Source organism: Triturus cristatus, chromosome 2_2, assembly GCF_964204655.1.
Source record: "Triturus cristatus chromosome 2_2, aTriCri1.1, whole genome shotgun sequence".
Taxonomy (NCBI): domain Eukaryota; kingdom Metazoa; phylum Chordata; class Amphibia; order Caudata; family Salamandridae; genus Triturus; species Triturus cristatus.
This window is the reverse complement of record NC_140582.1, coordinates 14,595,499-14,883,856: the sequence shown is the minus strand read 5'-3', so window position 1 is coordinate 14,883,856 and position 288,358 is coordinate 14,595,499. Positions and strand designations below refer to the sequence as shown.

Genomic DNA, 288,358 nt, shown 5'->3' with positions numbered 1-288,358 from the left:
TTAGCATTGATCATGAAAATGAAGCATAAGCACAAAGTAGAGACACACAAGACAATGTCTCCGAAGAAGGAAAAAGCTATGCTTCCTATGTGGGTTTTCATTTCCCCATGAAGGTAAATGTCCAGCCATAGAACAGTTATGCAAAGGCTGCCGGAAATGAAACCACTTCATAACAGCCTGCAAAGCGAAAGAGAAACCAAAGGCATCACAGCAAGAAGATAAAATGGACGTCAGAAGGTTCAAGAAGCATTCTCACCATGCCCACAAGGCCAAAAGGCAGCATCAGTTACAGCAAGTAGAAACCAAGCGCAGTCGATCCTCATCATATAAAGGCTCTTTAACGTTGTTATCAAGCACTAGCGCGAAAGACAATTGTGCGGTGATGATATCAACTAAGGAAAGACATGCACCTGTAGGATTAGCTACTTGCAAATAAGATCAAAAGTCAAAGAAGAATCAGCAAATGGAGCAACATAATTCATTTGGACACTGTCCCAAAATTACTTGGTGAATGGCTGCCCCATGATCTTAATCATAGACAGTGGTGCATCGATTAACATCATGCCAGTAGAACAGTTCTACAGCCTACCTCCTGTGCCACTCCTTACCCCTTCATACAAGAAGGTATACATGTGGGCCGCTTCTAAACCGTTACCGAGTCAAAGGTCATTTACAGCAACCATAGGACTTTATAAAACAACATCAGTGCAAGCACCAATTCATGTCCTTTAGGGAACTTCATCTCGTGCCAGCCTACTAAGCTTTTCCTCTGCTGCTGACATGGGACTGATATCACTGAACGACGACATCTGTGTTGAGTCTGAAATTGTGTCAGTTGCCGTCATTGTTTCATGGCCTAGGCAGTTTCAAGAATAATGAAAGTGCAACTTCGTATCAATGAGGACATTTGCCTTGTTGCCCAACAGCACCACAGAGTCACTTTTCACCTAAAAGAAACCGTTAAGAAAGAACTAGACACTGTTGAAGCATGACATCATTGAACGCTCCACCAGTCCTTCACCATTAGTTTCAGTTGTGGACCCAAAGGAGGACAGTGGAGACGCTGTGCGCATGTGTGTTAATATGCTATGTGCACATAGCAATCGAGAGAAGGATATTCAGGTCTCCACATAGCAGACATGGTCATGCAGCTGAACTGAGCCAAAGTCTTCTCCCATCTTGACCTGAACAAAGGATAACATCAAATCCAGCTGGAAGAGAACTGTAGGTACATTGCTACTTTTTAAACTCGGGGGGCTTTGTTCAGATACAAAAGACTGACGTTTGGAATATCTTCAACTGCTGAGATATTTCAGAGTGTTATTCGTTGAGTGATCCAACCTGTTACACATGCTTTTCCAATTAGTGATGACATTGTGATATTTGGGACAACACAAAAAGAGCTTGGCATGGTGTAGTGCTACATGCATTTATATATTGTGAGATTATGGTTACGATTGACTCCATGTGTTTTAATTGACTGCATTTTGAATGTACAACATAATTTTGTGCTCTCGCATGATTTCAATTTGCGCCTTCTTGCAGCTTCAGAGAGGGATGTTTTTATTTCTTCACAGCACAGCGCAATACAGCCTTGCTTGGAAAAGAATGTGTGGGATATGCGTTTAAAAGCGTGAGAGAGGAGTGTCCTTCTCTGTCGGAGGTCAAATACAGAGGCCTGGCCAGCTTCTGTGATGACCCTGACACGGTCAGCCTTGGTTTTGCAATAGATGATGGGAGGGGGAATGTCTAGAAGTCTCTCTCCATGTTAGCAAAGGTATTAAAGACAGAAAATCTTGGCGCTCAGACAAAAGCTCGCTTGGGGGGAGGACGCACCGCCACAGGGACATTTTTGGTGTTTCTCTATTGAGTATCCTGTGTGACTGACAAGAGCCTCCCAGTAAAGGTGACCAGAATGATGGGTTTATCTCAATAGGTGATGTATTGGAATCCTTGATTATTCACTTTGTGTATATATATCTATTTCATGAGTTTATTTCTCGCATTTGATAGTGCTTGTTCCTTGCATTGGACATCCATTACTATTTGCATCTGTTTTACTCCCTTGTATTTGACTTGTGAGTGTTCCATTATTAGTCTAACATTGTCTGGTGTTCTGTTTGAATTTCTGCCAGCACAACCATAAGCCACATAACCATAGGTCTACGTTTACTGCATCACATAAAAGCTGCTCTCTCCACTTGTAGGTGAAGAAAGCATACAACTTTCCATCTGCCTCCATGGCTAATGTAAAATTCAGACACAATGGCCCTTTCTTCTTAAACCTGAATATTCCTACAAAACGTTTGTTACCATGTGTTCAGTGATGCCACAAAAACGTCGTTTTTTGCGGGCTTCTTTATGCTACCACATATGGAACAAATCTGAATACTGCACACAAAGCAGTGGGAATGGTGATGCTGGTCAGTGTTGGACCACACCAGACAGCAGAATTGTACTGCACTGGTCTATTAACTATCCAGTACTTAATATACAGGCTCCTTTTGTGGTGTAGCAATTTGTAATGTTATAACTTGAGTCAACCTGTGATACTTTGTATGTGTGAGTCACTCGGACACCAAGACTCCATAGTCTTTAGATATGTTCATAGTATCTTCTAAATGTTAGTGAATGTCCAACAAACCCACCTAATACAGCGCTGCAAATACCATAAAGGGTGTCCTGGTGGTAAAGCAAAACATTTCCAATAAAGATATGGCTACAAGCAGAGCCTGGGGAAACTAAGAGGTGTTGTCGCTACAGAGATACGTCTACCTTCTGTACAGCATTCAGTGACCCACGGTGGAACCAGCAGATGTGCATCAGATGAGCGCAGCAGACGGGAGGGAGAGTATCTCCTGAAATCATTAGCCAAATAATCCAGGCTAATTACATGAACTGCTTTGTATACAAGGCAAAATGATTTAAACTTCACTCGCTTTTCAACTGTTTATTTTTAGCATTTGATTTTTTTTTCAAATGTTTGCAGTCCTCACTTTTTGGGTGCAGAGTGAGGTAAGCCAGCCGTTATTTGTCATAGAACCTTAGCACAGAGACAAGTCATCCTAAGTAGGAGTGTCAGGCAGAGAGGGCTGCGGCATGCTTCAAAGCTGCAGCCTCTGCCCACTGGTGTGCTGGGGCATGTGCAGAGCTATGCAGGAAAGTCCATGCTTCTGGGAGCTTTTCTTTTCTTGCATGACTCCCTTGCCGGGGACCCATGAGCCTGTTGTACCACAGTCAAGGGTAGGCAGTGGCAGGCAGGAGATGGGGGCATGCTGCAGCTGCCCACCAAGCAGCTGCAGCATTTGTGTATCAGGCGAGATTGATACAAGCGAACCACGCAATGCCAGTCTAGTCAGCGCCATCACAGAAAATTAAAGGTCAATGTGACTGACGGTGTGAAACATTCAGCTGATCAGAGATAGTCAAGAATCTGAGTCAAAGTGAGCGGGGTCTATTCATAACTACATTCCCATGCATGTTTACGTTAACAAAACAGTTCCCATACTTGTTGTTAAAAACAACAGTCCCTGAATGATTAATGCCGACCTTGAATTGCAACAGGCTGAAAGAAAAGGTGGGATACTATGCAGTGTGAAGCTTAGGTAGAAACAATCCTCCTTCATGGTGTCTGCTACCTGAAAGACTGTACATGTGTGCAATTGGTTAACTGTCCAATCTAAAGGCTGCTTCGAGGCCAGGTTAGGCTTTTATTGGTGGCGCGGTTTGAAGTTTCATGGTGTTACCAGTTCTGGAATGTGTTCTTTTAATGGAACACTGTAGAAAAAAAAGATTGCACTAAGTACATGCTCATTGCTATTACTAAAAATATAACATTTGAAAGCTGTGTTAGTACTTGAACAATGAATATTGTTTGGCCATCTGATACATGCCACTACCTCCTCTTCTTCTCCAGCCAGTGTGTCTAGATATGGACTGGCTATAGACAACAGATGGATGGCAGAGCCTGCTTAGTCTTAAGCTTGAAGAAATGCCATTTGTATAACCGTATTTCTCTTTGCATAAGTGTTAGGATAGCTAACATTTTTCCATAATATAAACCTCATGTTCAGCATGTGGCAAAGACATTTTTTAATGAGTAAAGATATATCTATTCTCTGTGACCTGATGCCAAATATATACATCCCTCCATTATCCAAATCTGTTGATAAATATACATATAGAACAAGTTACTTATCTTCTGTAACAATATATCTATGAGAGACATAGATTATTTCTAGATTCCTTACCTTGTGAATTACCCCCAGGTGTCAGACTGGATCCGGAGAATTTTTTTCGCCAGCAGTACCCCTGCGCATCGAAAGGTGTAGTCGGCCGGCTCTGCATTAGTCGGCGGCATCGTGGTCGCCAGGATGACGCCGCCATCGAGCGCTGACGCCAGTTCTGTACACCACTTTTCACGGCAGAAGCGCAGAGCCATGCAAGACACTGTCCACTGGTGCGCAAAACTGGGGCCCTGAAAGGAAATCCTTAACCCTAGAAGTCAGTTCGCAGAACGGGGAGGATGGGTGGGGCAGTAAGGAATCTATAACTAATCTATGTCTCTTACAGATATATCGTTACCGAAGGTAAGTAACTTGTTCGTCTGAAAGAGACAATTAGTTATAGATTCCTTACCTTGTGAATAGATACCCCAGCAATACCAACCCCGGAGGAGGGTCTGCGAACCAAGTTCATACCAGAAAGTCCCGGAGAACAGAACGGCCAAAAAAGCAGTCTCTCCGGACTTGGCTGTCCAGGCAGTAGTGTTTTGTGAACGTGTGCAGTGATACCCACATCGCTGACTGACAGATGTCATTGAGGGGGACTCCCCGTCCTAAAGCAGTGGTAGCTGCTGTCACCCTGGTGGAATGGGCACGTAGCCCCACAGGAGGCTCCTTCTTTGCCAAAGAATAGCAAGCTTTGATACACAAAACAACCCACCTAGAGATGGTCCGTTTGTGTACTGCCGGACCTTTTTTAGCACCCACTAAGTGCACGTTTTGGATCCAGATGGTAGACCCTCTCTTTCTCTTTAGAAGGATGCGGAGGCGGAAAGAAGGTGGGCAAAGTGATGGTTTGACCAATGTGGAAAGAAGTAACCACTTTGGGAAGAAAGGATGGACGAGTGCGAAGGACAACCTTGTCCAGAAGAACAGCCAAAAATTGAAGTTTTGAAGAAAGTGCTTGGAGCTCACTCACCCTGCGCGCAGGGGTGATGGCAACCAGAAAAGCAGTCTTTAAGGTCAGAATCTGAAGTTCCTTGTTCTTGTCCTTACTTACTTGACACGGTGAGGTCCTTGGCCCTGAGGAAGACCCGTGGATCCCGCTGTCTGCCCTGCTCTCCTGCTGCCTGAAGCCGTTCCGGTCTCCCGCCGCCGCATTTCCATCTCGCGCGGCCGCAGTGGGGAGACCGGACTACGATACCCAGGTGCCCTAGCGGTCACGAACCACGTGACCGAGCATTGCGCGCCAGGAGGCGCTTAAAATTACGGCGCTGCTCCCGCGTCGTGGGATCGCGCGCGGGTAGCGCCGGGAGAAGCCCGGGACAAGGGCGGGACCGTCTGTGGCCGTCCGGGGCCGGAGGAGGCTGGGCTGGGGCCCACTCCTTAAGATCTACCGAGGCGCCCCTCTGCTCATCCTGCATCCTATTGACAAGGTATTACTGTTGTACCGTTTAGGAGGCCGACCCGGCAATTGAATTATGGAGAAAAAAACCAACACGAAGAAACGATCTATGGATCTGCAGACCAAAAATACTAAGGTCCCCTTGCCGAGTTTGACTGCGATCGATAGGATGTTGCAGAAAACTATAGGTGTTGTTGTAACTGCTATAGAGAGCACAGAGAGACGCTTATCACTCCCCCCCAACATGCGCCTTGCTTCGCTAAATCCCACTTCTAATGAACAGCCAATAGTTTCACCTGGATCCACATTTTTGGACTCTTATGTAGGGCTTCCAGGAGTCGAGGGAAGCAACAATATTCCACTCCTAAAAAAAACCTTCTCCCGTAATGTCTCTCTCTGCAACAAGTGTAACAAGTGTAACTAGTACGCCACTTATATCAATTGTACAGCACCAGGATACATCTGTAGAGACACATGGTATAGCAACTGAATCAGTGGCCATGGAGGACCTGGCCCTCTCCCCCTGGGCGTCATTGAACAAGAGTGGGAGTCTTACTGCTTTAGATAGGTCCCCACCCCTGCTAGCAAATGGGAATATCAGTCACCCAAATCACAATGACGTGAGGCCATATAAAGAGTTACTCTTAATGACCAAATCCCTACTACCCAAAACGACCAATAGACGTATTCCTAATCGAGTAAGAACTGGTGGGGCTTCGAAGAGGAAAATAATAGAAGCGGTACAAAAAGGGAGGGAACCAAAATTATTTAAAACCCAAGATTTGGAAACCCCTAAGCAAAGACCTCCCACAAAAAGGATACCTGTAAGGCCTAATGATAACCAAGGGCGATCTACTCAAATCACTATAGACAGCCCTACTGGAACCATAACTCCAGTTTCTAGTGAGGGTGTCTATGGGACATTGGCACACATAGAGCACATTGTTAGTCAATGATTTTGCCAGTCCTTGAAAGGATCAAATTGGTAGATGAAAAGTTGGAGAAATTGGAACAGTTAACTCTGGATAATTTTACTTCCCTAAAAAACCTGATAAAGGTAGAAGTTAGAGGGAGATCAGAGAACTTATTACCATCTAACGCTGACTCTGCAAACACCACAAGTGCTGGAAGTGCTGTAAGTGCGGTACCGATAGTACAACCAACAAAGGCCCTAAATAGTAAAGGTCTGAATTGTAATAAACAAAAGTCAGAAAAGCGTGCTAAAAGTCCAACATCTAGTGCAGGGAAGATCATGAAGGGAAGAGCTGTCATACCACAAAGCACAGAAAAAATAACACACAAGCATGAAGGAAGTACAAAAACTCCTCTGGTAACAATTGATTTACCACCAGAATCATTACCCTATACAATTGCACTTATTGGTGTCCCTGAACTGAAGAATGGGAAATCAGAATCCTACCAAGAGTTAAAGAACAAAGTGCTATTCTGGTTGAACACGAATAGGCCGATCCCTAGATATTTAAATGGAGAGATACTGTTTGTCAGAAGGGTTGGCTGGATAGGTAGAAAGGTAAAAGACATACAAGGAGACACGATTATAGTTAATTTCAGGGATAGGAATGTAGTGGCACTAGCTTGTAACGACGAATATTATAATGACAAGGGCCCTATTAGAATTAAAAATCTTAATTATTTTTATAGTGAGAAGGCTATCCGTACATACAACCGCCGGGCAAACACGGCATATGAAGCTATGCCGTGGGGGCCTGACAACTATTTCCAGATACCCACAAATAATCGTTTTTCCTCCTCCCCTTCACATGAGTACAATGTGGAGAAGTGTTTGACCCAGACTTTTTCTTCTAGAAACCTATCTCTGGATTGCACACCTTCTTTGGTGCCCTTTGCTATAAGGTTCCAGAACAGCGTTTGGTCTTTTAATTTACAAGCTTGGAGTAGATCTGCCCAGACTTGTTCGTCCCATGATTTTTTTGCTAATAAAATAGTATTTTTATAAAATATTCTCTTTTCTCTCAGGATATTTATTTGCTTCCCTTTTATAGCCTTTATTAGTTCTAATTTAGCCTGCCGGCAGGCTTTATTATACCAAGGTCCCTCCTTAAGTCGGTTAATCCGACAGGGTTGGCCTTTGTTGACCTCTTTTGAGAGGATTTTTCTAAGTTGCTGCATCAAATTCCTATGTACTAATGTTACCGAGTGTTCCTCAATATTGCTGTTGACTAAGGGCGACATAAGTTTTACATAAAGTACATAGATTTCTTTAATTGTACCAACATTACCCATTACAGCAGGCCATTTTAGAGACCTGCAATTGTTGGACTCTAAGGGGTCATGAGTGGAATTGTGATCACCAGGTATCAATACCTTAGGGAACATAAACAATGAGCCAGTGATAGTCAAAGAAAGAGGGAAGTGGTCACTTTCAGTACGGCTATCCACATTCAAATCTATGAGCTATGATAAAGAGAATGATATAATTGTCAAACCCACTAAGGCAACTATGGATGGGTGTATCACTTGGGACACAGCCAAACAGGATAATAACCTAATCCTGCAAAAAGAAGTGGGGAACAATACTTCATCAATAACAAGAATTGATGAAGTCATAAATATAGACTTGAGCCAACTTGATAGTACCAAGGAAGCTGTGGTCAAACTAATCTCTTGGAATATCGCTGGAATAAAGAAAAACATGTCTGATCCTGCATGGCATAACTATATTAACAATGCGGATCTTATCTTGTTCCAAGAAACATGGGGAGTAGAACACTTTTTTAAAGTAGGCTATAGGTCTTTTCATATAGCAGCATCACAATTAAACAAAGGTAGACCATCTGGTGGTCTGAAAATTTGGGCAAGAATTACGCTGGGCATTGACTTTACGCAAGTGGATTCAAATAGCCCCGATATCTTGGCTATAAAATTTAATGACACTAAAGGACGGGCAATCTGTATCATTAATATATACAACAGACCCCATCCGTCAAACAAAGAATCAGACACAATAGCCCAACTAGATGGTTTCATTCGTAGTCTAGATCATAAAACTATGCTGATTATAGGAGGAGATCTTAATAGGAGTTTTGAACCTATTACGGGGTTAGATGATATCCATGGAGAAGAAGATAAGGCCTATGACATCCCTAGCATTGACGCTAATTATAAAATACCTTGCACAAATGGTTCATTGCAGATTCTAAGGATGATTATGGAACATGGCCTGCGCTCTTGTAATGGTCGACTCCCTTCTGATTGCCCAAGCAAACCGACCTTTGAAAGAGGTCATTCTACTAGCCATCTCGATTATATATTGGTCTCCTTGAATTTATGGCCAACGCTCATAGATTTGAATGTGGATAGCCGTACTGAAAGTGACCACTTCCCTCTTTCTTTGACTATCACTGGCTCATTGTTTATGTTCCCTAAGGTATTGATACCTGGTGATCACAATTCCACTCATGACCCCTTAGAGTCCAACAATTGCAGGTCTCTAAAATGGCCTGCTGTAATGGGTAATGTTGGTACAATTAGAGAAATCTATGTACTTTATGTAAAACTTATGTCGCCCTTAGTCAACAGCAATATTGAGGAACACTCGGTAACATTAGTACATAGGAATTTGATGCAGCAACTTAGAAAAATCCTCTCAAAAGAGGTCAACAAAGGCCAACCCTGTCGGATTAACCGACTTAAGGAGGGACCTTGGTATAATAAAGCCTGCCGGCAGGCTAAATTAGAACTTATAAAGGCTATAAAAGGGAAGCAAATAAATATCCTGAGAGAAAAGAGAATATTTTATAAAAATACTATTTTATTAGCAAAAAAATCATGGGACGAACAAGTCTGGGCAGATCTACTCCAAGCTTGTAAATTAAAAGACCAAACGCTGTTCTGGAACCTTATAGCAAAGGGCACCAAAGAAGGTGTGCAATCCAGAGATAGGTTTCTAGAAGAAAAAGTCTGGGTCAAACACTTCTCCACATTGTACTCATGTGAAGGGGAGGAGGAAGGAAAAACGAACGAATACCTAGGGCAAAGCACTTGTGACACTACGTTAACATTTAGCCTGGCAGATACCATACTAGCCATTAATTCAGTTAAACAAGGTAAAGCCCCAGGTCCAGACAAAATCCCTGGGGACCTCTGGAAACACGAGAATAATTTGTGGGCCCCCTATATTAATTTACTTAGCAATGATATTGCAAGAGGTGCCCCAATCCCAGAAACCTGGCAGGGTGCGGAAATTGTGACCATTTTTAAGAAGGGGGATAGATCCAACCCATCAAACTATAGACCTATCAGTTTGATAGATGTCTTGCAAAAAATGTATGCGCGCCAACTTCTTAATAAATTGTGAATATGTGGATCGAGGATCATTCTATTTTTACTAAATACCAGGCAGGTTTTAGAGCCAGAATTAGTACAATAGACCAGGTTTTTAGATTTTTATGTTTAACATGGAAATATATTAATATAAGGAAATCCCATCTATACGTAGCCTTCGTGGACCTTAAAGCGGCCTTTGATTTGGTTCCCAGGGGGCAGTTATGGAAAAGGCTGAGGGATATGGGCGCCCCTGGGGAAATTTGCCAACAATTGATTAGGCTACACGAGGGTAACTATGCAAGAGTGAGGTGGGGTCCTAATGGAGAGTTATCGGAGAGAATAAATATAAAGAGAGGTGTCCGACAAGGTTGCGTTTTGGCACCAACCCTTTTCTCTCTTTATGTAAACGACATCCCTGACACCCTCTTGGGCTGCGAGCATGACTCTCCCAAGTTGTGTGGTCAAGCCGTTCCGGCATTATTATTTGCGGATGATACGATTTTAATCTCCCAGACGCCTAAAGGACTACAAAATCTCCTGAACAAATTTCGGGCCTACTGCCTGGATAAAAATCTTGAAATTAATGCTTCCAAAACTAAAGTTATGACGATTAACCCCCATAGAGGGTTTAATAAAGTCTTTGATGTAAATAAGGAAAAGATCGAACAAGTGAATAATTTTAAATATCTGGGTATTACCCTCGATACTAGGATGAATTGGAAACCGCAAATAGAAAATTCAAGGTTAACATTAATACAAAATCAAGCCCCTATAATCAGGAAGTTTAAAAGTAGCCCTACTAAAGCAATATCACCTGCTATTGAACTTTTTAATTATAAAGTCCAATCAGCTACCCTATACGGGGCAGAATTATGGGGCTATGTATTACGAGATTCTTTTTCAGCCCAAGAAAACAGTTTTTTTAGGCAAATTCTAGCGATCCCGGGCTGCACCCCTCTTGTCCCGTTATTTTGGGATCTGAATATACGTAGTTTGGACGATCAAGCCCATTTACGCCCATTATTGTACTGGGTGCGCCTGTGGTCAACCGATGAGCTTGCAGACTACAGAGATGCATTGAAGGAAATAATTCAAATAAAGAATGCTACTCGGTTGGTTTGGTTAGCGTATATTGAAAACTGGTTCACAAAGTTGGGCTTCCGCAACTTTTGGACAGATCCTGATTCTCTTACCAATTCTTCCAAAAAATTGTTGAAGGACACATATTGGGACTATATTCATAACTCTGTATTACGTAACCCTAAACTTGGATCATTGACCCTTAAATTTTTAAATTTTAAATGTGGAAGCAAATTCGAATATTTTATGGATGAAATTGAACCCCCTTTGGCTAAATCACTGTACTTAAAGTATCGCTATGGCATTTTGCAACTTAATTTTAGAACATCGAAGTGGGCGCCCAACAATAACAATAATAAATCTGACCTGTGCAAATTGTGCGACATGGACGCCAAGGAGGATGAGACACATGTCCTATTTATATGCCCTGCATATATGCGGGCAAGGACAAAATGGATCAAACCTATCTGCTTAAATTTGGGTCTTCGCCGGGTCATTGATGGGGAAAGAATATTTAAGGGCGACACATCACAGAGTATAGTATTTAGCCTGAGTCGATTCTTACTTAATGTTGCGATAATTAGGAAAAGGAATGGTCAAAAAATGTAATGGTTTTATCATTATCCCTGGTTTTTAAATTTTTATTCTTATTTTAAATGGTTGACAAACCAACACTGTGTACAAATTAATATTTAAAATTTTTATATTGTATATTGTATTTATGTATGGATTATTGCACCCTTTAGAAATGCTGTATTTTGTTACAATGATTGTTTTTTATTGTACGGTACTCTTTTATGGTTATTATAACCGAAATAAAGAATTGAATGAATGAAGAGGACAGTTATGCAGCAGCACATACGATAAGTTAGAACTAGGTTCAAGTCCCACTGGGGCATTACGAAAAGAACAGGAGGAAAAATATGAGCAATGCTCTTAAGGAAGTGATTTACAACAGGGGCCGAAAGAGAAGGCTGATCAGGAAGCCTAAGGAAGGCTGAAATGGCCGAGAGGTAGCCCTTTAGAGTGCCCAGAGCAGAGCCCTGCTGGGCCAAAGAAAGGAGGAACAAGAGAACCTCAGAAAGAGGGGCAGAAAGGAGATCCACAGCCTTTGCTGTGCACCATGCCACAAATGTGTTCAATCTGCAGGCGTATACCGTCTTAGTGGAGGGATGCCTGGCTGCCAAGGTAACTTCACAGACTTCGGGAGGAAGGTCAAAGGCCGTCAACTGTTCCTGCTCAATCTCCACGCAAGGATGTAGAGACTTGACAGGTTCAGGTGGAGGACCGTCCCCCGCTGCTGTGACAAAAGATCTTCCTGAAGAGGCAGTCGTATCGGAGGATTGTTGGCCATGTGTAATAGCTCGAGGTACCAAACTCTTTGTGCCCAATCCGGAGCCACGAGGATGACTTGGGCCAGGCCGCGCTTGATTTCCCATGATGCTGTGCCTACTGGAACTTCAGGCCCAACTGCAGAGCCAGCATACGCCATCTGGCATGAACCACCAGCAGGATGCAGGAGACCATCAGACCCAGTAGCCTCAGGGTCCCCCTTACTGAAACCCGGGATAGAGGCTGAAAGATCGGAATCACTGCCTAAATATCCCAGACTCGCTGCTCGGAAGGATAGACCTGAAACTGTGTCGTGTTCAGAACCGCTCCCATGAAGAGGAGCTTCTGAGAGGGAGTCAGGTGTGACTGCGGCACGTTGATAGAAAACCCCAGCGAATGCAGGAGGTCCGCTGTAGTGTGGAGGTGAGAGACAAAAGCCAGTCATCGAGATAGGAGAAGACTGCAACCCCTGATCTGCGCAGATGAGCAATGACCACCGCCAGCACCTTTGTGAACACCAGAGGGACACTGGTAAGGCAGAAGGGGAGCACAGTAAACTGAAAGTGCTCGTGGACCACCGTGACCCGCAGGTAACGCCGGTGGGCCGGCAGGATGGTGAAGTGAAAATAGGCGTCCTGCAAGTCCAATGCTACCATCAAGTCTCCAGGGTCTAGGGCAGAAATGACCTGAGCCAGGTACAACATTTTAAACTTCTCCTTCCGGAGGAAGCGGTTGACGTTCCTGAGATCCAAGATAGGAAGCAGGCCTTTGTCCTTATTGGGCACCAGAAAGTAGTGGAACTAGCAACCACAACCTACTTATGGGGCAGGAACTCGCTCAATGGCTCCCTTGACCAAAAGAACCGTAACGTCCTGTTGGAGAAGGGCCAGATGATCCTCCGACATGCAATGGTACTGAGGTGGCATGGCTGGGGGAGGTAGTCTCGAAGGGGATGGTGTAGCCCCTTCGGACTATTTGCAAAACACCCCTGTCTGACGTGATGATGCGCCAGTGAGATGGCGAATCCTGCCACCCACTGGCGATTGGTGTCCCTGAAAGGTCAGACTAGGAGGGTTTGGAGGCTGCTGCAGAGGGGGTGGTGGTGGACTGGCACGCTCGCTGGCCCCCAGAACCACAACGGTGGGTCCCACATCCCCGGCAGCACAGGGGCTGAATAGCTTGCGCCGGCCTGTGGCCCTGGGTGGACACCCCTTCCATAGCCATGAAAGGGGCGATAAGCAGACTGCACAGGACGGGTGGTTGAGAGGCCCAGGGACTTGGCCGTAGCCCGAGAGTCCTTGAAGCATTCCAGCACGTTGTCTGCTTGGTTGCCGAACAGGTGACGGCCATCAAAGGGCATGTCCATAAGGATAGCCTGGATATGCCTGGAAAAGCCAGTCGACCTCATCCAGGCGTAGCGTCTAAGGACTACCAACGATGAAATCGTCCTGCCTAGCGAGTCAGCAGTGTCCAGCCCAAAACGGATGGGAAACTTAACTGCATCTCTCCCCTCGGCAAATGCAAGGCAGAGCACGGCCTGGGCCTCCTCCGGGCACTGGGGCAGCACCTGCACTACTGTATCCCACATAGAGTGGGTGTAATGGCCAGTGTTTACCGACTGCAGTCCCAAGCTCGAGGAAGAAAACATTTTCTTCCCAATGTGGTCCAGCTTTTTGGATTCCCTATCAGGTGATGCGTTAGGGAATGCACCTTTGGATGTTGAGGCTTAGATCACCAAGCTCTCAGGTGTGGGGTGTTGGGAGAGGAAAGTGGGGTCGCGCGATGGTGTCGGGCAACCATGCTATCCACAGGAGCCGCTGTGTTGAGCCTGTACCGCGTGCCCAAAAGGAAGTCAGTGAGGGCCTCATTAAGCGAGCTCGCTGTTGGCTGAAGCACCTCTGTCAGGAGGTTAGTCCTGACTGCCACCGTAGGTAACTCGAGGTTGAGAGCCTCGGCTGCCCTACACAACACCACTGCGTAAGATGCTCCCTCCTCTGTAGCCACAGTAAGACAACATGCCACGGTCTGGGGAAGTGTCCAGACCACTGGCTTTCCCCAGCTCCTCTCTCCAGTCCGGGTCATATTCCAACTGGTCAGTCACAGCGTTTCCAGACCCCTCCCAGTCCTCCTCACTCTACTCTGGTTACCAGTCTGGCTTGAAAGGAACACCAGGGTGGAACAAGGGCACAAAAGTACCCATCGGTACCGGATCCAGCGTTGGTCGACACTGGTCCGGCTCCGTGTCCACCTCAGGGTGGAGGCTGGGGTGACGCCGGCTGAGGGACACAACCGGCGTCGGCTGAGGACGCGGTGCCGGTAGAATCGGCGCAGGGGGATGTTTTACAAGGTCGACCAGTGCAGATCCAGATCCAGACCTGGATCCGAGGGGGCCTGTGATGCCAGGGCCAAAGCTGGCGTCGTTGAAGGCCTAGGGCCTCCAACCGAGTCCGCGGAGCCCGATGGCATGCTGGGGGAGTCGGACTGCCCAAAGATGGCATGCATCGTTTCATAAAAACTCAAAAGGTGGGCAGGGGTCACTCCAGGCCCCGGGAAGGGAGGGAAACTCAGAGTCGACCCAGTGGGCTCCCCAAGTGGAGCCGCGGGAGGGGCACTGCCTACATCCCTCGTTGCGTCAGCCGACGGACGGGGACAAGTTGAACACCGACGATGCTTCTTCGACTTCTTCAACTTACTGGAGGAGTGCGAAGACTTGGAAGAGGACTGGTGGTGGTGGCTGCGCGACCGGGACCTTGAACGGCGCAGAGCCGACTGCCGGGTCTCGAGGAGCTTTCGGGACTGCTCCGGCAAAGACTTCGGATTCATGGTCCGGCAGACGGAACACACCTTGGAGTTGTGGTCGTCTTTCAGGGAAAACAGGCACACGCAGTGCGGATTCGTCACCAACATCAACCACCGGCAGGAATCGCAAGCCTTGAAACCGGGCCTATGTGCACTAGGAGTCGAGGACTCTAAATGGTGTCAACAAAAGTAGTTAAAAAAAAGTCAGTCAAAAAGTGACTGTAGGTACTGCTCTTTCTAGATCTGCGCTGGCTGGTGCGGAAAAGGAAAGAACTGACATCAGCGCACAAGGGCGGCGTCTAAGTAGCTGCCGCAACGTCATCTTGGTGACCACGACGCCAACGACAAACGCGGATGCCGCCGACGCCACTTTTCGATGCGCAGGGGTACTGCTGACAAAAAAAATTATACGGAACCAGTTTGACGGCTGGGGGTAATTCACAAGGTTAGGAATCTATAACTAATTGTCTCTTTCAGCTATATGTATACTCCCACCCATTCTGTCCACACATGTCACCTTTGTATAGGTTAAGTGCTATGTTTGTGTCACAGTACCTAAACCTATCATATTAGTTTATCCCTATAAATAACAACTCTATCCAACTAGCTGTGATCCAGAAGATGTTTATGTGGGTATTTAATAACTTTTTTATCAATAGTATCTTTCAATACATTGGTGCAGAGATGTTGTAAGGTGGGTTATTGGGAGCAACACCAGCAACAAGGCCACCAATGCGGTACTGGGTCCTAAATAGGGTCTCTATAAACTAGTTCCTTGCTCAAACCTTGGTAGCGAACACCGAGCAATAAGGCTTAACTTAGGAGACAGGCTTGTAAAGCATTTAAAAACACCAATACAATAAATATGTAAGACACAATAAAAATACAACACCAATTTATAACAATAGGAAATATTTTTATCTTTAAAATGACACCAAAACCATCAAAATCTAATGTAGGGAACCGGAGATATGAATTCTATGGCAGGACTGGAGACGAGGATTATGCTCTTTTCTTTATTTCCAAACTCCAGGAGTGTTTAACTTCAACATAAAAAACTATCTTTCCCATGGGTCCCAGGGAAAAGGTCAACAAGAAAGTGAACCAATCGGCAGTCCCAACTCCCTGAAAGGCACTGGGCTTCTGGGATACTTCCTCTTTCTTTCCTGCTGTCCAGCAGTTAGGTCATAAATTTTGATTTCTCCTCATTGTGTGGTATTTTGTTTCCTGTTATTCTGCTAATTGTGAATATTTCGTGACACGGCTGTCCGCCGTGGTAGACTGTGCTGCAGGAGTGGCTCATCACTCCTTTAGCGGCACCTTCACAAGCCTAAGGGCAACGTGGTTGTGGCGGAGGACCGCTAGAGGGCGCACAAGCTGCGTCCCGTTGCTCCGCAGTGGTCACGCACTTCCTGTCAGTTTTAAAGATCTGACAGCAGTGCGCCTCTGCAACCGAGCAACCTGGAAGCCAGTACGCCCGTATTAACGGGTCAGTAATTGAATAAGGCAGCCGATGCCCGCGAAGAGTCTGTAGCTATGCCTCATTTGTTTTTTTGATAGGAGCAAGACTCTCCCAGCACATGAGTGCCTGCACCATCTAGGCTGCCAGTGGGGCCCGGCCTAGGCGTCTATGATACCCTCATAGAGTGAGTCCCCCCAGGGAGCTTGAGTGCCCCAATTTCTCATGCTTGCATGTCCAAAGCATAAGGCTCTACTCAGCTGCCAAACACACAAGAGCCTCTGGAATGTGTCTCAGGAATCTGTTGAGTCCCAGTTACCCAAGATTCAGGACGAATGCACATTGGCTCACACCACAAATGTTGGGTTTCTTCAAATGTGGACAATGCACTGTATGCAGATGGGCCGCGGACAGGAAGAGGGATTTGACCCAAATGGCCATACCTATAAAATAGGCAAACACATCAGCTGTTACACCAAGTTTGTTATCTATGCGATCGAGTGCAAATGCAAACGCTGATACAATGGCAGCACTTCAGGGCACTGACTGATTGTACCACTCATCCTTAAAGAGAAAGACATTGTTATCGAGAATTAGATTGGTCATTTCTAAAAGCATGCCAGTGTGTTCCCAGAGGCTGGCTGGGTGAGAATGCAGTGTGTGTTCCAGTGCAAATAGACCTAAGTTGTGATGAATGCTCCGTGTACAGGGCTCTAACATACAGGGTCAACAATGTCATGGTGTCTTCCCACGTGATGTCTGCAAGTATACGGAGTACATGCTAGGTGTTCCTCATGTATGAGGGCAGATAAACCACCATCAGCTGTAGAAAGACGTCCACATATTCTGATAGTCTTACTGTTGGGACCACCTATGCCAGACACAATGGATCTGTCTGGTGGGAAGAGAAGGGGAGGTTCTTATGTATCTTCGGCAGTGTGTACAAACATAGGTATCTCGGACAGTCAACTTTGAGGTAAGTGTATTCATTATAATCTAGGAGGCAACGGTCGTGCCATCCTTTGAGTTTCTGGTTAATCATGTTGGTGAGTGACCAAATGGGGTTGGAAGGGGGCCTCTCGTAACAGTTGACATCATTCAGTTGTGAGAGGATCTCCCCTTTAGTCAGACTGATTCATGAACACCACATTGCCACCTTTGTCAGCCTCCTGTATCATGATGCTGTTGTTTTCCATAAGTGTGTGTAGTGCTTGTCGTTCTGAGCGGGTCAGGTTGTTACCCTCCTATAGCGAGTGTAATGCCGCTCATTGCTATGGAGTACTCCCTACATAGCAGTTTCTCCTCAGTAACTCGACCTACTTGTTCTAGATTCCCCTTGGTTGCCTGTGCCTTCTCCCCCTCCCGCAGTGCGTACCTTCTCGCCCCCGGCACTCCCGCAATCCGTGCCTTCTCACCCGCCCCTGCCAGCCGCCTTATTGCATTGCAAATGCTTGTTTCTTTCAATACTTGCATGGACATTGGACTGGTGTCATTAAGGGGGGGGGGGAATAGGCCCACAAATTCACACTTGCACCATGCACAAGTCACCATTTTAAGCAATGAAAGTTACCATGCCACACGGGAATTAATGACTGTTTAGTTTGTCACAATACCATACGACCACATTAATGCTGTCACAATGATAAGTCACCCAATTTCACTAGTGCTTTGCAAACATAGTTTAGTTCCTCATTTGATAAAGAATCTTTTTATATAAAAAAAGCTTTGACGCATTAGACATTATGTTTATAACAATTTGGGTTTCCACATGTGTTAAGAAATCATGTGTACCATGCTGCTTTTCTCTTATTTTATATGTCACAATGTGTGTCTGCCAATGGCGTCAATTGTCTTATACCCACTTTGATACAACTGTGTATCTTATATATTTCTTAGCCCTGAAGAAGTAGCTGTGTACTTCATGGTAGCGACGAAACACATGTTGGCTAGGCTAAGACTCTGTACCAAGGAATGCACAACAAGGACAATAAATCCTGGAACAACACAGAGCAGTGGATGAACAGTGTTTTTCTTTCCTACACTCATTACTGTACTAACTTAATTCTATGTATCACTAGCGTGTGCAGGGGACTTTGGAGTACTTTGTCTGTGGTTTACCACAATCTAGGGATGGGGTGGTTCTCTCTACCCTTTTACACCGCACTTACGACTATGTTCACCCTATAATATTTGTGTACTGCCTTAGAGCGCCATCACCCCACTTGAACAACCACCGGGCGTGCAGTGTTCCTGGAAAAAGAGGTTTGAACCTGTCTTAAGGCGGAATGCCCCCGTCCAGCCCTTGCGGGTAAAGTGGCGGTCATGCCCAAAATAGATTCCAGGATGGCCACCTTCCTGCAGAAGTTCATTGGTGACTCTTAGAAAGGGATAGATAGGTCCTGGAGGGTGTGCCAAGATAAACTCCTGGAGACCTGTTGCCTACTTACTGAGATCCTGCACATTTGCCGAGGAGGCTAAGGCTTCCAATTTCCCCCCTCTCTCCGGAGTCCGTGTCAGGCTGGGCTCAGTGTGCCATAGTATTTCTGGGCAATGCTAATTGTGCCCGCTCCACGGAAAGGCATCGCTCCCTACTGTTAAAGGTTGATCCCAAACTTGGAGACCTCACTTCCTCAGAGGCAGGCGCAGTGGCTCAAGGCGGGCTCTTTGGGGAGCGGTTCATCAAAGCGTTAAGTAAATTTGTGGCCACGTTCACCACCCTAGACAAATCAGAGGCCTCCATTAGGAGGGTCTTCCACCCAAAGGTTTTCGTTGGAGCCGGTCGTAGCAGGGAGGCTCGGCCGCCCGCTTCTACACCCAAGCCCCTGCCAGGAACACCAAGAAGGCACAGAAGCAGCTCAAGCAGGGAGAATTTTTTCAATCCAGAAGGAACTACAGGAGTCATGGCTACAGAGGCAACGCCAGAGGTCACTTTCAGACCCAATCAGGTAAGACTCTGCCTTTCCCCCCCAGTTGCAGGTAGGGGGCAGGTTGGCGCTATTCGCGTGCCATCGGCAGACTATTACCTCAGATTCTTGGGTTCTCCAAACCATCCGGGGTTTCCGTATAGAATTCTATGGGTGCCCGGTTCAGGAGGTTCGCCCACACCCCTCATCATTGCCGGAGCCCAGGCCAACCTGATGTACAAAGAGGTTACCGACCTACAGCGCAAGGGAGCGATAACCCACGCCTCACTCCGTCCTCGGGGTTCCCTAAACAACCTTTTTCTGGTCGACAAGACAGATGGGGCTCAAATCCCAGTAATAAACATAAAGGAGTTCAACAGCTGGTTGGTCTACCACCATTTCAAAATGGAGGGATTCCACCTGCTGCGGGACCTCCTGACCTCAGACGACTGGATGGTGCGTTTGGACTTGAAGGACGTGTATTTGGTGGTCCCAATTTTTCCCCCTCACCGCCAATTTCTTCAGTTCCTGTGGAAGAGTCAGGTTTACGAGTTCCCTACCCTCCCTTTCGGGCTTTCCTATGCTCCTTGGTGCTTCACCAAGGTCCTCAAGCGAGTGGTGGAATACCTCCGAGCTCGAAGGTTCCGCCTCATCATTTACCTCGAACATCTGCTCCTCTTAGCCAGACTCCGATGCTGCTGGCAGAACAATTGCAGACGGCAGCGGCCTTGCTACAGGGACTGGGGTTTGTTATCAACGAAAAGTCCCTCCTTACACCTGAAAAACAAACAACCTTTCTCAGTTTCGTCATAGGCAGTCAACAAGACCTTAAGTTTACCGGCCAGAAAGATCTCAAAGATTCAACAAGAGCTCAGGAGAACCCTAGCCAGGCCTACGACTTCTTTCCGACAGGTAGCCAGAATAGGGGGGCTCCCGTCATCCTCCATGCAGGCCATCTTCCCAGGCCTGCTCCACTACAGGACCCTCCAAGGCCTCAAAGCCCCCACCTAAGGAAGGGTCTACAGTATGTGGAGCAGATTCCCCTCACAGAGGAGGAGAAGCTAGAAACGAGGTGGTGGTTAGACCATATGGAGGCTTGGAACAGGAGAGCCATTTTTGGCTCAGCTCCAGACTTCGTTATAGAGTCGGATGCTAGCAAATCAGGCTGGGGGTCTCGCTGTGGGAACTCCTGTGGAGGAAAGTGGTCCACAGACGAACAACTTCTCCACATCAATTGCCTGGAGCTATTTGCGGGCTCCTTCGCCATCAAATGCTGGAACAAAGACAAGGTCAGCTGCAATGTACTCCTCAAGATGGACAATATCTCGGTGGTCAGGTATATAAATTACCTGGGTGGCACCAAGTCCATGGCACTAGCGGACATGGCCAAGGAATTTTGGACATTTTGCCTCGACCGCAATGTCTCGGTGTTGGGGGAGGACCTTCCCGGGGAGTTCAACATGATAGCGAATTGGTGCTCCAGGGGATTTGCGGATACGATGCTCTGGCAACTGGATCCTCTGGTCTTTCAGAGACTACAATCCCTGTGGGGCCAGTTCTCAGTGGATCTCTTTGCCTCTCGCCTGGACCATCAACTTCCCATGTTCTTCAGCTGAAAGCCGGACCAACTGGCAGCAGCCACGGATGCCTTCCTCCAGGATTGGTTGAAGGAGGTGGGCTATGCCTTCCCATCATTTGCCATGATAATGTGCCTATCGGCCCAAGTCCGCAGACAACAAGCGAAAGTAGTGCTAATCACGTCCTACTGGAGGCCACAAGTATGGTTTCCAGTTCTTCTGGAACTTTCCTGGGATTCTCCAATCCTTCTACCCCAAAATCAGAGTATCCTCCAGGATCCCAAGGGAGGTTCCCACCCGCTAATCCTTCAGAACCAGATGACTGGCGGATTTCCGGCAACGTTGGAGACTCAGTGGCCTATCTCAAGAGGCTCAAAAGATTTTAGCAGCTGCTTGGGCAGAGGGCACAAACAAGCGCTACAGATCAGCCTGATCCAAGTGGGGGGGTTGGTGCCTTAGGAGAGATCAAGAGCCCGTGAGGTTCGAAGGGGTCTACGTCCTAAATTTTCGGGCTTCCGAAGGTTTGGTTTACAGTACTATTAATTCCTACTGATCAGCGGTTTCAGCGGGTCAAGAGGAAGCTGTGGGCGAGCATCCATTTGTTTACAACCTCAGGAGAGATATCCGTTTGTCACTTGCACCATACCCCAGATACTCTAAGCTATGGGAAATTAACAAGGTGCTATATGTTATCCCTTTTTAAGACGTGGCAGGTGAATAAATACCTGTCAGGGAAGGAGCAATCAGCAAAACTGGCCATGCTCTTGTGCCTAGTTTCCTGTAGGAGATTGTTTGACATGAGGTCCCTAGACCTCTCCGGCCGGTCTTTTACTCCGGGGTGGGGGGGGGGGGGGGGTGGAGTGTAATGGGGAGTCACTTTCCACATTTCACGGCACACAAAGACAGGGTCCAGGACAATTTTGTATCCTGCATTTGACAGACACCCTAATCTGTGCATGGTACGCTGTTCGATAGCTTACAAGAGTATGACAGATGAACATCGTCCCCATGGGGAGACCCAGTTATTGATTTCTTTCAGGAAACCTTTCAAAGCAGTCTCTTCTCCCACCATAGCTAGATGGATCAGATGGGTAATGCAAAAGGAGGGCTTTGGCGTTCACTCAGTCAGAGGAGCAATGGCCTCTAAGGCATTTTCATTCGGGGCTTTGAACTAGCATAATCCTCGCCTCTGGTCCTGCCATAGAATGAAAAATGTCCTGGTACACATGACAAAAAGTTTCAATTCTATTAAGGACACAGAGGCGAGGATTATTCCCGCCCAGAGTTCCTGAGGTTATCAGTCACCTTTTCCCACCCAGTCTAAGACAGACGGTGTTCCAGATCAACATATAGGTCGAGTATACCTTAAGTTGGCTTACAATGCATTAACCAATGTTAAATTTGCTAATACAACACTGTGCATGAATTTCTTCTATGGTTCTGCTTTACTTACCTTGACTGTAGCTTAAGTGATTACAGGATGTACAAGTTCAAGTTCATCTCTGTTCCCTCTGGCTTCTTGTAGAATCAGAACCTGCTAAAACGGAATTCGATGACGGGCAGGTCACAGTCAAGTATCCCAGAAGCCCAGTGCCTTTGAGAGAGCTCCGGACTGCAGATTGGTTCACCTTCTTATTGACCTTTTCCCTGGGACCCAAGGGAAAGATAGTTTTTTATGTTGAAGTTAAACACTGCTGGAGTTTGGATATAAAGAAATAAGAGCATAATCCTCACCTCCGAGACCTTAATAGAATTGAAACTTTCTGTCATGTGTACTAGGAAATTTTTCATTTGTAAAGAATAAACGCTTAAAAACAATAGCGCCACTACTCGACATCTTGTCGCGATTGACTGGGACAAAGTCAAAGTTTGAGGGTGACCGCTATGAAGTCCTGTTTGGATACCCCTTGCGGTAGGCCTTGGTCAAAATTTTACCTTCAGACTTAGAAACTTTTCTGGAGCTTTTCCACTGAGGGTCCTCGCTGCTATCCACCAGTCTGGATTCGATGAGAATTCGCCGGTTTGACTTTCAGGGAACTCCCAGTCAAACTCTAGAAGTCAGACCTCCAGAGCTCTTCAGCGGCACAAACTTGGAATCTGGGCCAGGTTGCAGTTGAAGTGACCGGCTTGGCTCTCACAGTCGGGTCAGTCACCTCCTGGAGCTTTTTCCAAAAAGTTTCCCAACCTTGCTCAAACTTCTAGAGGTGCTTCCAGAAGGTCTCCTGATGGGTCCCATTTATCCAAAACACAGATCCAAATGTCTGGAATCTTCTAGATGGTCCTTGGCAGGCCTGGACTTCACTTCCCACAATGCACTTGGTCAGACCCTTAAAACTCCACTAGACGCACTCCAGGAGGAGGGACTCTGGCTGGAGAATGGTCAGTTAAGTTCTGCTAACCTGTAGCTGCAGGGAGTCCACTACATTCCTTCTTGAAGCAAGGCAAAGTCCTCAGAGCTGCAGTCCAAGATAGTGCAGTATGTGCATCAGTCACCAGTCATGCCCTTGGGTGCAGATCAGGTTTCCAGCAGGACAATCCTCCTTCTCCTTGTATTTTCAGGCATCAGAACAGAGAGGTTGTGCACCTCTCACATATTTAATCTCAGCTCCTGGGCATCAAGAGGGGGGCACCCTGACCAATGGGATGCAGGATGTAACCCAGGCGCATGACCACTTCCTCCACAGTGTGGCATCTTCTTGTCCCGGAAAGCACTATTCCTCCAAAATCCATCATGACTGAAATCTCAGCAGAGTAGCAAGAGCTAACTAAACCAACTCTCAGTGTGGCTCGTTTCCATAGCTCTTTCCCCCAACATCTGCAAATTCCTTCCTTAGCCTGCTAGCTGGGGAGTAGGTAGGCCTGGCATTCCCTGCCTGTCTTATCATCCTTTGAAGCCTCATACTTTATTACCACTGTTCCCTGCCTTGTCATTCCTGGGTAGCTGCAGAGCTCTCTCCAGCAGATAGCCTCTCACCTAGATAGCCACTTACCACCTAATCAAGACAGCCTGTTAACACTGACCAATGAGGGAAGCCTGCAGATAGGCTGGATTTTGGCTTACAGACAAGAAAGTGTTATAACTTCGATTCTGTATAAATTAGGATAAATTCAACAAGAGCAATCTGTTGGATTTAACAATACCAGTCTGTTAAGTCTTTGAATAATATTTCATACTTTCCTAGCAATAGTTATGCGTCCATAAAATATTGCCATATTAGCCTATGAGGTTATCTTCAATTGGGAAAATGAAATGTGCAATTTCTTTCTCACAGGGGTTAAAAAACCTATTTTAATAATCCCCTGCTCATAATTATAGGACCCCCACCCCTCGAACACATAGGTGAGACCCAGGGGTGGTGGTGGGGTTCCTAATATGCAAAAACTATTTTGGTTATTACTTCTCAGTTCACACAGCACCAAAGTCGAATTTGTAGTGAATTTCCTACACTGGGGGGAAAATAGCAGGGGCATCTATCACCAGTGTTTATAAAAACATATTTTATAAGTACCCTGCTTATAGTTACATGACCTCTCACCCTTGGAACACCTAGAGTAGACCTTGGGGGTACCCATAATGAACAAATAAGAGAGATTATCACTTTTCAAGTGCCCATGCCACCAAAGTCAAATTTGCATTGAATTTTACTTATAAAAGCAGGGCTACGTTTTAAATGACATCAGGCTCTCAGCAGTGCATACATGCAAGTGCAACAAAGGCTGCTGGTCTCTAAACAGCCATGCCGTATTATATACTAGGGACTTACATGTAGCTTTTGTCCCTCTGACCTTTTATCTACTAGCGACTTATAGGGTAGGTCATGCCAATTATAAGTGTTTATGTTTAACTTGACTGGCCCTGAGCCTGACTAGTAGAATCCAGGACACAGTCAGAGTCAGCTACAATCACTTCCATTCAGCACAAACAATGAGGGTGAACAGGCCAAAAATGATGTCTTTCTAACAAGAGATATTTCCTTACTTTGTATATATCTAACTCCACAACTCTCTAGTGTCCACTCTACACCTCATCTATCACATGACTTTAGGGGACTTCCTGTAAACATCAATTCATCTGCCCATCGTTTGTTTGTCAAGTAAATCTGAGACCACAAAGCATGTTTTACTATCTGGATCAATACATTTTTGTCCTTTATCACTGCTATCAGATGTCTGTAGACTAACAAATTTCTCATCTCAAAATAACAAGCCATATCTATTTACCTTTTTTCAGTACTGATACCTTTTGTGTTACCCATCACGGTTATCCTCTCACCCAGTGTCACAATTATCAAGTTTTTCTTTACTTTTTTCACCAGATGCTGGATCTAGGGACACATGTCCATCACTTTTTTATTTGGACACTGGTTCAGCAGCAGACCTCTATGGGTCCACCCACCAAGAAAGAATCCATGGCAGGAGCAGGTAAAACAATGTTAAATCTCATATTGATGGACATATACTAACATACGAATAACATTGTATTCTTATAAGCTAAAGTGTCATCTATTGCATCCCACAATTGTACAACATCTCTAGTTTAGACATGTACACAATCTAATGTCAAACTAAATATATTACTATTTACTTTTAGCTCCGAGGAATCAAGAACCTGACAACGATACCATACTATCCACAAGCAGAGGATGGCATGCACTCAAGGTAGAAAACCTCAACATCGTCCAATATGCCATGTCTGCGGCCTCCACAGCTTAAAAGGAAGAGAATGTTGGGCCCACCTAAAAGAATATCTCCAAAACGACCTCATGACCAGCCAGTAGCCTCCCTCCTTGCAAGTACCCAGGCAGCAGCTACAAAAGTCATGGAAGATGGTCTTCGTTTAACAGGACTCTCATGAACCTAGCCCTTGGCCTCCATGTATCTCAGTTGTCTCTCCTCCTCCAACACGGATGAAACTTTGGTCTTCTTTCAATCTTTTGAGAAAGATGAAAATCCTAATAAGAAAAGCTTCTCCCTCACTCAACACACACACACACCCACCCACCCACAACTTCTTGGATGTCTCTACAAAATATACAACCTGATAACATTGTCACAGCTCCCAGCAGGCAGGCAAATGGAACAGACGGTGGCCCCCAGGTCCATGCAAGGGCACTGGCCAACTCCACCCAGGTCCCACCAGGGTCCTTGCTGATGTGTGGGTATCGCTAGTAGAACCTCAACAGCTCGAGTCGAGGCTGAGTGCAGGGCATCATGCCAGTGGACCCCAAGACTCAAGCGCCCCCACTGGTGCAGAGGGAGGGGACATCAGGTTGTCATACATGCATGCAGTGCGGCTACACTCAAGCATCCTCACTCAAAGTGGGCGCAGAGTCAACAGAGCAGTCTACTGCGACCAAGCATAAAGCAAGATCACACGTGTCCCAGCAGGCACCCAAAAGGTGAGCGCAAGGTTAATAGCCATTATTGCCACCTTTTCATGACTATCGGATTAAGGAATTCATCTTCAGTGCTGTCAGATCAAGAACACATTTCTTCTGGCTTTATTTTCCTAATCTTCCCAGATTTAGCTTGGGAACTGGCCAAGAGGCAGAAAGAGTACAGAGCCCAGCTTCCAGAATTCAAGGTGCTATCCAACTCAGCATTCTTTTGAGGGGCAAATTTAAGGATCAACTGGAGAGGGAACTTTCAGGACTATACTGACCCAAAATGGGATCATGCTTTCATCCCCGCTCGCAAAACTTCTTTGGCTGGGAAGAGGGACCTAGAAGCGGGGTGAGATGTCACCAATCCTTGTGATTAGCGTAATTCTGGCTCTCAGGCAGTGCAGAGACTCCCGTCTGAACCGAGTTTACCACCAGTGCCACGGACCTGTGGGACTACAGCCCCCAAGTGCCCATGCGCCAGGAAGGTGTCATCGCTATATCGCTGCGCCTGGAGGCGCATACGTTCAACCTCGGGAGCCCTTGCTACAGTTCGCTGCCACGGACTTGGGGGGACTACAGCCCCCCAAGTGCCTTTACGCCAGGAAGGCACCATTGCGAGACCGCTGCACCCGGAGGCGCAGAAGTTCATCCACAGGCCCCCGCAGAGTGGGAGCCCTTACAACAGTTTGCCACCACTGCCACGGACCTGGGGGACTACAGCCCCCGAGTGCCCTTGTGCCAGGAAGGCGCCAGCGTGGGACCGCTGCGCCCAGAGGCGCATAAGTTCATCCGCGGGCCCCCGCAGTGCAAAAGCGCAGGTGTGCCCGGGCCAAGGGTCCCGTCTGCGCCCGCTTAAGGTCAGGCTGGGCTCACTCTCTGTGTGTGCCAATATTGCCATCAAGGGCTGGAGCCTCATTAATTTTGATTGAACTTTATAAAAGAAACAGAGGAGACAGAGAAGCAAGGAAGCAATCTGGGGCAGATTGCGGCTGACCGCGGGACAGTGATGCTTGAATCGGCGCATGTGAGTAATCTCTCCCATGCCAAACATATTGCAAAGCTTTTTGAAGCATTTTAGACCTTTGACATGGAGGTGGGCCCCATTGGGTTAATTGTTTTAAATACACTATGGAGAAGAGGAAAGTTCCACCCGCAGGTTCCCCACAGAACTTAACTAAGGGAACCATTGACTCGTTTTTGGTGAAAGCAGTGGGGCCATCATTAAAGAGATAGAGCTGAAAAGCGCCTTTCTTTAGAAAAAGCAGGGGCTGCTGTGCCATTCATGGAGGGCTGTATGTTAGAAGTGGCTGAAAGACCAGCAAGGGTCTCTCTGGGAAAAGGTCAATGTCATGATGAGGTTACGGACGTTTCAGGAGGCCCCAATACCGGAACTAGTCTTACTCTCAATGCTGTTGGTCAAACTACTCATAACAAGACCAGGCCGACCCACTTCTTTGGTGCAGAATGAAGCGGCCCACCAGCCCTGAAGAAACAAAGGAAATTAACTAGGAAAATTATTCCGGCAAAGAAGGGAGGAGGCACCGTTAGTCCAGACTCTAAGGTTATTAAGAATCATGAGGACCAGTGGGAGCTTTAGAAACAAAAAATTGTGGAAACAGTAAAGCCTCTTGAATGATTTTTTTGAATTAATTTGCAAAAGTATTGGCAGAAACAAGGGCAACCGTTGATCAAATTGATAATTCATTGTCCATCCCCAGACAGGCTATGCAGAGAGCAGTACTAATTACCCAGGAGGCTCAACAAGTAATCCCCCCGGCATTTTCCCGAGTAGTGATACATACAGAGGCTCAGATTCCTCAAATTATGCCTGGTGCAACAAGGCCTGTGGCTCAGGTCACAAGTCTGGGATTAATGTTGCCTGGGCCGCTGGCTTCCAATAATAATAAACTATCCCAGGAGGTCATCAGAGGGATCAACGACTGCACCAGCAACCACGCAGAGGAGTCACCCCAGCTGCCCCGAACACCTGTGACTTACCAGTTATGGACCTCCCACCAGCAAGCTGCCCTTATACAGTGGTACTGACAGGCGTACCAGGACTTAATGGTGCAAATGAGGAGTCCACGGCCCAGTAATTAATAAAGTGGCCCATTGGCTGTGTAAGCATGCTGAATTTAATATTGCAGAGCACAGGAACATGCTGATGGCTAGGAGGGTATCATGGATTGGTAGGACTAGGAAAGCATTCCCAGTGATTGTCACGCTTAAGAATCCCGAACTGGCCCATAAGATCCTATCTTCCCCCTTAAACCAATTCCCTGCAGAATAAGGGCTCAAACCATTACCGCTGTTTTTTTTTGATAGGCCGCCATGGGGTGCAAAACTGTCTCAACGTGCTGCAGGACAAAAGGAGGGATTAATGGGCAGGGAAGAACTGACCTGAAGTAATGCATTTGCACCATTGAGGGACCTGAACGATACAGATTGACTACGAGAAGGGAAAGGCTTGAGGAGAATCATCGATACACGACCGGAATCGACTGATATAGCAGAGGGAAGGAAGAGATCAACTCAGGGATAACCATACAAATCCCCCAAGAGTGCAGGGACCAAAGTCAGTTGAGACTAGACAGCATAGAGGACCATCATTGCACCTATTAGCGCCCCGCCTGCTGGCTCCCCGGAGGGGCATAATGTGGGCGATCTAAAAATAGTTTCGTGGAATATAGCGGGTCTAACCAGTAAGTTCACCGACACGCAGTGGCTCCATTATATTAGAGATTTTCATATAATATGCCTCCAGGAAACGTGGGCGCCAGAAACTAACTTCTTCCTGAAGGATATAAAACTTTCTTCTGCACAGCAATAAGATGTTCAGGGAGAGCAAAAGGTGGGTAATCATGTATATAGACTTGAGAATTCACAGAAGATGGAAGAATCAGGCATGGGACTTGGATGTCTTTAAGGGACTAACATTGTTCAACAACATGTACAGGCGAGTTTTAATTTTTATGATGCGAAACCACACTCTCAGGGATCTACTAGCCTTGATGAATTAAACACATGGCTGGAGCAAATACTCGAGGCAGGTCCGGCAGAGTCACAATTGATCCCAGTCGGAGATTTTAACTGCCATCTGTGCTCAAACCTGAGGGTGACCCATCATGACTAGTCATCTTGCACACTAAGGCAGGGACCACACATGGAGCATACCCAGGAAGGGTGGGACTTGAGTGGCCTCCTGAACACCTTTGGGCTATCTCAACTGTTGGACCAGATTGCCACTTATCCGGACATAGCCTTGCACCCAACTTACAAAGGAAGAGGCTGCTCATCAATCATTGACTTTATTTTTGTTTCTTTGACATTGAAAAGGTTTATATTCTTTTACCATCAATTAGAGCGTATTCAGTGATCATAATCCGGTGACTGTCACTTGTTGCCTCACACCAAACCCCAGCACATCATAGAGTAGCCGGGAGTACGATTTCCGCAGCCAATCAAGGTAGGCGGTTACGCTGGGCTCAGGTAGACACTATTGCTTTTAACACCTCTCTTTAATATAGGCAAGCAGGAAATTCTGAAATGTTTAGATCTAGTGCAAGGGGTTGAACTAGTAGAGACCTTTAGGGACATCGCACAATTAGTGGACAGCTTATTGAAAGCACCAGCTCATTCCCGTAGCATGGACACCCCAAGATGGTTTGATGGGCAATGTTCTCGGGCCCTTAGAGATTTAAAATCGGCCCTTAAGCAGTCCCCGAGAGATAGGGATCAGGTGCCAGCCTGCCGTAAAATCTATAAAGCAAGCCGTAAAGGGGCATAAGGGACAACTACAACAGAAAGCTTGGGAGGAGTTAACAGAGGCCGCGGAGTTAAAGGACTCGATCTGTTTTTGGAGGGTCATTAACAACCCATGTTTCAAAGACTCGAATAAGACAGGGTTAACCCATAACATCCTACCAGATCAATGGCAGGAGCACTTCAAAGGTCTGTATAATCACCATCATAGAGTAGAGCAATCTCAGGCACCAAATCTGGAGCAGGGAGCTGACCCCATCACATTTACTCTGGACAAGGTGAGAATAGGAATGGAGGGTCCCTTGTGGAACAAAGCGCTGGGACCATATGGGATCCCGCCAGACCTCTTCCGATGCAATATTGAGGTAGGGGTGCCGCTTTTAGAAAGGGTATTAAACGCAGCAGTAGCATCTGTAATGCCAGCATCATGGTCTACTGCCGTCATTGTTCCCATTTTAAGAAAGGAGACAGGGATAGCCCACATTGCTATCACCCCATATTGACCTGTCAGTGAAGGTCTTGGGGCGGGTGGTTTTAAATTAGCTGTCGATTTGGGCAGAGGGCAACCAAATTATAATGGATGCCCAATATGGGTTCCGACCTGGCAATTCCACTACCGACCAATGCCTCAACTTTTATTTAATCACCGCCAGATAAACATTAGCCAAATCAGGGGCGTTGTATTTAGCGTTTATGGATCTCACTGCAGCCTTTGACTTAGGGAACCAAAGCAAACTATGGACACTTCTGGGAGAGCTCGGGGTGGATCAGGCAATAATTAACATTCTAATGGCGCTACACTCGAATGACACGTCAGTAGTTAGATATACACAGGAGGGGAAGACCACGGACCATTTGAACTGTTCTAGCGGGGTTAGACAGTGCCGCGTATTAGCAATGTTTTTGTTTACATTATATAGTAATGGCCTTGATTCTGCCCTGATGGCCATACAAGCAGATACCCAGAGGGTAGGTACAAAAGCGGTCCTGTTCTGCTTTATGCACAGGACGCAATACTCCTCGTTCGCACCCAAAAGGGCCTGCAGCTTTTAATAGACGGTTTCGTGACCTTCATTAATAAGATGGATCTGTCTCCTAATTTAGCTAAATCATATATAATGGAGATTGAGAAGAAGCCCAGGATGCCTCACAGTTACACAATAGGCACACATACCTTGGGAAAAGTAGCGGCCTTCTCACATTTGGGCATTTTATTTGATGGTAAAGTGAATTTTAAACACTTTTTAAAGAAGAAGTGCCTTGCTCTGATAACGTCCACAGGAGCAACTGCTAATTTCGTTCATAGATTAAGCCGCTGGTCACCCAGAACAATTTTAAAATTGTACAATTCCATCTGTTGCCCTAAAGTTTTATATGGCAGTGAGGTTTGGGGATTCAAGGCTGTTAAACTACAAATTGAGAAGAAAAAATATTTTAGGCGCTTGCTGAAAGTCCCTCACAGCACCCCTGAGTATATTGTTCATGAAGAATTGGGGTCCAAATATATTTCTGACATGGTTGCTGTTAAACCCCCATTGTGTTGGGCGAAGATCTGGGAAAACGAAGAGGCAGGTTTTAATAGGCTGGTAATTCAGGACTGTCTCTCCCTTGATCATGCGCTAAAACTCCTGTGGTTAAGACACGTAAAGGATACCCTCTACACGCTAGGGCGAGCAGACCTGTTTACCAATCCAGGAAAGGTGGGCAGCCAGGAAAAAATCACATATCAAAGATCTGTTTTTAAAGTATGTCACGACGCAACGCGAGGATAAGGAACTTTATAAGCCCACGGTGAGAGAACACATTTTAGTTAAATCGACTCAGGACATGGAACCAATTTATCGCTTGTTGGACTTGGCCCTTTTTGCAGGGTCATCCCTGAACTTTTTGCCTTCCTCCTAGCCTTTTGTCTGACATGGTGTTGGTGGTTTTAGGACTCTGGGCACTTTAGCACTGCTATTCGGTGTAAAGTATGTGTGCTCTCAGTGGTAAATATGGTAAGATTGGACTACACCGGTTTGGAATATTTAATTTACCTGTCAGTCCCTTGTAAAGTGGTATCTCATATACCCAGGGCTGGTAAATTAAATGATACTAGTGGGCTTGCAGCGCTGTTTGCGCCACCCACCAAAGTAGCTTTTCAAACCTATCCCAGGCCTCTGCCATTGCAGGGCTTGTGCACGCAGTGTTACTGCCGCTGTGGCATGGCACCTAAAGTGTGTGCCAGGTCTGTAACCGCCCCCCCCCGTTTTACTACCTATCAGTCACCCCTAAGGTAGGCCCTAGCTAGCCCTATGGGCAGGGTGCATTGTAGGTAAAAGGTAGGACATGTACCCTAAGTGTGGGACATTTCCTGGTATTGACAAACCGCCATTTGGGGTTTCTCACTACTGTGAGGCTGCCCTCCTAAAGGAATGCATTGGGGATTCCCTGATAATTGTTTCAGTGGTAATTCCTGATAGGAGAGGGACAGTGTGGTAAAGTTTGGTATATTTGGAATAGTGATAGTAAATGCTACGCAATGGTGTGTGCAGGTTTATTCTAACTATTTAAGAAATGCCACTTTTAGAAGTTGGCATTTCTGTGTGCTATGTGCCTGGCTGCCTGATGTGGATTGCATGTCTGGCTTTGGAGTGACAGGGGCTGGTGAGGTGTGTGTGTGGCTCCAGGAGGGCCAGGGTGAGTCAACGCTAGGCTGAATAGGGCATCTGCATTTGGAGTAGTGGGAGGAGTAGTCCCCTGACCCTGAATAGGTCTGTGCATGCCTAGGTGAATGCCAGCTCGGCCCCCCTGTGGTGTGTCTGATGGCAGAGCCCCCATCTCACAAAGAAGGGTGTGAGCACTGTAAACAAAGTACTCCACACTCCCCAGAACCATGTGATATAAATATAGGGGCTGTGACCCCATGAAGTTGTTGTGCTGTTTCTGTGCTTAGGGGGCCTGCTGCTGCGGGCCTCCAGGAGGAACCGCCACAAGGGACTGCCTCCCTACTGGAGGGCCCTGTGAGCTGACCTACCTGGGCCCAGCCTTGTGCTCCTCAAACTTTGGTCTTTTGGAGCTGTGGCCCCTAGCGCTTTGTGAAGCGCTGTATCCTGATCCCAGGAAAGGAGGAATGTGGGGTCATGCAGCCCTGTGCTGCAAAGTCCCTGCCAAGGTAATCCCGAGCATAGGGATTCCCCCGCATTGTTGGCTTTTAGCGGGAGCCCACCCCACGTTTTGCTGATCTGAGCGGGAGCCCACCCCGCGTTTGTACTGCCAAAGGAGCGGGTGCCCACCCCGCACTGGTGTTTATTTTTATTGGTGGGAGCCCACCCCGCATTGCCTGTAAGGCAGGAGCCTACCCCGCATTGCCGAAATCCAAGGTTGTTCACCGCCGCGACCCGGAAGTCAGGCAGAGGTTGCCTGATCGTGGGCGGAGCTGTTCTTGAAGGAGGGTGGGAGCCTACCCCACCTCCGTGACCGGAAGCGCCAGCAGAGCCTTGCCCGAGGAAGCGGGAAGGAGCTGCGCAAAGGCGGAAGCCAGGCAAGTTGCCTGATTGTGGGCGGGGCAGAAGTTGGCGCAGGCCCGAGCATGGCTCCTGTGAGCTGGTGGGAGCCTTGCATACGCCAAGAAGTCAGAAGAGGTCTCGGTGAAGGACTCATCGAGGCACATTGTCGGTGCTTTCCCACCTTCAGCCTGAGAGGAGCAGAGTCCCGAAGGGAGACTAGAGGAGTCCCTGAAGAGCCCGGTGAGTGAGTCGATGCGTATTGGTGCCAAGAGATGGCACAAGGGAGAGCCCGGTGAACGGGGCTCCCAAGGCACTGAGTGCCAGTGCGGTTCTTCACAGCTGCACCGCTGTTGCGGGCAGCTGCCTCGTGGGGCAATATTGTTTTTAGAGTCCTGGAGTGGGACTCGGGAGGCACAGTGGTGCCAGTGCTTGCTTCACTTCCCAGCTGCACCGCAGCTGGCGGGCGGCTGCAATGGAGGGGTTCTTTTGATTTTAGTTAGTCCCAGTGGGGCTTGAGAGGCACAGTGGTGCCCGTTTCCACTGCTGATCAAAGCTGCACCACGAGAGCACGGGCAGCTGCAACGTGGGGGACAGTTTGTTTTGATGCACCCCTCAGCCCCCAATGCATGACGCACATCGTTTCCGCTGGATTGGCAGCCAGGGGACCATTTGGAAGGCCCCATGTACGCCCTGACATTTGGGACATAGGGCATTTGAGCCCTTAGGAAGGCCAGTGGGCCTGGGGCCATTTCAGTGTTTACGCTAAGGTGCTGGGGGCCCTTTATCAGTGTTGGTAGGGCGCAAAGCCCTAATGTGAGGCCCTACAGAGATTGCATAATGTGGTGAAAACTTATGTGATGTTTATGCATAATGTAATTTATGCCTAAGTGCTAATGCCAGTAGTTACTGGTAGTGTTTTACATGTTCTATTTGTGCATGGCTCTGACATTGGCCCGATTGGCCCCGTCTTGTATATAATCCCCTGTAAATTATGACCTGGTGCCAGTTGGCACAGTGTATATGTGTGATTATGATTCTAATGTGTTTTGGATAATACAAAGGCTATTTTTGCTATAACCTTGTGTGGAGTTTTTGTGGTGTGTCATGTGTGTTGCTGGTGTGTGTCTAGTGTGTTGCTGGTGTGTGTGTTGAAATGAAATTTTGTACTTTTATTGCGCACTGCTGCCCCAGCAACGGGGCGTCCTGGCGCTTGTACTCATACCGCTGTGGAACCCTTCCTGGCTTTCCCTGTGAAAATGTCCACTCCTGGGCACCCCCAAGGTGAAGCCAGGCATCCTCAGCGCTGTTGGGGCCGTTGTGGAGATTAAGCAAGCTATTGCCCAGAGTTGCAGAGTGGGACCCATGATTAGAGTAGGCACCGAGGCGAGAATTGTCAGGTCCGAGGAAATTGAGCCCAAGACCCGCCGAGGCGGGAATTGAACTCTGGTCCCGGGCCAGATCTCTGCATCAGGGTCTGCTGCTCTAACCATTGAGCCACACTTCTCCACACCTTCTGGTGTGTGTGTGTGCGCGCGCGTGTGTGTGTGTAACGCTTTACACATTGCATCTGGGAAAAGCCTGACTGCTCGGGCCAAGCTATCAAGGGGGTAAGCAGGGGTCATCTTCAGTGTGTAACTCCCTTGCACTGACTAGAGTGGTGGTTTGTGCCTGGCTTAGGCGCAAGCCCTAGCCAAGCAGAAATCCCATTTCTAACATCGCTCATAACTAGTGCACGACAGATTTTTAATTACACATTTTAGACCACATTTATTTAAACATCTATTGGCTGTACCATCTGGTTTTATTGTGCACACAGATAAAGGACCCCGTGGTTGTGAAAATAGGTCTCCACAGGATACCATACATTTTGTTCTCCTCTGTCTGCATTGAGCATATCCTAGAAATATTTTCCTGACGGGCCTTTTAAGAAAGCTTAGATTTAAACAGCCATGTGTTGCCTTATTGTTTTTAAAACTGCCATCAGATATTTTACACTCATGTTTCCAATTTTTTAAGATCTGCTTTATAGTTCAGACTTATTAAGGGTGTTGGAAGCCCATAAGAATTCTTGCTATTTTTTGCACTAAGTCTTGCTGCTATAAAGGAACCAGTGTACTTTTTAACCTGTATTAGAATTTGTTGGATGCACCTTGAAATTAAGTGACACTGGGGGTCTATGACAGTATATAAATGAGTTTTAAATGTATATGTGGTTGTTTTCATGAAAACTGCTTTTGCCTGATGTATGTACATTTTCAGATGTTTCTTTTAAGGTCATATTTTTATATGCCGAATAAAGATTATTATAATTATTTAAGAGTCACCAATCCAACCCCACCTCCAAGCCAGGGTCAGCATCTTGAACTTTTCCTTTTTGAGGAAGATGTTCAGTTCCCCGAGGTCCAGGATCGGGCTGCAACCTCCTGTTGTAGCATGTGCAGGTTATCTGAAGGGGAAAAATAGTCATGGGGGATTGGGGGTGGGGGCGAGAGGGGACGTAGGGAAGGGTGTAATCCCCTTCTACGATTTGGAGGACTTGCTAGGCCGAAGTGATTGTCTTCCACTCTAGGTGAAAGTAAGAAACCCTTCCTACCGCAGGGTTTGACTGAGCACACTAGGTCTGCCTTCCCAGTGGTGCAGAAGAGGAGAAAGGTTGTCGGTGGATACACAGCCCTTCCCTGTGATTCTATACTGTCTGACCAATGGATTAGGTTTTTGCTGATTGGGCTGGTGCAAGGAAGATCCTCTCAAAAAGTCTCAAAACGTGCCAAAACGGGAGTCTTTTGCAAAAGGAGGCAGCTGTGCTTGCTGGTCTTAAAACTTCCCAATGCAGAATCAGCCTGAAAGATGTGCACCGTAGAAAGGCAGGTAAATTAGATTCACCTGGACGTCTGCTGAAATGTATGTTGTTCAAAGCCAGGCATGTTTTCAAATGGGCCACTGAATCGGCTGGATCTAGTCCTGATTTAATGATGTGCCAAGAGCCATTTTCGTGGTCATTAACTATCTCTTGAAAATGTTCAGTCATGTTCTCAGAACATGAGGCAGCACCATCTGTGCCATATCCCATACGACATGGGTACAACATGCCAAGAGACAGTTGGCATTTAGTGACTTTAGGGCCATGCTCCCTGAAGAGAAGGTCTATTTCACCCAGGGTTCCAGACACTCAGACTCCCCGACAGAGGATGCTGTGGGGAAGGATCCTCCCGATTGATCTGTAGAACAGGAAGCCAGTATGACCAGACTCACCAGCAAAGGATGCGCTGAGAGGAAACGCAGCCTGTTGACCACTGGGGGCGGAAGAAGGCTTCTTTCATGTTGCTAAGACAGGCTCCAGGATGGCACCATTAAAAGGAAGAAGTTCGGCTGCAGAAGCAGATGGCAGGAGGACCTCAGTGGGGACAGTCTTGGTTTCTCTAGTCCAAAGCTGCAGGTCCAACGCTTTAACAGCATAATACCTAACTTTATGAAAAGAGGCCAGTTCAGACATTGGAGGACTAGCGGGGAAACCCTTCTTAAGCTAGGAAGAGGTGTCCAGACTACTGGCAGGAGACCTTGAAATTCGTGAGCCATATCTACAGTATCACCATAAGGGTACAGGCTCAGAGGGTCTGAGACTGTCCCGAGAATGTTATGGGGTTGATTTCTACACTCATTCCTACAGGATCTGTTTTGCTGAGCAGTGTCAGCAGCGCAAGCCATCCACGGTGTTGAGGGTTGTGGCGCTGTATAACATTGGAGTCACCGGAGCAGGACCGCTTGGAGGAAGAACCACTGGGTTAAGTCAACCAACTGGCTCCGAGGACAAAGGTCCTGTGGAATTTTTAAATTGATGAGGAGACTTACCTTTAAAATGCTTTCTAATCTTCTGCTTCTTTTTGCCCCCTGAAAATGGGGACCTGGAGCAATGTCTTGAGTGTTGTTTGTGTTGAAAGTCATCCCTGGCCCTGCTCCCGCTCTTTTATGGCCTTGGGGTGCATACTTTAACAGGAAGTATAGGCTCAGGAGCCATGGTCTCAACCCAGGTAAATAATTAAAATACAGGGGGGGGGGGGGTCAGTTATTGCCATGTTTCATGAGGAAACTCCTCAGAGAGATTGTTGCTCCCGATTTACATTGGAGGTCTTAAAAACGGGAATAAACATCGCTCCGCTGGTGCAGGCACTATATTGCTTTGAAGGCATCAACTAACACCACTTCAGGTGTTGATACTATGCCAGCACCACCTACCAGCGACTTGATAGCTTTGAAGTTTCTGGATCCAGTCTGACATCTGGGATTGTTATACATGTGAGAAATGTATAGGCAGAAGTATCCATCAGAAAAATAGAACACCACAGGCATGCTCATGAAATCTACTTACTTTTTTGACAAGCAGCAACAGATATGGCTATGACTATATGGAATAAGGAAAGACTAGGACCAAGGGAGACAAGCTAACAACAATTTCTAGAAAACATCTGCATACAGTGTGGCCCTGGACAATTTATGCAACACAACATAACTTTATCAAGTGACTATATAGCCATCTTTAAATTTCCCCTAGATCCCACCTGTATTGAATATGCGATTAATGTTGACAAACATATTTCCAGGGCAATCACAGTACTGTACACAGCACTCACGTGGGGGCATGCAGAAAATACAGATTTAGTTAACAACAAAATAAGGGAAGGAATGTGCCAAGGAAACTGATTGGGTGAAGGCCATAGGATACAAACAAATCTATGAGTAACACTACTCTTTGCCTAACCCAATTTAATAAAAATCATACTTTTGCTACATTTAAGATTTTGCATAAATTGACCCTAGCAAGCAGGACAAACTATCAAAGCGTAGCGCTGCATGGTGAATTTCTTACACCTAGCATTGTCTCGCACTGTTCTAGAACAGGATTGGAGATGCGTGTCCCAGTAGAATGGTAGTTTAAGTAGCAGATGGCTAAATTTTCTGTCTGAGGGGTCTGGTAAGCACTAAGCAAATTAGATCCATGTGTTGTATATTATACTCTGTACTTACAAGAGCATAGCAAGCATTATGAAACTAAGCAACACCTTGGGATTTTATCAGACCTCTCTTTACTTTAACCTATTCCTACGGGTACACCTGAACTACTGATGAAGCCTGTAGCTGAATGCATGTCTGCCAGTTATTGTTTGCCGACTGTATGAGTGTGCGTTTCTTTAGTTCATTTAATAACTTTATTTCAGCATTCATGCCATAAAAGTTTTTGCATCGTTTGGCCAAGCAAAAGACTAAAGGCAACAGTGAATAAATAAGTTACATGTGCAGTGCATCAAATTATTACTCTCATGTACCAGATATATACATTCTGTAATACAAAACAGTACAAACAAATTCCAGCTGGGATAAAAATAAAAAAAACTACTTGTGCAAGTATTGGCTAGGTCAGAAAAGCTGTATACATGCAAATTATTAACTACAGTTTAAAATGAGTACATTCAAACTTTTGGGTTTTCCTCCTACATATGTTCGGTTCTACACAGATCGTCAGTTTTTGTGAACTCCACAATTCAGCCCCATAAAAGGCAGTGCTTACAGCTTTTAAATCCTAATTATGACGAGCAGCTACAACTGGTTTGCTGGTCAATATGCAATTTTCCTTCAAACGTATACCAACAATTTGCTTGTGCTTCAAGGACATAAAGACATCTTGGTCATGTGTGGTTTCCATGACATGCTGTCAGATAATTTTATACTCCGATAATCAAAGTTATTTATACTCTTGAGCAAAACCCTCCCCCTATAGGACTTATGGGGATTTATCGCCATATATTTGGTCTTTGACGTGTTAATCTCAAGGCTGCGTAAATCACAGAAATACTTGAACCGATTAGCGTCTGAATACATAGTTTATGAGCGGCTTTCGTGTCTCAGGATTAACTGGGATAAATCACTGGTCTTCCCGTTAACACAAAATACGGGCTTGTTTGAGCTAGAATTTCCGCAGGAGTGGACGGTGGAACCTGTGAATATCTGGGGGTATGGATCCACCAAAATCCTGAGCTTGTTGAAAGGGAGAATTTTGGTCGTGCGGTAGCACACATGGAAGAACAGGTGGACAGATGGATCAAACTATCACTGTCGCTAGCAGATAGAATATCGGTAATTAAAATGACAGTCCTTCAAAAGTTTCTACATCTGTTCATTAATATTCCAATCAGGCTCCCGAAGATTTTTTTGGGGAAAGTACGCTCTATTCTGACCTGGTTGTCTTGGGTGGGTTAACAATTGCGATGTAGATGGGAGGTCCTCACAAGGCCATACTCTTAAGGGGGCCTGGGGGCTCCGGACCTCCACCATTCTATTCACACGTCGCCGTGGCAGCAGATGAAATAAATCCTGTACCGCTCAACGCCTTGCTTCACAGGGTGCAGCCTGTGTTCCCTCGTCGTCAGTCGAGCACGATATACTGTACGGCACAGGTGTGGCGGACATTGACAGGGAGGCTTCCTCTATTTGCTTCAAACCTGCCACTGGCGCAGCATCCGGATATTTCAGTGGCGCAAGAGCCTCAGGCACTCTCCATATTAACGGATATTGGTATAGTGACAATAGGTGACGCATACTCAGAAGGTACATTCATTACATTGGAGGAAGTCCAGGCTCGTCAGACATGCTCTCCGTTAGCGGTTTTTACGTATATTATAGGTTGAGGGAAGCATTTAGTCTTTAACTCACGACTCTCAGAAGAACCGTTACCCTCGAAATCCGTCCAAGTTATGCTGGCGGGCCCCTCTCGCATGAAATTAGTGACTAGACTATACACTTCCATGCAGGTAGACAATGCGCCGATACTCAGTAAGGCTAGGGAACGATGGAATATGGTGCTAGATAGACCACTCACAAAGAAGGGCTGGGATCGCTGTTGCTCTGTCACCGGGTAGTGGACAGCAAATTGTAATCTGCGAATCATCCATTTCAAGTTCCTACAGCAACTGTATTATACGTAGGCTGTCCGGGATTCGGTTTAAACCGAATCTGACCGACAGTACCCTACTGGATGAAAATCAGCTGACCCAGTTTAAACCGAGTGTCACTGATTTTCATAGTTGACGGGGGAGAGGAGCTGTTGTGGACTGCCATCTCTCTGACTGCGGTCGCACCAGAGTACTTCACAGGTATTTAAAAAGACCATTTAGATAACGAGGCTTTGTTGTTCTTTCGCCCCTTCTCAGAGCCCCTGTGGGCGGGGCTAGGCGCAGAAACTGTCTTCATTGCCAGGTTTATGCAGATCATCGCGGCACTGGAGCGACCTGCCGGACCTGACCGCCAAAGGCTGTGGTGCTGCTGGGATCGCTTGAGCGAGGCGATTTGTTGGAACAACTGAGTGCACTCTTTCCCCTTCTGCCCTGGAGCAGTGTTGGTGCCTCGGTGTGTGGATCGCCGTGTGGACCCCCCCCCCCCGTGGTGGCGGGCGTCTAGGGGGCCCTGACAACCAACGGGGAGCCTAAAGAAGCAAAGATGAGGCGGTGAGTGCGTAGCAGGCCCCGGAGCTAACTTTCCTCCCTGAGCAGCGGCTGCCGCGATGCGCGATCAGCGCCCCCACAGTGACTGGCCTGGCGGACGGCCCAGTTAATCCCGTTTTTTTAAATGTGCGCGATTCCCCGTCTTCATTGAACTGAGGAAGGTGTGGCTTACACACAGCGGGTTCCGGATTTGTAAAACTCGCCCTCCTCCTCTCTGGAAGAAACAGAAATGGTTAATAGAGAATTAATTTCCCTAGCCAATACTACCACTGGCACGGGATTCCCTGCAGCCCCTAGGGGGTCGGGCACTCGGGAACTGCTGCTATCATTGGGCGACGAGCGGGGTTCAGGGTCACTGTTCTATGGGGCACTTAAAAGAGAGTTGGGCAGCCTATTCCGGCGTAGGAAGACTGGAGGGGGAGATGTGTAGATGATATGAATGAGAGAGTGGAGGAAGCCTGCGCACTTACCCGGAGGGTGTCTCGTAATGCCAGGTTCATATTAATGTGTTTTAATTACTTGCATCACATTTATCGGACACCGATTAAATTGAGCAGAATGTATGCTGGCAGGACTGCGGACTGCCCAAGGTGTGGAACGGTGGCGGCCTTCTTTCTATATGTGGCCTGTCTGTCCATCGGTACAGGCATTCTGGACGGTTGTGCAGGGGGGAGGGTGACATGGGTTGATTAATGATAACTATAAGACTGGTGGCAGCAGGGTGGCTTGGTGGGAGACCTCCCTCCGTGGCCATATGGTGCAGGGATACATCGGAGTGGGCCGGGGCGGGGGAACAGCACATCCGGATGACTAGGCTGAACAAGAACGTGGGGGAGTGTCTGGGCAGGGTAATTGGAGGCTTTTCAGGAGATCGAGGAAGTAACAGGAGACTTAATGCGTGAGTTGAGTCTGGAGAATGGAGTGCTGCAGGGGAAAGTACATGGGGAGGTCAGGGGTGGGTGATGGAACTGTGGAGGTGTTGGGTACTGCTTGCTGGGAACGAGGAGTGACTTAGCGATTTCAATGGGGGGTGCAGCACGGAGGAGTCCTCTGGGCAGTCGGTGACATATGAACAAGATGTCAACATCTGTGACTTGATGTAGAGAGGGGGATGGGCCTACCTGGGAAATGTTGGCAAAGATTATTATAGACATGGTGTTGTTGACTTTGTTCGTGCTGAACAGTTATGTACCAGTGAAAACAATTTCTTTTTTTTAAAGTACTACCGCTGGCTCTGTAAAAAAAGAACTGAGGTAACTGCCACTTACTGGGCATGGTGGGTTACTTGTGGGCTGTGAGCCCTTAAAGGCACACTCTTTTCATATCTGCAGAGTTGCAGCCTTAAAGTTTACATTGTCCTATTCCTTCTTCATCTTTTTCCTTTAAATTTACACAACTAATTCACGAATCTCCATATTAATCATAACCTGGATACAGCAATCAGGGGAGTGGGGCCTGCAACCTAAAAGACCAATCAAGAGTTTTGTGATGCCAGAAAGAAGGGACTACTTGGCAGCCAAGAGTTTTGGAACATAGGGAGCGTTTGGAAATATAGTTAATTCATGTCTTCATAATGATTTCAAGGCAGGTTTTATGGGGGTGGTCTGTTAACAATGCAGAGACTCTCAAATCGAAATAATGAAGGGAATAAAGCCCTATGGTAATGGGGTATACTCATGGCCTCGCCACTGTGGTCCAGATCATATGATGGCAACTGAAGGAGACCTAACTTGGCAGCATTGCCATACGTAAAATCTTGCAACTTCGTGTCACCTTATACATTGCTTTTTAGGGTTTTGCACTCACAAATGCGAGACCCATTGCATTGCAAATGCTTGTTAAATCTGAGCTGCAGAATCAAAGGACAATGGAAAGTATTTCCTGACTGTATTAAGCTTCTGAAAAGTAGAGCAGTATACAATTTCTGAAGAAAAATGGAAAAAGCAATAATAAATGCAAAGCGTTCCATAAACACCGGTAAAACACTGTTTCAGTTGTTTTTTATGGCGCTAAAATGAGTAACCACTGAAAAGCACAGTTTTTTTGAGGTATTGAAATCACTGGAAAACACTGAAAAAACACCACCAGAATTTCCCAAAAATAGAAACTGAACACGAAAGCCTAATTATACGCCTAAACAGTTAAAGAGGTATGGGTTGCGAGAATCAGACGATTGTACAAGATGTAAGTTAAAGGAGGCAGACTTTATCCATTTAGCCTGCCTATGTGGGAGGGTGCAGGATTTTTGGGAGCAGGTTACCAAGACCCTAACTGATATTGTAATGGAATCAGTGGCTTGCACGCCACCAATGTGCATACGGGGCCTAGCAGGGCACTTGCAGCGTCAGAATAGGAGGTTGGTGTTGATTGTTTTGCTCTGGTTGCTCAATACTGGGATAGTAGAAATGTACCACGACAGCAAGAACAGCTAGAAGACCTTATTTATTGTAGAGATCAGCTAACATATGCTGAAGAACTTCCTACGCCATCTAGGCCAAAGGACATTTGGGCCCCACTCGCAGCTTACCTACTGTCCTCACATGAAACCAACCCGCATGTTGCAGCAGTTAACAAAGGTATCCTGGACATCCAAGTATAACGTGGATAAATACTGATGTGCAAAGGAATTCATGAGCTGTCTGGCATTGGGATGTACATGCCTCGTACAAATAGTTTTATATGTGTACTTGATGTTCTCTCTATACAAGATCGGAGGGGAAAAAAGTACCGTCTGAAGACCCCTGGGGTTTTTAGACACTAGCAGGGCGTTGTCTGCAAATAAGGTAACCATTTTTTTCCCACCTAACATGGGAGCATCTGCAGGATAGAGAGACAAAAAGTTGACTACATTGTTAAAATAAAGGAAGAGGAAAAAAATAAAAAAGGCGGTGCCAACACGCACCCTTGGCAGACTTCCATGTTGATGTTAATTGGGTCCATCAGCTGGCCTTGCCCCGCCCCCCCCCCCCCAGCAGAATTAGCCTGGTGGAGGTGAACAATTCAAAAATAGAATCTCCTTGAGCATACCGATTTTGTGCAGCACATCCCACGACTTACATCTTCGAACCAAATCAAAAGCCGATTTTAAATCAATAAAGGGAGCATATAAGCTTTCTTTACAAATAAGTTTTCCAAAATAAAAGAAAGCGCAACACCCGATCAATTGTGCCGGTCTTCTGTCTAAAATCAACTTGGTATGATGTTACAATGTCGTCACATATCTCCTCCTAAATCTTGGATAAGAGGGCTCAACTAAACACTTTTTGTATAGAATCGATGAGGCTGATGGGCCTGTACTTACAAGGTTGGTTCCTGTTGCCCTTCTTAAATGCTCATTAAAAGTGTACTCATGGGGGCGGAGCTTGCCTAAGCCCAAGATGGCAGCCTAGCCCGTTAGCTCCGTGGAGAAGTTTTAAAAATCCAACATTTATACTGTATTGGTGCAAATTACTGACCTGGATCTTCGCTGCCGCCTGTGCCGGATCGAGTCGGGATCACAGTGATCCGCTTCCACCCCTTCCGAGCTGCCGACGAATACTGCAATGGCGGACGGACTCCGAGACCTCGCTCCAGGCCGTGATCCTTGCTCTGAGGTAGCACGCGCACGGCGGTTTGGGAGCGACTCCCTCATAAGCGCCTGACAGGGAGGTGTGCCTCATTTACCGGCGGCCTTGGATCCTGTGGTGCGGCGCTCTCCAGACACACGAGTGGTGCATGGTGCTCCGGCTGGCTGCTGTGGGGCTGCAGGGAGCGGGCGGACTCTGTCCCTATTACGTTGCGCCTCACGCCATGCACGTGAATATCTGCGACCCCGGAGCTGCTGAGTAACACTGCCGATGGCGCAGGCTCACTCCCAGATTCCGTGGTGAGTGCTGGAGGGCCCGTCTGCTCACGGACTCCCCCTCCTTAGGTTTACAATTGAAACTGGCGGCCATTACAGGGGATGACCCCGACAACACAACGCAGCCATTTTCTGAGAACTGAGGGAGGAGGATTTACTGTGTTTTGCCTCGCCATGCGGTGCCTCACCTTGCTCAATGCTGGAACCTGGCAGGGGAGGGGGCTCGGCGGACTCTTGGTGTGCATTGGGTCCCTGCTGACAGGCCTGAACTGCCAAGGAGCCCTGTAGGTTCGCCTGGACCCCTAGTGTGCATCCGACATTCATTTAGCCATTGTGTAAGATGCCCTACACGCACACTGAGAGTGCGTTTGAATTACTGCATACTGCCCTTGCAGGGTCCGGGCCTGCTGTGCTTGGTCGACCTCTGTTCCTTTAGTCCCATGCCCAGGTACCCACAACGCAACAGTGCAGCAGCTCTGCCCTCACTGCGGCCCCTTCACTGAACTTATTAAAGTACTTCCCGGTTGAGATATCCGTTGAAGGAGGTGAGCAGACACTATCAGCTACAAAGCCAATTTGCTTAGGGGCCCTGCTTACGTAATTCATGATTTGCGAGAAGCCTGCAGTGCTAACTGTCTTTAGGGTGAGTCAATAGGGCTTATTACTAGTTACGCTCGCTCTACACCTTGGTCGGACAAGGCCACATTGCCACAGCTGCCGGCAGCACTGAAACCATGGGCAGAGTGGACAAGTCACAGCCCAAACTTACCTTTGATCAACGCAAATCTAGAGTGACGGAGGATGCTCCTGAAGCTGGAGACGATGCGCAGGAAGCACCGCAAGAAATGCCTGAGGAGAGCATTCGCAGTCTACTGGAGGCCATGGAAAAAAGCTTGCAGAACAGTCTATCGGTCTTTGGTAACAAGCTGGACTCCCTGTCGTACCCTATGGACAGGAGGACTGAACGGATGGACAAGCAGGTGGAGAGACTGGACATGGCAGAACGCATGGTCTCGGAGGTGCAGACTGACCTAGACTCGGAACAAAAGCAAATGGGCAAGGTGCTCCAGGTTTTGCAAGATAAAGCCGAGGACCTTGATGCGAGGTCCCATTGAAACAACATGCGCATTACGGGCCTGCCAGAGTCCACACAGGTTGGAAACATGGAGCTTTTCGCAGAAAAACTCCTGGTGACACTGCTGGGGAGTGAGGCGTTCTCCCCCATTTTCGTGGTGGAGAGAGCTCACCGTTCATTGGGTCCACGCCCTGCGCCAGGAGCGCCTCCGAGACCTATCATTGCAAAACTGCTGAATTACAGGGACCGCGATGCGGCGCTACGAATCGGCCGGGAAAAACAGTCTCTGCAGTATGAAGGCTCTGATATTTCCCTGTATCCGGACTTCACGATTCGTGTGCAGGAGGCCCGCAGGCAATTCTCCCCGCTGAAGCGCCAGCTACGTGACCAAAATTTGTACTACGCCATGCTGTACCCTGCGAGGCTTCGCATCAATCGACAGGGCAAATCGTGGATTTTCACGGACCCCAACATGTTACAAAAAACCCTGAAGGACTGGTCCAAAGAAAAGCAGCGGGACTCTGTGCAGAGTGCCTCGGAGAGAGCGGCCGGGAGCGGGCTGGAAGACCAGGACTAATGAATACTCCGCTGGTTACGCAGATAAGATGATTGCTGGGAGAGGTGGCTGGGAGGGCTGCACGTCTATGTTGTAAGTGCTAGCCACGGTTGCTTTTTAATTCTTATGCTGATGTGCATTTTCTGTTGAGTTGATGTGTCACGAGGCATACTTGGAGTTAACCTGACATGCCTCTGAAACAAACAACCTTAATTTGCTCATGTTGGGATGGGGGGTGGGGGATCTAATCCGTGCGTGCACAGTTGGGGTAGGCACGCCGTGGGTGGAGGGGGGGGACTGCACAGAGACCAAAGCCATGTTTTTAAATATTTCGTTATTGTGGGCATGCTACACTGCAATTCGCTGCTCAAACATGTATATTCTTGGGCTATACACGGCAGCAGTGTCGAGGAATGCTACTTGATTTTTTCTGAAGTCCCAACTAGGCGCAGTGTAGATATTGCCCTCTTGCAGGAGTCACACTTGCCCATTCATAAAGCACTGTTTTAACACAGGGGACTACGGGGTAACATGCACGCTGCAGGATTTACTTCTCATGCCCGGGGTGTACTAACATGGGTTAATCCCAGATCAGACCTTCATTTGGAAGCTATGGAGACCGATCCCGAGGGCCGTTATACAGTATTGAGATGCAGTGGTAAAGGGTTTGAATTGGTGATAGTCAATACCTATGGCCATAACCTTCACACTAGAATGGACTACTTGTTTATATCAAGAGACCTGTTCAAGCAGATCCTCGAGAGCGCAGTTTTTACCCCGTACATTTTCGGACCACGCCCCTATTCAGATTGACATTAATACTTCGCAGACAATTATTACTCCTTTCACATGGCGCTTCCCCCCCGTATGCCTTACTAGACCCCGTTTTCAAAGCGGAACTAGCTGAGGCCATTGAGACAAACATTGGGTCGGTTGACTCTCTACAGTTTGGGTCGCCTTTAAGGTTTACATTTCGAGGTATAGCCATGGCGAAGCACTCTGGTGTCCACCATACTTTACGCAGGCGCCTCCCAGACTTGGCAGCCACTCTGGCAGCACTTGAGCAACGTCTTCTATCAGGGACGGATGCTGAGGTTACACGAGAATTGCACAGCACTCTGGAGGTTTATCACTCTACTGCAGATGCTGAATTAAAACACCTGGGTAAATATGCGACCGCTCACATACATGGGGAGGGTGACCGCCCAGGGTCGGTCCTGGCATCCCTGTTTAAAACTCGAGAGAGAAGTCTCAGGTGGCGATCCTACATGATGCAGGAGAGTCTCTGACTGACCCTTGACATCGCCAACAGATTGAAGCAATATTACGCTTCATTATACAGCTCAGAAGGTGTAAGTGACGATGAAGCTACAGACTATCTCTCCCATATTAAATTGCACTGGCTGTTGAACGGACACAGAGTACCTGTGCGCCCACTGGTGGCCGATGAAATTACTTCGGCACTAGCAAGTATGAGATCCAATAGTGCTCCTGGGGTGGATAGACTCACCGTAACATTCTACAAAGAGTTCAGGGAGCTATTGGTCCCTCACTTACAGACACTGTTTGAAGAAATTATGGAAGCTAGCGAGATACCACCACCAATGCGGGAAGTGTTAAATGTCACTATACTCAAACCAGAGAAACCTCCTTCCGCATGTGCCTCTAACCACCCGCTCTCTCCTCAACGTGGACACAAAAATTTAAGCTAAGATTTTAGCGACCAGCCTGTCTCCTTTAGTGCAGCTGCTGATCTCGCCGGAACAAGCCGGCTTTGTCCCCGGCAGGAACCTTACTTATAATATGAGGACTGTATTTGGGGCTATACAACATACCCGTCGGGACACACAGGCAGTGGCTGTCTTCCTCGATATGGAGAAGGCATTTGATTCGGTGGAGTGGAGGTTCATGACCCATGTATTGACAAGGATGGGCCTCCGGAGTGTTTTTCTGCAAATGGTGGGAGTGCTATACCATGCCCCCACAGCCATGATTAAGATCGGTGACTTAGTTACAGATCCTATTCGCATTACTAGGGGTACACGCCAGGGATGCCCACTTTCCCCATTGTTGTACGCCCTGGTTGCTGAGCCTCTTGCCTGTGTAATGCGGGAATATCAGTCATAGGGTATTCGGTTTCCAAACTATAATCAAATTATATCCATGTACGCGGATGACACACTGCTATACGTCAGAGACCCTGATCAGAATCTCTTGACGGTACTACGTGAGGTCATTCTTTTTGGGACCAGATCTGGCCTCAAGGTGAACTGGAATAAATCTCTTATTTTCCCGCTGACTGCTGCGACTGCCCAGGTCAATCCGGACTACCCCCTTTGCTGGACGATGGAGTCAGTTTGATATTTGGGCATTAGAGTGCACACTGATTCGGAAATAGTCTTCAAAGAAAATTATGGTGCGGCAATGTCCAGATCGACGTGATGAAATTGTCCCAAGTTGTCAATGGCTGGGCTAGATTGTCCTTCCCTTGGTTGAATAGGTCTTTAGCAGTTACTGATATTACCTCTTTGTTTCTGGTATTGCATCTTATTCGCTTTAGGTTTACAATTTACAAATGGTTTTACAGACCTCTGGTGACAGAATTCACCTTGCTTTAAGTCTCACTTTTTGGGTCAGATGGTCGCTATGTTCTTTGTTGCCTATTTTAAAAGAGGCGATTTTGTTGAACAGAGTTGTAAAGGTGAAATCTAAGTGAGAGGATACTTTGGCAGAATGGTATGTGGCTGCTGGTGGTTTGTCCCCTTCAAAAGCGGCCATTTAATGCTCTCAGGTGTAGGTGCTCTAGTTCCTGGAGCAGGTACTTTGCGCATCTTGTTGACTTGATAGCTTTTGAAGGGGCCTGTGTTGGAATTCCCCATGCGCCAGTAAGATCTTGCGTTGAGTCCTCATCATGATAATTCCCTAGGAGGTGCATATTAAAATCTCCTGCCAAGATAATGTAGTCTGTGTCCTCTTCTCGCATTACTCTTTTTAGTTCGGTGGCCAGCTCCTTAGCTGCTTTTAGTTTTTGTTTTGGAAGCACGTAAACATTTCTTATTACTACTTTCTGAAGGGTCTGGTTGAACTTATACGTTGCTATTATAACCTGGATGCAGCTTGGAGGTGCAAGTTGGACCTTTAGGTGCCATTTCTCCTATTACTGTTATTGATGCTTGGAGCATTAGACCCCCCAAACGTCCGCCAAAGTCAGATCCCTTTGTAGCTGGACTAAAGCGGGAGGTGTAACTTTGTAGCTAAAAAGGTTTGTCTTCCCAGGTCTCCTGAAACAGGATCATCTCAAAAGTTTAAGTAATTTAGAATCTCTTGGACACTGGTTTTGGTAGGTAAGCCATTGATGTTCCAGATGTACATATTAGTTTCGTGTTGATCTACTGGGGGTTCCGGAGTACTAGGCATCCTATGTCAATTTGATTGTGCTGATGTTATTGTTCGCAGTACACGCATCCAGTTATTGTTTATTGACCTATGTGTTGTGTCGGGTTGCCTTCGGCTTGCGATCGATGCGATAGTCATTTTGTCCACTGTAAGGGTATCTGGAGTACCACTCCTTGCATCTCTTAGTACTGAAGTGGGCTTTCTATTTTGACTGGTTATGTCTGTACTTAGGAAGGGCGTTGGATATGGTGGTTTTGGCACGGCCTTTAAATTTAACCTCCAGCTTTGAAATCTATTTTTTCCTGCATGATTCGGTTTACTAGCTCAGAGGTGTTCCATCTTGTTTTGGTCCTTCAGGAATTATCAGGTTATTAGACAAAAATTCTATTGAAAGTAGGTCAGTGGAGCTAATGTTGGCTAGGCTTGGGATGGAATATAAAAGCAGTAGCACATTCCCTCTGTTTAATATGTCCGCTCGACCGCGTGATTTGCACTCTGAGGAGAATACGATAGTGTGTGTCCTCTACCTTTGGTGGTTCCTGATTCTGAGACGGGATCCAGTCGCTGTTGACTGCAGAGTGGGCATGAGGCCTAGGTTGGACATTATTGGTGTTATTTATTCCACAATTAGTACTGTTTTGGAGAGTTGGCAGTAGGTCAGTTGGTGTCAAATTTGGTTTTGCATATTGGTTCTGGGCTCAAGGATTACCGTCAGTGGTTGCTGTGACCCTTTATGACTGCCCAGCGGGTCATTACCCAACTTCGAGCTCAAGGTTTGAGCTCCTTCCGTGGGTGCGCTAAGAGCTTATGATGGTATGACTGGCGCTGTTCTAGATTGAGCACTCTCCTGGTTGTTACCCTGAGTTTAAGAGCTTTGGGTTAGGTCACTGATAGACGGCCTCCTATTTGATTTGTGAGTCCATTCCTGAGTGTTATTGGCTTTTGTTAAATGGTGGCGGCCCCCGAACAGCTCCTGCGAAGTGTTGGGTCTTGTAATCAGGCCCTCTGTTCTGTCTTCCTTGGCAGGGGCAGGGGAGCTTAAAATGTCAGAGAATGAGATCAGGTTCGGCTGAAATTAACTGGAGCTGGTTGTCTGCGTGTTGATCCAGGAAGGTTAACTTCCTGTTTCTTCCTATCCTTTTTTGCTTACGGCAGATTTTCATTAGTGGGATGTTTTTATCAGGTACGCCCGCTTTAGTGTTTGCCAAGGGCCCGCTTCCGCCGAATGATTGTAATTTGTTAATATCGTCTCAGTGAGTTCCGGTACTGATTTTATTTTTTCCTCCGTAGATTGGTCACTACTTGTGGAGATCTGAATTTTAGCATTTGGTTTCAGGACGGATAGTAGGTCGCCTAGTATTGATGGTAACGCGAGTAATTTGTCCACTATTGGAGCGCAGGTGCAATCTTGTTGCGATGTTTGGGCTTTGAAGGCTGCTTCTTGCCCTCGCTTTAATAGTCCATTCAGGTCTGCTAACTTCCTATCAATCCCTGAGGTGATATCTGCCAGAGTTTGAAGAACTGAGCTGAAGGTCCAGTTTGTGTGATTGATATTGAAGCGCCGTAGCTGAATATTGCATGGTACTTAGTACTATTGCCCAGATTGAGTCTTTGAGTGTCCTGCGTCGCTTCTTTCAGACAGCTACATTCGGGGGGATTTTGGGGTTATAGCTGTACGAGGCGACAAGTTCCTCCCATTCTTGGGAGGCTAAAAAATACATGTCGCCGTTTGAAGTATGGAAATCTTCGTAGGGAGACTGTAGATAATGCCCGGACGATGAATTTTCCAAAAGTATGCCTGGAGCCGTCGGGGCCATTAAACCCTTCCCCGCTCATGACGGAACCACTCCGTCATGAGCCACGGTTGCGCTGTGCTCATGACGGAGTGGTTCCGTCATGCTACGGCCGTTGGCGGCCGCTCCGCCCACGCGGCGCTAATTTCCTGCCTGTGCGGGCGATTAGCGCAGTGGGCGGAGACGTGACGGAACCACTCCGTCATGAGCACAGCTCAACCGTGACTCGTGACGGAGTGGTTCAGTCACGAGCACAGCGGACCCGCAACTGCCCCCAAACCCCCCCAGCGCCGCGGCGGAATTCCTGTTGCGGCGGAGGGGTTAAATCGTCAGGTTGCATAATAGGCAGGTATAGAGGGGAGCTATTTTTGTATTGTAATGTTTGGTCCCTTATTTTTTGTTCTGCCCACTAAGCTGCTTCCGGAGACAGTGAGAGATGGGGCTTAAAATCTAACCCAGTATTTGTCCCCCTTGTTGGGGTGATTTTAAAGTATCTGTGACAAGAGGACTCTCTGCTGCCAGGTAGGGAACTTGATGGAGCTTGGGGTCTAGGCCAGTTTTTGACCACCCTTGCTGAAGCGGTTTTGAGAGAACTGTCTCAGGGTTGCTCTCAGTTACAGGCTTGGCAGGTTTCGAAGACTGTAAGGAGTTTTGAGCGTTGTGACCTGCACAGCAGGTAATCCTGCGCTCGCTCATTCCCATCGTGCCTTTTTTGAGCGTCATGACAGCCACTGCCATGTTCTGCATCTTTGCATGACCCGTTAGTATCGGCAGTGTCATTAACTTTTAACATTACTTCGAAGTTTTGTCGAGTAGAAGTTAAGTCTGTGCTGTTATTTCTGCTGATATTGTTGCAGAGTTTTCCATTTGAGTAGAATAGTGAGTTGGTTGGTTTAGTTGGGGGCTGTAAGGTTAGATCGAATCTCCCTGGTTGAAGTGGAGTTTGCAGCCCTTTTATAGTTCAGCTTTTAGAAAATATTGCTGTTCCGGGGTCTTTCAAGAAGGAAACTTGTGTATATTTTGGGCTGAAAGGAGCATGGATTTCTCCATTGGGGTGACCCCCAAATATTTATTAGGTCTTGACCTTCCAAGCCCAGCTTCGAGCGAGCTACAGCTCCAACTGCTGTTTGTTGGTGTGTTTTTGTCCCCCAGGCATTGTGTTCCATTATGAATTGGACACTGCTGGAGGGGCAAGAGGTCTTCTTGAGCATCGGAATGTTGCCCATTCCTTCGAGTTTTTCGTGTTTTGTTAGGTGACTATCCGGGTCAAGGCCAGGAGGGCCGTTGCCCCTGCTCTCACTAATTTTTCCTTTTTGTTGTTTTTGAATGTGGACTCGATCTTATATGGGTCCTTCTCAATCTGCCTGACCTCATAGCCCCTTCCTGTTGTCATATCTGCTTTTCAATTTGAACTGGTCTACGTTGCCTTAGAATAGGTCTAGTTTGGTTTTTTGCCAACTGCAGTTTTTCTTGTTATACTTATTTCTTCTGCTTGTTGTACTTGCTTACTCTTGTCCCCAGTGCAAGTTTAGTCCTGCAAAGCAGCAAGGGTGGAGGGAAGACAAGCTTTTGACGTAGAAGTAGGTACTAGTAGACACTCGAAAGATTAGTAACCAATGCCTGTGTCGAGAAGTGGTAATTGTTGTGCTAGCAGAAGCTGACAGACACTAGTGGGTGCCGACAAGCCATAAAGCTGAAAAACGCAATTACTAGTTGTTGGGAGTTAGAAGTAGGGAAACCATGAGAGGCACGAGAAGTAGAGCGTGGCTATCGGGCGATCCGCAAGCCGCACCCGGACCTAGTCGGGCAGCCTCCGCGGGATCACAGAGCGCACACTTGGCAGCCTCCCTAGGAAAGGTCTGCGCTCACACTTACTCGCATAAATAAGCTTATTGGCGTCTGAGGCAGGCTGGTTGGCTGGTTGGTTGGTTGGCTGGCTGGCAATTGCTCACTGCACACTGTTTGTAGCAGGGGGTCAGTCCAGCGTGGCTCCTGTCTGCCACAGGTGGTCGTACAGATGATGGAGGGCCTTTGCCGTTAGCGCTGGAAGAGTCTCAAGGCGGTGAAGGTTTCAAGCGAAGGCTTCAGGGAGGGCCGGAACTGGGTGCAGCTGCGGCTGAAACTGAGCCAAGTCGAACCGTGAGCTATGATCCATCGGCCACCCCGGTAAGGGATCTCAATGCTGGGCCCAGGAGACAAAACTGAGGCTGGAGTTATCGACATCTCCCTGCTCACTCACAGCAAGCGGCAAAGCCAAAGCCACAGCCTATGAAGTCACAAGCTTCCTTAATTAGCTGTCACCTAGCCCACTGCCATTTTTACTTTACCTGGGCGTGCTTATAAGCGCTCCTATGAGTCTGTATGAGCACCATAGCTCTAGATTTAGTAGCCCAGGATAATTGAGTTCTTAGCTGTCTGCACTCCCGCTTGAACCAAGAGTTGTATTCCCTTTTAATGGTTAACCTTTGACGCTGACACAGTAAATTTAGACGCCAAAAAAAAAAAGCAGGACTGTGCATCGGAAACTGTATTCAACCCTCCAGTATCCATGTTCAGAGCAGCAGTCTCTAACATACATGATAGCAGTGCCTGGTTAATGAACTGGAGCTTTTCATTGTTAGGAACTAGTTTGTTCCACTCCATGCAGCTCTTATAATTAGATGGTATCACATCCTGGGGTGCCTGGCGTACTCTGGACAAGCCGTGAAACCCACCCATGGTAACAAGCTGAGGCAAAGCGGGTTATGATCACTTTCTAATCTTGCCCACACAGCCATATCAGCAACAATGTGACAACCACTCGGGTCTATCAGGATGCAGGCAATACGACTCGCACGATTGAAGTTATTGAACGCATCTGCTCTGTCCAATTTAGGTCTACAGTTTGCTGCCCTCAACCTGAACTGTAGAGTGAGGGCCTTTAGTTGAAGTACTACCTGAGACCATTTTTGATGGGGGTAGGCCCAGACAGGGGATTGACCAAGGTTCTTGTTCTTCTACTTCTACTACTACTACTACTACTACTACGCACACATGGTCCCTATCCAAAAGGAGATGGTAAAGTCTCCAGCTAGAATCAAAGGTTAGGGTCTTTTTCGTCCAAAAGCGCATCAAGTTTTAGCAGGGTATCAGATGACCTACCACGCCTAGTCCCGCTGGAACACCACCCCTAGGTTCCTCTGGCACAGACTTTGTAAATGTCAATAGTAGGGCCTATTTACCCCTTAACTCGAATTCCCAGAATATCCCAGCTGTCAATGTTCAGCTGGGATACTGAACAACGAAGAGCAAGCCTGACAAGCCCCCGGCAGGACGACCTGGTTTATTACTAGTAGCAGGAAGATGGAAGCTTAAATACCCAGACCTGTAGACAGGATCGACACAGGGTTATCGAAGATTTCTATGAATCCGTTCCAGTGTGGTAGCGACAGTTTAGACTTCACCCCAGCCAGATTCCATGAGAATACTGCAATCGTGGGTGGTGCCTCAGGAATACATTGGTAGTGGTGAGAAGGTCAACGTATGTGGGTTCCACTACTGAGAAGTCCGCATTGGCAAGTGGTCCTATGGGTCCATGATGGACATACCACAGAAACCCAATGGTGCCAGATCGCCCATTGTGGCATGTGGGCTACGCCCCAGCACACTATCCATGGTGGGGATACTAGCAGGCGTTCAGTCCTTGGTTGGAGCAAAGGAGGCAAACAAATGAGAATCTATGGATGGGTTAGTCACCAAAAATCCTAACACTCTGGCTCTGAAGTCAATCTATCTCGCCTATGAAAAAGACTTCACCTTGATGAACATTTACAGGGTGAGACACCAGGGACAATGCGCTTGAAATCAATAAACATATTGGAAAGTAATAGATTTGTGTCTTAAGTTTGGAATCCAAGTCAGTGATTTGAGAAACATGCATTTATATTTTCACTTGCGATATTTCACAAAATATGCTATTTTAAGAACCCAATCACATGGTGGAATCATGTACTTATAGCTGTAACAGAAACCGTTTTACACTCAATATTTTGCCTTCCCGTAAAATTGATGTAGCCACTATATCTTGTAGTTTTATTGCATCAAATATCAATTCCAATAACATTAAGAGCAAACATCTTCGATGACAGAAGACCCTTTTTCAAAAGCAACTTTTCAATGTTCACTTAAGGTCGTAGAAATGCGGTCAAATCCCAAAATCAGATTTATTAATTCAGCTGATGGATGACTAGACATGGCAAATAAACCATATTGCAAATAAAGATGTTAACCATTCAGAGGCGCCACAGATGAAAAAGATGAGGTAGCGTTTCATTTCAATATGGTGTCTTCATTGGCTGTAAAGATAAAACAAATGCTTTAACACACAAAAAGCACTTTTAACATCTAAAGAAAAACACTTTCAGAAAATATTTAAACCCCAATATAAAATAAATATGCAGCAATAAAACACGCAGTTGCATAAAAGAAAGACTTGCTAGTGTCTGTGGGAAAACAATTAACACAGAAAATGGAAAGGGGAACTAGGTCAAACATATAGGTAAACAATATGGACATAGAGACTTCCCTGTAATTAATAGCATACAGGCTAAAAATAAGACTTGAATATGCTAGGGATCCCAAAGCTCTGCATCACTGTGTTAAAAGGCATAGGAAAAATACACTAAATACTCATAAGCAGTTTAATTACAAATGTAACATAGCAAAAGTTGTATCAAATTTCTAACCAAGACAGAAATAATCAAAGAATAGCAGGTCAATTAATTTATAATATTTGTAAAGCGCACACTCAGCCACAAGGGAATATCCCGGCGCTAGACCAAGTACTGACTCAGGACAAGGGCAAGACAAGAGAAGGCATAGCACCCTTGCAAAACAACAATTCTACAGTAAACAACCGGGTTTTCAATCATTTCCAAAATGCTGCTAAATCAGAGGTTTGGCGCGGTTTAAGCAAGAGAGCATTTCAATGGGTAGCCACCAAGTAGGTAAAGATGCATTCACCCATACAAAATCTGGTGATGTGTCTCAAAAGGATGACTGACTGGTTTGATGATCTAAAAGTTCTAGAGGGCATGTAGATTTGGATTCTCAGAGCCACAGGACCAATGAAAAATGGCCCAAAAAACATAAACAGCCCGATGCTCAACTGAACAACATAAAAATAGCTCTCTTGCACACGGGCAGCCAATGAAGAGACTTTAGACTGTTCAAAGTGGAAGACCTAGCAGAAAGACTGCAGATCAGACGCGCAACAATATTTTGAATGCTTTGGAAGCAGGTTAGAAAGAATCAGCCATCCCTACATATAAAGCATTACCATAGTCAAGTCAACTAGTGAGAAGTGTCTGTACTGTAGTTTTGTGCTGGCGAGTCAGAATCCAATTAAAAATTCCACAAAGGAAACGCAGAAGACCATAACTTCTACACCACAATAACCTGGTGTTCATGGAAAGGGAATCTTTAATCAGGATTTCACTGCTTTTAAGGGCTTCGAGTCATGGCCCAAAGTAGCAGGTCACAAAGAATCATCCCAGAAACTGTTGGCCTTCCCAAACAGTAAAATCTTAAGAGTTCTCCTAAATGGAAACCATTAACTGAGTATCATCTGCATACAAAGTATTATCAAATGCCTGTTCCCTCCCAAAGCCATCCATAGGAGTTGTATAGATATTTAAGAGGGTGGGAGTCCAGGACAAACCCTGGAGAACACCACAGATGACTGCCAATGGCTTCAACTTGAAAGGTGGTAAGAGAACTGACTGGGAGGGACTACTCCAAAAACAAATCGGTAAAGGTAATAATAGGTCCCGACTCTGCAAGAGTCATTTGCTTTACCAATATGTTTTAGCCATGTTGTATACAAGCATGGCTTCTGTTCAGTATTGCAAAGTCAGTGGGGTAAAGGAGAGTGGAGTGAAGCATTTTAAAGTAGAGTGTTATAGAATGGCATAGGGTTGAGTGCCAGAGTGGAGTGGTGTAGAGGGTAGTGCATAGAGTAGTGCAGTACAGTAGATTAAAGTAGACTGTTGTGGAGTAGAGTTATAGAACTGAGGAACGGCAGCCCAGAATAGTGTGCCCTACAGTAGAGCATCGGAGCGGTATTGTAGAGCAGTGTTGCAGAGTGGCGCAGATGCTTTGGCTTAGATTAGAGTGGTGCAGAGGGGCGTGTGTGGTGCATTTGGCATAGAGTGTTATGTTCCATATAGGTACCGTAATATAGGCCCAGGTAAAATCATACCCCGTCACCTACATTACCCCCCACACTACACTAACAAGCCTTCTAAGATTGAACCTTTACCTAGTTCTAGTCCTGGGTGCAGAAGGAAGGTTTCTCCTAAACAATAGAGACCTATAACTCCATCAATAGACTCACACAGTATGAATGAATATTCATAAGGGTTCTTGGAAACAATGCAGTGGCTACACCACCTTCCCCACCATATCTACGTATACGGTTCATCCCGTACGTCATCCTCAAATGCAACAATGGCTAAACACAAGAAACAAGGGACAAAGGAACCCTAGATACTTTCTGCATAAATATAGCGCATCTTGTTAGTATTAGGCAGAGGGAACTGAGACTTCCAGGCCCACACACTGACCAGAGACGCTGAGGCTCATGCATGCAGACACTCCGGCTGACAGTGGTCTAACACATCCCTTGCGGGGTGTCCAATTCGAGACCAGGACGGGCTCCTACATTCTCACACTTCAGGTAATGGGATTCGACTAAAACCTAGAGGGATTCTTGGCTTCACACCTACTCACATGCTAGGTACACTTAGGTACATCTAGATAGACATCGTAGGAGTACGCGCACTTTCTTTTATCATGCAATTTAAATTCATGTATGTATTCATGACTATTGCAAAATGGTAGAACTGTACTATCCTTTTATATTCATCGTACTGCTAACCATATATATCTGCTACTGTCTAACAGTTGTCGCAGCACATCTATTTTACACTAGAAGAACAACTGTGCAATAAATACTTATTGTAACACACCCGACTGTTTCTTCTGTGTAAACTCTCAATCAGGGAATTATAAGCACGCTACTCACCAGTGAGGGTCTCAAGGTGCAAGGGGGAAGGGCAGGGAGTCCGCAGATCGTTTTAGCTGAACAGCCAGGTCTTGAGGGTCTTCCTGAAGGTGTTTAGGGAGAGGGCGAGTCTGATGTCTGCCGGTAGCTCGTTCCAGGTCTTGGCTGCAATGTGAGAGAAGAATATTCCACCTGCTCTGGCTCTGTGGATGCGCGGGGTTTCGGCCTGTGTGAGGTTGGAAGATCAGAGGTTTCTTTTGGGTACGTGGAAGTTGATGGTCGTTGAGGTATTTGGGCCCGTTGTTGTGTAGGTATTTGTAGACATGAGGATTTTGAAAGCGACTCTTTGCTCCACAGGGAGCCAGTGGAGACTTTGTAGAAGTTGGCTGATGCGTTCGTGTTGGGGGATGCAGAGGACGAGTCTGGCAGCGGTGCTCTGTATTATCTGGAGTTTGCGGAGTAGGGACTTGTTGATGCCGGCGTAGAGTGCGTTTCCATAGTCCAGTCTGCTAGTGATGAGTGTGTGGGTGACTGTCTTCCTTGACTCAGGGGGGATCCACTTGAAGGTCTTGAGGAGGATGCGGAGGGTGTTGAAGCAGCTGGAGGTGGCAGCGTTGACCTGTCGGTTCATGGTGAGTGATGAGTCTAGTACAATGCAGAGGTTCTTGGCGTGGTCTGAGGGGGTAGGTGGGCTTCCGAGGCTGGTCGGCCACCGGGTGCTGTCCCAAGCAGAAGGGGTAGTACCGAGGACTTCTGTCTTCTCGGCGTTGAGTTTCAGGCAGCTGTTGGTCATCCAGACAGCGACATCTTGCATTCCTTTCTGGAAGCTGTTTGGTAGTGGTGAGGGAGAGGATGGGCTGGTTGTCATCGGCGTAGGATACGATGTTGAGGCCGTGTTGAAAGACGATGGCTGCGAGGGGGGCCATGTAGATGTTGAAGAGGGTGGGGCTCAGAGATGAACCCTGTGGGACTCCGCAGGTGATTTTCGTGGGGGGTCAGAGAGGAAGGGTGGGAGTCTGATCCTTTGGCTTCTTCCGGTGAAGAATGATCAGATCCAGCCCAGGGCTGTTCCTGCGTCGTGTAGTCTGGCGACTAGTGTGCGGTGGGAGACTGTGTCGAAGGCCGCTGATAGGTCGAGTAGGATGAGGGTTGCGGAGTGGCCTTGGTCCAGGAGGGTGCGAATGTCTGTGGTGGCAAATAGGGTGGTCTCTCGACTGTGGTTGCTTCGGAATCCGGATTGGGACGGGTCAAGGACGGCGTTCTCTTCAATGAATCGTGTCAGTTTCCTGTTGACTGTTTTCTCTGCAACTTTGGCTGCGATGGGGAGGAGCAAGATGGGCCGATAGCTCTTGAGGTCAGTGAGGTCAGCTGTGGGCTTCTTGAGCAGGGTTCTGACTTCTGCGCGCTTCCAGTCGTCTGGGAAGGTGCCTGTTTTGAAGGTGGTGTTAATGGTGCGTTGTAGTTCGGATGGAGGCCGCGGCTCTGTGGTAGATGTGAGGGGGGCAGGGGTCGTTGGAGGCTCCCCGAGTGGATGCTTTTCATGGTCGAGGCAGTGTCTTCAGCCGTGATCGGTGTCCACTTGGAGATGGTGGGCTGGCTGGTGTTTCTGGGGTGCGGGGGGCCATCTGTGCTGCCTGGTCGATGAAGTTTTCGTATAGGCTTTTGATCCGGAAGTGGAAATAGGTTCCAAGCTTGTCGCAGAGGTCTTCGGATGGGGTGATGTCTGTGGCTTCGCTGCGTGGGTTGGTGAATTCTTGAATGACACTGAAAAGTTCCTTGGAGTTAGTCAGGATTTTGTTGCGGATGAAGTTCTTCTTGGTGGCTCTGATCTGGTTGTGGTAGTCCGTCGTAGTGCCCTTGTAGGTGGTGTGGTTTTCGGTTGTCTTGGTATTTCTTTAGTTCTTCTCCAGGCATCCGCAGGAGCTTCTGGCTTCTTTGAGAGCGGTGGTGAACCAGGCAGCTTTCCTGGGGCGTTGTCTGTCGGGGTTGCGTAGCGGGGAGAGCTCGTCTGCACAGTTGGAGATCCAGGTGTGGAGTTCTCTGGCTGCGTCATTTGCGTTGGGTGCCCAGGTGTGGTTGTCTCGGGCGAGGGTGAAGTTAATTTGCTAGCCGGTAACCTTGCTCCAGTTCCTTCGTGGTGGGCGTGGGGCTAGTTTGAGTGCCATGGGTTTGTTGATGGCAAAGTGTACGCAGTGGTGGTCGGTCCATGGTGGCTGCATTGTGTGGCTGAATTGGACGTGGTTTCTTGCCGCGAAGATGGGGTCGAGGGTGTGTCCTGCTCTGTGGGTCGGTGTGTTGACGCGTTGTTTAAGTCCTATGCTGGCGAGGTAGTCACGAAGGATAGTGGAGTTGGGGTCGCTAGGGTTGTCTAGGTGGAAGTTCAGGTCTCCAATGAATATGTAGTTTGTTGAGGCGATGGCGTGGGGTGCGATGAAGTCTGTGATGGTGGTGGCGAAGGGTGTTCGGGGGCCCTGTAGATTAGGGTTCCTCGGAGTTAGGCTTTGGGGGTGGTCTGGATCTAGAAGTGCAGGTGTTCGGCGGAGGGGAAGGTTTCGCTGGAGGTGGTGAGGCGGAGGGTGCTCTTGTTGGCGATGGCGAGGCCCCCTCCTGGGTGGTTGGGGCGGTCTTTCCTCTGGATCTTGTATCCGTCTGGGATGGCGGTGCTGAGGTCGGGGCGGAGGATGCATTGGTCCAGGTCTCTGTGAAGAATGCGATGTCGGGTGAGAGAGTCGAGTAGGTTCCAGATTCCCATGGCATGTGTGTACGGAGCGTACATTGAGGAGGATGCATTTTAGGGTGTCGGCAGTGTTGGAGGCCGGAGAACTGGTCGTGTTCGGCGAGGCCTGTTGGCATTCTCTAAGTCTTCCAGGGTTGAGTGCGAGGAGGGCGTTGGTGTCGTAGCAATGGGTAGTGGGAGGTCCAGGGTTCCTGTTGCTGGGCACAGACGGGTTTGCCTTTAGCGCGCCCGCTGATCACAACTACGCAGCGGCCGCAATTAAGTAGGGGAGGTGGGAGGGAGGAGAGGCTGGGAGGTGGGAGCGGGGGAATTCAAGGAGGGGGCTGCAGGGGCAGCAGTGGTGAAAGGCAAAAAGGAACAGGCAGGCACGAGAAAATAAAAATAGTGGTGGAATTAGAGCAAGACACAGATTGGCACAATAACCGTGGGACAACAGGGAGAAATGAAGAAAGAAAAAACGCCTGTGAAAGGTTACGGTGGTTGCAGGCAGTCTGGTCCTAGTTGGAGCGGGCAGCAGGCGCAGGAGTGGGCAGCAGCCACGAACCTCCCAAGGAGGAGGTCAGGGTCTGGAGGAAAGACGGCACAGCGGAGCTGCGTGGAGAGAGCGGACCTAGACTGAGGGTTTCTTCTGTGTAAACTCAGACTGAATAAGTGAGCACGAGTGACAGAGCGAAAAGTAGTACATTGTTTCCACGATCCTGAGGGATCAGGATTGTCATGTTCTAAGGTTGCCAGAACCTATTCTCTCCCCAATAAGAGGAGATACTAGTGGCACTGTGAGCTAGCTAATGCAAACAGACTAACATTTCTCGGTGGGGGTGCTCAGAATCAGTTATCCGAACGCACAGGTCCTGTATGGGTAATAAAGGAACTACACTACATGGCGCCACCAACGTTGGTTGGGTACTTATTTAACAGTAGAATCGGAGTAGTTCAGTCGTGCTAATTCTCAGAGACCCCTACTCACAAAACGCCAGAGACGTCTGGAGTGATTGGGCACAAACTCCGCCACAGCGGAGTAGGCAAAATATCCTATTTATTAGCTGTTGGTTATTTCAAGCTTGAAGGACATAGTGTTCCTAAAATTGTGCATAACACCTCAACTTCTCGTTTATAAAAGACTGAGGGCGAAGATAACCCGGTGGTGACTCAACGCTTCTCAACATGAGATGAAGAGGTGGATGGAATTCTCATTGCACCTAAATTCAGACATACTATCACCCTGAAACTACTAGAAAATGGGTTATCAGTTAGGGGTGGCTTAGTAGCTTTCGTGATTGAGGCGCACAAATCAAATAAAACAGGTATTCTATTCATGGGTTACATTACCTGAATTTTAAAACAGAAGTTGAGTAGATAACAGTATCAGGAATGGGTTCCTTAGAAATGACTAATGCTAAGAAGCGGCTGATAACGGCAACCTGAACCACTGTAACATACGTAATGAACATTTTATGGAATCACTATGGTTTTTTTCAATTGATGGTTAAACATGTGTATATGGACCAATGGTGAAAAATGAAAATGCCAATAAAATCTGTTTGGGGAAAAAAAAAAAACAATGGGTTACATTCCCAGAAGCAGATGCAAGGACACAGACATTTCACTACTATAAAGAAGGAGATGCACCACTGGAATATGGTCCTTGCGAGGACATAGAAGTTCCACTCACGTACCAGGAACACCTATACTGGTTTAAAAGGTGCCCTACCCCACATAAGAAACAGAGTAAGATTAGGCCCGCTCGGAGGAGAAGGGGCAACATGGCCAATATTAGCGGCCTACACACCACATCCGGACTTCGAAACAATGCCACAGCCAGACTTACTCTTACAACACAAGCATTAAATTAAAATCTACAGAAACCTGACAATTCGTCACGAGGACCAACCAACAACAGTTGCACCAAGTGGAACTCATTCTCAAGGTACATCAACTAAAATAACACCACAAACATTACACGCAGTAATGGGCAAAACGCTCACGAAAAGTGAACAAATGTCATTCTGGGAAGCTCAGAAAATAACTCTGCTCGAGGCAGTATTCCCAAATACTATCTCGTTTGAAAAACACAGAATGCTAACAATCTGCTTGCCCATGGGGATAACACCACAAGTAGAGGAATGCACCTCTTGGGGTACAGTCTTTGCTGCCAAATATACCAGAACTCATGGTATTCTTTATTAGCGGTGATACCAGATGTATTAAAACAAATACAGAACGAGTACGGAGCAGAGCCTGCTCTGAACTTAGGGATGAAGTTACTAAATAGCTATGACCAGGTATCAGCCATAATACCAGCTAATATTAAAGGGGAAGCAGCTTCAGTGGCAATCCGTCAACATCTAAGGGAGTACAGTCCATTAGATCAACAACACGAACTGACCAAAATAATTGAAACTGCATATGCACATTTAGGCAGAGACAGTTTGGGTGGGAAAGCTTTAACACAACAACTGATGGGCAGTCCTGAAAAGGACACTTCTAAGCAGACATCTGCTTCTTCTAAAAAAGAAGTGGGATAATAAAAAACAACAACATTTTTAGAGAAAAGATATCTGAATCCTGAGGTAGATCTTCTCCACAGGAGCTCTCTGAAAAGAGGTACAACCTTAGGAATAGGGATAATATTAGGAAACCTGACAGGTATCAGGATACTGATACACATTCCTCTCGTTCCTTTCATGGCACGACGAAAAACTCAGAGAGAGAGAAGGATGGTCAGAACACAAAGAAGAGCGTACAAAGTCCAGAGACAAGCTGCACGCTCAAGACTATACTTCCAAAAAGAAAAGCTAAACCTCAGTTTAAGAAGAAGAAAGTTACAGGTCTGAAGAACAGACATGCCCAGAATTCTGAAGACGCAGCTTCTGAACGGGGAATGGGCTCAAACGATACTAGTGTGGCAGAAGTAACGAATAGTTTCTTACCTGTCGGTGTAGTTTTGCAGCTTGAAGATCTTTCTGAATTCACTATGCTGTGCATTATTGCGCGATCTGGTGGTTGGGTCCGGAATCGTAGTCTTTCTTCCCTTTTTTTTTTGTAGCCCAGGTGGGCGTCGACGTCCCACCATTTGGTGTACCTCTTGTGACGTCGGCACGCTTCCTGTGGAAGCTCCCACCTTGGGGCGCCATCTTCGGATTCTTTTTTTTTTTCCCTCCCGTTTGTGAATCCTAGGCAATCTTATTATTTTCTCCTTAATTATATCCTTTTACACACTTCTCTTAAGTCTCTACTTTTTCTCTATTCTCTGTCTTTCCACCTTCTTCTCCAGCCTCATGTTTCTGGCGGAGGTGGGTGGGTTCGCTAGTGAATCCAGAAAGATCTTCAAGTAGCAAAACTACACCGACAGGTAAGAAACTATTCGTTTTGCAGCTTGAATCTTTCTGGATTCACTATGCTGTGCATAGACTTTGTAGCGATTTGTCATCTTTGTGGCGGCTGGGTGGAAGATGAGCGTTGGTCGTTGAATATATGTTGAAGCACCTTCTGTCCTACTTGTTCTTCCTTGTTCATTTGTATATCCACGCAGTAGTGCTTAGTGAACGTGTGCACTGAAGCCCATGTTGCCGCCAGGCATATGTCTTGAATGGGTGTGTTAGCCAGAAAAGCAATTGTTGCTCCTTTCTTCCTTGTGGAGTGGGCCCGTGCCCCTTCCGATAGCTCTTGCCCTGCCTGTTTGTGGCAAAATTGTATCGTCAGTGCGATCCATCGAGCGATGGTGTTTTTTGTTACTGGTCTACCCAGGAAGCTGTTTGCGAAGGACACAAAGAACTGCTTCGTTTTCCTGTGCTCCTTGGTTCTCTCGATGTAGTGCATCACCGCCCTTCTTGCGTCTAGAGTGCAGTGCCCTTTCTGCGCTTGTGGCTGGGTCCTGAAAGAAGCTCGGTATTTGTATTGTCTGGTTCATATGGAATGCCGACACCACCTTCGGCATGAAGTGTGGGTCCGTTCTCATTACGACCCTGTCTTTGTGTATTTGAACGTAAGGTTCTTGCAGTGTTAGTGCTTGCAGCTCGCTTACTCTGCGCAGCGAGGTTATTGCCACCAGAAAGGCTGTCTTCATTGTCAGCATTTGCAGTGAGGCCTTGTGGATGGGCTCAAAAGGTGCCTTCATAAGTTCAGTCAGGACTATGTTGAGGTTCCATGCCGGCGGCAGCATCCTCTTTGGTGGCGCTATCCTTTTCGCCCCTTCCAGGAATCTCTTGACTACACGTAATGTAAAGAAACTTTTCCCCGTCTCACCTCGTGTGTAAGCTACAATCGCTGCTAGGTGTACCCTTAGCGAGGATGAGCATAGTTTAGCCTTTAGTAGGTGTGTGAGGTATCTCAGCACCGTCGATTCCTTTGTCAACTTGTTCTGCCGTTTCTTTGTGCTGCACCATTGTGTGAACCTCTTCCATTTTCCCCCATAGCATTTTTGTGTGGTTGGTCTCCTTGCCTCCCGGAGCACTCGCATGGTGCTTTGTGGTAGCTTAAGGTGTGCAAACTGTCTTCAGGAGCCATGCCGCTAGGCTGAGGCTCTCTGGCTCTGGGTGTAGAACTTCTCCGTTTTTCATGGAGAGTAAGTCTTTCCTTTTGGTGAGCTTGTGGGGTGGCCCCTGTGCCATTTCCATTATTTGTGAATACCAGGTCTGTCTCGCCTACTGTGGTGCTACTAGGATCAGTGTCATGTTGCCGGTCCTGCACTTGTTGAGTTCCCTGGGTATCAGTGGTATTGGGGGAAAAGCGTAGGCAAATGTTATTGACCAGCTTATCCATAGGGCATTCCCCTGGGATTGTTTCTCTGGTTGCCTAGATGCGAAGTTTTGGCATTTTGCATTCAGGTGTGTTGCAAACAGGTCTATTGTCGGTATTCACCACCTTCTAAATAGCCTTTGCGTTTCCGGTCCATTGCGCTCCCACTCGTGGGATGCTGAAGTCTGCCTGCTGAGCCAGTCTGCTTCCACATTGTCCTTCCCTGTTGGTGTATGGCCAGCAGCTCTATTTTGAGTGGGATGGCCCATCTCCAAGTCTCCTGTGCCAGGTTGGATAGAGGGAATGATTGGGTTCCTCCATGCTTGTTGATGTAGAACATCGTTGTCGTGTTGTCTGTTTTTATCAACACCTTCTGGTTGTACAGTTTTTTTCTGGAAGGCCTTCAGGGCTAGGAATACGGTCTTCAATTCCAGGTAGTTGATGTGTCTGACCACATCTGCTGGAGTCCACAGACCCCTCACTCTGAGCTTGTTCATATGTGCTCCCCATCCTATCTGGGATGCGTCTGTGGTGATGGTCACCGTTGGGCTTGGTGGTGTCAAGGGCTTCCCTATTGTTATGTTCTCTGTGTTCCACCACACTATCTCTTCTTGCACTGCGTGTGTTACAACCATTAGATCCTCCCAACTTCCGGTTGCTTGCGACCATTGCTGTTGCAACCATTCCTGGAATGGTCTCATGTGTAGGCGTACATTGGGGACTAGGTGAATGCATGACGCCAAAATCCCCATGATCTTGCTTGCTGTCCTCACTGTCAGAGCTCGCCCCTTCTGGTAGAGGCGCGTCTCCCTCAGCAAGGCCAGTGTTTTCTTGTCGCTGGGGATCACCGTTCTCTGCATGGTGTTGATCTGTGCCCCCAGGAAGATCTTCACCTGTTCCCGTTCCATTGAGGATTTCCCCCAGTGTATGGAGAATCCCAGCTTCGTTAGCGTCCTTGTGACCCACTGTGCGTGTTCCTCGCAGGTTTCGCGTGAACTTGCTTTTATTAGCCAGTCGTCGAGATAAGGGTATACATGAATCCATTCCCTCCGCAGGTACGCCGCCACTGCCGCAAGGCATTTTGTGAAAACCCTTGGTGCGGACTTTAGTCCTAATGCCCTGGTTGTGAACTGGTAGTGTTTTGTTGATGGAAAATCTTAACAGATGTTTGTGCTGCCTGTTCATTGGGATGTGCAGGTAGGCATCTTTGAGGTCCACGGTGGACATGAAGTCTCCGTCTCTCATCTGAGGAAGTACCTCTTGTAGGGACGTCATTTTGAATTTTTGTGTCCTTATGTACTTGTTTAAGAGCCTAATATCCAGGATGGGTCTTAGTGTTTCGTCCACCTTTGGTACCAGGAAGTAGTTTGAGTACACTCCCTTGTTCCTTTCTTTGAATTGTACTGGTTCTATCGCCTCCTTTTGGAGTAGTTCTTGTGCTTCCTCTCGGAGTTGCACTAGCTCCTGTCCTGAGTGTTCCCTTCTCTTTGGTTTTCTGTTTGGTGGTTTCCTTTACAACTCTATGCAGTATCCAAACTGTATGATGTTGAGTATCCATTTGTCTGTTCTCTTTTTCTACTCCTGGAAGAAACGTCTCAGCCTGCCGCCTACTGGTGTTGCATGGTCGTTCGCGTTTTGTCTGTGTAACCCTCTCTTGTTGAATTTTTTGTGCTCTACCCTCGGAGGGATCTTGTGGGTGAGCACGCTTCGCCGGGCAGAGTCTCTTTGAGGCGGGTTGAGTCTCTTTGAGGCGGGTTGAGTCTCTTTGAGGCGGGTTGAGTCTCTTTGAGGCGGGTTGAGTCTCTTTGAGGCGGGTTGAGCCTCTTTGAGGCGGGTTGAGCCTCTTTGAGGCGGGCTGAGCCTCTTTGAGGCGGGCTGAGCCTCTTTGAGGCGGGCTGAGCCTCTTTGAGGCGGGCTGAGCCTCTTTGAGGCGGGCTGAGCCTCTTTGAGGCGGGCTGAGCCTCTTTGAGGCGGGCTGAGCCTCTTTGAGGCGGGCTGAGCCTCTTTGAGGCGGGCTGAGCCTCTTTGAGGCGGGCTGAGCCTCTTTGAGGCGGGCTGAGCCTCTTTGAGGCGGGCTGAGCCTCTTTGAGGCGGGCTGAGCCTCTTTGAGGCGGGCTGAGCCTCTTTGAGGCGGGCTGAGCCTCTTTGAGGCGGGCTGAGCCTCTTTGAGGCGGGCTGAGCCTCTTTGAGGCGGGCTGAGCCTCTTTGAGGCGGGCTGAGCCTCTTTGAGGCGGGCTGAGCCTCTTTGAGGCGGGCTGAGCCTCTTTGAGGCGGGCTGAGCCTCTTTGAGGCGGGCTGAGCCTCTTTGAGGCGGGCTGAGCCTCTTTGAGGCGGGCTGAGCCTCTTTGAGGCGGGCTGAGCCTCTTTGAGGCGGGCTGAGCCTCTTTGAGGCGGGCTGAGCCTCTTTGAGGCGGGCTGAGCCTCTTTGAGGCGGGCTGAGCCTCTTTGAGGCGGGCTGAGCCTCTTTGAGGCGGGCTGAGCCTCTTTGAGGCGGGCTGAGCCTCTTTGAGGCGGGCTGAGCCTCTTTGAGGCGGGCTGAGCCTCTTTGAGGCGGGTTGAGTCTCTTTGAGGCGGGTTGAGTCTCTTTGAGGCGGGTTGAGTCTCTTTGAGGCGGGTTGAGTCTCTTTGAGGCGGGTTGAGTCTCTTTGAGGCGGGTTGAGTCTCTTTTGAGGCGGGTTGAGTCTCTTTTGAGGCGGGTTGAGTCTCTTTTGAGGCGGGTTGAGTCTCTTTTGAGGCGGGTTGAGTCTCTTTTGAGGCGGGTTGAGTCTCTTTGAGGCGGGTTGAGTCTCTTTGAGGCGGGTTGAGTCTCTTTGAGGCGGGTTGAGTCTCTTTGAGGCGGGTTGAGTCTCTTTGAGGCGGGTTGAGTCTCTTTGAGGCGGGTTGAGTCTCTTTGAGGCGGGTTGAGTCTCTTTGAGGCGGGTTGAGTCTCTTTGAGGCGGGTTGAGTCTCTTTGAGGCGGGTTGAGTCTCTTTGAGGCGGGTTGAGTCTCTTTGAGGCGGGTTGAGTCTCTTTGAGGCGGGTTGAGTCTCTTTGAGGCGGGTTGAGTCTCTTTGAGGCGGGTTGAGTCTCTTTGAGGCGGGTTGAGTCTCTTTGAGGCGGGTTGAGTCTCTTTGAGGCGGGTTGAGTCTCTTTGAGGCGGGTTGAGTCTCTTTGAGGCGGGTTGAGTCTCTTTGAGGCGGGTTGAGTCTCTTTGAGGCGGGTTGAGTCTCTTTGAGGCGGGTTGAGTCTCTTTGAGGCGGGTTGAGTCTCTTTGAGGCGGGTGGAGTCTCTTTGAGGCGGGTGGAGTCTCTTTGAGGCGGGTGGAGTCTCTTTGAGGCGGGTGGAGTCTCTTTGAGGCGGGTGGAGTCTCTTTGAGGCGGGTGGAGTCTCTTTGAGGCGGGTGGAGTCTCTTTGAGGCGGGTGGAGTCTCTTTGAGGCGGGTGGAGTCTCTTTGAGGCGGGTGGAGTCTCTTTGAGGCGGGTGGAGTCTCTTTGAGGCGGGTGGAGTCTCTTTGAGGCGGGTGGAGTCTCTTTGAGGCGGGTGGAGTCTCTTTGAGGCGGGTGGAGTCTCTTTGAGGCGGGTGGAGTCTCTTTGAGGCGGGTGGAGTCTCTTTGAGGCGGGTGGAGTCTCTTTGAGGCGGGTGGAGTCTCTTTGAGGCGGGTGGAGTCTCTTTGAGGCGGGTGGAGTCTCTTTGAGGCGGGTGGAGTCTCTTTGAGGCGGGTGGAGTCTCTTTGAGGCGGGTGGAGTCTCTTTGAGGCGGGTGGAGTCTCTTTGAGGCGGGTGGAGTCTCTTTGAGGCGGGTGGAGTCTCTTTGAGGCGGGTTGAGTCTCTTTGAGGCGGGTTGAGTCTCTTTGAGGCGGGTTGAGTCTCTTTGAGGCGGGTTGAGTCTCTTTGAGGCGGGTTGAGTCTCTTTGAGGCGGGTTGATCTCCCCCTCTTAGTCTTTGCCCTCATCCGTTCCCCCTACTGCGAAAGGACTGGCCCAGAGGCTGGTACTGCCAGTTTTGTTTCTGATGCCCCTGCTGTCCGTGATTGTCACCCTGGTGTCCCTGCTGGAATGTTTGGTGTGACGTTCCCAGCTGGTTTCCTCCCCTATGGTCTCTGTGTTGGGGTACCTCTTCTCATCCCCCTGAATTGCAGGGCCCCCCATGGACCTTGCTGTTTCGTTCTCCTTTTTGAGCTGGGTGAGTTTTTCATCCACCGGCGCTCCGAACAGCGTTTCCCCGTTGAAAGGGGTGTTCAGGATGTTGTTCAGTACCTCCGGCTTGAAGCCTGAGATCCTGAGCCAGGCCTGCCTTCTTTCTGTTATCCCCATTGCCATCAACCTGCTTGATGTTTCGGCTCCATCCAAGGCCGTTTTAAGGCAAGAATTCGCTATATTCTTCCCTTCCTCCACCAGGTGCGAGGCTCTTTGCTGGTATTGTTCGGGGAGGTGCTTGATTAGCTCCCCCATTTCATCCCAATGTTGGTATTGGTGTCTGTTCAGCAGGGCGTTGGAGTTCGCCAGTGCATCGCCGCGTTTCTCTCAATTTTTCTCCCAGTCAGGTCCATCCTCCTGTTTTCCTGGTCTGGTGGTGGCCCAGAGGTTGCCGGGACGTTAGCCCTTTTCCTGGCAGTCGATGCACTGATGGAATCCGCTGTGACGGATCCCTTGATGTATGGTGGGTCCTGGAAGGAGTGTTTATACCTCTTCTCCGTCATAGGTGTGATGGACCTGCACGTTGCTGGGTCCTTGAACGCCTCCTTCCCCTGGTTCATGACACTTTGTAGCATGGGTAGGAACTGGCTCCTTGTTTGGATGGGGAGCAGTGTCTCCAGTAAAAAGTCTGCTTTTGGCTTTTCTTCCTCAAGTTTGACCCCAAAAGCTACTGCTGCGCTCTGGATGACCAAATTGTAGGCCCCAATGTCATCTGGCGGCGAAGGCCTCGAAGGGTAAGTCTCCACAGGCTCTTCTGGATTTTCAGCGTCGTGGTCCTGCCACTCCAGGTCCTGTGTCGTTGACAGCGCCGAGCCGTAGCTTGATTGTTGCTCATCATCTTCCTCTCCCTCGTAGTATAGGCCCTCTTCTTCATCTCTGGGAGTTTGACAGTTCTTCGGCGTCAAACTCTTCCTGTTCCGACGTCTACGATGACCGACGGAGGTTTCGTGGGAATTGTGAATTTTTTCGTCGAACTTTTTCCTTTGTAGGATGCTCTCCATTTCTGCCTCGAGCCTCCTCTTCTTCTTTTCCAGTTCAGAGGCCTGTTCAGCGTCAAGCGCGGGTCTCTTCGCCGGAGTCGGTGTCGACGCGACCTTATCTTTCGAAGTCGAGCGCCCCAGTCCTTGGCCTTGCTTCGACGACCTTGGCTTTTCGCCAGTCTTCGTCACCTGGGAGTCCTTTTCGAAGGATCTGCCGGGTCTTTCGTCCTTGGATGCACTTGCGGTCGTCGAAATTTTCGGCGCCGGTGCTCCTTTCGAGGACTTTGACTGTCTTTCGAGAGACGGGCTCTGGTTTTCGTTGCCCTGTCGAGGGTTTAGTGATCGACGTCTCTCCTACCTTGTCAGACGTTTTCTTATCAATCTCTGCGACCATGAAGTCATCAGGTCCCTCGGCGCCGTTGTCTTCATCGTCGGTGGAGAGGCCCAGTTCATACAGCGACGGGGCCTGTCCCTTGCCCTGCATGTTGTAATTGGCTCTCCTCTGTCTCTCTCTCTCACCCGGAGTGTCTTCGGTGTGAAGGCGGAACAGGCGTTGCAGTCTTTGCAGACTGGGTGCTGGTCCTTCTGCGCGTATTTATGGTGGCAGTTACAGCAGAATTTAAAGGGTGTCTTGTCCATTCCTGCGCTCAGTGTCCCAGAGTGCGCATTCTCCGTTGGACTTCAAAGATTGAGGTTCTCCTTCGTCGTCGTCCCGGCTTGTTGATCTTCATTTCTGTAGTCTTCCTCAACTTCTTCTTCGATGAAACTTGTGCTTTTTCTTCTTTCTTCGCAAAAAACTCTGGAGTTTCACGGTGACGATCCAGACCCAATGGCGGAAAAAAGAATCTGAAGATGGCGCCCCAAGGTGGGAGCTTCCGCAGGAAGCGTGCCGACGTCATGAGAGGTACACCAAATGGTGGGACGTCGACGCCCACCTGGGCTACAAAAAAAAAAAAAAAAAGGGAAGACAGACTAAGATTCCTGACCCAACCACCAGATCGCGGAATAATGCACAGCATAGTGAATCCAGAAAGATTCACGCTGCAAAACAATAGTTCGCTAGAACCGGATGGAATTTCTGGTGACAGCGGACTTGAATGATTACATCACGGTGGCAATACCAGACACAAGGGTGAGCGTCCCAAATAAGTTACACGAAATAACACTCCAAATGGAGGGGGACAAGCCCAGGAAAGTTAAAGGTCTCTTTTGGGAAAATCTGTCATATGGATAGGACATCCTATTAGCAGAACAAGATTGCCCGCCAGCATTCATTATGGAGTGTCCTAGGAGAGAAACAGTAATTTTTCCAGCATTCTCTGACCTAGTTTCCATACATCTTAAACATGCATATGCACAGGATTGGGCGGTTGCCCTAGCTCCAGCACTGTACAAATATCATGCCAGTTGGGATGAGGATTCAACCCACCACGTGATCCCGTTAAAAGTTTCACCAAATGCGCAGAGGCAATACCCAATAAAGCAAGAAGCTAAAAAACTGGTCAGGGAGATCATAAATCAACTTGAATACCAAGGGGTGATTGAAACATGCACCTCACCAATGAACAATCCTTTGTTTCCTGTCATGAAACCTGACAACACATCGTCTAGTTTTGGATTACAGACATTTCAACACTTGGACAAAGACATTTGCTGTCCAAAATGCCCACAGTGTTGCATTAATGAATAACATTGCGCAGAAGAAATAAAAAACCATACTTGATATCTCAAATTGATTTTTCTCCCAAAATATAGCGCCTGAAAACAGGTATTTAACTGCATTCTCTGCGTTGGGGTCTCAGCGACAATTGTCGCCTTCCTCAAGGGTATAAGAACAGCCCCGGGGTATTTTCAGCAAGGGTAACCGAGTTATTACAGATTTTTAATGCGGAAGCATTGTCCTATGTGGATGATATTTATCTGACGGACGATGACTTAAAGAGGCACTTGATCAGGGTGAGCACCATAATTATGGGATTCGCCTCTGAGGGCTACAAATTTAACTTTAAAAAAATCAAAAATTGCCCACCTCAGTGTCCTGTTTTTAGGACATGAGCTTTCAAGTGAAGGGAAAAGTCTGGCAGCTAACTTCTTAGAAAACTGTGCGCTGCTCCATCCTCCAAAAACATTGAAAAATGTACAATCAATACTGGGATTCCTAAATTTCCGCAGAACATACATTTTGGATTACGCAGAGAGTAAAACCTTTCTACGACATAAGACCTGACTTTTCAGTTAGACATTGGACACAGGAACACTCAAACATCCTATGCTCACTACTAGACATGATAGCTTCCAAACACTTAGACACGCATAAACATACTCAACTTATTGATCCGTGTAAAAGCGGAGCAATGCGGGTAACCTTCAATAAAAGCGAAACGGTACCAATCGCATACAAATCACACTTGTACACAAACGCAGAAATGAGTTTCACTTCGACAGAAAAAATCCGGACAGCAGTTCAGACCGCTGTAGCAAGAGAAAGAGCACTGGCTCAGGGGAAGTGCCCCAGGACCAGCCTTAGAGGCTGTTATGAAGGCTAGCATTCCAAATGCAAAAGCCTTACATCCAAGATGGATACATTGGGCTAACTCTTACTGCAACTGATGTTGAATATAGATTTGATCCAAAACACAAGCATTTCTGCAATAAGAACAAGAATGTTGAATATAGATTTGATCCAAAACACAAGCATTTCTGCAATAAGAACAAGAATATCCTCTATCAAATGAGTCATGCCTCTAGATCAGTATGAATATATTATTTACATGGACGGATCTGCTCAACCGGCCATAGGGAGTAAGCAACAATACAGCGCAGCATGTGCTATCGTTAAAGGTCGCATGCAGGATGGAAAGCTCCATCCAAGTTGCACTAAAACACAATCTCTAGGAGACTGCACGGCACAGTTGGCAGAATTAAAAGCACTAATACTGGCACTTGTAAATACGGATCACGAATTCCCCACACTAATTGTGTGCGATTCTTTTTACTGTGTGCAGTCATTCAATGAATACTTACATCATTGGGAACAAAACGGGTTTAAAGACGCAAAAGGTGGCACAATTAAGCATAAAATGCTATGGGAACAGGTAGTTGAATTGAAAAACGAACTACCACGGGCTCATGTGATACACACACCGAGTCATCAACGTGATGGTGTTAATGTTGAAGGGAATTCATTGGCTGATGAAGCCACAAAGGGGACTGTACGCACGGCTTCTGTAGCTGCACTCACTCATTCTAAAACGAGAATAGACGGCAAGATTATGGTGGCTGTCATTGCTTCGTCGAAAGGCAGCTCAGCAGTACCAAATACATTTTCACCCAAGTACTCCTACAAGTTAGATGCAAACAACATTCCATATGCTCAGATTCCTGGAGTGGAAGATCGAGCAATACCAAATATGGCTCGTAGGCAAGGTTTAATTATTGCTGCACACGAGGGTTTGGGCTCTGCACATACAGGCGTTACAGCGACTATTTCTTTACTGGAACAGCGCTATTGGTGGCCAGGCCTAACACAAACTAAAGACTATGCCTTGAAATGTGACATCTGCCAGCAAATTAAGGGGTCCACCATAGCACGCCCGGCACAGACACCATTGTTAAAAATCAGACAAACCGCTCGCATGTGTGTATCCGGACCACTGCGGCCCCTTACAATCTGATGGGGCTTACAAGTATATCATGGTTGCAGTGGATTCATGCTCAAGATTCCTATGGGTATGGCCTCAGCGCTCAGCTGACGTTCGAACTGTTATCAAAGATTTGCAAGTCTTTATAGGGACATACGCAGTTGGCACGTAACATTCTGACCATGGTCCGGCGTTTAGCTCTCAGGCTTACAAAGAGGCCATGGAAAGTATGGGCATAGCATCGGGGTACTCCTCTCCGTACCATCCTGAGGGAAATTCGGTTGTGGGGAGAAAAAAAACGGGACTTAAAGCAATCTTTAACAGCTAGGGTATTAGGCAAGGGTGGTAGTTGGGTCAATCATCTCTATGGGGTACAGCGAGCACTCAATAACTAGCCAAGAAGTTCTCTGGGGGTGTCACTCCATAAGAGGTCCTATTTGGGACGAGAATGTGGGTACCAGATTGTGAAGGCGCAGTGGCAGATGAGAAACCATTTGATATCCATGATCGTTTGGCTGTTTAACAGGATCTAAATGAATCCAGGACACAACAAAGCAACGGCCACTTTAAAACAGACCGCCACTGGGGAAGTCAAGGCAGTCACGGCAAGACCTTTCTGGATGCCAAAAGTCGGGGATCTGGTCAGAGAGAAAATAGACAAAGAAAGAATTTGGACCCTCATACATAAAACCTTTACTTGTCCTAGCAGTTCAAGTAACAAGAACTGTACTTTTTCTGCCTCTTGCCGGAAAAAAAGAGAGAAGATCTGTCTCAATCGACCTAATCAAACCACACTATGTGGCCGATACTGAACAGTAGACCTCGTGGACTCCACAGTAGCAAACGCCCTCCTCTAGCTACAATCCAAGACGTTCAAACAGAAAGACTCATCACATTTGAAGAGCCTCGTGTGCGGTATGAAGGACTAAGCAACAAGGTTATGAAACTTGTTCCCCTTGAACCCGAAGTTCAACTTCAACATCAAACTCAAAATAACAAAAGTTACAATTAGACCAAATACAGACGTCTACATCAACATGCCTCGACAAGAGCAAAATGCCATTTGAACAAATCCCAATGCAATTCCAACAATTGATCCAACTGCTTCTGGCTACTTCACAAACTTTGATTTAGAGCATGTCTCATTCCACAGCAGATGATATTTCTAAATGACACTGTGCAACAGACATCCTGTCTTGGACTAGCTAAGAACACACCTCGGTTTCCAAAGCCATCACAAATGGAGGGGTGGCAAAATTCGACTTCAGAAGGGGCAACAATGGATGACATTTTACAGTACAATAGATCAGACCCTAATTGCAAAGAATGGTTGGTTTGGCCCCTAGACACGAACAGATGTCAAAAAAGATTCTTGGGTATTACCGAAGGGTACAGTATCCATAGGCCAGACCCACGCTATTTACAGAGAGAACACCCAGGGGTAGTGAATCAAGGCACAACTTCCCAACACTGTAGTGTTGGGAAGTTGTGCCTTGATTGTCTAGAAACCTCAACACTCACAGAAGTGAAACACATAGCCTTACTCTCACAAGATATGGATCTTGGGGATTTTTTACTAGGTCCCAGGAAACACCATCAGAAACGCTTCAGATATGCTGGCATTTATGCTGCCTATAATGAAATTTGGAAAATATCCAAACAAGAAGCCGCAAAGAGGATACGGGAAATAGACCGTATAAACTTGGAGAAATCTCTAGCAGTGGTAGACAATGGGTTAACAACTTTGACCTCCAGGATATATTCCTTAGGCAACATTGTATCTTCTGCGATAGACATACTGGAACAAGATTTAGCCATATTACAATATGGGCAATCTGTTACGTTCTATTATGTTATTAAGCTGGACGCTACAATCGTTGCGTGCAGGCTATGTGCCTTGGCGTTATATAAACAGTACGTCTCTGTTTTCTGAGTACAATCTAACAGACAGATGGAAATGGCACAAAGGGGAGCAAAATATACAATGCTGCATATTGAAAAACTGGACAGACTGCCATTTACGGTAGTGGAATCTCCGCCTACGGAATGGCTTATCCATGGCCACATAACTCTACCGGTCACTACTTTTCAGTTTCAATATTGCCTTGAGCAAAGGCAGGCAGGAAAATATGAAAAGATGGGTAAGGAATACATTAAGGAATCTTGGGAGTTACCATACAGATTTTGATGCCGGAGTGGGGATCGAGAAGTATTTCTATGCGGTACAAAGTGCAAGAACGCTTTAAGCAGTTTGCTCATGTGCCAGGACATTTCACTGCATGGAGCTTCCAGTTGTTGAATAGCAAACTTGCCCTGCCACATTAAAGGGACTCCAGCAGCTGCGATTACACCGGTATTCGAGCTGCTCTCGAATGGGAGTTACTTGATGCTGAACGATCAAGGTTGCTGGGGGATGCTTCCGGGCATTACCTATCTGGTCACTGTGAACCCCAGGGTTACTTGCTGTATCCAAGTATTGTTTCCCCCGCAAAAGTACAATCAGGGAGGCGCTGTTTTGGCCTCCAATGAATGTTACTTTATGCAGTTTGATACTTTGAGAAGACTGAAAATCATGCTTTTACAGCAAACCGTACCCTTAACCTCCACTCGAGACACCTTTGACCTTCAAATCGCAAGGACCTCGACTGGGATACAGGCACTTATACGTACAAACTGCCACATTCATTTCGCAGAAATGGTGGGTCGTATCTTTATTATGTCTCATGTGAGTGATATTGCACACCTATTTACGACCATAGGGTCAGGATTTCTAAGCACCTTTCAGACAATCCTCGGAGTTATTCCGAATTTTATACACTCCGTATTGGGAAGCATTTTTGGAGGTCTTCCGCTGATCCTGCTTTCTATCGCAGAAACCCTGATTGTCATTTTTCTGCTAGGAAATAGACGGCCCAATCACAAACGAGATGGCAAAAGCACTCCAGGAGCCCAAGTACAGTGAACGCATGCTACAACATCTGGGCACACCTCGCCTAAGGGAACTGAGCGCCTCTTGGTTCCTATCGTTTAGACCAGTCTGGATGGACTGCATCTTACGTGTTCTTCGATACCCGTTTTGCGGTGATTAATGCGTGTTGGATCTCGAACACTTGCTACGTACACGCCTGCGGACTTTAATACCAGATTGGAACCCTTGAGGTCTCATGCTCGGCAATGTCCCCAGCGTATTCCTATGCGGATGGCTGCATTCCTCGAGAACCCGCAGGCGCCTTTAACAACTGGGTTGAGCATCAGTTCCACCACTAGCACCCAGGTATCGACTACAGCACCGGCTGCCTCTGCACCAGCTATTGACAGTTTAGTATCATCTGTGCTCCATTGACGTACTCTGCGAGGTGTTACAGGGACCATCCCCTGCAACGGCAAGCAACGACAATGTTGAGTCTCCCAGCCACGACATTTAATCTATAATTGGCTCATCATGTGCTGGTAAAGTATTCGGATTTTCCTTCTTTTTCAAAATTCAGCTAAATTTGGATCATTTCCTAAAATTGACACTTTCGCTAGAAAGGCATGGCCTTCAATAGCTTGTAGTGGTTCGACTTATATAAACAAACTCATCTAGGACTTTGGCATAGGTAACATTTCCAAAAACTGATTTTCAGAAGACTTTTCACCTTTTAGACTATTTTTAAATGTTTTTAATATTCTAGAAATATGTTTTTACATGGCTAACCGATAACTTTATGCGCTGCTACCTAGTAAAAATAGCAGTTCACTGGCATTTTATCATTTTCGACTATTCGGAAGAGGAGTGGGTGTTATGTTGCATATAGGTACCCTAATATAGGCCCGGGTAACTTCATACCCCTTCACCTACATTACCTGCCCTACACTACACTGTAATGAGCCTTTTAGGATTGAACCTTAACCTAGTTCTAGTCCCGGGTGCAGAAGGAGGGTTTCTCCTAAACAATAGAGTCCTATAACTCCATCAATAGACTCACACAGTATGAATGAATATTCATAAGAGTTCTTGGAAACCAGGCAGGGGCTACACCATCTTCCCCCCCCAAATATCTACGTACACGGTTCTTCCTATACGTCATCCTCAAATCAAACAATGGCTAACCACAAGAAACAAAGGAACCCTACATACTTTCTGCATAAATATAGCGCATCTTGCTAGTATTAGGCAGAGGGAACCGAGACTTCCAGGCCGACACACTGACCAGAGACGCTGAGGCTCCTGCATGCAGACACTCTAGCTGATAGTGGTCTAACACATCCCTTGCGGGGTATCCAACTGCAGGACGGGCTCCTACATGCTCACCCTTCCGGTAATGGGGTTTTACTAAAACCTAGAGGGATTCTTGGCTTCACACCTACTCACATGCTAGGTACATCTAGATAGGCATCGGAGTACGCGCACTTTCTATTCATGTATGTATTCATGACTATTGCAAAATGGTAGAATAGTACTATCCTTTTATATTCATCGTACTGCTAACCATATATATCTGCTACTGTCAAACCGTTGTCGCAGCACATCTATTTTACACTAGAAGAACTGTGCAATAAATACTTATTTTAACACACCCAACTTTTCTTCTGTGTAAAATCTGAGACTGAATAAGTGAGCACGAGTGACTGAGCGAAAAGTAGTACATTGTTTCCACTATCCCGAGGGGTCAGGGTTGTCATGTTCTAAGGTTGCCAGAAACTATTCTCACTGATAAGTGGAGCTACTAGTGGCACTGTGAGCTAGCTAATGCAACCAGGCTAACATTTCTCGGTGGGGGTGCTCCGAATCAGTCTGCCACCAAACCCACAGTTTATGTTATCCAAAATCGCAGGTCCTGTATGGGTAATATAGGAACTACATGACAAAGTGGATTGGCATAGATTAGAGTGGCGCAGAGGAGCGTGTGTGTGGTGCATTGGCATAGAGCGGTGCAGAGAGGGGTGTGTGGTGCATTGGCAGAGTGCATCGGCACAGTAGCATGTGTGGTGCATTGGCATAGAGCAATGGCGCAGGAAAGGACTGGACGTGGGATATCCAATGTGGAGTGTGGCTTGTTTTTTTTGTTTTATATAGTGGGGTGTGAGAGGGTGGTACGAGATGAGGACAGAGACTCACTCTTTTCCGCAGTCTTCGGTCCAGACACGATCAGGAGACATGAAGAGTTAATAGCAACACCTACCTCCTCTCTGCAGGAAACAACGGAGAAGGACGGAGAGCCCAACGAATGGGTGAGGAGGAACAAACCGGATAAGGCGGGACAACCGGCCTTAAGGAGGACGACGCAGGAAGAAGGGGACTGGAGGAGGAACCCGGAAGACATGGAGTTCAACTGGAAAACAACGGATCAACGGGTGGAGAAGGAGTCGCCGGCTGAATCGAAGGACGAGGAAGTTACTGCGGGAGCTGAAGCCAGCGGGGAGGACGCGGAAAGCTGGTCCGAAGACTGGTGGACGACCCCGGAGGACGCTGAGAAGCCGCCGCAACTCAGGAGAGTTGTGGCAGACGCGGTGAGTGGCACAGAAGGGAGGGGGGGGGTGAAAGTGGGTCAACACTCTGAAAGTAACCCCGGGCACAACCCTTTCCTTTTCCCGCACTATCGCACGTATGCTCATGTCACCGTATACTTCATTCCGAGAGACCACCATTACCCCTGAATATACTTTAATAAAAACTAACCATTCAACAACCACTCAGGCCTCCTAGTTTCTATTTCCACCCATCCCTCCGACATGGGAAACTCTACTTCTTAGGGTGACCTAAATACAAGCACTCACAATTCAAGAGTTATATTTACAGGTTCACAAAGACGGAATTGTCATGAGGATAGTTCACAAGATAGTTTCACACATCCACGTAAAACAAATACAAATTCCACGTTTTTTCCACCAGCCTAAAAGAAAATCAAGCAGAGCGTGTTACACACACTGAGCACAAGAGCGCCATAATGGAATACATTTAAAAGCCAAAGACAAGCAGGAAGACAAAGCAACTACGTGTCTCGTTTGCAAACAATTTGGGAAAAACCTGTTCCTAAGGGCACAATTGCCAGATGGATCACACAACCCAGTCAACTGTGCAACACTAGTGCATGGGAGAAACTAGACTCAACCCCACAGGCACACTCAACAAGGAGCAACCACAGCCTTTATAGCAAATACACCTTTACAGGATATATGTATGGCAGCAATGTGGCAATCTGTGCAAACATGTAATGCATAGACATTCAATTGAACATGGAAGCTCAGGCAGGACTAAGTGTTAAAACATTTGTATACAAATCTAAGTTCATCTTTGTTGGAGCCGGCCTCGTGGCGTGGTCCTGTTCCCCCTCGCTCAGCCGCACGAGGTCCCATGCACCTCGGGGCTCCTCCATCTTGGATTACACGTCACTCCACGTGACCACCTCCGTGACCCTGCTCTACCCGGCCTCGGCCCCAGCGAGGCCCGACATCGAGGTGCCAACCCCTGGCCCGGGGGATACCACGTGAGCCCTTCCCACTCCCAGCGGAGGGCAGTATCGATGGGACCCCCAACCGTCCTTCCACACCTAGGTGCGATCGCCCCACAGCTCTCTGGGGCCTGGCGCCTCTCCTGCTGGGCGTCTGGCCGCGCCCTACCCGGCCTCTCCGCCCTCCTGGGCGCAAGGATCCGGACATCAAAGGGCTCAAGACCTATATCTGGGTCGACCCGACAACAAGATGACAGTTGTATCCCGGAGTCAAGAGCCCTGCTGATCGGATCGCGGCTGACCCTACGGAGAAAGACTCTTCCTGAACCTACCTACTGAGCCCTGCTGACGACGTCGCGGCTCCATCGTGCTTACAAGACCTTCACGAACCTTTGGGGCCCTGCTGACGCCGTCGCGGCCCGACCTTGTTACAACAGACCATCAGAGCCCAGCTGACCTCGTCGCGGCTCGACCGAAGCGGACCTACCACCGGAGCCCTGCTGACTGTGTCGCGGCTCGATCCAAGCGGAACTACCACCTGAGCCCTGCAGACGCCGTCGCGGCTCTCCACGTCCGAGCCGCTCTGAGACCAGCACCCAAGGTCTGGCGCAGAGCCTTCCCGTACCTGGCTGGTACCAAGACTGTCCCGCTACCCTATCCCTCCAAGAACATTGAGACTCTTACTGGATCACTCGATCCCATTGTAAATATTGCAACGTACTCCTTTTTATATATAAAGAACCAAGATAAGCAACTGATACGGAGTCCTGTGTGGTGGTGTTACTGGGCCTAGTACGATTATAGGAGAAGGACCTCTCCTCGGAGGCTTCTCAGCGGCGCTCGGCTATAACTTGGCGGTAGGAAGGTGCCCGGAGTAGTCCCTCCGACTCCCCGGTGGTCCTCCCTCCAACATTTGGTGGCCAGCGACGGGATCCGAGCCAGACGCAATCGTACAAGCAAGTAACGCACCCACTACCTAACCAGACGGAAAAAAGAAAAGGGAACCATGGACGGCCAAGAAGCAACCGTAGCCGCAACCTTCCAGCTGGAAAGACTGGAAGAATACACCCACAAAGAACTAAAACAATTCTGCAAGGACAAAGGGATCCCAACCACGGGATTGGGCACCAAGGAAGAAATGCAGAAAGCCCTGAAAGCCTGGGCCGAAGCTGAGGCCACTCCACCCCGCACCGAAGGGACCTCGGCCCGGAACGAAAACCTGCCGACCACAACCCCGACGGATGGGGGGCGAGGCATTCCCGAAGCCAGCCTATCCCACGAAGAAATACGAGAACGAGAGAGGGTCCGGGCACACGAAATGGACCTCGCACGACTCCGGCTGGACGGCGAGCTCCAGCTAGCGGAGAAGAAAATAGCCCTGGAGCAACTACGGCTGCAGGAGGAAATCGAGGAAAAGAAACGGCATCGAGAACTTGAAGAGAGACGGCTAACCCTCGAGCATGAGAGGAGCCTCAAAGAACTCGAACTGAAATCCAAAACGGGGGAGACCAGCACCCCCGGGGCCCGGGACGCTCTGCCACTGACCGAGCCAAAGGTTCATATCCCCAAGGATGTCGTCAAAGAGTACTACAAGAACGACGACATCCAGCAGTGGTTCCGAGCCTACGAGGTAGCCATGACCTCCCATCGGGTACCCCGGAAGGATTGGGGTGCCGGCCTATGGGGGAGGTTCCTCAGCGAGGGCCGTGATACCCTGCTGCAACTCCCTGACGCAGTGATGACCTCCTACGATCACATGAAGGAAGCCCTACTCACCCGCTACGGACTATCAGCCGAGATGTACCGGCAGCGCTTCCGGGACTGCAAGAAGCTCCCCGGTACCACCTGGGTCGAGTACGTGGACTTCTTCAGCCGGGCCTTTGAAGGGTGGATAAAAGGGAGCAAGGTCACCTCGTACAATGAACTGTTCGACCTCATTGTCTGGGAGCACCTCGCCAACAACTGCTTTGTGGAACTAAGGCAACACCTCCTAGACAGTAAGTTGACCGAGCCCCGGAAGCTCGCCGCCGAAGCAGACCGATGGGTCAACACAAGGGTCCCCCGGAACCCCGTGGGGGACTACCAACGGAGTACCACGGGACCTCCTCGCCAGCGGGGCGGAGGAGGGGGGTCCCACCGCAGCCGAGAATTCCCAGCCGGACCGCCCAGAAGCCCGCCACGAGGCCAAGTCGCCAACCACACGTCCCCGACCCTGGGCCGAAGGGGGACCCCCATCGCCTGACCGGGACCCCGACCACCCGTGACCTGCTTCGGCTGCCAGCAGACCGGCCACTATGCAAGCGACCCGGCCTGCCCCGTGAACCGACGAAACGGGACCGCTGGGCCCCCTCCCCGACAAATAGCCGCCGCTGCCCTGGGGGAAGGAGAAGAAGAGGAGGAAAGCCGCGAGGACGGGTCCCCCGAGTGGGAACCGGCAGCCATGTCGCTCGTCTGCCTGGGCTCCCGAGAAATGGTGCCCCGAGCGGCCATCCCAAGCAACACCCAGAAATACCAGCAGTGGGTCACCATCAACTGACGACGGGCCGAAGCCCTCCGGGACACTGGGGCTAGCGTGACCGCTGTCCGCTGCCACCTAGTGACCCCCGAACAAATCCTGCCACATGTCCTATGCCCTGTCCGGACCGCGGACAACACCGAAAGCATGTGCCGGATGGCCAGGATCCCCTTCGAGTGGGGAGGAGTGTCCGGCACCCTAAAAGTAAGCGTCCACGACGACGCCCCCGTGGACTGCCTCCTGGGGAATGACCTAGAGAGCTCTCCCTGGGCCCAGGTGGAGCGCCGAGAGTATCTGGGGATGCTAGGGCTGCCCGAGTGGGCCTGCGCCACCACCCGGTCCATGACCGCCCAACCCGCCGCGGCCACAGACCAGCCTACGGGCCCAGAACTATCACCCTCCTCCGGCACGGAGGAACCCGACGATGAGGCCGGGCCATCCGAACTGTCTCCCGACGAGGCCGCCTCCCTCAGCGAGATCCCCGAGTTGGCTCAGTGGCGCCACGATGGGGGCCCCACCCACGAACAATTCCAGCAAGAACAGAAGGCCTGCCCGTCCCTCGAGGGGGCCCGACAGCAAGCGGCCGCCCAGGCCTCGGGGGACCCCACGGGAACCCACTAGGTCTATTGGGACAATGACCTACTATACAGCAAGCAGAAAGTCGCCGAGCTGGGAGCCGGCCGGGTGTTGGTGGTTCCCCTCCGGTTCCGGGAGTTCCTCCTGAACCTGGCGCATGACGTGCCCCTCGCCGGACACCTCGGGCGGGACAAGACTTACAGCCGCCTAGTGACCCATTTCTATTGGCCCCGAATGCGGAGAGACGTGGACCACCACTGCCGGTCCTGCCAGACCTGCCAGGCTAGCGGAAAAACGGGGGGTCGAGTTAAAGCCCCCCTCCAACCATTTCCAGCCGTCCACACCCCGTTCGAACGAGTGGGGATCGACATCGTGGGGCCCCTCGACCACCGAACCGCCCTAGGACACTGCTTCATCCTGGTACTGGTCGACCACGCCACCCGATACCCTGAGGCCATCCCACTCCGCACTGTGACAGCTCCAGTGGTGAGCCGGGCCCTGATGGGCATCTTCTCCAGGGTGGGGTTCCCCCGAGAAGTGGTGAGCGACAGGGGTACGAACTTTATTTCAAAATACATGAAATCCCTCTGGCAACAATGCGGGGTCACCTACAGATTCACTACCCCTTACCACCCCCAGGGGAACGGACTGGTCGAGCGGTTCAACAGGACCCTAAAAGGGATGATCAAAGGTCTGGAAGAACCCCTGCGGAGGAGGTGGGATGTCCTGCTGCCCTGCCTCCTGTTCGCCTATCGAGAGGTACCACAGAAATCCCTGGGCTTCAGCCCCTTCGAACTATTGTATGGGCACCCCGTCCAAGGGCCCCTCAGCCTGGTCAAGGAGGGCTGGGAAGCGAACGTCCAAGATGCCCCCCCCCGACGTCTACCGGTACCTCCTGACCCTGCAGAACCAGACTCGGAAGTTCCAGGCCCTGGCAGAAGCCAACCTCGAAGCCAGCCAAGAAGACATGAAGCGCTGGTATGACGCAAATGCCTCGACCATCGAGTTCGAGCCAGGCCAGCAAGTCTGGGTCATGTCACCCATGGACCCCTGCGCCCTGCAGGACAAGTGGGCCGGGCCCTTCAAGGTGGTTGAGAGGAAGAGCCCCGTCACCTACCTAGTCGACATGAGTCCCCGAGGAACCCCCTCCGGGTCCTGACCGCCAACCGACTCAAGCCTCACTTTGCCCGAACTGAACTAAGCCTGCTGCTGGCTACTGATGATGGGGGCGAAAGCGACTCCGAGCCCCTGCCAGACCTCCTGGGGTCCTCAGGCCAAGACGGTTCCTTGGAGGGAGTCCACCTCTCCGACACGCTGACCCCAGAACAGCGCCATGATTGCCGGAGGCTGCTGCAACCCTTCGCTGCCCTCTTCTCTCTCATGCCCGGGGTGACCCCCTGGTGCGTACACGACGTGGATATCTGGGACAGCCCCCCTGTGCGACATCGCGCCTACCGAGTACCTGACCGAGTCCGGGCCTGCATACAGACAGAGGTCGCCAAGATGCTCGCCCTCGGAGTCATTGAGCCCTCAGACAGCCCGTGGGCCAGCCCGGTGGTCTTGGTGCCGAAGGCCGCCGCCCCCGGTACTTCTCCGGAACTCCGATTTTGTGTAGACTACCGGGGCCTGAACGCAGTCACCAAGACCCATGCCCACCCCCTGCCCCGGGCAGACGAGCTGATCGATCGCTTAGGGGCCGCCCGCTACCTAAGCACCTTTGATCTCACCGCTGGGTACTTGCAGATCAAGCTCACTCCCGGCGCCCAGGAACGATCCGCCTTTTCCACCCCCGATGGGCACTACCACTTTCGGGTGATGCCCTTCGGTATGAAGAACGCCCCAGCGACCTTTCAGAGGCTGGTAAACAAGTTCCTGGCTGGGCTAGAAGCCTTCAGCGCGGCCTACCTCGACGACATTGCAGTCTTCAGCGACCACCTGGGACACCTCCGCGAAGTCCTGGCCGCTCTCCAAAGGGCCGGGCTCACCATTAAGGCCAGCAAGTGCCAGATCGGTCAAGAATCTGTGACCTATCTGGGCCACCAGGTGGGGAGTGGCCAGGTGGCGCCCCTCCAGCTGAAGGTCGATGCCATCCAGGCGTGGGAGACCCCCGCAACCCAGACCGCTGTCCGGGCCTTCTTAGGCCTCACAGGCTACTACCGGCGATTTATTAAAGATTATGGCAGCATCGTGGGCCCCTTACGGAGCTCACTTCCAAGAAACAGCCCAAGGTGGTGCACTGGACGCCCCGCTGTCAGACCGCTTTTGAAGCCCTCAAGGCGGCCATGTGTGCTGCCCCGGTGCTACAGGCCCCTGACTACAGCAAGGAGTTTGTGGTGCAGACCGACGCATCAGAGTACGGGGTCGGGGCAGTCCTCTCCCAGATGGACGCCGAGGGCCACGACCGACCTGTGGCCTTTATCAGCCGCCGACTGCTGCCACGTGAACAGAGTTGGAGCACCATCGAGCGGGAGGCCTTCGCTGTGGTATGGGCCCTCAAGAAGCTCCGGCCCTACCTTTTCGGCACCCACTTCAGGGTCCAGACTGACCGCCGACCCTTGCGGTGGCTCATGCAAATGCGGGGCGAGAACCCCAAGCTGTTGCGATGGTCCATCTCGCTGCAAGGGATGGACTTCACCGTGGAACACCGGCCCGGCAACGACCACGCCAATGCTGACGGCGAGGAGAACCCCCAAGGAGATGGGTGACTCTCCCTGCCTTCAGCTGGGGGGGGGGGCGCGTGTTGGAGCCGGCCTCGTGGCGTGGTCCTGTTCCCCTCGCTCAGCCGCACGAGGTCCCATGCACCTCGGGGCTCCTCCATCTTGGATTACACGTCACTCCACGTGACCACCTCCGTGACCCTGCTCTACCCGGCCCCGGCCCCAGCGAGGCCCGTCATCGAGGCGCCAACCCCTGGCCCGGGGGATACCACGTGAGCCCTTCCCACTCCCAGCGGAGGGCAGTATCGATGGGACCCCCAACCGTCCTTCCACACCTAGGTGCGATCGCCCCACAGCTCTCTGGGGCCTGGCGCCTCTCCTGCTGGGCGTCTGGCCGCGCCCTACCCGGCCTCTCCGCCCTCCTGGGCGCAAGGGTCCGGACATCAAAGGGCTCAAGACCTATATCTGGGGCGACCCGACAACAAGATGACAGTTGTATCCCGGAGTCAAGAGCCCTGCTGATCGGATCGCGGCTGACCCTACGGAGAAAAACTCTTCCTGAACCTACCTACTGAGCCCTGCTGACGACGTCGCGGCTCCATCGTGCTTACAAGACCTTCACGAACCTTTGGGGCCCTGCTGACGCCGTCGCGGCCCGACCTTGTTGCAACAGACCATCAGAGCCCAGCTGACCTCGTCGCGGCTCGACCGAAGCGGACCTACCACCGGAGCCCTGCTGACTGTGTCGCGGCTCGATCCAAGCGGAACTACCACCTGAGCCCTGCAGACGCCGTCGCGGCTCTCCACGTCCGAGCCGCTCTGAGACCAGCACCCAAGGTCTGGCGCAGAGCCTTCCCGTACCTGGCTGGTACCAAGACTGTCCCGCTACCCTATCCCTCCAAGAACATTGAGACTCTTACTGGATCACTCGATCCCATTGTAAATATTGCAACGTACTCCTTTTTATATATAAAGAACCAAGATAAGCAACTGATACGGAGTCCTGTGTGGTGGTGTTACTGGGCCTAGTACGATTATAGGAGAAGGACCTCTCCTCGGAGGCTTCTCAGCGGCGCTCGGCTATAACTTGGCGGTAGGAAGGTGCCCGGAGTAGTCCCTCCGACTCCCCGGTGGTCCTCCCTCCAACAATCTTCATCCCAACCACCGCTAAACTAACAAAACAGCTACAAAAATCTGCACAGCATGTGAATCCAGAAAAGATTTACGCTGCAAAACAAATAGGTTTACCTGTAGGTCTAGTTTTGCAGTTGGAAGAATTTTCTGGATTCACAAGCGACCCACCCACCTCCACCAAGAAGATGGAAGGAGAGAATAGACAAACAGGAAAAAAAAAAAAAGAAAAAAAAAAAATTATGGTGTGCAAGAGTGGGAGCTTCCGGGGGAGTGTGTACAACGTCACATGAAGCATCCAATGGGGAATCCATTGACGCCCAATCACAAAAATTTTTTTTTTTAAAAAACAGGACTACAAAAAGTGTGGAGAATTCAGGACCCAACCATTGGATGGAATATATAGCATGTGAATCCAGAAAATTCTTTAAGCTGCAAAACTACATCTACAGGTACTAGTTTAGCTGTAGGCTGATCTGTGTTGGTAACTCCACATCAGGCCACAACATTTTCCTAGCGCCCTGCACAAATAGAGTTTGTAGATGGATGCCTAGACATGGAGGAGGACAGCCACAACCTCAGGAGGCAAATCAGAAGCAGTCAACTACGCCGCTCAAGCTCCACGCATGGATGTGTAGGTTTGAGTGCAAAACCTTACTCTGATGCTGCAACAATAGATCCTCCTAAAATGGTAGTCTGATTGGAAGACAGCTGCTCATGCTCAGAAGTTCCAGGTACGTACACTCTCCTGCCCAATCCAAAGCCACTAGCTTGACTTGGTCATAGTCGTTCCCAATCTTCTTTAGAACTAAAGGCAATAAAAGCAGTATGGGAGAAGTCTACAGTGCTTCTGTCTAGCCTGAATGAGTCTCGAAAGCTCGTTCTTGCAAACTTCATTGTGCAGAAGTGGACAGTGTGTGTTCTCCGCAGTAGCAAACAAGATACAGGCGGGGCTCCTCCCCCCCCTTCTCTCTCTGCTGGAAGAAGTCCTGCATCACCTTGGGATGCAACCGCCATTCATGATCCTCTGCCCTGGTGTTTAAAGATCTCGCCAGGTGGTTCAAGAGCAGGGAAATGCCTCGACAATCAAGCCAACATCAGAGGCTCAGAGCTTTTTGACACAGGATCCCAAACAGTCCTGCTTGGTTGCAGTACCATTTGGTGCTGGTACGGTGTAGGAGAACCTGCACCAACCTTCCCTTGATGAACTACAGAAGGTGTTCAACATGTTGCTCTAATATGAATTTATCTTGAAAAAATGAAGGACAAGAGGCGTTTGGCACAACAGCAATAGTTGGTTTAATTAAATGCATCAGCTTGGAGAACAGGCAACACAGTCGGGGTCTAAAGACTTCTTCAAAACACATTGGCTTTGGCCGTCTTTTTATACATTACATAAAGCATCAAAACAATATGTACATTCTTTTGGAGACAGAAATCTGGGCCTAGACATGGGGCCATTAATATGGTCATTGATAAGTGCAGGTGGGTCTCGACCTTGCGACACAATGTGGGGCCAGTAGGGACATGTCCAGCACGGAGAGTGTGTGATTACTGTGTGTAGGGTGCATGCTGTATTCGGATTGGCCAAGTGTTCCTAACTTAGTGTGGTATCCGACTTTATGGTGTTTTGGGAATGTGCGCCCCTCCAGCCAAACATGTTTTATTGGGGCCAATCTCCTAAGACCATTGTAGCGTTGCTGCCTATCTGTCTAATCTATCTGGGTTCACAAGTCTCTAAGGGTTACGTGTCACCCCACCTATGATTTTTCAATCCATTGCTTCACACCTAGGTCACAGGGCATGCTAGACCTTGCACTTCTGAATGCGTTAATGGGGAGGGGGGTCATAAAGGGTGGATTCGACAAAAGCGATGAGTTTGTTATATGTATATATATCATGGTGTACACAGACATCGCATTTATCAATATTACCAACCCTATGGGCCCTTACAATCTCAAAGTTTCTTTTGAAATGTATTCTCAATGTTCAATTCTTTTTTTTTCTGGTGGTGGCTTTGTTCCTGGATTGTTGATGACTGGTCTTCAACTTTGCTAACTCTGGATTTGGTCTCGTCAACTTTGGAGGATATATTTTGATGATCCTTCCCTAGGTCAGTTCAATTTGTAGGATGTCAGTGTTTGTATTGGTTGATCTGGTCAGGTTGTGTAGGGCATTCAACTTCGCTAGAATTAGGTCCATGTACTAATGAAGCAATTGAAGTAAAACTTTCATATGTTTCTGGTTTCTTAAGCGGAGGGAAGTTGACACTAGACTTGAATAAAAAATGGTGATTAGAGTTATTTAAAGAGGAAAGCTACAGCCTTCCATCTATTCATCTGGCACTGGAAAAGAGGTAATATCGCCCAGGTATACTTGCTCTGCAAGTCTGCTGGGCAGCTCATGGTATCTACAGCGCCCAGGCTGAGCAAATAAACTCCACAACTCAAGAGCAGGGTGTGCACCTTCCCAAAGCAAGAGCCGTAGCACACAGATAACACCGCTTAATCAAGTATCTCTCGTGTCAGATTACACCGAGCACTGCAGCTTTTATGCAGCAGATGAGGACATTACAGGAACAGCGAGGCTTTTCAAGTGCTACCGTCTTATCACGGTTTACAGGGTGTGTTACAGCAACAGGACTCTATCCATTTTGAAGTTTACAGTCTGTGATTTACTACTGCAAAATCCTTAGTTGGGTATAAATTGCTGTCAGCGGTGGACTCTAGGACAAAATTCGAATTAGCTATCCTAATACACATGGGTAGCTTGGAATGAATATGCTACTTACCAGTATGCATCTGTTCTTGGCATGTAGGGCTGCTGACATTCATATCTGTGCATAGATCGCCGCCTAGTGTTGGGTCCGGATGTTTGCACGTTGTTGTCCTGGAAGAGTCTTCGAAGTATCCTGGGAGAGGTGACTCCTCCCCTGGACTACAGTGCGCATGGGCATCCTCTCCATCCTCAGATTGTTTTTCGCCATTGTGGCAGTGATGGAGTAGATATAGAAAGTGATGACCATGCTTACAGTAATTCTGAGAGCTGCAGCTGCTACAGGCGCCGGGGAGGAGGGAGGGCGATATGAATGTCAGCAGCCCTACATGCCAAGAACAGATGCATACTGGTAAGTAGCATATTCAGTTCGAGGCATGTGGGCTGCTGAATTCATATCTGTGCATAGAATATATAGCAGTGCCCTCTTATTAGCGGCGGCTACCAGTGCCAGCTGCAGCGGTCTGAAAAAGAGTTTTGAGAACAGCCTGTCCTACAGCTGCCTGCTGTTTTGATTGCACATCTACACAATAGTGTTTGGTAAATGTATGTGTAGTGGACCAGGTGGCTTCTCTACATATGTCATGCAAAGGGATGTTTCCTAGGAAAGCCATTGAGGCCCCTAACTTACGTGTTGAGTGGGCTCGTGGGGGAATCGTTAATGTGCGTTTAGCTTTTTATAGCAAATTTGAATACATTTAACGATCCATCTGGCTATACCTGCTTTGGAGATGGCGTTACCTTTGTGGTGTGGGGCAAAGGCAACGAAATGCTGTTGTGTTTTCCTAAAGGGTTTGGTTCTGTCGATATAATACATGAGGGCCCTTTTGACATCTAGTGTGTGGAGTGCCCTTTCTGCGACAGTTTGTGGGTTTTGGAAGAAAACGGGCAGTTCAATGGTTTGATTCATGTGGAACTGCGATACCACCTTTGGCATGAATTTGGGGTTGGTACGTAGTACGACCCTGTTGGCGTGAACCTGTATAAATGGCTCTTGAACGGTTAGTGCCTGGAGTTCACTAACTCTCCTCAAAGAAGTGATCGCTACTAGGAAAGCTACTTTCCAGGTAAGGAATTGAATCTCGCAGGAGTGTAGAGGTTCAAAGGGTGGACCCATCAGGCGTGTGAGGACCAAGTTGAGGTTCCACATCGGAGCCGGTGGGTGGCTTGGTGGAATGACTCGTTTGAGTCCTTCCAAGAATGCTTTGATGGCAGGCACTCTGAATAGAGAGAGGTGCTGCCTGGTCTGCAGATAGGCTGATATTGCGGTCAAATGGACACGTATAGAGGTGTACGCCAGATTGCATCGGTATAGGTGTAATAGGTAACAAATAATGTTTTGGATGGATGAGTCCAGCGGGTTAATGTCATTATTATTGCAATAAATGACGAACCTCTTCCATTTGGCTGCATAGCAAGCTCTGGTAGTGGGTCGCCTGGCCTCCTTAATGATGTCCATACAGTCAGGTGGCAGGTTGAGGTAGCCAAACTCTAGGACTTCAGGAGCCAGATTGCCAGGTTCAGCTGTTGCGGATCTGGGTGCTGAATCTCTCCATGGTTCTGCGTCAAATGCTCTGGTTTGATCCGCAGCCTTTGATGCGGCACCACGGAAAGTTCGAGAAAGGTGGTGTACCACGGCTGGCGTGCCCACGTTGGAGCAACCAGGACGAGCGTCAGTGAGTGTTGACGCAGTTTGCGTGCCACCAGCGGTATCAGTGGTGCTGGGGGAAAAGCGTACGCAAATCTGCCGGACCAGTTCATCCATATCGCATTGCCCTGCGACTGCGGATGTGGGAACCTGGCGGCAAAGCTTTGGCATTTTGCGTTTTCGCTTGTCGCGAATAGGTCTATCTCTGGATGACCCCACTGCTGGAAGTACGGTTGGAGTACTGATGGGTGTAACTCCCACTCGTGCATCTGGTGGCTGTGGCTGTGGCTGTGTCTGCTGAGCAGATCCGCCATCTGGTTGTCCTTGCCGGGGAGGTGTTCTGCCATGAGGAACATGTTCCTTTGAATGGCCCACTTCCACATGCTCTGAGCCAGATGAGACAACTGTGGAGAGTGTGTTCCTCCCTGCTTCTGTATGTAGTACATGGCAGTCATGTTGTCCGTCCGGATCAACACGACTTTGTTGCACAAGTGTACTTTGAAAGCTGTCATAGCGAGGAAGATTGCCATCAGCTCTAGAAGGTTGATGTGCATCTTCTTTTGTTGTTGTGTCCATAGTCCCTGCACTGTGTAATTGAGTACATGAGCTCCCCATCCCTGGAGAGACGCGTCCGCCGTCAGTATCATCTGTGGGACAGGCTCTTGGAACGGTCGGCCCTTGCAAAGGTTTTGTGGATTCCACCAATGCAGAGAGTTGTATGCCCGACCGCTCACCAACACTAGGTCTTTCAACTGTCCTTGAGCCTGATTCCACTGACGTGCTAAGCACTCCTGAAACGGGCGCATATGTAGTCTCGCGTGTGGGACTATGAAGATGCAGGAGGCCATCATGCCTATCAACTGCATGAACACTCGCGCGGGCAGGGAGTGTTGTGGTTTGAACTTGGAAATCAGCATTTGCATGCTGTTGATTCTCACTAAATTTGGCTGAGCTGTGGCCGCCAGCGTGTCTATAGTCGCACCTAGGTACTGTTGTACGTGCGCGGGCTGGAGATGGGATTTTGGGTAATTTAGTGAGAACCCGAGACTGTGAAGGAGGTGAATGGTGCGGGACATGTGGCTGGCACATTGCTGGGCTGACTTCGCTTGAACGAGCCAGTCGTCCAGGTAAGGGTAGACATGTATGTGCTGCCTCCGTAGATGTGCCGCCACAGTAGCTAGGCACTTTGTAAACACCCTTGGTGCCGTTGTCACGCCGAATGGAAGGACTCTGAATTGGTAGTGCTGTCCTTGAACAGTGAACCTGAGGTATTTTTTGTGTGATGGGTGAATGGGTATGTGGAAATACGCATCCTTGAGGTCCAATGTGGCTAGAAAGTCTCCCTGCTTGAGCAGCGGGAGGACTTGCTGGAGAGTGAGCATGTGAAAATGCTCGGAAAGAATGTATCTGTTTAGGGGTCTCAGGTCTAATATAGGTCTGAGTGACCCGTCCTTCTTTGGTATTAAAAAGTACAGGGAGTACACCCCCGTACCTTGCTCGTGGACGGGTACGACCTCTATTGCGCCTTTTAGAAGCATGCTTTGCACCTCCTGCTGTAAGAGCGTTAAGTGCTCTGAGGACATAGGACGGTTTTTTGGAGGTATTGTGGGTGGAGTGGAGGTTAGTTCTAGACAGTAACCGTATTTGATAATATCTTTGACCCACCTGTCCGTGGTGATGGAGTTCCACGTGGACAGGAACCTTTGTAGCCTTCCCCCGACAGGTGTTATGTGGTCGGGAGGAAGGGAGAGGGCGTCACTGCTTGTTCTTGGGGGAGGACCTGGTGTTTCCGTAGCCGCGTCCTCTGCCCTTTGTACTGGAGCCACGATATCCACCCCGGGTGTTTTTATCGAAGGTGGTTTGTGTATTGCTCTTGTTGTATGTTTGCTGTGACCCCTGTCCTCTACCTGCTCCTCTATTTCCGGGGCGACGAAAGGAGCCGCTCCGAAAGGACTGAGTCTGGAGAGCCCCCATGGACTTTGCAGTGTCCGTGTCCTTCTTTATTTTCTCTAGGGTGGTGTCAACCTCCGGGCCGAATAAATAGTCGTGGTTGACAGGCTGGTTGAGTATGTTGTTTTGCACCTCAGGTTTGAATCCGGAGATTCGTAACCAGGCATGTCGTCGCAGCATGACGCTAGTGTTTATGGCCCTGGCAGCTGTGTCTGCGGCATCCAGCGCGCACTTGATGGATGCGTTTGTGAGGAGCTGTCCCTCCCTGATGAGGATCTCTGCACCTTCTCTGAATTGGTCAGGGAGATGTTGGATTAGCTGCTCTAATGTGTCGTAGTGCGCTCTATCGTAGCGAGCGAGGAGTGCTTGAGTATTGGCAATGCGCCATATGTTGGCTGCCTGGGCGGCAATCTGTTTGCCAGAGGTCTCTAACACCTTGGACTCTTTGTCCGGGGGAGGAGCATCACCTGTCGTTTGTGAGTGTGCCCTCTTGCGAGCATTCGCAACGACAATGGAATCCAGAGGTAATTGGCCTCTGATGTAAGTAGGGTCCCCAGGCGCTGATCTGTATTTTTTGTCGATCCTGGGGTTTATCACTCTTGCCCTGGTGGGTTCCTTGAAGATGTCCTTTGCTGGTTTGAGGACACCCTTCAACATGGGTAGAGTTTTTATATTCCTTTCTGAGGATGCAAAAGTATCCATAAGAAAGTCGTCCTCGACGGTGTCCGAGTGAAGTTGCACTCCATGATTGGCCGCAGCACGTTCAATTAGAGCGTTGAACGATGCCGTGTCCTCTGTGGGAGATGTTTTTGCTCCATAGAGTTGCGGGTCTTGTGCATCCATAGGTGCACCTGGGTCCACAGGGTCATCCCAAGTTTGATCAGGGTCCTGTTGGCCGTCAGGGTCCATGTCTCCGGGGTAGGGGACTTGGTCACCCATGTAGTCCCCCAACGCATCCGTGTCGGAGTGTGTGGGAGAGAAGGATTGTGGATCCTGGTAGGGTGAGTGGAAAGGTTCGTAAAGAACTGGTTCTGAAGCCACAGGCAGCTTTCTTTTGAGTGGAATCCTGAAGGAGTCCAAAGCCGGCTCCGAAGTTATTTTCCATTTGTGGATAATCATCCTGCCGGTGTCGGCGTCGATTATATGCGATGGAGACGTCTCCGCAGAGTGTTCGGCAGGCGTGATGGTGGTATGGGTCACCCGTGTCCTGATTTGGAACATTTTCGGGGCCGTGGATGGTGGCAGGCCAAAAGTAATGTTGGCTGGTGTCGAAGAGGCTGCTGGAGCTTTAATTGGCTCGGAGCCCGACGTGTCCTGGAGGACCATTTTCTTTTTGGTGCTTTGCGCAGCAATGGGTCGCGTTTGGAGCGCCCTCGAGTCCTTCGCACCGACCGGTTCTGTTGAGGCGGTCGTGGATTTTTTCGGCGCCGGTGGGTCATCGAGTCGAGGGGCAGGAGTGGCCGTCGACTTCTTCGATGATTGTGGTTTAGATGTCGCCGTGGAAGCGGTGTGAGACGCAGCAGGCTGCTTGCCCTTTGGGGTCGGAGTCGATTGCGTCGGTGCCGGGAGCCGAGCAGGTTTGGTGGTACCGAAGGCCTTCTTCCTTATGTCGACTCCGACGTCGGCCGCTTCGAGTTCGGCACCGAAGTCTCGTTTGGTGCGCTCGGTGCCGATGTGTTTTGCTGGCGTCGAAGGTGTGGAGGGCCTCGATCCGACCAGCGCCACTTTCGGTTTCGAGTGAACCAATACAGCTTTCGGTTTCGGTTTCAAAGAAGGGAAACCAGCCACTTTGGACATTAATGGCTGCCGCTGAATGTCCGAGGCCGGGCCAGAGGGCGGGGCCGAAGAACTGCGGGATAGGTCTTGGGTAAGGCCCGAAGGCGATCCCTCGACCGGAGCCATAGACTGTTGCACCGGGCTTTCTTCAGTCTGAACGGGTAGGCCTTGCTCGTCACCGGAGCTACTCTCTTCGGCCCCTAAGGCCTCATTGTAGTCTCCTACCTCGGTGTCGTCTTCATCTCTGTGAAAGAGTGTTTCGTCGACGTCTTCCGATCCGGAGTCATGTTCGGAAACGGGACTGGAGGGTAGGTTCTCCACTTCTTCGACATCTTCGGTCTCGGCGTTGAAGATGTCGGCCGGGGCCGGTGCCGCTTGCTGCGCCTCGAGTCTCGCCGCTCGTCGATTCCGTAGAGTCTTCTTGGATCGAAATCTGGCACAGGCCATGCATGTAGATTCGTCGTGATCCGGTGAAAGGCATTTGTTGCACACCGGATGGACGTCGACGTGTGGGTATTTCGCATTGCATACCGGACACCTCTTGAATGGTGTCCTCGATTCCATCGCTGATGTCGAATCGACGGTCGGGTAAGATGCGAAAGTTTGTTCTAGAAGTTAGTAAACTAACAAAGATACTATCGATACCGATCGAGAACAGTACCGACGCGAGCTAAAGGCCTTTTGGCCTGAAAACAGGTTTTCCTAACTTGAGTCAAGATAACACATCCGAACCCAATGGCGGAAAAAAACAATCTGAGGATGGAGAGGATGCCCATGCGCACTGTAGTCCAGGGGAGGAGTCACCTATCCCAGGATACTTCGAAGACTCTTCCAGGACAACAACATGCAAACATCCGGACCCAACACTAGGCGGTGATCTATGCACAGATATGAATTCAGCAGCCCACATGCCTCGAACACAGAAAAATAACTTCCTCTTGCGTGTGGTACAACATTGCCCCCCCACTGACAAATATTTAAGAAGTGCATCGAACAAAATTGACCTTTGAGTGCAATTGTTTTCCATTAAATGTGGCTAAACCATTTCTGTGTTGGTACGTTTAAGGTTCCTTCTAAACGCGATACATATTTGTCATATTGCGTCATTTTGTCACGATGTCCGATGTGCTTGAGGAACAAACCACAGCTGAAATGCTCGCAGGACCTCGCCTACCTGGAGGCTCTTTTAAAAACAAGCATGAGAGCCCGTACTTTCTTTTTTTTTTTTTTAAAGAGTTATCGCCGGAGTCACGGATCCACATTGATTTTTGGTGAATATAAAAACAAAAATGCTTTTTTGCTGTAGTGGGGTCCCATTGCCAGAACTATGGGGTGAGGGTATGCCCACCAGGCCCCCTTTTCTTTTTTAACCTTTTTCTGGGACTCAGCTGAAGCAGAGTCCCAAGACAGATGCCAACACTTCCTACTGCGAGATGTCAGCACGAGATTGGGAGGGTTTGTAGGCCTTCGCGTCCCTAGATAGCTCAATTTAGATTTCTTTTACCATCTCAAAAACGACTGCAAGGTTTTACACCAATTAACAAAAAGGTCACTTCCTGGACCAACAGCTACCTTTCTGCCAAATTTGGTGTAATTCCGGTCAGCGGTTCGTACAGTAGTCGTGTCTAAAAATCCAATGGAATTAACATGGGAAATGCACATTACTTAACACCCCAGCTTTTCTCTGCCCCCACTTGACGGATCACCACAAAACTTTCCATACACAACAAGAATCACCGGCACACTGTTTTGGGAACATTATGTGAGGATTTGTAAAACGGTGCCAAAGATGTAGGTAAGTCAAAAAACACTTTCTATGGAAACATGGTCCTAACTATAACTTCCTCCCGAATATATATATCTATCTCCATCCCTCTCTCTTTGTTTTTAAAAAATAAAATACATGGTTGGTTTCCCTGGGGGCTGCGATTGGCCCCCAGGGAAACCACACATTACAAATAAAAATAACTGATTGTGATAGATATACACACACATTTGTATATAGATATGGAATATGCTACTTACCAGTATGCATCTGTTCTTGGCATGTAGAGCTGCAGAGTTGTACACTTAGCATAGGTCGCCATCTGGTGTTGGGCCCGGATGTTTGCAGTTTGTTTTTCTTCTTGGACCGTCTTTGGAAGTCACGAGTTTGGTGACTCCTCCTTCGGTCCGTACTGCGCATGGGCTTCGGCTCCATCCTCAGATTGTTTTTCGCCAACAGGGAAATGATGGAGCGTAGTAATAACAGTGAGAAACCCATGTGTGTTGTATCTAAATAAGATGGACTGGAACGGATACAGGTAGCCGGGGAGGCGGGTGGGCGTGTACAACTCTGCAGCTCTACATGCCAAGAACAGATGCATACTGGTAAGTAGCATATTCCGTTCGAGGCATATGAGCTGCAGATTGTACACTTAGCATAGATTATATAGCAGTACCCAACCTTAGCGGCGACCACCGGTATCCGTTGCAGCTGTTTGAAAGAGTGTTTTTAGTACAGCCTGGCCCACCCTAGCTTGCTGCTGGGAATGCACATCTACACAGTAGTGTTTTGTGAATGTGTGCGGTGTAGACCATGTGGCTGCCTTGCATATGTCATCTAAGGGTATATTCCCTAGAAAAGCCATAGAAGCCCCTAACTTTCTTGTAGAGTGGGCTTTAGGGGGAACAGATAATGTTCTCTTTGCCTTCTGATAGCAAATTTGTATGCATTTTACAATCCACCTAGCTATCCCTGATTTTGAGATGGGGTTGCCTTTATGTGGTGGAGAAAAGGAAACGAACAACTGTTTGGTCTTCCTGAAGGGTTGCGTTCTTTGTATGTAATATAGCAACGCTCTTTTCACATCTAGTGTGTGTAAGGCCCTTTCCGCAACAGATTGGGGTTGCGAAAAGAAGACAGGTAATTCCACTGATTGATTGAGGTGGAAGGGGGTAATGACTTTGGGCAGGAACTTCGGATTAGTTCGAAGTATGACCTTGCTGTGATGCATTTGTATGTAAGGTTCCTGTATGGTGAACGCTTGTATTTCACCAACCCTTCTAAGGGAAGTGATAGCTACAAGGAAAGCTGTTTTCCAGGTGAGAAATTGTAGCTCACATTTGTGCATTGGTTCGAAGGGCGGACCCATTAGTCGTGTAAGGACCAAATTTAGATTCCATACAGGGGAGGGTGGTGCCCTGGGAGGAATTACTCGTTTGAGGCCTTCCATGAAGGCTTTAATAGCGGGCACTCTGAAGAGTGACAAATGCTGTCTGTTTTGTAGATAGGCAGCGATCGCTGCTAGGTGTAGGCGTATGGATGAATACGCCAGGTTACACCTGTGAAGATGGAGCAGATAGCATATGATGTGTTGTATGGATGCATCTAGAGGGTTGATTGTATTGTTACGGCAGTACATTACAAATCTTTTCCACTTTGCGGCATAGCATGCTCTAGTGGTAGGACGTCTGGCTTCCATGATGATGTTCATGCAATCAGGGGGAAGGTTAAGGTACCCGAATTCTAAGATTTCAGGAGCCAGATCGCCAGGTTGAGCTGAGCTGGGTCCGGGTGCCTGATTTCTCCATGGTTCTGGGTTAGGAGGCATGGGGAAAGGTGCAGTTTTTGATGTGGTACCACTGATAGTTGTAGTAGCGTGGTGTACCACGGCTGTCTGGCCCACGTCGGAGCTACCAGAATGAGTGTGAGGGAGTGCTGTTGTAGTTTCCTGACCACTAATGGAATTAGTGGGAGAGGTGGAAAGGCGTATGCAAATCTGCCTGACCAGTTCATCCATATCGCATTGCCCTTGGACAATGGGTGTGGGTATCTGGCGGCGAAGCTTGGGCATTTTTTGTTTTCGTGGGTGGCGAAGAGGTCTATTTGAGGATGCCCCCACTGTCGGAAGAATGGGTGAAGAACTTGTGGATGCAGTTCCCATTCGTGTAGTTGTTGAGTCTGTCTGCTGAGCAGATCTGCTATGGTGTTTTGTACGCCTGGAACATGTTGTGCCAGGAGAAAAATGTTTTGGGGAATTGCCCATCTCCATATGCTCTGGGCTAAGCGGGAGAGCTGGGGAGAGTGTGTCCCCCCCTGTTTCTGTATATAATACATCGCAGTCATGTTGTCTGTGCGAATGAGGACTGCTTTGCCTGAAATCTGCTTTTGGAAAGATTTTAGGGCTAGAAAGATCGCCAAAAGCTCCAGATGGTTGATGTGGAGCGTTTTTTGCTGTGGCGTCCATAGACCTTGCATTGTGAGGTGTAAGAGGTGCGCTCCCCAGCCGGAGAGCGATGCGTCCGCTGTTAGAGTCACTTGGGGAACCGGGTCTAGGAACGGCCGTCCCTTGGAAAGGTTTGTGGTGTTCCACCACTGCAGAGAGTGATGTGTGCGGCCGTCCACCAACACCAGATCCGTCAGCTGACCCTGGGCCTGGTTCCACTGTTGTGCTAGGCACTCCTGAAGTGGACGCATGTGGAGTCTTGCATGGGGCACTATGAAGATGCAAGACGCCATCATCCCTATGAGCTTCATAAACACTCTTGCTGGTAGAGAGTGTTGAGGAAGGAATATTTTGCGTAAGGCTAGAATGCTTGTGATTCTGGCTGAGTTTGGATAGGCAATACCTTTTGAGGTGTCTATGGTGGCCCCGAGATATTGCTTTGTGTGAGATGGTATGAGGTGGGACTTTTGGTAGTTCACCGTGAAGCCTAGCTGATGAAGCAGTTGGATGGTGCTGTTTGTATGTTGCACGCATTGGTGGTAGGACGCGGCTTTTATGAGCCAGTCGTCCAAGTAAGGGAAGACGTGAACATGTTGACGTCTGAGGTGTGCTGCTACTACTGCTAGGCATTTGGTAAACACCCGTGGTGCAGTGGTGACCCCGAAGGGGAGAACCTTGAATTGGTAATGTTGCCCGTCCACCACGAACCTGAGGTATTTTCTGTGAGAGGGGTGTATTGGAATGTGAAAGTACGCGTCTTTCAGATCCAGTGTTGTGAGAAAGTCTCCCTGGCAGAGGAGTGGGAGGACTTGTTGTAAGGTGACCATGTGAAAGTGGTCTGAATGTATGTAGGCATTTAGAGGCCGGAGATCCAGAATGGGTCTGAGGGTCTCGTCTTTCTTTGGGATTAAGAAATATAGGGAGTAGACCCCTAGATTTCGTTGATTGTCGGGTACCTGCTCTATGGCGTGTTTCTGGAGGAGCGAGAGTACCTCTTGTTTGAGCAGTGTGGAATGCTCTTGGGACATTGGACGGTGCCTTGGTGGGATATTGGGTGGGGTAGATGTTAGCTCGAGGCAGTACCCTGACCGAATAATTTGGGTCACCCATTTGTCCGATGTTATGGACTCCCATACGTGGATAAAATCTTGTAGTCTGCCCCCGACCGGAGTGGAATGGTCTGGGGGGAGCGAAGGGGAGTCATTGTGCGGGTGGGGTGGCAGAACGGGTATTGTTGGTTTTGCCCCTGCCCTTATTGTTGTTGCCTCTGTAACCACCTCTTTGGTTGCCCTTTGAAAAGGTATTTTGAGGAGGGGATTTGTAGGAGGTAGAGGCATTATCGGTGGAGGAGCCTCTACCTGTGCCACGAAAGGACGAGCGTCGAAAGGAACGCTTAGAGGCTTGGGTCTGGAGCGCTCCCATAGACTTCGCTGTGTCTGTATCTTTCTTCATTTTTTCGAGCGCTTCGTCTACCTTTGGGCCAAAGAGTGTTTGCTGGTCAAAGGTGTGATTAAGTATTGATGTCTGGACCTCAGGCTTGAACCCTGATATCCTGAGCCAGGCATGGCGGCGAAGCAGGACACTGGTGTTTATGGCTCTAGAAGCAGTGTCTGCTGCATCGAGGGCACACTTAATGGAGGTGTTTGTGATTAGTTTGCCCTCCTGTATCAGGTCATGAGCTTGGCGTTTGTATTTCTCTGGAAGGTGCTGCATAAGAGCCTCTAATTCATCATAGTGTGCTCTATCATATCGCGCAAGCAGTGCTTGTGTATTTGCAATGCGCCACATGTTTGCAGCCTGGTAGGCGGTGCGTTTACCAGACGCGTCCAGAAGTTTAGATTCCTTGTCTGGTGGTGGGGCATCTCCTGAGGATTGGGAGTTAGCCCGCTTTCTAGCTGTGGAGACAACTAGGGAATCTAGAGGAGCAGGGCCCTTGATGTATGCAGGGTCTGTGGGTGCCGCCTTGTACTTCTTCTCTATTCTAGGGTTTAGTACTCTGGCTCTGACAGGGTCTTTGAATACCTCTGTAGCGTGCTTGGTGACACCCTTAAGCATGGGTAAAATAGCAGTGGAACGATCTTGTAAATCAAATGTATCCAGTAGGAAGTCTTCTTCCACTGGTTCCGTGTGCATGTCCACCCCATGGTAGTGTGCTGCTCTCTGCACTAAATGGTGAAACCCTAAAGAGTCCTCTGGAGGAGACGGCCTTGATGGGTATAGGTCGTCTTGAGGTACATTGGGTACATCAGGGTTATTATAATCCTCCCATGGATCTGGGGTCCCTGGTGGAGTGGGATCCATTGGGGCGTCCCCTGGGTCATTGTCCGGGTCCCCGTCATCCGGGTCTGGGGATGGGGCCGGATCGTAGTGAGGTAAAGGTGGAGGGGGTGGTGGTGGGAGGGGGGGTGGCAGTGGGGAGGGTACTCTAAGGGGAGAAGTAGCTGAGTCCCTCTTTTTGGGTGGAGGAGGAGGAGCCGGAGCCTCAAGGCGACGCTTCTTAGTAATCACAGTCAAAAGGCCAGTCTTTGGATCTCTGGACAAAGTCTTTTGTAAAGGGTCTGGTGTAAACAGAGCCAATGGCGCCGAGTCGTCTGTCGGCACCGGCGATTTCGGAACCGGAGGTTTCGATGTTCTGTGTACGCCCTGCTTTTTGGAGGTCTCCGTGTGTTTCGGCGTCGAATGCTGTTTCGGCGCCGGAGCGTCGGTGCCGACTGATTTCTGTTTGTGTTTGGTCGGCGCCGAGTGTCCAGGCTTCGGCACCGGTGGTTTCGGAGTCGAGCTGGATTTTGCAGGCTTCGGTGCAGAGTGGTGTTTATCGGCACCGGGCGTCGGCTGGCTCGATCCCGAGCTGCCGTGAGACTTTGAGTGCTTCGACACCGGGCCCGAAGGTGGGGTGATCGAGGCTTTGGTTTTGGTTTTGCCCAGGCCGGCAGGCGAGGGAGTAACCGGAGTCTCTTTGGTTTTCGGTGCGGGGCTGGGAGGGGGCATTGTACTCACGGCCCGCTGTCCTGGTGTTACGTCCTCCAGGTCGGAGTCGTCGGCCTCGGAAGCGCTGACGATGTCTTCTCCCAGTTCGGTGTGTGTCTGCCCCGAAGCTTCGGCGTCGTCTCCGAAGATGTCCGGTGGAGCTGTCGAGGACGAGTGCGCCATGGTGCGTCGAGCCCTTCGATCTCGGATCGTTTTCTTCGATCGAAAAGACTTGCAGGCGGGGCAGTCTCGAGCCTCGTGTTCCGGAGAGAGGCAAAGGTTACACACCTGATGGAGGTCGGTGTGGGGAAATTTAGACCCACATTTTGGGCACTTTTTAAACGGAGTCCTTTCCATCGGCCGGGACCGGAGTCGCGGAGGGCCCGAAGGCCGGTGTCGATGTACGGGATGGAAAAAGTGCCGCTTCGAGAGATGAAGATGATGAAGGAACTCGAAGAATCGAGGATTTTCCGTCGAGGCTGGAACCGTAGAAGTTCGAAGCCGGAGTACGAAGTATCACATCCGAGCCCGATGGCGGAAAAAAACAATCTGAGGATGGAGCCGAAGCCCATGCGCAGTACGGACCGAAGGAGGAGTCACCAAACTCGTGACTTCCAAAGACGGTCCAAGAAGAAAAACAAACTGCAAACATCCGGGCCCAACACCAGATGGCGACCTATGCTAAGTGTACAATCTGCAGCTCATATGCCTCGAACATACAGCTTTCAGGCAGCAAAAAAGAATGTCAAGGGGGAGAGGGAGGAGAGGGTTTTAGGCAATAGTAGAGATGGCATCTCAGTGGTTTCTGCTGGTCTAACTCAGGTTATGCAGGACAGCTCTAAGGCAGGATCAGAAACCGAGACAGCAGATACTGAGACAGCATCTGAGGTAGAGGACAATGGAGCAGAATCTGGAAGTGATTTTTCAGTCGGCTCAGTTCCAGCCGACACTTGTCTTTCAGCAATTGTGAGGGACACGATGAGTTGTGCTGTCCCTTCGCAAGAGTCTGTGTAGCGGGACAACGGTAGAAGGTTACACCAACCCAGCAAGCGCAGACCGAGTGCTTTCTTGGCAGCCCCCTCCTTAAAAATTTAGTTCAGCCCTAAAGTCTGCCTCTCACTGGCTGCGCTGGATGGAAAGTTGATACGAGTAATTTTTTCCCCAATGGACACGTCCATCTCTTTTTGGATGTTGAATTCCTTGAGCAAATTGTGCAACAAACAAATATGCCTGCTGAACAATTTCTGAGGGAGCATGGAAGCAGTCTTGTATCATTTTAGGGCACACAAGTGGACGCCCACTTCATTAGAGGAGTTGAAGATATTTTCGGGACTTGTGCTCAAAATGAAGTTAGTGCACAAAACAATCCCTGCCGTCCTACTGGTCTACTCACACGTTTTGGGTAACCCCCATCTTCGCACCGTCAATGACCAGAAATGGATTTCTGCTATTGCAGTGCATGCTGCATTTCAATGACAATTCTGCTGCATTGCTCCGGGACCATCCAGACCAGGACAGGTTGCTCAAAATTCAGCCAGTCATAGAACAATTGTCTGCCAGGTTGCCAGAGATTTATACTCCTGGAAAGAATATAGCAATCTTTGATCCTGTTCAAAGGATGCCTTCTGTCCACACAGTACAATGCAAGTAAAAAAAGCTTATCGCATCAAGCTGTACATGCTGGGTGAGAGCTCGAGCGTGTATACAGGGAAGCACTACTCTAAACCCTGTAGACTGCCCTCCCACTCTAGAGGTCACAGGGAAGATTGTATGGGAGCTTCTTCATCCTCCCCTTCACAATTTGTGGACAAAAATTCCTTTACGGGATTAGAGCAGTTCAGTGAGCTGTACAAGGATGGCACTGACATGCGGTACAGTTCATTGTTGCCACAAAGGGTTCCCGCAGGAGCTTGTTTGTAAGAAGCCCCAGAAATCCCAGAGCACTGCGTTGTGTTCCAACAAACTGCTCGCAGTCAGGTGACCTGTACGTGCTCACAGCAACTCAAGACTTTTCCTGTAACAGTTTGGGGTCAGATGGCCGAAGTTCACAAGTCCACCTGTATACTTGATTACAAGTGGATAAGAAGGACCAGGTTCTTCAGCCATACAATGAGTCGTAAAATGTGCTCTTGGTACAAGAAACGGTTTACCCACCTGGCTGAGATCATCAGACAAACCCAGGAAGACTCAAGTCGTTCCTTGATTTTCTGTTCTCATTGAAAGTCTTACTACTGCAGAAGCAGCAGTCTCCAGTTTATATGCTCTGGAGGGTGTGGCAAGGCAGAAAAGGTGACACTTTGCTGATCGCATTCCTGCAACACTTAAAATGACTCGACCATGATGTTGTTGCAAAGTCTGCTCTAAGCATGGAAAGAGGAAGAAGAGTCGTATTTACTATCCCCAGTGCCTATCTCACCTAACCCTGTGTTGTCACGATTGCTTTACATTGTACCATACAAAAGTGAAATATTGGGAAATTGACAGGTGGAGCCGCCATTACGTAAACCTTCCAATGGCTGTGCAGGATCCTTACCTTCCATAGGCCACTAATTCACAAGGCAAGCACCTGTAGAACATCTGTGCCTTTCTTCAGGAAATCATGGAGTTGCTGGTGGCCTGCTTAACACTTTTATCCACCGTCAGAACGTTATTGGTGTCCTGTTCGCCGACTGACATGAGCATTACAGTCCCCAGACTACTCAATGATAATGGGGGGACAGAATACAAGCCCCGTTGTCATATAGTACCCTGTGTGACAAAATTTTAAAGGTTCGACTAGATTATAAAGTGCTTTTCAGGGAACTTATGTCTACAACACAAGGACCACCCTGATTGCCCACGAGAACTAAAGTAAACGTAATAAGTCAAAGAAATGTCCTGTGGAACTTATTCACCAACATTTCTACTTGCTTTGAAAGTGTATAAACACAATTAGTAATTTGTATCATAATCAATGTTTTTGAAAAAGGGTAAAGGATGCAATATTGTGTATGATGGCTATTTTCACATCTTTAGTATTGCTTATGATAAAAGTTTTCCCATTTTCAAAGCAGAAGTAGAAGGGTTTGTGAATGAGTCTCACAGGACATTTGTTTGACTTGGGAAGTGTTCCCTAGCATGTATACCTTAGTTTCAATGGTAGATATCCTTACTCAGTTCGAGGAATGAGCTCTTGGAGGAAGGCATACTAAGACACCCCCAACCTGCAGACACAAAATGGAAGCAGTTGGATTTTGCACAGAAGTACGCCAATGGCGCTTGAAAGACACATTTCTTTAACTTCAAGTAGCTCGGGACGGAAAGCATTAGTATAGGTTCACCTGGCAATAATACAGGATTAGTTAGGACAGAGACCTGAACGGGGAAATAAAAAAAGAATCACGGTAGGTGTGTTTTCCCAGGGCTATTGCGCAAGAAGGCAGAAAGTAAAGGTAGTACAGATACACATGCTAGGACTTCATCTGCACCTATGGTTTCAAACCCATTGGTGCTACACACTCCTACAGTGACTTACTATGGCACGTATGGGTAAATGCTTGACATACTTGCCATGTTTATACTCTGTCAGAACTTAGTGGAGGTCATGTTTGCTGTATGATAAGTGCATTACAGTCCCAGCACTGCACATAATGGTGGATGGAACATATGCTACATTCTCAGACTACCCTGGGTTTAAAAAACTGCAGTTCATGGTTTAGGACATTCTCTTTGGGGAACTTAGGAAAACTTCCCAGCATGTTTGCCTTAGTTTTAAAGGCAGATATGCTTGCTTAGTTCAAGGACAAGGCCTTTGGGGCACAACCAACTTGCATCCACCAACTGGAAGGAGTTGGATTTAGCACAGTGAGTGCGCTAAAGGCACATGAAAGACATGTCTTGATCCTCATGTGGCTGTCATGGGTAAAAGTTCACTAGACATGCGTTCGGTAATGTTCAGAAAGAAGCAGCCGGTTACCTGACAGGTGGTAAAATGTAGGCAAAATGATTCTGTTCTGTAGCGTATAAATGCGATGGGCTCCTGCATGGAGACGTTATGTTGATGTGAGAGCATTGATCTTGGATTGGGCCTGTGGCCAGCAGTAAGAAAGTCTCGTGTATGGTGCATAAATGGACCATAAAACGTTTGCTGCCTTGAAGTTGCCTTATGGCTCACCTTCAGAAGGCCTTGTTTTAATATTTAGATACTTTGATAAGTATTTGCGCTTTGAAGCCAGCATTTCTGGAGGTGTTGAAACCAACCAGTGTATTAATTTTCACAAATTAGTACCAGATTTATATCTGTGGCGGTAAGATGGCCTTAAGTAAGAATTGTTTTTTAGGTCATTCTGCGTAGCTGTGGATTTTGCTGAGCCATCACCCTGGCAAACCTGCACATGTTAAGAACTAGACAACCAAGGGAGTACCGGGGTGCATGATTTGCGTGGTTCTCACCAGGTTTTATTTTACCCAGAATCCCCTGTAAAGCTCAAACTTTGCCTTATAAAAAATGTTCCATGCATTTCTGTGAGGAAAAGTCCTCGGGCCCGCGACAGGAAAGGGCCAAAAACCTAATGTGGCAATATCAAAATTATCCATCACAGAATTACCTCTTTTTGCAGGAGGGGCACCTGTGTTTTTGGTCCCTGGCTCAGCGGCCATGTAGGGAAACTTTCAAAACCCAGACATTTCAGAAAACTAGACACCCGGGGGAGTCCAGGGAGGTGTAACTTGCATGGATCCACCAAAGTTTTCTTACCCAGCATCCCCTGCAAACCTCAAATTTAGCTAAAGACTCACGTTTCTCACATTTCTGAGTGGGAAAGTTGTCGGATCACCGGGCAGCACACATTGCCTACCACCCAACGTTCCCCCAGATCTCCCAAAAACATTTTACCTCACTTGTGTGGGTGCCCAAAGGAGAGCCAGCCTAAAAATAAAATGAACACTGAGGGGGAACCAAAGTGGGCCCAAAGGGGAAATTTGAACACATTGGCCCTTCCCAGTCACAGGCACTTAGGCCACTCACACAAGTGAGGTATGATAGCTAGGAAAGATGTACCGGCCCAGCAATCCTACAACTTTGCCACACAGAAATGGAGAAGGAAATGTGCCTTTTTATAGCTAAATTAGGTTTGCATGGGATCCTAGGTAAGAAAACATTGGGGGATCCACTCAAGCCACACCTCTCTGAACTACCCCAGGTGTCTTAAGAAATTTCTGGGTTTGGCAGGATTCCCTAGATGGCCACCGAGAACAGGACTAAAAACGCAGGTGCCCCCCCCCACAATATGTTTTGAGCCATTCACCTTCAAGTGCACTATGCCTACCCACACAAGTGAGGTACCATTTTTAATAGTGAGACTTGGAGGAATGCCGGATGGATGGAAGTTTGTGGCTACCTGCAGATTACAGAACTTTCCATCACTGAAATGTGAGGAAAATGTGGGTTTTGTGTGTCAACGTTTGAGGTTTGCAAGGGATTCTGGGTATAAAAAAAAAAAAAAAACATGGCGAGAGTTACGCAAGTCAGCCCACCCTGGATACTCCTAGGTATCTAGTTTTCAAAAATGTACAGGTTGGCCATGTATCCCTACGTGCTGGATGCGCTAGGGTCTAAAATCTAGAGCTACCCACACTGGAAAAAAAGGCCATTTTCGGTGGAAAAATGCGATGCGTCCACATTGCATTTTGGGCCGTACCCTGCTGAGGGCACTAGGTCTACCCACACAAGTGATTTACCATTTTTACTGTGAGACTTGGTGGAGCATAGAAAAGTAGAACATTTGTTATTACCAACCGAATTTCGCTGCATTTATGCCTTTCAAATGTAAGCCAGTGAACAAAAAAAAAAAAAAAAAAATGCAATTTAGAAAAATACCCTCTAAATCATATACTGGAAAGGGAACGCACAAATTCAGAGATGTATAAATAACAGCTCCTTAACTCCTTATCTTGTGCCCATTGCAGAAATACATAGGTTTCAACCACTGTACCATGCAGCTCAGTTGTTGGCTCTGGGTTCCTTGGGTTCTTGGAGAGCCTATAAACCCTACATACATCCCCACACCAGAAGGGTCTAGTGGACAATGGTATAGTACTTTCGTAAATCGACCATTGTGACAAAAAGTTAGATGGAAAATGTCACAAATGCCCACTTTTTTCAACTCATTTTCAATATTTCCTCATTTCTACGGTTATTTTCCTTGGGAAAACGTTGAGGATCTACACGACCCCCTACTGAATTTGGAATTTTGTCTACTTTTCAGAAATCTATAGCTTTCCTCATCATCCATGGGTTTCACGCTGGATTCCACCACAAACTGGAAGAAGATTGACAGCACAAAAAATAGGAAAACTGAGGTACAAAATTAGGTTCTCTGATTCAGTTCTGCATAATCCTAAAAGCTGTAAATATGGTGACTTTAGTACAGTAAAACGTTCGTGGATGTCATTCTTAGGAAGCAAAACCAACTTGTGTAAAGCACTATTTCCCTATTTGTTTTTTTTTTTTTTCAAACTCAAGATTTGCTATACTTTGCCTATTATCTTGGTCCCCTCTGGGCGAACCCACACACCCTAGGTACCTTTCAAATCCTAGGATTTTTTTTTGGTGGGGGCGAGGATAAAGACAAATATTTGGGGTGGATTCCTTATGTGGAAAAAAACAAGTATGGAGCCATAAGCACAAAATACCCCAAATAGCCGAAAAAGGGCTCATCAGCGGCACGCACGCAGGGGGCAGAGTCGGCACCAGTTAACGGGGCCAACAGTACCACTGGCGGCTCTGCTGTATGCAGTTAATGCGTTATTAAAATCATGAACACTTAATGACTTGCACTAGATGGTCAATGCATTCGTAGAATATATGTCCAGTTAAGAACTCTTGACGAGTTTTGAGAAGTCAGGTTTGCGGCCCCGAACATCAGAGTCCCAGCCATTAGTTATGGAGGCAGCCGTTAAACTTTTGTCAATGTTATTTCATATTTAGGCATTTGTTTTGGCTCATGTGGGTCATGGGCTACTCATGTTACTAACGCTCAGCTTAGGTTTACTAGATCTATATGTATGTAATTAAATTTACTGTGCCCTTCTGATCACATGAGCCTTACACCTCATTTAGAAATTTACAGAAGCCAGTGTATTAAAATTGTAACCAATGTGCTAGGATGTGTGAATTTGCTAATTGTACCAACCTACTGACCGAGGCAAATCGTTTTTTTAAGACGGGTGTTATTTCCACCAACATCCCCTTCATATATCAACTATGAGGAATTGGGTCTTAGTTATTTGGAAGATCACATGAAATGTTCCCCATTAGTTCTGTAGCTCTCAGTTTGGAGTAACCCAGAGGCAACTCAACCATATCACTTTAAAGGATTGCTTAAGCCTAGATAAGGCCTCCAGTATCCCCCAGGGTCTCTTAGGTTTCGGAAACCTTATAGTGCATTGGGCTTTCCCACATACTTGAAAATCAGTCTCCAATACCTGCTCAAGATAAGAAATAGGTGAAAGCACAGTTTTTGGCAATCAGTCGGTTCAAGAGGGAAAAGGTGGAGATTATGAAATAGACTGTGGAAAAATACCTTCTCCAGAGACCAGACATAGGCATGGCTTTTTATCAGCATTAAGTGCTAGGCAGATGGGAAACTTTGCTACTGATTAGATTCCGGTCACTGATTGTTTAATTTACTCAGTTTTCTTTTGGGACACCAACAGGCTTTGTCGTCTAATTATTACCCCCATATGACAGAGAAGCAGGTTATCAAGAATACCATCTGAAATAATTCTCGTCTCAGTCACTCGATCTTCCTTCTCTCGGAGAAGACCTATTTCCAGTGAGAGTTTTGCCTGATCTGGCTTTTATCAGACTGATCTTGATGGACTCACATTTAGGTTGATAGGATTTGCCTGAGGCATTTTGTATTTAGCGAGACAATTAAGGCACAAGTTTAGATGACAATCTTGGGCTTTGTAAAGATGATCATACTTTCAAGGAAATGTATGTACACCAATATTTTCATAGGCCCCGTGATTTCCTACAATTAGCAATCTCAAATAGGTTGCTACTAATTAAAGTGCATAGTCTTTCAGATTAGTTGCTAGATTTTTATAATCCTCACTGATGGGTCAATTGGGGCAGAGTGCCTCTAGATCACATTTAAATTAAGCAAGGTCTTCCAATGCATTCTTAGGTGACCAACTGTAGGAGAGTGGCATCGACTGCATAGTTGCCCCCAACTTTTTGCTGATGTTTTGACTGTTTTATGACTCTAGCCAGGCTGTGGCCTTGCTATCCAGGACCCCAGCCTATCTGCTTCTTCTCTAAACTGATGTGAGTACCCTAGGTACCTCCCAATTGGATACTGAGGACACCCTGTCAGCCCCTTGTAGATGGTACCCTAGGTACCCAGTGCATGGGTCCCTCAGAGGCCTACCAGGGGCTGCAGCACTTATTGTGCCACCCCTGGGACAGCCATACAAACTGACACCACCAGACCACTACTGTAGTCTGGGTAAGGTGGTGCTTGCACCCCTTACAGGGATATAGGTATCCTGTATCCCACTTAATACAACACATATATCCTCATAGGTCACCCCTAAGGCAGACCTTGCTAATCCTACAAGGCAGGGTGCTGAGATATGCGTGAGGGGGAACCCCTACCCGAGTAGGGCCCCTCTGCAACCTTCGTAAAACTATTGCTGGGTTGTTTGTAGTGCAGCCATACCATATACTCTTAACCGCATTATAAGTATATCGCGATAGCGTGATAACTTGAGTGGCTGCACAGAACCATGTTGTGTTTGGTGTCAAACATGTAGGAATCATACCCCCAATCCAACCATGGGAGTGAGGGCATGATTCCCCCCTGCTAGAGGGGCGATATGGTAAAAGCGGCAGATTTTAGACACCAATTTAAAAGTGCACACGTAGTACAAAATGGATGCTACCCGCCACCCACACGACTCTGGCTGCCTGTTGCTGGGCAGAACTCCAGCCACGGCAGCTGGACAATAGGGATCTTGTTGCAGGGAGGTGCTCCCACCTCCCCAGACAGACTATGTGGATTGGAACTGGGTGGGTGCACCATAGGATGTCTTTCAGACTTGCACGTAGGCTTCTCCCAATGCCTACTTCTGCATACACCGCCTCAAACCGGTTCAGGGGCATCCTGTCCCCTGCCCAGGTGGGAAACCACACAAAGGGGAGAGGGTGTAGCCACCCTTTCCCGCCTGAACTCTCATTGGTGGGCTCTGATCTGGATACTCCCCTAATCTTTGGATAAAGGTGAATACAGGGTCCCCAGAGCCTCAGATTAATCTTGGACTTCAAAGACTTGAACCTTCGACGAGCTGCCGCACAGCTGAATGAAGAAATCTCCCTTGGGGTTAAGGAGTTACCCCCCTGCTTGGCAGGCACCTGAAACACTGCAAGTGACCCGGTTGGAACCTCGCTGCTCCTACGGACATCGACGGCTCTTTCCTACCCTGAGGTGGGTTTCCAAGCATCCCAGAGGCCAGTGAGTGTGCACAGCAAAGCTCAGCACCGTGGACCCTGTGGGTGCCGAGATCCCCAATACCCCAGGTCACCGGCCACCTCTTGCACAGCACCCGACCGCGACGAGTGGGGAAGTTGTGCTTTGGCCCATTATTGAGCCAACCTCTCCGCATAATCTGTGCCAAAGATCGACGCCCTAGCTCGCTCCGGCGCCCCGTCGGCGCATCTTTACGCACGCCAAATTGCTGCCTCCCGCGGTCCCTTGTCTCTCGACTGGTGGGCCCTGGCGGAGGTCAATCTTCACTTCCAAGAGTTCCCCTGGTTGCTCCAGGCCTGCTCTTCAGTCTCCTCGCTGGAGACCTCGCACAGACCTTGTGGGTCTGCACCAGTAGCGGTTTTGTGATTCTTGCGTGGGTTGCGGTTGCCAAGGCTTAGTGGATCCAATCCGGACACTAACACCGCAGCGACCCTCATCCTTCGTGGGACAGTCGCCCTCCAGAAGCTGGCCTTCCTGGACGCCTCCTGGACCCCGTGGCTGACGATCCAAGCTACACCTCTTCCACCTCGAAGCAACCGACATTGAAGGGCTCTTTCTCCTGAGCCCCCTGGTCACTGTGCCGTGACCCAGACTGTCCCCTCTGCTTTCAGGTCCTTCTCTTCAAGATCTACATCTTCAATCTTCACGACATCGACGACGCTTCTTGCTAGCAGCAGTTCTTCACGTTTTGCCATTGAAAATCAGCCCGCGACCCGAAATCGAAAACGACCTATGCACCCGGCTTCCCTCCGGCAGGTAACAGTGGTACCTCGGTACTCTCGTGGGTGTGGGCCCTTCAAAAGCTTAACTCTAAAGTCTTGAACTTGAACTCCTGCTAGAAGTGTTTTTAATCGTGTAAAATTCAACCGCGACATTCTCCATAGGCTTTAATAGAGATCCAGACAGTAGCTTCTGCCACTGCCCGCGTCTCCAGTGGTTCCCCTTCCTCACTACCTTGGGTGGTTTCACAAGGGGCCAGCGACCCTAAATGCCCTAGGAATTGTCTGTAGAATTGTCGTGGTTCTTATACCACTTTTTTGATACATGGTTTGGTCCCCCTGGGGCCCTAGGATTCCAGTGCTATTTATTGTAACTATCAATGCTAGTTTGAATTGTATCTTTACCTCCAGTCTCATAAAGAGACTAGTGGGATTATTCTTAGAATAAATACATATATTTTATATATACACATACATATATTTGAGGTGAGCAGATCTAGAGTGTCGCTGGTGTTGAGAGTGCTCCATACAGGAGCTGCTTTACACCTAAACTTGAGAACTACCCAGAGTTCTCTGCTTCTTTTTTGCATAATTTATTCATCACTCTATGCCTGAAAGGGTATTTCTTTGACTTATACTGGGTGCTCCCTTGTGTCTGGACAAAGCTATACCTCTCTGAAGAGCTCTAATTAGAGCGAAACACTGTGTCAGGGGTTGCTTTTACTCATTTCAGGTTGGCTTGATTGGTATTTTACCAACTCAAAGCTGTAATACTGTGCCTGGAGTGGTAATTGGCTTTTGTCATTTTACAGCTCGGCAAGGACAGCACTGTGCTAGTCCTATGCTTAAAGACTTTGCTGTACAAATGGCAAAAGACTTTGTCCTTTTCTATCTCGGCGTGGATGGCACTGTGCTAATCCTATGCTTAAAGATTTTGATAGAAAAACAGACATTTGAGGTGAGCAGATCTAGAGTGTCGCTGGTGTTGAGAGTGCTCCATACAGGAGCTGCTTTCCACCTAAACTTGAGAACTACCCAGAGTTCTCTGCTTCTTTTTGCCACTGGAGTCAAGCTATCCTGGCTGATGACGGCCGATAGCCAGAAACCGGTCCTAGGATGCTTGATTCCGGTCCAGGGAAGACATGGCTTGGCAGTTCGGGCTGGACTGTTCCCATGAGGCACAGGGTCAGACTGATTTGCATATGGCCAGGTCTGAACTGGGGTGGCAGAGTGGGCTAAAGAACGGTGATGGATTAAACCCAGATCAGTTGACTGGGGGTGAGTGCTTGCAATGTTCAACACTCCATCCATCATTTCCTTTGGTTTTTGCTTTGTTCGCCATAAGTTGGCAGGGTATGCTCAGACGTGAGTCCCTTGCTCACTTTGCCACTGGATTCAAGCAAACCTGGCTGAAGACGGCTGAAATGCCAGAAACCGGTCCTAGGATGCTTGATTCCGGTCCAGGGAAGACATGGCTTGGCAGTTCGGGCTGGACTGTTCCCATGAGGCACAGGGTCAGACTGATTTGCATATGGCCAGGTCTGAACTGGGGTGGCAGAGTGGGCTAAAGAACGGTGATGGATTAAACCCAGATCAGTTGACTGGGGGTGAGTGCTTGCAATGTTCAACACTCCATCCATCATTTCCTTTGGTTTTTGCTTTGTTCGCCATAAGTTGGCAGGGTATGCTCAGACGTGAGTCCCTTGCTCACTTTGCCACTGGATTCAAGCAAACCTGGCTGAAGACGGCTGAAATGCCAGAAACCGGTCCTAGGAAGCTTGTTTCCGGTCCAGGGAAGACCTGGCTTGGCAGTTCGGGCTGGACTGTTCCCATGAGGCACAGGGTCAGACTGATTTGCATATGGCCATGTCTGAACTGGGGTGGCAGAGTGGGCTAAAGAACGGTGATGGATTAAACCCAGATCAGTTGACCGGGGGTGAGTGCTTGCAATGTTCAACACTCCGTCCATCATTTCCTTTGGTTTTTGCTTTCCAACACCCTACAGCACAAACCATTTGGCTGCCAGTTTACAGTACCACATTATGGAGCAGGGAAAGCCATTGCCTGCAGTTAAGGTAGTATTTGTGTCCATGTTGTAATGCTGTTCAAGCTTGTATTTATGGTTCATTAAAGCGCAGCCTTTATTATTAGGGTGAGAGCTCCAAGTAAATGCTGTAAGCTCAGACTGTACTACTGACAGTGGTTCCGGTATAAAAATGTGTGCACACGTTTTCAATTTTTAGCAATATGAGGCTATGTATACTGCTCCCAGAATGCGGTCTGATTAGTTGCAAAATATTTGCAGAAACTTGCAAGCAAGATTGATGATTCTTTGCTTTCACAAAAAAATGCAAAAACATTTCGCTAAACTGTGGTAAAATTTTAGGAAATATTTCTTTGCAGCATCATTCGTAAAATGTATTGATGCATGCTAGTATTTTCCAGAAATATTCATAATGGAAAGTCAGTGTAACCAGTTTTTAATAAGAGTATGTGAAAAATGAACAAGCATTGGTAAAGCCAGTACGTCTGAAACTGTTGGTCAGTCTTTGTTTTGCCAGTGCGGGACTTGTTTTGGCATGGTTTTTGTAAAACCTTACTGGCGTGGGAGCTGCTGGGCCCTCTACATTATTACAAACATTGGCAAAATCGAGAATTGTCTTGGTCTCAAAAACACATATTGCCACAGTAGTTCCTAGCACTGAAAAAAAAAAACGACTGTCGATATACTCCTTGTGAAAGAACAAAATGCTGTCACTCACAGTAAAGCTAGCCGAGAGAGAAAGAATCATAAACACAAAAGGTCATGGTTAACACCAAACCTAATTAGGGGCCCAATTATTAAATAAAGTCTCAAAAGTGCACCCATGTCCTTGTATTAAGTGAAGATGTAAGACTTTCGTGAATTCACAAGACTTTATAAAAGTAAGCCAAGAAATAGTATGCCTAGAAAATAATTGTGAACTGCATTTTAGCGTGGGCAAATATGCAGGTGTAGATTTGCAGGTTCACTTTCCCTCCTACCACTTTTTTCCCAATCCTGGAAGAAGTTTTATGTCCGCTATTGTCAGGAGTAAATTTCCAACCTCTCTCAGTATGGGAAAAGATTAGAGAAGACTTGAACACTCTTAAAGCATGCAAGTTAGTAGGTTTGCACGGACGCACAAGGGCATTCCAACTCTGAAACTGTTGCTCATTATTATTTTCAGCCCCAGTATGCAGATCTGTGGAAATGTGGCAACATAAAGGAAGTGCTAGTCTAAACTCTACCATGGTATGAGCCCATGCATAATCAGAGAGGTTATATCCGAGCTCTTTTATAACTAGCTTGCTGCCATAATTTGTCGCTGCAATACATGGCACCAAAGGGACAAGTGGATTTTGTTACAGGACAAGTAGATTTATGAAGCAACCTGCCCCATGGACAAGCAGATGTTTTATTAAATTCCACACCCCTGTAGTATGATGTGAAAGAGATACTCCTGCATGTAGAAAATGTGCACTCTAGTCGGTAATTGAAAAAATAAAAATGGTAACTGACACCCACACAAGCCAGACCTAAAAATTGCAGGTTTGAAAAACAAATGCTTACACTCTACCCCTTCTTATGCTACATGAAGCCCAGAATACTGAAACAGCTTACTACAATCAGCGGTACAGTCTTTGCCGTCTGCAGTGTTCACTTTATCATGGCTAGGTCATCCTCTTTTTTTTAACCACCTACGTACTTTTTAAAAAAAAATTGTATGCTAAATTCCAAAAGAACGGCTTGCTAAGGAAATGTACAAATAAAAATAAAAAGAAGTTTATATTTTTAGATAAGTTTTAGAATGCTCTTTGGAAAGTTTTTCTTAAGTTACGGAAATTCAAGGCAAACCTGTAAATCACATATGACATGGTAAAATAAAAAGTTCAATAATGATACTGTTTTTCTAATGGATGTTCAAAGCATTTGACCGGTAACCTGTTTTGACAAAAACAGAAATAGGTGGGAAAATTTCAATCCTTCCTACTGGTCTTGGATGCTATAAATAATGGGAAGGATTTACAAATATTTCAGTCAATGCAACTTGCCGTGTAGCGTTAAAGGGAGAGCAGAAATCTACCAAGATATAGCGCACTTCTGCTCTCACCTAGAAATGGTGCACTGTGTGCTGCATAGCACCAACGCAGGGTTAAGCTGCAAGAGTTCCTGCATTACAGGCAGGATTGTTTTTGTGCAGGAAGATGCAATTTCTATGTTCTACGTGTGATGCCGAATGCATTACACACAAAGACGCAGCAACAAAGAAATTAAGATATTTCTCCTAGTTATGCCTACGATAGGCGCACCTTTTGGCGCTATACCAGGTTTGCTGCCTTTAAATCTGGAATTGCATGAAATTCCATGGGTGGATGCTTGAGATCGCCAATGCTCTACTTCTAGAATGCCCACCACAGAGAAATGTACCGCCACACCAAGCAAGCTGATGCACTGCGTTGCATTTCTTTACAAAGTCACACAAGGCAGAGAAAATAGCCCCTTGTGTGGCTTTGTAAATGCTATGAAAGGACTTGCGTAGCATTGAGATTACTTAAGTCAGGCAAAGACAACATAAGACCATAGCAAATCCACCCTCAAATATTTAACTTGGGTCCCAAATCCCACTGTTCATTCAAAATATTCATTAAACATAGGCCTTCCCAGTTGACATCAATTACCAGCTGCAATTTCTTTTGCAATTCGCTCTGCCTCCTCATGCTTTGCTTTCTCCTCCGCTTCTATTCTTTTTTCCTCTGCTGCAATAGGCTTAAGATAATCTGATAACGAAAAGAATAGCAACATATGCTTTTTAAAAAATAAAAAATACAATAGTAAATCAATACATCTTAGAACATAAATACAAAGCATTGTGATCATTTACAAGAACAATTTTATGGCAAGTTGTTGGAAATGGCCATATTTGTCATTCCCCAAAATGTTTGCCTTCTGTAGCTGAACCCAATTTTGTTGGCATTAAGCCTCTGCACTTTCACCAGCAAAGAGTAGTAAAATGTCTGTCTCTTCCAAACCATTGTAAAATGGGTATACAATCGACTGGCACGTTACTTTTACTTTCAAGTCAATAGTAAATGGTAGTACAGGTATCCAGGGCCTGTAAATGAAATGCTTCAAGGGCTGTGACCCCTCTCTCTCTCACTTCTGAAGCTTCCCACCCTGTTACTAGAAAATGCAAAGTACACACAAGGAGATGACGGACTGAGCGCTGAAACTTTTCAGACACTCACCCCCCCCCCCCTCACAGATCTGGGTTCAATCCACCATAGTTCTTTAGCTCACTTTGCCACCCCAGTTCAGACCCAGCTATATTCTTCTTCTTCTCCAACCTCTAAGAACTGGACTCTGAAAATTCAGTTTTTTAAAAGCTGCACCCTGCTGTTGTGTGCCTGTTTAAGAGCCATACAGGCAGAGTGAAGCTTTGTAATCAGATGTGACCTGCCTGGGTCCGCTAGAGTGAGGAGGAAAGTCCTAAGGGGGTAGGAGGGAATGTGGGAACGTAATGTCATGTGTAATCTACAAAAAATAATCATGCCCATATAAGTGGTGTCGGCATGATCGGTATCAATAGTGTGAGATATCGCATGTCCATTTGAAAACAAATTACCAAGTCTATGAAGGTTCTGTCTAGTCAAGGTACGATGTACAAGTTTTTCAATCGCGAGAGGCAGCCAGGGGTTCGGTGACAGAGGAAGTGCAGGGGAGTATAAAAGGTAATTACCCAGTACCCCGATCGGTTTCGCCGGGCCCAGCATGTGGTAGACCGAGTTTGTATATTTGCAGGGTGCAGCTTGAGGCCCTGCGGTAGGAGGGCATTTAAAGGAGTGATATCGGCAAGATCACGCTCCGGTTTTGTATAAGCCTCCTAATAGGAAATCTGTGTCAAATCTGCCTAAAGGGGAAAACGGATACTAGGGGAAGGGTGGGGGATATGCGGGGGGGGGGGGGGGCGCAGGGGGCAATTAACATTTAAGTACTAGATTCTCCTCCCCAGGATTGTCCCCACCACAAACAGACCACGGCAGGACTGACGTATAGCGGCAAACACATCACCCCAGCTAAGGACTCTGCACGGGGGCCCTCCATCCGGCCCCGCACAGCTTGCATACCAAATACAGATCTGGGGATTGCATTGCTGCCATAACGGGCCTACTAACCAGTAATTGTGCCCGGTGTAACACGCTGCAGAGGTATTGCGGCTCAGCAGGGGGAGGGGGGAGGTCCATGGGGATTCGGAAGAGAGCCTTGACGTATTCCAGACATTCAGGCAGAGGATATCCAAATCGCCTCATACAGTTGGCGCACCCACCGCAGAACCCTATATTAATACGCCAGCACTTCCTGCGTTCTCACAATGGGCAAGCCCGACAACAAACAAGCCAAGATATCCTTCGAAAAGCGAGACACATGACTGCAAGACATGGGATCTACGCCGATCACGGTGGTTCCGGAGACACAGGTTGACCCAGACCAGGAGGCGGACATTAGAACGATGTTGCGAGAAGTAAAGACCATCCTGCGCAATATACTCTAAACTAGACTCCCTAGCACTGCGTATGGACCATGTCTCTCAAAGGGTGGACAAGCACGAATCACGCATTGACGGACTGGAGACTAGAGTTATCGGACTCCGATGACCGTCAGATGGAGACGCACGAACGACTGCTTCATATGGACAAGGTGCTGGAAGTGATTAAAACGCGTAACAAAGACTTAGAAGAGCGCTCACAACGGAATAACGTACGAATCACTGAAATTCCATTATCAACAAACATTGCCAAGCCGCAAATTCATTCCCGCCAAAAAGTTACTTCAAAAATCGGGCACCAAGTATGGCATGCTCTACCCGGCAAAATTGAAGGTACAGACGGCGGGTAAACCCATGTTCTTCACGGAGGCCAGTGCCGCTCTGAAATTTGCCTCACAGGCAGCAAGGAAACAACAGTTGAAAGAATCTGTGGCAGCAGTGTCCCCGGACAATAAGCTAAGTGACAATGACTAATGCATTTAACTATTGTGGCACTTCCCAAGGCAGCTAGCTGGGGCATACAGCGAGTTGTTTAGCCGGTGGTTCTTCCCGCCAACTGTCTTACCTGTTCATCTGGGTGGTGTACAATTTTACCAGGCCACCCAGTTAGCACAGGGCAGTATGCCGGCTACTCCCCGCCCCCTTGGCATGATTCCAGTTTGCCCTATATGCTTGGGACTTCTATTCACTATGGGATGCAAAGGGTATACACAACCGGATTGTGGGGGTTGGTGTGGGAGGAGGGCGGGGTTGTTTCGATTGTTATATATGTTTGTTGCAGTACATATCCTGCCCACGACGGTCACACTTATTACTGTGCTCTTTTCTGCGTAGTCTTCACTGTTGGCACACTCTCCCACTTGGGGCCCAGCCTTTCGCGAACAAAGGGGCACATAGAGACCATCTGGACACCCTTGCCCCGAATTTTAGAATTCTCCATTGTGTTACTCCTCTTAGAGAGACTGGAATGTTTAAGCGGACATGCCTTACTTAGAACATCAGAGGCTTGAATGACCACAGAAAAACAAGGCTGGTACAGTCCTATTTGGCAAGACATATGGTAGACATCTGCCTATTGCAAGAGACCCACTTGAGAAACACTGAATGCACCAGACTAAAATCCACCAGATGGTGTGAAGTACATAACTCATGCTACTCCAACCATTCCAGGGGGGTGGCTATATTGATCTACAGGGGAATTCCATGGCAGACGCTCAAAGTAATAAGTGACCCAGAGGGTAGGTATCTATTGCTACTAGGGTCACTATATCACAGAATTGTCCTGATTGCAAACACGTATGGCCCGAATATCGATGACCCCACCTTCTACCAACACGTATGGCACCAAATGCAATCTCTGGGCGATGCGGCGATCCTGTGGGGAGGGGGGACTTTAGCACAGTACTATCGCTTGAACAGGACAGAGAAAGCGCATCATGTACACACCACCCACAGGCTGCATCAATTTCGAAGGGGTTAATGGCCGACTATGGCTTAGTCGACTCCTGGCGCGTGATGCAGCATGGAACACCGGAAGGTACATGTATTACACAACACCACAAAGATTGGTCACGGCTAGACTTTTGGCTCACCACGCGGGACCTTCACTCATGGGTGAGGGACACGGAACATCACACGCACACCCTATGGGATCACTCGCCGGTAGCACTGACACTGGCGGTGCCCAAACCCTACATACAGCCCTTCATGTTGCACTTACCGCCGCAGGCGCTTCGACACAGCATTTCGGGAGGAGCTATGCACAAAGATTAAGTACTACTTCGCACTTAACAATGGCACCGTTGACTCTGTCAGGGTGCTGTAAGAGGCGTTCAAGGTGGTCATCCATGGTCAATGCATAGCGGGGCAATCAGGCATACTTGGAGATATCAGAGGCAGCCTGAGCAGGCTAGAGACAGAGCTACACAACTTAGAAACACAATATTGTCAGACGCCTACTGCCACACTCATGGGCCAGATCCGCAGTAAACTCACATTACAGAGAAGAAGCGGACAGGGAGGTTAAATTCTTACATAAGCACGTAACAGCACGGATATACGGGGAAGGCGATAGGCCCAGTAAAATGTTTGCGAATCTCTTGCGTCGGCCTAGGGGCTCCACATACATCACAGCTTTAGGAGGCGTTCAGTCTTATCCAGTCTACGGGTCAGTGAGGTGGCACTGTCCTCCAGGCCTGAGACAATCCTCAGCGGAATCAAGGCAAATGTCAGTGCAAATCAATGGCACGAAAGCCAGCTCGGAGTTCTGTGATGATCACAACCACACCCTCATGTTTGGATGGGGTGTTTGGGAAACCAAGTCGCCTCACGGTCACCCTCAACATTTGAGTTTGGGGATGAAGGGGTTAGGTTATCCAGTCTATTTGGGACAATCAAAAATAGTTCTGATTTTGAGTAGGAAACTGTGGGTGAGCAAAGCCAAATCGGGGTTAGAGGTTCTGCCAAGTTAAGGTATATTAGCTGGAAGCGGCGAGAGAACACCCCAGTTCCACTGGTGCTGGGAGATGGCACTTAAGGGATCTTCCATGTGCAGCAACAATGATGAGGCATAAGGTGAGAAATCCCACCAGCGGTGACAAGCAATGAAGGCCATGCAGGGGAAAAAGCCAGCAAAATTCCCACCTACAGCACCAGCCCCACACAGCAGGGGAGCACAGCAGCACCAAATGAGTCTCAAGGAGCACAGCAGGCAGGTACTTCAGGTGTGATGGTGCCGGTCTCAGGGGGCAATGCAGCGATTAGAGTTAGGCCGCAGGTAGTAGGGTGGAAGGGAGCTGCAGAGTGGTAACGTGTGCTCTCCCAGAAGGATCTGACCGGGTCCCCTCTCCAAGGGCCCTGGTGAGCTGCCGGTACATGCAGGCGTAGTCAGCCGGTCACAGCAAGTATGGGACAGTAGCAGCAAATGGCAGCAGCCGGGTGTCACCCCCGCAGCCCCTGGTGAGCTGGGATGGTGACTGCAGCAAATATGGGCATGGGCCCTATGCGGCGCAAAAAAGGCAGCCTAGGGAGGAAGCCCAGCAAGGCACTACAGTATCGGCCTCAGGCTCACCTCCGGCAGAGATTAAGACCGGTGCTGTAACCTTCAGGTGAAGGAATTTCAGTTCTGGAGCTTCACTATTGTGCAGCCAGTATGGTCGACAGCTTGGCCATGCCCCAATTGGTCTAGGATTTTTTTTGTATTTTTACTTTATCACTGTTAAATGCTGCATAAATACTTTACACATTGTTTCCCACTTAAGTCTGACTGCTTTTGTGCCAAGCTACCAGACTTTCCATCCTTTTGGTGAGTCGGACGTCAAGACTTTACAGAAGTAAACCAAGAAATAGTACTCCTGGAAAATATTTGTGAACCACATTTTAGTATGAGCAAATATGCAGGTGTAGATTTGCAGGTTCACTTCCCTCCTACCACTTTTTTTCCAACCCTGGAAAAAGTTTTATGTCTGCCATTGTCAGGCATAAATTTCCAACCTTTCTCAATATGGGAAAAGATTAGAGAAGAGTTGGTGAAAACGCTTAAAGAAGGCAAGTCAGTAGGTTTGCACAGACTCAAGAGGGCATTCCAACTCCGAAACTGTTGCATACTATTACCTTCAGATCCAGTTTGCAGATCTGCGGAAACATGACAACATAAGGGAATTGTTCGTATCCAAACCCTACAATGGTATGAGCCCTGGCATAATCAGAGAGGCTATAGCCGAGCTCTTTTATAATGAGCTTGCTGCCATAATTTGTCGCCACACTACATGGCACCAAAGGGACAAGTGGATCTATGAAGCAACCTGCCCCATGGACAAGCAGATATTTTATTGAATTCCACGCCCCTGAGGGTGAGCTACAAGCAGAGATCTACCCACTAGGCACCAGGGAAGGGGAGCGGACCCTTGGGCAAGGGCTCCCCCCCCAAACTCGAATCTGAATACATCATACGACTCCAGAGGAAGATCCCTGGCGGCCTTAACCATGAAGAGGACCTCCATATACATTTAGGATAGTGAGGGCATGTTATACCAGTGGTGCCCTTCAATGGATGTATGGACACTCTATATACATACTCTTCCCCTACAATGAGATCCTGCGCTCCCTAGATAGCTCACCCTCTCTCCTCGGTTTTAATTCCAATGCACCTTTCCATCATCTTTGTGGCTGCCTAGATAATTAAAGAAATCCTTTCCCATTCCCCACCCCCTTTTTAAGCACCTTGGGTTGGTTTATGTATGTGTCATTATTTATGTTTTATAAAAGCGGGGTGTGATTCTGTTTTTGGGTGTCAGGGTACCCTAATATGAAAGGTTTGCCAAGAAAAGTTAAGAATATGGTCTCTTAGACTTTCCACCATCCTGCGATAAAAGGCCACTTGGCCAATAACCACCATTTATTTTGTTATGAGGGTACACAGGCACTTGCCCTTATGTAATAACTATGTCGTTCTAAGTCTGAATTAGAACTTGCTGAGTTACCCGCTGACTCGATATAGGATAGCGTGATGCAGCACTTGATCACACACAATAATCCAGTATGCGTTTCAACTGGATAATGCAGTGCGCTAAACAGACCTTTTCTTTGGCTTTTATAGTATGACATCTAGACACCCCACCGTATGTTTTGTTTACACTCTGAGTTTATAATTTAAGTACTAAAATAACCATACATGAAATGTGTGTCATTGCGCTGGAGTCTGTTTTCCAATGCATGGATTGTCACACTCCAGTTTTGCATATTTTTTCTATGTCTATTAAACTTTTTTCCATCTTTGAAATGTTTAAAGCACAGCCACTTCCGGGTTACAGGGTGACTTTGACCAAGATTCTTGGTCGAAACATGTCAGTCAATAAACAACTTTTCTTTCTAAAGATTCCGGAGTGTGACTTTTCCTTATCACTGCAAAGCGTTAGGGGTGTTCCTGTAATTGCGGGTTCAGGGCAAATGACACAATTAATAAAGGTGTGTGGCAGGCGCAGAACCTACTAAAGGATATAACTTTGAAAATGGAGGCATTTCGAATTTAAGTACTACACATCCCAGCATGCAACATAAACAACTGTGAAAAGAGCATGCTCGGACAATACCTTTGAAATACTGCGCAGTCAATGGAGATACCTGTGAAGGAGTTCTCACTCCAAAATGCGTTAATCTTTTAAATTCTTTCTGAATAAATAAATGCTGGCTGCCCTCACTACGTCTGCGGCTGGAGTGATCTTCGAACAGGGGAGAGCATTGTTTTGAATATCATACATATAAAATAAATAAATAAATATATATATAAGAAAAGGATGCAAATTTGGCTTGCAATAAGATGCTTTGCACATGGGGGAGGGGGGGGGGGGGGGGGGGGGAATGGAAGAGGCCTAGCAGCAAAGGGATTAAGCAATGTGGTTCACTAACAAGGATTGTCTTTATTACTTGAGTGGGGCGCTCACCTCTCTCAGGAAACAATCCAATTTATTACACAAGCCAAAGAGGTGGCATTATAGTGCTAATACACTTTACTAATTTCATCCAGCAGTAACAACAAATGCAAAAATGAATGACATCGCTTTATTAAGGGCTACAACTATTTACAAACAGCCTCTTTCCTGCTGTTCTTGAGCACAAAGAGGTTGTCAGTTCTCCTCCAACTGCTCTTGCTTAACCTCACTTCGCTAATAAAAAACACTTGTGAACCTACTTTCCACCCCCACCCCAGCCTTAGTAACCTATTTTCCCGTTTGTGTTTTATGGTTTTAGGTTTCTCTACCCTTTTGGACACCCTAGTTCTCCCCCCCCCCCCTCCCCTCCCTCCCTCATTCAGCCCAGTTTACTCTTTGGTATGCTTGGATTTCTTTTCCTGCTGCTCTCCCTCCTTCCAGTGTTCAGCTAGCTGATGATGAGCTTATGTTCCCAGTGGGCCTTGATCCATCTAGCTGAAGACCAAAGTTACCTCTATACTCCTACATTCCTTGCAAATTCAGCTTGCTTCATGCATGTTCTGGTTCACGCTGAGGCCAGTATTTTCTTTCTATGCATCACTCCTTTAATTTCTCCTTTGCATCTCTGTACTAATTTTGTCCAACGCCACGTCACAAAACATAAAATGTAGTTTTCTCTTCAAACATCCACATTACCATTACTAGCAGAAAGGTCCAATTGAATGGTCTTCATTCCCACAGTAACAGACTCAGTTCGGGAGCCAATTTGAAGGGCACGTATGGCTGAGCGTCCATGCAAGCCCTACAGGATAAACCATGTTTTGACATGCACTGTATTATTGATCAAAAAATAAATATAGGAAATAAAAAAAAAAAAAAAACACCCAAAAAAACTGCCTAGTGGAGGTGTGTTGTACTCAGCTCCTCAATTCTATTACGGTGCTTGCTACCACTTTTGCCAGGAAGAGTCGGACAAAAGAGAACCACCTTGCTAGCGGCAATTAACTTTGTTAACAAATTTGGAGATGCCACATTGAAAGCCCTTGCAGATCTCTCAAAGGAATTTTGGGCGGTACCATTTTCGTTGCAGCGGACCTTCCAAGGGTACTCAATTCAAAACTGGAACAAGTAAAACAAGGAACAGCAGATATCTCCAGGCCATAAGCAACTGGACCACCAAGTCTTCCAGGCTCTTAACGTTTCCTGGGCTCTCCCCTGCATGGACCTTTTCACTTCCCACTTCATCTGATACATTTGAAGTTTGTAAGCAGGCGTCCAGATCTGGATGCCACAGATCGATACCCTCCTATAGAACTGGTTGGGATGTCACCCTTTTTGCTTTTGCTCCTCCGGTGGGTTCTTCGCTTTGTAAGAATGTGTCTGCAACTTTATTCCGATGACACAAAACTGCCCCTTCCTGCTCTGCTTTCATTATCTCCTAGAACTAGCAGAGGATTTCTATTGCTATCTTTCTCGGTTGAAAGTCATAGTTTCGAAAACAGAGGACCTGCCCAGTAATGTTGACAATCAAGGCCATGTGTGTCTCCTCACATGGAAGAACAACGGGATGGTCTGAGATAGTCAGGCCTTTCAGAAGATGCTGCATACCTGGTCGATGACTAATGAACCTATGGATCTAGGGAAACCTGCAAGTATGGCTGAGTAGCTGTCATCTTAAGATACCGCTTTCTTCATCTGGGACATCTCCTTGATCCCATTCTTTATTAAGCCGTCCACCCAAAGTAACCATTAGATTCTAAAACTCACAGCTCTCCTCTATCCCTGCTCATAAAGGTGGGTCTCTGACAGAGACTTTTCAGTTTCAAGTCTGCACATTATTCCAGAAAGGGCTAAATTCTGTACATCTTCAGCACTCCTTTGGGTAGTCGAACACCTCGGAAAGTATATTAATCTTTGGTCTAGTCCCTTTGGATCAACTTATCATATTTAGAAAACAGCACATAACTTTTCATCTAACCCCAGGGTGCAGAATCTGAGCGGCCATGAAGTTATCTCCTTTGGAGTTCATTCAATACAGGATGCCATGGCCTACTGTGCAGGCTCCACATTAGAGGACATCACAAAAGCAGTAGGCTGGTCTGGTGGCACTAGCTAAAGGCAGAGGATGACATGGCTAGAAGTTCTAGATTGACCTTGAACATCCGTGCAATGTAGCCTCCTTGCTATGCCTTAAATGGGTACTCCCCAAACTTTAGTGAACAAAGTGCAAGGTTTTATCAATAACAAGGGGAAACGTTTTATATTCCTCCCAGCATACTAGCCTAATGACCTTTTTGTATCCAGATTGTGGCGTGTATAGCTTTTCAGTAACTAGCTTGTTAGAACTTCTTGTCTAATGCCAACTGCTATGTATTTTGCCTGCTGCTCTTTGATTCTTTGTGACTTTTACTGAATACATTATCTTACAGGATACTATAGATCTATTGGATTCTTCTGAGCCAGCAGACCCTGTCCGGTTTACTATCCAATCCTTAGTGCCGCCAGTGAACGTGCAGGCATCAGTCAGGTTTCACAGAATAAATAGGCTGCTGTTCAAAGATCTGTGGTTTTCTATAGTGAATCTCATTGTTCTTGTTTTGTTACTGCTGCATATAATGCTCCCCACCTCAACTACTGAAGTGTGAAAATTCTCGAATCTCAAATGTTTACTGGGAAATTATTCAAAGACATGCACAAAAATCAAATTTTATCCGCTAGAATTTAAACCCATGAAATGCAGCAATAAAAATATGGAACCTTCATTTAAACACACACCGTAACAAACTGGGTACTCCCCAAATTCCATAATAAAAAATTGGAGATCTTTAATTTTTCCTTATCTAGTACACCATACTAATTCCTTGATGGGGCAAAATCGATTTACTACAACCTTAGAGCTGCCAGCCTTCTTTTCTGCCCTTCTCCGATTAGAAACCGAGAAATCTACAACAGTTTATCAATTTCTAGTCTAAGGTTTCAGCAGCAAACCTCTATTCCAGCCCTGAATTCCATAACGTTTTGAGGAGCCATAGTACATTAGGTCTGGATATATCTGTCGGGTGTCCACATAAATTGAAGTCAGTCACAGATTTTTCCCATGGCGGGTAACACCCTACAACTCACTTCAGATATCCCACTGCACTGGTGGACTGAGACTCTGAAATGACTGGGTATCTGCATCCATCGTGACAGAGATAGTCGTACAAATTACACCACAACAATCAGTATAATTATAGAGCACATAAAACGGAGAATCTTAATCCCGCTATCACTCACTAAGCATATTGGCCTCATCAAAATGCCAATACTCCCGAAAATACTATCAGAATGTCAGAACATACCCCTTCCTCCTCAATGAGTTAATTTTTAAGACTTAGTACTCCGCTGATAAGGCTGGATTGGGCCAGTGAACAACTTGGGAGTTTAACGAGAGACTTTTACACTACCCATTCATCCTGGCTGGTTTGAAAGCCCGGATTTTATGCTACATCATCTGTGTACCGTACCACATATTGTATCAGACAACACCCTATCTCTCACACTTCAAGTCACGGTGAATTGCATGGCCCCAGTTCCCATAGCATTCTTTATTGGCACTATTGGATGTGGCCTTTTCTGTATGGTCATCCCCAAACATTTTTCCTTAACACTCCTGTTTTCTGAACCTGTTTTTGTTGCCTTTTACGACTCTGCAAACTTTTACGACTCTGAACAGCTTTAAATTAAGCTTTACTGCTTTGTGCCGGGCTACTGGTAAAGCATATGCTAATTTGGGGTTTGCTTGTATTTTACCATGCTAGAAATTGTGATAGCTTGCTGGAGCAGGGTTTCACCACCCCACCCTCAACCAGTAACCCAATTTCGTACAGGCATGTCAATTTCTAAGCCAGTGTGTGACAACTACTGTTGTGTGTATGACCAAGGCATGGGCCAAACTGTGTAGAAAGGTGGCCTCGGGATTCCTTTACTTCACCAGAGTCCTGAGCTACCACCCCTTTTACCCGTTGCTCATAAGGTGGAGGCAATATCCAAGCTTCGGGCAAGAGGGGGCGAGGACATGGGAAGACCTTTACAGAAGCAGAGTACAATGATACTCCCTGCACCCCTGTGATGTCTCCTTGTACTGTGTAGGTTGCAGGGTAGATGTAGGCTTGTAATACTGGGATTCCCCGTGGAACCAACCCCCTTTATAAACCTTGAAAAACAAATAGATACCACTGAACTCTTAATAACAAAATGATACAGCGCAGTACAGGAGATCAACTTTGTTGTGATGGAGGAAAGAGCTAGAACAAGAGATAACAGAAGTTATCTGGAAGTTTAGTTGCTTTCAAACAGGCAAAGTGTCTTCAAGCGCAAGAGTTTGTATTCTTCAGTATAAATTCCTGCAAAGTACCCACAATCCAGACATCTTCTCGGTTGTTTCCCCAGACTATCCACTCACTACAGCAAGTGGGAGTTGCCCCAACCTAACTTAATGTGCTACTGTTTTATTGCAGCAACAGTCCTTTTCAATTATTCTTCTGATCAACACAATCAACTCAAAGCAGTCTTCTAGGGCGGTCTCCCAATGTTAACGTTTAGTTTTTGTTTTCAAAGCATTCCCAATTGACTCAGCCTGCAATTGACAATACACTGAATGAGTTATGTCGGATCAGTGGAAAGATGCAGATCTTACCCAAACGATCACATGTTTAATCATGCTATGTTCATCTCAATTGGGCTGGGTGATTAGAACTCCGAGAATAGATTTCAGTCAGGGGTTGTGACCCAGAGAACAACCAGGGGGGGGGGGGTTGGGTATTTAAAGTAGGACTTTTGGGTAAATTGACTCAATTAAACAGACTGGTGTATGATGGACGTGATGAGGTCCACCTGAATAATGGGGCATAGGGATGCAGAGGCTGCAAGGCCATTAGGATGGATATGCAAGGATGTGAATGGATTGAGAGGGCTTCTATACGTATTTTCCACAGGAGTGGGTGGACCATATAAAAATTATGCAGGGGGGGGGGGGGGGGACGAGGTCTCGCCGGGCATGGAGTGAGATGCACGTCGCTTCTGCTCCTGGCTGCTACAGCGATAATTTGCTTCAAACTGCCGTGTGGCGGCGGCGGCTGAGCCCGGACCGGCGCCAATTTGGGGCGGAAAGCTGAGGGCTCGAAACTAAGCGCTTGGTGTTGGCCTGAGACGGCAGCGGGCGATTTACTACACCGCGGCGAGTGCGGAGGGCCCGAGGACTGCCGCGCTGCCTACCATCTTGTCTGCCTCCTGTCTACGCTCCTGGCACCGCTCAGGCGGGGGAGAGCTGCGACCACGAGTGGTGGGCTGACGTCGCTTTGAGAGCCTTGAATCACTGCGGATCACGAGCTGCCTGGAACATCGGACCCGGGGCCCCGGGGGCGGAGCGGCGGCCGCCATTCCCCCTTGCCCGGACTTGGTGAGCCGTGAGCTGCTGGGAGCGCTGAAACGCGGATGAGACCTGCGGAGGAGGCACGGACCGGTAAGAGGCGACGGCGGACGCAGCTGGGTGGAGGAGGCTGACGCACGGAGGGAGCCCCAGGCTGCGGACCCCAGGCGGCGCTTCCTAGTTGGTGCGATTACGCGCTGTGGAGAGGGTGCTGGCCGCCATTTTACGCGTTGGACGCGGCTGGGGCCTGGTGGCGTGGTCGGACCCTGTGGAGGCTCCGGGCGAGAGGCGGCTGGAGAGGAGTGTTGCCCCGGGGCTGGCTGCCTGTGACCTGCTCGCCGCACGCTTTGAGCCCAGTATTAGTGGTGGGATTTGCTCTGGGCCCCCTGCTTACGCCCTCTGCCGCGGAGCGTTGGGACTGCTCCTAGACTGCTGGGGGACTCCCTGCCTGTTCATCGCCGGTGGAGACGACTGGGGAGAGTGGACACTGACGATCTTTGGGGGCTCTGGGGTCCTGGGTTGCGGCTAGCTGCCACTGCTTCTCCTACATCGCCCTTAAAGACTGGGTGGAGCCTGGCAAGTGCCCGCGGAGGGCCGGGGGCAGCGCTAAACGACGACGCCATCTTCAGCGCAGTGGGTCGCCCCTGGGGGTTGTCTGAGGGCCCCTCGACTGGTGGCCGTGTTGCCTAGGCGGAGGCCTGTCTTGCGGTGTGGTGGGCCCAAACGAGAGGGCGCATGACTGTGGCGCTCTTGGCCTGGCTGGCTGGCGAGCTGAGGAGACCACGTGGGCTTTGGAGAGCTGAAACGAATCCGACGCTGCGCGTTGTGGGGACCCCGCTGGCTGGGGAAAGCGCGACAGTGGTCGGTGGTGCGACCCACGAGGGAGTGTGTTCGCTGGCCTTGAACTTCTGGTTTTCTGCTTGGGCCATTTACGACCTGCTGTGACTGTCCGGGGGCGGGACTGCCCTCAGGGAGGGCCTGGGTCTTCAAGAAGGGAACAGTATTGGCACGTTTGAAGCATGACTCGCACGAAGCCAGGGAAGGAGCCACCGGTGGCCTCCAAGGACGCTTCAGTTATCGACTTATAGGGCAAGTCAGGCGCTGCCGCGCCTTCGGGAGCGGGAGCTTCCGCCGAGCCGGTCACTCAGTCCTTCATGGCGCTGTTCATGCAGGAGCTCAAGACGGAAATCGGGTCACTCCGTACTGAAGTTCAGGCATGTGTCAAGGACCTTGGAAGGACGTGAGGGAACTGGGAGGTCGAGTGGAGGACTTGGAGAAAACCTTGGATGCTCGCACAAAGGACCAGGAACACCTATGGCAGCGGCTTGCGACCTTGGAGGAACAGCATGTTGAGCTTCAGATAAAGCAGGAGGGCTTGGAAAATAGGGGGCGTCGGAACAACATACGCATAAGGGGTGTTCCGATTGGGGCGGAAGGCACAGACATAATGGCATTTGTGGCGGACCTGCTCCATGATATTCGCGGGGACGATGATGCCTCGCCGCTGGCTCTGGATCGAGCGCACAGGGTCTCGGGACCACCTGGGCGGCCTGGACTTATTCCCGACATTCTGACACGGGTCCACTTCTTTGTCGAAAAAGAAGCAATCCTCAAAGCGGCTAGAGATAAATCCGAAATACTTTATAAAGGCAAGCCTTCCAGCTGTTCCAAGACTTAGCCCCCACGACGCCGACGGGTCTTCCGGCCCATCACTGATAAGCTGCGGGATCTCAACATCCGCTACCAGTGGGGCCACCCCTTCGCCCTCATGTTTCAGTGGGAATCCAAGCACCGGGTGCTACGCTCCTATAGAGAGGCGGCCCAGCTGCTCCAAATTCCAGACTCCCCGCCGGCCAGTCCCGCGCGGCGACCTACTGCCCACAGAGTTCCGCTGAAGCCGCAATGGTCCACGGTACGACGTTCCCGAAACCCTTCCTCCCCGGATGGAAGCAGGACATCACGAGACAAGCAGGATATCATACAACACATCAAATCCCTGGAAGGTGGCCCGTCACTGTCTGGCTCACAGGCGTCTCTCCTCAAATGAGCCCTCATGGGGTGGAAAATCCTTCACGACGACAGTTTTAGAGTTGTGCAGACTTCGGGCCTGATTCGCTTGCGGCCACTTCGGCGGCTTCATCTTTCATATCCTCGGCGCCCAATCTGGAGGCGCACCTCTGCCCGTTCTTCGGCGCAACACCTATACTGATGAGGCGGTGGCCCGGAGCAGGCCCTTGGCGATCTGGACTCATAGACAGGCGATGACAGACCCCCACGCCTATTTCTGGGAGAGTGACATCTCCGGGACAGCCTGTGCCGTGGTGCCTGGCTACTCCCTAGACTGGAATAGGCTATGTTGGCCATTTAAGTGTATTTGTTGTTTCACCTGGTGTTTCCCACCCCCCCTCCTTCCCCTTCCTTTGGTACCCTCTTGGCGGAGGGAGGGGGGGGGGGGGGGGGACATGCTAGCGCGTGGATGATTGGTGAGGGAACAGCCTTACTAGTGGACCTGGGATTATGACTACTGAACCTAGCTGGAAGATCCTTTCCCTTAATGTGAAAGGGCTCAACTCGCCCAACACGCGCCGCCAAATATGGCGGTATCTGCTGCGCCAGAATCCAGACATAATTTTCCTCCAGGAGACCCACCTCCTTAGGGCTGATGTGGCCCGTATGGCCCACCCTCGCTTCCCTCGACAGTTCTGGGCCTCGGCGGCCACTAAGACGGCAGGGGTAGCTATTCTCTGTAGGGCGGGGTTAGCTCCAGGGGCTAATAAGGTGCTTAGAGACAGTGAGGGTTTTGTTCTTGAAGGTTGAGGTCAGGAGAGGACATCGCACACTCACCTTATGTAGCCTCTATGCCCTTAATCAGGGTCAGGATGCCTTCTTACGCAGGCTGATCAGGGAACACCTTGAGCGGGTGACCACGGACCTCATAGTCTGAGGAGACTTCAACTTGGTGTGGGATGCGGAACTAGATCATTGTGGCGGAGCCTTTCATGGGGTGGGGGGCATGTCCGCGGCTGTGAAGAGTTCCCTAGGTGCTTTAAATCTAGTAGATATCTGGCGCTATTATTCCCTGGGCCTGCGGGACTATACTTACTATTCGCATGAGCACCGCTCCTACTCTCGTATAGACCTGCTGCTTGTCTCGCACTCTCTGCTGCTTGTCTCGCACTCTCTGCTCAAAGACACCATAACGGCGACACATTCTAACATTTCAATCTCCGATCATGCCCACGTGGCGATGTGTCTACGTGAGCGCCTCACCGGCCCTCCGCGATCGTGTAGCTGGCGGTTTCCGGACCATGTCCTTCGAGACCCGGTGGGTAGGGAGGACATTCAGGCAGCTATCCTGGCATACTTTGAAGCAAATGATCTTCCGGGGACCCCCCTCCCTCTCTTGTGGGATGCTTTCAAGGCTACCATACGAGGTACCCTCACAGCTACCGCTGCTGCGAGAGCGCGGGAGGCGCAGCTTTACGAGAACAAGCTCACGCGGGAGGTCAAGACGCTCGAGAAGATGGACCAAGAGCGTCCGTTGGCGGCGCACAAGCGACGCCTGGCTGTCCTTAGAGGCCAGCTTCGGGCACATAGAACGAACAAAGCGGAGCGTGCCTTGCTTGCGCTTAAGCAGCGTTACTACGCAAGTGGCGACAAGGTGGGCACAGTGCTGGCACGACGCCTGCGTACACGGGCAGCCAAGGCCCACATCGCGAAGCTGCAGAGGGCAGACGGGCCATGGGCTACCACGGAATCGGCTAAGCTCCAAACGTTTCATGATTTTTATGCGACTTTATATGCAGCCGACCCGCCGGTGGCGGATTCGATATCATCTACCATGGGCGCCTGTGATTGGGAATCGTTGAGCGAGCGCCAGTCTGGGCTTCTGGAGGTTTCCATCACCTCGGCAGAAATAGCTGGCGCCCTGCGCGACCTCCCGCTGGGTATAACGCCAGGCTCGGATGGGCTGCCGGTGTCCTATCGCGCCTTCTGGCCGCAATTACAACCATATCTTCGTCTTTTTAACTCGTTTGATGAACTGGTTGGGCCCTCGCCGGACATGGCAATGGCCGAAACAGCCCTCATCCCAAAACCCGGGAAAGATCACACCCTTTGCTCCTCTTATCGGCCCATTGCTTTGTTAAATACGGATCTTAAGCTGTGCACTAAACTTCTGGCTAAACGGCTTAGTGTCCACATGCCCAATCTCAGAGCCGGATCAGGTGGGGTTTATCCAGCACCGTCAAGGGGCGGACAATGTGCGCCGAATAGCGCACATAGTTGGGAAGGCTAAACACTGGGGAATACCAGCCTGCTTGCTATCACTTGATGCGGAAAAAGTGTTTGATCGGGTGGACTGGTCATTCCTCCATGCGGTCTTACGGAGGGTGGGTCTGGGCCCGAAGATGGTGGCGCGCCATTATGGCTCCTTATATCTCGCCGGTGGCTAGAGTGCGCGTCAATGGTCAGCTCACGCAGCCTTTCCCCATCTGTAGGGGCACCAGACAGGGCTGCCCCCCGTCACCCCTGCTGTTCGGCCTTGTGGTGGAACCCCTTGCCATCATGATACGTTGGTCCCCCGACGTCCGTGGTATCCCTCTTCGAGGTGTGGAGCATAAGATCGCCCTCTTCGCGGACGACCTCCTTATCTGACCCGTTGCGCTCACTGCCGGCACTGCACTTGCTGCTCCAGGATTATGAATGCGCCTCTGGGCTTAAAATCAACCACGCGAAATCCTGGGCCCTTAATATTACGATCCCGGACGAGGAGCTTCTGTCGCTCCAGGCCTGCGTTCCTTATCAATGGGCGACTCGGTCGATGCGATACCTGGGCCTTAACCTGACCCCAGATCTGGCCACTTGGACGCAGGCTAATTGGCAGGAGTATAAACTTTCAGTCCTGACTGACCTGCGCGCGTGGAAAGCTTTACCACTTTCTTGGCTTGGTCGACTCAACACGGTGAAAATGTCTATACTGCCGAAGATCCTTTATCTCTTTCAAACGCTGCTGACACCTATTCCGGAACACCAGATACAGGGGCTCCAATGCGAGCTTGTTACCTTTATCTGGGGCGGAAAGAAACCGCGCTTCTCTAATAAAATCTTGAAGCTCCCTCGAGACAGGGGCGGACTTGCATGCCTGAATTTACTCGACTACTATTGGGCGTCGCATCTCCGCTATGTACTGGAGTGGGGAGCATGGGAGAGTGAAAAGGTGTGGTTTCACATGGACCGGGCAGTCACCTGCCGCCCACTGTGGGATCATGCCTGGCTGCCTCGGGAGGCGTGCCACCGCAGCGCCTATCTGGCTATCCCCACCAGAACGGTCCTTGAGATCTGGGACAAGGTGGCAGTTCGCAGGGGACTGACCACCTTACCGTCCCCTCACACTCCAATTGCGCGCAATCCGCTGTTCCCTCCGGCGTGTCGTCCACCCTATTTCGCGAACTGGACTGAAACCGGTTGTAGGACGATCAGGAACCTCTTTACAGGAGACAGTCTTAAATCCTTTGCTCAATGCAAGCAAGAATTTGGGCTAACGGAGAAAGACAAATTCCAGTACATACAGCTTCGACACTGGATTCAGGGCTTCTCCTTGATGCAGGCGGCCACGCGACCCTACACCCCGTTCGAACAGCTAGCACGCACATTCGGCACATATAATGGGCTGATCTCACGTATATATAAGGTACTACAGCGTGCACAGCGCCCGGATCCCCACCTATACCAACTGCGATGGCAGAAAGTCTCCGGCTCAGGTGTTACCCCCTCTCAATGGGCAAGGCTTTGGAGAGATATCCCTAAAACTTTACGCAGCATCCCCCAACAGGAGTCAGCTTATAAGGTAATGACTCAATGGTACTACACCCCCGTTAGACTTCAGAAAATGTTTCCCAAGACATCTCCCCTATGCTGGCGCTGTACCCAGGCGCTGGGAGACTTTATTCACATTTGGTGGACATGCCCCCTTCTGGCTATCTATTGGAAAGAGGTCCTTAGCCACATCAAAAAGGTTCTGGGGTACCCCCTGCCCGAGGACCCGCTTGTAGTTATTTTAGGCCTTAGACCAGAGACTACACGAGCTATGACAGGTCGCGACCGGCACCTTAGCCTCCACATGCTGTGTGCTGCCAAACAGACGGTGGCACCCTATTGGAAGAAAGCCGAAACGCCCTCCATAAATGTATGGTTTACCCGCCTGTGGCATGTGGTGGCGATGGAGTTGCTCACGGCACGTCTCCAATTCCGAGATACTCAGTTTAGGAAACTCTGGAAGCCTTTGGTGGATCATCTGGGGCGACTTGAGCATGTTAGATTGCAGCCACCACGACTTCGGGCCCTGAAGCTCTTCAATGATGTAGTATGCCCTGTGGATCCAGGGGGCTTCTGGGGGGGTCGACGGACAGTAGGTAGTGTGTGCCAGTCACTGCCACCCCTCTTGAAGGGGGGAGACCTGACTCTGAAAAGCTAGGCTCACGGCCACCACCGGATAGTGATAGTGTGGCTGGTACTCCTCCCCCCTCCCGCCAACCCCGCTTCCCCTACCCCAGTACTTTCCCCCCCTTCTCCTCTTTTTCCCCTGACCCTTCCTCAATTGGTTGACTACCCTATGGGCACCCTTCAACAGAGGGCCCCCGCACCGCCATACCAAGGTAAAGCTGGAATGCCCTGCTGCCTGTTTCCATTTTGACATGACTAGCCTAATAGATGTTGAGCCATTCAATGCCCCTTGCGTCCATGGCGAATGATACTGTGCTTTCATAGAACAACGCTCCTGCCACTGTGAACTACTCGTGAGTACATTGGCTGAAGGACGTGCTAGGGGCATGGTAAAGAGGTCCTCCTGGGACTGTTCACCTGGGTGGGCACTTATTGGGGGGGCGCGTTGCTTGATCTGCCCTTTGCCATCTGAGTTTTTTGGCTGCCGGCCTCCAAGGTTGTAACGCTTTTCGCCCTAAGTGGGATGGGTATTCCCAGACGTGGGACCCGTGCTCACTACGCCACTGGAGTCAAGCTATCCTGGCTGATGACGGCTGATAGCCAGAAACCGGTCCTAGGATGCTTGATTCCGGTCCAGGAAAGACATGGCTTGGCAGTTCGGGCTGGACTGTTCCCATGAGGCACAGGGTCAAGACTGATTTGCATATGGCCATGTCTGAACTGGGGTGGCGTAGTGGGCAAAAGAACGATGGATTTAACCCAGATCTCTTGACTGGGGGAGAATGTCTGCATTGTCAGCATTCCGTCCATCATTTGTTTGTTGTAACGGCCTCCAAGGTTGTAGGCAAATAAGCTGTGTATTGCTACTGGTCAGATCCTTCAAAATTAATAAAAAGTTGTTTTATAAAAAAAAAAAAAATTATGCAGAAGGTCGTAGGGATCGGAGGGGGCAGCTGGTGGAATGGAAAGTATGAGCTTAGTGGAGTCAGAGGGTGCATGGATGGGCAGATCAGTGGTAGAGCTTTCTATATATTCAGTTATTTAATGCCAGCAGGGGCACTGCTTCTCCGAATTCAAAGGACTTAAATTCCTCAGCCGATACATTTACTAGTAACAGTTCAAGGCTTTCTACCTCTTTTTTTGCTTAGACAGCAGCATAAGTACTCCAAACAAAAGAGTTTTAGTAAATATCAGGAAAATGAGATTCCTGCCTACAGCAGATGTCTTTTTCATAATGCTCATGTTCAAGCAATAATACAGCAAATACAGTGCCACTTCAAACACATTCCAACAAGCTTTCTTCTCCTTGCTTCAGCCTGAATAGGTTAGGAGTTCAGAATGCCCAGCTACAGAGAATTAAGGGGCAGGCAGAGAGTATTATGTGTTTGGGCAAATGTGCAACCAATGGACATCATTTGCAATTCTTTGAGCTGGGCAAACAGAAAGTGAAGGATTTTTAGCTCAAAATAAATAAGTACATTTCCGGTCTGTTATCACATGCCTTGCAATGCACAGAACCCCAAACCCCCTTCTGTTTCTGTGACCTGTTTTTTTCTCAATTTAATGTGGGCAAACAGGTGTTCGATGCAGGCAAGCTATTTACCCTACCGGACTGAAGTTTGAGCAGGATTGTACCATAGAATAAAGATTTCAAACAATTTCTACTACTGATGTTGCATGCAACAGTATTAACAGAGGGACAAGTAGCATGTGTGTAGCTTGTTGCCAGCAGGCCCGGATCACCGCTTTCTCCACCGGAAGGTTCAACCGCCACGCCCACCAGGCGCCATGTTGGGGTCAGGCAGTCTCGGCCCAGACAGTTCCCCGGTCTTTGGCAGTCCGTGAGAGGCAGTCGTCTCGGCGCCTCTGGTCCTCCGCTGTCCAGTGAGGTTCTCCAGGCCTCACTCAGCTGCGCCCGGTGTAATGCGCTCCTCCGATTCAGTCTGCTGTGACTTGCATGGTGGGTCTCCGGGCACCCGCACGGCTCCGTATCTGCCGTTCACTGCTGTCAGGCGTGTCGGTTACTCCGTACCTCCGAATCGCAGCCCCGCTGGTCCCGTAATCTGCGCTCCAGGGCGTATCTCACACTTCAGGCCCAGGTCTTTTGAATTCAGGGGGTGGTGCGGGCGCCATCTTGCGGCAGAGTGCCGGGTCCCATAATGGCACGGTGTGTTCTGCAACCCCGCTCAGTTTCAGAAGGGGCTTAGCACCGTGTGATGCTCAGTGTGTTCCAACAGCTGATGTCGGTTTGAGTGTCAGAATCGACGCAGTGAAGTAGGCGAAATGCTTGCCCGATCGTGGAGCCTAGGCAGAGCGCGTCCACCATCGTAGCCTGCTTGGCCACGCCCCCGTTTGCATTTGATGGTTATGAGGGGAAAAGCCAACTCGAGTAGTTGTCTGAAGATAAGGTGGATCTTAGGTTGGAGGGATTGGCTGCTTGAAAAGAGAAGGATATGCCACCCATGTTTTTTTTTATTCTATCTTGGGATTCTGAGGCGATGTGCAACTCTAGAGCGAAGGTTCCTTTGTTCATTTTATTTCTGATGAAGAGCAGTCCTGTTCCATCTATCAATTTGTGGGTGATACAAAGCAGTTTGAACGTGGATCTTCTGGCAACCGGTAACCAGCGCAGGGCTTTCAAGGCAAGGGAGATGTGGTCTTGCAGTTTTATAAGTAAGAGTAGTCTGGCAGCCGAGTTCTGAATCAGGTGTAATCTTTTCATGGTTACTGGTGATCCGTGGTAGAGGCTACTGGCGTGACAAAGTTTGAACAGAACAAGGGAGATGCTACCTTGGACCTTGTGCGGAAATCACAAATGGGGGAATATTCGTTGGAGTTTTTATAATAACAAAGCTTGATCTTGCTAGTTTGTGTACTTGGGCATTAATTGGGAGCTTGGAGTCCATGGCCGTTCAGAGGTTTCTTCCTTCCTTCGATACTTTAGGCAATGCTCCCAGATCACCAGGCCACGCGGCGAGCAGGTCATAATGTTTTCAATCGCCACACATGATTATTTCCATTGTGGAAGCATTCAATTTGAAATCACTCCATGTGATCCATGGTTCAGAGACAGCTGTAAATTGGCACGTTTCCAATGTCTTCTGGACATTCCAGTTGAAAGGAGTATTTGCATGTACGGTTTGAATGAGAAAGGTGGGGTATGGATGAAATTAGTTCTGTTTCGCAGGTAAGATGCAATCCAGTCTAGAACAGTCCCCTCTATGCCGGTTTCATAGAGTCTTTGTATCAGAGTGTCAGTTCAGTTCAAATAACTTTATTAGATTCATATGAATCATAAATGTGTTCCACACACACACAAACATTTTGATAAAACTTAAAACCTCCTGTACAACAATTGGGGTGAATACATATATTAACTCACAATGTAAAAAAATATTTCAAAACACATTTTTATAATATACAGCATTTAATCAGTGTAATTTTCCTATCGCAGTTCATACCGTTTCCTACTTAACGCAGTTCTAATGTAGTTCAGCACAGCGCTGCAAATTGCAGTAGTGGACAAAGATTGAAAATAATTAAAACCTTCTTGATACGAACAAGGGCGAATTTCCTTCAAAAGGGGCTTAATAAAGCGTGCCCTAATGTCTTTATAAAGTGTGCAAAACAGCAGAAGGTGCATTGTGCTTTGTTGGGCTAAATTACTACAAGGACAGGAAGTCAGTCTCTCACACCAACTTGCCTGTTTAGGAAAAGCCACGAGAAAGTGCAACGTGCAAAGGCGAAACCTAGTCATAAGGAAACGTGATTGTGTATGGATAGTAAAAGACTACTAAAATTGCGGACGGCATAACGGCCCATAAGTAAATATAGGATTGGACATTCTTATTTTGTTGTAATATGCATTTTATATGGTTAGTTTCATATTAGATTGTATACCAACAGGGTTATCATAGTAGAGTCCCAAACCAATCCTATTAAACGTTTTCTTGACATAAAGCCAGGGGATAAGACGGGGCCTTTTCCGAATTCATACAATCTCGAACAATCGCCGTGGAGAATGATTATGATTTCTCCGAGGTCCACACCTTTCCCCAGAGGATCAGTGGGACCAATGTTTATTCTATCTCCGACATAGTCCAAACCCACTTCAGAGTGACATTTTGTGGGGTAACTGATGGGAATCAATCTTTTCAAGAATTTAGTTTTTAGGATTTGTATCTGGCTGCTTTTTTGATGACCCCAAACTCCTGGCCCATAGTTTGCCACCGATGGGCATTTTGATTTATAGAGTTAACATTTCTGCCATCGGCTTGTGTCCCAGCTTGCACGCAAAGCGGAACAGTCCCTCTATGATTCCACTTGTATTTTGAACCCTGGCTACGATCAGATGGTCCCAATTCAGTTGGTTGTTAAATACATTTCCCAGGTATGTGAAGTTGGGTACCTCGTCAATGATCTTTTCATTTACCACAAATGTTCTCGTTTTAATCTGTTTGGGACCGCATATCATGATAAAAGATTTACTAAAATTTACTTTTAGGTCCAATGCCATCATAAAATCAGTAAAAGCAATCAGTCCTTTTTGAAGACTATTGGCCGTTAAAGCCATCAAAACCGTATCAGCATACGACAATATGGGGACCGGCTGACCTATGCTAGGATAATCCAACTGCTGCTCTAGTAAGAATTTCTCAACCCCATTTGTATATAAAAGAAATACAAAAGGGGCCAAAATACAGCCCTGTCGGATGCCCTTTGTTGAGGCAATAGGCCTAGTCTTCTCTATTCCTGGACCGTAATGAATAGAGACCGTGGTTGATGTATGCAGCATGAGAAACAGGGTAATAAGGGCTTCCTCAAAGCCCATTTTCTCCTTAAGTGTCCACAGCTTACCCCTGCTCACTGTATCAAAAGCACTGGATAAATCCATGAAGGCCAGGTGGATTGATCCCCCTTGGCCTTCATGTACTTACCTATGATTAGAGAGAGATTAAGACACTGTTCGTTTATTCCCATTCCCTTCCTGAAACCGTATTGTGTGGGGGATATAAGACCAACATCATTGGCCCACGATCCCAGGGGAGCAAGAATTACCCTCCCAGGACTTTGCATGTAGCATCAATTAATGAAATAGGCCTGTAGCACACAGGATCATTCCTGTTGCCTTTCTTATATATCGGTACCACCACTGCCTCTTTACATGAACTAGGAATGTGGCCCACTATTATTGATTTAAAAACATTTACCAACAGTGGTGCCCATAATTGGAGTGCCTTTGAACAGATTCAGGGGCACCCCATCTGGCCCTGGGACTTTTGAGGAAATTCCCTTTATCAATGCATCTTCAACCTCACCAAGAGAGATAGATTAATTAAGTTGATTGGCAGTTTCAGAATGAATTACTATTTTATCTTTTTGATCTTGTGGTGATAAACACTTTGGGTTAAATATATTTGAGAAATGAGATTCCCAAACTTCCCGTTATTGTCGATTCCATGTTCCTTACATCATTTGAGAAAAGGGGACAATTTATAACTTCCCAAAAGCCCTTCGAGTCATTGAGAGCACTAGCTCTCAAGATCTTCCCAGGCAAGTCTTCTTAATTCATCTTTCCTAAGCCCAATTACATTTTTAGGTCTCGCCTACGCAGCACGCATGCGCTGCGTAGGAGACCTTTAGCCGTCGTACAGCTCTTTTTCCAAGCACATACTCGCGCTTGTGACGGCATACAGCTTGCGGGAGTGCGCAGCGGTGCGCCATAAGCACGAGTGTGTGCTTTGAAAAAGAGCAGACTGAGCGTGCGGCCAATGCTTGTTGGTTTCCGTTTCGCTGTTTTTCTTGTTGTTTGTCTCTGTAACCTGTTTCTGTTGGTGCGTGTTTTCTCTTGTTCTTAACTAACTTTGTGAATGTTGACGAAACTTACTCTTTGTGTCTAAATTGGGGGATTGCAACTTATGAAATCAGCAACTCTCGAGCACTATTTTGGTGGTTCAGAGCAAAAACAGGAATTGTGCCCTGCCTGTTGCTGAGAGGTGTAATTGGAACTTGCATTTTGGGGTGCGCTGGGTGGCTTGGATATTGAACTCTGAGGAGAAATCTTCTCAGAAGACGGAGGTAAAAGTTTTTGCAGTGACTTTTCACGGTTCTTCTCCAATGCTTGATAATTGAGGAGTAGTCAGTGCATTTAAAAGCACACTGGACCATTAACATCGGTCTCAGCATAACCCGATTAAATATACTTTACAGCGTTCTCCTTCAGGAGCAGGATTAATTGCAAGTGTAACACTTTAATACACTCAATACACTGTTGACTGGTAGTCATGGCATGAGTGGAATTTCGTGTTCTATTTTTTTGTACCGTCTGACAGGTAGCATGTTTGAACACTCTCTTGTGCTGTTAAATTGGCTTTTGCCTAATAGGACGTAAAAACGTTTACAAGACATGCTCTAACCCCACGAGTCCCCAAGGGTGGTGTTGAAAATTAGCATCTAGTGGTGAAGTTTGTAGAAAGTTCTTTTAATTAATGCTCTATTCATACATAGTTTACCAGCACGCAATACAGTTGCTATATTTGAAAAAGTGCATTAAGTACACTCGTATCTTAAACAACTCTCTTGCAATCACGTTGGAGAGCGCCTCCTGGTCAGGCCTTTCAACACATAGAATCCTGATTTTGTATTCTGTAACACTGTTGACTATGGAACTCTTTGTTGCATCTCGCATGCAATGGGATGATTTTAAATATATTTAGGTGCTAGTTTACCTTCAGAAATGTGCACAGAAACCAAGCACAAATGAGCATTCATGGTGTTCCTTCAACAAAGAACTGATACCCACACATGCAAACTACCCATTCACAGTGGTAGGTTCAAAATATATAATAATATCCCTGGTCAAAATGTCTGCCAGCAGTGCACTAAGTACGACATAAGTCTATAGAATGCTTTACATATTTTTTTTTCAGATTGCCTGGTGAGATTACTTCAGAATGATTCTAGCGCAAAACAATGGGTTCATTAAGAATTCTCAGCAGTAGCAAATCGACGTTCTTGTAGAAAGAATATTAAATGTTGAAAAATGGCTTGTGACGAGTGGTGTGGCTAAATCTCGCAGCATTAAAAACAAGCATTGGCACAGCCAATAGGTCTCTCCTTTGGGACCTTATAAGTGTTTAGCCATGCAACAGTTGCATAACTAAACACTTATAAGGTCTCAAAAGCGAGACCTATTGGCTGTGCCAAGCGGCCGTGAAAGTGAATGTAATCGTGGTAAAAGCAGCACGCGCGCCCGCGCACACGCACTGTAGCTCTAGGCTGGCCTGGTAGCACTTTTTGGAGCCCTCTCAATAAGTCTCGCCAGACCAGCGCATGCGCTGGGTCAGGCGAGACCTAAAAGGCTATAGACAAACGGGAGTTAACATTGTGAGGACAAGCCTGAGTTGCTGCCATTCTAGGTTCTGTTATGGTGCCATAAGCATAGAAATGGGCACAACTGAATGGCTCTGCCGTTCTAATCCCAACACTATTTTCCTTTCAGAGATAGATTACTGCAAATTTCAATGAATGCCTGTGCTTAATATTTTCCAGTTCAAACACTGTCCTACTGATAACCTCTCCCCCTCCTATGGTATGCATACCTTCTTAAGCCATGCTAAAAGACCTGAAACACATCTTCCCATGAAGCCAAGCTGTCCTCCCTTGCTACGGTTTACTCTTCAGCTATAGGTACATAGTAAAATAGAAGTAGTAGGGAGAGGATTGTGAGAGGTCTTACTCTTAACAGTGTGGAGCAGGTGGATAGTCTCATGGCCCCCTATTGGCTCCCCCAGCTTCCGCTAGATTAGAGGGATGAACTGTTTCTCCATTGCCCTCGTCTGCTGTAACACCATAGATGCTTTGCTCGCGTATCTGAAATTCTTGGCATGGATGAGTATAATCCACAGTTGGTTAAGGGGGAGTCGAGCAGTACTGGGGCAGGAGTTCCCTTTATGTTAGTTATATGCATATTAAGCCATTCATTTGTAATCGCTGTAGGCTGATATATGCTGGAAAGAAAATGACGGGAAGAACGGGTAAACGTTTGTCCAGACAGAATGGTTTCATTATAGCCTTTAAATTTGAGATGATTTAATTTCTAATAACTTTCAGCTAAATTATTCCAGTGGTTCAGACCACCATTTTACAATATTCTTTGGCAAATATCAATTGTTTGTATCCGATAGCGACCATGCTCCCAACATTTTGATAGCGATATGTTCTGCTAGTTTACAGTAGTTTTCCTGTCCAACTCGAAACTTCGGTGGCCTGGTTTCTGCAAGTATTCTCGTCATTCGGTAGCCAATAGTTGCATTGTAGTTTACCACTTAAACGGTCCTGGCTTTTACAACGGAGATAATTTTCTGTGTGCTTTTTACCATTTGTGTTCTTTGTCATCAATCCACCCGATTCTTTCACATTCAGAGAAAGATTAAGTGCATGCTTGGTTATGACAAAGCCTCAACATCGCAGGGTATGTAACTGAAGCGTCACAAATAGTTATGTAAAACTCTGTAAATGTTGATATGTTGCTTAATATTTGGTGTACCCAGTCTGTAGGCGCAGCCAATTGTGGTGATAAGGTCATGAAGCATAGGGAAATATATATTGTCCAGGATCTCAAACTTTGGTCAAGGAGAACTATGAGATTGAAACCGGGATCTACTTGTTCCTCAGAATGTATGTAGTCAAATGACCATGTCAAAACAAACAAGCATTTGCATAGCCAATAGGTCTCGCCTTTGGGACCTTATAAATGTTTAGTTATCCAGCACAGTATCCTTGGTGCAACAACATCAAGTGTTGCATGGCTAAACACTTATAAGATCCCAAAGGCGAGACCTATTGGCTATGCCAATGCTTGTTATAGGTTTGTCTTGTTAGCCTAATTAGGTCCTTATCACGTGGGACTGAGTGCAGGGCTTTAAGGTCTTTTTCTGCTCTGGAGCACTCAGCATCGAATCATCTAATTTCATGTGAGTCCTTGATTTTCACTGTTCTTGTTAAATCATTGGACACATCTTTACAGATTCCTTCAAAGCACTGTATAACCACCTCCGGGGTAGAATCATCGGATAAACATGTCATAACTTGACTAAAATTAGATTTCACAATATCCTTCTCAAATTGTAGTGCATTTATTTTTTTTCCATTTTAATCTCACCCCCTGATTAGGATTATATGTTAATGGGAATTCATCACTATTACCCTTTGGAGCCATTACGTACAGACAAGCAACAAGAGGGTTGTGATCACTAGTAGGGTTAGGTTCTAACACAAAGCTGTCTGCCAAGGGGATACATTTATAAGATATCAACATAAAGTCGATAGTACTTGCCCTACCTCCTCCCAAAAATGTGGGATACTTTATAGGTGGGGTACAAACCAGAGCATCAACAAAACATAGTTCATTTACAACAACGATGGTATTTAATGCTTCACCCTGTGGAGAATGCTTAAAATGGGAAAGCGGTTGGTTTTCGGTATCTAGGAGCCCACATACCGTTTGCAAACTATGCTGACACAAAGTACAATTGAAATCGCCCACCCATATTATACACAAAGGAAAACATTTAACCGCAGCCTTATCAATTTCCTCTTTGAGGGTGTTAATTACCTCACAATTATTCTGATCAAATATATTATAATACAAGTTAATCAATAATATTTTGACATCATGGGGAGGAGCCTAGCGTGCATCCAAGATGGTCGCGTGAGCACAGGGCTCCCCGGACCCTCGCTGCTCCTCGGAATTTATCCTGACTCTATCCTGACTTGGGTGATGGAATTTGGGAGACGAATGCTGGCTGAACACTAAACTCCTTTCGGAAATCAAATCGGACCTGGCAATCCGGAGTTATGGTGGTTTGAACTTTTGAGGCCCACCCGACGGCTGTGCCCGATGCGAGGGTGATCTGTGGAGCCGGGGCGTAGTTGAACAACAACGGCAGCGGGGCTGTGCCAGTGGCCGTCACATCACTTTCGGTTTCACTTTTGGTCTTTGAGGGGCTGGACTGTGGACTTGCTTGGTGCGACTGGGCTCTCATTTTGCCTTCGCTTGATGCCGGTGGCTTCGTCTGCTGCCAGTGTGCTCATTGACGGGGGTCCCTTCGCTCCGCCATATTGCGGCCTGTGGTGCGACACGCGTCTGCCTGGCCTGTGCCACCTCGACGCTTCCTCGGTGGTCCCCTTCGGCGATCAAGGTTCTCATGGGAGGCAAGGGGGACCCCGAGAGGCGTAAGACCAAAACATCCCTACGTGGGGGACCGGTCCAGACGAACAACATGGACCGCTACACTCAGGGTAAAGGATCCCCGGGACGGCCACTGTCCCCCCGGAGGACACCAGTGGTGGCCCGTCCGTTTCTCCGGGATCTGTCCCTGCAGGACATCATGGGCGCCATTAAGGGCATCAGAGAGACCATCGCTACGCAGTACGAGGCCTTGGCCCGTAAAATCGACACGGTGGCCATTGACATTACGCTAATCCGGGCGGATCTCTCTAAGACTAACGAGAGGGTTCAATCGCTGGATGTGCGGACGTCCTCCCTTGGTACGGACGTGTCGGACCTGCAGGCCACTCTCGGCGATCTCAAGTCGGCCAATGATCTGATGGCCCGGCGGCTGGAAGACTTCGAGGGACGGGCCCGCCGCAATAACATCCGCGTCATAGGCGTTCCGGAGACCTCCGATAACTGCCCGGTTGATCTCCTGGTCGAGGAGCTCATCCTCGAACATCTTGCTCCCGCTGGCCTGAGTAAGTTTTTCGCTGTGGAGCGGGCCCATCGAGTCCCAGGTGGCCGGCCGCGACCGGGTGCCCCCCCGAGGCCTATCGTTGCGAGACTTTTCCATTACAGAGACCGAGACGCGATTCTGCAGGCCTCACGGGTCCATGGCCCGGTCCGACATGAGAACTCGTCCATTAACTTTTTCCCGGACTTCACCCAACTTGTCCAGAAACAGCGGATGGGCTTCCAGGGGGTGAAGCGGCGTCTCCGGGACCTCGGTCTCAAGTACTCTATGCTTTATCCTGCAAGGCTCCGAGTGGAACATGAAGATCGGACTACCTTTTTTGACTCTCCTGCGACTGTGAGTGACTGGCTGGATTCGCTGCCGGACCGGGGTGACCGGACTGGGCCCTCTGCCGGTACCGAGGGTGGCGGGTCTCCTTTGGAGTGACTTATGGTCCCGGACTCTGCCATGTTGTACTGTTCGGCTGGGTTCTACTGCTTTTGTGCATTTTGTTTCACTATGTTGTGTGGGGAGCGGGCGGGGACGGGTCCCTTCCCTCCTCTGGGGTCTTTTCGTAGAATGGGGTTTGTAGGGCGACAGGCACACTGCAAGTTGGGGTGGTTTTTTGGACCGCAGGGGTGCAGGGTGGGGGGTGTTGGAGTTGGGGGGGGATTGGTGGGTGGGTGGGGTTGTTTGGATTTGTGTTTTTTGTTTTCAAGGCGAAGTATTGGCTATGGTTCATCCTTGGGTGTTGAGCTCTTTGCTAGGGGGCCCTTGATCTATGGGGGGGGGGGGGGGGCGGACGGGTTGAGATTGATGTCTTGGAACGTCAATGGATTGGGGGACCGTATCAAACGGGGTGTTGTGCTGCAATATCTGCGTCGTCTGACTCCTGATGTGGTGTTCTTACAGGAGACGCATCTGGTTGGCAATGTTTGTCGGGCTATGAACAGGGGGGGATATCGACTTGTGGCCCACTCTGGTTTCACCACTGGTTCGAGAGGGGTGGGCATTCTCTTGCGAGTTTCACTTCCGTTGGAGATCACCAGGGTGGTCCCAGACGATAGAGGGCGCTATGTGGCTCTGACTGGGAGGTGGGAGGGGCAGTCCCTTTCCTTGATCTCTGTCTATGTTCCCCCGGGCCTCCAGAACTCCACCTTCTCAGACTTGGGTCGTATGTTGCTTGGGCTTCCTGACAGTCTTTTGCTTATGGGTGGGGACTTTAATTCGGTTGTCTCGGGTGACCTGGACCGTCATCCGCCCAGGGCCCTCCCTGCTGCCCAGGCGTGGCTGGGCGGGCTCCTGGAGACCTTCGGTCTGGTGGACTGTTGGAGGTTAATGCATCCGACACAGTGTCAGTACACCTTTTACTCTGGGGCCCATGGGAGTCTCTCCAGACTGGATTATTTCCTTATGCCCGGCCCAGGCTACTCGGATTCGAGAGGTCAAACACCTGGCCAGGGGTATTTCTGATCATTCCCCACTGTGGTTGCTTTTTGACACCGGGTCGCGGTCCGCTGGGCGGATCGCTCCTATTAACCCTTGGTACCTGCGAGACCCCAAGATCCGTGATAGCCTGATTAAGTCGATTGATCAATATTTTTCTGAGAATGAGGGGTCGGTGTTGTCCTCAGTGTCCCTGTGGGAAGCTTTCAAAGCAGTGCTCCGCGGGCATGCCCTGTCCCAGATAGTGGAGGCCAAGAGGGTTAAGAGGCGGTTGTGACGCTCGAGACTGAAATATCGGGGCTGGAGGCAGCCTTGGAGGCGGGCGTCACCCCGGATGGGCTGCATGCCCTCAGCCTGAAGCAGTTTGAATATAAGTCTCTCGTCACTGATGCTGCCAAGACTATGTATAGGGAGCAGCAGGGTAGGTTGTATGACGCCGGAGACAAGGCAGGTAAGCGGATTGCCTGGTTGGACAAGAAGGAGAGAGTGAATCGTGTGGTCCCGGAGCTTCGGGTGTCGGATGGAGTGTGTGTGACTGAGCCTGGTGAGATTGTTGAGTGTTTTGCTGACCACCTCCGTGCAGTGTACTCCCCGGTGTCTGAGATGAGGACGACTCTCGTCTTCTGCTTCGGGATATTGCCCTGCCCGGCTTATCCGTCGAGGACCGCGAGCTGATGGATGCCCCTTTGTCTGTCGAAGAGATAGCTACTGCGATTCGCTCCCTCCGCTCGGGCAAGGCTATGGGCCCCAACGGTCTGCCGATTGAACTATATAAGTTGCGCCCGGATGAAATCGCGCCTTTCCTCTGTCATATGTTTCAGGAATCGCTCGAGAGGGGTTCCCTTCCTGACGACCAGCGTCTGGCTACTATAGTGGTGATTCCCAAGGAGGGTAAGCCACGTGACCGCTGTGCCTCCTATAGGCCTATTTCCCTGCTAAATGCCGAACCCAAAATCCTTGCTAAGGTCCTCGCCAATCGCCTGCTGAGCGTTTTATGTGACTTGATACATCCGGATCAATGTGGCTTCATCCCACATCGTAATACCGCTCTCAATTTACGGCGTCTGCACGGCGTCCTCGCTAGGGCTGAGTACTTCGCTGAACCGGCCATATTGGTTTCCCTAGACGCCACGATGGCCTTCGATACCATTGAATGGCCATTTCTTTGGGCCGTCTTGGCGAAGTTTGGTTTTGGGGAGGGGTTCCTTAGCTGGGTGAAGCTCCTTTATGCTGGACCAATGGCTCAGGTGGTTGTCAATGGGCGGGTTTCTCGGCCTTTCGCTCACGGGAGGGGAACTAGGCAGGGGTGCCCGTTGTCCCCGCTGCTCTTTGCTCTCGCCCTGGAACCGCTCGCTGCCTGGCTCCGTTGGGAGCCCTCGATTAGAGGGCTCCGGTGGGCCCCCGGGCTTCGAGGATCGGGTTTCATTGTACGCGGATGATATTCTCTTGTATCTCACCTCACCGCGGAAGTCGCTCAATGTTCTCTTTGATGTCCTTACTTCCTTCGGGAAAAACTCGGGTCTGATAATTAACTGGTCCAAATCTTGTGTGTATCCTATCTCTGGTGGTCTTCCTCTCTTGCCACCTCGGCTTCCGCTCCAAATATCTCAGTCCGGCTTTAAATACCTGGGGGTGTACGTTTCGTTGGATCCGGCGGTCCGCTATGAGCAGAATCTCCTGTCTCCACTCCGGCGTTTGAGGGCAGATACGGCTCGGTGGTGTAAGCTGCCCTTGTCTCCGCTTGGTCGCGCGGCACTGTTTAAAATGATGTCCCTTCCCAGATTCCTTTATGCACTCCAGAACTCCTTTGATGTCATTCCTGCGGCCTACTTTAGGGAGGTGGAGAGTTTGCAGAGGAGACTGGTTTGGGACGGGCGATCGCGTATCGCTTTGGCCAAGCTGACTCTTTCCTGGTATGACGGGGGCATCGCGCTTCCTGATATTAGACGGTACTATTGGGCCTCCCAGCTGTCTGCCATTAATCATGCTATGTACGCTCCTGGTTCGAACCCGGCATATGAGATGGATAAGTTCCTGCTCCCCGGCGGTAACTATAACAGAGTGCTTTACTCGCGGTCTGCTGGTGGGGCCCTTACGGGCCCTACCAGGATAGCGGTCCGTGTATGGAAGGCGGCTAACGTAGCTATGGGCTGGAGTGAGCGTTTAACGTGCGCCACTCCTCTATTCGACTCAGACCGCTTGGGAAGCCTCTGGACAACGAAAGGCTTCGAGCGCTGGGATACGATCGGCATCAGCAGAGTGGGGGACCTGTGGGTTAAAGGTGCGGTTAAATCCTTCGCGGCGCTTCAGCGCGAGTATGAGCTTAGTGACAGAGAGTTCTTCCGTTATGCACAGGTTCGGCACGCCCTGCTTTCGGTCTTTGGGGAGGGGACCACGGTCCCTTCCTCTTCGCCTCTCGAGGACCGCATACTCGATGGCCACGTCCCCGACAGTACTATCTCCCTGATTTACAAAAAACTGATAAACAATCGGGCTGACCTCTTGGTGCGTCTTCGGGAGGCATGGACGGGAGATGGGGTGGAGCTGGACGATGAGGACTGGCAGACTGCACTGTCATCCCCTAAGGAGGTGGCCATCCCGGCCAGTCTCCGCCTGGTCCAGCTTAAGACTCTCCATCGTGTATATGTGACGGGCCCCCGCCTGGTCTCGATGGGGTTTTCAGACGACGGACTCTGTAAGCGTGGCTGCGGGCTCAGTGCTACCTTTCTCCATATCCTATGGGAATGCCGTGAGGTGGCGGAATACTGGCGCCGGGTGCATGATATTATGAGACGAGTCACCGGGGTCGCTCTACTGCCGGAGGTGCATCGTTGTGTGCTGAATGTATGGGAGCCCAATGACTGCAATGCGGCTCAGGCTCGGTGGGCGGCCTTGGGGAACATGATTGCAAAGAGAGATATTGCACAGCTTTGGGGTTCCCAGCGGCCTCCCACCGTATCCGTCTGGAAGGAGAACATGGACTGGTGCATGTTCAGGGAGAAAACGGTGTATGTGGCTCGTGGTAAACCGGGGGCTTGGGGTAGAATTTGGGGGCAGTGGAACGCGTATCGTGGGTCTATCTGTGCTCCCCCTTTGGTGGATACGTCCGGGGTTGCCTCGTCCCCCTGATCCTTGAGGGTTCCTTGTGTATCTCGTACTTTGGAGTACAGATTTGGTTCTCTCGTGGCCCCCCCTCCCTCTCAGGTCTTCTTTTATTGACCGCCCTCGGGTGGTTGGGTGTTGACTCCCCCGGCTGGTGTTCGCCGCCCTTCATAAGTCGATTCGCCTTGTTTGTTGTATTTTTGTATTTTTCTTTTTTGTTGTTATTTATACTAAAAGTGTGTATTCTGATTTCCCTTATGTGCAGTCTGATCTACTGTGATAGTGCGGAGCCCCTGTGGGCCAGTCATTGTTTTCTGATATGCTGGAACACTTCGACTACTAGCGGCCGGCCCTGGTGGTTGTAGGCCCGTGTTTGTAACCCTTTTTGTGCACGATAAAATCTTTTAAAAAAAAAAAATTAAAAAAATATATATATTTTGACATCAATCAGATTACAGATCAGAATGATCTGATACCAGGGGGAATCAACTATGTTTTCAATCTTTAAAGATCCATATTGAACAGAGATCAGCGTCGCTAAGCCTCCCTTCGCTCTCCCTGCAGTGTATGGAGTTGCCTAAACGTTGAATTAACGGAAACCATTGATAATAGCGTCATCCTTGCTCCATGTTTCCTAGGTGCAAATGATATCAAATGTCTTCATATATTGTAACCAAACCTCATCAGATAGTCTAGGTCCAATACCCACAATGTTCCATGAGATAAGTCTCAGTGGGCGAGCATTTTGATGATGTCCTGCTGCCCCTTCCCCATCCTTATTAAAAATGGGCTGCACTGCTGTCACGATGTTTGCATCGCAACTAACCCTCCCTTCACTTTCTGAACACAAGCATAATGAGCGATTTAAGATGTCCTCTTGATCAGGTAAATGAGAGAAGTCCATTATACCGTTTAATGAATTAGGGACTGTCGCCGATTCATTGTTTGTGATATCCATTTTCCCTGGACCACTCAAGTTTAGGGCCAGTCAGTCTATATCTCCTAGACAACTTAGTGCCTCGTAGCAGGAGGATGCATAGAATACGGATTAGGTTGTCTAAATCTCTCCTTTTCTACAACCACAACAAACCACGGAGGTCTAGGCGGCTGGTAAAAGAAACCCAGTGGTAAGATAGAAACCCCCCATAAACATACAGGCCAGGTGTTTGTCCTTTCTAGGATTGTCTTAACTAGACATGGAGATCTAAAAGTTAGTACTATACAGTCACCTAAAAAAATGAAAAATAAATTGTGGATTTCCCCACCCACCTAATCCGACGCACCATTTTGAATTCCACAAAAAACACTTCATCAATCCCCGTCCTTTCCCTCAGGAAAATGTAGGGACTTGTTCCTCGGTGCAGGCCAGTGCTCTGATTCACCGGGTGACAGTGGGGGAACATTAGCTAGTATTACGGTGTAGGGAGTCGCTTCAGGTGGTAAATGTAAGTTAGTATGTAGGCCACCTGGGGTTCTTTGATCAGACAACCTACGTTCCATGATACTTGGGGTCTGATGTCTCTCGCTATTAGTGCGAGAGCCACTTGGAGCATGTGTAATCTGGGCATACATGGGGGTTGGATCTTTTACCCGGGAAGAGTTTTCACCGCTATTTAATATTTGTCCTGCTGCCCTTGAGTATAACAGGACATTCTGGTTTTTACTTCTATCACAGGGTTTCTGTTGGTCCACAGTCCTATTCCTAACAGTGTACTCCGCACCGTTACTTTTTGCTGTATTTTGGCAACGGCTTACCACGGATTTTGCAAGATCCGATAACCTGACCTCAATGGGTGTTGCCTTTGCATCAGTGGGTCTAAAAGAGCTGCAACCGTGGTTTCCAATTTTTCCCAAAAATCAACCTCAGTTGGTAATACACACCCCCCCCCCCTAGAAGCCATTTCAACACAGGCTTTAGCAGGCGCCTGGTTATGCTCTATATCATTAGGTTTATTTCTGCACCCTAGGGGTTTGGGAAATTGTTTATTCACGGTTTGTCCCTTTCTCTTAGAGGGCGGCGCAAGACTATTCACATGATTAGTCTTAGCTTTTTGACCCAGTGTGACAACATTAGGCCTGGACGATTTTTCGGAATTATCAAAATTATCACATATCAGGAGCATCAATGATTTCAGAGTCCGAGGCAGTTAAATGCAGTCTATTATTTTGTGATACATTAACTTCCAGGTTCGGTTGGGGAACTGGAGCAGTAACGTCAGAAATGATGGGAGCAGTTCGATTATTGGTATTTTGAGGCTCCAAGGACAGTCTCCACTCTAAGTTCGATTTCATGGAGGAGTGCTGACTCAGCCCTCAATAGAAAAGCATCTAGAGTCCCCACTACACCCTGCCCATTTCCAGACTTAGGCCTACTCATAATACCCTCACTCAAAACAAAGCAAGGCTACAGGGAGGTGTATTAATATCACAGTACCTTAATAGTTCATCGTTCGTTCGGTTCAAATCCGTTGGTAGATGTTAACAACGTTGCCCAGCCTGGCCTCCGACGCGCTGAGTTTTAAAGCGCCCCTGGCGCTGATTGGCTGGCGGGAAAGAATGCAGCAAGCGGCTCCTGCCGCGAAAACTGATGCCTCCTGTGATGCGGCAATAGCGGTATCACAGACTGTCCTGTTCAACCATGTCAAAAGAGCCGAGAGGTCCAAGAGAAGCAGCGCAGCAACGCCGTTGCGGTTGACTGTGTTCTTCAGGTCATCCCAGATGGCAAGGAGGGCAGATTTCGGATGGAATCCCGTTTGGAAGTATGAAAGTACAGCATGATATTCAATTAATTGTCATATCTGGGCGAACGTGGCTCTTTCTATCTGTTTGCCCAGGAAATGTCCATTTATAATTGGTCTGTAGAGGTCAGGGTTCAGCTGGTCCAAGTTGGTTTTCTTCAGTAATGGGCGAGTGCATGACTGAGTTCTTCTGCAAATATTCCAGTAGTTAAGGCGTTGATGATTCTTCTTACTGGAGTGGCAGCAGATGTTAGAAGAATCGTCTTGAAGGTTTTGAGGTGGACTCGGGTCAGAAAGGCTACTGGCAGGCCTGCTTGCTTTGACCAGGTTAATATATTCATTGTGTGAAATGTGTTGTAAGGAACAAAGAGGCTGGATTTTAAAAGAGGTACTGTTAAAAAATAGGCGACTCCTCACCTGGAAACAGCTTTTTGTTTTCATTCCCAACACAAACAACTGTGGTGAAACTAGGGAGTATTTTTGAGTATGTGAGAATCTAATAACATACTAGTCGGATAAGGTTTTGACGGTGTTGACACTGCTGAAAAAGAATTCAGGAAAGGGCCTTGCTGGAAGTACAATGTGGAACAAAAAACACAACAACAAAAAAAAGATCAAGACATAGGTGATTTCAAACTTACCATATCTTGTTTTTCCATAGATCATCCCAACCAGCAATGCAGAGTACCTGGCAAACTAAAGAAAATCAAATAAATAACAAAACGCACAATAAAGATTTATAATTGTCACTGCTAGAGTCAATTTGTAACGGATTTACAGAGTCCCCAACTACAATCTTATGTTCATCTCGAAAATTATAGACATACTATTAAAACTGGCCCCCCATCCCCAAAAAAATCTGTCTTACATCTTAATATGCAGTGTAGAAGTGAAACTGAATTACCAAGGATAACCACAACTGCATTCTCAAAAGTATAAAAATATTTATCAACAAGTCACTTTACTCACGATCATAAGTAACCATATAAAATACATATTTCTGTACATGTTAAACACATGTCCTACTTTGCTAATATGCTGCACCCTGCCGTAGGACTCGAAAGGCCTCCCATAGGAGTAATTAACACATAGTAGAAAATGAGATTGGGATAAGTCATTGCTTTAAATGGCAAAGTTGAGTTAACAGTTTGCAAACTGCCCTTCCAGAGGAGGTCTAGGAGCCAAGTTTTACTGTCTCCAACTCAATGTGCACGCAAGTGCTGCAGACCCTCATGGGACAATATCTTAAAGGCCCTGGGTACCCTTGGTACCATAAACTAGAGGGTTACAAATAAGTTAGGCTATGGCAAAAGCCAATCAACCATGCACAATTGTAAGGTGCCAGAACATATACACCAATTCCCGATTAGCAGGGCTCAGGGTATTTCAAAGTCATTACAGCAGTACCTAGCAGTCGAAATGGGGGCAAGAAGAGGGGTAAACCTGCAAAAAGCCAGTTTACACTACATAACATAGTTTTACCAGTAAAAGTGCACATCAGTGGGAAATTTTGTGGCCATGTTAATAGAAAATGTGCAGACTTAAACAGTGCGATATCACATCACGCTGTAGAATAATTTTAATATAAAAAGTGAGTTTCATAATGAACTGACCAACATTCATGCCCCGCCCTTATGACAATGCTGTTCATGAACAAAGAGGCAGGTCAGGGGTCATGTATACACTACGTAGGTTTAATTCCGATTATACAAAAGTTTAGTCTATTAAACCAAATGTGTTTTTGTACAGAAGACATGCTGAACCCACCTATTTGACAGTGCTCTAAAATACAATAATGAAGAAATAAGCGGCTCAGTAAAATAAATAAAATTGCTCAGGAACATACAATTTGTGACCAGTTTAGGGGGGTCAAGAGCATTAGTTAGGTCAAGTAGATTATTCAAGTCATTGGACCGGCTAGTCTGGTAACCTTTTTTTTTTCTTTTTTTTGAAACCGTTTATTACAGAATCCAAAAGATACACAAAGATGGGCCTACAACCTTCAGGCCGGCCGCTAGCAAACAAAAGGAGCATATAATACAAACAGTATAGAACACACGCTGCGGCAGAAGTGGGATCACAGGACTTGAGAGAAGCGTTGGCAGCCACACCATCCGGACCCCACACAACGGTTTCATTTTTATATAAATAACGAAAAAACAAGTCCACAAGGCAACCCACAATCGGAAACAATAGCATGTGCTCCCATGGGGGGGGACCCTACCGATACACAGGAATATCAAGGGGGGGGGGATAGGTCGGGACGGAGACAAAGTGGACTCAATGCCCAGAACCAGGAAGACAAGCAGGCTAAGGAGACAGGGCCGGTGACGGATCAGGCATCAGCGGCGGGGTACAGATTCCCCCACGGTAGGCGTTCCAGGGGCCCCACACTTTCACCCATTTCCCAGGCTTACCTCTCGCAACATACACCACCTTTTCCCGAAACATACACCAATCCATGTTGTCCTTCCACGCCGAGACAGTCGGTGACCTCTGGGAACCCCACAATTGCGCAATATCACGCTTGGCCACCATATATCCCAGAGTCACCCACCACGTCTGCGGCACTGAGTAGTCGGTTGCCTCCCACACATTCAGGAGACATCTCCTCGCCTCGGGCAGCAGCGGCACATGCGTAACTGCCTGCAAAACCTCATGCACACCACGCCAGAATCGCGCCACCTCCGGGCATTCCCACAAAATATGGAGAAAGGTCCCCAAAGAACCACACCCACGCTTACACAACCCGTCCACAGCATAGCCCATACGCATCAGACTCGGCCCCGTAACATAGACCCTGTGGAGTATCTTGAGCTGGACGAAGCGAAGGCGAGCCGGTATGGCCACCTCTTTCGGGGAGGCCACCGCAGACACCCAGTCCTCGTCATCCAGCTCCAATCCATCAGCCCCCCACGCCTCACGAAGGCCAGTCAGCAGTCCCGAGCGATCATTGATGAGTTTTTTATAAATTAATGAAATCGTGCCGTCCGGTACATGCCCATCTAGTACTCTATCTTCCAGAGGGGAGTACTCCGGGATGGAGGCAACGTCCGGGAATACGGAGCACAACGCAGGACGGATCTGCATATATCGAAAGTACTCCCTGTCCTGCAACTGGAATTCCGTCTGCAGCACATCGAACGTTTTGAATCCCCCCCTCGTCCAAAGATCGCCCACCCTGCTGATGCCTATCATGTCCCACTTCTCAAAACCCTTCGAGGTCCACAGGGAGCCCAGCCGCTCAGATGCGTTTAGTGGCGTCGCCCGGTATCAAATGATCCTTCCACCCCATCGCCAAGTTAGCCGCGTGCCACACTCGCACCATGACCCGCGTGGGGCCCGTCAGACGTGCGTCAAGCGAGCTAGAATAAAGCGCCCGATTATAGTCGCCGCCCGGCAGTAACATTTTATCCATCTCAAAGGCCGGGTTTAGAGCGGGCCCGTAAAGGCCGTGATTTATCGCAGCCAGCTGGGAGGCCCAGTAATATCGCTTGATGTCTGGGAGGGCAACCCCCCCGTCGTACCACGGGAGCGTCAGCTTCGCCAGGGCGATACGCGGTCTACCCTCCCAGAACAGGCGGCGCTGCCAACTCTCCACTTCGCGAAAGTACCGCGCCGGGACAACGTCCATTGTGTTCTGTAAGGCGTACAGGAAACACGGCAGCGACATCATCTTAAACAATGCCGCCCGGCCGAGCGGCGAGCGCCTCCAACGCGCGACATCATCCTTCAGGCGCTGGAGGGGGGGGAAGCAAGTTCTGTTTATACCGGGTCTCCGCGTCCAGGGTAATGAAGATACCCAGGTACCTAAATCCCCGCGGAGCAATTTGGATAGGACAACCCCGCGGAAGGATAGGAGCCTCCCCAGAGAGGACATACACACAAGATTTAGCCCAATTGATGACTAGGCCAGAGTTGAGGCCAAATGAGTGCAATACATCAACCAGTACTATCAGCGATTTACGCGGGGAAGCCAGGTACAAAAGAATATCATCAGCGTAAAGAGATACGCGGTCCTCATACTCAGGGGTCCATCGGAGACCACGGATAGAAGGATTCCACCGCAGCCACTCCGCCAGGGGCTCCAAGGCAAGCGCGAAGAGGAGCGGCGATAACGGGCAGCCCTGCCGCGTGCCCCTGCCCAGCTCAAACGGAGCCGACACTCTACCGTTCACAGCCACCTGCGCCAGCGGTCTGGAATACAACAATTTCACCCAACCGATGAATCCCGGGCCAAACCCAAAGTTCGCCAGCGTCGCCCAAATATATGGCCACTCAAGTGTGTCAAACGCCATAGTGGCGTCCAGGGACGCCAAAATGGCCGGCTCCCATATGAACGGGACACGCGCGAGCACCCCATGCAAGCGCCGCAGGTTGAGCGCAGTGTTGCGATGAGGGATAAAACCGGACTGATCCTGGTGAATCAGATCGCACACCACGCCAACCAGCCGATTGGCCAACACCTTGGCGAGAATTTTGGGTTCCGCATTCAGCAGCGAAATGGGCCTGTAGGACGTGACCCGGTCCCACGGCCTCCCCTCCTTGTGAATAACCACGATAGTAGCCAGACGCTGGTCTAGCGGGAGGGAACCCGCCGAACGGGCCGCGAGGAACATAGCACGGAGATGCGGCGCCAGCGTGTCCGGTCGCAGCTTGTACAATTCGATAGGAAGACCATTAGGACCCATGGCCTTGCCGGAAGCGACCGAACGTATGGCGAGGGCAATTTCCTCAGATGTTGGGGCGGCGTCCAACGACACTGTCCTCCTCCGAAAGGGAAGGCAGCGCGATATCCCTGAGCAGGGCATGGGAATCCTCTTCCGAGCGGGAGGACACCGGGGAATACACCCCACGGAAATATTCAGCGAAGCAATCAACAATTTCTCCCGGTTCAGTGACACACACACCATCCAGTTTCTCAATCGACGGGACAACTCGACTCGCTCTCTCCTTTTTATCCAGCCACGCAATCAATTTCCCAGCCTTATCACCCACATCATACAGTCTCCCCTGTTGCTCTCTACTGAGGCCCCTGGCCGCCTCCGTGACGAGGGCCTTATAGGCCGCCTGCTTGAGTCGGAGAACATGTAGTTTGTCATCCGTCACCCCACATTCTAGGTCACCCTCCAACTCGGTTATCTCAGTTTCAACACGGGTCACCTCCTCCCGCTCGCGCTTCCAGGAATGGGAAATAAGGGACAGGGCCTCCCCCCGGAGTACCATCTTGAAAGCCTCCCACAGAGAGACCGCCGATGACACTGACCCCACATTATCGTCAAAATATCGCTTAAGGGATTTCACCAACTCTGCGCGAATGGTGGGGTCACGCAGGTACCAGGGATTAATCGGGACCACCCTACCCTCCCCCTCGGGAGAATGTCGAAGTGCAACAGGAGCGGGGAGTGGTCCTGGTAACCTTTTTTAATGATTTTTCAAGGCCTGTGAGGTGCCCGAGCTATCTATAATGAGGTGGCACACCAAACTGGTCAGGCACTATATAATGCTGTATTCAAGCTGTACCACAATGCTAGCAGCACTGATCCAGAATAGCAGGTAAGGCGGCGCAGGTCGTTCTCCTCCTGGACCTCGAGACACCGGTTGCTGCCTCCCTGAAGTTCCAGCTAGACCCGGGCTGTAGAGGTGGGCTAGCCAACAACTGAACAGAGAAAACTGAGCAAAGTGTGGGTTCTGACAGAGTCCCTGCACAAGATGAGCCCTGAAAATAGCTAGCATGCAAATCTATTACAGAAGAGGAAGGCAAATAGGAGAAGGGTCTACCACCACATCAAGATAGTCGAATGCCTGGGCCCACCAGAAGCTCCTTATCAATGGAACAAAAATTCCTGGAGGGATGATGGTGCTAGGGTTTCTGACAGACTTGAAATTCTGAAGCTGTCTTGTTGGTGCATTTTGATTTGTTTAGCTACAACACATTGTATATATTGATAAACAGATTGTGAGAAGTTGGCCTGGTATATGATGTCCACTAATTAAAGTGGGCACCTTGCACCAGTCCAAACGACCCTTATGATGTACGAGGTCAAAGATAACCTTTAGAAAGCTATCCTAGTGGTAGCTGTGGAGAGCAGCCTTCAGGTTTAATCTTGAAGGAAAGTAAAGCAGCTTTTTGACCAGAATATCACCTCCTGCATTAATTAAATGAAAGGAGATCAATAGAACAGTTGTAAGTAGCACAATACACAGTGGGCTCCAGGGGGAAGACCAAACCATATACTAAAATAGTGGTATAACAACCACGACTCAGGTCAAGACAAGGTCTGGGGCACGTAGAATCGTTGGGACCCCAAGGAACCACCCAAAGTGAGTAGACAGGGACCCCACAGAGTACGGGTGCAGTGTGCTAACACAACTACGGACTGCGTACAATTCTACGGGGAAGTTGCGGTTGCAATTTTACAGTTTAAGGACCCTTCTATGAGGACTTCGAGGAATACCTTTGGAACTTAGGAGGTTAGAGAGCCACCCCACCCATGGATACCATAGTACCAGAGTTACCCATCTCAGAGGAGCCTGGTGCATAGGCCTGGAATGGTCGGAAACCGCCGTCATTCTCAATGAAGGGCTGAGAAGAAGAGCTGCTGCTGTGAAGGCAAAAAGGGTTCAGTGGAATCCAAGGCTGAATTCTTGTAGGAAGGAACCTGAAAGCAGAGTGGACAGAGTCTGGGTCACTTCAGAGTGACCATGGGCTCGGGGGACGAATGCCCACCGATGTCGGGTACTTCAGGTGCTAAGAAGGGATGCTCGACTCTGCAGCCATGAGGACCAGGAGATGTCGATAACAACCAGGAGCCAGATGGGAGCTGCCCCACGAAGGATGTCGAGTGCTGAGGGGTCGGTGTCCGGCGGGAGCACCAACAAGCCTTGGCAAAGGCAACCCACGCAGGAAGGTCAAGCAGGTTACAGTGTGGACCAGCAAGGTCCAGGAGACTGTGGAAAAGTAGGTCGCACACTGCTCGTCACACCAGCAAGTTGCCCCAAAGGACTGTGGGAAATATAGTGGCGACGGCGGGTACGCCTATGCCACGAAATGTAAATAGAACAGTATGTGTTGCGTTAGCCATCCCTGGACACGTGTTTCGAGGTAGTTGCCTCTCGTCAGCAGGGAGCAGGTCAGTGTAAGGGGGTGCGACCTACTTTTCCTCAAGGTCCAGGAGACTCACCAGGCAATGGGGAGTCAGGACACATCTGGAGCAACCAGGAAAGCCCAACAGAATTCAAGATAACCCCCTGGAGGATCCACAGGCCGAACGACCACGAGCCGTGAGGGGACCTCCAGCAAGATCACAAAGTACCAGACCACGGAGCACTCAGTACGAGGAGGCTGGAGTTCTTTGGTGGAAATACTGCTCAGGGTCAGGACTACACGGAGTCCAATGCACAAGCTCGGGAATTGCCAACAAGCATATGCACTTTCAAATGGATGGGGTGCACAGGGGTTCGGGCAATGCAGTCCCCACGAAGGATACTGGTCTCAAACTTGCTGAGAGGGCAGCTCAACCTCCGGGACCTTCGAAACCCACCTCCTGTTCTGCTGGAGTCTACAGAGTCTGCAGGAGCTCGGGAGCAGCAGACTGCTCAGTTGCGTTGAGGGGCCTGCGAATGCAGGGGAGTGACTCCTTCACCCCAAGAGAGATTCTTCAGTTGTCCTTAGTGCACCACAGGTCCTGACACGGAGTCTGTATAGAGCAAAGGGCACGGACAAAGCTTTGGACGGAGAGGGAGACGAAGTCGAGCCCAGTCGAAGTCCAGCAAAGTTCAGAATGACGGTCGAAGGTAAGTTGTTTCTTCTTATAGAATCTTGCCCACGTAAAATCTAAAGAGCTACAGTCATGTAAGCCCTTTTGTACCCACGGGAGAGGGTTGGACAGATTCGGGGGAACCTCCTAGGGGAGGGTCAGAACAGAGGGGTGGTTACACCCATGTCCTTTGTCCAATTTCGCACCAGAGCAGGCACCAACGGCTCCCAGAACTGATTTGAGCAGGACTATGCACAGGGACACCAAATGTGCCCCAGGTGCAAGCTTTCAGGCACTCTCAGAGTGCACCCACCGAGCTCCAATACACTAAATCCTATCTGGGAGGTGGTCACACCTCCCTGTGACAGGATGTCGATTGTGCTGCCCTTCTCTGCTCGAGCTTGGCTTAGCTCGCTTCAGAAGGGTGGAATCATACTTCCGGTGTGGAGGTATGATTCCAAGGTGTTTGATACCAAACACAATATGTTTCTATACGAGGTGGGGGTACTGCAATCATTCACAAGGACATCTCTGTAACTGAAATGGACTCCTTCAACTACAACTTATTTGAATGTCTAACTGCCAACATTAAGATGATGGAAAACAAAACTCTACCATGCCATCTCCTCTACCATCCACCTGGCAACACCACCGCATTTGGTGAACACCTCTCCGTACTGATAACTCACTGTGCACTCCGGAACTCCAACAGCATAATTCTTGGTAACCTCAACCTGCAATGGAATGAGGACAGCAACTCGATGATTCAAACCTTGAATGGCCTACTGCATAACACCAATCTTACCCAACATTGTACAGAACAAACACATAACAGAGGATCAACATTGGATGCCATCATAGCCCAAGCAGACACAGTCACTATTAACCACATCCTACCAGTGAACTGGTCAGACCACCACTGAATTCTATATCAACCAAACTACCCAATGCCTGCCACGCACGAACCCCCCCACTGGGCGAGAAACCTAAATCAAATTCTGCTTAGTGACTTAGAAGAAAAGGTAAGCGAACTCCTCCCCATCACCACAGACAACCTCTCCACAACAGACCTCACCTCACAAAACAACACAAATATGACCTCCATCAAGGACCAATTGGATCCCTTGAAAAAGAAAAGTCAGAACACCCCTCCGAGAGCCTGGTTCAACATCAACTCGGAAAGAAGACCGCTTAGAGCTGCAGAAAGACTGGCGGAACAATCCGTCCACAATCCTACTGAATCGACACAAATCAGTTCGAGAACGAGAAAAAGTCCTTCTTTTGTAGTGCCCTTGACAATGCAAAAAAACAGGCCGAAAGAACTCTTCAATGTCAGACATCAAAGCCCCCCGCATCCTCTGTGCAGGCCTCCAAACTCCAATGTGATAACTTTGCCAATTTCTTCGATGATAAAATCACAAAGATTGAGCTCTCCCTGGACGTCCACCTCTGCCACCCGGACAGTAGCCCACTCACCGTGACAGAAGCTACCACACCAAAGCACCACCCTAACAAATGGAAATCTTTCAACCCCATCTCTGAAGCGGAGATAATCAAGAATGATTGAGAGTGCGACTCCCTCAACTCACGTCTCGGACCCCGATCCGTCCCACCTGGCCAAAAAGATCAATCTCACCCTAGCACCGATATGGACCAAGATTACAAATAGCTCCTTGAGAACGGGAGTCATGCCGGACTGTCTCAAAGTCGGACAAGTCACTCCTCTACTAAAGAAACCGAGCTTGGACGCCAATGATCTGAACTTAAGACCCGTCTCCAACCTCCCTCTCCTAGCCAAAACCCTGGAAAGGTGTGCTCTCCTCCCAACTTACACAACACATGGACTTCAATAATCTCCTAGACCCTCACCAATCTGGTTTTAGACAAGGATGCTACACAGAGACAGCAATCCGCAACGTCATAGATGACATCTGCAACTCTCTAGACAACGACCAATGCGGTCTACTCATAGACCTATCGGCAGCCTTCGACACGGTTGACCACAAACTACTCATTAAAGTACTACAAGAAAAGGTGGGAGCGGACGAAGTGGTCTTAGGCAGTGGTTCACCTCCTTTCTACAGAAGCACACCCAAAAGATAAAAACATCAATATCCTGTCGGACCTACGCCCCGTCAACAGGGGTGTACCCCAAGGATTGGTCCTCTCCCCGCAACTCTTCAACATCTTCATGGAACCACTCACCGCCATACTCAAAAAATCCAACATCCCCTTCCAACTCTATGCGGACGACACCCAGATCTATCTTGAAACCTCTTCCATGGACGACATCCTAAGACTACATTGTGACTACATCTGTGCTGTCCACTCTCACCCTTGCAGTGTGAAAGGTACGTTGACTGTTATGTATTGACTGCTTTGTATTGATGACAAGGAGGCTCTGTTTTTTGACTAAGGTCATATTTGGTACCCCTCTCCTTTGTCTTTGGGGTCCCTCTCTCCTCTTTTGAAACATTTTGTACAGCTCTTGGTGCTGGAGAGTTCGCGTTGGTATACTCCCCTTTATTGTACGAGTCCGAGTGAGAGCTTTTTGCCCACATATGGACCAATTCAGAACATTTGGTTTTAGTGATGACCAACTAAATAAAATCATCAATACAAAAAATGGGAATAAAATTACCGTTATATCAGGGAAAGGTGAAAACTGGGGCAAGCTGCTGAATTTAAAAAAGAAACTAATACGCACTGAGGCCCATGCCGAATTCTTGATTGAATATGTAAAATCAGGCACAATCCCGATTGGGTTACAGGTCCGCAATGACCTGGGCCTGTTTATAGAAAATAGAAAGTTCTTGGAGACATGGGCTATGATTTCGAATAGATGCAGCCGTGATTGGATGCTTCTGATCATTGAGACTGCCCAGGAATTTATCATAATTGAGAAAGAGGCCATTGACAAACTGGAGCAAGAGTTAAATAATTGTTCTGCATTAGAAGAAGCCAAAAAAAAGTTAGAGGATATTAATAGAGATGTGGAAGGATATAGAGACTATCTATTAAATAAAAAAACTAACAAACTGAGAAAGGATATGGATAGGTTCTCTCAGGAAAAGATTTACACATATCTCAGGGAGAATTATTTCCAACAGAGAAATTACATGACCTGGGAGAAACCACCAAATAGACAAATATATAGCAGAGGTGGCAGAAAACAGGTCACCTTTTCTAACACGTCTGGCTCAAGTAGTGAAGATTATAGCATACCAATAGACGAACCTGTGAACAGGGGCAATACTAGGGATTACGTGCCTTTTTTTAGACTCGCGCCCGAGGAGAGGACCACGTTACAATGGGAATCCGGGGAGAGGCCAGATGAACAGGGGTCCTCCTCAACAACAGGAATATATGCGCACCAGGAGCCAACGATATTGGCGACAGACAGAGCACCAGTAATTAACCTATCCAATAAATCCCTTAATGAAATAGAAATTAGTATTCTAAGTAAGGGTTTTAGCTTTGTCCCATCAGCACCAATAGACAAGTTCCAGTTAGAAAAGGATTTGCGTGCCTTCTTTAGGAAAGTGAGATTGAGGAGATTTTTTGAAAACAGGGACACTCTTGAACGCATTAATCACTCGGGCTTTAAGCCTAAATCTCAATTTACCCCGAGTCTGGCCATGATTGGCAAAAATGTTGAAATTTTTGAGAAAGCTGTTGAGTGTGACATCCATAAAATTTTGAACAAATCAAACAAATTTATGGGACATAATAACATCAATAGAGCAGAAAGACAGGCCCTCAATTCCCTTAAAACAGACAGAAATCTCACCATTAAACCTGCCGATAAGGGAGGTGGGGTGGTGATTTTCAACACCCTGGACTATGAACACAGGATGTTAGAAATGCTTAATATTAAGGAACACTATGTACGAACAAATGAGAGGCAGTTAGTCACTATATCTAGAGAATGCCTAGCCCTGCTCTTAGAAGCCAAAGAGAAATCCTGGATTTGTGAAGATGAGTTCAAATTCCTTAATAATCTGGAACCTAGGACCCCTGCCATTTATGGTCTGCCAAAGATCCATAAGAACTGTACGGATCCCCCGATGAGACCAATAGTGAGTAGTATTGGATCTCTTCTGGAACCCATCAGCAAATATGTTGATCATTTCTTGCGCCCTATTGTTTGTGGGCTGCGCTCTTATGTGAGGGACTCCGCTCACATGATTTCTCTCGTTGAAGGGAAACCTTTCTGTGGGGAGACTCAATGTCTAGTTACCCTAGACATTGAGTCTCTATATACTAACATCCCACAGCATGATACAGTAAATGTCATTCGAGAGGTTTTGACTGACCGAGACCTAGGTGGAGCCAATGCCGACTTTATTGTTAATTGTGTAAACCTGATTTTGAAAAATAACATCTTTCTGTTCAAAGACGAATATTTTAAACAGCTTAAAGGGACCAGCATGGGGGCCACCTGTGCTCCTGGTCTGGCCTGCCTGTATGTTGGCCAATTTGAAATCAGGCATATATACAATGAGATGGCCCCATTTTTTGAAAATGTAGCGGGCTGGTACCGCTACATTGACGACATTTTCTTTATATGGGAAGGATCCACAGAGGATCTGGAAACATTTCTCGAATGGTTAAATCTGGGAGATCCAAACTTAAGATTCACGTTCCACTTCAGCAGAACCAGGATTGACTTTCTGGACATTACAATTAAAGATGTCAATGGAGTTTTGGGAGTTGAGTTGTTCACTAAACCTATGGCCAAGAACACTCTTCTTCATTTCTCAAGATTTCACCCGAAATCTCAGAGGGATAGTATCCCTTTTAGCCAGTTTCTCCGTCTTCGGAGGAACTGTTCGGACTTACAGGATTTTTACAAACATGCCAATGACCTTAAGCGCAAATTTAGGGATAGAGGATACCCAAAAAAACTCTTGACCCACTCTCGAAAACGCGCTAGGTTTTATGATCGAGATGTCCTGGTTCACAAACCTGCAGCAAGCAAAGAATTACCTAGCAAAGTGGTCTTTGTGAGCAAATTTTGCAGCATGAGCAACCAAATTAAAAATATTGTCAACAGAAACTGGCATATTTTAAACTATGAGGAAGAGGTCAAATTAGACAAACCACTGTTTGCTTTTAAGAAAAACAGCAACCTGCGAGATATTTTAGTGCACACCTATCGTGAAGATAGATCCGATAGTCAGCAAACCATTATGAACGATCGAGCATGTGGCAATTATAGATGTGGTACTTGTAACATTTGCCCCCAGTGTCTGCAATCTAAAGAAATGAAGTACAATGGATATACAATCAGAGCCAATACTCTTAACAACTGTAGGAGTAAAAATGTGGTCTACTTCCTCCAGTGCCCGTGTGGGCTTGGATATGTGGGAGAGACAGGCAGAGAACTACGGGTTAGGTTACAAGAGCACAGATCAGCAATAAGAACAAGAAAACTAACTGCGCCTTTGGTGCCACATTTTCTTGAGTATGGACACGGAGAAAACGATTTCATGTGGTTCATCCTGGAAAGAATTAAAATTGATAGGAGAGGTGGTAATATGACTAACAAACGAAAGGCACGTGAACAATGGTATATTTCCCATTTAAACACTGCACATAAAGGATTGAATTGTAGAGAGGAATGGGAACATTTGCTGGCGACAAGATAAGACAAAAACAGAAGAGTCTTGCGGTAAGACTTCTGGCCTTACTTCCCTTGTTGTTTAGGGATATAGGAGCAAGAGAAATGGCTGATCTTCAAATTGTTGTCTGCATTAGTATGCGTATAGGTGATGCTCTAATATCTTCTTAGAGCTAAGAATATGGGCCAAATGGCACATTTTTAACTCACTATCAAGCCAACAGGATCGAATTCCTGGCTGAGGTTGGCTTTGAGTGGATAGGTATGCCTCTAGTAATAATTACGCTGTATATGGTTGTGGCCATTTTGTAGGGTTCTTGTTCCCTACTTGGAAGAATTAATATGACCAAAAAAAAATTTTTTTGGGGCACCTTTTTCCCTCTGGTATGATCCTAGAAGTCTTGACTAGATATGAAGGATCAAGGCTGAGCCATTTCAACAATTGTCACGTACTCGTTGGTTGCATTTGAATGACATCATAGCAATCAATAGGTTCTGGTATATGTCAATAAATAAATGACAATAATCCTTAAAAAAAAGCATATGTTTTCAATATAGAATGATGGCGACTGCAGGTCTATAGCGGTCTCCGTTTCGTTTTGGTAAAGACATTATCCGCTTAATAAATAGGGCACCGACCATTTTTTGACACCTCCAAGATGGCGGTGACATTCACGGAGTTCGAAACAACGAGGGTAACATGTCCGTAATGCCCCGGAAGTAGTGTTTTCACTTCCACCTGTTTTCATTAAGAGTCATACCGTATATATACTCCTTGAGTTCAAGTCAAGTTTAGCTGTATTTGCACAGAGGGCTGTTCTATATGCACCGTAACAGGCAAACGGAGGTAAGCTTTGACGAGAGGTAGCTTTAGTTGTAACTATTCGTAAGTGCTATAATCTGATTCGCTATAGCACAGTTCACTTCGAATCGTACTAAAACATAGCTGTTTTCTCCGTAGTGCTTTTATTTTGCACCGAACCCTGGCTTGAATATAATTTCGACCCAAATTGGATGGTGAAGCAGGGACTATATAAAAGAAAGCTGCCGAAGGTAAATGAGTAACGTTGAATTATTACCGCGGTCTCTGTTAACTATATCTGCTAGACCCTGTTAGATATCATCGATAGGGATTCTTATGTAGTAAGAGACACATAAGTCTTGACAAGATTGTGGGTGTTAGATAAAGTTGGGGAAGTAATAGAATTACTCGTGAAAGAACCATGTAGGAATGCTTAAAGCTCTGAATAGTTTAGAAACATTCAGTTTCTCTAAAGTTTATGAATCAGAGAATGTGTAAAAAGAATTTTTCACATGAATCCTGTCAGACTTAAATAGTATGCAAAATGATCACTTAAAATAAGTATGATAATGTAATAATATAACATGGCACTCATTTTCATTGAATAGGTGCCAAAACGTTTGCGTGGGAGATATAAGGATACTGCCTATATAGAAAAACTTCTGTGTCGTGAAGTCTTTTTAGACTCGCTGCAGATACATCCCAGGTAATTTTAAGTGGGACCAATCTTTCCTTATAGTATGATTGTTGTTTAAAACGGAATATTGGAGGTTGTCATGTCTTTACTTATTAGGTGCCTATAAACCCACCGTGAACAACTTTTCTTGACCGCGGAAAAAGACAGAAAGAATCAGTGGCGGTAGTTGCATGGATACAGCTTCTTATACAAATAAGGTAGTTGGTCCTCTATGAATGCAAATAAATTCTAACTTGATATGGAATACAAGCAGTGATGCTGATGCTAAAGTCTAGTGCACAGACACGTAATTAACAAAATGCTTATGTAAGGATCATTACTTAGTGCTCTCACAGATTTTAAAGACCAATAAGATGGCATATCTAGAGCATTGCTAAGTTGGGTTTCCACGAGTATATTTAAAACATTGTGTGAAAACCTCTTGACCTGGTAGCGCTCATATGAGCACCATGTGCTAATAACAACGACCCTGTATAGCACTACGAAGTGGAGTTTCCACAACAGGTACAAATGGATTTGCATATTAAAATTTGTCTGGCTGTTCGCTTGTGTGATGCGTTTGCGGGGATGATTTGTTGGACAGTCATATATGTGTCTATGTATTGAGAGAACAAATAGATTTTATAAGTAACTTAAAATATGTTATGTTATGTTTTTTTCAGATCGTTGATTTTAATGTAACTGCTATTGGGACTCTATTTTAATCTTTCCTGATGAAGGTGTTGGCCGAGAACTAATAGCCCACCGAAACGCGTCGATGCTCTTGTATGAGGAAACCACACAAAATCTCTGATTATAATTCTTTGTGACATATTGAATAGGAAATAATATTGACTAGGGTCACAATCAATGAGTCTTTGGGTTTGGTGATTTTCCTCTGTCAATAGGACTATTTTTGTCCTTCTTATTGTGTCCCTAACCTCACATTTTATGATATATTTTTTGTTTAGTCATTGTTTATGATGATTTTTAATGTGCATTGATATGTTAATACTGTCACCGCTTCTTAAATAGCCATATGACAATATATAGTACTGTGTTTGCAGTTTTTATGTATGAAATTGATAATAAATTTTCTTGACGTAACTATTTTTTCTCTTAATCATTGTGACTACATCTGTGCTGTCCACTCTCACCCTTGCAGTGTGAAAGGTACGTTGACTGTTATGTATTGACTGCTTTGTATTGATGACAAGGAGGCTCTGTTTTTTGACTAACGACATCCTAAGACTACATGACACTTTAAAAGAAGTCCAACACTAGCTATCACTCAATCACTTAAAACTCAACCAAGACAAAACAGAAATCCTCCTCATCTCCAACAAGGAATAGAACCCCCAAGTCATAGAATGGCTCAAAGCCTTGGATGCTCTTAACTGCAATCTCACCCCGGCCGACTCAGTGAAATCACTGGGAATCATACAGGACCCAAAATTAGACATGACCAAACACATCAAAAACTGTGCCAAGAGCGCCTTCCTCACCCTCAAACTGCTCAACAAAATAAAGCCCTTCATCCCTCCGAATGACCTCAGACAAGCTACTCAAGCCCTAGTACTGCCCAGACTGAACTATGGGAATGCAACCCTCAGAGGAGCAGCAAAATCCCACCTGGCTCCCCTCAATGCAGCAGCCGGAATGGTCACAGGAGTAAAGAAATTTGAACACATCTCGCCTGCATTCAGAGAACTAAAACTGCTCACAATAGAAATGCGTGCATACTTCAAAACTGCCTGTCTCACGCACAAAGCCCTACACACGGGAAAACCCGCCTACCTGGCCGCAAAACTCAAAAAAGCAGGCCAGACAAGCAGCCTCAGGAGTAGCCACACCACTTCTCATCCCTCCGAGAACTCGGAAACAAAATAACGCATCTTGTTCTTTTTTGGGAAATGCGCCAAAAATCTGGAACTCCATCCCAGTCCATATCAGGACCACCCCCTCCTTTGTAAATTTCAAAGGACAACTCAAAGACCTCTTCCTCAACCGATCCCTTCTGAATGGATAGCCGCTGCCCAAACGCAAACTCATGCGCTCCGCAGCACTCAGCCACCTGAGCTTCAAGCCTTCTACCTCACCCACCATCCGATTGTTACCTGGACCTCCCCTCCGGAAATAGGCCCTCACTCAAAGCAATTTATTTAGGACTCCCATATAATGCGTTTCCATGCCAAGAATGCGATACTATATTCTCAGACTTTTGATTAGCCATGACTCAATTGTATTATAGAGTTTCTTTGACTGATTTCACCATTATTTTTGTTGTAAAGCGCTCCGATACCCTGGGGTCTGGCTAGCGCTATATAAAACTCCTAAATAAATTATATGCAGCCGTTTTCAGAATAGCTTTACCGCGAGGCTATTAATGTACCTCTACCTGTATGTCCAGCTGAGTCACAGACAACCCGGGAAAATAGTCTCCGGAGACTGCAGAGGGGTTCTGCTCATGAAGGGCACCCCCTCACGTAAAAACCAGCACCCTGCCTTCAGGATTGTTAAGGTCTGCTATAGGGGTGATGTAAGTTTTAAGTGTAGTGAACTTTAGATATAGTTAATCTATATCTAAAGTAAGTGGTGCAAGCACCAACTTACACAGGTTGCAGTAGGAGACCTGTAGTTTCATTTTGCATGGCCTCTCATGGGTGGCATAATACATGCTTCAGCCCATGGGAGGCCTTTGGGGTACCTATGCCCTGGGTACATGTGTACCATATACTAGGGACTGATAAGGGTACCCCTGTATCCAATCTGGAGCGTACCAAAGAACATGTATTTGATAATTTAAAGGAGAAAGCAGGATCCCAGTCAGACTAGTAAAAAAAACTGTACCATCAAGCAAAGAGTGGGGGTAACCATAAGAAGGCGATCCTACTTTCCTACAGATACCACACACCGCTCAATTAGTGGCTGTACTCATGAGCAACTATCCCACCCAGTGAACTAAGGAAGGTGCCCAGGACCGGTTATCCCACCATGTCAGTTGTGAGCTGCTCCCAGGAGCAGCAAACCCATGAACTGAACATGGGAGCAACTATTCCATACCAGTAAGGCAAGAAAGTGTACTACACAGTTATTCAATCTAGCATAGTGATAAGTTGCGACTTGATGCATCTATCCTGTCAAAGTACTGAGACAATCCGTTACCCGAGTTAGCTGGAGTGCTAATCAGAGACTGCTGATCCTAGGTCATTTCCAGGCCCAAACAGGCAATGACACGTAAATTGACAACCCCTACATGGACCCGCTATGGGTCGGTTAAATAGAGGAAAAAGCTTAGCATTCATGTGATCATGGCAAATCAGTGCACTCTGTGTCAGACTGGGCGGGTTCTCTGCAACAGAAGAAAATTGGTAGTACCCAAAAATACATTCTGTACAACGCTCCTACAATTGAATACGGACACACAATAATAAATCCAACAGGGGTTGAAAATTGAGTTAACACTGCAGTAATAGCGATGTCATCCAACACAGCAAGTGGTCGTACGGGCAAAATGTTGGTTCATCTGGAGGCAATTGTTAATTGCAAAACCTTCAAAATGTTGCTTATGGATGATGCGAATAGAATGCATTCTGGGGCAAAAGGCGGGTAGAGCATCATTACAGCCAACTGCCTTCGTGTTACTTCTGATTAACATTTATTTGCCAAGTAGGCCTGGCCTTTCTAGCAGTTTAGACACTACCTTTTTCACTACAACATGCAAAACCATTAATCTCCAAGCCTAAATCTCACATTCCTAAAAACAATATATCCTATCGATAATATTTCCAAAACACTTAAGCTCCATGTCGCTTTATCAGGAAAGAGAAAATCAATTAGAACTCAGACTCACCATGACATAAGGCAACTATAAAGATGCTGTCTAAAGGACATACTATCCTCAATTGGTAATGCAAGAATAAGAGATACACGAACCTCTATAAAGTAACAATATAAAAGTGGGAACGATGGTAGTACAGGACTACCCATATATTGTCGGGGCAATAAGTCATTCAACAATCTGGGATTTGAAGAATCATGTAAAATGTTTAAAAGATTATTCGAAATGCCTAGTGACTGAACGGAGAAGAATGGTTATGTCTCGAGAGAAGACAGTTTCTTCCCCAACGTCGGACACATACAGCTTAGTCCGGAGTGGTTCTATTTTCCGCGTTACTACGTTATAATTAATAGTAGGATTCAGCCATACCTTTACACAGAAAAGCGGACATGTTTCAATAAAAATGGAGAATAAGTTAGGCAGGAACACTGCTAGACGCCTGAGTACTGGTGGCTCTGCCCATGATCCACGCGCCCTTCATTGCCAAACCATCATGGGTGCGCCTTTTAAATGAAGATCCTGATCTACTCTAAATGAACCTTACCCCAAAAATGTATACAGAAAAGAGTCTAGGAGGGAGCTGGGCACGGGACTGTCAACGGAATGAGATACCGCTGCCAACGGAAAGGTTCTTTAAGTTGCTCTTCATGGTTTACAGCACGAAGTTCAAGTTGGGTGTTATCCGTGGTTCTCTCCGAACTGCGGTCGTGGCCTTCCCATTAACACCGCCATCAGTTGGCGATGACCGCGTGACCTCCGTGTGGGTGCACACCGTCACAGCGGACGAACCAAGGTCTTCCGCCACAACGTGGGCCACGTACCCCCACCAAGGTGCATGGCAGGATACTCTAGCTCGCGGATGCAAACTATCCTCGCCTTGATCAGAGGAGAATCGAGATCGCGGATGCACACTAGCCTCACCTTGATCAGAGGAGAAACAGGCACCGGTGGAACCATCTTGCTTCTAGAGCCAACGCCGATAGTGTAGGAAATGAGGTTACCTCCCCGTCTGTGTATGACCTGTCATAGCGTGTGCGCATGCGTGTTATCGTGCGCTTGCGCACAATGCAATTTACCAAGACGCCTTTTTAGGTCGAGCCTACAGCAGCGCATGCGCTGTTTAGGTCGAGCCTACAGCAGCGCATGCGCTGTTGCTCGACTTTTATAAGTGGGATTTAAGTGCTTCCCACCGGCATTTGCTGTCCTAATGCTTGCGTTCCCGCTCGTGTGAACGTGCAATTACTTTCACTTTGGGCGCTGCTGCTCGACTTATATAAGTGGGATTTAAAAGTGCCTCCCATCGGCATTTGCTGGCCTAATGCTTGCGTTCACGCTCGTGTGAACGTGCAATTACTTTCACTTTGGGCGCTGCTGCGGGCGGGCCGCATGTTTGGGCGGGTCGCATGTTTGCGGCGCGCGCGCCTTCGCCTCTCTCTCCCGCTGCAGCACCCCATCTTTGCATTCCCCGCGACCAATGCTTGTTGTGATTTGTGTCTGCGGTCACATTTCATTTTCACAATTACACAAGCACTTGAGCAGCGAGCCACTAATGTTTACAAATCTATGATTATTGTAAAAAAAATACTTCGGTGTATTTCTATAGGCTCACTGCGTTGTCTGGGTGAGTCGTTCAATGATTTGCAAATGTAATGTGAACCGAGGATCAATGTGTTTAGTAAATATGGTCGGAGGTGGGGCCTCAGGCTTGGGGTAGCTTGCTGAGAGAGGTGCAAGAAATCCTGCCACATTCAGCCCCAGATGGCCAGTCCATGTAAAGCCTTGAGACTTCCTATTCCTCATCCAACCATCGCCATCTTCACACTGCATTCCTTCAGCATAAACATTGGAGGGGGTCACCTTTGTCAATAATGAGGATGTCTGGTGGATGCAGCTGTTTGGGGTAGACAGCGCAAGTGCTCTATAAGGTACGGTGTCAGGGGTCTATATTTTGACTGATGTATGCGTGAGTAGATGCGAGTGAAGGGTTGTGTGTTTTGGTGGTGTGTCAACATCTCATTGTATTTCAACATGCTGTGTACCGACTTGTTACTTGTTCCTGCCAAGATAGGCCCTGTCTGTGGAAGCGAGGCATCTTATATTATGTAATTGCTGTACATTGCTTACATTTCTGCAGCGAACAAAGAAATCCTTCCTACTGCATTGTTTGAGATCCATGGGGCTGTGGGTTTCTGGCAACTCACCTGAGTTCAGTGATGCAGAGAACAAGGGTTTAGACCTCAATGTGGTTGAAATTAGGCAAGCGTTATGTTGCAAGATCCAATGTGCATGTGGTTTGAGAAAAAGTGAGGCCAAAAACAAAATAGTAACGGGGCGTTTCAAGTTTGAAAATTCGGGTGATTGGGTTACGTTATCTTTTTGAAGTGGCAGTGCAAAACATTTAGCAAACTTCGATCACTTATCCTGCAGCAAGAAAAGAGGAATTACTACAGGTGATTGGGAAAGATGGAGCCACTGTAGAATGTCAGTTTGACGTGTGACTGGTAAGGGGAAGAACAAGAAAAGAGAGGGAAGGAATTCGTGTTTTATTTCACTGAAGCACAAAAGAAAAATATTTCAGCACCAGTATGGTGGGAAATGCAACTTTGTTGACGATGTTGCTTGATGCAGGACCAACTTATGCAATGGAGTGGAAGGACATATGGAGAATTGTTATATGTACATTCTAAAGTTGTAAATAGCATGGACATTGCACCTGAGGGTTTAGGAACGTAAAATGAAAGTAGTTGGGTATTTTAAATCAGTCCAAGGACAAGAAAAGCAGAACACATTTATTTCTTTGAAAACGAAGAGATTTTGTGGGTTGGTAGCATCAAAGATATCTTTACATTGTTCTGGATTCAAATATTAAAGACATGATGTAGCTAGAAACAAAGGACACGAGGAACAAGTTGGTGGTATTGGAAATCCCTCAAGTATCCTGAGAAGGAGCTGAATCCAGTGGAGAATTATGATTTTCATAGCATTTACTGTTTAGAAGATCAGGACTTTATTAAACACATGACACCTCCGACTCTGAGCATACATCTTTATTGTGCATCCAAATAGCTGCAAGCCAAGAAAACCATTGCCATAGCAACAAAGCAAGACATTACAAGGACTCCGATCCCTTTGGAATACAGCTGTTTTTATGCGTAAAAATAAAAACTAAAGTTTCTAACGTGTTGGTCTTACAATAATTCACTTCAAATTCAAATTCAAAAAAACTTTATTCGATCATTTTAGAAAACAATCATAAAAGCACAATAAAATTCATGACAATGGGAAGACGGAAACCAATGGGTTTGACTAGAAACAGATTAAACACATTAAGATAAAAAGGACATACTTTTTCTTGCAGATACAGATTTTAAAATATATACAGCAGTAAAATAACACACATCAGGTTCATCAAGTGCAAATAGAAGGCTCATAGCGGATTTCGCAGTGAGCACAACATATTTTTTAAAAAGTGGTTTCAGGTAAGTGATACGAAAACACAAATATAATGGGCAAATCAACAAAAAATGCTCAGGACTTTGTTTCGAAATCCCATCACACGGGCATGGGGTAGAGGTATGTTTCTTAATTTAAGGGTAAGCTACCAGTTTATGAACTATCCCTAGTCGCAGTCTAGTAAGGACATGCTGATGGGAGTGTTTAGTGACCAATTTTAGATACTTTGAGAAGCCAAATTATAAGAATGGTAATATATATGGGTAGAGAACTGGCATGTGGCATCACTACGTAGTTTAGCTTTACCCCCCAAATAAACATGTTTTAACTCCTTCGGTATATCAATAGCGCAGGCAGGGTCTTCAAAGACGTTCAAATTAAACACATCTCTAAACGTAGTGATAGTATAATTAAGCCATGGGATCAGTCTAAATTTATCTAAACGGAGGCAATCATTGATAATTTTCCTCGTAAAGCCAGTTTGTTCCTTAGACCAGATAGATCTCCATACCAGTAGGGGTCTTAATCCTATGAGGTCTGCCAGGTGTTCCAATCCGACCTCCTTGTGGGTCAGTCTGGTAGAGGCTGAGGATGGTAAACAGAGGAGCCTTTTTAAAAATGTATTTTCCTCCACTTGTAAAGCCTCATGGCGACAATGTCCCCACACGCCTGAACCATAAAGGGCCAAAGATACACATCTGTGGCGGTAAATATACAACATGTCATATATGCGCCTACTTCCCAATTTGGAAGCAAATTTAAAGATACCAAAGGCACATTTCCTCATTTTTGCCCTAACATTAGACATCTCCTGAGCCCATATACCACCACTATTAAAAGTGATACCCAAGTAACAAAATTTCTCAACCACTTGGATCGTTTGATCATCAAACACAAAGGTTCTTATTTTTTTACTTTCTTCCCACAGGCCATAATAAAGGTTTTTGAATTGTTAATCTTAAGCTTTCTCCCTTTAATAAAATCCCAAAATTTATCCATGAGTCTCTGCAGTCCGACAGGGGTTCTAGATAGAAGCACTGTGTCGTCTGCGTAAAGCAATACTGGAATTGCTAGTCCTTCAGCGGTTGGGGCATCAGCATTAACCAGTCTCAACTCGGACTCAATGGCATTAATAAAAAGGGAGAAAAGAAGGGGGGCGATGACACAGCCTTGCCTAATACCGCAATCCACTCTAATATTGGGGGTACATTCTCCCGCTTGACCAAAGCGAATCCTAGCCGACAATTTACTATACAGTCGTGCCAGCAAATAAATAATTTCAGATGGTGCACCTAGATCCAGTAGGGTTGTCTACAGTAATGCATGGTCCACCAGATCGAATGCACTTGAAAGGTCCGCTAAACAGAGGAATAAAGAGCCCTGTTTTGCACGCGTATATTTACCTATAATCAAATCTAGGTTAATGCACTGTTCAATCGTGCCCAGCCCCTTGCGAAACCCAAACTGGGAATCAGCAAGGATTCCATTGACCTCTGCCCATTCCTCCAGTCGCAACAATAACACCCTACTCATTATTTTCAGGGAGGAGTCAAGAAGTGAGATTGGGCGATAGTTCTTAGCCTCGCCCCTATCTCCTTTCTTGTATATTGGAATGATTATAGACTCGCCCCAGGACCGGGGGAAGGTGGCCATGGCAACTGCATTAAAAACCTTGGTCAAAAAAGGACTCCATAGCTGTACATCAGCTTTGTAAAGGTCAATCGGAACCCCGTCAGGGCCGGGTGCCTTACCTCCCTTACTACACCGGATGGCATTATCCACCTCAGCGATGGTAATATTAAGGAAAGTGTTAGGACTAGAGTCAGTAGGCACGGCACTCCCCAGAGCTGACCCACCTGGATTAAAAATACTAGAAAAATAAGAGACCCAGTTTTCCTCGCTAACCTGGGCAGATAATACTGGGTAAACCTCATTCTGGAGAAAGGGACTATTTACAGTATTCCAAAATAACTTAGTATCCTTGAGCACAGCTGCCTTAGACAAGTTTTCCCATGCTTCTTCCCTTAACTCCTGCTTTCTTCGGATCAAGTGCTCCTTATAAATACACCTTAGCGAACTGACAACATCCCTATCCCTGGGGTTGCAAGTGAGGGCTTTTTTAAATTCTTGTAGGGATTTTGTGCATGCCCCATCAAACCAGCCTATAGCAGCCCTTGGTCCCTTAGCCTTGTTGTTTGTCAAGATCTTTTTGGTTATCTCATTTATTTTGTCAAACCCAACAAGGATTCTAGTGGTACCCACATCAGTATCGAGGCAGCGTTCCAACTCCTGGAGACAGGCAACCACAATTTTAGTCAACAGCTGCTCTGCGTTATGCCTGGCCCATTTAATCCTTGTGCCATTTGGTCTATGGGGGATAATATCCCCAACAGTCCCACACACTACTCTATCCTTTCTCCCCCAGAAGAACAATTGCATCGTGATGCAATTATGATCACTAAGGGCCAAATCTAGGATTTCCGGGGTGCTACACAGAGTATTAATACTTTCTGAGACTAATAGATAGTCTATAATTGTGGCTGAATTCCTTCCTACGAAGGTTGGGACCTGATTGCCCTCATTATCTTTACCTGGCAAAAGTATTAACACATCCAGTTTTTGCATAAGAGTGTTAAGAGCTTCCCCATAAGCCGTATGTACAAAATGGGCCCGGTCCACCCCTCCGTCCCCTTCAAAGCCACACACGCTCGTAAATGAATCAGGGCACATATGAATGTTAAAATCCCCTCCCCACAGAATATCAAAGGAGACGCGATTTAGCCCACATAATCTGTCGACTGCTGAGTTGAGTTCATCAACTACTAGGGTACTGGCCTGATCAAATACATTATTATAGTGGTTAATGATTAGGACATTACGCCCTCCACTGTGCTGCAACCATAATACCTGAGAGTGTGAGCCGACTGTGGTATAGAATTTGACTCGCACCGGGAGACTTACTGACAGCAAAATCACCAACCCTCCTTTTGCTCTACCCATGTTTGAGCTCTGTGCCAGGCAATTAAAAGTGACATATCCATCAAGATAGATCTCTTCTGTAAGCCACGTCTCCTGCAGACAGAGTATATCATGCATAGTAATGAGCTCCTGCCAACCTAGGGATTCTATCTTTTTCCGCCATCCTGCGATGTTCCAACTCACTAAATTATAACCTTTACCTATGGTACTAACCTTAGGAGCAATATGCGCTCCCACGGAAAGAGGGGGCGATAACCTGGTGACTGGCTCATCTCTGGGTTGGGATTTATTAAGTACCAAAGAATTAATGGGTACCGTCTGGGGTAAACTCTCAACTTGTGTGGTCTCTAAAGGCATCTGCTCCCCCAGAACCTCATCTACTTTATCCAGGCTACTCGCTAGGGGCCCTTTATCCTGATCAAAGCAGTCACCCATGATTTGACTGTCAGAGGGCAGTCAATCTACTGCGTCAAGGCAGCTAAAGCGGTTATAGTCGCAGAAATGATCATGGGCAAACATAGGACCAGGCCTGCTAATATATCTCCTACGGTGTCCCCTTGAATTAACCCTCGTCCACTCCTCATGGCCTCTCCCGTGTTCCATGCTAGTTGGTGGATAGAAGAAAGACAGTGGTAGGGTTTGAATGGTAGAGTCCAGGGACCTATTAAATCCAGCACAAACATGGGCAACAGTTCTAGGGTCCCTGAAATTGACTGTTATACAGTCCCCATTTATAGTTTTAGGCGATTTCCCCAGCCAAGGTATCCGTCTTACCATCAGGATCTCACTAGATAAGTGGGATGGCAAAGGTCTATTCCAATTTAGCCAGCGGATCACTTTACTTTTTAGGGAGCTGAAAGATTCACCTTCCTCCTCTTCTAGTGCCGGTGCTCCTGCCAGTACCACCGTGAAACGGTTAGAGTCGGGTGGGAGGTCCGGATATCGGGGTCTATTTCTACTACACTCTCTGACTAGGGCTGGAGGAACCACCTTACCATCCGCTTTATTCCCAGAAATAACGCACCCATCCACCGAAGAAGCAACAGTCAGCTTAGGGACTTCCTGTGGCACCGGTTTATTTGGCCCAGGGAGTCCAGTTTTATTATTATTAGGCATACTCAAATCTATAGATGGTATAGTCCCCCTATTTACACAGACTGGGGTGGTAGCAACGTCTTGCTTGGTGGCCACACTTGGATTTGCCACCAGCGCAGCTGTATTTTTCTCGATGTTACTTAATCTAAGGTCGATTTGTTCTAGTTTAACCTCAAGAGGTCGTAAAAGGGATTTAAATAGTGCTCCCAGGCTTTCTATAGACAGTCCAGGGTCCAGAGGTGCTGGCCTAGAATTATTAGAGATAGGTTCGGTTAAGTCGACCATTCCAATCCCTGCATCCTTTGGTTCTATGATCGGCCTAGGTGGTTGGGAGCTACCACCTTGCAGCTTAGCTAGTTTAGGCTTATTCCCATCTTTTTTGTTATATACCCGTTTTCTTTTTGGAATGGCCCCTTCTTTGGTCCCTTGAATGGTCCCTTGTTTTACAATGCTAACAATAGGGGCCCCTGTAGTATCATTTTCAGGGGCGACGCCATGATTAGACAGGAGTGAATCAATTTCGGGCGAAATTTCATTCACTAGAATGTCCAATTCCTGCGAATCATTTCCCCCCATTCCTGTGGTAGTGTTGGGCTCTATTGGCTGTGTTACTGTGATAACTGGGATTGGGTTCCTGTCTGGGCTTTTAGCTAGGGCGATTGCTCCTAGGGATGATCTTTTAGAAATTAGTTCATGTGATAAACGCTTTTCTAATACAGAAATTTCCTTTTCAATCAAATTGTTGGCCCTAATTAAAAATGTATCCGTACCTCCTGCAATAGAACCCCCCACAAGAGAAGCTTTACTTCTCAGCTCGCGTCCCGACATAGTAAACAAAGTCACAATTGGCACCTTAGTGTCCTGAGACCAAGAGGGAGGGCCCGGTCCGGTCTTGAACGGTCAGGAACGGGAAAGAACGGTCCCGCCCTTGTCCCGGGCTTCTCCCGCGCGTCACAGGGTACAGGGTACAGCAGCGAAGATCAGATCCACAGCGTCCCGGCAGTTAGGTAAGATTGATTTTCACTTCCTTTAAGATCAATGAACTTTAACTACAAGTTGACAAAAGTCGTCCTTCCATTAGAACCGCAGATCTTTCAGAGTCTAGCCCGACCCTACTTGCCTTCAGGAAAATGACAAAAAACATGGCTATTCAGCCAATAGTCTATAGTCTCTGGTTCTTGCTTGCTGTCCATAGCGCCGAGACACCCATGGGTATTTGCGCGCTTTACAAATTGTAAAAGTAAAAATAAATAAATACATAAGTCATTTTTTAGGTCTCGCCTACGCAGCACGCTTGCACTACATAGGAGGACCTTTAGCCGTCGTTCTGCTCTTCTTCGAAGCACACACTCGTGCTTGTGGCGGGATCCACCTTGCGGGAGCGCGCAGGTGCACGCCACAAGCACAAGTATATGCTTCCAAGAAGAGCAGACTGCGCGTGCATGCGTGCACTCACGCACCACTCTGCTTTCCCAGGTCTCTCGTCTATCCCGCCGGCCACCTTCCCTCTTCAATTTCACGCTCCATCTTGTCTCAGTTTCTTCCCTTTGTATACCGATTTATCCCCCATTCTTTCCGTGTTCCCACGTTTCTCAGCTTCTTCTTGTCTCACTGTTTTCGCCCTTTCTCTCCCAGTTTCTAAAGCTGTTTTCCCATCGCTCACAATTTCGCATTCACTTGCGGTTTCGCTTTCACTTGCCTTTTTCTCCTTCTCTCCCTTGGTTTCTCCTTGCCCCCCCTTCTCTCCCTCTGTTTCTCCAGCTCCCTGTTTTTTCCTTTTTCTGTGTCTGCTTGGCTTTCTCTTGCTACTTTCCCCTTCTCCCTATTTTTCCCATTTTCTCACTCGGTCCTCCTTCTTTCCTATTCTTTCACTCACTGTTCCCTCCATCTCTCCATCTCGAACGGGTATAAAGTGCTATATCAGTGCAACTGAAATGTTACAAACTTCTTTGCGCTGCCACAGGCACTCACCGGCATACGAGGGGCAGGCAAAGCGCGTCCAAGACAATTTTCACACATACTTAGTGGACCCAGAGTGGAAATAAAGCAAAGAAGGCTGCTGATGGCCCAACAACTGCAAACAAATCAGAAGCTGAATCAACAGCAGCCACAGTATCAAAGATGCAACCACTCTGCTGTATTAAATGTTAAGGCACCAGTTTTGTTTATACTCCTCAACTTTATGTGCTACATTAGCGTTATCCTCCTGTCCTACACTATGCATTTATTTGTTCTATCGCCATAATCACGTTTGTTGCATTTCTACGCTATGTATTATAATCCTCGCTATGCCTTCTCCTGCTTCTCTCAACCTTCCTTTCCTCCATACCACGCTTTTCGTCTTTTCTTCCACCTGCACTTCAAAGCACTGCCCTACTCCCTGATGCTGGATTCTCGCAATACTGCCCAATACTCTTCATTAGAAGCGTCCTCATCTGCTCCTCCTTTCAGCCCAGAACAGCATCATCCTTATTGGCCCTTTTCAATGTTTCTCCCTCCAATGACTCGTCCTCATTTCACCCACCTGTCTTCCTTCATAGTATGATTTTTGTTACCACCTACTAAATGCCTCTATTCTCTGTAGTATCGTTTAATGTCACTGTCTCCTCTCTTCTTTTCTTCATGGATTCTCTTTTCAGGCTGCCACTCTATTAGCAGGAGCACAAAAACATCAATGGGCAAAGTCTGAACCCGCGGTCACACTGCACTCATAATAGATTTTTAGGCTATTTCAGCCACTTTGAAGCCTTGGCCAGCGGCTCTATGTGAAACTGAAAGTGAAGAATTTCACACGCAGCGCAGCACTGCTGGCGGTGGAGGGCGAAAGGGGGAGGGTTTGCGTTGCACGTTCCTTGATTAAGACAATGCACAAGGAGTGGGAAGAGTTTATTGAACATCAGAGAGGCTGAAACAAACAATGTGAGACATAACAGCAGTCTAAGGTTGTTCATTATGAATCTGCATGAAACAAGGTACACAAACACATTATTTATAAGATTTTATACCTCTGATTCATGGACAAAACCAGTCAAAACGACTTCCTTACTTAGTCAGGATTTGCTTACATACATACTGCGCTTGTGTTTGCCTCATTGTTCACTGTACTTTTGTTTATAAAATTGACATTGAAGTGATTTCCTCACAAGTTCCACTATGCGGGTCGAGTCATGCACAAGAGTACGCCAGAAGCACCATTGTAGGCATGTACCTAACCTCAGCTTATATTATGAGAAGCCTTCTCTGCCCCATGCGTGTGTCAAAATCAGATGCAGCCGTTTTAAGTCCGGGGAACAAGTACAGCACCTTGATCATGAAGTGGTTGGCACCGACCTGTGCAGGAGTGGGCACGAGTCCCAATTAAGTATAGACATGGATATGTGCTCACAGTGGTAGTCCTCCTACCTTGTACTACTATTATTATTACTACACTAAAAGGGTCACGTTTTACAAACAGTTCAACACCAGCCACAGCCAAACAGAACCAATAGACATGCAATATTATATAGACTCTACCTACAGGTGTTAACCATCAACCCTTCTTTCTACATCCTCCGATTCCGTGCTATCTCAAAAGCCCCCAATCCCACTGCATCCCTAAACCCCTGCATGAAATCTGACTTCAAATAATAACAACTTCCATTCACCCTGTCCTTACTCTCCATCCTCTGCATGCCTTACAGTCCGAGTATATTCTACTGTAGCACATGCCTGTACACCTAATCTCCATTATATTTCTGCACACTGACCACACCTCTCCTCAAATCACAAACTCACCTGTGTGACCATTCACGGCAATCTAACAATTTCTACTCTCTGCTAGCTTACTTACTCATCCCTCTTTGCTCTCCGGGGCAGAAGACTAATCCCAATAATCAACAAAAACTAATAATCACTGAAAGAAATCACCAACCTTGGATTCTGGAGTAGTATGCTACTCGCCACAAAGCACTTCAACAACTTTTCAGGTGTAGTAAGCGCTGTATAAATGAACTACAAAACAATACGGTGGCACTCAATATAACACACACTCAGTGATTACAAGCATTGGCATAGCCAATAGGTCTCGCCTTTGGGGCCTTATAAGTGTTTAGCCATGCAACAGTTAATGTTGTTGCAGTAAGGATATTGCAGTAAGGCTATTGTGCTGCATAACTAAATACTGAAAAGGTCCCAAAGACGAGACCTATTGGCTATGCCAATGCTTGTTTTCTGAGCTGCCCGAGGCAGCAATCTCTTGAGTGTGCGCCTGCGCATCTGCCGTAGCAGTAACGTGCGCTTTCATTCGTGAGTGCTGTTGTCATGGTGAGGAATTCCATGTGCTCGCACAACCTGGCATTTAAGTGGTTTGCCCAGAATGCCGTCAGACCACATCCTCTCCCTAACCGCTTCGCTGCCAGCCCCCCCCCCACCTTTTTTGGGCTATTTGGGCTAGTTCGCCATTAAGAGTATCCATGCCAAATTTGCATCCTTTGACGCCAACATCCTGAGGAGTACAACATTTTCCTGCTATCGCGACAAGAATTTTAGATTCTATTAAGGACACGGAGTCGAGGATTATGCTGTCTAAATTTCTTTACTGAACTCACAGCAGCCAATGAAAAATGAACTACACAAGTAAAAAACATTGTATCCCATGAGGCTTTAACCCCTTCGGTGCCACGCCCTTTCCCCCTCCTGTGCCGGGCGTTTTATTAGTGGGTGGGGTTCATGACGAGATAGTCTCGTCATGGGCACAGTGCGACCGTGCTCCATGACGAGACTATCTCGTCATGGGTACTGAAGAGGTTAAACCACGCCTCCTCATAACAGCCAATGGCAAGTAGAGAGACATTGTCTTGGCTTCCTCTTTCTTTGCGAAAAACCAGTCCATAAGTACAAACAAAAACACACCAATCCAACTCTCAATGGAGAGATAAACAGTTCCTTTTTTATTCTCAACGGAGAATATAGTCCCCAAGTCCTGTGGTCAACATCTTCTCACAAGGGGGTGATCCATCTCCAGCCGGAGTATCACTTCAGTTCTTGTTAGAGTCATTTCCTGAAAATAGAAACAAGGTTGAAAAATAGGGAACCCACAAACATGATACTTTAAGAGTGGGCATTAATACTGTTATGAATATAACAATAATACAACTTAACAGTTGATATAACTTTCCCAACGGGTGGGATAATCCTCACCTCCGTGTCCTTCATAGAATCTAAAATTCTTGTCGCGATAGCTGGAAAATGTTGTATTCTATGTCAGGACCAGAGGCTTCTGATTATGCTGTTTCAAAGCTCATCAATAACAACAGAAGAAACATGAGATATAGGCTTGTAATAAAACATTTTGAACATTGAATCCGTAGACCAGTCAGCCGCTTTCAGGATATCCTCTAAGCGAGATCCCAACGTGTACGCTTTAGAGGCCATAGCTCCTCTAGCGGAATGAGCACCATATACAGAGACATCAATGCCAGCTTCTGACATCACCCACCTGACCCACCTAGCCAAGGTGGCAGCTGATACCGGTCTATAAGGTTTTTGAATCGCAAGTAATAACTGCCCCAGTGGATCAGACCTATGGGCAAGAGTGCGTTCTTCATAACTTTTCAAACAATGCAAAACACCAAATTTATTATTGTGAGGGAAAGCAGGATACTCTACCGAACGTGACATCGTTTTTGTCCGTCTCGTGATGATAAAAGAGACACCCTGCGGAGAAAACATTCTGCCCGCCAGATCCAGAGCTCGCACATCTGAGACTCTGCGACAGGAGGTTAAACATAACAGCATAGTGAGTTTGGCCGATAATTGTTTTAAGGAAAGGTCTGGATTATCTGGCCAAGACTCCAGTAATGAGAGTACCTTAGAAATGTCCCATAAGGTCGAATACCTGGGGCGAGGAGGGTTGGCCACCCTAACCCCTTTAAGTAACTTGCACACCACGGGATACATCCCCACCGGTTTACCATCAATAGAGTCATGGCCTGCCGAAATTGCTGATATAAAGTTATTAACTGACCTGTAAGCAAGGCCCGATTCTGCACACTCCGACAGAAAATTCAAAATCTCGGTCACATCTGATCCCACGGAATCCACCTGCCGTTGAAGGCACCAACCCACCCATCGCTTCCAGGAAGCTGAATATCGTTTCCGGGTGGATGGAGCCCAAGCTTGTCGTATAAAACCAGCAGCCGCCTGTGAAAGCCCTTCAATGCTCTTGTGTCTCCTGAGAGCGTCCACACCATGAGAGATAATTGGTTCGGCAGGACCAGCGGATGGAAAGCCCCCACTGGGTCCTGGAGAAGCGTCAGGAAACCCGAAAGCTGAAACGGAAGATCCACAGACAACTCCAATAGTGTGGGAAACCACGACTGAGTCATCCACAACGGTGTCACCAACACTATTGAAGCCGTCTGACGACGGACAAAGGCCGCCACTCTTGGGATCAAGGCAAAGGGAGGGAAGGCATAATTCCTCTGCGGTCCCCAATGCCGAAGGAACGCATCCGTTCCCATTGCCATCGGGTCCGGTCTCCAACTGAAGAACAACGGAATCTGAGCGTTGAGGCGAGAGGCAAATAGATCTATCTTGCAGGGGCCTCGCATACTCATGATCTCTGCGAACAGCGTGGGGTGAAGCCTCTAATCGCTGTAATCCCTGAAGAACCTGGAGTTCCAATCCACCACCTGATTGAGTTTGCCCGGCAGGTATTCTGCTATGACCGTGATCTTGTGATTTAGACAGAAATGCCAGAACTCCTTCACTATGTTGACCAACATCTGCGACTTCGTCCCTCCTAGTCGGTTGATATATCTCACCGCCGACACATTGTCCATCCGGGGGAGGATGCAACAATTGCTCTTCAGGGGAGATATTGACCTTATCGCAAACGAGCCTGCTAACAACTCGAGGCAGTTGATGTGCACCCTTAACTCATCTGCAGACCATCGTCCGCCTGTGGCAAAGTCTCCACATCGAGCGCCCCAGCGGCTGGCGTCGGATTCGATAATGACGTCTGGGGAGGCGCCAAAAATCGCCCTTCCATTCCAGGCCGACATGTGTTCCAGCCACCAAAGAAGCTCCTCTCGAGCGTCTGGAGATGAGGTGGTCGTAATGAAACTTCTTCTGAATGTAATAGATTTTGAGTCGCTGAAGGGCCCCCCATTTCCCGAAGGCGGGAAGTTACCGGTTTCAAGAGTTTTGTGAAAACCCACAGGGCTGACGACAGGCCAAAGGGAAGCGTACGATATCGGTACCATTGTCCTTTCCATTGAAATTGAAGACATTTCTGATGAGAGGGGCAAACTGGGACCGTGAGGTAGGCATCTTTCAAGTCCAACCGGACCATCCAGTCCTTCTCCAGCAGGAGATCTCTTAGAAGATGGATGCCCTCCATCTTGAAATGCCTGTAGACTACAAAGGGATTGAAATCTCTGAGGTTTAACACCAGTCTCTGACCTCCTCCTTTCTTTTGCACCAAGAAGACGTTGCTGCAAAATCCTCTGGGAATGAAGGACCCTACGGCAATAGCCTGTTTTGCCAAAAGTTCTTGAAGTTCGGAGTCTATAAAATTCTGTGCTTGAAGGGAAAAAAGGAGAGGTCGAGGAGGAATCAGTTGACATGGGGAGTCCAGAAATTCTATCTGATAGCCCTGAACTGTCTGCAGGATCCAAACATCTGTGGTGAGGCGAGCCCAATTTACAACAAAATGCAATAATCTGCCCCCCAGGGGAATCGTAGGATACATAGGACTTACCAGAAGACTGGGAATCAAAGCTTGTGTAGCCTCGGTTGACACCTCTGTTGAAACGGCCTCTGTATCCACGAGATCTGGAGGGATAGAAGCCAGCCTGCTCCGGCTCTTGGGTGTAACCCCTGCGTTTGGAAGCGAAACCTCTTTGAGGACTGGGGTTGGAGTAGCGGCCGGCCGAGCGTCCTCTGCCACGCCCGGCCCTACTAGAGACCTGATGAAACACTCTCTTCAACGAGGATTGTGACTTGTCGAGTGAGGCAAAGGTGTTAAAAAATTTGGCAATGTCCTTTACGAACTTCTCACCAAAGAGCTGTCCTTCCGCTAGCGGGCTCGGTTCGGCCGTGGCCAATTCCACCAATTGCGGATAAATCCTCAGGAGGACAGACTTGCGCCGTTCGGAGGCCAAAGCGCAATTAGCATTGCCCAGCATGCAGATTGCCCTTTGAGCCCATCCACCCAAAACTTCGGGGTGAATAGCACCACGGTCTCTTGCGCCTGTAGGACCAACTCCAGAACATTTGCTAAGGGGCCCGCAAGGTCAAGAACCTTATTTTGACACGCCCGAAGGGCGCGGTCGATCCCTTTCTTCGGATACTTTTTTTACTTTTTAAGGAAGGTGGTCATGGAAGAATCTATGTCTGGGGTAATAGCCACCTTATGAGGTAAGTCAGGTTGTGGGCATTCAGATTTAAGGCGGACCCTCACATCCTTATCAAAACTTTTACGTAAATGAGTCTGCATGTATTCGGCCACCGCCGTGGGTGGACCCAATCTGCAGAGCGAGGATGGACAATATCCGAGGGGTCAAACATGAAAGGGGAGGGTTGGACAGGGGAAGAAGAATGTTTGCGCTTCTTAGCGCATTTGCGAGGCCTAGACTCCTGAGAAGAATCTGTGTCAGTGTCGGGATCAAAAGTGGTGTCATGGATAGGAATAGGGGAGGAAGGAATAGGCGGGGGAGCTGGGGCGCCCTCTTGGGCCTGTTCATTGGACTTATAGAGCTTAGAGTAAGTATGTGTGTGTGGCCAAGGAAGGCCAGGGGGCTCCGAAGGGGGAAGGGGCATCGGGACAGGACAAGTGCCAGGGGGAGAAGGGCTAGGGGTAACAAGACGGTCTAATTTCTGGGCAATAGGTAATAAGGCGGAGGAGAGCGCCTTATCTAGCTTAGCATCCAATTCCTTATCAATCATGTCTTCCATGGAATCGTCATAGTAATAAGCGTCATCCCCCTGATCCTCACGCGCAGCCACCTCCTCCTGGTAGAACTCACAGTCTGCCATACTTCAGGTGAATAAAGAATATTCAATCAAAATATCCCCAGAGGGAAGCACAATTATCAACCCCAACTTCAACAAGTTAAGGTGTCAGATGGGAGCAATACCGGGGCACAAAGAGCCAATGAGTACTGAAAATCCACTCAGGAATACAATCAGGACCTGCACAATACAGGACTAATGGTGGAGGAAGTATTCCCACCTGCCTGAACGAGCGGAAGTTCCAAAAATTATGTCCTGAAGGACCTGTAGCTCAAGGGTTAATGCCCCTGCAATTGAAATCCAAGCGCTGCCTTAATTCTGCACAAAAAAGGCCCGTAGTCGGCTCAAATTGCCAGCTGTGTATCTCCCCTGTTCAGCCCGGGGCAGGGCGTCAGTCCGGTAATGAATAGAGGGAGCCGCGCACGCACACGGGCGAGCTCCCGAGACGCATGCAGAAGCCGATCGGGCGGATTGCGATCGTAACAGCCACGGGGCCAGAATGCGGGGAAACCTAAAGCGTAACACGCGCTTAAAAAGAAAAGCACCAGGTAAACTGTAAAAGCGCGCTCGATTTGAAAGGGAAAATAGGCATTGCGCAGCACACGCAAGGCGAGCAATAGCAAGGTGTAAGAACACTGGCAGTCTTAAGTAGCAACCCAATAATAAATCACCAATAACGCAATAACATTCTATGCACAGAGTCAAAGTACACAAATATAGAGAAGCACTTATCTTGACTGCGGAGCAGCAAAGAAAGAGGAAGCCAAGAAGGTGTCTCTCTACTTTGTATGCTTTGACATGTTGCCATTGGCTGTTATGAGGAGGAGTCGTTCAAAGCCTCATGGGATACAATGTTTTTTACTTGTGTAGTTCATTTTTTTTCATTGGCTGCTGTGAGTTCAATAAAGAAATTGAGACAGCATAATCAGAAGCCTCCGGTCCTGACATAGAATCTAAAGGTACCCAGGGTTTGTGGATTCCCCTGGAGAGGCCAGAAAAAATAGGTAAAATACAGCTACATTTTGTTTTTTTTTGTTGCAGAAAATGGGGATAAGTGCTGCAGAAGGCAACATCTGTTTTATTCCCTGCAAATGGTATCAACAAAGGGTTTGTGTGCAAAGGGTTTGTGGTGCTAAAATCAACATCTTCCCACCTTTTGTCAGAAAACCAACATTTTTCACACAGTTCTGGGATTTTACTGGGACATAGCCTAGTTTTCCTATTTTTTGTGCTTTCAACTTCCTTCCAGTTACTGGTAGAAATGGGAGTAAAACCAATAATGGATCCCAAGAAGCCATACATTTCTAAAAAGAAGACAACATTCGGAGTTCAGCAAGAAGACATTTGTGGAGATCCTTCAAGGTTTTCCTATAGAAAGTAACAGTCAAAATAAAAAAAACTTTGAAACTGAATTGAAAAAAAAACAGCCACTTGTGCCTACATCTTCTTACAGCTATTCATTTAGTAAAATATAAAGGGCCTCATGTAGGTAAATAAATTTTACCGGTTCTTAAATACCGAGCCGTACCGAATCGGTAAATTAGAATCGGTAAGTTACATGTAGGTAAAAATTCGGTAACAGTTACCGATTCGGTAACAGTCGGTAAATACGAATCGGAATTCACCGATTCGGTAAATACCGAGGTGATAATTACCGAATCGGAAAATACCGAGGTGGTATCTACCGAATCGGAAAATACCGAGGTGGTATCTACCGAATCGGAAAATACCGAATCGGTACGTACGGATTCGGTAAATAACATCACATGACTTGACGAAACAGCTAATCCTGTGCAACGACAGCCCACCCAACCAGGAACTGCCCACACCCAGGCAGGTGTACATAATTAGCCGACCCTGGAGAGGCTCGGAGTGCAGAGGAGAGGCAGGGAGCAGTTGCATGTGCGAGCGGGAAACGAACAGCATGTCCAGCCAGAGCACACAGAAAGACGGAGGGGAAAGGAGGAGGAAGCTCAAATTCAGCCCCAAGGAACTCCAGGTGCTGGTGGAGGAGGTGGTGAAGCAGCACCAGAAGCTGTTTGGGAGGCAATCCCTGCAAGTGCCTGAGGCCGAAAAGCGCAACATATGGCTGGCCATCCAGGCGCAGGTCAATGCTGTGGGAGTGACCCACAGGGAAATTGAGGTCCTCAAAAAGCGCCGGTATGACCTGAGGATTGTGACCAAGAGGAAGATGGGCGACATCCAGAAGGAGGCCAGCCAGACCGGAGGTGGAACCAACAGGGCACCTGCCCTCACCGAACTGGAGGAGCTGGTGGCGGCCACACTCGAGCAAGAGAGCGTCGTGGGTCTTGGGGACGCCGACAGCTCTGCCAGAGCCGCAACACACCAAGGTAAGACGAAAGCACAGCAATGTAGCCGCCCCTACCCCTATCCCACATCCCCCATTGTGACACGAGAATCACACTGCAGTCCACACGTGTCAGTGCAGACAGGCAATGCATTCCGGGAGATGTAGTCAGGGCAACACTAACCATGACGTAAATGTCACAGGGCAACAAGGCATGTCACGCACTCGAGGCACAAGGAGACAGAGGACAGATTGGAATGTGAAATGATTTATTGTGACGCTTGCAATGCAGCCCTTCGGGGACACTGAGCCAATGTTGTTTTTCTGTCCACAGATGTGACATCATGCAGTACAGGGCATGCTGCAGGGGAGACGGCACACCGGCCACAAAAATCACCTCTAGCCAGCACGAGTGCAGACCAGGGAGCAGGCCCACTTGCAGCCGCACCACCTACGCAGCCAGCCTCGCCGCACACAGAGCCAGCATCACCTCACCGAGAGCCAGCATCACCACCACCAGAGCCAGCATCGCCACTCATGTTCGATTCACCGGCCACATCTCCGCTTGCAGGTGTGAGAATGAGGAGGCGTCCAGCAGCCAGGCTACGAGCCTTAGACACCTCGTCAGACGACAGCATGGGCCCAGAAGACCGCACCGGGCCCCAGGAAGGGAGCCATCCCACTGTGCCCCAAACCTCACAGGCAGCACAGACGGGAGCAAGAGGGCGCCGCAGGTCGCGTGTCCAGAGTCCACCAGCACCCACTGACGGCCATGGTGTCTTCTTGGGGCTCGAGGGCCAAATGTTGAAGCAACAGCGCCTGCAATCAAAGGCAGTAATGTCAGTCCAGAGGCACATGCGGGTGATGAGGACAAGCTTAGTCAACATGGACACAAACATTGGCGGCATGGCTGCGGGCATTCGGGACATGTCCCAGTCAATCCAGCAGTTGTGCAGCAAATTAGATGCTGACATCGAAGCACGGCGCCGGGAACGCCAGAGAAGGGACACTACCAGCAGGGCACTCAACCGTCTGGCAACTGCGACTTCCCTACTTTGCCGGCGCTCTGTGACGATGCAGGAGGGCCTAACACAGTGCTGCAGCGACCTGTCACGGGGGATGGTGCAGGTGACAAGTGCACTAGGGGTGCTATTGACAAGTCAGGCGTCGACAACTGCTGCAGGGGATGCTGCGGAGAGCATCAACACCAGCAGCAGCATCACACCCCCCGTCCCAGAAGCACGCAGGAGCAGCAGGCGGCTTGGGGTTGGCTCTAGTGAGGATGCACAGGCCGTGCAATCCACCACTGCAGCGCGTATGCGCAAACATTGAAGTGGCCCTGCTTATCCACTTGCCATTGGGTGACGTAACCCTGGACATACTCATTGTATAGATGGCATATTGCCAGATTGGCCTGTTCATGTGTTCATGGCGTGGTGCCACATTAAACTACGTCATGACTTCTCACGACTCGCTGTGTCCCCTCACTTACTCAGAAATAGTTGCATGTGATCTCTGCCCGTCTCTCTCTCCCATCGATTGCAGTTGGCACTCTAGCTGCGCTGCCCTCTGGCTGGCCTGACTCATCCTCGTTGTCCTCAAAATATGTTAGTTCCACATCTGTACCTTTTTTCGTGGCAAGGTTGTGCAGCATTGCACAAGTGGCAATTATCTTGCAGCAGGTGATGGGTTTGTACTGGCGTGCGCCTCCGCTCTTGTGGAGGCAGCGGAACCTGCTCTTCAGCAGTCCAAACGTGCGCTCCACCACATTGCGTGTAGATTTGTGGGCCACGTTGTATCGTCTCTCACTCTGGGTTGCTGGGTGTAGGTAGGGAGTGAGGATGAATGAACGGCATGCATATGCACTGTCGCCTGGATGAGTAAAAGGGAACCATCAGTTACATGCCTCTATACACTCTGATTTGCAGGTTTCAAGGGGCGTCACTGTTACTTACCCAGCAGGTATCCCTCTCCGAATTCTCCGGCTCTCAGTCGTGTGTAGATCCCACTATTCTGGAAGATGTAAGAGTCGTGGGTGCTCCCAGGAAACTTTGCAACAATATCTGTGATGATGTTCCCTGCATCACAGATCACCTGCACATTGATGGAGTGGGTGGACTTCCTGTTCCTGTAGATGTGCTCTGTGTCAGCTGGAGGACAGATTGGGATGTGTGTACCATCAATACAGCCGATGACATGGGGGAACTGTGCCATGTGATAAAAGTCTGTTTTTGTTTTCTGCAGTGCAGCCTGTGTGTTTGGGAAGCTGATGTAGTGGTGCATTCTCTGCATCATGGCATCCAGGAACTTCCTGAAGAAACGTGACAGGCAACTCTGGGATACCCCACCCACCGCAGCTATCACCACCTGATAACTGCCGGATGCCAACAGATGTAGGCTGCAGAGCACCTGCACATGTGGGGGTATGGCGTGCGCCCTTCTTATTGGCTGGTCCAGGAGTGGGTGAAGGTCCCTGATTAAGTCCATGATGGTTTCGGGGTGTAGCCTGTACCTCTCATGTATCTCTGCATCAGTCAGCTGGAATAGTGTGATGCGCTGTCTGTAGATTTGTTCCTCCCGTCGCCACACCCTCAGTCCTGCTGCCTGTAGACGTAGGCGCCTTGCAATGACGTACATGGCGGCCAAGTTGTCCACGCTGTTGCATTTTGGGATTGCTTATGTGCATTGTTGATGGTTACCACCTGCTTTCCATCCGTGTTAATTACCGACTCTTATTTACCGATTTTCCTGGATTTCTTAATTACCGACTGCTCCTACATGTCATTTTCAATTTTTACCACTTCATATTTACCACTTCATATTTACCGATTCGTTAATAATGTATTCGGTAAATATGAATCGGTATTTTAGAATTCGGTAACTATGAATCGGTATTTACCGCCTCATATTTACCGAAAAGTGGTTTTTGGACTCCTACATCTCACTTGTCTGAATACCGGTCGGTAACGGCATATTTACCGAAAATCGGCCGTTACCGACCGGTATTTGGCTACCTACATGAGGCCCAAAGTGTCTAGTAAACCTATGTATTTCCGAAATGGGAACATGATATGGAGTTTAGAAGCAGTGGTAATTTGCACATCTATGTGTATGAGGGTAGCCATAATAGCATGTGAATTAGGGGTCATTTTTCAAAATGTCTTCTTTTTTACACACTGTCTTCCATTTGAAAGGCAGAAATACATAGAAAGACTCCGAAGTATTTGCAGCCCAGGAAGAGGATTTCCAAACATCTCAGAGGCCGACCCGAGTCCCCAGCAAAGCTGAGACCCTCAGCCCTCGTGAGTAGCGTGGAACCTGAACTCCTGGTTACCGCGCACTTTTCCAAGTGCATTGACTTCTCGACGTCTCTTGAAGTCGTGCTTGGGGTTACTTGTAGCCCCCACCTCGAGCAGAGAATCCACCGAAGCTTGTCGGCCTAGTCACCCTGAGTGACCCGTGGGCCGCCATTTTGTGGCTCCTTCGCGATCCCCTGGTCCGTCGACTGATGGGTCCCTGAGAAGGCAACTTTGATTTTCCTTGGGCTCCCCTGGTTGCTCCAGACGTGCTCAGACTCCCTACCAAGTGGTGAGTCCCTGCACCAAAGCATTTTTCTCCTTTCTGAGTGGGTTGCTGTTGCCAAGGCTTGTTGTGTCCAATCCGGGCACCAACGCTGCAGCACTCGACATCCTTCGTGGGACAGCTCGAATCCAGCTCCTGGTCATCCTCGATGCCTCCTGGTCCTCGTGGCTGAAGAGTCAAGCTTCACCTTCTTCACCTGAAACACCCGACATCGGTGGGCATTCGTCTATCGTGCCCCTGGTCACTGGCAAGTGACCCAAACTCTATCCCCTCTGCTTTCAGGTTCTCCTCATCTTCGATCCAGGCTTGGATCTCTTTGGACACTTCTCATCTTCCCAGCAACAGCACTTCTTTGCCAGCTCCCATTGAAAACGACAACAGGGCCCGACACCGTTTGACACCTATGCACCCGGCTTCCCTGAGTGAGGTAACACGAGTACTCCAGTGCTCCTGTGGGTGTTGACCCTAGAACTTCGTAAGTCCCAAAGGGTTTGGTCCTGACTCAATTCGCAGTGTCCCTAATCTTTAAAAATCTAACCGCAACTTTCCCCATAGAAGCTAACGGGAGCTCACGGCTGTGTTCTCACACTGCACACGCCCCCCGTGGGTCACCTGTGTCACTACCTTGGGGTCCCAGTGATTCTACAGGCTCTAGGCCTTGTGTCTAGTTAAGTCGTGGTTCTTATACCACTATTTATGGTTTGGCTCGCCCCTAGGGCCTGATGTGTTTTTGTGCTATTTTACTGTAATATTTGAAGTGTAACTTATGTTTTTGACCTCTAGCCTCATAAAGAGACAAGGAGGGTGTGTTTAGAAATAAATACATATATTTTATATATATACCTGGTGTGGTTGTCTTTCATTTAGCCATTCAAGAGATTATAGACTGGTAAGACACGCTGCTTTACATTCCTTCAAGACTTAGCCTGAAGGCTGCTTTCCATAGCTACCACTAGGATAGCTTTCAATAAAGGTTGTCTTTAACCTATCATCAATAAGGGGTTGTTTGGACTGGTACAGGGTGCCCACTGTAACTAGTGGACAGCATATACCAGGCCGACTTCTCACATATAAGAGTTTTCAACTTAGTCACAATAGCTTTCGGAAGATCTAGTATCTCCTGTCGTGGTTTCTGCGCAGGCTCTCTAGCCGCACCTATTTCCTCTAAATACACCCAAGTATCGCCATAGGCTACATTATCATCTACCTTCCGAATTGATCTCCACATATCATGGGGAAAAATAAGTCCAAAAAACATGTTAATATCTGTCAGAGTCATAGTACAGGGACTAATAGCTCCTTCCACTTCTTCATAAAAAGCGGCCGGATTTTTCCGCGGGTTGGGCAAAGCAGCTTTAAGAGCCATAACATCTGCTCTACTCCAAGGAGTGTAGACCCAATTATAGACAAAAAATCCCTTTGCATCATCTGAATCTTTATCGCCATTCGTTCCCTTTGGGGGAACATACAGAGGTGCTGCTTCATGCATGGGTTTCATAGTAACTACAGTATCACTAGTATCTTTATCTGTCCCCGTAGCGCCCTCTTGTCGCTCCGGGGTCTGAACTGTTTGTTCAGTTGTAGCTTTACCAGCTGCTTTTTTCTGCTCTCGCAGACGGAACATGTCAGTGCGCAATTAAACCACTCGCCTAATTAGATCAGGTACCTGTAAAGGAAGAAAGGTGTCATCAGTTAATTGTTTATAATCAAAATTTATATCAGAGTGCCCTAGATTATCAGAATGTTTTCTAAAACTGAGTATTACTTCCCAAGTAAACGTCTCTACAAAATATAACTGCTCTAAATCTTTCCACTTCTGAACCATTGCTATGAGTTCTGGAGCAGAGGCACTCCCACGAGTTGCTTTACGAGCAGCGGATTGAAGAGTGGCCTTGCCTTCAGTAGTCAATGTAGAGCGAGTCTTCCGCCCATCTTGCTTATCTTTATCTTTTTCTTCTGAAGACAAAAGCTCCTCATCAGAAATCTCATTCGCAGGGGCACTAGGGAATTTATACGGGGGTGGAGGTCTATCTAACAAGATGGAATCATCCTGGGGTTTAATAAGTATGGGATAAATAGGGTACTGGCCAGTTACCTCTAAACAACGCTCCCTATGTTCTTTGTCTTTTATTTCCTTCATCTCCTTATTTTTCAATTCCAACGCTTTTTGATATACCGTTTTTCGCTGTTCTTTTTCTGCTATAGCTTCTTCTTTCGTCACTCTCTCATGCACTTCTTTCTCACATATTCGTACATCTTTTTAAAGTCAAATGACCCATTCACAGGCCATCGTAAGTCAGGATCCTTTTTCATATATTTGTTCCACAGTCTACTATACATTATGGAAGAAATACCGTATTTAATGTACATGTGCCTATTAGGTGTTCCCTCTGGGGGAGCCGGGCGACTTCTTTCTAAATCCATTTTGGTACCTCCAAGACAGCAACACAACCTACGGAGTGTGCTAGGAGCAGGCATGCTACCAAATGTTTGTAAAATATTACTTATCCCAGATATGTCAAAGTAGAGAAAAATCTCCCCATTACCTGCCTTTATCTTTTGCAATAGATAAACAAACAAACAAAACCAGAATCTTGGCCAAGCAAATACAAAATTAAGAGTGCCGCTTCAGCGACCTTACCAAGCAATAGTCTCTAACCTCCAACTGCCAATCTCTTGGTCGACCTAATGGTCACTGCAAAACTTGCGCCAAAAGAAGTCTAAGTCGAGACTGGCCACCACCTGGAGGGTCAAATCGAGAACACCGGAAAAATCACTTCGGTCTGCAAAGACAAGGGTCTCCTCATGCAGGACGTCTCCTCAGCAAAATTTCACTCTTCCATCAAGATCACTTCTTCGGGCGTCGTCGTCTCCGATGACCCCATGAGTCGGGCGCCAAACTATGGAAATGTGCCTTTTAAGGGACACACCGGTGCAGGGTTCACCCTTATCTTTGTCCACGGGTCCTTAGACCAACAAAGTAGAGATTGGCACTGAAGCTGGAATTCAAATAACAAGTTTATTAATCACTCATGAGTGGGACTACGTCAATACAACACCCTCAAGTGCTGCAGGAGGTAGTACATTGAAGTCACAGACCATGGTGCTTATATAAACCCCTTGTTGCAGAGTCAGCATTTAGTTACAATAGAAGGTGCAAGCATACACAGGAATAACTACCACAAATATGGGCAGATGGAAGATCACTTAGTCAGCAAAGTGGGAGGGGGAGCAGAACTTCTTACAGCAGCCATACAACAGTTGACAGTTACATTTTTAGCCAGGTGCATTCTAGCAGCTACAGGCCTTTAGCACATACATTGTTTTAGCTCAGTACAGAAGGAGTTAACTAAAGCTGATGACTCAAGCAGAATAGAAAAGCAAGCAACAGTGAAGACGGAAGAATAACAAGGCTAACAAAATGGATGCTGCAAACAAGATGGCTTCAGCTCATGCTAACAGCAATTATTTTTTGATTCCCACAGCTCTCACCAGCTTCTGTTACCCAGAATCCCTTGCAAACCTCAAACTCTGTAAAAAAAAAAAAAAAACACACATTTTCCTCACATTTCCGTGATGGAAAATTCTGGAATCTGTGGGGAGTAACAAACTTCCACCCACACAGCATTTCCCCAAGTCTCCCGATAAAAATGATACCTCCCTTTTGTGGGTAGGTCTAGTGCCCATGACAGGAAACGGCCCCAAACACAACGTGGACACATCAGATTTGTCCACAAAAAACAGACCCTTTTTTGCAATTTGCCTAGCTGTGGATTTCGGGCCCCAGCTCAGCCGGCACCAAGGGAAACGTAGCAAACCTCTACATTTCTGAAAAATAGATGCCCATGGAAATCCAGGATGGGGTGACTTGTGTGTCTCACACCAGGTTTTGTTACCCAGAATCCCTTGCAAACCTCAAACATTGTGAAAAAAGCTTTGCTCACATTTCTGTGATGGAAATTTCTGGAATCTATGGGGAGCCACAAACTTCCACCCAAAACGTACTGTGAAGACTTAAAAATGATCGCTCGCAAGACCTGGTTTTGCAAGGGAGACACCTGCATTTCTGGTCCTGGGGAATGGCGGCCTTGCAGGGAAACCTACCAAACCCAGACATATGTGAAAAACAGACATCCAGGGGAGTCGAAGGATGGGTGGGATCCCCAATTTTGTCTTACCCAGAATCCACTGCAAACCTCACATTTAGCTAAAAAAGATCACATTTTCCTCACATTTGTGAGTGGGAAAGATGTGGAATCACTGGGCCAGCACACCTTTTCTACCACCCAGCATTCCCCAAGTCTCCCAATAAAAATGGTACCACACTTGTGTGGGTAGGCCTAGTGCCTGCCGCAGGAAATGGCCCCAAACCTACTGTGGGGACTTGAAAATTATTGATCACAAGACCTGGTCTTGCAAGGGAGTCACCTGAATTTGTTCGTCCTGGGTTTGGCGGCCATGCAGGGAAACGTACCATATTTCTGAAAACTAGACATTCAGGGGAGTCCACGGATGTGTAGCATGTGTGGATCTCCCAATGTTTTCCTACCCAGAATCCACTGCAAACCTCAAATTTAGCTAAAAAAATCAATTTTTCCTCACATTTCTGTGTGTGAAAGTGGTGGAATCAGCAGTCCAGCACACATTTCCTACCAGCCAGCATTCCCCATGTCTCCCAATAAAAATGGTACTTCACTTGTGTGGGTAGCCCTAGTGCCCGCAACAAGAAATGGCCCAAAACATACTGTGAAGACTTGAAAATGATCGATCACAAAAAGACATGGTTTTGCGTGGGAGTCACCTGCGTTTTTGGCCCTGGGCTTGGAGGCCATGCAGGGAAACCTACCAAATCCTGACATTTCAGAAAACTGGACACCCGGTGGAGTCCAAGGATGTGTGGCTTGCATGGTTCCCCCAATGTTTTCTTACCCAGAATCTACTGCAAACCTCAAATTTAGCTAAACAAAAATCTCATTTTAAGATCCACCACAAGGAAAATTGACACAGTTCATTTGGGCATAAGTAATGTACAGTATGTCTCCTTGGCAAAATGCATGTAACATTTAGTATGTCTATTGTGTAGAAAGTATCAATTTATTTTATTTGTTTAACCCCTTGTATGCCCGTGACGAGCTGGACTCGTCATGGAGCACAGTCGCGCTGTGCCCATGACGAGTCCAGCTCGTCATGAGGCATATCCTAGGGAATCCCTCTGGTGCGGGCACCAGAGGGATTCCCTTTCTGCACAAATAGCCTCGGGAGCTGGGGAAGAGCTTCCCCAGCACCCCTCCCCAGTGGATCCCTGCTTGGGGATCGCCACAGGAGGGCGATCCCCAAGCAGGGATCCACCCACTAGACACCAGGGAGGGGGAGCGGCCCCTTGGGCAAGAGCCTTTGCTCCTGTTAGAAGGGCGACCTCCGGGGAGTCAGAGGGTGTCGGACTGACCACCCCGAGAGGCACCGTTCCGTAAGGATGCAGCCGAGCGCCGCTGAGAAGCCTCCTGGGTGAGGTCCTTCTCCTAGGATCGTACAGCCAAGTAATCCCCTCCCACCACAAAGGGACACAACCAGGGTATCAATGCTCACAAGTCGTTTATCAGAATTAAGGGTAGGTCTCCGTGGCAATATTTACAGGTGGATCAAGGGATCCAAAAGAGTCTCAGGGTTTGGTTAGGAACGGGGGTAGCGGGACAGTCTCAGTATCAGCCCGGGACGTAGTCCGCAGGGTTCGAGGGGTCACTTCGGTGAGGTCGAGCCGCGACGAGTTCAGCAGGGCTCCGGTGGTTGCTTCAGCGAGGTTGAGCCGCGACGAGGTCAGCAGGTCTCCGATGTTCCGTGAGGGTCTTCTTCTCAGCAAGGGGGAGCCGTGACGCAGTCAGCAGGGCTCAAGTTCTCAGTTCCAGGCAATGAGTCTGTCTCCGTAGGGTCAGCCGCGATCCGATCAGCAGGGCTCTGGACTCCAGGATACAACTGCCTTCCTGGTTGTGGGCTGCCCCAGATATATGGCTGGAGCCCTTTGATGTCCGGACCCTCGCGCCTGGGGGGCCGGAGGGGCCGGGATGAGAGGGTCCAGACACCCAGCGGGGGGTGGAGCCATCGCCCAGGGAGGCCGGAGGGCGTCCGGGCCCAGGTGTCGGGGGCCGGCGGGAGGCCCCATCGAAACTCCCCTCCTCCGGGATCTGTGGAGTGGCCACTCGACCCCCTTGGGTCGGGTCTTGGCGCCTTGATGTTGGGGCTTCGCAGGGACCGAGGCCCGGGCGGGCCGCGTCGCGAAGGCTGGTGCGGGTAGCGGGGTACAAGCTCGGGGGGCCCGAAGGGTGGGGGTTGCCCCCGTTTGGTCTTGTAGGAGGGTTCGGGACCACGCCACGAGGCCGGGTCCAACAGGCGTCCCCCCCAGCGGAAGGCAGGGAGAGTCACCCATCTTCTTGGGTGTTCTCCTCGCCGAGGCGGAAGAAGCGGGATAGGCCGTCGGCGTTGGCGTGGTCGTTGCCGGGCCGATGGTCTACAGTGAAGTCCATCCCCTGCAGAGAGATGGACCATCGCAACAACTTCGGGTTCTCGCCTCTCATCTGCATTAACCACCGCAAGGGCCGGTGGTCGGTTTGGACCCGGAAGTGGGTGCCGAAGAGGTAGGGCCGGAGCTTCTTGAGGGCCCACACCACGGCGAAGGCCTCTCGTTCAATGGTGCTCCATCTTTGCTCCCGGGGCAGCAGGCGCCGGCTGATGAAGGCCACCGGCTGGTCAATCCCTTCAGAGTTCACTTGGGACAAGACCGCCCCGACTCCATATTCCGAGGCATCAGTCTGTACCACGAACTCTTTGCTGTAGTCGGGAGCTTGTAGCACTGGGGCGGTACACATCGCTGTTTTGAGGGTCTCGAAGGCCACCTGACAGAGGGGCGTCCAGTGCACCTTCTTTGGTTGCTTCTTTGAGGTGAGCTCCGTGAGGGGGCCCACAATGCTTCCGTAGTTCTTAATGAACCGCCTGTAATAGCCCGTGAGTCCCAGGAAGGCCCTCACAGCGGTTTGGGTGGCTGGGGGCTCCCAGGCCAGGATGGCGTCGATCTTTGGCTGGAGGGGAGCCACATGGCCGCTCCCCACTTGAGGTCCCAGATAGGTTACGGATCCTTGGCCTGACATTTGCTGGCTTTTATTGTGAGCCCGGCCCTTTGGAGGGCGGTCAGAACCTCCTAGAGGTGCCTCAGGTGTTCGGCCCAGTGGCTGCTGAACACCGCAATATCGTCCAGGTAGGCGGCGCTGAACGCTTCTAGGCCGGCCAGTACCTTGTTCACTAGTCTTTGGAAGGTCACCGGGGCATTCTTCATGCCGAAGGGCATCAGTCCGAAGTGGTAGTGGCCATCGGGGGTGGGGAAAGCAGAACGCTCTTGGGCGCCCGGGGTGAGCCTGATCTGCCAGTATCCGGCGGTGAGGTCAAAGGTGCTAAGGTAGCGGGCTGCTCCTAGTCGGTCGATCAGTTCATCTGCCCGAGGAATGGGATGGGCATCGGTTTTGGTGACGGCATTCAATCCCCGATAGTCCACGCAAAACCGGAGCTCCGGGGTGGTGCCCGGGGCGGCAGCTTTCGGCACCAGGACCACAGGGCTGGCCCAGGGACTGTCAGAGGGCTCGATGACCCCCAGGGCCAACATCTTGGAGACCTCGGCGTGGATGCAGGCCCGCACCCGGTCGGGGACTCGGTAGGCTCGGTGTCGCACGGGGGGGCTGTCCCCGGTGTCGACGTCGTGGACGCACCATCGGGTGACTCCGGGAGTGAGGGAGAAGAGAGCAGCAAAGTGATGCAGCAGTCCTTGACACTCTTGACGCTGCTCCGCAGTCAGGGTGGCAGAGAGGATGACTCCCTCTATGGAGCCGTCCTTTTCGGAGGTTCTCAGGAGGTCGGGTAGGGGCTCGGAGTCGTCCTCGGCCCCATCGTCCGTAGCCATCAGCAGGCTAAGTTCCTTTCGGGCAAAGTGGGGTTTGAGCCTGTTGGCGTGGAGAACCCGGAGGGGGTTCCTGGGGGATTCCATGTCGACCAGGTAGGTGACGGGGCTCTTTTTCTCTACCACCTTGAAGGGCCCGGTCCATTTGTCCTGGAGAGCACAAGGGTCAACGGGCGACATGACCCAGACCTGCTGGCCTGGCTCGAACTCGATGGAGGAGGCGTTCTGGTCATACCAGCGTTTCATTTCCTCCTGGCTGGCCTCGAGGTTGGCTTCGGCCAGTTCCCTGAATTTCCAGGTTTGATTCCGCAGGATCAGGAGGTACCGGTAGACGACGGGCGGAGCATCCTGGACGGTAGTCTCCCAGCCTTCTTTGACCAGGCTGAAGGGGCCCCGGACAGGGTGTCCGTACAAGAGTTCGAAGGGGCTGAACCCCAGAGACTTCTGTGGGACCTCCCGATAGGCAAATAGGAGGCAGGGCAGCAGGACGTCCCATTTGCGTCTTAAGGGCTCCTCCAGGCCCTTGATCATTCCTTTCAATGTCCTGTTAAATCGTTCGACTAGTCCGTTCCCCTGGGGGTGGTACGGGGTGGTGAACTTGTAGGTGACCCCGCATTGTTGCCACAGGGACTGCATATATTTTGATATGAAGTTCGTGCCTCGGTCGCTCACGACCTCCCGGGGGAAACCCACTCTGGAGAATATTCCCATTAAGGCCCGGCCCACTACGGGGGCCGTCACCGTCCAGAGAGGGATGGCCTCAGGGTATCGGGTGGCATGATCGACCAGGACGAGGATGAAGCGATGTCCTTGGGAGGTTCGGGGGTCCAGAGGCCCCACGATGTCGATCCCTACCCGCTCGAACGGGGTGTTTACTATTGGAAAGGGTTGGAGAGGGGCTTTGACTTTTCCCCCACTCTTCCCGCTGGCTTGGCAGGGCAGGCAGGTGCGGCAATGATTGTCCACGTCCTTCTGCATTCGGGGCCAGTAGAAGTGGGTCACCAGGCGGCTGTAGGTTTTGTCTTGCCCCAGGTGCCCGGCGAGGGGCACATCATGCGCCAGATTGAGGAGGAAGTCTCGGAATCGGAGTGGGACCACCAGCACTCGGCCGGCCCCCAGTTCTGCGGTCTTCTGCTCGCTGTAGAGGAGGTCATTGTCCCAATAGACCCAGTGGGTCCCCGTTTGTTCTCCAGTGGCCTGGGTGGCTGCTTGCTGCCGGGTCCCTTCGAGGGAGGGGCAGGTTTTCTGTTCTTGGCGGAACTGCTCCCTGGTGGGGCCACCTTCTTGGCGCCATTGGGCGAGTTCGGGTAGGTCGCCGAGCGCGGCGACCTCGTCCGGGGGGATTTCTGGCGGGCCGGACTGAGCGCCGGCTTCTTCTTCGACGGAGGGGGGTGGCGGTTCGGGGCTCTTTGGGGGGAGCAGGTATGCTCGGCTGGATGGCCCGGGCGGTCGTGGACCGGGTGGTTGCGCAAACCCACTCGGGCAGTCCCAGCATTCCCAGATGCTCTCGGCGCTCGACGTGGGCCCAGGGGGAACTTTCCAGGTCGTTCCCCAGGAGGCAGTCTACGGGGGCGTCGTCGCGGACGGTCACCTTCAGCATGCCCGACACTCCCCCCCACTCGAAGGGAATCCAGGCCATCTGGCATAAGCTCTCGGTGTTGTCTGCCGACTGGACGGGGCACAGTACATTAGGCATGATCTGTTCGGGGGTCACCAAGTGGCAGCGGACAGCTGTCACGCTGGCTCCGGTGTCGCGGAGGGCTTCGGCCCAGCGTCCATTAATGGTGACCCACTGTTGGTACTTCTGGGTGTTGCTCGGGATGGGAGCCCGGGGCACCATTTCCAGGCTGCCCAGGCATACCAAGGTCATGGCGGCGGGTTCCCATTCGGTTGGCTCTGCGTCGTCGTTCTCTTCATCTTCTCCCCCTTCTCCCAGGGCCGCGGCCACCAACTGGCGGGGGGGTGGCCCGGTGGTCCCGGCTCGTCGGTTCACGGGGCTGGTCGGGTCACTGGCATAGTGCCCTGGCTGTTGGCAGTTGTAGCACGTTACCGTCGGTCGAGGCCCGGGTCGGGCTAGGGGGGTCCCTCTTCGGGCGAGGGACGGGGACGTGCGGTTCGAGGGCGGTCCCCGGGGAGGACTCCGGGGCGGCCCGGCTGGAAAGTCTCTGTTTCGGTTCGATCCCCCTCCTCCGCCGCGCTGGCGGGGGGGCCCCGGGTTGTTCCGCTGGTACTCCTCCATTGAGTTCCGAGGGACCCGGGTGTTCACCCATCGATCGGCCTCGGCGGCGAGCTTCAACGGCTCGGTCAGCTTGCTGTCGAGGAGGTGCTGTCTCAGCTCGATGAAGCAGTTGTTGGAGAGGTGCTCCCATACAATGAGGTCGAACAGCTGTTCGTAGGAGGTGACTTTGCTGCCCTTGATCCACCCTTCCAGGGCTCTGCTGAAAAAGTCTACGTATTCCACCCATGTGGTACCGGGGAGCTTCCTGCAGTCCCGGAAGCGCTGGCGGTACATCTCTGGGGTGAGACCATAGCGGGTGAGCAGGGCTTCCTTCATATGGTCATAAGAGGTCATCACTGCGTCGGGGAGCTGTAGCAGGGTGTCTCTGCCTTCGCTGAGGAACCGTCCCCATAGGCCGGCACCCCAATCTTTCCGGGGTACCCGATGGGCGGTCATGGCTACCTCGTAGGCCTTGAACCATTGATGGATGTCGTCGTTCTTGTAGTACTCTTTGACGACATCCTTGGGGATATGTACCTTCGCCTCGGCCGGCGGAGGGTTGTCCCTGTTTCCGGGGGCGCCGGTCTCTCCATTTTTGGACTTAATTTCAAGTTCTTTAAGGCCCGCTCATGCTCGAGGGTTAGCCTCCTCTCTTCCAGTTCTCGGTGCCGTTTTTTCTCCTCTATTTCTTCTTGCAACCGTAGTTGCTCTAGGGCCAATTTCTTTTCTGCTAGTAGGAGTTCGCCGTCCAGGCGGAGTCGGGCGAGCTCTAACTCGTGGGTCCGGACCCTCTCCCGTTCTCGCATCTCTTCCGGGAATAGGCCGGTCTCCATGATAGTTCTTCTCCCATCTGCTGGGGCTGCGGCTGGTTGCTGGTGCACGCTTGGCACCGGGTTTTCTTCGGTTTGGGGGGAAGCCGCTTCGGGCTCTACCCAGGCCCTTAGGGCTTTCTGCAGGTCTTCTTCTGTGTTTAATCCGGTGGTCGCAATGCCTTTGTCTTTACAAAACTGTTTTAGTTCCTTATGGGTATATTCCACCAACCGTTCTTGTTGGAACTCCGCGGTTGGGTTGGTCTCTTGGTTGCTCATAGTTACTCTGTGTCTGGGTAAGTAGTGGGTGAGTTACTCGCTGTACGATTTGCGTCGGGCTCGGATCGCACCGCTGGCCACCAATGTTAGAAGGGCGACCTCCGGGGAGTCAGAGGGTGTCGGACTGACCACCCCGAGAGGCACCGTTCCGTAAGGATGCAGCCGAGCGCCGCTGAGAAGCCTCCTGGGCGAGGTCCTTCTCCTAGGATCGTACAGCCAAGTAATCCCCTCCCACCACAAAGGGACACAACCAGGGTATCAATGCTCACAAGTCGTTTATCAGAATTAAGGGTAGGTCTCCGTGGCAATATTTACAGGTGGATCAAGGGATCCAAAAGAGTCTCAGGGTTTGGTTAGGAACGGGGGTAGCGGGACAGTCTCAGTATCAGCCCGGGACGTAGTCCGCAGGGTTCGAGGGGTCGCTTCGGTGAGGTCGAGCCGCGACGAGGTCAGCAGGGCTCCGGTGGTTGCTTCAGCGAGGTCGAGCCACGACGAGGTCAGCAGGTCTCCGATGTTCCGTGAGAGTCTTCTTCTCAGCAAGGGGGAGCCGCGACGCAGTCAGCAGGGCTCGAGTTCTCAGTTCCAGGCAATGAGTCTTTCTCCGTAGGGTCAGCCGCGATCCGATCAGCAGGGCTCTGGACTCCAGGATACAACTGCCGTCCTGGTTGTGGGCTGCCCCAGATATATGGCTGGAGCCCTTTGATGTCCGGACCCTCGTGCCTGGGGGGCCGGAGGGGCCGGGATGAGAGGGTCCAGACACCCAGCGGGGGGTGGAGCCATCCCCCAGGGAGGCCGGAGGGCGTCCGGGCCCAGGTGTCGGGGGCCGGCGGGAGGCCCCATCGAAACTCCCCTCCTCCGGGATCTGTGGAGTGGCCACTCGACCCCCTTGGGTCGGGTCTTGGCGCCTTGATGTTGGGGCTTCGCAGGGACCGAGGCCCGGGCGGGCCGCGTCGCGAAGGCTGGTGTGGGTAGCGGGGTACAAGCTCGGGGGGCCCGAAGGGTTGGGGTTGCCCCCGTTTGGTCTGGTAGGAGGGTTCGGGACCACGCCACGAGGCCGGGTCCAACAGCTCCCCCCTGTGTATTTTTGGGCATTTTAGTCTTTTTGCCCCCCCCTGGGGGGCAGATGGGGCATTAGCCCCCAATCTGCCCCCCCGGGGGGTAAAAAGCCCACTAGACACCAGGGAAGTTGCATAAAAAAATAAATAGGGGTGGGGGCTGCCCAAAACAGGCAGGCCCATGCCCCCCCAATTACTACAGTCTTTCTGCCCCCCCCGGGAGGCAGATGGGGCATTGGCCTCTAATCTGCCCCTCCGGGGGGGGCAGAAAGCCCACTAAACACCAGGGATTAGTTTTTAGTTTTATTTTTTTAGGGTGGGGGCTGCCCGCAACGGGCAAGCCAATGACCCCACCCACCACCATTACAGCCTTTCTGCCCCCCCCTGGGGGACAGATGGGGTATCGGCCCCCAATCTGCCCCCCCGGGGGGGGCAAAAAGCCCACTAGACACCAGGGAATTGTAAAAAAAAAAAAATAGGGGTGGGGACTGCCCAAAACGGGCAGGCCCATGCCCCCACCCCCCCCCAATTACTACAGTCTTTCTGCCCCCCCGGGGGGCAGATGGGGCATTGACCCCTAATCTGCCCCTTCGGGGGGGCAGAAGGCCCACTAAACACCAGGGATTTGTTTTTAGTTTTATTTGTAGGGTGGGGGCTGCCCGCAACGGGCACGCCAATGCCCCCACCCACCCGCCACCATTACAACCTTTCTGCCTCCCCTGGGGGGCAGATGGGGCATCGGCCCCCAATCTACCCCCCCCCGGGGGGGGCAAAAAGCCCACTAGACACCAGGGAATTGTTAAAAAAAATAAATAGGGGTGGGGTGGGGTGGGGGTATGGGCCTGCCCGTTTTGGGCAGCCCCCACCCCTATTTTTTTTTTTTAACAATTCCCTGGTGTCTACCGGGGGGGGGTAGATTGGGGGCCGATGCCCCATCTGCCCCCCAATTATTACAGTCTTTCTGCCCCCCCGGGGGGCAGATGGGGCATTGGCCCCTAATCTGCCCCTTCGGGGGGGGGCAGAAAGCCCACTAAACACCAGGGATTTTTTTGGCGCAATTGTTTTTAGGGTGTGGGCTGCCCGAAACGGGCACGCCAATGCCCCCACTCTCCCCCCCACAAAAATGTCAGTCTTTCTGCCCCCCAGGAGGCAGATGGGAGCTGTAGCCCCCAATCTGGCCCCCCTGGGGGCGCAGAATGCCGACTAGAAACCATGGATTTTTTTGTTTTATTAGTGTAGGGGTAGGGGCTCCCCAAAATGGGCATGACAATACCCCACCCCACCACCAGAGAAATTCCAGTCTTTCTGCCCCCCCGGGATGGCAGATGGTGGCAGTGGCCCCTGATCTGCCCCCTGGGGGGCAGAAAGCCCAGTAGGCGCCAGCGAGTATGCAGGCTTTTTTTATGCGTGGGGGTGGGGGCTACCCAAAATGGTCATACCAATGCCCCCACCCCCACAAAAAATAGCCACAGTCTTTCTGCCCCTTTAGGGGCATATCAGGATGAAACCCCCTTCCCCGATTCCCCCCCAGGGCGGCAGAAAGCCCACTGGGCTCCGTTTTTTTTTTTAGCAATGTGCATACCTGTGGATTTTGGGCCCTAGCGCAGTTGGCACGTAGGCAAACCTAGCAAAACTGTACATTCTTTAAAACTAGACACCGAGGGGAATCCTGGATGGGGGTGACTTCACTGGCTCTCACCAGGTTCTGTTACCCAGCATCCATTGCAAACCTAAAAATGTGTTAAAAAAAACACTTTTTCCTCACATTTCTTTGTCGGAAAGTTCTGGAATCAGCGTGGATCCACAAAATTCCACCCACCCTGCGTTCCCCAAAGTCTTCAGAGAAAAATGGTACCTCACTTGCGTGGGTAGGCATAGTGCCCGCGTCAGGCAAGGGCCCAAAACCTATTGAGGAGACATCAAAATTACCTATCACAAAACAACCTGGTTTTGCAGAGGGGGTCCTATGAGTTTTTGGCCCCGGGCTTGGCGGCCACCTAGGGAAACCTACCAAACCCACACATTTCTGAAAACTAGACACCCTGGGGATTCCAGGGAGGTATGGTTTGCGTGGATCCCCCAACGTTTCCTTACCCAGAATGCCCTGCAAACCTCAAATTTAGCTAAAAAAATCACCTTTTTCACACATCTTTGTGTGGGAAAGTTGTGGCATCAACGGGCTGACACAAATTTCCTACCACCCAGCGTTCCCCCGGGTCTCCCGATAAAAACGGTGCCTCACTCGTGTGGGAGACCCAAGTACCCGCGACAGGCAAGGCCCCAAAACGTATTGAGGCGACATGAAAATTGCCTACCTCAAAACGACCTGGTTTTGCAAGGGGGGTCACCTGGGTTTTTGGCCCGGTGCTCAGCGGCCACCTAGGGGAACCTACCAAACCCACACATTTCTGAAAACTAGACACCCGGGGGATTCCAGGGAGGTATGGCTTGCGTGGATCCCCCAACGTTTCCTTACCCAGAATGCCCTGCAAACCTCAAGTTTAGCTGAAAACATCACCTTTTTCACACATTTTTGTGTGGGAAAGTTGAGGCATCACCGGGCTGACACAAATTTCCTACCACCCACCGTTCCCCCGGGTCTCCCGATAAAAACGGTGCCTCACTCGTGTGGGAGGCCCAAGTACCCGCGACAGGCAAGGGCCCAAAACGTATTGGGGCGACATGAAAATTGCCTACCTCAAAACGACCTGGTTTTGCAAGGGGGGTCACCTGGGTTTTTGGCCCGGTGCTCAGCGGCCACCTAGGGGAACCTACCAAACCCACACATCTCTGAAAACTAGACACCCGGGGGATTCCAGGGAGGTATGGCTTGCGTGGATCCCCCAACGTTTCCTTACCCAGAATGCCCTGCAAACCTCAAATTTAGCTGAAAAAATCACCTTTTTCACACATTTTTGTGTGGGAAAGTTGAGGCATCACCGGGCTGACACAAATTTCCTACCACCCAGCGTTCCCCCGGGTCTCCCGATAAAAACGGTGCCTCACTCGTGTGGGAGGCCCAAGTACCCGCGACAGGCAAGGCCCCAAAACGTATTGAGGCGACATGAAAATTGCCTACCTCAAAACGACCTGGTTTTGCAAGGGGGGGTCACCTGGGTTTTTGGCCCCGTGCTCGGCGGCCACCTAGGGGAACCTACCAAACCGACACATTTCTGAAAACTAGACACCCGGGGGATTCCAGGGAGGTATGGCTTGCGTGGATCCCCCAACGTATCCTTACCCAGAATGGCCTGCAAACCTCAAATTTAGCTGAAAAAAAACACCGTTTTCACACATTTTTGTGTGGGAAAGTTGAGGCACCACCGGGCTGACACAAATTTCCTACCACCCAGCGTTCCCTGGGTCTCCCGATAAAAACGGTGCCTCACTCGTGTGGGAGGCCCAAGTACCCGCGACAGGCAAGGTCCCAAAACGTATTGAGGCGACATGAAAATTGCCTACCTCAAAACGACCTGGATTTGCAAGGGGGGCCACCTGGGTTTTTGGCCCGGTGCTCAGCGGCCACCTAGGGGAACCTACCAAACCCACACATTTCTGAAAACTAGACACCCGGGGGATTCCAGGGAGGTATGGCTTGCGTGGATCCCCCAACGTTTCCTTACCCAGAATGCCCTGCAAACCTCAAATTTAGCTGAAAACATCACCGTTTTCACTCATTTTTGTGTGGGAAAGTTGAGGCATCACCGGGCTGACACAAATTTCCTACCACCCAGCGTTCCCCCGGGTCTCCCGATAAAAACGGTGCCTCACTCGTGTGGGAGGCCCAAGTACCCGCGACAGGCAAGGCCCCAAAACGTATTGAGGCGACATGAAAATTGCCTACCTCAAAATGACCTGGTTTTGCAAAGGGGGTCACCTGGGTTTTTGGCCCGGTGCTCAGCGGCCACCTAGGGGAACCTACCAAACCCACACATTTCTGAAAACTAGACACCCGGGGGATTCTAGGGAGGTATGGCTTGCGTGGATCCCCCAACGTTTTCTTACCCAGAATGCCCTGCAAACCTCAAATTTAGCTGAAAACATCACCTTTTTCACACATTTTTGTGTGGGAAAGTTGAGGCATCACCGGGCTGACACAAATTTCCTACCACCCAGCATTCCCCCAGGTCTCCCGATAAAAACGGTGCCTCACTCGTGTGGGAGGCCCAAGTACCCGCGACAGGCAAGGCCCCAAAACGTATTGAGGCGACATGAAAATTGCCTACCTCAAAACGACCTGGTTTTGCAAGGGGGGTCACCTGGGTTTTTGGCCCGGTGCTCAGCGGCCACCTAGGGGAACCTACCAAACCCACACATTTCTGAAAACTAGACACCCGGGGGATTCCAGGGAGGTATGGCTTGCGTGGATCCCCCAACGTTTCCTTACCCAGAATGCCCTGCAAACCTCAAATTTAGCTGAAAAAATCACCTTTTTCACACATTTTTGTGTGGGAAAGTTGAGGCATCACCGGGCTGACACAAATTTCCTACCACCCAGCGTTCCCCCGGGTCTCCCGATAAAAACGGTGCCTCACTCGTGTGGGAGGCCCAAGTACCCGCGACAGGCAAGGCCCCAAAACATATTGAGGCGACATGAAAATTGCCTACCTCAAAACGACCTGGTTTTGCAAGGGGGGTCACCTGGGTTTTTTTCCCGGTGCTCAGCGGCCACCTAGGGGAACCTACCAAACCCACACATTTCTGAAAACTAGACACCCGGGGGATTCCAGGGAGGTATGGCTTGCGTGGATCCCCCAACGTTTCCTTACCCAGAATGCCCTGCAAACCTCAAATTTAGCTGAAAAAATCACCTTTTTCACACATTTTTGTGTGGGAAAGTTGAGGCATCACCGGGCTGACACAAATTTCCTACCACCCAGCGTTCCCCCGGGTCTCCCGATAAAAACGGTGCCTCACTCGTGTGGGAGGCCCAAGTACCCGCGACAGGCAAGGCCCCAAAACGTATTGAGGCGACATGAAAATTGCCTACCTCAAAACGACCTGGTTTTGCAAGGGGGGGTCACCTGGGTTTTTGGCCCCGTGCTCGGCGGCCACCTAGGGGAACCTACCAAACCGACACATTTCTGAAAACTAGACACCCGGGGGATTCCAGGGAGGTATGGCTTGCGTGGATCCCCCAACGTATCCTTAACCAGAATGCCCTGCAAACCTCAAATTTAGCTGAAAAAAACACCGTTTTCACACATTTTTGTGTGGGAAAGTTGAGGCACCACCGGGCTGACACAAATTTCCTACCACCCAGCGTTCCCCCGGGTCTCCCGATAAAAACGGTGCCTCACTCGTGTGGGAGGCCCAAGTACCCGCGACAGGCAAGGTCCCAAAACATATTGAGGCGACATGAAAATTGCCTACCTCAAAACGACCTGGATTTGCAAGGGGGGGCCACCTGGGTTTTTGGCCCGGTGCTCAGCGGCCACCTCGGGGAACCTACCAAACCCACACATTTCTGAAAACTAGACACCCGGGGGATTCTAGGGAGGTATGGCTTGCGTGGATCCCCCAACGGTTTCTTACCCAGAATGCCCTGCAAACCTCAAATTTAGCTGAAAACATCACCTTTTTCACACATTTTTGTGTGGGAAAGTTGAGGCATCACCGGGCTGACACAAATTTCCTACCACCCAGCATTCCCCCAGGTCTCCCGATAAAAACGGTGCCTCACTCGTGTGGGAGGCCCAAGTAACCGCGACAGGCAAGGCCCCAAAACGTATTGAGGCGACATGAAAATTGCTTACCTCAAAACGACCTGGTTTTGCAAGGGGGGTCACCTGGGTTTTTGGCCCGGTGCTCAGCGGCCACCTAGGGGAACCTACCAAACCCACACATTTCTGAAAACTAGACACCCGGGGGATTCCAAGGAGGTATGGTTTGAGTGGATCTCCCAACGTTTCCTTACCCAGAATGCCCTGCAAACCTCAAATTTAGCTGAAAAAATCATCTTTTTCACACATTTTTGTGTCGGAAAGTTGAGGCATCACCGGGCTGACACAAATTTCCTACCACCCAGCGTTCCCCCGGGTCTCCCGATAAAAACGGTGCCTCACTCGTGTGGGAGGCCCAAGTACTCGCGACAGGCAAGGCCCCAAAACGTATTGAGGCGACATGAAAATTGCCTACCTCAAAACGACCTGGTTTTGCAAGGGGGGTCACCTGGGTTTTTGGCCCCGTGCTCGGCGGCCACCTAGGGGAACCTACCATACCCACACATTTCTGAAAACTAGACACCCGGGGGATTCCAGGGAGGTATGGCTTGCGTGGATCCCCCAACGTATCCTTACCCAGAATGCCCTGCAAACCTCAAATTTAGCTGAAAAAAACACCTTTTTCACACATTTTTGTGTGGGAAAGTTGAGGCACCACCGGGCTGACACAAATTTTCTACCAGTTCCCCCGGGTCTCCCGATAAAAACGGTGCCTCACTCGTGTGGGGGGCCCAAGTACCCGCGACAGGCAAGGCCCCAAAACGTATTGAGGCGACATGAAAATTGCCTACCTCAAAACGACCTGGTTTTGCAAGGGGGGGTCACCTGGGTTTTTGGCCCCGTGCTCGGCGGCCACCTAGGGGAACCTACCAAACCGACACATTTCTGAAAACTAGACACCCGGGGGATTCCAGGGAGGTATGGCTTGCGTGGATCCCCCAACGTATCCTTAACCAGAATGCCCTGCAAACCTCAAATTTAGCTGAAAAAAACACCGTTTTCACACATTTTTGTGTGGGAAAGTTGAGGCACCACCGGGCTGACACAAATTTCCTACCACCCAGCGTTCCCCCGGGTCTCCCGATAAAAACGGTGCCTCACTCGTGTGGGAGGCCCAAGTACCCGCGACAGGCAAGGTCCCAAAACATATTGAGGCGACATGAAAATTGCCTACCTCAAAACGACCTGGATTTGCAAGGGGGGGCCACCTGGGTTTTTGGCCCGGTGCTCAGCGGCCACCTCGGGGAACCTACCAAACCCACACATTTCTGAAAACTAGACACCCGGGGGATTCTAGGGAGGTATGGCTTGCGTGGATCCCCCAACGGTTTCTTACCCAGAATGCCCTGCAAACCTCAAATTTAGCTGAAAACATCACCTTTTTCACACATTTTTGTGTGGGAAAGTTGAGGCATCACCGGGCTGACACAAATTTCCTACCACCCAGCATTCCCCCAGGTCTCCCGATAAAAACGGTGCCTCACTCGTGTGGGAGGCCCAAGTAACCGCGACAGGCAAGGCCCCAAAACGTATTGAGGCGACATGAAAATTGCTTACCTCAAAACGACCTGGTTTTGCAAGGGGGGTCACCTGGGTTTTTGGCCCGGTGCTCAGCGGCCACCTAGGGGAACCTACCAAACCCACACATTTCTGAAAACTAGACACCCGGGGGATTCCAAGGAGGTATGGTTTGAGTGGATCCCCCAACGTTTCCTTACCCAGAATGCCCTGCAAACCTCAAATTTAGCTGAAAAAATCATCTTTTTCACACATTTTTGTGTCGGAAAGTTGAGGCATCACCGGGCTGACACAAATTTCCTACCACCCAGCGTTCCCCCGGGTCTCCCGATAAAAACGGTGCCTCACTCGTGTGGGAGGCCCAAGTACCCGCGACAGGCAAGGCCCCAAAACGTATTGAGGCGACATGAAAATTGCCTGCCTCAAAATGACCTGGTTTTGCAAGGGGGGTCACCTGGGTTTTTGGCCCCGTGCTCGGCGGCCACCTAGGGGAACCTACCAAACCCACACATTTCTGAAAACTAGGCACCCGGGGGATTCCAGGGAGGTATGGCTTGCGTGGATCCCCCAACGTTTCCTTACCCAGAATGCCCTGCAAACCTCAAATTTAGCTGAAAAAAACACCTTTTTCACACATTTTTGTGTGGGAAAGTTGAGGCATCACCAGGCTGACACAAATTTCCTACCACCCAGCGTTCCCCCGGGTCTCTCGATAAAAACGGTGCCTCACTCGTGTGGGAGGCCCAAGTACCCGCGACAGGCAAGGGTCCAAACCGTAGTGCGCCTCAACAGGAAAGGGTCCTAAACGTAGTGCGCCTCACTACGTTTTGGGCCCTTGCCTGTCGCGGGTACTTGGGCCTCCCACACGAGTGAGGCAACGTTTTTATTGGGAGACCCGGAGGAATGCTAGGTGGTAGGAAATTTGTGTCAGCCCGGTGATGCCACAACTTTCCCACACAAAAATGTGTGAAAAAGGTGATTTTTTCAGCTAAATTTGAGGTTTGCAGGGCATTCTGGGTAAGGAAACGTTGGGGGATCCACGCAAGTCATACCTCCCTGGAATCCCCCCGGGTGTCTAGTTTTCCGAAATGTGTGGGTTTGGTAGGTTACCCTAGGTGGCCGCTGAGCACCGGGCCAAAAACCTAGGTGACCCCCCTTGCAAAACCAGGTCGTTTTGAGGTAGGCAATTTTCATGTCGCCTCAATACGTTTTGGGGCCTTGCCTGTCGCGGGTACTTGGGCCTCCCACACGAGTGAGGCACCATTTTTATCGGGAGACCCGGGGGAACGCTGGGTGTAGGAAATTTGTGTCAGCCCGGTGATGCCTCAACTTTCCCACACAAAAGTGTGTGAAAAAGGTGAAGTTTTCAGCTAAATTTGAGGTTTGCAGGGCATTCTGGGTAAGGAAACGTTGGGGGATCCACGCAAGCCATACCTCCCTGGAATCCCCCGGGTGTCTAGTTTTCAGAAATGTGTGCGTTTGGTAGGTTCCCCTAGGTGGCCGCCGAGCACCGGGCCAAAAACCCAGGTGACCCCCCTTGCAAAACCAGGTCGTTTTGAGGTGGGCAATTTTCATGTCGCCTCAATACGTTTTGGGCCCTTGCCTGTCGCGGGTACTTGGGCCTCCCACACGAGTGAGGCCCCGTTTTTATAGGGAGACCCGGGGGAATGCTGGGTGGTAGGAAATTTGTGTCAGCCCGGTGATGCCTCAACTTTCCCACACAAAAATGTGTGAAAAAGGTGATGTTTTCAGCTAAATTTGAGGTTTGCAGGGCATTCTGGGTAAGGAAACGTTGGGGGATCCACGCAAGCCATACCTCCCTGGAATCCCCCGGGTGTCTAGTTTTCAGAAATGTGTGGGTTTGGTAGGTTCCCCTAGGTGGCCGCCGAGCACGGGGCCAAAAACCCAGGTGACCCCCTTGCAAAACCAGGTCGTTTTGAGGTAGGCAATTTTTATGTCGCCTCAATACGTTTTGGGGCCTTGCCTGTCGCGGGTACTTGGGCCTCCCACACGAGTGAGGCACCGTTGTTATCGGGAGACCCGGGGGAACACTGGGTGGTAGGAAATTTGTGTCAGCCCGGTGATGCCACAACTTTCCCACACAAAAATGTGTGAAAAAGGTGATTTTTTCAGCTAAAACGCGGGGTGGGTGGAAATTTGTGGATCCACGCAGATTCCGGAACTTTCCACCACAGAAATGTGTGGAAAATGTGTTTTTTTATGTCAATTTTTTAGGTTTGCAAGGGATTCTGGGTAACAGACCCTGGTGGGAGGCAGTCAAGTCACCCCATCCTAGATTCCCCTGGGTGTCTAGTTTTCAAAAATGTCTCCCGATAAAAACGGTGCCTCACTCGTGTGGGAGGCCCAAGTACCCGCGACAGGCAAGGGTCCAAACCGTAGTGCGCCTCAACAGGCAAGGGTCCTAAACGTAGTGCGCCTCACTACGTTTTGGGCCCTTGCCTGTCGCGGGTACTTGGGCCTCCCACACGAGTGAGGCAACGTTTTTATCGGGAGACCCGGGGGAATGCTGGGTGGTAGGAAATTTGTGTCAGCCCGGTGATGCCTCAACTTTCCCACACAAACATGTGTGAAAAAGGTGATGTTTTCAGCTAAATTTGAGGTTTGCAGGGCATTCTGGGTAAGGAAACGTTGGGGGATCCACGCAAGCCATACCTCCCTGGAATCCCCCGGGTGTCTAGTTTTCAGAAATGTTTGGGTTTGGTAGGTTCCCCTAGGTGGCCGCTGAGCACCGGGCCAAAAACCTGGGTGACCCCCCTTGCAAAACCAGGTCGTTTTGAGGTAGGCAATTTTCATGTCGCCTCAATACGTTTTGGGGCCTTGCCTGTCGCGGGTACTTGGGCCTCCCACACGAGTGAGGCACCGTTTTTATCGGGAGACCCGGGGGAACGCTGGGTGGTAGGAAATTTGTGTCAGCCCGGTGATGCCACAACTTTCCCACACAAAAATGTGTGAAAAAGGTGATTTTTTCAGCTAAATTTGAGGTTTGCAGGGCATTCTGGGTAAGGAAACGTTGGGGGATCCACGCAAGCCATACCTCCCTGGAATCCCCCGGGTGTCTAGTTTTCAGAAATGTGTGGGTTTGGTAGGTTCCCCTAGGTGGCCGCCGAGCACGGGGCCAAAAACCCAGGTGACCCCCCTTGCAAAACCAGGTCGTTTTGAGGTAGGCAATTTTCATGTCGCCTCAATACGTTTTGGGGCCTTGCCTGTCGCGGGTACTTGGGCCTCCCACACGAGTGAGGCACCGTTTTTATCGGGAGACCCGGGGGAACACTGGGTGGTGGGAAATTTGTGTCAGCCCGGTGATGCCACAACTTTCCCACACAAAAATGTGTGAAAAAGGTGATTTTTTCAGCTAAAACGCGGGGTGGGTGGAAATTTGTGGATCCACGCAGATTCCGGAACTTTCCACCACAGAAATGTGTGGAAAATGTGTTTTTTTTGGTCAATTTTTTAGGTTTGCAAGGGATTCTGGGTAACAGACCCTGGTGGGAGGCAGTCAAGTCACCCCATCCTGGATTCCCCTGGGTGTCTAGTTTTCAAAAATGTATAGGTTTGCTAGGTTTCCCAAGGTGCCCGTAGAGCTAGGGTTCAAAAACTAGAGCTAGGCACTTTGCCAAAAAAGGGTAAATTTTCACTGCGATATTGAGTTATGACCACGTTGCGTTTTGCGCCGTTTCCTGTCGCGGGCACTAGGCCAACCCCCACAAGTGAGGTACCGTTTTTCTCGTAAGACTTTGGGGAACGCAAGGTGGGTGGAAATGTGTGGATCCATGCAGATTCCGGAGCTTTCCACCACAGAAATGTGTGGAAAATGTGGGTTTTTTGACAATTTTTTAGGTTTGCAAGGGATTCTGGGTAACAGACTCTGGTGGGAGGCAGTCAAGTCACCCCATCCTGGATTTCCCTGGGTGTCTAGTTTTCAAAAATGTATAGGTTTGCTAGGTTTCCCAAGGTGCCCGAAGAGCTAGGGTTCAAAAACTAGAGCTAGGCACTTTGCCAAAAAAGGGTAAATTTTCACTGCGATATTGAGTTGTGACCACGTTGTGTTTTGCGCCGTTTTCTGTCGCGGGCACTATGCCTACCCACACAAGTGAGGTACCATTTTTATCGGGAGACTTAGGGTAATTCAGTTTTGTAAAGGAACTGTTATTTTCTATTGACTTTCGATGCATTTCTGCCTTCCAAATGAAAGATATTGTGTAAAAAAGAAGTCATTCTAAAAAATGACTGATAATTCTCATGCTAGTATGAGTATTCCCAATTTCAGAAATGTGCAAATATCTACTGTTTCTGAACTCTATATTTTGTTCCCATTTCAGAAATACATAGGTGTCTTTCATACCGATTTTTCCATGTACACAGTTTTACAGAATAATTACTATATACCCGGTACATAATAAAAAACCATTGCAAGTTGCTGCTCAGTGTTTGGCTCTGGGTTCGTCGGGTTCTTGGTGACCCTACAAGTCCTATATATCCCCACAACCAGTAATGTCCAGCGGATGTAATGGTATATTGCTTTCAAAGAGCTGTCATAATTAGAAGAAGTTACAGGTGAAAACGTTGACATGAAAGGCTTTTTTTTTCAACTAATTTTCAATTTATCCTATATTTAACTGTTAGTTTCTATAAAAAAAACCTTAATGGATCTACACAAATGACCCCTTGCTGAATTCAGAATTTTGTCTTCTTCTCGAAAATGTATAGCTTTCCAGGATCCATTATTGCTTTTGTACCCATTTCTGCCATTAATGGAAGGAGGTCAAAAGCACAAAAAATAGCAAAATTAGGCTATGTCCCAGAAAAATGCCAAAACTGTGTAAAAAATGTTGGGTTTCTGACAAAAGTCTGGTATCCCCAAAAAGCTGGGAAAATTGTGATTTCAACCCCACAAACCCTTTTTTGATAACATTTGCAGGGAAAAACCCAGATGCTTTCATTTGCAGCCTGTTTTTCCAATTTTTCCGAAAAAACCCAACATTTTGCTGTATTTTGGCTCATTTCTGTGACCCCTCTGGGAGAATCCACAAACCCTGAGTACCTTTAGAATCCAGATGATGTTGGAAGAAAAGGACGCAAATTTGGCGTAGATACGTTATGTGGTCAAAAAGTTACAGGGGTTTAAGCACGCACTACCCCAAATAGCCAAAAAAGGGCGTGGCACAGGAGGGGAAAAGGCCTGGCAGCGAAGGGGTTAACTTACATTTGTGTATTGACTTTATCAATATATTATCTTTGTCGAAAATGTAAATATGTTTGTTTTTGTTCCTATTCAAAGTTCCCTTGAAAGATAAATGTTTGATGGAGCCAACACTTCTGGTATTTTAGTAATGATTTGGTATAACTTGAGTTGTACACATTAACCTCGAAAAGGGAAAACACTAGTAACTTTACACAAAGTTCACTTAAAGAAGCAGGGTTCATTAATTGAACATACGTGGAGATATATGTTTTGAGATCTCCACTGATTAAATAATCATTGATCTATGGTCTGGGAGGCATTGTTTTGCTGTAACTCTTGCTGCACTATTGGCACATCAGTTTCCTCCTCTAAAACAGGCACTTCATCCACACTGAGAGGAGCTTCTTCATCAGATGATCCCTTTCGGAGAGAAAATTCACTGCCAGAATCCTGGCCTTCCTCCTCTGCCTCAGATGCAGAGTCAGTCTTATAATCATAGTCAGAAGAAGATTTGAAAAGCATCCCAACAACCTGCTGAGCGGTCATCCTGTGGCTAGCCATAGCCCTTAGTTATACAAGTAAGTTACAAATAAGTCAACAGTACCCAACACTGTGTAAAAAAGTAATAAACAAAGTGTGGATTTATAAAAACAAAAAGAAAAACTACTGGCATATAGCAGTTGCAAGGTAAAGCCAATCAATATAAAGCACACAAAGACCGACATACTGTAAAACAATACCACTCACTTGTCAGAGGCCACCAGACTCACCAGCATCTGTTCTGCACAGACACAGCAAGCACTGATATCCCACTAATAAAGAAAACAAAAGAAAATTACACACAAGGCAACACAATACACATTGTGCACAAATACAAAGAAAATGTTGGACACATTCAAACAGAAGCTAAATAGGTTGCTAATATTACATGTCCAAAAAACACATTCATGCAGGTCATTGACACTCATTTGTAGTAAACAATATAAAACAACGTTCCCTTACCAAACATTTACAACTACACAAACTGCAGATCTTCCAACGCCGAAACCGCAAGCACAAGTTACACCAAAGTAAAACAAAAGCTTTGCATTAAAATGAAAAGGTTAAAAAAAGTTACGATCACGAATAATGGCAAAACACGTAGACCATCAGCCGAACTACATTTAACACACAAACTTTTAACACACAAACTTTCCCCTGTGGTCTAGTGGCTTCTGCCTCCCTTGGGGGCACATGGGCTAAAAATACAAGGCCTATCTAGCCCCAACAGGGGTAGAAACAGCCAGAATATTCACTCCCAAAAGGGGAGCGACCCTTGCCCAAGGGGCCACTCCCCAAAACATTTTGCACCATAAACAATAAAATTCCTGGTGGTCTAGCAGCTTCTGACCCCCTTGCGGCATATGGGCCTAAAATATAAGGCCAATCTGCCTTCAAGGGGGGCAGAAATGGCCAAAAACTCGCCCTCAAAATGAGACTGACCCTGCCCAAGGTACCACTCCGCTAAACATTTTTAAGTACATATTAAACATCCCTGGTGGTCTTGTGGCTTCTGCCTCACTTGGGGGCAGATGGGCCTAAAAATATAAGGCTGATCTGCTGGCCAAAACATTCCTCCCTGGCTGATCTAGTGGGTTTCAACCCCTCCCCTGGGGCTAGATCGGCCCCAAAAAAACAGCTGATATTGTGGTACTGTAAATTTCAGAACCATGTTGGTAGGGTAGTCCTACCATGCCGATTTTGGTATCAGCGGACCGCAAATGACTAATGCGGTATGTATGAGTGTTTTTGTCACGTTTCCCCAATGTACTCACCGTGTATACGATACTACATATTAAACCCTCGGGTTCCATTTTAAAACGGTAACCATTTTGTGGTTGCCCTCACATAGGCTGCGCACTGAGGCCATGCCTAGGCCTAAAGGACACGCAATCTTTCTGTGACTTCTTTGTGACCTGTGCAAACTGACTCCGCTGCTCGAGGTCAGTCCTGCCCGACTGGTTCCTCTTACTGCGGCCAAATGGGATTAGCATCAGGGCCCGACACATCATAAAATCGTGCATCCCACACAAACCCTGACTAATCTCTTTCACACCTGACTCTGTTTCCTACTTTATGGCTTGTTTTACGAGGAGGGGGTGTCCGTTTTATTGGGGTCTGCTGATATCTAATGAAGGTTCTGAGCCTCGCTGGGTAAATAATGATGGGCTGACCGAGCTGAAATGTGGGATTATCGTCATGACTTTGCTCTTTCTTTGAAGCGAAAATATGTGAACGACCACTTGTAAAATAGGGGCGGTGTTGCCCAGAGCGTAATATTCTGTATATAAGAAAAGACTGGTTTTTGGTTTGGAGCAGTCTCCTGAGAACATACACCGTGCTGTACTTCTCGGATACCTGTGATTGGTCTGCAGCCAATAAATACGATCTTTGACTTCATCTAGAAGACTCTGTGTTTCTGTAGTCTGAAACAGGAAGAACTCGAAGTCTTCGGGTGTGTCCCCTGGCACCGCTGGGTTGGTTCTGAAAAACCCAGTACTTCAGTTGGCGCCCAACGTTGGGCGATTTCAGCGGTACCGGTCCAAGCCAGAGGTTTGTGAGGAGCTTCGTGTGAAAATTCTGGAGGAAGGCCGCCACTTCATCGACCCCTGCATGTCGACGTGGTCCGAAAGTCTTTACTGCGAGGTTCTCCGCGTCCCGACGGCTACGAAGGACTGCTGCCCTGACTATCGCCCTGTTTTGGACCCTTGATGATTTGGTAGAGCGAAACGATTTAACGAGTCTTCTGGTGACGTCATCGATACCTCAGTTAAGTATAAGTGGAGCGTCTCCCAGTCCTTAGTTTGGTTCTTAGTTTGGTATCCCTTTGGGATCGCTTTGATTTGGAACTTGCAAGTGCCAAAGCCAAAGGACTCGTGTATTCACGAGATTACCGTATTCGATAATCCTTTGACGTTTGAAACTAGACTAGTGAGCGAAGATGCCTGGTTCTAGTATATTTGAAAATTTGTTTTGTCTGGGTTGTAATAAGGACTCCCGATTAGAGGATTCGTGTCCGGTTCCTCCAATTGGAACTCCAACTTATGAGCTTTATGTAAAACATGGCGTGGGCCCCATTACGTACAATGAAGTATGGATCCGATACACCAGGAAAGATGGTGATTTAAAATGGCCCCAATATGGTAGTTTCGACACAGAGATTTTGGATAATCTAGAGGTTAAATTATTTAAAAAGAAAGCCCGGCCGGCGATGTTTGATTCTTTCCGCCTATGGCGAAAGGAAGCCAAACAGAAAGAAATCAAATTAGCGAAGAAAAATAAAAGAGAGAAAGGTATGTCGATAATGCAAGCAGCCTTACAGTTTAAAGATAATGAAGAAGAACAAATGAATGAGCAGCTGTGAAGGCAACGTAAACTATTGATTGATAAATGTTACCCAGTTTTGCCGCCCCTTCAGCAAGATGCGTCAAAAGAAAAGGAGAAAGATCCCCTAATGTCACATTTGCTGAGTTCACCACCCCCTTATGCGCAGAGTGCTACAGCACCTCCGCAACCCTTAAATGTACAGCCTTTAGTTAATTTGCCGCAAGCCTTCCCGCAGCCGCCAGCTCCTCCTCAGCCGGCTCCTATCCCTACGGCGCAGCCCTCTCAAGGGCCGCCGGTTTCGCTACCTATCTCTTCTGCGCTTCCTGCGACTCTGCCTAGTACATCAGCTGCCTCTCGGCGCTATTCCTGATACGATACCTGTACCTGTCTCCGCACCCGCTTTTCTTCCCTCTGTTTTTCCCCCTGTTCTTGCCTCAACTTCACCTTCTACACGACAACGAATAGCTAGTGCGGTCACTGGTTTTATATCGCCTCTCTTCGGGTCATCTAGTACGACCCCTGGTTCACAACGTAAGCAGTTACGTAGTCAGCTGTCTGGCTCTGAAGAGAAGGAAGTATTAGACCACATGGCACATAAATGGATTGTTTATCCTTCAAGATATGATGTGGAATCTGTTGTAAATGTTTTTCATCAATGGGAAGCACCAAAACAGAGATACGTTTTCGAGAAAATGTGTGAATTCCTCTGTGAGGAATTGGAAGATCATGGTCTAGACTAAAGCCCGCAGCAGTTGTGTCAGGTACGGTTCGATTTTGAGAAAGGCACGATTGTGGGCCCCGATGTTGATAGAGCAGTTGCGACATTGTTGTCCTTCAGGAATGGGGATTGTCATCAGTCGTTGTTCGAACAGGAGTTCCCTGTAGGGAAAAAGGTAAAAGCACGCCAATATCCGATGGGTGATTTAAATGCTAACCCACCTATTCAGCCACATTTTCAGCGTGTTTGGGTACACGTGCCATGGAAGCGAGCTGAAGTAATAGCGCTTAAGCAGACATTGGCTGACCCACGTAAAAACCCTGCAGGATATTATAAGGAGTTATCACAGACCGCAGAATCGTGTGTTATGAATTTAGCTGACATTGATATGTTGTTCGGGAATGTTGTTCCGCAACCTTTGTGGGGATTGATTCGTAATGCAGATCATGCTGCAGAACTAGGTGACACATGGGCTAATATCATTGCTGCAGACACTAGACAAGTTGGTGGTGCCAAGCCTGAGCCCGCGGTAGCAGAACTCCCTGGTAGAATAATTAATTATATGAAAACTTTAATGCCCGCGATGCGTGTGAATTGGGATAAATTATCGGCATGCAAGCAGAAGAAAGATGAATCAGTGTCCGATTTCTTTACCAGGTTCGAAGAAACCTTTATCGACCATAGTGGGCAAGATATGAGTACGGAAGGTGGTCAACGATTATTTGATGACAAATTTGTGCATAATTTGCTTCCCGAGTTGTGTAAGAAATTGAAAGATTCTGAGAGTTCTTGGGCTGTTTCCTCTCCAGCACAAATACTGGCTACTGCACAGTATTACGAAAATAGGGATAAAGATGAGAAAGATAAAGCAGACAAGAAAACAAAAGAATTAAAAACAAAGGTTCTGTTCCAGCAGGCCTAACCACCACGCGGAAGTCAGAGTAACTATCAGCAACCTCAGCAGTTTCAAAGAAACATGCAAAGGTTCGAATATTCCCAACCGCGTGTTCCGGTAGGTCCCAATCAATGTTCGTATTGTAAAGAAGAAGGTCATTTTAAGTATAGTTGTCCTATATTGTTGCAGCGTACAAATAATGCTTATGGCACGAGAGGTAGAGGTGGTCAGCAAGCTCCTAGAGGTAGAGGGCGTGGGAATGTTCCCCAGAACGCGCGTCCTCTTCCGCCTCAAAATACAATGAATAGTTTTGATCAGCAAGCCAATGCAACTGGTAGGATAGCTCAGTACTATAACGATGACTATTATGCGGAGGATGAAAATGCGGAAGGTAATGATTACTAGGACAGCCATAGACAGAGAGAGAGAGTTGTTTCAGTGCCAGTGGATCAGAGTGGACCGTATGTCAAGGTGACTACAGCGGGTGTGTCAGAGCCTTTTCTATTGGATACTGGTGCTGCAAAGAGTTCTATTATGCACTCAAAACTCCCTGGCGCGCCTTTGTCTGGCAAAATGAATGTTTCAGTAGGTTTTTCTGGCGCCCCGGTTAGGAACCCGATCTCTAGTCCTATGCCCCTTTCTGTTGGACCTTGTGAGTTGAAAGCACCTCTCATCCTAACGACAGGATGTGGTGAAAACCTGTTAGGATTGGATTTGTTAAAGAGATTACATGCGACATTATATTGTTCCCCCTCGGGAGTACAACTTACGCTGGGTAGGGAAGTGATTTCTCCAATGTATTTATCGAAGAGCAAGCTGCCAGCTGAATTGTCGTCCCTTCCAGATGTCCTTTGGGCTTCTGGTCTTAATGATGTGGGTCTCTTAGAAATACCGCCATATGTGGTCACTTTGAAAGCCAATGTTAAATTGCCCGCATTCCCCAGTACAAGATGATAGCATTAACATGTAAAGATATCCCGAATCCCGTCCCGTGGTTTGAAGAGTGCCAGAAAAGTTTTTCGGAATTGCGTAATGCATTATGTTCAGCTCCTGTGTTGGGTACCCCCGACTACAGTAAGCCCTTTACGTTGTATGTTCACGAGAAAGAAGGTTGTGCATTGTCAGTGCTGACACAGTCTTTTGGAGACAAACAGCGTCCGTGCGTGTATTTTTCGTCAATTTTGGATCCGGTAGCCAAGGCATTGCCAAGTTGTTTGAGAGCCACAGCGGCAGCAGCTGTTTCTATTCGACAGTCTGCTGGGTTAGTAATGAACAACACGTTGATTGTGATAGTTCCACACGCAGTGGACACGTTATTAAACAGGACCAAGACATAGCACTTAACTAGTGCTCGATTGTCAGGTTATGAGTTAACACTATTAGCGAGTCATGTGCACATAAAGAGGTGCAACACGTTGAATCCAGCTACTTTATTGCCGATTTCAGCAGACACAGATGAGATTGAACAACATGATTGTCTGTTCAGAACAGAAGAAGAAACAAAAGGGAGAGTGGATCTTAAAGATACTGCCTTGGTTGAGTGTGATGGTACCTTATGGGTGGATGGCTCGTGCTTCAAGCTCCCGAATGGTGAAACGACTGCTGCATATGCTATCACGACTTTGCACACGATTGTCGAAACTGCACGCATACCACATAATTCGGCTCAAGCAGCAGAATTAATTGCACTTACAAGAGCATGCGTGTTGTCGAAAGGAATGAAAGTGAACATATATACTGACAGTCAGTATGCCTTTGGCGTGGCCCATAGTTTCGGGCGCTTGTGGAAAGAACGTGGGTTCTTGACTTCGCATGGAACTAAGATTCAGAATGGTCAGTTGGTGAATGATCTCCTTGAGTCGTTGACCTTGCCATTACAAGTTGCGATTGTGAAATGCAGCGCACACAAGAAAGTAACTGATGATGTTGGTCGTGGTAATGCATTTGCTGACGAAGTTGCGAAAGAAACAGCAAAAGATGTTACAACTCGAATGTATGTTGCAGGCCCTGCAAGATGGGTTGGTGATGTTGGAATGTGTGAAGACACAATAGAGAGTGTGAAGTCCCTTCAAGCTGAAGCCACAGGGAAAGAATTGAGTATGTGGAAAGAAAGTAAGGGTAAATTGGATGAAAATGGTTGTTGGGTTGATTTGTCAGAGCACCGGCGATGGTTGCTACCTGATGCATATGTGCTTCCAGTGGTCACGATGGCACATGGAATGGCGCATATCAGTGTGAAAGGGATTTGTAAGTTGTTAGCATGGCAGAATGCTGGGATTCCCAAGTGTGCAGAGAATGTGGTCAAAAATTGCATGGTAGGGGAGGAGCCAAGATGGCCGACGGGACGGACGCTTGAGCTCCCGGCTCCGTGGACCGTCCGGCTTCCTTTGATAATCCTGATCAATTCTCCTGACCTGCGCCGCTCTACCGCCGCGGATTACCGGCACTGAAGTGACTGGCGTTCTCCTGACACCTTTGTCGGCGGGTTTGGTAGCAGACTCGGTGTTTGCTTCGACCTCCGGCGCTCCCCCTGGTCCCTGCGTGTATGGCCGCCGCTGGACGGCGAGGGATGTGGACGGGGTGCTGAGCTGGATTACTGCGGGTGGTCGCGGGGGTGACAACGCTGGCCGTGCGACTGGAGTCAGACCCTTACGTCCGGGTCGGACTCCCCCCCGCGCTGGCAGTGGTGTGGACGACGTTGGAGCCCCCTAATACTAGCTCTCCTCAGCCACCCTGAAGAACAGCGAGCGGACTCCATTTTGAAGTGTCTTCCTGCGGCGAACGGCCGGTCCTCACGGCAACCGAGGGGCGCTCTCGCCCTGTGCAGTTCCCGAGTGGAGCACGAAGTTTTTCCGGTGTCTACATCCTCGGATCTCCGGTATACATGGTCACTTTTGTCCCGCTGCTAAGTGCCTGCAGTGGAGATGACGATGGCGCCTGTTCTTCTTGCTGAGACGCTGGCTGACCCTGGACTCGCAGGGTCTGCGCGCCCATGTGCCCCGGAGCTGATTGCCGCATCGGAGGAGCAGCGGGATAGGGCGGACCGATGCATGGTACAGAGAGACCCGACCTGTGGGGATGTATTGGCCGCCCTCGTGGCGTTAAAAGTGGCGATGCGGAGTACTTGCTGGGCGCTGACCCGGAGAATCGATGAGGCACTGTTCGCAACGGGACGTTCCCGGCTGGAGGATCCCCCGCCGCCCATGTTTTCTCCTGGAGGTGAAACAATGTTGCAGAGCGGAGGGGCGGTGGCGCGGAGTCCTCCTGGCTACAATGTAACGCGTCAACCCATCGACACGGATACAGTTGCAGGGACACCCTCCATTTTGAACGCTGTGACTCTGCCTACGAACTACCTGTTGAGACCTAGCCTTTCACTTCCCTTGCCAGATGTTACCCTGAAGGCACCTATCGCTGGAGCTTCTGTGGCATGTTACTGCTGCGTTTGGGACCCTGAGGTACGCTACGGCTTTATTGTCCCCTTTCCTCGAGAGCGGCCATCTTGTCTCTTTGTCCTGGCTGAAGGTGACTCGCAGCAATGGACGGGCCTGAACTACATCTGCCGGTCCGGACAGGGGTGATGGCAGGCTCGTTGTCGCTTTGGTTGGATCGGCGGACGGAGACCTGGACTGATACACGTTTTGCTATATTGGCTGAGTAGTTTTTAATGACCTGTTTTTTGCTACATGTCGCTGTGATTTCGCCCCCTGTTTCCTTCTTCTGCCGGGGGGCAGACTTGTGACGTACTGAAGTGCTGGGGGGTATTGATTCGAGACCACCGGGTTTACGTGGGTCTTTTGATACTGTGCTGTACATGGCGCAGGAGGTATGGGCGGCACGGGAGTCCGGGAGTTCGGCAGTGGGGTGGGCTCCTCCCCGCTCTCCTTTTCCTGGGAGTAATAGGGTAGTGCACTCTTCCTTTTCTATGGTTCTTTTTCCTTTCTTCTTTTCTTAATTCTACATTTCGGGTTCCTATGGGGCGACAGACACGTAGCTAGGGGGGGGGGTAGGCCATAGCCTCGGCATGCGTGTAGGGTGGGGGGTCTTCTTCGGCACATTTTTTTTTTTATTTCTATGGGCCTTCTTTTTCCTTTTTCCGTCCTTTTTTTTTTTACGTCTTTTTCTAGGGTCAGTGGGGGGGACTGCTGTTAGGAGGGTAGCGGCTGGGAGGCACACCTCGCTGCGTATCTATATCCTGGTATTATAGTTTCGTGCCTCCATTTTAGATGTGTTCACTGTTAGTTGACTCTCCTGTTGGCTGTTACCCATTTATCATATGATCGTCTGTTCTGTACACTGATCCGTTCTAGTTTCTGTATCTCCTTACATAAAATTTTTTAAAATTAACCTTGCTGTCTCCTGCCACTCGGTGCACGTGGATTTATTGTAACTTAGGTCGTATGCTTTTATGTGCTGCCGTGCCACCGAGTGGACATATACTTTGCTATCAAGCTTCAGAAGTGTCGAGGCCGGCCGGATGGTTGTAGGCCCGTATTTGTCTTGTACACTGTGCTAAATAAAGGTTTAAAAAAAAAAAAAAAAAAAAAAATTTGCATGGTATGTTTGAAATACAATCCTGGTAGGGGAACCCCAACTCCAGCTGGTCATTTTGCACCTCCAACGTATCCGTTTGAGGTTTTGCAGCTAGATTTCATCCACATGGAAAGGTGCAACAATTTGAAATATGTACTTGTTGTTGTCTGCGCTTTTTCAAGGTGGATAGAAGCCTATCCCCTAAAGGACAATACTGCCTTATCCACAGCTAAAGCCCTTGTCAAGGAATTTTTCCCTAGGTTTGGAATGCCGAGAATGGTATGGAGTGATAATGGGAGTGAATTTGTGGGTCGAGTGATGAAGAATGTATGTGAGGGACTAGGTATTAAGCAGAAATTCCACGCTGCAAATCACCCCCAATCAGCTGGACTAGTAGAGTGTTACAATGGCACTTTGAAACTTAAGTTGGCTAAGATTCAGGTGAGTTCTGGCCTTAAATGGCCTGATGCTCTGCCCTTAGCACTCCTATCAACAAGAATGACTGTGCATTCACGAGTGGGACTTAGTCCATACGAGATTGTGTTTGGCCGTCCGGCCAATATATGGGGTGTGCCAAGACCGACAAAATTCAGCGAGATTGAACATCCAGTACTGCTTGATTACCTGTATGAATTGACGGCTAAATTGCGTGTTTTACACCAACAGATGCATGATACTCTGCCTCAGGTCTCTGAAGCTCCAGGACATCCTATCAATCCTGGATCATGGGTGCTGGTCAAAAACTTTCAGCGGACGAAAAATGATGAGCCCCGTTAGACCGGCCCCCATCTCGTCCTTCTCTCGACGAGATCAGCTGTTCGAGTAAAAGGGAAAAAAAACTGGATACACGGCGTTCACTGCAAGAGGGTCCCTTTGCCTTTGCCCTACGACCAGTGGGTCCAGAAAGGGATCGCTGACTCAGAGACTGAGACTTTGCCTCGTTTTCTGCCCTTTAGCGATGCACGAGTAAAAGGAACGCTTTCTGAGAAGGAAAGCGATGACATCTTGCAAGAAGCTGTCCCACCGTCAATTCGATTGGACACTACAGAGCCTGAACTCTTGTTTCAAGACCAGACAGTACCTACAAGAAGTCGGTACAATTTGAGGCCGAGAACTATGGACAAATAAAAATTCTTTTTCTTTAATATTTTTGAGAAGTGCAGCTCTCTCTTCCATCTGAGAAACTTTCTTATTTTTGTTTTTTCGAACCGCCATCCGGGTTCAGTTGTAGGGTCGCGGTACCAAGACTTTGGGGTACAAGCCGGAGACGTTAGGTCAACGGTCTGGTTGGTCTAGGGCGTTCCCTGGACTGACAGGTGTACTCCTTAGCAGAAGACACTCATCCGCCGCGAACAGCACGATTAGAGGATGGAGTTTTTCGAGATGGAGAGACCCACTGAGGAAATAAATTTTAAGAGCAGAATATGTAAAGTTATGAATAGCAAACGTTTTGTAATATGTCTGTTTGTACTATTTAGCATGATAATGTTTTCTGTAGGTTATGTATTATTGTCTTTTCAATTGCCGTTTGCACCCACTATACAGCCCATACCTCCTCCTACTGTTCCCTCACACTCTTTCCACCCTCTGCCTGAACACGAACAAGCTAGACGTTCTGAGTTCGTAAACAATTCATTTATTCAACTCCTGCACCAGCACCAACTAGTTATGAACACAACAAATTGCTGGGTGTGTGGTTTGATGCCGCATACCATTGATAAGGGTATCCCGTATCTAGTGCTGCCGTTTAGCTATAATGGGTCATCATGGGCATTCCAGACTATGTTTCTTTTTGCACTTAAGACCTATTCCCCACGACCACCGCGTTCCACTGGACCTAGCACGAACAATAAAGCCTTGATGAGAGGAGTTGCTGATATGAGTAGAGCCATCGATGCATATTCATCTATTCCCAAGGATGAGTTGCGAGCTTATGTGGGTTGGAACGCGACGGGGTATAGCATTAGTCTGGGCGAGAAACAGCGTAAAAGTTCATCTCCGATTTGGGTCGTACCCCACATAGGTCGGTTCTGTTTACAAGGTAATGGTCAGAATCCAAGAGCTCAATTAGGGAAGAGTGACTGTGCTGAAACGTACATTTTTCCATCACAGTTTTCCCCTGCGTTTTTGGCTGCCAAGGGTACATACTTTGTTTGTAATGACCGAGCATATACATGGTTGCCCCCCGATTTCTCGGGCACGTGTTATGTTGCAAATTTGCTACCGCCGACATTTACTGCCGCCTCTGATTATCACAAGACCAGAGTTGTGAGAGGCGTTGTTAATAAGGAGGATACTGCCGGTCAGGAGGCGGGAGACTTTTTCTTGGGTTTCCTGCCGTTTTGGGGACCAATGGTCAATAGTAGGAACCTGAGACAACTGACTCGTGTAGTTGAAACCACTGTTAATGTAATGGCTGGTGCCCTTGGTAACTTGACAGCTGAGCTCCAAGCGGATCGCCTCATGACGTTGCAGAACCGTATGGTTCTAGATGTCATACTTGCAGACCGCGGTGGGGTATGTAAGGTTATCCAATAAAGCTGCTGTATTTTCATACCAGATACCGCTCCGACAGTCTATCAGGCCATTTCCAAACTGCATAAGATTTCCGAATCCATTCATGTGGATAAAGGAGATTGGTCGATGATGGGGTGGTTCTGGGAACTGATATCAGCTTGGGGATGGAAGATTCTAATAGTCACTGGGACGATCTTAGCCATTCTTTTCCTGTTCTGTCTATGTATACAGTGTGCTCCTGCAATGTGTAGCCTCTGTGTTACATCATGTGTATGGAACCCTGTATCAAGGGACGAACTAAGCAATAGGATGATGCTACAGCAACATCTTCATGACTTTATGAATATGGACCTGGACTCAGATTAGTATGAGTATAGTTATTGCCTATGTAAGGGCAAAAGGAGGGTCTGTGGTACTGTAAATTTCGGAACCATGTTGGTAGGGTAGTCCTACCATGCCGATTTTGGTATCAGCGGACCGTAAATGACTAATGCGGTATGTATGAGTGTTTTTGTCACGTTTCCCCGATGTACTCACCGTGTATACGATACTACATATTAAACCCTCGTGTTCCATTTTAAAACGGTAACCATTTTGTGGTTGCCCTCACATAGGCTGCGCACTGAGGCCATGCCTAGGCCTAAAGGACACGCAATCTTTCTGTGACTTCTTTGTGACCTGTGCAAACTGACTCCGCTGCTCGATGTCAGTCCTGCCCGACCGGTTCCTCTTACTGCGGCCAAATGGGATTAGCATCAGGGCCCGACACATCATAAAATCGTGCATCCCACACAAACCCTGACTAATCTCTTTCACACCTGACTCTGTTTCCTACTTTATGGCTTGTTTTACGAGGAGGAGGTGTCCATTTTATTGGGGTCTGCTGATATCTGATGAGGGTTCTGAGCCTCGCTGGGTAAATAATGATGGGCTGACCGAGCTGAAATGTGGGATTATCGTCATGACTTTGCTCTTTCTTTGAAGCGAAAATATGTGAATGACCACTTGTAAAATAGGGGCGGTGTTGCCCAGAGCGTAATATTCTGTATATAAGAAAAGAGTGGTTTTTGGTTTGGAGCAGTCTCCTGAGAACATACACCGTGCTGTACTTCTCGGATACCTGTGATTGGTCTGCAGCCAATAAATACGATCTTTGACTTCATCTAGAAGACTCTGTGTTTCTGTAGTCTGAAACAGGAAGAACTCGAAGTCTTCGGGTGTGTCCCCTGGCACCGCTGGGTTGGTTCTGAAAAACCCAGCACTTCAGTATAGCTCTGGGGGGGGACACGTAAAAAAGGAAATCACCCAATTGGGACCATGCCCCAGGGGTCGCTCCCAAAATACGCCAAAATAAATTCCCTGGTGCCTAGTGGGTTGTGCCCCCCACCCCCTGGGGGGATTGATCGGCCTAAAAATGGGCTAATCAGCCCCAAGGGTGGATGAAAAGCAGGTGCCAGGTGCATATGCCAGCTGGGAAGCAACCCTTGCCTAAGGGGTCGCTCACCCAACTACACGCAAAAAACGTCCCTTGTGGTCCAGGGGATGGATTCCTGCTCCTCGATCGTTGGCCTCACCGCGATCATGGAGCAGGAATTCTTTCAAAACAGGCACAGGGGTAAAGGGAAAACTCAACTCCCCCTGGAGAGAAGGACTTACCAAAATTGCATCCTATTTCTTGATGCTCTGGAAGAAAACGGCTTCCAGCGTGTCTCCGGCAGCCTATGATGACATTGACCTGCTGTGTGCGTGCCTACGTCATATCATTGCTGTGGGAGAGATTGGGGTGGGAGCGGAAGCGCTTCTGATACCATCCCCACTGGGGGCATGTAGGGGGAAGCCCATGTGGGAGCACCAGTGCTTCCCCCGTAGGTCATTGTCAGGACATAATGGTTACGTCCTTGGCACAGCAACACCATTGCCGAGGACATGCCCATTACGTCCTTGGCACACAAGGGGTTAATTCTGTATTGTTTCATGTACTGTTCCACGTTTGGGTCTGCAACTACAAGGAGCCTCTTTCAACTGTTTACTGGTCATTTGGAGATCTCCTGTCAGTGAGTGGTCGCAGATGTGGGCTCCTTGCTTATGAATAAACTTCCTACCTTGTCTACTCACTTGCCACAAGGCTTCATTGCAGTATCATTGTACGCATGCGCTACCGCGGCAGCATTCTCTTATGTGCGCATGTTTGTCATTGTACGCATGCGTACTATGTTATTGTAGATCTAGTTTAAACCTCCACGCGGTAGTAGTACCTCTCCGAGTCTTCTCTGAACACCTACCTCGAGTGGTCAAGGAGAGCGTTAGTCTGAAGACGGAGTCTGATCAGGAGGTAGGTAAACACGGCATGCTGACTGGACCAGCGCTAACCACTCAATCGCATACGGCCCCCGAGAAGCCCAGCCAAGTATGGTTGGTTGTAAGATACCATGTATATGCGTCTGCCTGCACCAGCAGTCATAAAAACTGTTTTATGTAGTGATGGGCAAGCCAACAAATAAACAGGGAGAGTGGAGACAAGCCCAGGGTCTGACTGAGCTCTAAGCCAGTGCACGAGCGAAGCCCTGAAAATGTGGCACGTCAACTGCCCAACAAATCCCATATAAAAATATGATAGACTTTACAATTTCAAAGAGTATATTTCTTTAACATGATGAAGAGTTTCAGCTAGTTGATCATATATTATATCACTGCAGTTAGTAGTATTTATTAAAAGAGAAAGTTTTCAAACATGAACCATCCTCCCCCGATGAGAACAATGTCATTGATAAATTAAGAGGTAAGTCCGTTGTTACATGCAACCTGTATGTAGCATAGATTCTTACAAGGAGCAACATTAGAGTTAATTAAATCTGGCACATTAGAGATGCTTGAATAGCACACGCCCCAAACCCACGTATTTCAGAGTGCTTAAATGCAATTAAAAAAAAGAAAGCATAGTGAATTAAAATATTTTCACGGGATCATTCTAATTGGTCAATCGGGGAAGCCTGGAAATAATCCTAAATTTTTTGATTTCACATTTGACTTTCAGCCACTGGATGGGTATCTCGTGCTCTATCATGGTTTACATCAAAGGCTAATGTCAATAATGTGTTTTGTTTAATTTGTGGTGCTTTAGTTTACAGCATGGGTGACAGCCAGAAGCCACATGGAAGCTCGGCTTATTTTGGGTTTGAGGGCCCAAGGGGACCTTGAGCTACACCAGAGCCAAGCATCTGGCGCGAGCTTTTAGTGGCGCGCTCACTTTTAGCTTCATCTCACACCAACTGCACTCAGTGGGAAAGTGGATACTGCCAAATAAGTAGTTGGCTTTGCTGCTTGTGACGAAATTGTGAAAACAAGGTCAGGAAACCATATTTTATAGGAAAGACTCATCTGCAACAGTCTGGTGTGTACTGACTGTAGTAAAACTTCAGATACTGGTCCTGCCACTGTGGGACGGATCACCTAAATCCCTGCAGTTATGTGGTGTGCTGATCTCATTCATTGCTTCACTATTTTCTTGGTCCTTGCAATGCTGGCAGATTGTCTGGTATTTTAAGCCATCTTTGTCATTCTTCTAATCGCTCCACTTATCCTTTTGGTTGCGGAGGACTTCCCGCCATCACCGCCCCTGTTTATTCATTATTTCCCCACTACCTGACAAATGGAAGCATTGTGTTGTTGTTTCTATGTCCAGTGCTCCTATACCCAGGGGGCTGGGACAGAGGGTGGGGCATTTGGTTTGCTGGTAAACGTATAGTGCGAGCAGTATTTTAAATGGAAAACTCGGGAGGAAGGCGCCTGGGGAATAGAGGCCTGGGATAGGAGGGATGTGATGAATGAATGAATGAATGGAAACTTATAATCGCGCTACTTAGCCCGAAGGCATCAAGGCGCCTAAACAAAACGGTTCGAAAAAGAGGCAAATCATATCTAAGCATAGGCCTTGGCAAAAAGCCAGGTCTTAAGGGCCTTCCTAAAAGCCGGCGCCGAGGGAAGAGATCTTATCTCCAAAGGCAGGGAATTCCACTGCCTAGGAGCAAGAGTTGAGAAAGCTCTACCTCCCCACTTAGCTTTACGTATCCTGGGCACTGAAAGCAGAAGCTTATTTGACGACCGGAGAGTTCTAGGGGGAATGTAGGGGACCAGCAAATCCTTCATACCACCAGACCGATTAGTTGCCAAAGCTCTATGAATCAGAGTCAGGGACTTGAAGGATATCCTGGACTCAATGGGAAGCCAATGTAAGGTCCTTCTTGCCTGATGAACCCTGGCCCGTTTGGGCAGATCCAGGACCAACCTAGCGGCAGCATTCTGCACCATCTGAAGACGGGTCACCAGGCCCTTATTGATGCCCAAATAAAGAGCATTGCAATAATCAAGTCTGGACCCGATCAATGCCAGGACAGTATGTTTCCTGGCCTGGAAAGACAGATAGTGCCTGATCCTCCGTAAGATGTTTATCAGTCCCCAACAGGTGGAGATGGTCCTGCTTACCTGTTGATCCATCCTAAGAAGAGGATCAATCAGAAGCCTAAGTTTTTGGCCAGGGTCGACGGTGTAGGGCACTCCCCCATGGAGGGCGGCCACCAATCAGCTGACCAGAAATCCTCCTTTCCCCCGAACACCAGAAACTCTGTCTTTTCCCCATTGAATTTCAATGAATTACCCACCATCCATTGAGCGACTGCCTTCAAACAGTTTTTTAAATTGGAGGCAGCCAGGATAGTGGGTTGGGTAAAAGACAGCAGAATCTGTGTGTCGTCAGCATAAGAGATTACCTCCATCCCAAAAGATCTAATAAGCCTGGCCAGTGGGGTAACATAGATGTTGAAAAGGGTCGGACTTAAAGCCGACCCCTGAGGGACCCCACAAAGCATAGGAAGGGATGGAGACAAGAAATCCCCCAGCTTTACCCTCTGTTCCCTCTGATTAAGAAAGGATGTCAGCAGACTGAGTGCTGTGCCCTTGACCCCAATCTCCCTCAGCCTTGATGTTAATACTGAGGGAGACAGGGTATCAAAAGCAGCCGAGAGATCCAAGAGGATGAGGAGAGTAGTCAGTCCCTTATCAACCATGGTGTCGAGCACGATGGTAAGGGCAGACTCGGTACTGTGTTCTCTCCTGAAGCCGTGCTGCGAGTGGTCCAGCTTATCATGGGCTTCCAGAAAATCAACAAGATGCTTATTTAGATGGATTTCCAGCATCTTGGCAGGAGCTGGAAGCAACGAGATGGGGCGGAAGTTTTTAAGCACACCCGGATCAAGAGAAGGTTTTTTTAAGAGAGGCTTGACCACCGCTTTCTTCCACTGGAGAGGGAAAGTCCCTTCCTTAATTGCCCCATTCATCACACCCAATAAAGGTGGAAGAAGACAGTCTTTACACTGTTTGAGGAGTTTAAGGGGGCAGGGGTCTAAGGGGGAACCCGACCTAACCTTGGTCAAGAGGCCCTCAAGATCCAGTAGGGAAAGAGAGGGAAAACTAGACAGACTTCCAGAGGGCACCTCATCAGATGAAGATGGCGAAACACAGTCCAAGGGGATAGACAGAGTCACCCTTAGTAGCTCCAGAGCTGAATAAATATCAACAATCTTAGTGTTGAAAAACTGTGCAATGTCATTACACAGCTGTTGTGAGCTTACCACCGGGTCTGGCATCTTTAGTGAGGTGAGCGTGTCCACGATTTTAAAAAGATCTTTAGGTGAGGAAAGTGAGGCAGTGAGAGAGGTAAAATATTCTTGTTTGGTTTTTATTACCTCCTTCTTATATAACCTCAACAGAGTTTTATGTCTGTCCCTCTCACACACGTACCCACTGGACCGCCAACGACGCTCCTGTCGCCGTAATCCCTGCCTAAGTAATCTGAGTGGTTCCGAGAACCAAGGGGCAGAGGGAGTTCTTCTGGCCGAATAGCACAGAGTGGCCGGTGCAAGTTCGTCCAGGGCTATGGTAACCCCGTTTTCCAGTCTTTCCACCGCCGATGTTACCTCCTCCCCCGGGGCAATCGAAAGCCCTACGAGCTTGGGAGCGAGTAGATTATTGGATAACTTTTTTAAGTTACGTCTTCGTTCAAACTTGGTGGGCATATTACCCCTATTGCTAGGCAGAGAGGTTGTTAGGACCAGAGGAATTGCATAGTGGTCTGACCATGACAGGGGGATAGGTAATTCAGTGACCAACCGCGTATCGTTGGAGAAGACCCCATCGAGCGTATGGCCAGCCAAATGTGTGGGGCCTCTGACTAACTGTGTCAATCCGCACCCCGAGAAAGTATCCAGAAGAGACAGGGTTTCAGGCGAATCCACCTTCTCTAGATGAAAATTTACATCCCCCAGAACGGTGAGATGGTCACAGCCGAAGTGGGGTTCTAGGACCTCCAGCATTTGACTACAGAAATCTACCTTGCTCACTGGGGGTCTGTAAATCAGGAGGCCCTTAAACGGCACTCCATAAGCCCCATTAATGGAAAATTGGAGAGCCTGAAAGGACTCCTGATAATCATCTAGGGGAATGATATGACAGGACAGATGGTCCCTGTGTAGGATGCCAATCCCTCCCCCCATCCGGCCCGTTCTATCCATTCTGACTAAAGTATAACCATCTGGGACCGCCTCCACAAGATCAGGACCTGAGGAATCCTTTGCCCAGGTTTCAGTAATGAACACCCAGTCCGGGACTCTGCACAGCACGAAATCCTTAAAAGCTAAGTTGTTTTTAACCAAGGACCTCACATTCAAGAGGAAACCCTTGTTAGTCCTCACCCTAGAGTCGAATTTGGGCCTCTGGGCCACAGCTGATGGAGATACTCCCAAAACAGGGGGACCGAAACAGGGACAGGTGGGGGCTATCAAAAATCCCTCAGGAGCATACCTATGATGGCAAGGGAGTGTAGACGTTTTAATAATGCAAAATCTTGCCTTGAATATACTGACCTCGATTTCTCCCGCACGCAGTCATCTACTCCTCCGCCATCCAGCCCGTCCTCAGCGCAGACGGGCTGGACTCTGGCGTGACTCCGGCGGGAGTACGGCGAACACGCTGCGCGATCACGCTGCGCGTCAGCATGGCGGGAATATATAGGGCACTGCTCGGGAACCGCCTTCAAACAGGAGCGCTGGGACGCCGAGATAAACTAGCAGCCTTCCCTATCCAAGATGGCGCCTGATAACAGAACACAATTCCGGGCGCCTAACGCGCTGGGGATAATCCGCTAAGCAGCGGTGAGGGAGCCAATTTATAGTGCGAGAAAGAGGGTAAGTAAAATCAGGGAAAAAACGGCGCAAATTAACATTAAAGCAAATACAAAACCAGGAGATGTTAAAAATGTAGTCTAACACTACGCTTACATACGAGCAGCCTTAGCTGTGATGTCTTCGCTATTGGAAAGTACTTCCCATCTTTTTTCATAGGCTGTTCAATACTCTAGTGATGCAGTTAAAAAACCTTGGAATGTGTCCATAAATGTTCCCTGATGCAAGCATGTATACTTGAATCAGACTGCATGACCCAGTGTGTAGTAAATGCATAATTTTTTAATCCCAGGTGGCACAGAACCCAGGATAATGTGCTGCATGGCTAAACACTTCTCAGCTCCCAAAGACGAGACCTGTTGGCTATGCCAATGCTTGTTTACTCAAGTGAACTCCATAATGAGCTGATCACCCACCTTGTGGTCTTGGGTACGATCTATGTGGAAGGTCAGCACTCACTTGTGGTCCATATACCGTACCAAGTGATACATTTGTCCCAAAAACAGGCATATACACTTTTAGTCAAGAGATGTCTGGTTGCCAAGATGATATCAACCACCTTTTGAGTTGGGATGCTAGAGAGCCCGGCAGCAATATGGCCGCAATTTGGTGAGGTTCTGTAGGCAGGACAAGAAATCTGTCATTTATCCAACGTCTACTGCTGGCATCGACACCTGAAATATAGCGGGGGCACCCAGACGATAATTGGGGACCCGAATGGTGCTGCCTGAACACAAAACTGCGCTGTTCAGCCGCTTGAGGATGGAGAGTGGCCTGGAGGCAGTGAGGAGGTGGGCGCAGCCTGCCGGACGGGGGCTGGTGGTTTGCACTCAATGTGATCAGGGGCATAGTTGTGCCCCCTCTGGAGGAACTAGGAGCCATGGCTGGGCCACTGTGCCACGACCTGGCTGGAATCCGTGTTGAGAAGCAGCGGAACAGGTGAAGCTGACTTTAGCAGTGAGCCATGAGCTGGAAGGGAGACGCCTGCCGAGACCGCCCGAGGGTCGCCACGGACCATGGCGTAAGGTAGGAGATCTGCAAATGACCACTAGGCTGATATCGTGGACACCGGGCGGCCCAGCCTGACTGCGGGCCTGATGGGGTGTGGGGCTGGCCCGAGGAGGTTTGACTGAGGGCCAATCACAAGGGTAGGGGGAGAACGGAGGCATGGCAAGGTGAGTTGACCGCCACGTGTTAAGGCTGGCTGGCCTGTCGGGACCAAGGTGGGCAGTGCTTGCCAGCTAAATGCATCTAAGTAAGCTGCTGCGCTGGGATGTCCCTAGGCATCTGTAAAGACCCCAGCCCATTGCAACAGCAGAGTGGGGCAGAGTAACCACACTAAGAACTACTTAAAAGTTGCAATAAGGCGTGAACCAGACATACAAACATACACAGACAGGGCATGGACCACAGTCTGGGTGAGTCCTCATAAAGGGTCGCTTGAAGACTGATCCCCTGTGGTGCTGGTGGCGACTTGCTGTCCTCCCTGGAGCCACGCAGAGGCCTCATGGACTGAGCCTCTTGAGATATAATAGGAGCAGAGAAGGTCTCAAATCTGGCCAATAGACAGCTCCCCGGGCCAGGACACCAGCACGGATACCTGGCAGCCTCACCCTGCAATCCGGATCATGAGAAGAGCTGGGGAGCCTCTACTAGCGGGACCAGAGACCCTTCTTGCATAGAGCACCTTACAGGGCAGGACCAGGAGCCCTACGGGGGTCGTTATCCCCCAAAGCACAGCCGCCGGGGGACCGGACTTCAAGCCCCAGTAGCCCTTGCGCCTGGAGGCGCCTGCATGCTCTCTGTGTGCCAGCCAGCGCATTTAAGCGGCTGTGGGCTCCCGCAGCATGGGACGCGTGCGGGTGTGCCCGGGCCAAGCCCGGAGGAGACTGGGCTGAGCCCCCCCCTGAGACCTACATCAAAAGAAGGTACTGTGGACGGCTGCTTTATTCACTTTATTCTCTTTACCCTATGATCCATTGTGTCAACGACTGAGAGCCCCTGTTCAATATTACGCTTACCTAACTATAAAATATTAAGATGAGCAAACTTGAGGGGAAGGGGAAAGGCGTGCAACCAGCTGGGAGTATCACGGGGACTCTTGACCAATTTTTGATTAGGGCCACCTCCGTACTTAAACATGAGATTGTGAGGGCGGAACGACGACTATCTTTGGAACCTTTAGTTAATAAAAGATCTTCACTAGGGGGCATGACCGCCCTAACCTCTCAGGTTTGTGGTCCCAGCATCGACTTAATGAGCGAACCTTCTTTCGATGCAGTAGCTGAAATAGCCCCTGATATAGCTCACGGCCCGATATCCTGTGAACGTGCAATAGAGCTAGAGCCAATTCGCACTACTCAAAGATCATCTACCAGGGTACCAAGATTGACCAAAACTAGAAGCCCAGAAATTATTCCTGAGCCTGTCGAGAAGAGGAAGAGGGCCCACAGAGACCTAAACGTGCAAAACTTGCTAAACAGTCAAAAAAAGGGGGGCATATTACAATAAAAAGAGTCTTAAACTCTGCGGATCTATCAAACACCGATACCCCCGAAGCAGCCTGCCTACCCCAAGATGAAGCCTCATGGCAGAGGTTGGAAACCTTGATGCTTACCATGTTAAATCCAATCACTCTGAGACTGGCCAACTTGGAGGACAAGTTAAACGGCAATCTAAAACAAATTTTCACACTACGGAGGCGCTACTAATTAAAAATAGGTCTTTACCCCTGTTAAATGTTAATGATAATGCCCAGATCCCTGAAGGCTTTAACCAAGAGAAGAGTGAACGGGCGCCCATCGCAAATCCAATAGTACCCAAAAGAAAGAAGTTTGCACCCCTAAGCTTGGCACCCCTTCCTGATTTCAACTGAGCTAAAAACATGGAAGAATCCAACATCCTAGCCAACACATCCGGAGAATTTGCCCAAGGCACACCAATTGGTGCTAACAACCCAAATAATATGGACAATGTAAATAATATCTTAGCGACTAACATTGCTAACGCAACTATTGGGCAGGGCACAATACCGCCAAGACCAGGAAGCACAGGAGCTAGCAGGAAGATTGAAAGATCCGACCGAAGTACAAAAAGGACTGGCATCCAGACCCCGTCCCTGCACCTCCCACCGGCAGCTGCCCCACTTGGTGGTGGTACTGGGAAACGTGCCATTACTGAGGGAGGGCCAGGAAGAGACTACAGCCTAACTAATGACTAAAGCTATGCATTGGGTAGACCAAAATCTGAGGGAGGCGGGAGTTTGGGATGGGGCCATACAAGCTACCTGATTATGGCCAGGAGAGTTACCTGGATAGGGCCTACAATAAAGGAAAAGGGGGGAGAGACTGTGTGGTCTTAAATTTTAACAATGGTCAAATTGTAAAATTCTTATTGGATATTTTGGACATCGACCCCGATAACAACCCCAATAACATCACAGCGCTACCCTTGGGCTACTTCTATAGGCCACCACCCCTAAAATTATCAGGGACTATCCAATCATGTCTGATGCCGGGGAGACAGATCTGGGCGGTCCCAAGAGGTTCACCCCTGGTTTACAATCTAAACTGTGAAAATAGATTCGCCCCTCTCTCTGATTTAGAAGCATGCGATTGACTACAGCCGGTACAACTGAATTCCCTCAATAAGCGTGCGAGTAAACCCCCAATAGTCTCTCCCATCAGAGACAATGGACAGGTATTACCATTGAATCTAATAGATGGTAGACGGACCCTATCCTTTTTGGCCTCTATTATAAGTAACAGGTCACAGCCACCTGACAGACCACAGGGGTCTCAAATCGTGGGATTTAAAGTAGACCCTAGGAATACACTGGGAATTGACCCAATACAGTGGGACAAACATCAGTCAAACACACAGGAAAATCAGGACCGTCTAACTCCCTTTTCGCATCAGTTAACTATAGGGGAGGCCAAAGAGGCTGAGATGAATTTGTGTAATCCCCTTATTGTGGAGGGAATTGATTACCATGATACCATAAGTACAAATATGAGAAATGGTAATCCTAAAACATATGCAACAAAGGCTATTTTAACAGAATATCGTGATACAGAGATAGAGGTAGTACTCGAACATGATTACAGCGACAAGCCCGATAACCTGTCGATAGCTGATCTTGGAACACCACTGAGTAACACCTTAAAAATCATGACATGGAACATAGCTGGCATAAAAAAAAAGATCAATGATGCTAATTGGCAAAACATACTGGAGGGTTATGGGGTCGTATTATTACAAGAAACTTGGTGCCCTAAATCCTTCTGTATAAACGGGTACCAAAGCATTTGTACGGGTGCAATACCATCTAGTAAGGGAAGGGCGAAGGGAGGTCTGGCTACATTAATTCCCGTTGCCTCCCCCCTGATTGTTAGGAAAACCATTACGGGATCACCACATTACCAATTCTTACAACTACATCTCAAGGAAAATCAGATATTAGTTATAATGCATTTTTATAATAATGTTTTTGATAACTCAAGGAGCACTGTAATTGATGTATTAGAGAAGGATTTGGACTGTTTTATGAAGGGAATTGTAGGGTCCTATGTTTTAATATGGGCAGGGGACTTTAATTGTGTTACATGTGATTTGGAAGCTGGTGAGCCATGTGGGTACTGTGACCTTTTTGGTGACAAGATCCCACATTTTAATCATGATAGATATGGGGAAGCCATCAACAATGTAATACACAAATACGATTTAATAATTCTAGAACAAATAACCTCAGACGGTGAAGATAATACGCATACTTTTGTGGGGACAAGGTCATCATCAAATATTGACCATGTAATAATATCAACAAACGGTAATGACTTGGTCAAGGAAGTTTTGGTAAATATTAGTATTTTTAGTGACCATCATTCCCTAAGTTTGATACTGAAGTTGAACTTACCAACAAAACAAAGGGGCAGGAACGCAGACGCTGATATTGACACTCAAGGTAATAACGGTGTCTCAATAAAATAGACAGGTGTCAATCCATCCCTATTTATGGAAACCCTTAAAGGGAAAACGCAAAAAGATTTAGATATCTATCTGGATGGTTCCTCTACTCAAATAGCTGTTATAACAGCCTTTGCTAATATCACCAAAGCAATTTCAGGCGATTTAAAAACTAAAAGAAGGAAAAAATTGAGCAGCCCAATACAAAGATGGTTGAACCATGAATGTACAAGGTCAAACGAGGAACTGAAACTTGCGCTCAAACAAATACCTAGAGACCCCCCAAAAAATTAGTGCCGCCAGGAAAGACTATAAAAAGACACTGGAAGCAAGAAAAAGGGAGATCCGTGAAGAGGCCTGGGAGAAATTAAATCAGGCGGCAGAGCTGAAAGACCAAGCCTTCTTCTGGACGACAATTAATCACCCATATTTTAAAGATAAAAACGCAGTAAGGATCGATACTGTAGTACCACCTGAAGATTGGGTGCATTTTTAATCCAGAAGACATAAACTTCATAGATCGGAAAAATGTATAAAGACAAAGTCAGTTAAAACAACACCATTCACCCCAGAGGCAGTTAAACTTGCACTTCAAAAATGTGCAAGCGGGAAAGCAGCAGGCCCAGATGGGCTGCCGATAGATGTTTTTATGTTTAAAGTATTTTTATTCAGTCAGTGTGTTACATCCGAACTCACATACAACAATACCGGATCGGCAAATGAAAAGAGGCAAAAGTTCGGCCTGACAGTACATTTCAATACAAACGTTCCCCGCCCCCCCCCCCAACGTCCCAATGCCCCCCCTAACTCCCCCCCCCACCCACCCCACCCACCGTCCAGTGCGCTACTGACGTGCAGCCCATCTCCCGAAGCTATAGGTAATTGGGGAGGAGGGTCACGACCCACTCACTGATCCGACGCTGGCGGACTCGTAAGCCGCAGGAGGCGAAGGTACCTCGGACAGGTGAGCTCCCGAAACTCTGTGAGCAGCAGAGAGTGGAATGGTTGCCACAGGTCATTAAATTGCGTTACATCCCCAGCCACCACCAAAGACAATTTCTCCATCCCCAGCACGTGCCATAGTCTATGGAGCCAGCCCGTTATCGTGGGCACTGTGTCTGTACGCCAGTATATCAAGATATTCTGAACTGCAGAGCCAAGTGCAATGGCGATCTGCCTGCCTCTTCTGGACTTAAGGGGATACATTAGTTCATTTGGGAGTCCTAGCAGGGTATAGGCCGGGAAGCGCGGGAGCTCTATGCCGAAACACAAATCAACGTCATCCAGCACTTCCTTCCAATAGGCAGTTAAGAGGGGACAGTCCCAGAGAATGTGCGTGAGCGTTCCCCGTTGTCCGCACCCTCGCCAGCAAGTATCTATCTTACTATGATCGAACTCATGAATCCGCTCAGGCGTCTAATACCAGTACGTGGACACTTTAGTGAAAGTGTCAGTGAGGCCCATATGGTATGCTGAGTGGCGCGCCCTGTAAGATATGTGGTCCCAGTCTTTGTGGCTCAGTGTCCTCCCCAGCTCCCGCTCCCATCGAACCCTCCCTGGATTGTGGAAATGCGTTGAAGGTAATTGCAGAAACTTATACAAGTCCGAGATTAGCTTCGAGTCTGATGTACGTGACACCAGCCATCTCTCACACGGTAAGAGCCTCCTATCCGCCACATCCCTCACCTGTGGTTGAAGGGCCCAGTGCCGAACCTGCATATAACGGTGTCTCTCCGTTTCGGGGAATGAGAAGTCCAGCCGAAATTGTGTGAACAGGATGACCCCCTCGGGGCCATACAGGTGATATAATGCTCTACAGCCCGCCTGCCGCCAATGCGTGAAGGCTCCTCTCTCCATCCCAGGAGTGAAGGCCGGATTGTCCACTAGCGGCGAAAGCGGCGAGGGAAACGTGGTGAGGCCATATCTAAGGTAGGTCGCATCCCAGACCCGCAGAGGCACCCTAGTAACGAAGGAGGCGTAAAGGTTCCTAGGCCGGTGGGACCGGTGCAGGAACGGTATCTCCTGCAGAGGTCGCCCCGCCACCGCTTGGTCCTGGAAAAGCCAATGCTTATCCAACTCCCACCTGCACCATTCGACCAGGTACCTCAACTGCGCCGCCTGAAAGTATTTACGGAAGTCGGGAATACCTAGGCCCCCAGCGTCAGGGGACAAAAGGGAGAGGGTCCTACGTAGCCTAGGCTTTTTCCCCTGCCAGATAAACCGGGCCACGTCTGACTGTAGCTGCTGTATCCACCCCTTAGGCGGCGGCAGCGGCAGGGCCCTGAATAAGTAGAGTACCTGCGGCAGGATCGTCATCTTGACGGCAGCAATCCTACCTAACCAGGCAGGAATGCGGCAATTCCAGCGGCCTAGCTCGCTCCTGATCTTGGTACCCAAGGCCGAGTAATTGGCCGAAACCATAGCGGGCAACGTAGGGGCGATCTGAATCCCCAAATAAGGTATTGCCTCTGAGGACCAAAGCAACGGGAACCTGTCCTGCAAATATGCCTTAGTGTCCGTCGCCAGGGAGATATCCAAGGCCACCGACTTCCCCATATTTACTTTGAAGCCCAAGACCGCGCCGAACGCCGCCAGTTCTTCCATACAGGCTGGAAGCGATGTCCGGGGTGTAGCCAATGTAAAGATGACATCATCCGCGTAGAGGCTGATCGCATGGGTAAAGCCTCCCATCCGTATCCCCTCCACCACCGGCCGCGTCCGCACCCGTTGAGCGAACGGCTCCATGTAGAGAGCAAAGAGCAGGGGCGAAAGCGGGCAGCCCTGCCTGGTACCTCTCTCGATGGGGAAGGCCGCAGAGGTGTGGCCATTAACCTGGACCACTGCCGAGGGCTCCCTATAGCAGTTAAGGATCATGGTAGGGAACCGCTCCTCTATACCCGGCTTCACCAGCACTTGTTCCAGGAAGGGCCAATGCACCCGGTCGAATGCCTTTTCCGCGTCCACCGTGAGCATCATCCTCTCACCCGGGATCCGGGAAGCCTTTTCCAGCAGGTGGACCACCCGCTTCGTATTATCCACCGTCTGCCGCCCCGGAACGAAGCCTGCCTGATCCGGGTCGACAAGGTCGGGCAGATGAAGCGCCAGGCGGCGTGCCAAAATTCCAGTATAAAGTTTCAGGTCGACATTCAGGAGAGAGATCGGCCGATAAGAACCACAGTGCTTAGGGTCTTTCCCCGGTTTGGGGATGACCGTGATGGAAGCCCTCAAGAGGTCAGGTGATATGGCACCGGGTTCCGCAAAGGAGTTGAAGAGGCGGGTGAGGATGGGGGCCAACGACCCGCAGAATGTCTTATAGAAGAGTGCCGAGTAGCCGTCGGGGCCCGGCGCTTTGCCGTGCTTGAGTCTGGCAATGGCCGTCACCACCTCCTCTATGCTAATGGCCCTGTCCAGATTGTCCGCCTGTACAGGGTCCAGGGCAGGCAGAGTGACCGAGTCCAGATAGGAGGTCACAGCCGGTGCATCCGTCGGGTCACCCGCGTAGAGGCTCCCGTAAAACCCTCGAAACACGGCCGAGATGCATGCGTCATCTGTTACTGCACCGCCCGTGGGGTCAGAGAGTTCCTTCACCGACTGGCTCTGCCGGGCGGCCCGGAGTCTATTGGCCAAGAGCTTGCTACAGCGGTCCCCCCCAGTATAAAAAGCGTGGCGCAATCGGAGGGCCGCATGTTCCGCCCGGTCCACATCCAAGGCAGCAAGAAGTTTCCTCGCTGCTTTGAGCTGCCGCCAAATCCTCGGAGCCCCCGTCCTGCGGTGGATCAGTTCCAGCTCACGAACTCTGTCAGTAAGCTCATCCCTCTTTAGCTTGCGCTCCCTATTTTCGGCCGCGGAGACAGACAAGAACTCCCCGCGGAGGACCGCCTTCAGAGCTGCCCACTGAGTGGCTCTGGTGGTATCTGTGTGTCAAGAATTCCTGTCATGCGAGGGGAGGAAAACGGTAACCAGCGAAAACGGACTACATCTCCCAGGATGCTTAGCGGTTGAGAGGTTATGTAAACAGGAGAGCTGTTACATAACTCAAGGAAAACACGCCCTTATGTAAACAGGAGAGCTGTTACATAACTCAAGGAAAACACGCCCTTATGTAAACAGGAGAGCTGTTACATAACTCTAGGAAAACACGCCCTTATGTAAACAGGAGAGCTGTTACATAACTCAAGGAAAACACGCCCTATAAAGGGAGGAACCGGGAGGTACAACGCTGTCGGATATTGTGTTTACACCGACGTACCTGCTTAGTGAAGAAGCAGTGTTCCGGAGTGGTGCTCCAGTAAGGCAAGAACGGAGGTAGGTCGAGTCGTTACTCCCTGGGCCGTGTCTTGCCCCATCGTCACCTGTGAAGGACCCGGAAGCTCTACCGGATAACCATTGAGCTTCGCTTTTTGACTCGGCTGAGTCAAAGCGCAGTGGCGCTTTTGCTGGATGGAGTCGTAACTCCCAGCCCGACCAGAGATACAGGGACTGCCAGCTGTAACGCACACCAGGAGGTGTTTGCCGCGTTACAGACTCGGAAGTCCACAGGATCGATCGAGCGGCTGCTCTCGGTTCAGTCTTCTTTGCTTGTGATTGGGGTATCGGTGACGCATCACCAGGAGGTGACTCCGCGTCCCGGTGCAGTCTGAGGAAGAGGTTGAGCGGCTGCTCCCTTCAGGTAGAGACCCCGGCTGGGTGTTTCCCTGACTCCTCGATTCTCCCCAACACTCTTCGTGCCCCTCACAGCCTACCGATTGGCATTATCGGCCATTTCATTTCTGCCCTCTGTTGGCATACGCCGGGATCGGCGTATATGCAGAGGACGGTTAGGACCATCCGTGCTGTGGGCTGGTAACGTACTTAGCCTGGAGGATTCCAGTGACTATAACCTTTGTTTATTCCTTGTATTATTTTTGCCTTCATTAAAATAACTAAACCTTCACAAGTGGTTGCGTTCTCATTATTGTGTCTGTTAAACGATCCTGAGACGTTCAGGGCGTTACAAAATATCCGACCTTAATAACACTAACTGTCTCCCGGTCGATAACAGACATGGCAACACTTGATGATGTGCTGGCTGCTTTAGCGACCGTGCAAATTGAATTGGCTGCCTCCAGGCAAGAAACAGCCGATGTAAAAGCCAGACTGGATGCTATCCAATTGGACCCGCTCACGCCCAGCACCTCCCTCACGAACCAGACCCCTGCGGTAGTAGTGGAAATGCCGGTAGCCGTCCCCTTGGCAACACCAGAGAGGTACAGTGGGGATCCTAACACAGTGCAGGTATTCCTCACACAAGTGGCGCTACATTTATCGTGCAAACCAAGGGCGTTCCCCACGAGTGGCTTTCCTTATATCCTATTTGGCTGGAAACGCGGCACAATGGGCCGTACCTCTGGTGAGCAGGGACGACCCCATCTTATGTGATTGGGGTGCTTTTCGCGAGGAATTCCTGAAAGTCTTCGACAGAAGGGCTGACTCGTACACGGCGGACCGTGAAATGCTTGAGTTGAGACAGGGATCCAACGACCTGGTGCAGTATGTCAACGCGTTCCGAAGGCTGGTTGCGGAAACCAAGTGGCCTGTTGCTAAACAGACGGCGCTCTTCCATCACGGGCTGTGCGATGAGCTCAAGGACGCCGTGGCTCATATTGACCCACAACCCAAGACATGTGAGGGCCTTATCAACCTGGTATTACGGCTGGAACATAGGCTAAGTGAAAGAAAGGGGGATCATGGGAGAAAAGGAAAATCCCTTCCATCCTATGTGACAGTGGGAAGTCCTGAAACTTCCACCGCATCCAAGGGAGAACCCATGGACATCGGCGCAATACGAGCGAGCCTCACAGCCACGGAGAAAGAGTCACGCCGTAAACAAGGATTGTGCCTATATTGTGGCAAAAAAGGCCACTACGTACGTGAATGCCCTGCCAAACAGAAGACGTCACGTTATCGGGCCAACCGGTCGGTAACAGCCGTGGTGGACGTACCGGCGGAAAACTAGAGGACTCCCAGACCAAAGAAGGGGCATCTCGGAGTCACTCATCCATCCCTTCACTTTCCAACTCGGTCACTAAGGGACAACGACACCTGTTTCTCACGGTGCACGTGGGAGTGCATGACCAGTGGATACCCGTTGTGGCCATGGTGGATTCAGGGGCCACTGGCATGTTTATGGACCACAACGAGGCATGCAGGCTAGGGCTAGTGCTTCTTCCCAAAGCTGTACCCGAAGACGTCTATGCTGTAGACGGAAGGCGATTGGTGACGGGGCCCATCGGGCAGCACACGGGGGTCCTTCCGATGAGATGTGGGAGGAACCATTTGGAACAAATCGATTTTAACATCATCCGAGCGCCCCAATATGGCGTCATATTGGGATTGCCGTGGCTACAGAAACACAACCCCTCTGTGGATTGGCCAACACATCGCATCGAACTGACGTCACCGTATTGCATCCTGCATTGTGCAATAAGAACGGAATCCCTTGACGCAGATGAGAGCGGGAGTCAGACGGTGGCTACAGCGGCAGAAAAAGATGTGGCTCTCCCCCAGGCTTATCACAGTTTTGAGGATGTATTTGATGAGGTGAAGGCGGAAGTGCTACCACCACATAGACAGTTTGACTGCCAGATCGACCTGGTGCCAGGGGCCAGCGTTCCCAGCGGCAGGCTGTATGCCCTGACGGAGCCTGAAAACGTGCATCTCCGGGGGTACCTGGATAAACTCCTCAAGCTAGGATTCATCCGCCCGTCCAAGTCTCCGGCCGCCTCGCCACTCTTCTTCATCCCGAAGGCTAATGGGGAGCTGAGAGCCTGTGTGGACTTTAGGGCATTGAATGCGATAACCGTAAAGAATCGGTACCCCTTGCCTCTCATCAGTGTACTTCTGGAACAGGTCAAGAAAGCTCGTATCTACACCAAGTTGGATTTGAAAGGGGCATACCATCTGGTGCGCATGAGGGACGGAGACGAGTGGAAGACCGCCTTTAAGACCAGGTTCGGCCTTTTTGAGTACCTCGTCATGCCGTTCGGTCTGTGCAACGCCCCGGCAGCCTTTCAGTACTTTTTGAATGAGGTATTCAGAGAGGAGTTGGATATCTACGTGGTCGTATATATCGACGACATCCTCATCTATTCGTCCAGTGTGGAGGAGCACGTACACCACGTCAAAGCTGTGCTCCAAAAGCTGAGGGAAAACATGCTGTTTTGTAAACTCAGCAAGTGTGACTTCCACGTCACATCCGTGGAATTCCTCGGAGTGATGCTGAGTCCAGAGGGACAGGAGATGGCAGAACGAAAGATCAAGGCGGTGAAAGAATGGCCGGTGCCCCAAAGCGTGAAGGACGTCCAAAGTTTCATTGGCTTCGCCAACTTTTACAGGCGGTTTATAGATGGATTTTCAGGATTGGTGGCCCCAATCACACAGCTACTGAGGAAGTCCAAGGAGTTTGTCTGGTCCCCTGAAGCGAACAAAGCCTTTGAGGCCCTGAAAAGCGCCTTTGGTAAGGCGCCGGTGTTGGCTCACCCCGATCCGGATCTCCCCTACGTGGTGGAAGCGGACGCATCGGATGTGGCGCTGGGGGCTATCTTGTCCCAACGCAACCACGACACAGGGGTGCTTCATCCCGTTGCGTACATGTCCCGCAAACTCAACGACGCCGAACGCAACTACCATATTGCGGAGAAGGAGCTTCTCGCAATCAAGGACGCCTTCACCGAATGGAGGCATTGGTTGATGGGGGCAAGACATGTGGTATCGGTGTACACGGACCATCGGAACCTACAGTTCATGACGGCCACAAGACACCTTTCTCCCAGACAGCTGCGGTGGATGATCTTCTTTGCGGGGTTCAACTTCCGCATCACATATCGGCCGGGGACGGAAAACCGGAAGGCGGACGCCCTGTCCCGTCAATCTGCAGTTAAGGAACCATTGCCTGCGACCGAGCATTCCATCATTTCCCCGAGGATGGTATTGGGGGTTATCCAACCGGATACTTTCCTGAGGGGAATAAAGAGAGGGATCAGGTCATTCGCATGGCGGAGGTGGCTCCTCAGTCACAGAGAATGGCAGCTGAAGGACGGGATACCCCTGAAGGGCAGGTGCCTATTGATACCCACGCCTAGGCTAAGGAAACAAGCATTCATCTGGTGCCATGACTCTCCATGCGCAGGTCATTTGGGCTTTGAAAAAACGGTGGCTAGCATGGGACGGCATTTCTGGTGGCCAACCATGAGAGTGGATGTCAGGAGGTGGGGACAGGAGTGTCCTACGTGTGCTACCATGAAGGCCGACCATGGCCGAACCCAAGGGCTCTTACATCCACTTCCGACCCCGGATAGACCATGGGATAGCATATCACTGGACTTCGTGGTAGGCCTACCGGTAGACCAGGGGATGACGTCAATACTGGTGGTGGTGGATTACTTGACGAAAATGGGGCACTTCATCCCCTGCAAGAGAGTCCCTACGGCCGGGGAATTGGCGTCACTACTCCTAAAGAATGTGGTACGACTGCATGGATTACCTGGGGTGATCGTGTCGGACCGGGGGTCGCAGTTTACTGCGCAATTCTGGAAGACTTGGTGCACTGCGCTGCATGTTAAGACCGCCCTGTCCACCAGCTACCACCCTCAAACGGACGGCCAAACCGAGCGCCTGAACCAAACGCTCAAACAGTATCTGCGATGTTTTGTGGACCAGGGCAGGGAAGAATGGGTCGACTTGCTATGGGTTGCAGAGATAGCCTATAACAACGCCACTCACAGCTCCACACAGTCATCTCCGTTCTATAGCAACTATGGCCAACATCCCAGGTTCTTGCCATTTCTACATCCGTTCAGAGAGGACAGGATTCCCGCCACAGCGGACAGGGTGGCACACATAAAAGACACGTTGATGTGCTCAAGGGCTGTCCTAATAGAGGCCAAGAGAAGATACAAGGCTGCGGCAGACAGGAAGAGAAGGCCCGGGCCACTGTACCGCACTGGAGACTACGTCTGGATATCCACAAGAAACATGAGGTTTCGAAAGAACGGTGTGTTCCATCCCAAGTACATGGGCCCCTATCGAATTACCAAGTGTATGGGTCCCGTGAACGTGAAGGTGTGCTTGCCCCAGTCATTGCGGATACACCCTGTCTTTCATGTATCATTGCTCAAACCAGCACCCTCCAAGCCGTCTGGGACACCTAGGCCGGTATGCGTGGAGTCGGAGGTGGAGTATGAAGTGTCGGGCATACGGGCGTCCAAATGGCGCAGGGGGAAGCTGTGGTACCTGGTTGCGTGGAAAGGCTATGGCCCGGAGGAGCAGTCATGGGAACCGGCTGAAGGGGTTCATGCTCCGCGCTTGGTCTCCTTGTTCCATCGGCGTTTTCCTGCCAGCGCTGGACCCGTGGGGAGCCGCTGAGAGGGAGGATGTACTGTCAAGAATTCCTGTCATGCGAGGGGAGGAAAACGGTAACCAGCGAAAACGGACTACATCTCCCAGGATGCTTAGCGGTTGAGAGGTTATGTAAACAGGAGAGCTGTTACATAACTCAAGGAAAACACGCCCTTATGTAAACAGGAGAGCTGTTACATAACTCAAGGAAAACACGCCCTTATGTAAACAGGAGAGCTGTTACATAACTCAAGGAAAACACGCCCTTATGTAAACAGGAGAGCTGTTACATAACTCAAGGAAAAAACGCCCTATAAAGGGAGGAACCGGGAGGTACAACGCTGTCGGATATTGTGTTTACACCGACGTACCTGCTTAGTGAAGAAGCAGTGTTCCGGAGTGGTGCTCCAGTAAGGCAAGAACGGAGGTAGGCCGAGTCGTTACTCCCTGGGCCGTGTCTTGCCCCATCGTCACCTGTGAAGGACCCGGAAGCTCTACCGGATAACCATTGAGCTTCGCTTTTTGACTCGGCTGAGTCAAAGCGCAGTGGCGCTTTTGCTGGTTGGAGTCGTAACTCCCAGCCCGACCAGAGATACAGGGACTGCCAGCTGTAACGCACACCAGGAGGTGTTTGCCGCGTTACAGACTCAGAAGTCCACAGGATCGATCGAGCGGCTGCTCTCAGTTCAGTCTTCTTTGCTTGTGATTGGGGTATCTGTGACGCATCACCAGGAGGTGACTCCGCGTCCCAGTGCAGTCTGAGGAAGAGGTTGAGCGGCTGCTCCCTTCAGGTAGAGACCCCGGCTGGGTGTTTCCCTGACTCCTCGATTCTCCCCAACACTCTTCGTGCCCCTCACAGCCTACCGATTGGCATTATCGGCCATTTCATTTCTGCCCTCTGTTGGCATACGCCGGGATCGGCGTATATGCAGAGGACAGTTAGGACCATCCGTGCTGTGGGCTGGTAACGTACTTAGCCTGGAGGATTCCAGTGACTATAACCTTTGTTTATTCCTTGTATTATTTTTGCCTTCATTAAAATAACGAAACCTTCACAAGTGGTTGCGTTCTCATTATCGTGTCTGTTAAACGATCCTGAGACGTTCAGGGCGTTACACTGTGTTATCATTGTGTGCCAGATATTCCCTAAGTACCTGCCCAATACGGTCCGTTACCGCTTTCCTGTGTAGTAGAGTATCCCGAAGGCGCCAGACCCTCTCCGGGGCGGCAGACGGCGGCAAACAGAAGGAGGCCTCAACAGGGGCATGATCCGACAAGGAAATAACCCCCATGTCCACAGCGGACGCCAGGGCCTGCACTGGGGAGGTGACCAGAAAATGGTCAAGCCTCGCATATGTCTTGTGCGCATGGGAGTAGTAGGAGTAATCCCTGGCCACGGGGTGCTTCTGGCGCCAGAGGTCCCGAAGGTCCACCTCCGCAAGTCTAGCCTTACAGTCGGCTGAAAATTCCCCAACTTGCGGGGAACGCTGCACCGATCGGTCGACCACCGAATCAAAGACCATATTAAGGTCGCCCCCGAGGATGACATGCCTATCCGGCGAGGCCGAAATCTCCTCCACCGCAGACTGCAAGAACCGCTCCTGTCTATCATTGGGGCTATAAAGGGAGCCTATCGTGAATGGAATGCCCCCCACCTGAAACCTATGTGCCAACAGCCTCCCTTTTATCTCTGCTAGTTTGTGGATGTGTTCCCCCCGGAAATGTCGAGCCACTAGAATCGCCACCCCGGCTGTCTTGGCGATACCGGAAGAGAAAAACTGCGTCGGGAATTTACAAGAGCGTAGCCTATGTGTATCCTGTGGTAACAGGTGGGTTTCCTGAAGAAGGCATATGTCCGCCCGGGTGTTTTCTAGCAAGGAAAGCACCGCTCGCCGCTTAACTGGATTGTTCAGACCCCTGACATTCAGGGTCACGATCTTAAAGGTATGAGGAGGCATAGTAAGAAACGTGTAGAGAGGTGCTAGCGTCCTGCGTGGCGATCATGGTGAGCAGGCACGCTCCCCCCCACTCAAACCCACACCCCCCAACCCCACAATCCACCTCCTCGTGCGCCTCCTTATCGGCACAAAGCACGACAAAGTTGAGAAACACAGGCCAAGCAACAGCTCCGGACATAGCGCACTGGACAACCCCCACCCCCACACCCAACTACCCCGACCCCCCCGGCACCCCACCACCCCAAAACAACCCCAACCCCCCCTCCCCGTCCCCCAAGCCCCACTCCAAACTCCCCGGTCCCCCGCCCAAACCCCCTTTGATAACATGCAAACAGCCCCACCCTTGTCCCCCCCCAAGTCCCGAAACTTCAATGTCCAAGTCCTGCTCCCTGGGAAGCAGGTCTTCGGTGAGGTATACTAGTGGACGTCCAGCCACCACTTCCTCCCCGCCCGCCCCCGCCCCGCCCGGCCCCCAAACCTGCATAGCAAATAAAGGCTGTGGTGATCTCCCCCCGGAGCTAGCTCACGCAGTCAATGCGACGTCGCTGACGCCTATGGTCCCGGCCACTTCCATTACCGCATCGTCCATGCCGGCCCTGATGGTGGGCGAGTCCGGGCGTGCAGTTCGTCCACGGGGCCGACGCCCCGAGACCCTCCGCCATCCATCCTCCCGAGGGTGCCCCCTCCTCTGCGCGGCCCCCTCGGCCTTCGGCACCTCGATTCCCAGGACCCCACAAGTCTCCTGCAGGAAGCGCAGTTGGTGCATCGTACCATTCCAGCGGAAAATGAGTCGAAAGGGGTGCTCCCAGGTATAGGGCGTGTCATGTGTCCTGAGAAAGTCCGTAGCCACCTTGAACGTTTTACGCTTCTGCAGCGTGATAGCTGACAGGTCCTGGTAGAGGGCCACCTGTTGGCCTCGGAAAGTCAGAGGTTGCCGCTTCCGCGCCTCTGTCATAATGCGCTCCTTGAGTGGGAAATCCGGGAGGAAAGCCAGAATGTCCGGGGGCCGCGCCGATGCGCTTCGTTGGGGTCCCACTCTATGCGCTCGGTCGATCCGTATGGGGAACCCCTCCGCTTCCCCCAATATCTCACGGAACAGGGCTTGCATACATCCTGCGACGTCTGCCCCCTCGGCCAAGGAAGGAAGTCCGCGGACCCTAATGTTGTTCCGTCTAGACCTATTTTCCAGGTCCTCAGGAGGTCAATTTGCTGATCCCGGAGACGCAGCACTTCCTGTTGCAGTTGTTCAACTTCCTCATCCCTTCTGCTACCGGCTTCCTCCACCGCGGCCACCCGCTCTCCCAGGCCGTCCACCTCCCGGCGCATCTCCCGCACCTCACCTGCCACTTCACTCTTCAGAGTTTGGAAATCCTCCCGAAGGGTGCTGAAGAGAGACTCCATAAAGGACCTGGTGAGGGGAGGTTCTCCGTGTCCAGTGTCTTGCGCCCCTCCTGAGGTACCAGGGGACTGCTGCCCCCGATCCGCCCGGTGCTGTTGTCGTCCAAGTAGCTCCGGAAGGGTGCGCTCCCCCTTCCTCCCTCCCTTGTTGCCAGCCATGGTCGCTGGGGCACGGCCGCTCCCGGACCCACACAGCCACTGGTCCACCTCCTGCAGTCTCCGGCCCAGTGGCGCAACGGGTGCAACTCCCGCCTCCCCTCTGCGCTGATTCCAGCTCTCCCGCGGGGCCACCCGCACCACCGGCGTGAAGGCCGTCCCGCGTCGCGCTCCTGCTACTCCTTCCGGGCTCTCCCACGGCGGGCACCCCTACCTCTGCATCTGACGGCGCAGCTGCGCCGATGCCGGTGCCGTTGGGCCGCAGTACTCTCCGCTCTGTCCCTCCCTGCTGCGGACAGGGGCCTGCAGACCCCAGTCGCCCTCCTGCACCGCCACGAGGGCTCCGAGAGAGAAACTCCGCAGATGGGCGTGAGGGGAGACCGTCTCTCTGTCGCCTCTCCAGCTGGGCCGTTGGCCGCCCCGAATGCACAGCCCTCCCGTCTCCACCAGCAGGGCCCACTCACTTATGTCCTGGGTAGCCGGCTCTCTGTCGGGGCCCTTCAAGGTCCTGCCCCCCACTCTCCACTCTGGCCCACATGGTCTCCGCAGCGGCGCTCCCCACCATTCGCTGGGCCTTCTGCCGAGGGCCGCCGCCTCCGTGTACCGGGGCCAGTTCCGAAGGAGTCCAACCGTTCACTGGGCCAGGGCCCGCTTCCGTCGGTCTCTGGAGCGCTGTCCGTCCCCTGGGTCAGCAAAGGCAGGGGGCCGCGTCTCACCGCAGCGCGTCCACAGGCCTCTCCGGCGCTCCGGGTCTCTCGCGTGATGTGCCGGCCGACGGCAGTCACGTCAAGCTCGGCGCGATGCCCCGCCTCCTCGCGGCGCCTCAGCTCCGTCCGTGTTTTCGCCCGTCACCGGGTCTTCCCGGGGGCTGGAAGCGGTGCACCGGCCGGCCCCGGCGCTCCGCAGCTTCCGCTACAGGTCCTCTCGCTGCGTGGGGGGAAATGCAGCGCAGGAACCGAGGCTAGGGGCTCCACGGGGCAGGAGCCGACAGGGAGACGTCCGTCTACTCCGCCATCTTGGCCACGCCCCTCGATAGATGTTTTTAAGCACGATTTGGACTTTTGGACACCAATATTAGTGACAGTTTTTAATGCCGCCCTGGGAGGAGCCTTACCAGCTACATGGGCCGAAAGTATTATTGTACCCATTTTTAAGAAAGGGAACAGGGAAAAGGCAAACTGCTACCGCCCAATATCCCTTCTCGACTCCTCGTCCAAGATTATGGGCCGAATTATGCTGGAAAGGATTGAAGCCTGGGCCAACGAAAACAACATACTAACAGAGGCACAGTATGGTTTCAGAAGGGGTATTGGGACGGTGGAGCAATGTTTAAATTTAGACCTGTTAATTGGGAAGTATACACTAGCTAAGGAGGGCACACTTCATTTATGTTTTGTAGACATGACCTGTGCTTTCGATTTAGTTAATCACCCAAAATTATGGCAAACTCTGAGAGGGCTTGGTGCTCCCATAGAAATAATTGTATTTTTATCACAAATTTATGCCTATCTAACGTCAAGGGTACTATACGGAAAGTTAGGAGAATGCACGTCCGACTTTGCGGTAAAGCGAGGTATCAGACAGGGATGCGTATTGGCTCCCTTATTATTTTCCCTGTACATAAACAATGTGGACTCGTTTTTACAAAAACTGGTATTAGATGCCCCAAAAGTTGGAATACGCCCCACCCCTGTTTTATTATATGCGGACGATGCTGTCCTAATGTCCAGAACTGCAAATGGCCTACAATGTCTAATAGAAAACTTTGCCCATTATATGACTAACATAGATTTACAGCTGAACCTAAAAAAAAAAACATTTGTAATGTCATGTGGAGGCAAGAGACAAAAGTGTAGACAGCAGCATGTGGGAGGGGTTTTTTATAAACAGAGCTCCATTAAACTTTTTCATATCTGGGGTTGTTATTCTGCAAAAACGGCTCTAGGAATTCACACATTGAATTATGTAAAATGAAATTTTTAAAGACCTCTGAGGGAATTTTTAGATTTGCAGCAAAACTTGGGAACAAACCACCACGTGAAATTTTAAATTTATATTGGAGTAAGTGTGTCCCAGCTGTCAACTATGGAGCCGCAATATGGGGGAGAGCAAATACGATAACCCTTCAAATTAATGAAAACAAGTTCTTAAAAAGATTACTTGCAGTTCCTAGCGCAACTGCAAATATGATTGTACATAAAGAACTGTGCATGCCATATTTAAGCGATTCCTTGAATATAGCTGCCCTTACCCTCTGGCACAGTATATAGACAAAAGAAGAAACACAATTTTCCAGAGACCTAATCACAGACTGCCTAGCTTTAGATCATGATATGAAAATACCATGGCTGTGTCCCATTTTTAAACTTTTGACAAAATGTGAAGTAAATACAGATAACCTCCTAAGTATGCAGGAACACAGCAAAAGCGACCTGAAACTAAGATATATCACTGCTATAGAATATGATAGGGATAGGATGGCTATGAAAAAACAGACAGTGGCAGCCTACTGTGAACGCCCCTACATGAGAGGTACCCAGTTATACCTTATCTTGGTGCAGAATGTACAGCATAGATTTTACCTGACAAGGTAAGGATGAGCACCTTACACTATCTAATTGCCTTCCCAAGCATAGAGAAATAGCAGAGAACCTTGCCACCCTGCCTGTGTGATGGTAAAACTTTACAGTCCACCTTGCATTTTATTCTCGTTTGCCCTTTTTATATGGATATTTGAAAAACTGTATTGAAACCACTCTTTAAAAAAAATATGCTTTTTAACTATAAGGACGTGTTTAATTTTATATGCAGCTTGGATACAATGAAAATTATTAGCTCTGTAATCCGCTTCATACAACAATCAATTCGAAAAAGAAAAGACTATCCATTCTTGGATGCTTTGCTGTATGAAAAAGAAGATGATTAACATCTTTTTCCAACCGTATATTCTTGCACAGCTTGCACTTGCACTTTATCCTATGAATTTGTTGTTGATCGTCTTTTTATAAAACTCCGGAAAATTGGATTTTCTATTTTATCGCACACTCTCCCCACGAAGTCCAAGTCTGTATTTATTTTTTATAAGAATTAATTATTGCATACGAATATTAATCAGAATGTATTCCTCTCTTCTTTATATATATGTGTTTGTATGCTTTTATGGTGCTTTCCTTGTTGTCGCAGAATAAAGCTGTGTTGATTGATTGAGAAGAGCTGGGAACACACCATCCCGTGGAGGTTAGGAGTTAGCCGGCAGCATGGGAAAAGCCAACCCCAGACAATCAAAACTAGTCTTTGAGCAATGCAGGCCCACCAAGGGCCTCATTGCCATGAAGAATAGCAAGCAAGACACAGAACAGGGAGGAGCTGCCCCTCCTGAACAGGACATTCAAGAAATGTTCAGGGACCTGAAACAGTCCCTAATGGCGATTGATAACAAAATTGATTCTCTCGCGGACAGGTTTGACCACCTGAAAGTGAATGCCCCAGACCACCTCCGGACTTGCCTGCCAGACCGATCATCGCATGTTTATTAAACTATAGAGACAGTGCTCAGGCTAGCAAGAGACCAGCAGAATGTTGCCTATGAAGGGAACTCGGTATCCTTCTATCTCAATTTTACTCTAACGGTGCAGGCGGCCAGAAGAGAATTCTTGACGGTCAAACAATCTCTGCAGAAACTTGACATCAAATACTCCCTACTATACCTGGCGAAACTGTGCATATTCCACGGGGAAAAACCTCATACTTTACAGACACGAAGAGTGCAGCCAAGTTTATAAGAGACCTCAGTCTGGCCAAGCAGACACCACAACCTGACAGAGATGCGGAGGAGAGGGTCTGCACTAGTGACAATGAGTGAAGATGTGCAATTATTATTATTATTATTATTAGGAGCTTATAAAGCGCACTTATACCCAAGGGTGTCCCGGCGCTGAAACACTGAGCTTCCCTGGAGAACGAGGGCTCAGTCCCTAAATAACCAGGTCTCCAACCCCCTCCTAAAAGAGAGGAGCTCCTCAGCTTTCCTAATATGCGCCGGCAGGCTATTCCGAGCAGTGGCTGCACCATAGAAAAACATATTTCCTCCCCAGCTGGCCTTTTTTATCCAGGGCACAGCCACCAGATTGCTTTCAGCTAGGCGCAGTGCTTTCCCTGGCACATACCACTTGAAGCACTCAATCAAGAACTCTGGGCCACTGCCCTTCAGTGCTTTGAATACCGTGCACAGCGCCTTAAATTGAACTCGTCTGTGTACTGGCAGCCAGTGCAGTTTCCTTATTCCTTCTCAGACAGAGGCATTCCTGGGAGTGCCTGTTAGCAGTCTCGCCGCTGCGTTTTGTACAAATTAAGGTACAGACTATTACAGTAGTCCAAACGTGACAGAATAAGTGCTGAGACTGCTAACCTGAAACCATCCGTAGGAAGAACCATTTTTATTTTCCTCCATATCGTAAGGATATGGAAACAAGATGAAACCACTCCACTAACCTGTTCCCCAAAATCCAATTTCTGGCCCATAATCATGCCCAAATTCCTCACTTTTGGCGTAGGAACTGGTGACTTCCCCAGAGCATCAGGCCACATGTCCGGAGTCCAGATGTTAGGATTGTTCCCGAACATCATGACCTCGGTCTTCCCTGCATTTAGTTTAAGGCAGTTCGAGGCCATCCAGCTCGCAATGTTTTTCAGACAATTATGGCACCTCGCAGCCATGTCCACTTGGGACCCTCTCTGTATAGATAACACGATTTGCATGTCATCTGCGTACGAGGTGAGTTGCAGGCCAAAAGATCTGATCAAGGCTGCCAGCGGGCTAACATAAATGTTAAAAAGAGTGGGGCTCAGGGAAGAGCCCTGAGGAACCCCACAGGGGAGGGCAAAGGGTTTGGACCCATCAGATCCCAGATCGCCTGTCTGGATTCTGTCGGCCAGAAAATATTTCAGGAGGCTCCAGGCAGTGTCTTCCACCCCTGCCCTTGACAACCGGTCCATCAACACCCCATGATGGACAGTATCAAAGGCCGCCGACAGATCCAATAGAATCAGGACAGCCTCACCCCCCTGGTCCACCGCCACTCTAATCTCCTCCGTGGCCTTAATCAGGGCAAGTTCCGTGCTATGTGAAGAAAGCAACCTCTTGTCTAACCTATCTTAATTATCAATGATAGTTATTCATACATTTAGTAATCCCCAGAGCAACAATACATGTCAAGAACAACTTACTCTTGAGTCTTTTTATTAATTTATTTTTTATAGCAAATCATTTATATAATTTCTTTTAACATGTAATTTATATACAGAGTAGATATTTCATAAGGATATTTCCACATTAAATTGGATGAAAACAGTCTGTAAAATTAGAAACCACACAAAAAGAAAATTGTTTTTGGTTCAGCTATTTGAATTTTAGAGAAACAATTAAGAAAAACATTTAGAAAAAAAAACCCATAAAACATACCATCATATTATCATTCTCACCTGTCACTCTACTCTTGCATACTATCAGTCATACCACAAAAAAAATTCCGCTTTAAAATAAGAGCCACATCTGGTGTGAGATCCTGTTTGAATTATGATCCAGGAGTTGGTAAGATTCTTGAGAGAATCATAAAGGATTTTGGTCAAAGCATTAACACATAGTTCCACTATGGGTCTCCCAGATATGTGGTCGCTGGTCGGTCTACGCACGTTTCGGAGACTGTATATGGATTTCACGTCTCCTTCTTCAGGACCAATATATTTTTAAGAATTTCTTTATCGTCTGTGCGGCGATAAGGAGGGGTTCTCTATGTATAGTATAGCATAGAATACTCTGGTTCAACGAGGACTAATCCGTTTTTCAACTTGCAGCACGTGCTCATTGGTTTAGGGTCCTATCTTAGGTTAGTTTGTACAAGTATTATATATGTTGATCCGTTAGATATTTAATTCTTCTTATTTTCTTATTTTTCTTATAAGAAGTGCGACAGGTAAAAGGCCACGCTTTCTAGGAGGCTATCTTGATTCCATCTAGATGATTAAAGTACACAGTTCCACAGAGAGTATAAGGGATATACTTCTTCTTATCTTCCGTAAGATTTCTCAGTTTAGGCACTTTCAATGCTCAAAAATTCACTCTCGTAATTTTCACAGTGTTGACGCCATTATCGTTCTTGACAAACCTGATCAACATATATAAATACTTGTACAAACTAACCTAAGATAGGACCCTAAACCAATGAGCACGTGCTGCAAGTTGAAAAACGGATTAGTCCTCGTTGAACCAGAGAGTATTCTACGCTATACTATACATAGAGAACCCCTCCTTATCGCCGCACAGACGATAAAGAAATTCTTTAAAATATATTGGTCCTGAAGAAGGAGACGTGAAATCCATATACAGTCTCCGAAACGTGCGTAGACCGACCAGCGACCACATATCTGGGAGACCCATAGTGGAACTATGTGTTAATGCTTTGACCAAAATCCTTTATGATTCTCTCAAGAATCTTACCAACTCCTGGATCATAATTCAAACAGGATCTCACACCAGATGTGGCTCTTATTTTAAAACGAAAAAAAATATTTTTTGTGGTATGACAGATAGTATGGAAGAGTAGAGTGACAGGTGAGAATGATAATATGATGGTATGCTTTATGGGTTTTTTTTCTAAATGTTTTTCTTAATTGTTTCTCTAAAAATCAAATAGCTGAACCAAAAAAAAATGTATTTTTCTTTTTGTGTTGTTTCTAATTTTACAGACTGTTGTCATCCAATTTAATGTGGAAATATCCTAATGGAAATATCTACTCTGTATATAAATTACATGTTAAAAGAAATTATATAAATGATTTGCTATAAAAAATAAATTAATAAAAAGACTCAAGAGTAAGTTGTTCTTGACATGTATTGTTGCTCTGGGGATTACTAAATGTATGAATAACTATCATTGATAATTAAGATAGGTTAGACAAGAGGTTGCTTTCTTCACATATGTTCCTTCCCCTCCTCTTGAACCTAAAAGAAACTAGGGGAACCCTTCTTTTCACATAAAGTTCCGTGCTATGTCCTGCACGAAACCCAAACTGCATGGGATCGAGAGCCTTAGTTCTCACCAGGAAGGAACTTAATTGCCTATTTATAGCCTTCTCCAGTAATTTCGCTGGAAGCGGGAGCCGAGAAATTGGTCTATAGCTATTGGGGTCATTTTTATCTAGACTGGATTTTTTTATTAATGGGAGGATAAAGGCAACTTTCCACCTCCTAGGATAGTTGCCTGACTCGATAATGGAGTTAAACAATGGGGTAAGAGTGGTGGCAATGACTTCGGGACAGCTTTTACGAACCGCCACCGGACAAGGATCACTTGGTGCTCCCGACCGAGCAGCCAGCAGAAGGTCAGTGACCTCCTCCGTTTGTAGCGGACTAAAGCCTATTAATCTATCCGGAGACCGCACCATTCTAGCGTCAAAGCTCAGTGAAGCATCCCCTACCTCTCCATAAGATTTGGAAAAGGAGGAGAAAATCCCTGCCACTTTGCTCTGGGAAGAGGCGGCCAGTGCTTTGCATAGTGCCGGACTAGTAGGTGTAAAAGGCTCAGTGGGAATTGTAAGCTTTGTAATGGTCTTAAACAATTCTCTGGAGGACGAACTGGCCAGCTTTATCTGCTCCGTGAAATAGGCTCTTTTGGCCTCACTTATTAATTTCTTATAGGTAGTGAGGCTCTCTTTGTACTTTTCTTTATTAATGGGACTATACCCGTTCCGCCATAGTCTTTACAGCCTCTTACAGTCAGTTTAAAAAGTCTGCAGAGTTTCGGAAAACCACGGGGCCGAGGGCTGGGCTTGCCTGGGCATAAAGAGTTTAACTGGCGCAAATTTATCACAGGCCCTCTCAATCCATTTTGAATACAACTCTGCTGCTTTATTTACATCCGCTGGAATACTGGGGGTATTTGACTTTAAAAAAATTCCCATCTCCGACCCATCTATATTTTCCATGCCCGGATGGCAACCTTAACCCTTGGCTTGGAGTCAACCTGTATCTGGGGCCCTTGTGAAAGTGTAAAAATTATAGCTGCTTGATCTGTCCAAGGGAGTGGCAAAGTTTCCACAATGTCCAGACCAGAGTTGTTTGTAAAAATGCCATCCAGGGTGTGCCCCGCAGTGTGCGATGGTCCAGCCACCCTTTGATCCAGCCCTCCTCCCACCATGAGGTCCATAAGTCGCTTGTTATCTGGGTCTAATATATCATCCAGATAGAAATTAAAATCTCCCATGACGGTACTGGCCCCAGAGGTGCTGTCGCTGCCGGCCTCTTCAGGACAACAGGGAGCAACCTACAGAACAGTGACTACCCCCTCCTTTTATTTGATCATTATTTAAAACATGTTGATGTCGCTTTGATGTCAATGAGGCAATCTCGCTTCCTCGCACAAGCTTTGTCCAGCCATCCAGCTACTACCAGCTGTGATGCCCCAGGCATCCAGCAACTCATCCCCATGGATGATTCCTAATTTCTATATGATCAAAAACCTATGTTGGTAATGTGGGGTATGGGGAAATACTATTCAGCCTGATTGGGGGGGTTGGAGTGGGTGGGGGGTGGTCTCCAGGGAGGCTGTTTTTGATGTTGAATGTTACAAGCATAATCCTTTATTTTCCTCCCTTCGCTCCTTCCCAACTGGCCTACGCCTCACCCGCTATTCTGCATGAAGCATTCTCGATAGCTGGGAAATATATGATGCTGAATGTCCAGATGTAAGTAAGAATGAGATGATGAGATTGAAATGCATCACATGGAATGTTCGTGGCTTGAATGACAAGCGCAAAGCGAGAATGGTCGCCGCACACCTAGACATATGCTTTCTGCAGGAACTTCACCATACAGAACACACATGCAAAATGCCTACGGGCAGGGTGGATAGGTGAAAGGTACCTAGCATGCTACTCAAACTATGCGCAAGGGGTTGCCATATTTATAAGGAAGGGACTATACTGGCACACACACATAGCAATATGAGATAAACTAGGAAGATACGTGATGATAGCGTGCTCATTAGAGGGACATCCATCCAAGCTAATCTCATTATACGGTCCTAATACTGACGATCCAGAATATTTAGCAGAGACTCTCTAGGTCCGGAGAATATTATGGGGAGGTGACTACAATGTAGTGCTTGTCCCTGAAAAAGACTGATCAGGCGACTCTCGCCGGCCCGATCCTAGAGCAGCGGCCTAATTGCAGTCCATCATGGCTGATAATGGCCTGGCGGACATCGTGGACTGGCGTTCACCCAGCGAGTGATATTTGTCTCTTTATATGTGGACAATGTCACGTTATACATAAAGCGCCCTGAGGAGAACCCGGACCCCCTGGTCAGGGAGTTCCTCGGATTCGGTGGGATTTCTGGAATATTTATAAATTGGACAAAGTTGGTGATCTTCCCGCTGACAGGGGTTACGGCACAATTCCAATCAAAATTTCCACTTCAGTGGACTAAGGGCCTTGTGTGGCACTTGGGCATTAGGGTAAGTCGCAATATCAATGAGCTATGGCAATCCAACTATGGTCATTTGATGGACTGGCAGGAGAACCGTGTTAGGAGCTGGACAAGACTCCCGTTATCTTCAAATTCCTTTATCTTTTCACCAGTCTTCCCCTTCCACTCTGCTCTGGTTTCAAGCAAAGATTACGTTCCAACATGATTCCATTGGCATGGGCTGGGAAACATCCCAGAGTCTCCTGGGAAACTCTAGCACTACCCTTTGAGCAGGGAGGCCTTGGCGCACCAGACTTAGACCTATACTATTGCTGTGCTCACGTGCAGTTTGGATTTCACTGGGTGTTTCCAACTCAGTTCATGGCGCACACTGCACCTGAACATGATAAAGCAGCACCGCACCCACTACATATGGTCCTACATAGGGCACAGCCTCGACTGCACTCTGGGATAGACACGGTGGGCTGTACGGTGTGGGCGTGGCACGAGCTACACTGCAGAGTGCGGCTGGAGGAACTAAATGCCCTGTTTGTCCCTCTGCCCGACATCCTGCATTGCCCTTTCTGAGGGAGTCAGGCCCCCGAGCGAGGTTGCGAAAACTCCGGCTCAATAAAATGGGTGACGCGTTTCCGGAAGAGCCCTTCATAGAGATTTATCAGGTGCGGGAGGGAGATGACCTGATGGTACTAGAAAAAATTGCCTACTACCAACTGCGAGCAGCATGTCCCACGGAATTGGCCCCCTTCCCAGCTGCGCCACTCACGTTCTGTTGTATCCCGCTTAAGGTCATTGCAGACTACCATTGAATATACTTGCTAGTAATCTGTAATCCTATTGGTTGTTCACTCACACGTCACATGGAATGTTTGGGGAAGTACTTAAAGCACGTCACAGTCTGTTCGTGACCTTTCGCCAGCTGCAAGCGTTCGAGCTAGTTCTGTAATCGTTGTTACTTCAGTTGTACTTCTACTGTTAAATAAATATATACACCAGTAGCACTTACTAATTCAGAGCGCAGACTGTTTATTCATTGGCACTTCAAATGGCGACGAGGATGGGATCCTGACTGTTTAAGAAAATGTCGGGTGAATTTCTTCGATAAAGTGAATTCTACAAAATTCTACGTTCAGGCAAGTGAAGATATTATTTTCGCAACGAGCGCCTAATTCATTAATTAATGTGCGTGTGTTCTACTTGTTCGTAGCGTGGCTACCGGCAGGAGTGTGAAGGAAATAGAAGTTGACGGCATGTGTGGCGCGTACAGATTTAATCTTTGAGGCAAGTTACTACGAGTCTTTCGTTTGGTGAAAAATTATACAAATTATTGAAGTTGGCAATCTTGTATTTCTTGTCAGGCATCTTCTACATGAAATCCAGTTATTAGCGTCGTATCCGAAGTCAACTGTCAGTTTCAACTGCCGCTTATGTTCGTTGGTCTTTTGACAGTTACATCATCAGCTGAGTGAACAATTGAGGTGACGTAGTCAAACGCGTTACGTAATGCGTTGCGTGACTCCATTTTTTTGATTTTTTATTATTGAATGCGCAATGCCTGTGTGGATTCGAAGGCATATTTAAATGCGTGTAGTTCATTCTGAAGAGGAAATAACAGGTAATAAAATTGAAATTCATTTTGAAGGAGAAATTCTATGTTTGACAACTGGAAGTGTATTCAAGTGAATTTAAAGAAAATATTGGCTATCTCAAAAATAATATTCAACTATAATTGAGTGAAAAAATTTCAGTACATATTTTAATATTCTGTGAGAAATACATTTAATGACTGTTCTATATTTCCGTAATTTCTAGTTTTGCAAGGAAAACATGGCGAATAATTGAGTAGTAAAGAGAAGGATTCAAAATTCAAGCAAAGGGAGAAGATGGAGAGTGAGGAATCAGTTCGAGAAAGTGTTATCAACCGAACTTCAAATCCAGAGTCAGATGTAGCGTTAGAGAGAGATAGATACAATGCATCTCAAGGTGAGGCATGCGCAGGTGACGAGGTAGAAGTTGAAAATTCAAGCTCCAGGAATACACTAGCAAATGAAGTTTCGGCTCCAAGACAAGAAGAGAATGTAAGCACCTCTTCTGGAAGAGTATCTCGCTTTCCAAAGATATACTTTATTGTGTATTAATGCAAACTATGTACATATATAAGCTTCAGATGTATATATTGAGTGTTCCAAGGTTTATTTGATATGAAAGGGAGATGTTGTATCCCGCTTAAGGTCATTGCAGACTACCATTGAATATACTTGCTAGTAATCTGTAATCCTATTGGTTGTTCACTCACACGTCACATGGAATGTTTGGGGAAGTACTTAAAGCACGTCACAGTCTGTTCGTGACCTTTCGCCAGCTGCAAGTGTTCGAGCTAGTTCTGTAATCGTTGTTACTTCAGTTGTACTTCTACTGTTAAATAAATATATACAACAGTAGCACTTACTAATTCAGAGCGCAGACTGTTTATTCATTGGCACTTCACGTTCCATGTGCCCGAGTGATTTTTAAAAGACCCTCCCCCCCCCCCCGCAAGCTGATCATGCGATTATACTCCAACATGCAGCGCACAGTGCCCTTCTGTACCCCGAGGGCCCATAGGGAATGGGAGGCCTCGCTAGGCACATGGATCACGCCGAAACAGTAGACCCTCTGCTGCGCGCAGGTAAGAGCCCTGTCCTCAAATTACTGGCTACGCCTTATACATTTTAAATTTCTGCATAGGCTGTACAGATCACCTGAATATGGCTCTACAGAATCGGCCTGATTGATGAGTTGCCCTTTCTGTAATGTTGCTCCTTCCCCCACAGTGAAGTACACCAGCCAGAGCAGGTTTCAACCTTTCTTTATTCATTTAACTATAAAACACCTAAGAGCGCCGGGCAAAACGCCTCAGAAGGCTTCGTTATTCTAACGCGCGTTTTCGCGCATGCGCAGTCAGGCCAATAATGCCGCCACGCGCATTTGCGCTCTGATGTAGCGCCTGGTCAACTAGACCGCGACACTACATATCTCCCCTTTTTACACATCACAAAACTATTTACATAACTGGGGAGGGGTTACAGTTCATAGTCTGTTACTCCAGTTCATAGTCCTTAAACTTGGCTGGTCTCACCACCGCTCTCCCCACTCGGGTGTATCTTACCGGGGTAACGTGTCCTTCTCGACCCTCTTCTGCGACAGGGCTTCCCCTTCTTCCTTCTAGAGTACCTTTCCCTTCTCTTCCTCCTTTCTCGCCCTCTTCCCGGGTCCTTTCTTCCCTATGTAGTCCTTCTCGTTCGTCCTCTTCATAGATATGGTCTTCCTGCTTACTCTCTCCCTTTTCTCCGTTCGGCGTTCCCGCTTCGTTCCTCACCTCCTCTGGGGCTGTCACTCCTTCATCGTCCTCTCGAGGCCACTGTAGGATTTTGTTGCACTTGGCCATGCGATCTTGGGACCATACATTCCCATCACTTAGTAGTGCCGCTCTGTCATACACCTCTTCCACTCTCAGGGGTGGGGAGTATTTGCTGTCTCCCTTCCTCTTGAGAACTGCCAGCTTTACTCTGACCCACTCCCCTTTTTCCAAAGCTGTCTCTTTCACGTTCTTTCTGCCGTTGTAATGGTCTGTATATATCTTCCGCGCTCACTCCAGGTTGTGTTGCACCACAGCAGGTGAACACTTGCTTGTGATTGTCTTCTCCTGCCACGCGACATTGTCTTTCGTGAAGGGTTGCCGTCCACGTAATATTTGAAACGGGCTGTACCCTGTGCTAGTGGGGGTGATGCGGTATGCCCATAGTGTGCTTAGTACCTCCTTTTCCCAGTCCTTGCCCCCGGAGATGGCTGCCTGTATAGAGCCCATTATCACCCTATTGAACCTTTCTACTTGACCGTTACTGGCAGGGTGGTAAATCGACGTGTGTTTAAGTCGTATGCCATTTCTTTCTGCAAACCGGTTCCATTTGTCCGATGTAAATTGGTGTCCGTTGTCGCTAATAATGGCTCTGGGGATGCCTTCCCTGAGGAATACCATTGTAAGGAATCGAATGATTGTGTCGGTGTCCATTTCTTCTTGAATGTTATACCTCTGGCCACTTAGAGTATTTGTCCACTATCACACATATGTACTTCGGAATACCCATGTTGTCAAGTACCGGCCCCAAGATGTCTACCGCCACTTCTTCCCAGGGATTACATGGATTCGTGAACCTCCCTAGAGCTGGTCTCATGGGTTTCAGAATTTTGTCAGCTCCTTGGCACTGCACACAGTCTCTGACATGCCTCTCCACCTGTAGGTCCATGCCTGGCCACCAATACGTTTGTTTGGTTAGCGCTTTCGTTTTCACAATTCCTAGGTGCCCCTCATGTATTATCTTCAGAAGATGTGGTATTATCTTCGCTGGTGGTACCACGCGGTTTCCTCGGTATACAAACACCCCATCATTTCCTACCGACAACTCGTCTCTGACTTCATAAAATTGCCGAATTTGGGGCTTCTGGTGTTTTCTATTGGGCCACCCTTGCACTATGCATTTCTTGACGTCATCCAGATCTCCATCTGCTCCGTATGCTTCCTTCCATTCTTTCCTGCTTATTGCCCGTTCCGGGTCCTCCGTCAGGGCTACCATTTCCTCGTCTTCTTCTGTGCCCGTGGGGGCACTCTCCTTCGCCGCCGCCCAGCTGAGATAATCCGCTATCTTGTTCCTTGATCCTGGTATGTATTCCACATCATAGCGATATTCCAAGAGTTTCAGTGTCATCTTCGCTATTCGAGGTGTCGCGCCGGCATGGCCACTGGACGTCAATACCTTCACCAGGGGTTTGTGGTCTGTCTTCAGCAGGAATCGCGTGCCCCACAAGAATTGGCGATACTTTCCCATGGCACATACTGCGGCCAGCATCTCTTTCTCAATTACGCTGAACTTTTGTTCTGCATTCGTCAGCGATCTAGATGCAAAGCTGATCGTCTCCTTCTTGCCATCTTGTCTCTCTTGCATGAGCACTGCTCCCAACCCCTGTTCACTGGCATCGGTCATCAATATCGATTTCCCTTGGGGATCATACCCTTGGAGAGGGATAGCCTGGCTTATTTCTCGTTTGACTGTGTCAAACTCTTCTTGCGCGTCTTCCGTCCATGCGAACACTGTCTTCTCCCTCGTGAGCTGCCTCATGTGGTGCGTTTTCGTGGCAAAGTGTTGGACGAACTTACTGTAGTATTCCGCCATCCCCAGGAATGATCGTACTTCTTCCTTGGTGGCGGGTGGAGGAGCATCGCATATGGCTGTCACATTCCCCTTCTTCGGTGTTATACCACTCTCTCCAATTTCGTGCCCTAGGTAGGTGACCGACGACATGCCGAAATGGCACTTCTCCCATTCTGCTGTTAGTCCGTTATCCTCCAGGATCCTAAGCACCACCTCCAGCTTCTCGTCGTGGTCTCCCTGTTCCTTCCCCATCACTAGGATATCGTCTTGGAAGTATTGTACTCCCTCTATGTCCTTGAACAGTCGGGCCATTAACTTTTGGAAGACTGCCGCCGCCGATGCCAACCCAAAGGGCATGCGGCAGAACTGATAGCACCCGAAGGGGGTTATGAAGGACGTCAGTTTCTTGCTCGTGTGGTGCAGGACTACCTGGTGGTACGCCGACTTCAGATCGATGGTGGAGAACCACTTCACTCCTCTTGTTTGTGCCAACATCTCCTCTATGCGTGGTAGTGGGAACTTTTCCACCACAATACACTTATTGAGTTCTCTGAGGTCCACACACAAGCGCACCTTGCCTGACGGTTTCATGGCCACCACTAATGGAGCCAACCATTCCGCGCTATCGATGAGTTCTATAATCCCTTCTTTTTCCAGTCGGTGCAGCTCCTGTTGCACTGCCTCCCTTACTGCGATCGGTATGTTCCTCACTTTGTGTGTGACCGGCTTAACGTTCTCCTTAAGCACGATTTTGTGAGTAAATTTTTCCAATTTTCCTACCTTGTCCCCAAATATTTTTGGGTGCGCTCTTCGCAATCCCGCTGCCTTGGACCATTTTCCTTCCAACGCCACTAACACTTGTGTGTCTCCTCCCGGATGCAATTGTATGCCCAATTCCCCTTGGTCCATCCACCCTAGGACCGAGGGTCCCTTCTCCGCAACGTACAATTTGCACTGGGCGCTGCATTTTTTGAACTGGAAGAGCAGTCTTCTAAATCCCACCATGGGGATAGGTTCCCCGGTGTAGGTGACGGGCCGTATGTCGGGTGGTTCCAGATGTGGGCCTACTGTCGGTTCAAATTTTGCTTCCCACACCGACCTTTGGACGATCGTGTAGGGGGAGCCTGAATCCGCTACTATGGTGATCTCCACTCCTCCGATGTGAATGTCGCACTGGGGTTTTTGAGCTCTTCTGCTATCGATACCTAGTACTTGGTCCTCCACACATAGGACTTCGTCGTCTTCTTCCTGGCCTTCTTCTTCTTCTCCTGGGTCTTGTGCCACGTATTTCACCGCACGCTGTTTCCACTTCCTGCGGCACACCTTTTCGTAGTGGCCGACCAGGCCACAGAACGCGCACTTAGCTCTGAAGGCGGGACAACGTTTGTCGTGCGCCGTATGGCTCGGGCCCCCACACCTGTAGCACTTCGCCGTTCCTTCTTTGTCCTGTTTCCACGTTTGTCCCGGCTTTCCTTTTCCTTTGTATGTTCCCTTATTTTCTCCTGGCGCCGGTTTTCCTCTACCATATTGGTCGGCGTCCTCCACCTTGTTTATCGTTGGTCTTGGGGTTTGGTCTCTCTTCGCTGCCTCCGCGCAGCGCTTGGTCAGTTCTGCTCTTTTCACGATGGCTATCACGTCTTTTAACGTCGTGTCTCCGCTTGCTCACAATTTATCCTGTACCGTTTTGCTTGTCGTGTGCATTACGATTTGGTCCTTTATAAATTCGTCGTGTAGCACTCCGAACTTACATGTTATCGCCAGCTTCCTTAATGCCGCCACGTAGTCGTCAATTGTTTCTCCCGCTTCTTGCTTCCTCTGCTGGAAATTGTAGCGGTCAATAGATGTGCAGACTGCTGGGCGATAGTGGTTGTCTAAGTCTTCCAGGGCGTGTTTGAACACATCATCGTCCGCTGGTGGACGGGTGACCGGTGTCAAGTTTTGGAATACTCGTATGCCCTCTGGTCCCAGATTATGCAAGAGTATCCTTTTCCTCCGGCTGCTGGAGAACGCTTCTTCATTCTCATCTTCCAGTGCTTCGAGGTAATTTTTGAAATATTCTCTCCAGTCCTCCCATTTCATTTGAGGCTCCCCTGGTCTTGGTAGGAATGGGACCGGCGTCGTTAGCGCTGATGCCTGTGCACACATCTTGGTTTCCGCCTGCTTCCTGGGACTACTTGGCGCCTCCGCTCCTCTTCCTTTTCTTTGGGTCGTCTGGGCCTCTTCGGTCCCCTCTGCACCGTCCCTCTCTGATTCCGCCAGGGCCTCTTCTATCTTTCGCCCCTGGGTCGCCTACCAGGCTACCTTGCACTTGGTTGGCACTCCTACGTATTCTCGTGCCTCCCTCTGGCTTGCGTCTGCCACTGCCGCGCTCTCTCAGTGTCCTGGGGTCAGTCCTGTGACCCCTTAGTGTTCCTTCCCCTGTAGGGTGTCTTCTCCTCCGGTTCTCCTGCTGTTGGGGGGCTTCCTCTCTCCTGGGTGTCCTTCAGGGTCCTCTACGTCCCGGCCTCGTCGCCACTGTAGTGTTGCTCCTTCCCCCACAGGGAAGTACAGCAGCCAGAGCAGGTTTCAACCTTTCTTTATTCATTTAACTATAAAACACCTAAGAGCGCCGGGCAAAACGCCTCCGAACGCTTTGTTATTCTAACGCGCGTTTTCGCGCTCTTTCGCGCATGCTCAGTCAGGCCAATATGGCCGCCACGCGCATTTGCGCTCTGACGTAGCGCCCGGTCAACTAGACCGCGACACTACACTTTCGGCGTTGCAGATCCCTTGAGGCGACCTTCCTCCACCTCACCTGGGAATGTCCTAGTATACATCAATATTGGGAAACTGTTTTTTAGGCAATTGGCGTGATGCTGGAGTTGAGAATACTCAAGTATGTGAAATACCTGCCGACAGGCTGCAGGAAATTGGTGGCTATGCTTCTGCAAAAAGACGCATTGCGATGTACTGGGGCAGACGCCGGATCCTGCATAGAGAGAAATAGCTCAAAGATGCGACGTTCTGCCAGGAGCAGCTGTCAGCTTTCTGGGACCTTGTGCCCACCCAAGCCCGACCTAGAAACATATGGGAACCACTGCAAGCATTTCTGCAGTCATGTGCAGCGAATGAGGATCCCCCACATCCATACTCCTCAAGCAAAGTAGCGTAGTATAGAGCATGCTGCTCGGACAACTCTCCAGCTGATCATACAAGCTCAGCTAGCACCACCTGCGAAGCATGCCCCCCTCCTTATTTACCTCCCCACCCTACCTCTGTGCCCCATACCCCTCCTTTCCCTCTTCCTGGTTGTTTTGTAGAACGTTGCCTATGGAGCATCTTGTAATTTTGCTCACTACCATTTACTAAAAGTATGAAGTCTTCTAGCTCTGGGAACCGGAAGACACAGTCTGTAATTCACATTGTCTACCTTTAAATGTAATCCTGGGCATTCATCTCTAGCAGCCCCGAGAAACAAAGTGTGCATGTAATGCTTGTACATCCAGATGAATCCACAAATATGTTCAATAAACAGAATTTAAAAAAAAACCTCTGGAGTAAGATCAAAAGTGTTCAGCTGTCGCTTCTCAATCTCCATGTATGAACGTGGAAATTGCGAAGGCCTGAGCAGAGAACCCAGCCCTGCTACTGCAATGGCAGGTCCTCCCGAGGGGGCAGTCTGATCAGAGGACAGATGCTCAAGCCAAGAATTTTAGATACCATACTCTCCAGCACCAATCCGGGTCCTCTTGGATAACTTGGACCTAGTCGGTCTTGATACTCTTGAGAACTTAAGGCAGGAGTGGTATCGGCATATAGGAGTCCCATATTCCACTTAATGCGTGTCCGAGTGAGAGATGGCTTGGAAACTCCAGTGTGCAGAAGTGCTGCAAGTGCACGTTCTTGGCAGTGTCAAACAGATCGAGCCAAGATACTCCCCATTCGTGGAAGAGACCCTGCCCCGCCTCCAGGTGTAATTGCCACTTGTGACCCGCTAGGTGCTGACTGCTGAGTTCATCTGCCAAGCAGATGGCCCTCAACTCCAGAAGGTTGATGTGGAGCTGGGACTCCACCAGAGGCCACTGATCTCCACCTCTCACAGATGGCCACCCCAACCCAGAAGCGACGCATTAGTCACTACTGTCAGCTCTGGGAAGGGAAGAATGCTCTGCCGCTGACCCAATTGCAGTTCAATAGGAAGCACTGCATATTTTTTATGCTTCCTCCAAAATCTTAATGTCATTGAAGAGGTCCCCTTGATGTTGGGCCCACTGAGACTTCAGATCCCACTCCAGAGCCACATAGATCACTTGGCATGCTGGACCCAGCAGGAATGCAGGAGGCCATCAGTTCCAGCAGCCTTAGAATCGGCCACACACCAGGACCAAGGTTATATATTGAAGGTTGCTTCTTGGTGAGTTTTAAACAGGTGTATTTAAACATATATGTACATATGCATATTTAACCCCTTCACTGCCATGCCTTTTCCTCCCCTGCGCCAACCCTTTTTGGCTATTTGGGGTAGTTCGCGCTTAGGCTCCCATAACGTTTTGTTCACATAAGGTATCCAAGCCAAATTTGCATCCTTTTCTTCCAACATCCCGAGGATTTTAAAAGTACCCAGGGTTTGTGGAGTTCCCCTGGAGGGGACTGAGAAATTAGGCAAAATACAGCTACATTTTGGTTTATTTGGGGAAAAAAGTGCTGCAGAAGACGGCATCTGTTTTTTTCCCTGCAAATGGTATCAACAAAGGGTTTGTGGTGCTTAAATCACCATCTTCCCAGCTTTCAGCAACAGGAAGTGGTTACAGTGCGGACACCGGCCGGTATTTAGGAGCACTGCCTCGTATGCTTCGATGACTGTTGCTACCGGTTCACAGGTTTGCTGGTATGAAATGACACACGGACACACGAAGTACACTGATTATACTGGATGCCTTATAGTGCCATCTGTTTTACTTCTCCACCATTTGGAGGCAATGGAACTTGAAATTGGACCAAGGATTTAGGGGGACACGCTACCGGTATAAGGCCTTGATCACCGGAGACATCATCCACCAATGGGAACGCTTCACAATTACTTGCACCGCTGGATTCATAACGTTGACATCTACATTTCGTTACCCTATCCTTGCCCTGAAGAAGCCCCTGTGAAGGGTGAAACGCGTTGGCTGTTTCCACATTTGTACGAAGGACTTTGAAAATAAAAAGCCTTGCAACAGAAAACAACAACGCCTGATATATGAACTCTCCTTTTTGTGTACTATACTATTGTTGATCTTTTGTATTGCCTCTCATCAACTTTTTCTTCAGGGACAGGAAACCCAACATTTTCTACATAGTTTTAGCATTTTACTGGGACATAGCCTAGTTTTCCTATTTTTTGTGCTTTCAATCTCCTTCCAGTTAGTGGTAGAAATGGGTGTGAAACTAATAATGGATCCCAGATTCTGAAAAGAAGACAACATTCTGAATTCAGCAACAAGTCATTTGTGGAGATCCTTCAAGGTTTTCCTATAGAAAGTAACAGTTGAAGAAAACAAAATATTAAAATTGAGTTGAAAGAAACAGCCATTGATGCCTACATTTTCACCTGGAACTTCTTCTAAATATGCAAGATTCTTTAAAAGCAATATACAGTTACGTCCGTGGAACCCTTCTAGTTGTAGGGATATATCGGGCTTGTAGGTTCACAAAGAATCTGAGGTACCCAGAGCCAATAATTGAGCTCCACCTTGCAATGGTTTTTCACTGTGAACCAGGTGTACATCAATTCATTTGGTAAAATATAAAGAGTGAAAAATAGGCATCAGGAAACCTATGTATTTAATGGTATAAAGATATGGAGTTTAGGAGCAGTAGTTGTTTGCACACCTCTGAATATGTGGGTAACCATAATAGCAGGTGAATTATGGGACATTTTTAAAAATATCTTCTTTTTTACACACTGTCTTACATTTGGAAGGCAGAAATGCATAGAAAGACAACTGTAATAACACTTCTTCTACTATCCTGTGTTCCCATAAGTCTCCCAATAAAAATGGTACCTCACTTGTGTCGGTTGGCCTACTGCCCGCAACAGGATATGAGTCAAAACACAATATGAACACATCACATTTTTCCACAGAAAATAGATCCTTTTTTTATAATGTGCTTAGCTGGCACCTAAGGAAACCTAGCAAACCTGTACATTTTTTAAAACTAGACACCAAAGGGAATCCAGGTTGGGGTGACTTGTGTGGCTGTCACCAGGTTTTGTTACTCAGAATCCCTTGCAGATCTCAAACTTTCTAAAAAGAAAACACATTTTCCGCACATTTTTGTGACGGAAAGTTCTGGAATCTGTGGGGAGACACAAAATTCTACACACCCAGCATTCTTCCAAGTCTCCCGATAAAAATGGTACCTCACGTATGTGGGTAGGCCTAGGGCCTGCGACAGGAAATGGCCCAATACTCAACTCTGACACATCACATTATTTCACAAAAAACAGACACTTTTTTGCAGTGTGCCTAGTTGTGGATTTTTCTGTCATGGAAAGTTCTAGAATCTGTGGGGATCCAACAACTTCTCCCACCCAGTATCCCCCAAGTCTCCTGATAAAAATGATACCTCAATTGTGTGGGTAGGCCTAGTGCCTGCGACAGGAAACTGCTCAATACGCAATGTGGACACATCACATTTTTCCGCAGAAAACGGACCCTTTTTTCGCACTGTGCCTAGCTGTGGATTTTGGGCCCTAGCACAGCCAGCACCTAGGGAAACCTGAAAACCTGTACATTTTTAAAAACTCGACACCCAGGGGAATCCAGGATGGGGTAACTTGTGTGGCTCTCACCAGGTTCCCTTGCAACCCTCAAACTTTGTAAAAAAAAAACATTTTCCTCACATTTCTGTGATGTAAAGTTATGGAATCTGCATGGAGTCACGAATGTCCACCTACCCACCATTCCCCTAAGTATTCCGATACATATGGTACCTCACTTGTGTGGGTAGATCTAGTGCCTGTGAAAGAAAATAGCTCAAAACCTACTGTGGAGATCACAAAAAAGACTTCGTCTTGCGAGGGAGTCACCTGCGATTTTGGTCCTGGGCTTGGCGGCCATGCCGGCAAACCTACCAAACCCAAACTTTTCTGAAAACTAGACACCCTGGGGAGTCCAACGATGTGTGGCTTGCATGGATCCCCTCATGTTTTCTTACCCAGAATCCCCTGCAAACTTCAAATGTATCTAAATAAATCACATTCTTCTCACATTTGTGTGTGGGAAAGTTGTGGAATCAACAGGCCAGCACAAATTTCCTACCACCCAGTATTCCTATAAGTCTCCCAATAAAAATGGTAACTCTCTTGTGTGGGTAGGGCTAGTGTCCTTGACAGTAAATGGCCCAATCTTACTGTGTAGACTTGAAAATTATTGATCACAAAAAGACCTGGTCTTGTGAGGCAGTCACATGTGTTTTTGGTCTTGGGCTTGGCGGCCATGTAGGTAAACATACCAAACCCAGACATTTCTGAAAACTAGACACCCGGGGGAGTCCAAGGATGTGTGGCTTACGTGGATCTCCCAATGTTTTCCTTCCCAGAATCCCTTGCAAACATCAAATGTAGCTAAAAGCAAAGCACATTTTCCTTATATTTCTGTCTGGGATCACCTTGCCAGCACAAAATTCCTACCACTCAGCATTCCCCTTTGTCTCCTGATAAAAATGATATCTCACTTGTGTGGGTGTCCAATGCAGAGCTTAGAACTCGCTGTGCCATCCCATCAATCTCTATGTTTTTTTCCTTTCCCAGTCGCAGGACCTTGGCCCACCCACACAAGTACGGTATCATTTTACTTGGGAGACCAATTGGAACGTCAGGAGGTAGGAAATTTGTGCCGGCACAGCAATTCCCCCACAGAAATGTGAGAAAAATTTGAATTTTTTTTAGAAAAATGTGAGGTTTAGAGAGGATTCTGGGTAGGAAAACATTGGGGGACCATTTTTGATGCCTCCACAATATGTTTTGGGCCCTTTCCTGTGGCGGGCACTTGGTCCACAGACACAAGTGAGGTACCATTTTTATCGAGAGACCTGGAGGAATACTGGATGATAGGAAATGTGTGGTTTATTTCTGATTCTGGTAGAATATGGCACGGTAATGTAACGAAAATGTGTGAATTTAGTCAGATTCTGAGGTTTGCAGGGCATTTTGAGTAAGAAAACTAGTTGGGATCCATGAGAGGGACTCCACCCTGTACTCCCCTGGGTTTCTAGTTGCCAATTATATTGAGAATTGATAGATTTTCCCTAGATACAATGTACAGCTTGGCAGAGAAAGACAGAAAAGACAAATATTACCTCACAACCAACTATTCCTCAAGTACACACACATACTGGTTGGATTTGGCACAAAGGTGAGTTAAGGTTAAGAGAGTCAAATTTTATTAACAAGAGATTTCACAAAAAGGAAATGCAATGTTAATAATTAAAAGGTTAAAAACCTGAACCAATGACTCACAGCTTGTGAGCTGTAAAGCCACGACAAAGCACCAACCTCTTTACAGGCCATTCACATACCTTTCATACGTAATGAATACAACACTCACATCAACAGACAATGTAGAGACAATGTACACCCTGGCAGAGAAAGACAGAAAATACAATTATTACTTCACAACCAACTATTCCTCAAGTACACACATACTGGTTGGATTTGGCACAAGGATGAGTAAGGTTTCAGAGCGTAAAATGTTATTGACAAGAAATTTCACAAAATGTAAATGCACTGTTGATAATTAAAAGGTTATAAACCTGAACCAATGATTCACAGCTCATGAGCTGTAAGGCCACGACAAAGCACCAACCTCGTTGCAAGCCATTCACACACCTTTCATTCGTGACACATTCAAGACCATTCACCCTGCCAGCTGCGAGCCCAGCACATTACAACACTCCTATCAACAGGCAGTGCCATTCAAAGGCCCATCACTTTCATGTGCCCACATGCCTGACACAGCAACCACACCAGCTGACGGAGTGTGTGGACTGGCGTTTGGCTACCAATGTGTGTAGTGACCAGCAGCAAATCACTCCTCACACACCACCAGCCAAGTGCCAGTCCACACACACTGCCAGCCAGGCACCAGTCCACACACACCGCTAGCCAAGCACCAATCCATGCACACCTCCAGCCAAGAATCAGTCCACGCACACCTCTAGCCAAGCGTCTCAAAGAAAGAGAGAGGGACCCAACAGCCAAAGGAAGAGGTTACGAGAAAAGACCCAAGTCATAAAAAAAACCCTTGGGTCAATCAACACTTCACATACCACACTTACATATGGAACCTCAAATCACCTGTATGATGACAATGGACAAAAAGAAAATGTGATAAAAAAATATATATAGACCTCATATAAAGATTACAAATGTATTCAATAACAGATGTACCAATATCTATAAAAAACAATATTAACACATATATTTAAAAATGTATCGTCCCTATCTGAGCTACATATGACATAAAGCAGTTAAAAACCATCAGTAAAGACTTTACAATAGCAAAGACCTTGTCATACTGTTAATAATTGGGAAAAACAAGTAGGAAAAATAATTCCAAATCACAGAAAAGTACTATTAAATCAGCAACAAATCAATTGTAATCATCTCGAGCATTATTTCATATAACATATGGAATACAATTGTCCACATAGATTTAGAGTAGACTTTTCCCCTCAGTGTATCGACGCGTTTCGGTAGGCACTAGTTTATGGCCATCACCTTCTTCAGGAAAAACACATATAATTTCCAATATCAATATAAAAATCTGTAAAAAATAAACTAAGAAGCAGAAAATTAGCCACCACACTTGTTGATCCATCGTCTCATTGTCCAAAAAAGTTAACACAATAGTAACATTAAAAAGGTTTCCACATTCATCCTAAATTTGCATTAATTTCTCAACAAAACGACAGAATTCCATACAACTGACACAGAGGAAGGACTAAACAGCCACAACCTCTATATAAGAGGGCCAGAAATCCTTCTCTTCTTATCTATTTATATAGTGATCCTATATCCAATTTCCAGTTCCACAATAATTTCATAGATAAACTGGAATAGAGATAAATATTACCTTGACGAATGTATCAATAGGGCGGAAATAACCTCCAAATACAAATGGCCAAATGGTACAGGTGCCAATAATTCCAAATACCTATATGCAAGGGGAGATAATCACCCTAATTTTTATTTTCAGGGACATACTATTAGTATTGCCTTTATTTTGAGAAAATGTAATCCACTGAGGAGGTCCTACAGTTAGTTACCTCCAACAAGTCAGGTAGGGATCAAACTTTTAGTGCGGCGTCCTTTTCATCAGTTCATTAGGTCCCAGATATCTCTGACCGGCACTGTTTTGCAGCCTAATCACCCAGATGATAACGAGATATCAGAATCTGTAAGTATACATAATACATATTGTAACTATACCCAGCTGTGATCGGACCCACATGCTGCCAAGTATACAGGACATTATATTAATGTTAGGCATTCCTAATGATATATTAAGCAAAAAAAATCGAAGATATGAAGCGTTCCACTGCCTGACAGCTATCTCTATTGGAGTTTAAAGTTCTAACACAACTTTGCCCCTTTATGTTTAACATTCGGGCAGCCCCACGATAAACATTAAAATTGGCTCACACCATAACGATAAATCCTCATAGAGCGATCTCACTAAACCCATTGCTCTCATAATATTCTTCTTAGCTACTAGCGACAACCTTTTTCAAACACAGTCCCATAGAATATTAGGACAATATTTATAAACATTGTAGAGAACAGGAATTACCTGCAATACTTGTTCTATCGGTCTATAATACCACACCCACTAGCTCGAATCACTTGCGAAGATAAAAACAGTCCCAAAGCAGGATCTGTGAAATGACAATCAAATTTTGTAGCGTGTAGAGCGTAGACCCTCATGCATTTCTTTAATGTGGTTTCTATAGCGCAACGACTCATACCTGTATTTGGCCGAGAACTATCCCACGGGGTATACGCCTCCGTGAATCCGTACGATCTACAATGCCGGCAAACGCGGTCTTTAAATACATATATCCCGGAAGTAGCCTTCCATTTCCGTTGGTACAATTACAAACGCCCAACGTTTTTGTGACAAAGAGAATCCGCCATCTTTAAGGGATTAATATCTAAAGAATACTCCTATCTCTACCGCAATATACCCGCAAGGTATATTAAAAACTATGAGATTAAAACACAATCTCACACAAGTAATAGAAATAATAAGGATCCCGCATGAAAACTCTTCCAATGGTGAATATTCAATTTAGAGGGACATGTGATCCCCTCCGTATCCTCGAACAATACAGCCAATGTTAGTTCTACACCAAAGTTGTACTGCATGTCGTGCGTTACCAACTAAAACTATTCCCTATCTCAAATGCACATTATTACCTATCTATAGACTTTCTTTACAGACAGGGCAAACTGCTAACTTTGTCTGAATAAGATTTACAGCTATATCCAAATAAGATTTGCAGCTATATCCTAATAAAACTAAAAGGATTTTACTTAAATAGCTCCAATAAATCGGTCCCACTCCTCCCTAGAATTTAATCAATTTCGTACAGTGTTTAAATAAGAAATGTACCATTGTTCACTCGCTTTGCGTTTCAAATGGATATTGCCACCTCTTTTGCCTATTATGACCTTCTCAAGAATAAACCATGAGAAGTCATTTTCGCCATGATGATGTTCTAAAAAGTGGGCCACTAAGGGAGCAGCGATCTTTTTAGTTTTGATGGCCGACCTATGCTCTTGTAGTCTGATGCACACCTCTACTCCAGTTTCTCCCACGTAGCCCATACCACATGGGCATAGTAGAAGGTAGATCACGTTTTTACTACTACAATTGCTCAGAGTTCTCGATTTAATACGACAGCCATTATGGGCAATTTCCTTCATTTGTAAACATTGGGGGCACACACTACATTTACCACATTTACCATTCCCAATAGCCGGTGTGTTGGTAATCGTTCTTTGAGTGTCATGGCGCCCTTCACGATAGGTATGTACTAACATATCGCTTAGAATTTTGTTCTTCTTGAATGCAAAAAAAGGTTTGTCTGACTTAACCTCCTCTTCATGATTCAATATGTCCCAATTCTTGTTGACTACATTTTTAATCTGATTGCTAAGGTTTGAGAATTTGCTGACAAACACCATCTTAGCTAATGGTTCTTTCTTGCATACTGGTTTTTTAATAAGGGCATCTCTATCGTAGAACCTAGCTCATTTGAGGGAGTGTGATAGACATTTTTTGGGGTATCCTCTAACCCTAAATATTCGCTTAAGGTCCTCAGCATGTTTGTAAAAAAAATTTAAATTAGAGCAATTTCTCCTCAGTCGGAGAAATTGACTGAAGGGAATACTCTCTTTTTGTGATTTGGGGTGGAAGCTTGAAAAATGGAGAAGAGTATTCTTGGCCATGGGCTTTGTAAAAAGCTCTACCTCCAAAAGTCCATTCAGGTCCTTAATTGATATATCCAGGAAATCCACTTTTAACTTTGCTACAGTGTGAAGTGAATTTGAGATTAGGGTCACCTAGATTGAGCCAATTTAAAAACTCTTCCAATTCTTCAATTGCACCTTCCCAAATACAGAACATATTGTCGATGTAGCGGTACCAGCCCGCTACATTTTCATAAAATGGGGCTAGTTCATTGTAAATGTGTTTGATCTCAAATTGTCCCACATAAAGACATGCTAGACTGGGGGCACAGGTGGCCCCCATGCTGGTCCCCTTCTTCTGCTTAAACAGCTCATCCTTAAAAAGGAAAACATTATTTTTCAAAATCATCCTAACACATTTAACAATGAAATCTTTATTGGCATCTCCTAGATCTTGGTCCTAAAGGATGTCACGTACCACATTAACTGTGTCTTCCTGCGGAATATTCGTGTACAAAGACTCAGGGCCCGATTCACAGAACAAACTTAAGACAAAATCCTAAACTTAGTACCATTTTGGTATTCACAGAATGCACTTACTACTTCTGGTATTCACAGAATGAACTTACTACTTTTGAGATTCACAGAATAAACTTACTACTTTTGCTATTCACAGAATGGATTTACGACTCCTAACTTTACGTCCGCACTCGGGCCGGAAATTCCGGCCCGGAGGCGGAGCTTCCGGCCCGGAGGCGGGGCTTCCGGCCCGGAGGCGGAGCTTCCGGCCCGGAGGTGGGGATTCCGGCCAGTGGTGGATCTCACCTGGCCGGAATCCCCACCTCCGGGCCGGAAGCTCCGCCTCCGGGCCGGAAGCTCCGCCTCCGGGCCGGAATTTCCGGCCCGAGTGCGGACGTAAAGTTAGGAGTCGTAAATCCATTCTGTGAATAGCAAAAGTAGTAAGTTTATTCTGTGAATCGCAAAAGTAGTAAGTTCATTCTGTGAATACCAGAAGTAGTAAGTGCATTCTGTGAATACCAAAATGGTACTAAGTTTAGGATTTTGTCTTAAGTTTGTTCTGTGAATCGGGCCCTCAATGTCTAGTGTAACCAGACATTGAGTCTCTCCACAGAAAGCTTTTCCCTCAATGAGTGAAATGATGTGAGCAGAATCCCTGACGTATGACTTAAGATCACACACGTTAGGACGTAAAAAATGATCCACATATTTACTTATAGGTTCTAACAAGGAATCAATGCTACTCACTATTGGTCTCATAGGTGGATCAGTAGTACTTTTGTGGACCTTAGGTAGACCGTATAATACAGGGGTCCTGGGTTCTAGGTTATTTAGAAACTTAAATTCCTCTTCACAAATCCAGTGATTATCTCTAGCTTCCATCAAAAGGTTAAGACATTCCCTGGAGGTACTAGCAAGGCTATTAACATTCGTGCGTACATAGTGCTCAGTCACATTGAGCATACTATACATCCTTTTGTCGTAGTCAGAAGTGTTGAACACAACTACTCCACCACCATTATCTGCAGGTTTTAATTGTCAGATTTATATCTTCTTTAAGGGAGATCAACGCCTGCCTCTCCTCTCTATTGATATTGTATGTGATTGACCTGCCAGCACCACTAAGAATATTCTGAATGCCACTTTCAACTGCTTTTTCAAACGCTTCTATGTTCTTGCCAACCATAGCCAATGTCGGAGTAAATGATATCTTCGGTTTCAGACCTTAAAGATTAGCATGCTCCCTAGTCTCGCAATTTTCAAACAATCTCCGCAGGAAGACACAGTTAATGTGGTACGTGACATCCTTGAGGACCAAGATCTAGGGGGTGCCAATAAAGATTTCATTGTTAAATGTGTTAGGATGATTTTGAAACATAATGTTTTCCTTTTTAAGGATAAGCTGTTTAAGCAGAAGAAGGGGACCAGTATGCCAGAAAGAACCACTAGCTAAGGTGGTGTTTGTCAGCAAATTCTCAAACCTTAGCAATCAGATTATAAATGTAGTCAACAAGAATTGGGACATATTGAATCATGAAGAGGAGGTTAAATTAGACAAACCTCTTTTTGCATTCAAGACGAACAAAAATCTAAGAGATATGTTAGTACATACCTATCGTGAAGGGCGCCATGGCACTCAATGAACGATTACCAACACACCGGCTATTGGGAATGTTAAATGTGGTACATATAACGTGTGCCCCCAACGTTTACAAATGAAGGAAATTGCCCATAATAGCTGTTGTATTAAATCGAGAACTCTGAGCAATTGTAGAAGTAAAAATGTGATCTATCTTCTACTATGCCCATGTGGTATGGGCTACGTGGGAGAAACTGG

The 288,358-nt window shown here is 48.3% G+C and overlaps 1 long non-coding RNA gene across 2 annotated transcripts; it reads right to left on the bottom strand.

The window, feature by feature from the left end:
• Nucleotides 1-55,924: 55,924 nt before the first annotated feature.
• On the bottom strand, nt 55,925-175,685 carry LOC146861753 (uncharacterized). Of its 2 annotated transcripts, none has more exons than XR_014978043.1 (4): nt 175,543-175,685; nt 156,561-156,615; nt 118,756-118,854; nt 55,925-56,208 (listed from the first exon to the last, which is right to left on the bottom strand). It is a non-coding gene; the product is annotated as an uncharacterized LOC146861753 (long non-coding RNA). The 2 variants fall into 2 exon arrangements; XR_014978044.1 differs by lacking the exon at nt 175,543-175,685 and adding an exon at nt 175,166-175,411.
• Between the last annotated feature and the right edge of the window lie 112,673 nt (nt 175,686-288,358).